At 47.0% G+C, this 288,358-nt stretch overlaps 4 protein-coding genes across 7 annotated transcripts; 2 read left to right on the top strand and 2 right to left on the bottom strand.

Annotated features, from left to right (window-relative positions):
* The first annotated feature begins 22,897 nt into the window (after positions 1-22,897).
* LOC119159808 (ubiquitin-conjugating enzyme E2 Z) lies at positions 22,898-23,479 on the top strand. Its single transcript, XM_037412659.2, has one exon. The coding sequence runs from the start codon at positions 22,898-22,900 to the stop codon at positions 23,477-23,479; it is 582 nt and encodes a 193-aa protein (XP_037268556.2).
* Positions 23,480-41,620: 18,141 nt separating this feature from the next.
* Positions 41,621-114,964, bottom strand: LOC142761654 (BCAS3 microtubule associated cell migration factor-like). Of its 4 annotated transcripts, none has more exons than XM_075890052.1 (23): positions 114,776-114,964; positions 114,044-114,098; positions 111,203-111,278; positions 110,778-110,863; positions 108,942-109,020; positions 106,829-106,892; positions 106,025-106,132; positions 103,869-103,945; positions 103,620-103,696; positions 102,460-102,543; positions 93,369-93,812; positions 90,996-91,089; positions 77,277-77,423; positions 76,559-76,594; positions 68,221-68,487; positions 66,851-67,007; positions 65,752-65,858; positions 65,070-65,143; positions 61,878-62,059; positions 54,626-54,723; positions 50,386-50,556; positions 47,066-47,195; positions 41,621-42,062 (listed from the first exon to the last, which is right to left on the bottom strand). In XM_075890052.1, exons 1-22 carry the CDS (start codon positions 114,844-114,846, stop codon positions 47,074-47,076), a joined length of 2,676 nt encoding a protein of 891 aa, XP_075746167.1. In that variant the 5' UTR covers positions 114,847-114,964; the 3' UTR covers positions 41,621-42,062; positions 47,066-47,073. The 4 variants fall into 4 exon arrangements, with proteins under 4 accessions (XP_075746167.1, XP_075746168.1, XP_075746170.1 ...); XM_075890053.1 differs by having other exon boundaries at positions 41,621-42,038; XM_075890054.1 differs by having other exon boundaries at positions 41,858-42,084.
* A 251-nt stretch (positions 114,965-115,215) lies between these two features.
* Positions 115,216-119,458, top strand: LOC142803849 (inhibitor of Bruton tyrosine kinase-like). The gene has a single exon (XM_075890051.1). It carries the CDS (start codon positions 115,682-115,684, stop codon positions 119,228-119,230), a length of 3,549 nt encoding a protein of 1,182 aa, XP_075746166.1. The 5' UTR covers positions 115,216-115,681; the 3' UTR covers positions 119,231-119,458.
* Positions 119,459-135,581: 16,123 nt separating this feature from the next.
* On the bottom strand, positions 135,582-261,616 carry LOC142803848 (T-box transcription factor TBX1-B-like). Its single transcript, XM_075890050.1, has 8 exons — positions 261,382-261,616; positions 248,010-248,340; positions 180,659-180,775; positions 176,913-177,069; positions 173,056-173,208; positions 158,375-158,442; positions 154,969-155,120; positions 135,582-137,628 (listed from the first exon to the last, which is right to left on the bottom strand). Exons 1-8 carry the CDS (start codon positions 261,614-261,616, stop codon positions 137,264-137,266), a joined length of 1,578 nt encoding a protein of 525 aa, XP_075746165.1. The 3' UTR covers positions 135,582-137,263.
* Positions 261,617-288,358: the final 26,742 nt, after the last annotated feature.

Genomic DNA, 288,358 nt, shown 5'->3' with positions numbered 1-288,358 from the left:
TCAGTGGCCTGCTCTTTATTATTCTTGACATCTATACTTGCACCATAAATTTATGAATACTTTTAAAGACGACAGTCTTTCTTGGGGACCTTCGACGGAAAATTTTGGTCTGTCTGTCTGTCCGCACATTTGTCTGTTTGTCCGCCCTAACGATACCTCACATTGCACCGAACGGCCAACCCCATCTGCAGCACTCACCAATATTGCTCAAAGTTTAGGCGTTCATAGTTGTGCGATTGTCAATTAAAAAGCAATTATTGCGCATATCTAAGGCGCCACAACAACTATACGATGTTTTCTATGTCTGCCTTTATACTATAGAAGAGGCACACACAAGTAACTCTAAGAAATGTAGCGTTTAATCGCGCTGCACTGACAGTGCAACGCGATGCTCAAAAAGGTGCTTCCAACGCTTTACTATATATACGACGTCACGGTGGTGGCACCTGCCCGTCGCTTTGCGTTCTACACCTTATCACCTCTGAGATTGGCGCGCATCTTTCTCCGCGGGCTGCACGCCTTCGTTCTCGAAGATAACCGCCAGGTGGCACTTGTGTCTAACGTGCCTAGATGCTCTCGTTCGCCTCCGCCGCACGCTCGAGGCACTCTAACGCAGCGCCTGCAGAATACCATTCGCCGATTTTCTTGCGCAGAACATCAAATAAACGTTTTGTTCACTCTCTCCAGACGCAACACTATCGTCTTTCGACGACATTTGCAGTGTGACATGTAGATCTGGGCCAATTTTTTTCATCAGTGGTACTTGAAGAAAATCCCGAGAGTGGCAAAAGAATGGCAACAGGTGAGGCAAGATGCTAGTGTGCAAACTTGCAGTCCTTTTTTTTTTTCATCGCAAGCACATTTTTCGCCAACTAAATTTCTTAGGACCGAATTACTGATGTGTTCTTTGCAAAAACTTTCTCGTAGCAGCGGGCCTGACGTCACGAACACTCTCATACTTTTGGTGTGTGTGTGTGTGTGTGTGTGTGTGTGTGTGTGTGTGTGTGTGTGTGTGTGTGTGTGTGTGTGTGTGTGTGTGTGTGTGTGTGTGTGTGTGTGTGTGTGTGTGTGCGTGCGTGCGTGCGTGCGTGCGTGCGTGCGTGCAGGTTGATCTTCATATAAAAGGACGAAGCGTTACGAAAGCTGTATGCGGCCGCGGCATGACTCCCGCTTACATGCACATAGCATGTAAGCGGGAATCATGTAGCATGTAATTTGTGCATTTACATGCACAAATTACACAAATGATAATGACATGAGCGTGCTCGGCCATGCGGTCAATTCACAGGAAGACCAGGAGATCCGTTACTTCCTCGCACAAGGGTGAGTTTTAAAAAGTAGAAGCAGAAAAGAAACGAACAGACAAAAATATAAAAAAATACGTTAGAAACACATACAAGCAAAGCTATAGCGCGAAATGAGAACAACGTATTCTTCATACTCTTCGCCTCGAATATCGTGTACATTAGCGAGTTTCAAAAAGCAAGGGAACGTGAGTGAAGCCAGTATATGTTGTATATATTGGATTCTCTCTCAACGAAAGGCCAGCTGTGTGAGAGTGCAGCTTGCGCGCGTGTCACATGACCACGCTGCTTGTTACGCGTCGGCTCATTAGCGCAAGCAAGCAGGCGCACGAAGAAGAGCTGCTAATTAGGCGAAGAAAAAGACCGGGGCAGCATCGACGCATATATAGAGGTCGCTCTGGCGAACATTGAGCGAGGCGATATGCCGCTCTTTCGGAATAACCGATGGTGATCACACAGGAAAGAGGGACATGGCTGGTTCGAGCGCGTTGCGACGCACGCATGCACTGGTTCTTGTGTTTGAAGCATGGTTGAGAGCGCCGTAATATTTAGCATACAGCGTATGGTCACAGTTACGGGATATTATATCATATTTTTATCGGGCTTTTAAAGCCGGAAAAAATCACCGCGCATACACGCAGTATGTGTAGGTATACCTACAAAAAATTGAATCGGAAGTTTTCGATTGGCCTCTGCAACGTAACTAAAACACGCTCGACTGTGAAGTGATTAGAAATTTTTGCACAGTTAATGGATAATTAAGTGCAATACAAGATGTACCCGAAATAGGGCCAGATAACGGCAAACCATGCACATGTCATGCTTTATTTCAGTTGTGGTTAACCATTTTTTTAAAAACCCTTGGTTCTTGTTCTGTAGAAGCCTGTACTCTTATAGGTTGGCGGCACCAACTATATGCTTTATCTTCTTTCCTGCTGGGGTGCTCTAGCTGTTATGGGGCTCGACTGCCGCACCAAAGGTGGTGGGATCGAATCCCGCGGCTTCGGCGGCGCTGCTGTTCGATGGAGGCAAAATTTGATTTAGGCGCACGTTAACAAAACCCGTGTGGTCGATATTTCCAGAGCCCTTCAATACGGCATCCTTCACAATCATACCGCGATTTTGGAACGTTAAAACTGCAATTATGATTACTATATCCATCCAAACTTTTCCTATACTTCTCTTTTTTCCTCGTGCACAGGAGCATTGCCAACTCTCTATATATGAGAGGGCTTAACGTACACCTGCTTTCAATGTTTCTTTTTTCCCTACTCCGAGGCAGTGGATGACCTATCCAGTTCGTGCCCTGATGCTTCAAGTATTGGACAGCGCGACGGAGGGAGAGGGACCACGGCATCCTGCAATGAGGATACAGCCCTCCAGCCTCCCGTTTCCTTTTCTTTGCTCTTTCTCAGCTTTCTTGTCCCCTTTCCTAATCACCCGTGTAGGGTAGCCAACCGGATGTTTTCCTGGTTAGCCTGCCTGCCTTCTCGCTTTGTCTCCTTCCTGCCTTCCTTCAGCCCACACAGGAATGATCATCATCGTCTGCTCCTTCGATAAACCTTACTTACCTCTTTCTCTGTCTCTCAAGTGGTAGATGGTTATACCGCTCTGACATTAGAGGATCAAACTGTGTAGCTGGACGGAACACGAAGAAAGTGAGACAAACATCTGCTGACTAAGAAGATATATAAGCAAATAGGATGAGTCGGTGAGGTTTGATGATAAAAAATATGAGAGCTTCTTTTTTTAACACAAGACGAAGGAAAGATGGGACACACAGTGTGTGTCTCGTTTTTCCCGCGTATTGTGTTTAAAAAAGAAGCTCTTTTTTTACATTTTTACCACAAAGCCTACGAACTTCGTTGTGGGCCCTTCGTGTCCCGTCCGAGTAATACTTATAACATACAACGGGTCTTCAAATGGCCGCTGTAAACACCATGGCACTGCGAGCTATCAAGGATCGCGTCTCTGTGGCTTCTGAGAACAAGCGGCTACATGGCCATACATTCATTCCGTCCGTCTGCACCACGAAACGTTGATCTAAAGTTAAAGGGGCCCATCAACACCTTCTGAGCACGGTCAGAAAAACGCTGCCGATCTGTTGTAGAGGCTTCCGTGAACACGCGAGCCAAATGTTATAGCGCAGCACGTGGCCTTGAATTCACAATAAATTATCAAAATCATCTAAAATTGCTTTATTTTCTCTCGGAGAATTACGGAAGACGCTCAAAAATCACTCGTAGGAAGCCATCTATAAGCCATTGGCTGATTTGAACATGGCGCGCTTAGTGGTTACAAAGAACGCCGTGGGAGGGCGCGACTTGTCCATGCGTGCGCGCGCGAACAGGCTCAAAAAGCCGTGCATCAGAAGAAAAAAAAAGTGCTCGAAGTCATGAGGCGCACATGACGTATTTTCTTTGCCCTTGCCATCACTCACTGCTTAACTTCCAGCGCTTTCGTCGGGACGAGAGAAGAGAAAATGCAATTGCGGCATGTGACAAATCTTTGTAACTTCACTCGGACTCGACCAATTTTTAAAATTTTTGCGGCGTTGCATTGGTCAGGCAATAAAATAAGCTCCTCCAGTGAATTCATTCCATGGTTACGTGAAGAAGTGTTTCAGGGCCCCTTTAAGTTACGCCGACTGCAAGAGGTCCCCTATATGCTTGCCGGCGCCTGTGCGGTGTGCTCCCTGAGCGGTGCGTACGGAGGACATAACACATGGTTAGACTATGCGAGGGCACAGGCAGTTCTTTCCGTCTATTTCACGATCGAGTAGACCTCAGAAAGAATGCGCTGTATATATTATAGCGAATGCTTGATTTTTCTGCCTGACCCCGTCGTCATATAACTATCCGGACCAGTTTCATCTGGTTTGAATATAGCCGACCACTCAGACCACTTGCCAAGAAGTGAAAAAAAATACACGTGCCATTCTTTTCTCTCTTTTTTTCTGATTTGCGTAGGGAGGGGGATGACCGGACGAGACCGGGAAAAAACGCAAGTTTATACGTCTACGTAAACCTGGCATCCAGAACGACGACAGCATATGACTCAACCTACTGGTTTTAACACCCCGCATACGCCCGATTTCAGCCTAAGGACATACGTAAAGCCAGCTATGCGTTTAATTTTCTCTCTCTCTCTCTCTTTGCAAGGGACCTATGATCAGAACGCAGATGTACCGCGCTTGCGTTACACTTGAGACATAAAACTGAACGCCTTTTATGGCTGCCGGATGTTGGGAGCAAGGCGCTATTGCGTTGCACAAGGGAATACACAACATACGCACAAGCCTTTCTGTAGCTGGTCTGTAGTCTTTCCTCATATACATATATATATAGTGGTTCGGGTACAGTTACGTTAGCGATCGAAGAAACAAGGGATCAAGATAAAAACCACCGGAAGCCCGAGAAGAAGGTATACCGGAAACAAGCGAAACTAAACGCCAGTAATTCATGTGAGCCATGAAACACTCCTCCGCGAAGGAGCCACTACATATATTTTCCGTGTCCGCAATTCTACAAACTGCCCCGTGTCTGTCAACGTTGAGGGAATTCCAGTCTGCACGGCGAACGACTCTCGACTATGCACTCTCGAACAGGAAACACTGTTAGACACGCGCCTGCATGTATGTGCATAGGTACGACATACCGCGTATATATAGGAAAGAAAGAAGGGCAGGAGGGAGGGAGGGCGAGTTTTTCGGCTATATTTCGCTGCTAGCTATATAGCTTTTCGCGGCACTATAGCTTCCCGTCGATGCATTTACCTTTATCGGCGTGCGACTGTCACTTGTGCGTATACCTCGTATACTGCACACATATAAGCAGCTGAAACACACACACACACAACACACAGGGAGGAGTAGCCTACAGCCACTCACAGGCCGTGAACCAGGTATGTTTTACAGCCACGATAGGGCGCGCGACCCCCTCGAAAGAAATCCCGATCCTGGCGTTATACGCGCTGCTGAAAGAATAAAATGGGGCGGTGTGCGTTTCAAGCGTCCCGGCAGGCAGCGAGCGTTGATAGTGGTTGGGCGCCTCGTATCCACATCGTAAATTGTCATAGCTCCCCCCCCCCCCCCAATGATGGGCACCACGACCGACTCATGCGTACAGCGAGTGACGTGTATACAGACGTAGAGAGAGACAGAGGCAAAAGAGGCTGAAAACAGTGCACTCTGGATAAGCCCTGAAGCCACTGCGGAGCCTGAAACCAAGCTTACAGGGGTGTCCTAGCTTGTTATGTTCACAAATGCGGCTCTATGGTGATTAAAGCGGCGAGGTACTGATACGGGCGTGGAGTCCAACAAAAAGGACACAAAATGGGGGAGGACCGCGGTATAAAAGGACCGATCGTATAATGCGGGTATGATATGAAGGGCAGTGCTCGGAAACGTTTAAAACGCCGGCGCGATGACGGGGAATGGGACAGCTAAAGAGTTATTCGAAGCCCATAAAATAATTTGCGCGCGCGAGCAGCGGCACGCTTCAAAGTTTGGCCGCTCGCGGAATTCGCTATCGACAGGTTAAATTCCTTCCCTCAAGAAGGAGTTGCGCGTAAGTAGACAAGGGACATAAAAGAGGAAGAGACGAAGGTGATTGCAATCGGAGAACCCAGCAGCGAGCAGGCGGCTCGGAGGCAAAACTTAGGAACCAGAGTGCATACCACGACAGGAAAGTATTCTTGCCTCAATGACAACAATTTTCCAAGCTTAGTTTACTACAACATACAAACCTCATGTTTAAAGCACCAGCTATGAGCCAGTGAGAAGCTCAGAAAAAGCTTATGATATAATTTATACTCTTAACAGTACTGATTGATTGATTTGTGGGGTTTAACGTCCCAAAACCACCATTTGATTATGAGAGACGCCGTAGTGGAGGGCTCCGGAAATTTCGACCACCTGGGGTTCTTTAACGTGCACCCAAATCTGAGTACACGCGTGCCTACAACATTTCCGCCTCCATCGGAAATGCAGCCACCACAGCCGGGATTTGATTCCGCGACCTGCGGGTCAGCAGCCGAGTATCTTAGCCACTAGATTACCGTGGCGGGGTTTGTTAACAGTATTAAAGCTGGGCCAAGTTGGTTTGAGGAAATTCTTGAAGCATTTCGGCGCGCCCACAATAGATGAAAAAAACGAAAGCCGATTGTCCTAACTCACAAGGACTTCACTTTTACATTCTGCTGCACGTTGTAAATACAACTTATGTGAAAAATTACTGCCACGGTGTGTTTTTTTTGTTGTCGTTGTTTCTTTTTCTTGCTTGTTTCTTTTTTTTTATGTGCATGCACTCTTGAGCTACCCTTGAATACATATTTCGTGAACTTCCTTCAATAAACCGAGTTGCGAGTTCGCGCCCATTTGTCTTCTCGCCTTTCGTTTATTGTATTGCGCGCCGAAATGTCTCCAAGAATAATTTATCTTCACAATATCGTGAATTCTCGTGTGGCGAGCCTAGCGACGTCGACACTATAGCGTGACGTCCGGCTATGTATACTGTATATTCTGGTCACTTCACGCACAAGTATATGGCTATAGGTTAGGATGACGTGACGTGTAAAACAGAACTCATGACAGCTTATACTGTTATGAAACCTAAGGAAGTTCATAGCACGGGCACCCAACGACCAAATGCATGTTGCTCACAGTTGCCTGTAGCTAGACCTCTTTTGTATTCTCAAATATAGAATAATTAGATCTCTTAAATTAACTAACTTTCGTAGGATAAAAAATTTGAATGAGAAAGTTGTAGATCCGTTTGCAAAACGTCAAAATAGATAGTTTTGATCTTTAATTCTGTTACGTATTAGTGTTTTTCTGCTAATTGCGTATGCCTGCGAAATAAAAACAATACCACGTGATCAAACCCGCTTACGCGTCAGTGCGCACGATGATTCTAGTGCTCCCTAACGATCCGCATACGAACGACACGCTTCCCTCGCACCGGTTCGTAACAGCGATAAGCAGTCACAGCAGTTATCGTTTTTGTGGCCGATAGCAAAACGTGTTCATCGTGAAGCCACCGCCATCGTTGCGGCCCCGCCGAGACAGCACAATGGGGCAAATGCTATGATCATTCGTACCCGGAACGTTAGGGAGCACTAGAATCATTGTGCGCACTGGCGCACAAAGCGGGTTTGTCACGTGGTATTTTTTGTATTTCGCGGGCACTTGTAATTAGCAGAAAAACAGTAATACCTAACAGGTATAAAGTTCAAGACTGTCTAATCGGACGTTTTGCAAACTGATCTACAACGGTGAGCAGCATGCATTTGGTCACGTCGTAATCGTGTGTGCCGGCATATCTTTAAACTCTGGCTAAAGTTACTTGGCACACCCTGTATATGCATACGAGCACTTTTACGTATAGTTTTCTGTATACGAAATGGGCTTGCCTTCTACAAGCTGATGCACGCACGATGGTATATTCCATCTATACAGACGCCACCGAGGCTTCCATTTTTCGCAGCTGTAGATAATCATAATGATTGATATGTGGGGTTTAACGTCCCAAAACCACCATTTGATTACGAGAGACGCCCTGGTGGAGGGCTCCGGAAATTTTGACCACCTGGGGTTCTTTAACGTGCACCCAAATCTGAGTAAACGGGCCTACAACATTTCCGCCTCCATCGGAAATGCAGCCGCCACAGCCGGGATTTGATCCCGCGACCTGCGGGTCAGCAGCCGAGTATCTTAGCCACTAGATTACCGTGGCGGGGTTTGTTAACAGTATTAAAGCTGGGCCTAGTTGGTTTGAGCAAATTCTTGAAGCATTTCGGCGCGCCCACAATAGATGAAAAAAACGAAAGCCGATTGTCCTAACTTACAAGGACTTCACTTTTACATTCTGCTGCACGTTGTAAATACAACTTATGTGAAAAATTACTGCCACGGTGTGTTTTTTTTTTTTGTTGTCGTTGTTTCTTTTTCTTGCTTGTTTCTTTTTTTTTATGTGCATGCACTCTTGAGCTACCCTTGAATACATATTTCGTGAACTTCCTTCAATAAACCGAGTTGCGAGTTCGCGCCCATTTGTCTTCTCGCCTTTCGTTTATTGTATTGCGCGCCGAAATGTCTCCAAGAATAATTTATCTTCACAATATCGTGAATTCTCGTGTGGCGAGCCTAGCGACGTCGACACTATAGCGTGACGTCCGGCTATGTATACTGTATTCTGGTCACTTCACGCACAAGTATATGGCTATAGGTTAGGATGACGTGACGTGTAAAACAGAACTCATGACAGCTTATACTGTTATGAAACCTAAGGAAGTTCATAGCACGGGCACCCAACGACCAAATGCATGTTGCTCACAGTTGCCTGTAGCTAGACCTCTTTTGTATTCTCAAATATAGAATAATTAGATCTCTTAAATTAACTAACTTTCGTAGGATAAAAAATTTCAATGAGAAAGTTGTAGATCCGTTTGCAAAACGTCAAAATAGATAGTTTTGATCTTTAATTCTGTTACGTATTAGTGTTTTTCTGCTAATTGCGTATGCCCGCGAAATAAAAACAATACCACGTGATCAAACCCGCTTACGCGTCAGTGCGCACGATGATTCTAGTGCTCCCTAACGATCCGCATACGAACGACACGCTTCCCTCGCACCGGTTCGTAACAGCGATAAGCAGTCACAGCAGTTATCGTTTTTGTGGCCGATAGCAAAACGTGTTCATCGTGAAGCCACCGCCATCGTTGCGGCCCCGCCGAGACAGCACAATGGGGCAAATGCTATGGTCATTCGTACCCGGAACGTTAGGGAGCACTAGAATCATTGTGCGCACTGGCGCACAAAGCGGGTTTGTCACGTGGTATTTTTTGTATTTCGTGGGCACTTGTAATTAGCAGAAAAACAGTAATACCTAACAGGTATAAAGTTCAAGACTGTCTAATCAGACGTTTTGCAAACTGATCTACAACGGTGAGCAGCATGCATTTGGTCACGTCGTAATCGTGTGTGCCGGCATATCTTTAAACTCTGGCTAAAGTTACTTGGCACACCCTGTATATGCATACGAGCACTTTTACGTATAGTTTTCTGTATACGAAATGGGCTTGCCTTCTACAAGCTGATGCACGCACGATGGTATATTCCATCTATACAGACGCCACCGAGGCTTCCATTTTTCGCAGCTGTAGATAATCATAATGATTGGTATGTGGGGTTTAACGTCCCAAAACCACCATTTGATTACGAGAGACGCCCTGGTGGAGGGCTCCGGAAATTTCGACCACCTGGGGTTCTTTAGCGTGCACCCAAATCTGAGCACACGGGCCTACAACATTTCCACCTCCATCGGAGGTGCAGCCGCCGCAGCCGGGATTCGATTTCGCGACCTGCTGGTCAGCAGCCGAGTATCTTAGCCACTAGACCACTACGGTGGGGCGTGAGATAATCATACATGAAGGCCACAGTCATACCGTATATAGTGAGAAGCCACTTTCGCCACGACACGGACACTCCACCCGGACCGGGCTCAAGGTTTGAAACACGACAAGTACTTTTTTTTTCTTGTGTAACGATTGTTGTACGCAGATATACTAGAGATAACCGTTTCATGTCGCTACGAATCTAGCCGCAAGAGATAATGCTGACTGTGATGTAAATGTTTCCAGACGAAGTATAGCGCTGATGAAGGGAGCTGAAAACGTTGGAAACGAAGGCACACGGTTCGCTTCAAACTGTCGCGTTTCAATCCGGGAGCATTTCACATGCACATGATGAGGCTTTCGAGCAATATACCAATGTGGCGAAAAGACAGCTGCAGCATGCCACTCCAACGCCATATGTTGGCGCATCGAGGCACCAATATTGTGTAAATGGAAGGACAGCCGAGTTTACGTTGATACGAAAGAAATACATCACAAGCTTTAACAATCCTTCCAGACTATATGCCGTGTTTTGCAAGGGAACCACTGAAGCACTTCGGTAACTGAGCGGTTAACAACAAGAATCACCTGCGGTCCACCTTGGTAGATCAATAGCAGGGGTGTTCGGCTGCTGTGACCAGGAGGTCAGCACGTTATTGTTACGAATGACCTACGTATCCAGCTATAGAAAGTCAGTATCACTATGCATGTTGCCCGAGTATTGTATGTAATCTGAGGCTCATTAGGGCAAGAAAATAAAGACAGTAACCCAACGAAGACTCACCAATTGACACCGTTGCATCCATGCACCGCGGAGCTTTGCTCGGCAGACAGCAGCGCAGAACACGTTGAGGCCAGTTAAGGCTTGATATTCGGAACATGGTTCAATGTCACAATCACTGGAACACAGTGAGAGCGAGCCGACGACACACGCACACACACAAAAAGCGACGCATACTGTGCTTATGCGTGGTGCCCTCTTGTATCCCAATGTAGAAGCTACAATGCAAGTTATTCATTCATGATTTTGGCGAGTGGAGGAAGTGAAATTGATAATCATGCTCGCGGGGCCACCTGCGATAACTTATTGCAAGTGACGAGCGCAGGCAAAAGCGGCGGATACGCCCATGGTCATAAGCTGAGCCACACGGTTGTGCTTGAAGGTGGCATGTCTGAGCTTTCGGCTGGGGCTTTTTGACTGAGCAAAGCTGGGCACGTAACGTAACTAGAGTTGCTGTATATGCTATATACCTTTAGGTATAGAATATACAGTGACTCTATATATGCTTGAGGTAGTTGCTTTATGGGTAACTCAAGTTGTTTTGGGTAACTTTATAGTCTGCTTTAGGTAGCAGAGTTGCGCGTAAGTCCGGCTAGCAACCACTCTGGTTTCGTGTGTCGCTGCGCTCTGTTTTTGCAGGAGACTTGCTTACGCGTGTCACTATCGACGGGATTAGCGTGTCACCGAGCAGCGATAAGCTTTACTGGCTCTAGACCTTTTTGCTGGAAAGAAGAAATACCTTGTTTCTGGGGTTAGGCGGTATAGTAAAACTGTTCACGTCGCAATCTCGGCTGTGCACGTCTGACCGGCTATACTCCTATTCAGAAGAATATGACGGTGCCCAGCCTTCTGTGAAAAGGTTAAGCGGTGTTAATCCAGTTTCCTGCAGCGGCGGCGTATAGTTAACGATATCAGTTCTGCGCTTCAGCTTCTCCTCAATGCACGTTTGTAGCGGCGTTCGGGAAACAGACGCGCACCTCTTCTATCTAAAGGTACACCACACACATGTAGTAATTACCCTACCCATAACAGCATATGCACGCCCCTGGCGTTTTGAATGCCGCTTCAGTACCTTGATAAAACACAAACCAGAATGTTCATCGCATGCAGGAGGCGGCCGCCGTGGTGGCTAAGTCGTTGCGGTTTCCGGTTGCTGACTCAAAAGAAGCGGGTTGGATCCTGGGCGTGGCGGTCGCATTTTTGATGCAAGTGAAACGTTAGAGACGTGTGTACTGTGGTATGTCAGTGCTCGTCAAAGAATCGCAGTTACCTGAAATAACCCACAGTGTGCGCAAGATGGAGGGGGGGGCTCCCCTAGTCACCTAAGAGTTGGCGGCGAGGGGGGGGCGGAATCTGCTCCTTACATTGTAGTATAAGGAAGGAAGACACTGCGGCGTGCCTTCGCACCCTTGATGGAGAACTCTGTGCACGTCCATGAAACGGCGTATCTCAAGCCTGAGTCACTTCGGGGCGCCAAACGCCGTAAAGAGTCGCTTGCACGGGCAGCCATCTTTGGGCATGGTTGTTGCGAGTCTGGCGGAATGTAAGTAAAGTGATCCATCCTCCTTTCATGGCATTGTAACCACGAGTGTTCACTCGTCATTAGCAGTGGCGTAACCAAACCTGGAGTGCCACGTCGACAGGTGGTAGCTGCAGGTCAAGATTATACTATGCAGGCTTTCTGCGGGTGTGAGAATGAAATAATCTGGTCTATACATACCATGCTGGTGTCAGGAGAACTTCGGAGCGCTGCGATGGTTATCTACGAAGTTGGCATATATCGAATGCAGTATAGATCGTGATTCGACAACGATACCGCGTCTATAACCGAAAGACGGAACTGACACATGCTAGCATCGCTGAAGCACCGCCCAAACAAATACGCAACCTCCGTGTCGTTCCGCGGGCAACCGCGCTGATTGGTATCCCAAGCAGCGCTTGCTGCAGTACAACCGCAGCCTGACTACATATATATACGTGTATATACACAATTCACTTTTTTCATGGAGGCACGCAAGCAATGCGGCTCCCAGCGAACGACGAAGAATATATGTAGTGGCGCCGTGGTGACACGTCTGGCCTTAACTCGACAGTCATCGACAGTCTTCGCGCGGTGCTGCGCATGCCATGTCCTCCTCGAAGAGCGCGCCTCAAGTGCAGCAGCCAAGTCACGTCGCGCTGATGAATCATGGCCGCACTTGTCGGTCCCGAGCAGTCGTAAAAACACCTCACTTTGCCGAAGCTGCGGCCCCTTACTCACGGTCGCATGAAGCGAGGGCAAAAAAAGTCGCGAAACGGAAAGGAACGCTCATAGGGAGTCCTTTTTTTTCTTTTTAGACAGCTCTCTGTTTCCATTGGAGATGCGATGACCGTCTCGCTCCGTGCCTGCATGCCTCCCTCCGTCGACGATCAGGGCGCCCCCTCGCGAGGTCCCCCCACCCCACCCCTTATCGGAACCAATATTTTAAAGCGGCTCCGGGATCTGATAACCCGTATGAATGTCGACCCGCGCGGACGTGTGAAGCCGCCGCGGCTGGACAAACACCGGGAGAAAGGTCCCCCCATGCATGGTCGATCGTTTGCTGTCCGTGTGCTCCACGCAGTATAACAGAACGAGATGCGACAGAGCGCGGAAGAAGTCGACCACTGGAAGACGTCGGCGCGATTTGCTTGCAGAGCCGTAGATGGGGCCATTATCCATCTCCAGAGCACCTGTGGTGCACCGGCAGTTTGTGCGTGTGTACATGATCGAAATGACGCTTTTTGGGCTGTGCATGTATGCAGCTGGGTGCGTGGTAACTTGGGATGTTTGCGTGCTGGTGTGCAGGGCAGCTGGTCGGCGATCGAATCGGAAATCCCAGTATCTATAAGTACTGTCGCGGTCGGTGTCGCAGATTCGTTCAGACAACGAGTATGTTGTGGCCTTCTCAAATTTTCTGTGACTCAGAACACTATACTCTAAGCACAGGTCCGTGGCATAGCAATACTTGGTAATTTTTCCGAGTAAACGATTGCCGTATATAACGCGGTGTTTTACAACAAAATGCTGCATATGATCTTGCAGCTCTGTTGTGTAATTTTCCGTAATTATGCGCCATGACGCGAACGTAGCAATATAGAAGCACAATACTCGACGTACAGAAAAACGTTCATGCTGAGCGACGTTTATTCTCTTCAGTGGTGTATGGTCATTCGTTCTCCAATGGTAAATGAATGGTTCTATTTCTACGATGACCCTCGATCCGAGAGAGCATCTCCATCTTTTTATGTTTGTTGTTTGCATTTGAACATTCAATAAACAACATATTCTTGTGCCGCCATTGCTGTGAACGAAAGAAGAGTGTGTGTGTGTGGGGGGGGGGGGCAAACTAGTAATTCCATGTTCTGCTGCTCATATCGTACGTCAATTCTTCTTTCCACAATCAACTTGTGATTGGATTATGCCACTCCAGTCCCTTTGTTGTTCTTGCTGAATTTTCTTAGCGCGACAATATGGATATGTACTTTCAAGTCAGATGCAGTTCAAGTCAGGATTTCAACATTAGAGCAAACGAGTAATAATAATGTAATAATAACAGTTCCATTTATGACGGGGAATTACAATATGGTAAGGAGCAACGCTGTAGTGGAAACAGAGAAAGAGCGAAATGAACTTTATTTGGCCTAGTGTGTTTGTACGGGTGGCCTCCTCAGTTCAAGTAGCCATGGCTCGCTTCATGCCGCGGCCCGAGTCCTGTTCACCAATCGTTGCGCTTCGGAAATTTCGACCACCTGAGTTCATAAACGTGCGCCTAAATGAAGGACATGGGCTATAGCCACTCAACTCAAAAGAAATGCAATTACCGAAGTCGCCCCGCTGCGGTGGTCTAGTGGCTAAGGTACTCGGCTGCTGACCTGCAGGTCGCGGGTTCAAATCCCGGCTGCGGCGGCTGCATTTCCGATGGAGGCGGAAATGTTGTAGGCCAGTGTGCTCAAATTTGGGTGCACGTTCAATAACCCCTGGTGGTCGAAGTGTCCGGAGCCCTCCACTACGGCGTCTTTCATAGTCATATGGTGGTTTTAGGGCGTTAAACCCCACAAATCAATCAATCAATTACCGAGGTCGGAATCCGTCCCCACGACCTTCGGTCATCAGTTTAGCTCATTGAATAACCACTACACCACGGCGGCGTGTCACACACATCGTAGGCGTGCATACGAGTCCGGAGCTGAAGCATGCGTGACGCAAAGTTCCCCGTCGCAAAGCCATCCACCTCTTCAGTCTCTTTTGTGGATGCGAAGTACCAGCAGTGGCGCCAGGTAACGTGACGTCACTGAATAACCGTTTTCGAACTATAGCACGTCAAGAATAACGCCCTTTTGGCAAATACGTGTACTTACCAGTCATGCAATCTGTGCATAGCACCTAGTTTCGGTACTTCGCTTCTAACATGCATATACTTCGGATCAGGTAACAAGCGAGAAATGGAGACAATGTCCCACCTCCAAAAGTAGCTGCATAGCACGTCTCTTTTAACAGGAGAGCTCCACGATTTCAGGGAGGGCACCCCGTTGAAATGGTTGGTCATTTTCCGCCGAAAAAAATTCGGGGGAGAGAGGCTCGGGCCCGGTGTGCCACCCTCCAACAGCGCTCCTGGTAAGTAATGAAATTAAAGCACTGGGATTACTGTAATCAAATTGCATTTGTGGTTTGGTAGTTTAGTAACGTAATGAGCTACTTCAAACGAGTAGATTAATTACTTTCGAAATTACTTTTGACTAAAATATAGCGTGTCTGCTACCCAGATGACATGAAAAGATTACCAAAAAATAGTTAAAATGGAGAACACAAATACGTGCCAACAGGAATGCGAAACTGCACGTGTAGAAACAATGCAGGTTCACAGAAAAGCCAGGTAGCATTCAAACCCTGTGCCTTGAATAACGCCATTGCTGGACATCCACGGCTTCCCTTTAAATTCCATACAACGGCACCGTGCTTTGCTGGCCGCCTGACAGCTCAGCAACAGAACGCAGAAGTTTAAAACGCATAAGCATTTTTTTCTCGCTTTTTATTTTTATTCTACTTTATTTTTTTAGGCCGGACAACCATAGATTCTGTGCTTGTAACCGCCCTCCCCCAGCCCAATTACATTTAGTCAAACAAGGCCAAGCATACGTCGTGACAAGTTAGAAAAATACGTCATCATAACTCATAACCATAGGCGTGCGCAGGGTGCAGGGTTCCCCTTCAGAGGGGGGGGGGGGGGGTCTCAGCCCATCACCCCTTCTCCTGTGTTCCTGCATGTGGTCACAACAGCGACAAGTCGTCGCCACAACTGTTTATCTGCTAAGCTTAATGTGACGGATAGCGCCAACTTTCTCCGAATTTAATTTTAGCGCAATTTCATTACTTTTCAAAGTAATAACAAAGTAATATCGTTACTTTCGGCCAGGTGTAATTCACAATTTAATATAGTTACAATCAATCAAGTTTAGAAAACTAATAAGTCTTTTAATCATTTTTGAGGCGTAATTTTGCTGCCTCTGCATTCAGCCAGTGCTGTTCCGCACCCGCCTGAATTCCCTTTTACGCCGCTAGAGACCGTCCAGAGAGCGTGCGGACTTGCTGCGCCACCTGAGAAAGAAATTGCGAACTATCCAGTCTTTTCGAACGATCGCAGCCCAGGCGGGTTTTACGAGAAGAACACGTTGCCGATCGCTAAGACGCCAGGACTCAGGTGCTATATCGCGAAGCGGTCCACAGTAAAAAATAAACATAAAGAAAGAAACGGAAATGCAGCCAGTAAACGAGTGAAAGTTAGATTATTTGAATGCGTCGAAAATGCTCGGAAGGGACACATCTAGATTGCTATTGCATATTGATTCTATGCCCATCAACGTTCGAAACTCGATATGCTAGCTTAGTTTGATAATGATAACAATAATTGTTTGGGGTGTACGTCCCAAAACCACGATATGATTATAAGGATCATCGCAGAGGATACCTCCGGAAATTTTGACCGCCTAGCAGCGGGCGCTTAGAAAGATGCTTTCGAACATTGTGAATCACATATATATTTTACCTATAAGGTCAATATTGTACAATTCAGGTAAATAATCCTTATTAAAGAGTTAATTATAGAACGTACACTTGTCTGAAGTGCGCAAGGCGGTTGTCAGCAATTTGCATCTGATTCCATTGGCCTGCCTCTGATACCGCATTTTTTAACCCCTGGCTAAAGAGAGCTGGGACAACCGGTTCATTTAAGGTTCAGCGTTGTTGGTGGCTACGAGTTAACTTATTTTCATTCACGAATATCTAATGCGCACCTTAATCCAAGCATACAGGAGTGCTTTCGGATTCCATCCTGCATCGATAATGTCACGTGGTTATGACAGTGGAGAAGGCAGGCAGTCAGGCGGTTAAAAACGAAGGTTCGTTGATGGGCAAACGCGCGCCACGAAAATCAAGCACCACTCGCTGCGAGTTACAACTCCGAAGCCTTACAAAAGCAACCATTTTCTTATCAGTCAAGCTATTGATCGTCGCCAGCTCCATCAGAGAGCTTTTTGCCCCTAGCTTAGTTTTGCGCTGCCTCCGTGCATTGCGAGCTTTCCGCACTTCACCTGGTTTTGTACAGCTTCAGTGACCGCTCCACCGTTGACCAAGCGACGCTCTAATGTGATGAGTCACTGATGACGAAGTCACGTGGCGTCCAGTTGTGGTACGAGAAAGTGACATTACGGTGGAGTAACCAATTTTGGTGATTCCCGCCGTCTTGGTGACGCCATGTGGTGATGTCATGTAGTGTCATACGCATGACGTCCCGAAATGATCACATCGTCCCGTGATCTTTTTTTTTTCGTAACTCGAGTTGTCACCAACTGTCAGTTTGCACGTATGATGCGGCACCTAAGCCCTCTATACAATGGTTGCAACGAGTACAGTCACCGATTGCTGAGTAATCTGATCATCAGCGAAGCACGTCGCCTTTTATATACAAGCAAAATCTAAGGTTTCAGTGTTATCGCAGGCGACAGCGTCCCTTTCTCATTTAACTAAGCTATACTCGCGCCGTGCACGCAATCCCCTCCAAATACTTTAAGGCTGTTATCAAATTTCATATATAATCTGGCTTTGCCCATACCGAACGAGGAGCAGTTGCTTTCAGCAAGTGACACACGGTCGCAATGAGAAGAAAACAGGTACCCGTAACAATATGCAGCTGCCGAGCCAGGGAATCGAACCCAGGTCCTCGTGCACACAGGAGCGCTACGCGACGACCACTCGGTGAGACACCGAAAAGGATACCACATCGCTTCTGTAGGATGCATCAAGCATTGATGTGCTCTCAGTGAGTCCAATTTCGTGTAACGCAATGATAGACGAATGCGAATGTGCGTTTCGATATGCTTTTTCCCAATGTGCACTCGAAGCTGGTGACCAAAGGCACGCTTCGATGCGTTATTTCGAAGTCACTCCACTGTCCGCGTGTCCTTTCCGCTGTGGATTGTACTCAGAAATGGCGGGTCGATTTGACCGGCGTGCCAAATGCATTTGCGTCGTACAGGAAGCGGCTTTCGATGGAGCCGCGTCGTTACTCGTTTCGATAAGTCAACGCTGATGGAAGAAGGGAACGGTCTTTCGACGTTTTCCGACGACCAATCGATCATTTTGTATTCCCCCCCCCCCTCCCTGCAGACCTTTCATCGTGTGTCCAACGAACGACAACGCTTTTGTGAGCGATCGTTTCTTGACCTTCCTAACTTAAGAGAATCGGGTAATTCAATGTCAATTGGTCAGAACTGCCTGACTTCGTAATAGTGCGAGATGTCGCGGAAAATGTATAAAGAGCAATAAATGCATCGACGCTTATGTGTCTTCGCAGAATGTTTCGAGATATAGTTCTACGTAGAAGTGGTGGATGCATCAGAGAGGCTCTCATGCAATAAATTCAAATCTCGCTGACTCGTTCGGAAAACTGCGTTTTCTTAATCTTCGAATGTCCGCTTCGATGGTGTATACAGTGAAGCAAAACAGTGATTCGACCTAATCGGAACATATTCATCGTGAAGTATTTGCACAGGCGCACAGGAACAAGGTTGAGAAAACAAAGGGTGCATTCCAACAACTGTTGTATTTTTTCGAAAACATTCACTTAAAAACCCTCATATCTGTGCAATCTGGTCCCACAAAAAAAAACATGAACAGCGCATATATGGCACGACTAGTGATCACATGCTCAATGAATAGAAAACTATAGAGTGAAATTTCTTTTTCAAGCAAGGCAACCAATGGGTGCACCCATTGGTTGCCTTGCTATATATAGCCATGGCTGTATATAGTATAACACACTTTGCTTTCAGCTTGTCAATGTAGTACGCTTCCATGATCTCTTTGGAAGTTCGGTTGCGATGCCTATATTCTACTGTGGTGTCAGTAAAACAAGGCGTGCATGCGTGCTCATTGCAATGCCGTGTCAAAGGTGTAGTAAGGACCTTAAATATATTCGGCATAGGTCCCCTTAGCCTCGTGTTAATACACCTGCCAGTATGCCCTACATACATATGACCACACGTCAGAGGAATACTGTACAACGAATTATTTTGGCATTTAAAAAAACGGGTGCATGTGTGTACATTCTTCCTGTGCACCCTCAATAGGATTGTATACTTCGAATAGCACTAATGACTCCAAATTTCTGGCGCACTCCACTACGGTGAGCCTCATGATTATATCGTGGTTTTAACACGTGAGATCAGAGATTATTTATCATCATCATCATCGTCGTCATCATCATCATCATCATCATCATCATCATCGTAGTCGTCGTCGTCGTCGTTGTCGTCGTCATCAGCCTTCCTATACGCCCACAGCAGGACAAAGACCTCTCCCATGATCCGCCAATCAACCTGGTCTTGTGCTTTCTGGTGCCCCGTTATACCCGTGGCTTTTTTAATCTCATCGGCCCACCTAACTTTCTGTCTTCCCCTCGTGCGTTTGCCTTCTCTGGGAACCCAGTCAGTTACCCTTAATTATCAGCGGTTATCCTGCCTACGTATTCTTGGATTTTTCAGGATGTGGCATTGGTGGTGTCCCTGCAGCTTGGCGTTCACTTACTGGTCGCTCAGTATTTCGAATATACAGAGAAAACAACACTGGGCAGCTCAATGTGTGGCTCCAAACACTCCGACCGATCTCAATGAAACGCTATTCAGACCACCCTGAGCACTCAGACATCTTGATAGAATATCTGATTTTACTCAACTATATACTTCTTCGGCTAGGTGAATTATCTTACGATTAGGAAATTATCATTGTGGTTGCGAGGCATCACAATGGCTTGGACTTTTGTAAAACTTGTTGGCTAATACTTCATGAAGGAAACTCCGCGTCCTTTCCCGCACCACAGTGAAATTGCAGCCGCGTCGCGATCTTCTGTACGATCCGTTCGATCATCATAGGTCGTATTTGTGGAGCCGAGCTGATTGTCGAAAGCGCTGCAGTTGTCCGCCACGACAGTGGGCCCCAGGGACGCCGAGTAACAAGAACGAACTCACAGGCTCCCTTATGCATTCGCCGAAGCCTAAGACCATCTCCTTTTTTTCGTCTCAGTCGATGTATTGATCATCCACCGCCAGCCTACGAAAGCTTTCTCGACTTGACGTGGTCTTGCAGTGCCTTCAGCATCGGAAGCGTTGTTTTTTCATCTCATCCGGTTTTTCCCTGCCTACGCAATCGACCAAACTTGGAGGAAGCGAAGATGTCATTGTTGACGTCACAGAATTCGGCATATGTCATACGGCGACGCCATCGCGCGATAATGATACCACTAGTCTTCACACCGTCGACGCCGACTGTAAATTTTCACGATTTATGAGGCATCTAAGCCTTTCGCTTTATTATATTTCGCTGAACTGAAGGCCCCGGCTGACAGTCTTGTCACCGTGGTGCGCCGGAGGACCTGAATGCCCGAAAGCACTCGGCACGGGCACAACTCGTCACGTTGAATCTTGCACTTCCCCTAGTTTCTCCGCCTGACTGCCACGGTCTTTCTCATCGATGGCGATGCTGTCACAAATCTTCATGTTGCTTTTTGGGTCAAGCTACGATGCACTGACTTCAAGCAGCTGTTATTGCTTCAATTGGCCAAGTTACTTCCATCACGACCGCTTCTGAATCTCACACTGCTCGGAGTTGCTGCAGTGCGCTGGAGGAACTGTCTCTATATGGGCATCGTGCAAGTCCCAAGACCGAAGGGGATACTACCGACGGCAGAGCTGCGACTGTAAAATCGAGTGGCGCGTGTGGTAACCATGCAGCGGGTGGCCTGTAATGTAATAGTGTAGCTGAAAACCAGGAGTTTTAATTGCAGCAATCGGAGCCAACAATTTCAGCACCAGAATTTGGGAAGCTCAGGCGTATTCCGCCAGTTTCGAATGCTGCAGTGATAACCGTGGGCTAAACACTTCTTTGACAAAGCTGCGATCACTAACCCTTCATCGATCCTGAAAAGTGACCCACTGCAACCGCTGAATGCCACCCCAACGACATCAGAGGATGGCGACGACGATTACACCCGCGCAGTTTACGCACAATAGTTGATTGGCCGAAACGCGGACAGTGCATGGTGCGTTGTATATTGAAGATGCGAAGCCATCGCTATCTGGTCGCTTTCAAATCGACAACTGATTACTCCGCAGAGCTTTTCCATTCAAGTTATTCAAATCCTCCAGCGAAACTATAGGACATGACGATGATGATGACCATAGAGTTTTACATGTCCTACAACTGCGTATTGACCATAAAGCAGGCAGTGGGTGCTCTGTTCTATTGAAGGCCAGCGTCGTCATCATCTTTGAGTAGGTCTCCCATGCCCGTGCTATAGATGAAGCATCTCCGTCGATGATTAGCCGAATTCCCCGGGGGGAAAAACTGGCACACATACTCGAAAACACCATTTTCTACTGGCTTTCAGGAACAGCGAAACCATAAGATGATGATGAAGATGACCACTCCCACGCACTTTTAAATAAGGCCCAACCAGCCTACCATATACACCCGCTGATGCTGACTGTCTCTCCACTCCGAGTCTGCAGTGTAGCTTCGAACGTCAACATGAAGTGATGATGAGTTATTTACAAAGGCCTGCCGTGAGTCACCTGGTTTAAAGGTTGGTAGAAGACAGTTCCTGCAGAATGTTACGTCAGGGATCCTCGGATGTCATCGCTATCAACACCGTGCGTGTCCATGACTCTCGCTCAATCATGACGGCATAGGCCCGTAGCTTGACATGGCGTGGGCTCGACTTGGCGCCACCTTTAAATGATTAAGGGGGCGGTAGGCGGTAGCAGGGGGGCTTTCCCCACGCAACCAACGCTCGCCCATACTAATGAATGTGAGTTCACCCTGTACCCTCACCTGGGCACCATCAATGTGATAGATGTCGGGTTCGTCTTAATCTGACTACTCTACCACGTCTCACCCAGAACGTACAACACCAGGCGTCTATGACTTTTCAAAGACAGCCTTCATGGAATACGCTAAATGCAGCACCATATATACATAACTTCGGCGACGAGCCGCACAAAGATTAAGGAAGTAAGTTGACTGCGTACTTCAAAAGCTGCAATCACAAGAAGTCAGCGTCAATGCGATCATTCGTGCCTCAACTTTCCCCCGATTTATCTTGAGCTCCGAAATGTTAGTGGCCCTTAAGGAATTCACTGAAGCATGTATACAATTTTTATTTATTGATATTTAATCTCTGCTAACAAAGTATTGCACAATATTCTTCCTTTCCGAACATTTCTTGCTTCCCAATCCAACTTGTATGATTTCCCGCTTAGAGCTGGTTGCAATTTCGCCTTCTGCATTTATTTAATAAAGTTTCTCAATATATAACGCGCGCCTACAAATAAGCAAATATTTATTGCACGAGCCCGCTTTTGCAGTTATTTCTATTTTGTTTCTTTCAATCATCCGAGTTTTTCCTTCTCTGCGCTGTGGGTACGTGGCACACGTTTGAGGGCCGCCACCATCATCATTACCAATTGCCGCGCGCTTGGCATTCCACCCTGTAAAAACAGCCACCTTACGTGTGTGGTTCCCGGCCCGTGGCACGAAAAAAAATTTTTCGTCGCAACAATGGCCGACCTTCGATCCCAAGCCAGTGGTGCGAAAACGCAAGGCACCACGTCCAGCCAGCAGCTTTCTCCGCCTACTTCCGCGAACTTCTGGGACCCCATCTCGTTCGAGCACGAAGAAGTGAGCGACGAGTGCCTGCGCAGGGTCGGCTGCGACATCAGGGAGCTCCAGTTCTTCCGCGTTCCTGGGGTGTTCGTCTTCGCCGAGGAGACCAACATCGCCAAGATCCACGCCCTGATCCTGTGAGCTCCCGGCACGCCCTACGAAGGCGGCTTCTTCCACTTCGTGATGAAATGTCCGCCCGACTTCCCCAACAGTCCTCCGCGCGTGCGCCTCATGACCACGGACGCTGGGCGCGTGAGGTTTGGGCCGAGCTTCCACGAGAACGGCAAGGTGTGCCTGAGCCTTCTGGGCACTTCATCGGGGCCCACGTGGAGTTCTGGTCAGTGCCTGGGAAGCGTGCTGTTATCCATCAAGGCGCTGCTGAGCACGGAAAACCCCGTGGCCCAGGGGTCCACTCTGAGGGTCCTCCCGACGTTGGGCAGTTGTCAGAGCGACAAGCTATGCTACAATGCCGTCCTTCAGCACGAGACCATCAGAGTGGCGGTGTGCAACACGGTCGAAGAGTGTCTGACAGGAGCGTCGGCGTACCCATCTCCCCTGAGGGAGGTGGTATTGAAGCACTTCCCGCAGTTCTACGGCGAGTACGAGAGGGCGGCCAAGAAGCAACTTCACTTGAGCGGTACGCGCATGAACGACTCCCAGGAACCGGATGTCCCCACGTACCAGTTCAACGCGCTTCTCGAACGGCTTGCGCAGCTGCGCGAGAGGGTCAAGGTGACGACGGCCGCCGGGAAATCGAGCAAGTGACTTGACGTTCCAAGTCACGACTCCGATTGCAGAGGTCACGCGGAAGACTTGTCTAAATCGTAGCCGTGCAGCTGTGTATTACGTGGGCTGTCGTTGACGCTAGTCATGGAGAAGACCTCCCGGAACAAAAATTCGAAATAAAAATTCACGAAACACGGGTGGAACTAAATCTGCCAAGTCTAACCAAATCTGCCTATCTGCACGCATCAAGTGCACCTGTGTGTGCGTAGGAATGAAATGGTGTACATGTAGCTGAATCTCAAAAAAGGAAAAGAAACGTCCGTACTAAAATATGGAGCTTGCAACGTACACTCAATGGGGAAAAAATAGTAAGCTCGTTTTAGGGGCGAAGCTCCTGATGGCGTGGCTTGTGCGTCCCTCGTAGTACGTAACCACCAGTGGCACATACCCGAAATAGCGGTCCTTACGATTTTGACCTCCAAGGTGGTTCCGGTGAGAGATTTCTTCTGTGCGTTGTTGAACAATAAAAGATAGTGCTCAATGCACATGTTAATGGCTGTTAAGGGGGAATGAGAGACAGGAGCATTCGGCCTTTAGGTAACGCGCACGCTGCGATCCCCATGACTGTTGCGTGCGCAGCATTCAGCGTGCCATCGCGCGGGGGTTTTCAAAGCCCGCGACAGCTTCTCCGAGATGGCTTCGCGCCACAACTTCTCTGTTTGCCTTCGACACCGTGCTGCTGCACTCCTCCGCGCTTACCTTCGCCTGCGTCGTCGACACGAGCACCAGCTGGACGTCCTTCTTCGTTCAGTATACAAACGCGCTCTGGACCTACCTATTGCAATTTCCAACAGCCGATTCACGGCTCTGGGGGTACAAACACCTTTGCAGAGATGCGCGAAGCTCATCGCATTAACCAAATCAATCGACTGTCGTAGACGCCTTCAGGGCGCCATCTTCTACACAGACTTGGCCTTAATCCGATATCTGACCAAGACCCTCTGCAGCCGGTACCAGAGCTCTGGCGTCAAAAGCTATGGGTGGAACCTCTACCCCGTAATATGAACCCCGACCTCCATCCTGGCCATAGACTAGCATGCGCCGCGGCCCTTCATACGCGACACTCCGATCGTCCTGGTGTTTTCTACGTGGACGTCTCGGGTCCCTCCCCCTCGGGTCACTTCACGGCTGCCGTGATTACAGAGGGCGAACACGTAGATGGCCTCTCCTTTCGAGCAGACACAGTAACGCACGCTGAAGAGGTTGCCATAGCTTTGGCCGCCTCTCACCCTGCCTCACGCACCATCCTGACGGACTCGCGCTCAGCCTGTTCTCAGTACCTTCAGGGTTCCATTGCCCCGCTGGCGGCTAGCCTGCTACAGGCAGCCTCTTGGCGCTTTAACCCTCATCCCATTCGTATAGTCTGGACCCCAGGCAACTCGGGCCTGCCCGGCAACGAGGCGGCAAATGCCGCTGCCCGCGCTTCTCCTGTCCGGGCCGTTGCCCCTTCATGTCCCGAGACGGAATCTGGCAATACCAACCTGACGCGCTTTCGCGAAATTTTGGCTTATTACCGGGCTTCGCGCCGCCTCTACCCGGAACCCGCACGCGGTTTGGAGAAAGCGGACGAACGACTGCTACGCCGTCTGCAGACAAACACCTTTATCAGTCCGGCGGTCGCCAGGCACTTTTTGCCGGAAATCAATGGCACCTGCTCGACCTGTCATGTCCTCGCCGACACATATCACGTCGTAGCATCGTGCCCAGTTAATCCCGTCCCTTTCTCATCCCCTTTCCCTATCCCAACTAGAGAGGCTTGGGAGGAGCACCTGCTCGGCTGCTCTACCTTGGCTGCACAACGCTCCTTGGTGGAGCGCGCACGGGCAGCTTCCAGCTCCACTGGCGTCCCGGAATGTGGTCTTGCCACTCTAGCACGCCGATGGGCCACGTCGGCACTCTCTAGTAGTTTTTTTTTTCTGAAATAAATGTTTTTTACCACCACCACCACTCCTCCGCGATGAAAGGATACATTTCCGAGAACAGAACGACACCTCCGGCGGCTCCTAATGTTGGAGACAGTGGTGACCCGTTTCCGTGCGCGACGGTGACGATTGGAATGCATTGGCCCGGTGCTCTCACTGATGGCTGCATCGTCAAGAGTAGAAAAGACGTGCCTAACCCAATTGTGTTTCACACAAGAAGGCGATTTGCGAAGCCGCTTGCCGTGTTCCGATTCCATTGCGTTTTGTGCGAGGTAGCTTTATGTGGGCCGAAGTTCTCTTCGAAGCGGTCGTACCCGAACGGCCGCCCCGCAAATTGACTGAAGTGCCGCCACGTTGGTGCGCTTGTATGAAACTTATATGGTGCTATTGTTATGACACACAGATGCAAGAGATAATCTGAAGGTGTGACATGCTTCTATGGAAGAAGGCCAATGCAGATGGCATTCTTAAATTATGTCGCGTACCCTTAACATACCGGATCATCTGAAAAAAAAGAAGAAAAAAGTCCACGGCAATTACCCTGCCGAGTTGCCCAGTTTTTTTTCTTGCATTCAGCTCAATAGGCTTGAAGCACGTAACTGGAAGTTTATTTGAAATTCTCAAAAGCAACGCTTGCACTCACTAAAACTTTCTTCCATTTCCCGTACGCTCACCTGGGCAATATACCGATGTATATAACCATGCAGTCAATTTACATGTCTCTCCAATAAAGGTTTGGCATTTAAATCTGCAGTGCATTTAAATCTGCAGTGCATTTAAATCTGCCGTGGCATTTAAATCTGCCGTGAGAAACCGTCATTGCGGTTTCTCACGGCAGTAAGAACGGCATCCTCGCGAAGGCGAACTGCCACTGGCACCGCCCGATTGAGATGCCCTGGTGGGAAGTGTTTTGAGCACACAAAAGACCATTGCGTCTGTTCCCAGTCGTGTTGACTGGGTCTAATGGCCTCGATTCATAGCCTCCTTCGACGGGGATTTTCGGGAAACCTGCAGGAAAGCAAATATACGCGAATTTGCTGACATTATTGACACCTGGACAAATAGTCATACAGTGATATCACGATGTCAAGTACAGTGATATCACGATGCGGACAAAGCGAACGAAAAAGGAAACTCTGGTGCTAGCTGTGCCGTGTCATCAGCGTGATGGTTAAATTCGCTGCGTTGTATTGTGTTCAAAAACTGTCACCAAGAGCCGTAAATAAATCCCAGGAACACTACGCTGGCGCATGCAGTATCGTGCATTCTGGGAGGATAATTTCCATCAAACCGTACGTCAAACGTAAAAAATATTCAATACACTCACCTGTGGAAGCTGATGCCTTGTTCCCGTTTTATCGAGGGCATCGTAGCTTCTTAGCCCATGCAATCAGATGTATCGCTTTCCGGCTCGGTCAGCTGGCGATGTCCCAGAGCTCTGGCCAGCGCGACGCGATGTCGTCTCCTAGCAACCAGTCCAGCGTGCCCACTAGTGCGAGAAGGAGTGCTCCTACTCTTCCCTACTTCCAGCTTCACAAAATGTGACGTCACGGCCTCTCCTCTGTTTTTTTCTTCCTCGATCCATGGCGAAGACACACAGCGCCGGCAGCGAGCGCCGACGCAAGCGAGCTCTTGCGTTGTCGTACAGCTCGAGAGTGACAGTGTTCTTGATACATAAATAAACCTTTTAATAGGGCATCAGTTAGCAATGTGGGCGGTTATGTGGTTCACTGTAGGTGTATAGTGCCCTACAAGTACGCGGGGCCCACAGCCGAACCGCTCCGGGAAGGACATGGAAGCGAGCCAAGATATTAGCGCACCTCACCCAACTATGAAATGCACCACGGCTCGATGGCGACCACAAGAATTACTCATGCTTCAGGAACACCCCAGTCCTCGAATATAATACAAACCTGAACCCCTGACGCCCGACGCCCATGAGCAGCGCTATAGCATGGGCGTGAGTGTTCTGCAGTTTCGTGTTTCACTCTTGGCGCCAGTTGCGCTTGACTCTGGCACTGTAGGGCTCCCTAGCTTCGCGATAATCGCAACGATGGCCGCGTTTCACGTGCGACCGTGACCGCAAAAGGAATAAATCAAATGTTCCCGCGAGAAAGTCTCAAATCAGGGCCGTAGAGGGTGCTCTGACACCCCACGAAATTTTTTAATGCTTTGAGTTTTCAAGTGATACTAAAGTATTTACGTGCATTCATATTGACCGCCAGATGCTAAAGTTAGCTGTTCGTAGCAAAAACACCCCCCGAAAAAGCCGCTTGGGTACGGCCCTGGGATGAATGATACATTACGAGCAAGCGGAAGCATCTGGACTTGGAGCGCACCTAATGTGCGGCCGTCTAGAGCTACTTCGTATCGAAATATATCTTGTTAACGCTGTTGTGGTGGTTGCATTGGTTAATTTCCCTAACAGTCACATCGTGGCCAGCGACAGAGTAGGCTGGCAGACTAAAAGTGTACCACGTTCTCGTTAAGTTTTTTTTTTTCACTCACTATACGATTTGGAACAGTACTGATAAAACTTCGGCTTATGCTTACCTGGTGTTCTCGAAGGTTGAACTGGCCACTGAGCATTGCGATAGTGCGCGCCGCAGAAGCCGCTCAGGCATATTGCCACAAGCACGCTCTAACGCGAAGCCAGATCAAATCACCGTGACATAAAGTCGTCAGTCGAAAACGATGCGTACTTGCTAAGTATCCACACGTTGGCAAAACAGCGTCGACAAAAAACAAAACATGTCAATCATCGAGCCGTAACAGAAACACAGCGAACTAACAAACCAAGGAACTTCGACAATGTTAAGGATTGCGTCTATCTTGCTCACTTCTTGCGTTCAACGTCACGGACCTCAAAACTAAAGAGGGAAAAGTATGCCATGGTTGTCTCGCACTATCAGCGAGCACTTTCCATTTAGATGCGACGCAGTTTATGCAGAAAATACGTTCCCTGCTGCGCATGCGCCAACTCTTCCCCCTCTCCTCGCGTGAGAGCGACGAGGTGTCAGAGCGCTGACAATGCTTCGTTCCTCCTCTCCCGTTTATCTCTCCGCAACAGACGTGGATGGATGGATGGATATGCCTGTCCCCTTTAGATCAGGCGGTGGCTAGCGCCACCAAGCCGTGATACTTAATGAACCAAAAACTAGATTTATTTTTTTCCCTTTAAATAGCGAGGTTGAGGATTCGTACTTTGCAGTGAAGGGTTTAATTTTCACTCGTGCCTTGACTTTATAGCCACCAATCAGATAACCTCCTTCTAGTTAGGTCTACTCGCTTAAAGTCTATTTTGCCCTTCCTGTCCCTAAACCCTAGTGCTTTGAAAAACTCTGCGCCATCATCCTGAACTTTAGGGTGAAGCCCTTTACAGAACATTATCAAGTGTTCGGCAGGTTCTTCTTCCTCTCCACACGCACTGCATACTTTGTCGACCCCTTCGTATTTGGCCCGATATGTCTTGGTTCGCAATACTCCCGTCCTGGCCTCAAACAGTAGAGAACTACCCCGAGTATTATCATAGATCCTTTCCTTGGCAATTTCCTGCTTAAAAGTTCGATAGATCTCTAGTGCGGACTTCTTAATCATGCCAATTCTCCACATATCGGTCTCAGCTTCTTCACCTTCTTCTTAATCGATAATTCTTTTTGGTTTGGCCCCCTGCTGTTTTCTAAGTATTTACCGGTCAATTTCCTGGTTCGCTTCCTCGATTTTGTATCGACATTCTTCATGTACAGGTAGCTGAAAACCTTCCTAGCCCAACGCTCCTCCCCCATTTCTCTCAATCGCTTCTCAAATTTTATCTTGCTGCTAGCTTTCCTGTCCTCAAATGATGTCCATCCCATATCAACTTTCACTCCCTGATTTGGTGTATTCCCGTGAGCTCCTAAAGCAAGCCTACCTATTCCACGTTGCTTAATTTCTAATCTTACTTGAACTTCTGATCTCATGCACAAGACCGCATTGCCGAACGTCAGCACGTATACATTGGTATACGTTGGCCACGGCGCCATCTGACAGCTAACAGCGAAGTGCACCCGCGAGACCGTACATTATCTGGCCGCTCAGTGTCAACACCTGATTATTAACGCGATAACGTTAGAGAGCTCGTGTCGCAGAAATCCCGCCGTGTGCCCCGTTCGTTGTGAGCGAAAAAGCAAGTTACAGAGATCGCCACGGGAGGCCGCTACTTGTCCACGCGTGCGCACGCGATACGCAGCGCATTCGAAGAAAAAAAAAAGTGCTCAAGGTCACGAGACGCGGGTACAGTAGTTTCTTTGCTCTGCCCCCCCCCCCCCCCCCCCCCACTCTGCTCAGCTTCCAGCGCTTTCGCCGCGACGATAGAAGAGATGATGCAATTGCAGCATGCGACAAACCTTTGTAACTCCGCTCGTACTGGACGGATTCTTAAATTGCTTGTGGCGTTGAGTTCGTGAGGCAATAAGTTCTCCTAGTGAATTCATTCCATGGTTACTTGAAAAAGTGTTTCAGGGCCCCTTTAACGCATTTTGTTCGACAGGTGTCACGACGAAAACGAGCCCATTCGGCGATATGTAGGCGCATTTGGGAGGCCTCAAACTACGTCGAAAAAGGCCGGGATAGCGCAGCCATCGCCGCTGAAAACACATAGGAACTTTTAAACAGCTCTAAAATCGACAGCTATGTACATCTAGCGGAACATGCCTTTCCAGAGGCGTTGATCAAGCAAACAGCAAACGAAAGATAATGTGCTGCTATCTGTGCGGCATTGTGAAACTCTTTATGTCCTCCAAGATGGCGAGCCAAGATGGCGAGCCCGCGGCGTGTGTCTTGGAGGCCACGCGACTCTTGTTTTATATTGGAAAGCTGTATGTACCATTCGCGCGCGCGCGCTGTTACAATCTATACCGTGTGCGTGTGTGGGCGCGTGTGCGTGCGTGTGTATGTAACAGAACATATTATTAAGTATGCACTTAACGGTTGAAGGGCAGACTAGGGGCCGGATTTCGCTATCACGTTCAACTCTTAAAGGCGAACCCTAAGGGTACCCCACTTTTCTTACACCATGGCTCGTATATAATGCCACGCTCGTTCGCTCCATTGCACACTCCGAGCAGCGCTGTGTTCACTCTGCTGCACTAATAATACACGCAATTACACATGGGAGAAAGGGGGTAACACAAGCTGTTTACCCAGAACCTGTACACAGCATACATACCACTTTACACACAAACGAAACATATAAATCGAAACGGAAATGAACACCAGCACCGCTTCGCATCCCCACATGATTTCCTTCAGTGGGAGATGGTGTAATTTTTTCGTCCGAACCTGCCTACATATATGCGTGCTGTGGAGTCGTGGACGGACAACCAGTAGCAAGTGAGTTGTTGAGGCCTGGCGCAATGAATGCCTATAGTCATAACGCAATCAACTTGCGTTGGGTGAAAGTGAAGGTTGCAAGTGGCGGCCACTGGGTTGGACGGAAATGTAAAGAAAGTCTGTGCTATCCCGTCCTCCCAATTTATTCTGATCGCGGCGCGCCACGTTGCGTTCTTGGCGTCGCCGTAAGTTTATGGAGGCTTTGCTTTACGGGACACTAAGTCAAATAGCAATTTATGCAGACTGAAAGCTCAATGTATGACGTCTACAACATTATTATCAACAGCAGTGCCCTACTTACCAAGAAACCAAGGTAAATGCACAAGAATAAATGCGCCATAGTAGCGCTTTCTCAAAATGATCCTGATGACGTCGGGCAAAGTGCCTACAAATAATCACTAGTAATCGACGCAGCTGTACTAAATAAAGAACCTTGCGTGCATCAAGGGGTGCAATAAAATACTGCTTGTTCGTTTCTGTTTGAGTCATAAAAAAAAAAGAACCGCCTGACGTTACTATATGGGACATGGCTCGAGTGGCTCAGAAATTCCATTTTTGCGCGGTTAAATTGGACAGGTCGTGCTATCTATCGGAGCCCAGTTGAACCATTTACGCCTGCACACGGTCACCGGGGTTCGACCCAGGCGGCTGTGGCCTGCAATTTTAAAGGCCGTGGCTAGCCACCCTACCATGACTAAAAATTGTTCAATGGCCGTTATTGCTGCTGTGGCTCCCTCTACTTTCCCTCTGCTGCTACTCTAGTGTCAACGACCGCGCATTAAAACCAGTCAACGTTGTGCACGACAAGAGTCGTAAGACGTTCCATTGAAGCGGGTGTTTTGAAGAACGCTAACCCAATGCGGGCCACAAAAACGCAATTTTATTTGAAAATAAGCCCTTCCTTGGCACAAAAGTAACGTTACGAGGTTTCTGGACCGCTATTTCAACAATCAACGTCGACTTGTTGCCTTTACAGTCCTTTTAAATTCGGCGTATTAAACTGAGCAACAGCCGACTCAGATATACATTTTCCTTGGAGCTCACTCGGACCTAATTCTCTATCACTCACTTCCACTCAAAATCAGTCGAGCTATTCCTCAGCCAGGCTCACTAGCTAAGACTCACCGAAATTATTCCTATTTTGGCTCTCTGTCTCAAACTCGCGGGTCGGTCCGAGTTACCAGGCGCACGGGCCAGCTTGCCAGCCTACGCGGTGGCTGCTCTAGAATTACAAGTAAGTATATACAGGGTGTTTTTTTAAGCAATGCATATTATTCCTTAAAAAACTATATTAGTTAGGCACTTGTCATCTTCGCAGACAATTTCTAGGCCGAGGCGGAAAGATTTTGCCACTAACTAGATAACTCAAAAATTAACAACCTATTTTAATTAACTTTTTATTATCAAGTTTAGGAGGGTTGTTAATACGGCAATACTGTTCTGCATTACAAATTACAGACAGCCCAGTTTTTAAAAATCGAAAATATTGCGCGTAGTTTCAGAGATGAATCGTCGAATTTTCAGACCGCAATGCGGGTGAAACTGAACGCGCCGGGTACGCTGGAAGTGCAGTTCATGGGCTGCGTCACGCGCAAACGTTCGACCATTGCGTTGATAGACTCGATGGTCAAATAGCGTCTAAATTTCGACAAATCAAAATGACGAAAGAAAGTTAAAGAATCTGCACTACGACTACGCCTTAATTATGGGCGGTATCGCTTCTTTTGAATGCAATTCAGCGTATCATCAGCTTCAGAAATTTTTCGAGCTGCAATACACCAATTGTTAGATGACCTGCCCAGCGTCGCGGTGGTTATGATTGATATTAGGGTGGGGCAAAACAAAAGAAGAGCATAAGTACAAGCTGACACTTCAGCTGCCGCGAGATGACCTGCGACTTAACCTAACCAAATGCACCTTGATTCTTACAGACGGAGGTCTGCTACTTGGGACACATTCTCACAGCGCAAGGTTTTTGCGTGTACCCACAGCGAGTGCAGGACATCCTGGAAATACCCAAACCTAAGAACTGTAACCAATTGAAAGATTTTTAGGAACAATGAACTTCATACAGCGTTTCATTCCGAACATGTCTGTCACAATTGAACCACTCGAAGAACTACTGCAAAAACTTAACGCATAGGTTTGGACAGAGAGACAGCAAGCCAGTTTTGAAGCCCAGTGGCAGCCATTCACGACAGCACCAGTTCTTTCCTATTTTAACATTCAGATGGCAGTGACGCTTTTTGTTGATGCCAGTCAATCGGGCATTTGGACTACTCAAACCTCTTGCCCCGCCATGGTGGTCTAGTGGCTAAGGTACTCGGCTGCTGACCCGCAGGTCGCGGGATCAAATCCCGGCTGTGGCGGCTGCATTTCCGATGGAGGCGGAAATGTTGTAGGCCCGTGTACTCAGATTTGGGTGCACGTTAAAGAACCCCAGGTGGTCGAAATTTCCGGAGCCCTCCACTACGGCGTCTCTCATAATCATATGGTGGTTTTGGGACGTTAAACCCCACAAATCAGTCAATCAATCAGTCTACTGAAACCTAGTTATAACGAAACCGGATATAACAAAATATTGGTTATAACAAAATAAACGAAAAATAGCGTTGCAATAAATATAATGTTATAAATAAACCTTTATAACAAATTTTCAGGGATAACGAACTCATTTTCATGTAAGATGCAAGTTTGTTGTAATGAGGTTTGACTGTATAGTCATGCAAAATGGCCATCCCGCTGCCTTTTCGTCCAGATTTTTCTCAGAAGCACAGAAATGCTATGCGCACATTGAAAAAGAAACGCTGGCAACAGCACATGGGTGCACAATGTTCCATCATTGCCTTTTTGCCAGGCAGACGTGATCATTAAAGCTGATCACCGGCCTTTGATATCAGTATTTCACAAGCCCCTGCATCAATACCCACTCCGTTTGGAGCGCGTGCGCCTCAGCTTGCAACGTTATGCAATAACAAACCTGGCAACATGCATAAATGCCAACACGCTTCACCGCTGTTCATTTGATCGACGGCCGACGCTCCGTTCAAACCAATCAGTGTCACTGCATTGCTCTAATCTGTCTTTTCTATGTGGCAACAAGTTCAGCCGAATAAATAATTTAATCAGAACATCCAGTCTGCTTCCTTCGTCCGCCTCACGACCCCGGGACAATATGCAAAATTCACCAGCTGCATAACCAAAAGACGCCTCTTCTAAGCCACGACGTTCTGACCCCATCATAGGAGAGTGTAGATGTGCATTTGTTTCATTACACTGGCTGAGAGTTTGCAATTATGGTTGACTTTTCCTCCTTTTATTTCGAAATCCAAGAGCTCCGCCCCCCGACAGCTAATGCACTGAAGACGTGGTCTGCACAAGTGTTTTCTGTGCATGGACTTCCACAGAAACTATGAAATGCGTCGCACACGAGTGCACCTGTGCGAGGCAACACCCGAGCCAGGGCCAGAATCAATGCCCTGCCGTGGTGGTCTAGTGGCTAAAGTACTCAGCTGCTGACCCACAGGTTGCGGGATTGAATCCCGGCTGTGGCGGCTGAATTTTCGAAGGAGGCGGAAATGTTGTAGGCCCTTGTGCTCAAATTTGGGTGCACGTTAAAGAACTCCAGGTGGTCTAAATTTCCGGAGCCCTCCACTACGGCGTCTCTCATAATCATATTGCCACGCTGTGTTGGTAGCAGAAGACGAGAGCGAAGAAGTGAATGGCAGCTGTGGCTGAGAGCCAGCTTAACACTTATGCACATGTTTCGACAACTCATACCGACAAACTTGAAAAAACTGCAGCTCTTATGGGTACCAGGCCATCGTGGCATATATGTCAATGAGATGGCGGATGCACTAGCCACAGTATCTCTTAGCGGTCCCCTTATCCCGATTTTGCCTGATACGGCTTACGCGACAGCGATAAGGTTTAGAAACCTCTGTTTGCATGAATACGACTGCTACTCATTGGATAAATATCGAGATTTCGCACATCTAAGATGCCGCTGGAATAGACAGTGGTGTGCAACACGGCACTTGGAAGTTACTTTTACAAGATTGCGTTGCAGAATTCCTCAACTGAATTATTATTTGCATAAAGTTGGTCTAAAGGCGTCACCTTTATGTCAGACTTGCGAAGAAATGGAAACGATAGATCACTTCTTTTTGTTCTGTCGCCGATATTCTCATCAGCGGAAAAGATACCTGGTAGCTCCACTTGAAAAATTTGGATTAGAATTAAATGTGGCAGTAATTTTGTCGTTTGGCAGCATTAAATTCGGTTATAGCCACAGGACGTATGCTCTGCGGTATTTGAATACATAATTGAAACAAATCGATTGCCATGTTAATCTGCCTATATATATATATATATATATATATCATTTTAGACCCACCATTACCTCTGTCTCAAATCGCATCTGATGACCTGCATCGCTCCCTACTCAGATATACTCCTTTTTCGATTTTCGGCTTTTCTTTCTATATTTTTTTCAGCCCAAAATTACGTTTTCTTTGAAAAGCCATTAGCCTTTTAGTTAAGATCCTGCCGCCCGGTTCTTGGCCGATCCCCCTTTGTGGGTGTGCGCCAGAGTGTCAAGGATCATCATCGTCATCATCATCAAAACAGTCCTCCACTTCGAGTTCCTGCCTATCGTTTCCTCTCGCGACAGACTGGTGGACGTGCTGGGTACTGTCCTGCAACGTCTTATGCCTGCTGGTCCTGAACCGGAAGCAACCACCGCCAGTGCACCAGGGTCAGCTGATATCTATCGAAGCAGCCGCCGCCTTCAAGGACTACCACCACAGTACGGCCCCCTTGGCAAGTTCCGTGAGGACAATGTTTGCCACATCCACAACCGAAACCGAGCACGACCCACTCGCTAGCGTACCTTGTGTCATCAACACGCCTCGCACACCCAACCCATTCAATGGTCATGCCGGTGAGGATGACGAAGACTGGCTTGACCATTTCGACCGGGTCGTTGCGATCAACGCCTAGGACAATCGCCGTAAGTTGAAGAATGTGTTTATCTCTCTCTTAGACGCGGCAAGAGTGTGGTATGAAAGCCACGAAACTTCATTCACAAGTTGGCAGGAATTCCATCGGTAGCTTCACGAGGCATTCAGTAACCCCGAACAAAAAGAGAGAGCGGAGCAGGCACTTTCTTCGTGGTTTCAAATGACGAACGAGAGCGTCGCCATGTTTGTCGAAGAAATGTCGCGATTGTTTCGACGGGCTGACCCCCACATGCCACAAGAGAAGAAAGTGCGCCTGCTAATGCGAGGCGTAAAGGAGCAACTTTTCGTGGGCCTTGTTCGCAACCCTCCTACGACTGTGTCCGAGTTCATACGTGAGGCCACAATTATGGAGCGCATGCTTCGGCAGCGGGTGTCGCAGTATGAGCGTCAGGCGGTCATGTCCGCTGCAGTACCAGGAGGTGATAACAGGGAGGTCCTCACAGAACTCATACGGCAAGTTGTACGCGATGAACTTGGGAAATTTCATGCAGCATCCCCTCCCAGTAGCACTGCTCTTACGGACGTCGTTCATAACGAAATCAGGCAGTTCGTTCACTCCTCACCACCATCGCAAGTCGAAGCTCCCACGCTTTCCTACGCGGATGCCCTACGCGCTTCTACGCCGTCGACGGCAAATTTTGCTCATCAACCTACTGGGACCCACAGACGCTTTTCAAGTCCAGCCCATCGCCTGCCTTCTCAGGCCGATTTTCGTCCTGGCCCGCGGAAGTCCACCGTCTGGCGTACACCTGACAATCGTCCTTTGTGCTACCATTGCGGCGAAGTTGGACACATGTACCGCGACTGTTACTACCGACGAATAGGCCTACGCGGATTCCACCCAGATGCACGTTGTCGACGCTGTGGTGAGCGCCCACACGAAATTGCAGATTACTTGGAAGGTAGTCATCACGCTCCTGTCCCGCAGCGACGACAGTCACGGTCACCATCACCCCGTCCGTCCACATTAACGCACCGTGCCCGACCCGCCTTTGGGTCCCGTGGTGTCAGTGGCGCAAGCCCACGCCGGGGAAACTGAAAACGGCGACCTCCGGAGGTGAGGTCGCTGTCACGCGAACCGACTAATACCCTCCGCCGCTGCCTTACGACGTGCCGTTAAAGCCTGTTTGTGAAACCGCCAACAGAACGTCCGCTGCCATTACCGTTTCCGTCGACTGTTATCCGGTGACTACGCTTGTCGACACGAGAGCTGATTACTCGGTGATGAGTGCTTCAGTGGCCACCCGTCTACACAAGGTGCTGACAACGTGGGACGGCCCTCAACTAATCACCGCTGGAGGACACCTCGTATCCCCTATAGGAAGGTGCACCTCCACGCTTGAGATTTGTGCGTCGGCTTTTGTAGCATCATTCCTTGTACTGCCCAATTGTTCTCGGCCGGTCATTTTGGGCATGGATTTTCTGCAAGAGTATGGAGCGATAATTAATCTGCTTGATTTGTTCGTCAGTGTTGTCAACCGAGTTTCTCCAGATTCCGACATCGAGAACGAACATCGTGGCGTGGCCTTACGCGTAGCCGATGACTGCGTCAGGTTGCCACCTCGCAGTAGTATCTTCGTGCTTGTTGAGGGTCCACGGGAGCAGTCGATTACGGGCATCGCCGAAAGTAACCTGACGTTATTGCTTGATCGGGAAGTGGCCATAGCTCGAAGTCTCGTTCAACTGCGAAATGGCCAGACTACGGTTTTAGTTACGAACTTCAGTGGCGAACACAGGCATTTTGCGAAACGCACAACCATAGCTTACTTGGAGGCATTGGGTGATTCGGACGCCTTCCCTTTGATTACGACGATCTTGACTGAGAACAGCTGCGATACTGACGTCACTAGTCGCCTCAACGTCAATCGCCAGTTAGAACCTAAGAAGGCAAGGCTCCTCAGTCTCCATCTTGCTAGGAAGCGCAGCCACTATTACAAAGAACACACAACACAAACGCATGAGTCTCCTCTCATCCTTTAGTGACTGTTTTTCCACTACTTCGAAAGTCCGGCAGACTCCTCTAATGAAGCACAGAATTATCACTGAGCCCAACGTGCAACCCGTGCGCCAACATGCTTACCGCTTGTCGCAGAAGGAGCAAGATGCTATCCGTCATCAAGTGAAACAAATGCTCGACGACGACGTAATTCAACCATCGACTAGTCCTTGGGCGTCACCAGTTGTTCTGGTTAAAAAGAAAGATGGTTCATTACGATTCTGCGTCGACTACTGCAAACTGAACAAGATAACAAAAAAGACGTATATCCTCTTCCTCGTATTGATGACTCCTTTGATCGCTTAAGACACGCCCGTTACTTCTCTTCCATAGATCTCCGTAGCGGATATTGGCAGATTGAAGTAGATGAACGGGACCGAGAAAAAACAGCGTTTATTACACCGGATGGTCTCTATGAATTTAAAGTTCTCCCTTTTGGCCTGTGCTCCGCTCCAGCCACGTTCCAACGAATGATGGACAGTTTTATGTGGCTTGAAGTGGTACTCTTGTTTAGTGTATTTAGACGACGTAGTCGTTTTTTCTACGACTTTTGAACAGCGCATTGAGCGGCTTGAGGCGGTTCTTTTAGCTATTCGCACAGCCGGCCTCTCTCTGAAACCGGAAAAGTGTTATTTTGGATATGAGGAACTGAAATTCCTTGGCCACATTGTCAGCAGCAGCGGTGTTCGCCCCGATCCTGACAAGGCTATGGCAGTTGCTTTGTTCCCGATACCGAAAACAAAGCATGATGTACGCCGCTTTCTGGGACTTTGTGCTTATTACCGCCGCTTCGTGCCGAACTTTTCGAAAACGCCGACCCTCTACAACAGCTCGTCAAGGATGACGTCGCCTTCGTCTGGAACCCAAACAATCCGGCGCTTTCCGCGACCTTCAACAACGCCTACAAACGCCACCGATTCTTGGTCACTTCGACACCGAAGCAGACACAGAAGTCCGCACTGACGCGAGCAACCTTGGCCTCGGAGCTATTCTTGTGCAATATCAAGATGGTGCGGAACGCGCCATCCCCTACGCTAGCCGCACGTTGTCATCAACTACTCGACGACTGAAAAAGAATGTCTGGCGGTTTATGGGCCATAACGAAATTCAGGCCCTACTTGTACGGACGCCCCTTCCGAATCGTCAGTGACCACCACTCTTTCTGCTGGCTAGCGAATCCGAAAGATCCTTCGGGCCGTCTCGCAAGATGGAGCCTTCGGTTACAAGAATTCGATATAACGATGGTTTACAAGTCTGGCCAGAAACACACCGATGCTGACTGTCTTTCCCGCGCACCCATCGAGGTCGCTGAAGAAGACAATGATGAAGACTTCAGCTGCCTTGCTATCCTCGCATCAGTAAACGTTGCTGAGCAGCAACGCGAAGACTTAGAATTACAACCACTGATCGAATACCTTGAGGGACGTCACCCACAACCCCCACATCAGTTCGCGCGTGATTTGTCATCTTTCTGTCTATGCCAAGGCATCTTCTACAAGCGCAACTTTCATTCAACGAAAACTGTTTACCTCCTTGTCGTTCCTGCTGCTCTCCGCGATGATATTTTGTGTGCTTGTCACGACTAGCCATCGTCAGGGCATCTTGGCTTCGCGCGTACTCTGGCGCAGATCAAGGACAAATACTACTGGCGGAAACTTAGGAAAACCGTCCGGCAGTACGTCAAGACATGCACAGCCTGTCAGCGCCGCAAAACTCCAACGACGAAACCAGCCGGTCTGCTTCAGCCTTTGCAACTCCCTCACGCACCTTTTGAAAAGGTCGGGATGGATTTACTCGGCCCATTTCCGAAGTCTACGGCTGGTAACCGCCGGATTGTGGTTGTTACAGACTACTTGACCAGATACTGCGAAACACAAGCCGCCCAGCGAGCAACTGCTTTCGAGGTGGCTGACTTTTTCATCAAGAACATCGTTCTCCGCCACGGTGCTCCCGCTGTCGTCATCACAGATCGTGGTACTGCTTTTACGGCACAGTTGCTCCGACAGATCCTGTTGCTGAGTGGCTCGACGCACGGAACAGCAACTGCGTACCACCCTCAGACTAACGGGTTAACCGAGCGCCTTAACAAAACGGTTGCAGATATGCTTTCGATGTATGTCGCCAAGGATCAGAAGAATTGGGATGAAATCCTCCCGTATATAACATTTGCCTACAATACGGCTTTGCAGGAAACCACCAGCTTTGCTCCTTTTTGTCTGGTTTACGGCCGCGACGTCACCACAATGCTTGACACCATGCTGCAACCAACTCTGCCGGACACGATTACCCCGGACGCAAATGTATTTGTTCAGCGTGCCGAAGACGCCCGGCAGCTGGCACGCTTTCACATTTTATCGCGGCAAAATCAAGATGCTCTCCGGTACAACACCCACCACAGAGCAGTAATATACGAACCCAGTGACCTAGTCTGGGTTTGGACTCCTATACGTGAACGTGGACGCTCAGAAAAATTGTTATGTTGGTACTTCGGACCCTACCGAGTTCTTCATCGCCTCGGCGAAATGAACTACGAAGTTGTCCCAGCAGACACGTCACACCCTTCTTGCAGACCCCGCTCCTCGGATGTGGTTCACGTCTCCAGGATGAAGCCGTACTATTCGTGTTGACTGCAAGTCAAGAACTTTGGGATGTGGCAAGAGCCTTCAAGACAATTGTACATCACTTTCTTGCTTCTTTATTTTTCATCTCGTCCTTTTTCTTTTCAATGGACACAGACATTTCTGACTACCTTTCGTTGTTTTTCAGAGCCCTGGCATTCATGCGATGCTTCTTTTTTTTTTCTTTGAGGAGACGGTAATGCCACGCTGTGTTGGTAGCAGCAGACAAGAGCGAAGAAGTGAATGGCAGCTGTGGCTGAGAAAACAGTCCTCCATTTCGAGTTCCTGCCTATCGTTTCCTCTCGTGACGGTTTTGAGACGTTGACCCCCACGTATCAATCAGGGCCAGAATCAACTTCCCCGCGAGCTCAAGACAGCGGCGCCCATGCTAGACAGCAGCAGCTATGCCGAAGTACAAGACCCCGTTATAAACCCTGTCGATGCCCATTACCTGATCAAATTTCAAGGCTGTATCAACATTAAAGGGGAGATGTAGCCAGATTGTGCTATCAAGTCAACAGAAGATTCCTCAACTCTATTAAAATTTCAATGGCCATTGAGCGATGGGAACGAAAAGAGCGCCAACATGCTCTCTCATTCAGAGTGTGCTCGTACACAATTAGCAAAAAGATATCTGACCAGTATGATTTAAAAGCAGTATATCCGAGTGTAAGAATTATTTAATAGTGTACTTTTGCCACTTGAAATGTACCAACTCCATATACTTTAGACCACATCAACGTGCTCGAATTCATCGTGCCACCTCTCCATGTGTCACTCGCCTAATTTCACTGCTCAACAACTCAAAAGCTAAATATATATTTGCAACTATGAAGAAACACTTCATCGAAATGTTTGTAATATCAACAGACATACCCGAGTTTTTGAGTGAACTGATATTATTTAATTTTAGGTGACACAAACACGAGAATAGAAATCCGCAGCGCCACCCAAATTTTTTGCAAGGAAAGCCTGAACCACTCAAAGGCGAAAACTGCCGTGCACGCGGTGGCCATCGAATGAAGATGGTCTTTCAAAAGTACCAGTGGGACACTGAAATTAGTGTGGCCTCACAAATGATTGCTATAAGCACACATGCTTTGCGTACTTCCCACCATATGACTTCTTTGAGTGTAAAAAAAATTGAGACACTGCACTGAACACCCATTACAAACAACAATAACAGAGGCACATACAGGGCATCGGTAAATTTTTATTGCGCTTCCTCGATGAAATGCGTATTATATGTATAAGTGCTAAACTATATATACTACACAGCCTTTTATATCTGCTACATGACGGATCCACCATGTCTAGCAGAAAAAACAACTTAAAAAGCATTTTTTTCACTTGTTTTTTTCTCGTCTCACTCTGAGTACAAAAGCAATATCGGCACATGCGACATAAACACATCATTTGAAAATCTCGTCTCGGAGGTTTAAAATCATCTTTCTTTTTTATCGTTTTTGTACACGACAATGGTAAATAGTGCTTTTTTTTCACAAGAACAAACACAATAACATACAACTGGAGTGTGCTATAGCAGCCCAGGTTCTGTGATCTAAAAATTCATGACTTCTTCTGGTCCACAGGCCAAATTGAGCGTCCAAGCTGCAAAGCAAGGCAAGAAACAACCTGTAAAAAGGCAAGAAACGACCTGTAAAGAGCGTTTTACAGTTTAATTAGAACGATCAAAATAGTGCACGGAATTCACATACAAAAACTGTAAAAGGATCTCGAGCATTTCTTTTAAGGGGAGTCGTACAACCTGCGCAAGCTACAAAGGTTTCCTGTCAAAGTGGCGCATGTTTGGCCCGTTCTGTCCTGTTAATTCCCTTTTTTTTTTCAGAGTAAGCAACTGGTTCTTGCCACATGAGATGCACATAATAATTGGCAGTTTAAAGAAATGAAAAATGTGTATTCGCACTTTTGAAACAAGAGTAATTAGACATCAAACTAATTTGTGAATTACTTTTGTTATATATCAGTCATAGTTTTCTTAAAGTCATAAAAAATATTCAAAAGAGATAGCAAAGTACCCAATAGCCAGACATATTTTCTACACAAAACTACAATAAACGCCCTGCTTCCACACACGGTGACAAAAGCTGCCTCATCAAAATTCTCGAGCAGCACGGCTGCTTTTGCAAGTTCTTCGTTTACATGTGACCTTGCTCTGTTGTGTGTACCAGGTTGGTGCCATATGTCGAGCAGATGCTAGATACACTCAACCCTCATTACAGTAGAATCTTGATGATCTGAATTCGCAGAGAGCATGTAAAATATGAACCAAAGACAACTTAGAGCTGATATTCAAGGTGAACAAGAACTTTATCAGCAACTACTCCTAGCTAAAAAAAAAAAGGCTATGATGTGCTTTTGAACTTTCCTGCTTTCACCACCTCTCAATAAGGTGCTGCAGTTTCCTCACTCATGCTGCTGGCATGGCATGTTCACGGTTGACAACAAAGGGAGCTAAAGCAGCCAAACTCATTGTGAGTTCACTCGCTTCGCTGCTTAGGTGGCCAGAAAACCGCGCTGCGATGTCGACACGAAAAAAATCAGTCCTGGAGAGTTCACTCTAAAAAATTCTAGCGAAAATGCCAGAGCGGCCAAAAAACCACGTCCGCACCCGTCGAAGACGTTCACATTCGTTCTGCTCCTCGTATACAGTATAATCTCAATGATAAGAATCTCACGGTCACAAAAAATATTTGTAATAGCCAAAATTAGTATCATCGGACCACATGCAAAACTAGCTAAGTTAACACTGAGTCGGAGGCAAACTCATTTTCGGCACTCGTAAAAATTTATTTTTTGGAGAAAAAATCTTTGATGTCTTTCTGCTTGTTTTTTTTTTTTTCAACTCACTAAGCAGACTTCCCTGCAATTCGTGAAAACGCGTGCACGAGTCGTCACCGATTTCTTCAGCAACCATAGCACGCCTCAGGACGTCGAGCGTGTGCAGAGTTTCAGCCGCCGGTGGTAGTCCTTCGGCGTCGCACTCGCCTATTTCCTCGCCATAATCGCTGGAATCGGCAACCTCACACGTGGCCTCGTTGACAATGTTTTCCACCGTGCGCGCACCACAAGTGGCAAAATTGTCATCCGCCATGAAAAAAGTCATCAGCCGAACACCCGACATCAAGGCATTCCCAGCCCTCAATGGGCTCCTCTGACTCTGAAAGGACCTCTGGCAACTCTTTGGGAATCCTAAAGAAGCCGCATTTACCAAAGCAGTTCGCAATGGTAGTCGGCGTTACTCTATACCAAGCCATTGAGATAAAATGATAGCATCCAAAAAGCTTATTCGCAGGCCACCTGCGTCTTTTCTGTCGATTTTGGCAAGAAGGCGGCACACAAAAAGTCTCTCGTTGTCTTTCTCGTAAAAATCTCGTTGGCTTTCTCCCGTAAAAAAACTTTGCCGTCAATGTTCACACCGGCTGCAATAACTTCTTTTGAACCAGATCAATAAAGATTCTTCAAGTTTACCGTGTTGGGCTGTCTTCGCTTGCGTCGCGTTGACGCTGAACGAAAGCACATATTTCAGTATTGTGTCCCGCTGTCCAACAATTGTGCTCAATGTCAACGTAGCGAGACCTAGCTCTTTAGCCAACTCCGTGCATTTTCTTTGGGGATCTTCATTGACCTTTCGAAGAATGTCCAGTTTCTCCTTAAAGGAGAAAGCCTTCCGCTTGTGAGACATGGCTTGCTGCGAGTCCGGGAAAGGCACAACAGAGCAAATACGTGTGCTCGGTTGGGCAAGACAGTGTGGGCAGCCTCCGCACTACAATAATTACGTGTCTGCACCAGAGAATACCTACCACCAAGTGGATTGGATTTGTGTCTCCACCTTGGCTAGCGCCATCTGGAGCCTTGAAGTGAAAGCAAAAGGCGCACTGTCGCCTGCCGCTCGCAGGCGGGGCTGGAAACATGCCCAACCAGCGGCGCAGCACACATTTCAGCGCGTGCGTGCACGCTGCGTGATTCGCGGCCGTCGATGGGGTGCCGTTTATTCGTATCAAATGACTCTGGTAAAAAATCAGTTCGTAACAACCGTACTCTAGCACATTGTAAATTAATGAGCCTTGGCCGGGATCACAGAAAAATTCCTGTCACCCCGAAATTTATATCAGCCGTAATCGTATCGAGATTCTACTGTACATGTTACCCCTGCTGATGCCACCACTTGGGAATACATTTAATTTTGACCGCTTCCTAAATACTAAAGTTCATACCAAGTTCTAACTATGCATGCAAAGCACTGAAAATAAACAGTTTACACCTATACAGACATTATTTCAGAAAATATGCCAGCAGTAATGACACAAGCGGACACAGCGGTGGCAATGGATTCAGCCGGCAGAGCAAAAGCAAGACAGGTTGGGGCATACCGACTCACTGCTGCTGCATCTTCTTCTACTTCCTGTGTTCTAAGCAATCGCAAGCCAAAGCAGGTGTGTCCTTGTTAAGGCCATGAGCTTTGACGTGCTGCGCGTGTAGCTCGCGATAACGCCGATGCGATCCACCGCTGATGCCTTTGCCGCCATGTTGAATTAGAGGCTCATTGTTTACATTACGTGGTTTGAGAGGTAGAGCAGCCAGTGAAACCAAAGCCGTGAAGCAGAAAGGCCATATGTCATTGCGTGGCAAATAAATTCGTCTCGGATTGATTTTTTTCACGTCAGCCTCGTGACGTGTTTTTCTGGCCACTAAAGTGTTTCCTCACTTCCCACGAGTTTTGCCACATTCACTCCCTTCGAGGCCAAGAGTGAACAGGTCTTCTTCCCACAGACAAGCCGCAGTGCGCTGCTGGCATGTAGCGGTCAATCGCACACTCGTATCATCCGCGTTGGCTGGGAAAACCGTTCGTATAACACGAAATCACCATGTATTTTACATAATGTAGTCCATCGAGAACAACCTTGAAATTCGTATCATAGCGAAATTCGCATCAACTCTAATCATATCGTCGAGATTCTACTGCATAACAAAGTTGCGTCTTACAAGAAAATAAGTTTGTTATATCAAAAAGTTCATAATAAAGGTTATTCCTAAGGGTGTATGTAATGCAAAATTATTTTGTCATTTACTTTGTTATAACTTCTTCATTACAACTGCTAATTCATTAAATCTGTGTTCGCTATATTGGGGTGTGAGTATAAGTTCTTGAAAAATAGCGATGTTTTATCTTTACTAGGTGCTTATCTTTACTAGGTGCTTCAAAATTCAGCATTCCAATTGGAATCACTGAGCCTGATAGGCTTGCGAGGAGTTGTACCTCTGTGAGCAGCATCTCTGTGAGCAGCATGTGTTGATCTGGCAAAGTATCAGAACTTTCTGACCCCTTCCCTTTTGAAGGCTGCATGTGAAGCTATCACTACGCCATTAGAACACTTACTGTGGTGCCGATAAGTTTATCATCACAACTGATTGTAAGAATTTGTGTTGTCATCCTCAATCAAACGTGTAGCCACTGCCTGAGCGAAAGAGAACCTCAGGATCCAGGCGTACTCGCAAGCAACACAAAAGGGGGAATACCTCACAATCCCACCGTTAAACCGAATCAAAATACATTTTGGTGGAAAAGCTAGTTGAACGTATCCCTCTTATGTTCTAATAATTCACTGTTCAAATGTAAATGTTTTTTGAGCATATTTCATTTACGCTCCCTTTTTCGTGTGCCTCAACTTCAAGGCCTAGGAACTCCCATTCTAAAGTACATAGAGCAATTAGATTGGTCCTAAATAGGCTTATGCAAATAGTGAATTTCCGGTTTGAAGCGAATTGAAGGTGAATGGTGATTCTGGCCGAACAAATTCAAATCATAATTCAATTTAGTCATATCGAATATTTCAAAATGTTAAATAATTTATATTCAAAGCAAATTAGAGTACTGCAATATTCACTTGAATACTCAAAGCATTCGAATATTTGCGCAAGTCTAGTCTTGAAACATTCCCTAAATCAAACAGCAATAAATGCCACCCTCAGAATAATTAGTACACTCAGCGTCAAGGAACAAGTACAAGCAAACAGCCAAGCACGCTTATTTTTTTGTATTTAGGCACTAACTGTACTAATGATATGGAGATGCACCAACTAGCCCAACAGAAAGCACAGTTCAATCTTTTGATAAAAGACAAGCACTGGGGAGCAGTTCTTGTTCCTTACATGAAGCATCTTGTATAAGCGAGGTGCCTTGTTATCATTTTCTGATCAACACCCATTTTGAAGCAGCAGTGGTGCCTCTTATGCCCATTTGTGTCTCTTACAGGGGATCAACAGTACCACTATTGGCAGCCTGTTCAGCAGTGTCTGAGGAACTGATTTAGAATTTGGGAAATCATTGCAGGCAGTTATTTAAGAGTGCATAAAACAAGAATCACAGTAGGTAAACAATAATCGGCTCCATCTCCTGGATAAGTGCATAAAATCGCACATACGGGGACATTCCCAGTACCATACATCAAATAGAAAAAAAAAATTCAGCGAACATTTCGCTCCAAGGCCCAACTCTTTCAGCGCTGCATGCGTATTCCAGGTACTGTCAGTGCACATGCAAAATTTCATAGCGTACTGTGTTACCAGAGAGCGCTGTAATGGGTGAAAGAAAAAAGCACATGTAGGAGACTCACAGTAAGAGTCACATAGAGTCTTGCTGGGTAGAGGAAAAGACCAGTAAGTGCTCTGTGCTTTGGCTGGGCGAGTGGTAGAGGGACACGTCCGAGTTGCACCGAGAGCCTACGTCTTCAAAGCACGCCAATTCTGAGGAACCAAAGAAAGAATGGTTAGTAATAGTATTCCCACCTCAGAAGCGGGTGCACACAAGCTCGTACCGATGGGCATGCCTTCTGAACTGGTCAAAAGCTGCACAGTCGGTGATGCCACTCACAGAGACTACTGCCGAGTACGTGAGCAGGGATGCAGTCAGCTAGCTCCCTTGCTTTGGTAATCTGGGCAGGACCTGTCATGCCTTCTTAAGATTTGTTCAGACTATAGTCCTGATCTTGTAATGCCTTTTATGATCTCATACCATGGTTAATGATGCTAAAGGATCCACATTTTGAATGGGTTTAAAAACGTACATTTCCACCCAAGGTGAAAAGCTACTCATTGAAGGGCTATGAAAGCTGTAAGAAACCTGTTGAATGGTACCTGTTCACACAACTGAAACAGTTTGATGCAAAATTAAGTGCCCCCAAAACAGAGAAAAATATCCCTACAAAAAAAAGCTCACAAGATTATTCAAATCTCAGAACGGGCATAAGCACAAGCATTAGCAGAGCACAAGTCAGAACTGTGTGTTCACAGGTCACTACTTTATCCATTGTCATTGGTTGAATGACCAGATGATTTCCATAAGGACGAAATATTGTCTACAAGCCAATCTCACTTGAAGTGCAGCTTCCTGGCAACAAAAACTTTGCTTTCATACTACGCAGCGCAGCAATGCAAAGTATGCGGCAGTAAAGCCATGCCTGAAAGGCAAAGTCATGTACACTCGCACCTCATTAAAATAAAGTTTTGCATGAAAATAGGTTCATTCTATCCAAAAATTTGTTATAAAGGTATCTATCTTCCTAGCACTATAATTGAAGCAAGACTATTTCTCATATACTTCATTATAACAAGATATTGTATGATTGATAGATATGTGGGGTTAACGTCCCAAAACCACCATATGATTATAGAGACGCCATAGTGGAGGGCTCTGGAAATTTAGACCGCCTGGGGTTCTTTAACGTGCACCCAAATCTGAGTACACGGGCCTACAACATTTCCGACTCCATCAGAAATGCAGCCGCGGCAACCGGGATTTGATCCCACGACCGGCGGGTCAGCAGCCGTGTACCTTAGCCAATAGACCACCGCGGCGGGGCAACAAATATTTCAAATATTTCATTATATCCGGGTTTGTAATACAAACGTTTGAGTACAATGTATGAAGTCACTTGCCCATGCATACTATCCTCACTTGGCATGACTTGTACACCCAAAAATATAATCACGATATCTTTTACACATGAGGTTTAGCGGTTGAAAAGAGCAGTATTACAAAATAAGCACCCAACATTCATTTTACAGCACAGCTGTCTCAGACTAGAATCTCAAGATTTTGTTGTGCTCATCAGCAAAAAACCATTCCACAAACTGAAGTACAAAGTGCCTAAAGTGGAACTCTGATGATATGACTTTCAGAAAACCACACAAAACTGTAGTATAATGCAAGCGCGTATAATCGAAAAACTAAGATTATAGGCAATGACACTCAGCCTTGCCTAAAAAATGGGTACACAATGCCTGCATAAGCCCACAGCATGACCTTGTGCCTCTGCAAGGAAGGTGCCTCAAATTATTCTTGCCAGTGTCAGCAGCTAATGACAGCATTACTCTGTTGAAGAAGGTGCAAGTGCATCTTAATTCTTAACCTTAAAAAAATCTAATCCAACGCACATCTTTCTACCAATAAGTAAAGTCTGAAAATTGCCTGCGTGGGAAAACGAAACTGTAAGTGCGTTGCCAACAGCCTCCCGTCAGAAGAGTCAGGCACAGTGTCATGGCTATCACACAATGGTGACAGACCACGAGTTTCCGTAGAATACATAGTAGAATGCCATCGTGCATGGCTGACCTGAGCGCATTGCAATTTTTTGCCATGTAAAGTGCAACTAGTGGTGTGTGTGCTCATATTATGATCGTTGACATCAAGCAAAAGTAATTTTGCATGATGAAAACAGCTGCTTTGCGCTCTTAAGTGCGCAGGCCTGTTACTGCGAGTGTGACAAAGGCAGGAGATCAGCAGTATGCTGACCAGGAAAAGTTTTCACGGACTAAAAACGTGAAAATGTCAGCCTTTCAGCCGGCTGAAGCTACTCTGCAAGGACAGAGCTTGGCTGGGTAAGGACTTCAGATACATAAGTACACGATCAAGGCTTATCTAGAAGCGATGAACTCCCAGGAGAATAAATTTTCCATTCTGAAAAGACATCCTCTCTCACTTTCTACTTCCCCAATCGTCAGCCTACGACAAGAATTATATGCACACTCTCAGCTGGGTTTCGCCGCCGGCGTCGGAATCGACGTGGGGAGAATCGACGGGGGGGGGGGGGGGGGGGGGGAATGTGTTTTCAGCATTACCAGCAAGATGGTGCAATAAGCGCGCATTGGCACATCGCGCGGCGGCGCCTGCTCTTATCTCCTACGCGTACTTTGCACGGCTTAGAGAAGGGGAGTGATGTTCCCTCATGCACCCTAATCTCGCGAAGGCGAGGAGCGGAAGGTCGTATGCCTTGGCTGGCCTCTGGTTTTACCTGGAACGATTCTGCTGTAATTACCAAGTGCACAAAGGTCACTGGAATTATAGCAGTCTCCATTTGCAAAAAGCGCATGCTTTTCAGACACAGCAGTGTAACAAATGAGAAGCTTATTCGTGTGCATATGTACCTGTGAGTACGTTTTGTGCGTCATTTTTGCGTGAGGAACGCGGGGCATGTTTTGATCTGCTTTCCATTCTGCACGTGACCTTTCGATTTGTTGCTACCGCGTTCATTGCTTTGCCTTTCCGGCAAAGCAGTGACTTTTTAATACATTATTTCTATGGGGATTTTGCCAGGACCAAGCCGATCCGTCATAAAATGCGGGTCGTCATGAAACCGGGGGTACTTATAATCAAAGTTTCACTGCATCAGGTACGACCACTGAACTTATAATGGCCAACTAAACTATTTAGCTCAGTTTCTTCTTCAACGATTGAATATTTAAAAGCTTATGCTGTGTATACTTATGGAATGCAGTCACCAAAGCAGTGAACCAATTTCGAAAGACCCATAGTCATTACAGCAATGCCACAGTGAAGTGAGAAAATGACAAGAAAAATATTCAATAGTGACGAGTGATCACCATGAATGAATGGAATGAACTGGCGCCTAAGTAAAGAAGCGTGCAAACCACTCACCGCTGCCACTAGAAGTGCGTGCTGCTTGTCTCTCCTTGTACGGCGACTCATTCATGGCATCGGCGATCCTCTCCATGAGCTGCTCCTGCCCGTTAGCGTGAGAAGATGCACCCGAGCTGTCGGACCAGTGGCCGCACACTTCCAGGAGGCTTGGCGGCCCTTCGAAACTACCTGATGGCCCCAAAAACAGAGCAAGAGAGGTCACTGCAATGTACTATGATGTGCACCCGTTCATCACAACAATGCCTGCTCAAAATATAGCCACCCTTCATGTACTTCCTGCCCTGGACCTTGATTGGAAGTTCACTCAAACGTCGATATAATGAACCCAATTGTATCGAAACATTGGTTATAACGAAGTAAATGCAGAATCGTCTTGCAATAGATACGGTGTTACCAACATATCTTTATAATGAATTTTTAGATATAACAAACTTATTTTCATGCAAGTTTGTAATAACGAGGTCTGGCTGTAAAACAAGAACACATCCGGTCTAACAAAATGAAGCATAACTTTCGACTGTTTTGAAGAAACAGTTGAGAGATGCACTTCATCTTTTGAATTCAAGATCGACATGGACAAACTAGCCTTAGTTTTTGCTTTGTTATCCTAGAAGTAATTATTCTATAGATGTAAACAAGAGTAGAGAAGGATGCGGAGGCGGCCTCGGCAAATTCGTGTTGCCCCACAAGTACAGTAGAATCCCGATGATACGATTATGGTTGATACAAATTTTCTGATGATACGAATTTTAAGGTTGATTCGGATAAAACACGCTGTCATTCGGTGTTATACGAATGGTTCCCCCAGCCACCATGAACGATACAAGACACGAGTGAATATTGCAAGCGAACAGTGCAACGCAACTTGTATATGGGAGGAAGGCCCGTTCCCACCGTACCTCGGAGGGAGTAAACGCGGCAAAACTCGCGGGAATTTCCATCACTCTGCTGCCTAAGTGGCCAGAAAACCACGTCGCGAGGCTGACGAGAAAAAATTGGTCCAAGACCAATTTTTCGCCAGGCGATAGCACATCCCAGTTTTGCTTCGCGGCTTTGGCTACACCGGCTGTGCTAGCTCTTAAGCGGGAACGCACCCTTTAAATACCGAAAAATCACGAAAAAGTCGATTTTTCGAAAACCACATATTCAGGTAATATGTCTTATAAACTATCTGTTTTGTAACTATCAATGTTTAATTCATCGCGAAAGTATGTCAAATAAATTATATAACATGCTGTGGCAGCCGGCGAGTGGCCAGCGAGCGCTGAAAATACCCCAACTACGCACGTATGCAGTACTCCAACCACGCAGCCCAGCGCCGTCATCTTGGTTTTGTTTTGCTTGTGAATTCTCGCTCTTTTTTTTTTTTTGCCACCCGCGGCAGCAGCAGCAGCGTGGCCGTGCAGGAATCGCTTACGATTGGGGGGCTCTCGAAGTTTTGAAGTCTCCCTTGGCTCGGATGCAAAGTCGCGATTGGAGGAAGCGCGCGCCTCTCGAGGGAGTGGGCGATCGCGCAGCTCCTGTTGGTTGTTGCGCGCGATGACACATCTGTTCCCCCGGCTCACCGTCTACTCCGGCGACGCCCTTGCAAGCACCGGTGTTGTCTTGGCACGCGTCGTTTTCCCATTTGCCATCATTCTGCTTGGTTCTCACGCGTGCTTTTCAATCTTCCACCGTTTTTACGAGACAATCTTTTGCCACGTTCACACGACGCTGATTGTTGTTCTGTCACTAACGATGGACAGGGCAAAGTTTGGGACTCAGCACGCGTTCTGTTCAATCAAGCGTCCGATGAAGCTCGTACGTATGATGGGGCTTGTTCACATGCCAACGCATGGGCGACAGTCGCATCGATGCTGAGCAGATTCTCCTTCGTCTTTTCAAGACGACGACTGCACTGATGCTTATCGCGACATAGAGAATCGGCGCAACACTCCGTCGTAACAAGTGAGGCTGGTGTTGGTGTTTTGTGCTCAAGTGCGTCTGGTGTGTTGCGCTCGCTAAGTGCAGTAATTAAGGCCCTAAACAGTGCGACCGCGTCGTCAACTGTGCAATTGCCAACACGTTTATGGACGTGCGAGCAGTTAGCCGCAGAGGATAGCGAAAGTGTTGCTGTGCAACCAAAGCTCGGCGCTATGTCGAGCTATAACGGCAACTGACGGCGCTATGCCGGAAACCAAGGGGCAGCAGAGAAAACCCTTTCCATGTGAAAAAGGCTCAAAAACAGCTGCAGCACAAACAGGAAAAGTGGAAGAAGAAAAAAGTCCTAAAGAACATCTCTACCTTCTTTGCAGGGTCATTTTAGACCAAAATATGTGTTCGAAACTTTCAAAGTCAGTTTTCTCAGAATAAAATTTTTATTATGGTGATATCTCTGCAACCGTTCATCTGATTTCTATCAGATTTATTTTATTATCTGTCCTCATAAATAGCCGACAAACTGACATAGCAATTTTTAAATTTATTGTATCTGTAATTTGTGATAATTAAAATTTCATTTATAAATGCTCAATGGCAAACAAAGTGCAGTGCTCTGCTAAAAATTTTCAGCAAGGAAATTAAAAAAAAAGAAAGGGGCTCTAACCTAGAGTAAAGCGCCCATCCAAGAATCATCACAGTGAATTTCACGGTGCTAGCACACTTATTGAATTCACCAGAGCCCGACTGAGAAAGGTGTGTGGACTTTCCTTGTAAATGGCTGTAACTTTGGAACCAGTGAACCTAAATACATGAAATCTAGTGGTTATTCAAATGGCTTTATTATTAGCCTACCCTGAAAATATCATTAGAATAGCTCAACGAACAAAAAGTGGCCCTTCCATGGTAGCCTCCCCCCTTAAACCACGCGATGTAAACGAGTTGCGTATTCAACACGGCAGCAAAGGCTACAGTGATGGCTTGCGTCGGCGCAATTGCGAACTACTTGCACAGCACGACAAAGCTCACAACCCTGACAAAGACACTTTCATGGAGAGCCTGGTTTTGATTACGATCGCTGCGAACCCTCCATGTAGAAGGAGGTGCAGCGGCAGCGAGTCGACATGCCCTAATGTGTCTCGCTTTTGCACTGCCAGCTGAATCCATCGCCACCACTGGTGGTGCGCCAGCTTGTGTCGTTGCTGCAGACGTATCTCCGTAAACAACTTTTGACAGGTGTAAACTGTTCTTTTCCATTGTTTTGAATGCACAACTACAACTCTGTACGAATTTTAATGCTCAGAAAACGGGCCCAATGGAATGAATTCTCAAGCGGTGAAAGCCGCATGTGAACAAAAACGAAACGAATGTGAACAAAGGCAGAACGAATGTGAACATTTTTGACGGGCGCGAATGTGGTTCTGTGGCCTCTCTGGCATTTTTGCTTGAATTCTCCCGTGTGACTGATTTTTTGTAGTGTCGATTTTGCGGCGCATTTTTCGGCCACTTAAGCAGCGAAGCAAGTGAATTTCTAATAAGTTTCGCCACTTTCGCTCCCCTTGATGCCAAGTGATGCCAAGGAAGCTTGAAATGCTCTTTATGAGGAGACAATTGCATGTTCCGTGCAGAATGCACGTCACCAGAGCCACGCCAGCGGCAGTGCAAAGCTTACTCTGACGCCCAGGCAACCGCCCTTCTTCCTCACTCGGCGAACCTGCATAGTGCTCTCGCGGACTTTTTTCCTTTATTTTTTTTTCACTCTATTTAGGTAAGAGGGCGTCCAATCGCAACCATGAAAATACGAAACAGAACTACTGATCATGGCCAAGTTTGGGGTGCGCCTATTATGTGCGGAAATAAAAAAATCTGATTTCTCGCAACCAAACTGGAAGTGCACCTGATGCGAGTGCGCCTATTATGCGAGTAAATATGATAAGTGTTGCGCATGCATGAGATAACTCAAGGCCAGACAGACAGTCTAGTTATTTTTTTCTTTACCTTTCTTCCAGGACCAATATAGGACCAACAGAAGATTAGTGCACATAACTGCTGGTATGGACAAGCAAAAAGTATGAATTAATCGAATCAACGTGATGAAGCAGTTTCAATTGGGCAACTTTATTATACATTAAACACTTACTGGGCCAATCAAAAATTTAAAATTCGTTCGTATTGACTGAAAGCTTAATCATCAGACTTCAATAATCGTGAGCCTGAACAAGAAGGGAAATCTTGAACTGCGAGTTATAGAAAAATGAATCATGAGCCTGTTGAACAATATTTCAAAGTAAAAGCACAACGGTGGTCTGCCATGCCTTACCAGATGTGGCCTCAATCAGAAGAGGAGGAAAAGCGCTGTCCGAGAGGTAATGGCTCATGGCGGGCACAGCTACGGGAACCGACATGGGTCCAGAAAAGCTGCAACAAAAATAATAAAAAATGTCGTTCATTGCACAGCAATGATAACACACAACGATATTAGCCACATGCACGCTGCATTTATGCGTGAAGGAAAACACACTTACCGTGCGTTAGCGGCAGGGGTGTGAAAATTCTGAATAGTACAATGCTATTATATATAGTAACATACAACAAAAATTGCTTGTTTGAATAAATTTGCATAGACTAAAAACACAAATTATTGCACTATGGTGCAGAAGCATACAGCTATGTCAGAAATAAACAGATGTGGTGTGACTGAACAGAACAGTTAAGATAACTGCGGGACAGAGCACAATGATAACCAAGGTTCTTAAGTGAAAGGCAAAGAAGAAAAGAATGTGCCTGAGAAACAAGCATGAATTAATTTTTCTAACTACTGAATCTTTCGGAACTGTGTGCTTCCTAGGAAGTCCAACAAATCTGACACGATCATGTACAGTCGAGGCCACTTATAAGAACCTGAGCCTGCCGCGGCATCCGTTCGCTGTATCCTGAAGTTTGTAGTAAATGAAACACCACTTTTAAAAAAAAGTTGCGAGTGAAAACACAAATGTTTTTGCCCAAAAAAGTCCGTGATACACGAGCTTCGAAAAGCAGAAGCGATGAGGGCGGTCTCTAGTTTTTATCGAACAGTAGCGTGCTTGTTCGCCGAGGCTCGTGGCATAAGCTGCATGAGGAACTGGCTCCAAAGTTTCGTCGTTCGCGTAATTCGATTCCTCCAAATCACCCTTGCCACGTACTTCATTCACAATGCCCTAATCCGTGCACGGTTCTGCGGTGTCGGCATCATCATCAGCCCTAATGAAACTATCACAAACAGATGTTCCACCTGCTCTCCCATGTCGGAGTTGACGGCAAGCTGCCACAAATTGCCGCCGAAGTGATTCTGTTCGGAAGCTTCAGGCTCGGCATCGGGCCCGACGTCGACGAAGTTGTCCTCGCGAAAACAGTTTCGCGGGCATGTAGCCATCACCATCGCCCACGAAATATCTACAATCTCCACAACCGAATACTGGGACGCCCGGAGCGGCAAGTTGGCTGCCAGGTGGTCAACAGCTTTGAGCAAGCGCTCCGCAACGCGGCACCTAACGCACGGATTACGCTCAAGCCAAGCGGTCATACTTTCGACGTTTTGTTGAGCAGCAGAAAAAAGTGTGCAAGACCTACCGCCTACCATCCTGATCACACATGCACACCAAGAGCGAGCAAGACGCGCACACGCGACACACATGCCAGAACGCGCAGAACAGATCTGGGCTCGTTTCTAGTTGGAAAACGAAACTAACTCGAGCCAGCGTGGCTGGCGTCGCAGAGCGGTGAAGACGGGCGAAGGGGTTGTGATCAAGAGAGGATAGCAGATTTGCGAGAGAGTTTGGATAGAGTGAAGAGAGGGGAGAACTCAACGAGAAGGCGACATTGAAAAAAAAAAAAAAGGACGCTGCGCTGTGCTTTCTTAAGAGCTGCAGAAATAGGTGTCTTTTTCCTTTCTTCACCGAACCACTACTACCACCACCATTGAAAATCAAAACACGCGAGAAAATGGTAGGTCGGGTAGCTTGCTTGAAAGGTCTGCAAAACGCACACATAGAAAAACTTGAAAGAGTGCCTTTGCGCGCAGAAGTCAAAGCATGGCCGCCTGGATCGGCGCGCGCGACGGTGTTCAAAGAATCGGCAGTCATGGTCTCAACTACTTCGATATTTCACGATTCATTTCGCGCCAAGTGCGAAGTGAGGGAGAACAGGTCCTAAACACAAAACGAATTGCAAATTATCAGTCGGTGGAGTAGCGTATGTGCGTGCCCTAGACGCAGACGATTGGATACAGTCGGTGGCCGACGATGTTGGCAAATGGTCCGGTCACTCCAGGCCGGCGACGCCAATGACAGTACCAGCGATCAAAAACAGGGTAGATGGCCGACCGGTCTTTGAAAGATCGGTGGCAGTGTGAAAACATGGGCCTCGTCTGGCGATGCGGGGTGCTCAGAGTAGCGGGGAGGGGGGGAGGGGGGGAGAGAAAGCTTGATGGGGTGCGAACATAAAGCAGTTGGGGAGAGTGGAAACTAAAGGGGCGCCAAGGCAGGGTCGGCGTTCAACAATAAGAATGTATAGGCACCTCGCCAATGCCTCATCGGTGGTGAAAAGTGGTTTCCCGGGAAGTCGGCTGAGCGCCGACCGCGTTCACTGTGACCAATCGGTGGCGCCTGGAGATGTTCTTTGCAAGTGCGATTTTGTGCCATTGAACCAATGTATATTTACACGGTCACGCGGATATTGTTCGTTCTAACCGAAAGTTCGTTTTAAGTTGCGCCGTTATATGTGGGCCCGACTGTATAGCACCACTATACCAACCAATTAGTGCTGAGGAGTATCTTGATGCACTTTGGAACTTCATCACAGAACGTGGCAATTTGAGCCAAAGGCTGTTTTCAAGTTTTATAACTTGCATTTGCCTCTCATTATACAGTAAAACTTCATTAATTCGAAGTTACTGGGGCCGTGAGAAACCTTTGAAATAAGCGGGTTTCCGAGTTAACAAAACATACAAAATGTGGGATGCAAGGAACCTGGAATTATTTCAAGTTATCAGGGCAGTCGTTAGCTGTGTTGGCTTCGGCAGTTTGCGTCTTCAGGGTTACGTTTTCCAGCAATACCTGGTCTTGATTTTGTCGCAAATAGCAAACACGGAGTAACGGCGAGGCTCGCTACTGCGATCAAAAAAGAAAAAAAAAAACGCTGTCGTGATTAACCAGAATGTTCACTTGCGAAAAACAAGACATCTTCACTGCAACAGTGTACTGACACGTGGGCAGCAAGGCACCTTTTCCTTGCTGCATCAGCTCGTCATGATGCGACCATTCACTCATTTTTTTTTTTTTTCTGGTGAAATAAGGAATTTAATAATGGCCAGTGTGGCAAAATTCGCTACGTGTTTTGGCTGAAAAACATGATCTTTGAATCTCTTGAACTTAGTTTTCAGAGTAGCACGTCATGATGCGACCTATCCACATTTTTTTTTGTGGTGAAATAAAGAATTTAATAATTACCATTGTGGCGGAATTCGCTATGTGTTTTGGCACAAGATCTTTGAATCTTTCGAACTTAGTTTTTGAAGTAGCCATTGCAGGCAAGAACTCAGCCAGCAGTGCAGAAGCAACCAGCAATCGAAGATTCGCATACATTGTGAATTCAGGTGAACTGTCTCTTAATTTCTTTACAAACCCAGAAAGAATGGGTAAATTATGATGCGCTGACGTTGCGCGAAACGTGCATATGCTGCCCATGCGTCACCGCTGTACTAGAGTGAAGCAAGTCTTGTATTCCAAAGGTGCATGCTTTGATTGATAACGATGCTGTTTTGTTTTTTTGTTTAAGCTGGCAGTAGAGAAGCTGGGGAGCTTCAGCTGCCACTCATTTGTATCGCTACGTTGCATTGCCTTGGAGCTCTTAAGGGCTGCCAGGGTGTCTACCAATTTGCTTTTTCGAAATTCGCTGACTTTTCCAGGTCTTCCATGATGATTTGAACCAAATTTCATGACCTTTACGTCTGCTGCTAAGAAAGCTCTGTGCACTAAAAACAGACCCTCGAGTGACAGAAAAAAATCAGACGCCCTTATAATATAAGTAAATAAATGTACCACAAGTACTCTGAATGTTCTGAGTGGTAAATATAAAAATATATGCATATCTGGCCAAAATGAAACCTCTGAGTGAGAGAGTAAGTTCGCTGTCTGATGTTTGGAGGAACCAGAAAGCAAACACATGAGTTAAAATTAATTGCAGCTAAACAACTTTAAAGGAGCCCACGACAGTCCTACAATACTGCCATGGCTGCTAGAAAACGTAGAAGTGGCGCCATCTCGTAGCATCTGTGTAAAAAGAGGATGCCAGAGCCCGGTTGGTTCTGCCACTGGAATATATTCTAGTCCACTATAATGGTGATGACCCAGGCCACTTAGGATGTGGATTGAATTGGATTTGATGCGACATGGGTTGCTGTATTTACTATTGATTTGCATCCCCACCTAAATTGCACATCTTATGCATATACTTTTCAGAAAAAAAAACACTACTACTCACGTATTACGTGCACCTTGCCTTGAACAACAACTAACAACATCACAGGAACGTAGCCTTAACGCATAATTTTCTTTCTTTCATTCTTTTCTACAACGAGCACATGCATGTTGATGTTCTATTTCTCTGAGCTCCGACACTTATAATTCGACAAAGTCCTCAGATGCCTGCAATAAAAGCTAGGGGTAAGTTTACAGTGATGATGTTTGGACATAACTTGGCAAGAAGGAATCTGTCAGGGCGCAACAGCGCCCTTGATTCCATAGATTTATCACAGATGCCGGGGGGGGGGGTTAACTTCGTTTGTGTACTCTTCTATGGATATAAGTAGGGTTGTGCCAATAGTGAATTTTAGGTTTGAAGCGAATTTGAAGCACATAGTGATTTTGGTTGAAAATTTTCGAATTTATTTCGAATGGAATATATGACGTACAAAGAAAAATGGGCATATTTATCATGACCTTACAAACCTGCACAATATTTTTTTTTAATTGAAATAGGGCTTCTATGCAAATACTTCGTTTTTTTTTCCTGTTCAAAGGAAGTCGAAACAACTTTGATAAGTAGCAGGATTTGACTTCCAGTAGAATGCAAGTGATAACTTGTAAAATGCGTAACATTAAATCTACAGTGAGAGTGTACAAGTCCGCAAAACAAGTTTTTAAGCTTAAAAAAATGATCAATGTATTTGAGGATCATATGTTCATTTAAAGGGTTTTTCAACAGCTTTTCAAGTAGTTATGGAATGGATTCACTAAAGACACTTATTGCCTCATGAATTAACTGCCGCCCAAATGTTTAAAATCTGTCCAGTATGAGTGGAGTTTCCCGATTAGCCACATGCTGCAATTTCAGTCTCTCTTCTTGTCCAGACGAAAGCACTTGAAGCAAAGCCGGGAGAGATGGCATGGGGAAAGAAAATACGTCACGTGCCCATCGTTACCTTGAGCATTCTTATCTTTTCCTTTTTCTTGAATACGCGGCTTTTCAGTGTAATTGCACCTAATTACTAGGGCGCCGAGGCCACCTGCGGTTCCCAGCAACGACCCAGAGCCCCACTCTCAAATCAGCCAACGGCTGGTACAATGACTCTGACGAGCGATTTTTGACATTGTGGCATCATTTGCCGAGAAAAAAGACCAATTTTTATCTGATTTTGAGAATTTATATTGAATCCTAGGTCGCGTGCTGCGCTATAATATTTAGCTCATGTGTTCTCGGTAACCTCGACTACCGATTGGCAGTGTTTGCTGACCATGCTCAAAAAATGTTGCAAGGCCCCTTTAAATTTGAAGTTGGGATTTGCGCCAAAGCGACTTTCCCCTGAATAGGTGCTTTCACGGCTTCGCACCACTATACTGCAGCAAAACCATCTTTACTGGCGGTTACATGGGGATCAATATTGACCTATTCGTTCCTACCAAATATTTCAAAATATTGAATAATTTAAATTCAAATCGAAGCGAATTTGAACACTCTACTGTTTGTTCGAATATTTGAAGCAGTTGAAAATCCGCACAAGCCTATATATAAGGCTAAAAAGTAATCACAGATTTTATTAATACCATCTCAAGAAATTAAATGAGAAATTTAGATGAAGTTACCCAAACCCTACCCTTGAAATACAATCTACCAGGAATAGGCGTGTAGATGCGGACGTTTGCCGCCGCATCGACAGTCGTAACGATAATAATAATAATAATAATAATAATAAAAGGCATGACATAGCCTGACAAGCCTCTGCTAATTGCAGTCCTAGCCGAACCAAAAGGCCTTCAAGTCGAGTCAAATCATGCACAATTTAACGACGCGAATTATGTTGTGGTTGGAAAGTCAGATAAGCTGCGTGATATGTAGAAGCAACAGACATCAACATAGTATATGTATGAATATGGAAGCAAGGGAACGCTTTAGACAAACATGATGAACAATTTGCCAAACGAAACTTTTCACTGTCTCTTTTACTTTTGGCTGCCACAATTGTGACGGTGATACCACTGATTTTAAGGTTAGAGTTAACCCCCCCCCCCCCCCTCATCTCATTCATTATCACCCAGAATTGACCATCTACAAAATGTTTATGTTCTTCGCTGTTAAACAAAACATGAATATGAAGTGAGAAAACTACGTGACCTCATATGCCCTCGCTAAACATGTGTATTCTACAGGCCACCAAACTGACTGGTCAAGTGTGCATGTTCTGGTCAAACAAAAGATTGCATTATGCCTGCACCTGAAATACCAGCACATGCCGACAACTAAACATATGCTGAACAGCAGAAGTGATGGGGCGCTTTCAACAATGTACTTCCTATGTTTACGTCACGTACCTAGACATACTTCATTTCATTTCTTCATTTTCAGTGTATTGCTTTAAAAAAAAAGTTATAATATCAACAAATATACTGGTGAGCGTCCCCATGTAAAAAAAAACTGTAGTGGGACGCGGTGCCTTTCTTATGGCTATTTTTGTGAACCAGGCTCTCGTAGTGGGTGCTACAATGTCAGTAAACTTAGTATTCGTTTGGTTGGTGGATCCTTTTGAGTCTTCACTAAGAAGCCACAGTTCCGCACTGTTTTTTTTTCACACAACTTTTAGCTGTTCACTGTAGTTGCAGTCAAAAGAGTGGCTTTTTAAGCTTTGATCTATGGTAATGCTTATTTTTGTGTTGGTTGCACAGGCTACAGTCAGTTTCCATGACCAGACCAGATTTTTCAGAAATTCCCCGACTTTTCCACGACTTTTCCAGAAGGCTCCAAATTCTCCAACTTTTCCAGGTTTTCAAGATTGGTAGACACTCTGGCTGTCATTTCCGTGGATTTGCTCTGAAATTAGGGTCGGGAATCAGCACATGCCACCCAAAGTTTTCAGATTAACCAGACTGGGGCTGACCGCTGCTTTAAATTATCTACTCAAACTTACATTGAAAAGTACGGGACCACCGAAATGTTTCAAGTTAAGTTGGATTTAAAAATAACCGAGTTCGAATTAATGATGTTTTACTGTACTGTAAATAAACAAAATAAGATTTCTTATGACGCATGAGAGCACTGACCCTGGACTCTGCACGTCGGAGTCTTCACCATACGAATCGGGGGACAGGGGCGTGTACTTGTCGGAGCCCTGCGAATGCTGCGACAACAGAGGGGTGTTCACGGGGGTTTGAAGAGTCTTGAACGAAAACTGGGGGCCCATCCATAGCCTCCGATGAGGGCCCACGTGCGTGATGATCTCAACCTGAAACGGCATCAGAGCAAGCGTTTGCAGGTGATGTGGCAGCACTCAAGACCTTTGACTGTCAAAAACCCTGTTATCATTATATACACGAATATGATAGATGTAAAGTTCATTAAGGAAAAATGAGACAAAAATGATGAATAGCTGTTCATAGATTTAGTCTTGGGCTAAATTTCTTTGCAAACCCAAAAGCCAGGGCAGCCGGCAATCTAAACAAATCCACTGCAACAGCCCAACCTTCTGCAGCGAGGCTTAAGAAAAGCACTCTGGAGGAATGACGCAAGGAGAACAAGCTAATGATTCATATTACAGTCGAGCCCGCTTATAACGAACCTGAGGGTGACGCGGCATCCGTTTGCTGTATCCTGAAGTTTGTAGTAAATGAAACACAGCTTTTAAAAAAGTTGCAAGTGAAAACAAATTTTTTCCCCCAAAAAATCCGAGATGCACGTGTTTCGAAGAGCAGAAATGATAAGGGCGGTCTCGAGTTCACTTAAAACGGCAGGCTGCTCGTTCGCCAAGGCCTGTGGCATAAGCTGCATGAGGCGCTGGCTCCAAAGCTTCGCCGTTCTCGCAATCCAATTCCTCCAAATCGTTCTTGCCTCGTACTTCATTCACAATGCCCCAATCCGTGCACGGTTCCGCAGTGTCGGCATCATCATCGGCCATAATTAAATCATCGCAACAGATGTCCCGCCCGCTCTCCCATGTCAGAGTTGACGACGCGCTGCCACAAATCGCCACCGCAGTGGTCCTGTTCTGAAGCTTCAGGCTCGGCATCGGGCCCAACGATAGACGAAGTCGGCCTTGCGAAAATAGTTTCCCACACATGTAGCCGTCACCGCCACCCACGAAATATTCACCACCTCCACAGCTGAATACCGGGACGCCCGAAGCGGCAAATTGGCTGCCAGGTGGTCAACAGCTATAAGCAAGCGCTTCGCAACGCGGCACCTAACACGCGGATTACACTTTCGGCGTTTTGTTGAGCGGCACGAAAAAGCGTGCTAGTCCTCCCGTCGGCCATCATGACCACACACGCACACTAAGAGCGAGCAAGACGCGCACACGCGTGGAACAGCTCTGGGCGCGTTTCCAGAAGGAAAACGAAACTAATTCGAGCCAGCGTGGCGGGCGTCGCGGAGCGGTGGAGATGGGCGAAGGGGTTGTGATCAAGAGAGGAGAGCAGACTTGCGAGAGAAGGGCAAGGAGTTGCGATGAAGCACGGAGGAATGAAGGATTCCTTCCTTTGTGCGATAAAGAGTGAGGAGGATGCGACGGGAGGGCGACCTTGAAAACCAAAACACACGCGAAGGAGGCAGGTTGGGTAGCTTGCTTGAAAGGTCCGCGAAACTCACATGTAGAAAAACTTGAAAAGAGTGCCAGCGTGCGCGGCGGCGTTCGAAGAATCAGCGGCCGTGATCAAAAAATCGTTTTGTTGCGCCGGCAGGTTTGCGTGGCCTCACGAACTTTGATATTTTGCGATTCATTCTGTGCAAATTAACAGCCGTTTTCGCACTTCCGCACGCGCACAGAAGGCATGCTGAGCCAAGTGCGAAGTGAGCAAGAACAAGTCCTAAACACGAAATGAATCGCAAATTATCAGAGTCGGTGAGGTAGCGTATGCGCGTGCACTAGACGCAGACTATCGAATACAGTCGGTGGCCGACGATGTTGGCAAATGGTCTGGTCACTCCAGGCTGGTGACGCTAACGACAGTAGCAGTGATCAAAACAGGGTACGTGGCCGACCGTCTTCAAAAGATCGATGGCAGTGTGAAAACACGGGCCTCGTCTGGCGATGCAAGGTGCTCAGAGTAGCGGGGGGACAAAGGATGGAGGGGTGCGTAACAAAAAGCGGTCGGGGAGAGCAGCAACGAAAGGGGCGCGGAGGCAGAATCGGCGTTTAACAATAAGAATGTACGGGCACCTCGCCGATGCCTGATCGGTGGTCGAAATTGGTTTCTCGGGAAGACGGCAGACCGCTGACTCCGTTCGCTGTAACCGATCAGCGGCGCTCGGAGACGTTCGATGTAAGTGCGATTTTGTGCCATTGAACCAATGTATATTTTGACGGTCATGCGGATATTGTTCGTTTTAAGCGAAAGTTCGTTTTAAGTGGGGCCGTTATATGTGGGCTCGACTGTACTAACCAGTGGCAATCCCAGAAAACCAGTGTCATTAGCTGATGATTTCGACATGCTGAGCTGTCTACGCGACTCCATAACACCTCTGCTGGCCCAACAGACTCAACATATCAGAACAACTTAAACTTCATGCACCTTACAGAGGACCGTTATATTGCAATTTGAACCACGTCCACATAAATGCATGCTAATTCAGCAACGAAATAAAAAAACATGAAAGCAATCATTTGTTTATAATACAAGGCCAGAGGCTCCTCAAAACTTGCGAAGCCTTGCCCAATTTTGTAGTTGCTCACCCCGCTAAAACCACAAAACAGGCTACAACAAGCTGTTAAATTACAAAGGCTACATTCAAGATTTGTCACACAATTTATCTGCCTTCATGGGCGTCGGCAGGGGGGTACAAAAGGGGCACTTGCCCCCCTCAAGCCTCATTAGCACTCGCCCTCACCCAAGCTACAGCAGCGCTTTCCCCCTCCCTCAGCTGTGATGCAACACTAGTTTGCACCCCCCCCCCCCCCAAAAAAAAATTCCTGCCGACGACCATTTGGGCCTTATTCAACCATTGCCGAAACACACACAGACCATACAGTCATTTTAATGCGTTTTACCTTCTTTAAAGATTGCCAAGGCACATGTCTGCACAGTGCACATGCTGACAATCCATTTGACCGTCACAACAGCAGGTCAATGGTCAAAATAAGGGCCGACCAGGTCAGAAGGCAAGCGAATGTAAATACAGCGACACGACAAGCTTTTTTTTTTTTTGGCCAATTCTTCACTAAGGAACCTGGTGAATCTCATTCGTCAGTTACTGTAGATAGAAAACAAAATTCTGCAAAGTGTGCTTGGTGATACACCCACCTGAGAAAGCCAGCTGTCATCGTTCTCCTTATGGCTCAGTCTAGAACCTTCCATGTGGCTCATTCCATTGATATCTGTTTTTCAGAGAATACACGTACACTCAGCATTACACAGAGAAGGCAAGAGACTGCTCGCAAGCAACCTAACAAACTGTCTATATGGCACACGAATGTGAGCAGGACTACAAGGCCATCAAAGCTTGTATATGAGAACAGTAATAACAGGCTGCATGTTTATCGAACATTCTAATACCATTCACTTACATATCAGGAATATTTCTGTCGTATCTTATAGTACTTCACGCTAATGACTCAGAGTTACTCACGTTCAACCTACACCGTGTGATAGGGTTTACAGTGTCACAATAGCCACTTCTGTAGCACAGTTATAGATTTGAAAATGTAGTGCTTTTGTGCTAAAAATATAAATATCTATGCAAATAAGACATTCTTGTAAAAGGATGAAAAGTCACATGAAATCATTACAGCATGTGAAACTTGACAACCCACTTCTAACATGCAATCAGCTAATGAAACGGTTCACAAAGATGCCTATACCACACGACTTTTCCATTTTCAGTATGATGTAGGTTAAAGTGTGCACGGTATGCCTTCATTTATTGATTTCAGCCCAGCCATGAACCTATTTGTGATTTCCACAGAGACCATCAGGAGGGACGAACCTTTGAAGGACTGCTTCCCAGTGGAGTTGTTGGAGGCCACCTGTCCTCCCATCATCAGGGGATTGTTGCTGCTCAGCGGCTGTTTTGTATCATGGCTCATGGGTGGCCTGGGAGCACCGTCGACGGCAAGAATGAGAATGCCCAGAACAAAAGACGCCATGCACGTAAACTTTGCCCCCTCTTTGAAAATGCCTCACAACTTTGTGAATCTCAAACTGACATTCTCAACCAGCCACACACTCTAGTTCAACAAAAGCACTCTTGTACTACGGCATTCTGCACTCAAGAACAGTAAGGAATGAGACTGTATTGTCTTGTTCTTGCTCTGCACTCAACAAAACCTCATAAACAGCTCATCAGCAAAAGCTTTTCCTTCAATTTTGTTAGATGGCCTCCTTTCTGGCTGTCTATCATGCACTACCTTGAGCACTCAAAGAAAAAATTTTGATGGAAGAGAAAAAAAAACGAAAATTCAGCTGTCACAGAAAACAGCAATATGAGAAAAATATTGCCATTATGCCCTACACGCATAAAGCGTCACGTGGTCTCGAGAGTAAGTGCCTGTTTTAGAGTACAAGTGATCTTAGTGACCCTGGCAATTCACGACACTGAGTAATACACAGTGCCTGGACATGCCAATGTGTACATTATTACAAAGCACCAAATGCTCATCGAGTCAAAGGAATATTTATGGCACTAGGTGAGCTATCTTTTGACTCTTTTGTTGCCTAGACTTAGCCACTCGATATGACCCGAATATTGGCAACACAATGCTTGCTTGCGCTTCATTTCAAGAAAACTCGGTGCTCACTACTCTGCATTCTAGAATGCTATGTCAAGCTGATATGCGGATCAGGTATGCAACATTAAAGAAAGCAAGCGCAGACAAGATGGGAATGACTATTTCCATATGCCAAAAGTACACCCGAAAGGGCGTGAATGCCCCAAAGTGTGCTCCAAAATTATGTCTGAAAGCCCTACAAGTACGCCCCGAAAAGTACAACTGTACAGCCCAAGGGGTATACTTGTCACCCCGATTTACGCCCCCAAAGTCCCAGAAGTAAACTCTAAGGGTGCAACGAAAGGCAACCGAAATTACCTGAGCAGGTTCCATTGGGCGTAGGCAGTTACGTCGAGCTCAATAGGCGAGTCTTCAGTAACTTTGTTCACAGAAGAGCATGGCCTAGGGTCGATGATGTACTCTGTGAGCGCGCCATTACACGTCATGATAAAAAGGGAGTCGACAGGATTCTTTTCTGCGTTCAGGAAAACAAAACAAAAAGCAAGGAATGAGAGAAAGCTCGAGCTCCTCAGATAAAAGATAGCAAATAAAATTCCAGAGCCATTCTGAAAGCTACTTAGGGCTCTTCAGGCATCACTCGACTGGCCGACTAACAAGGAAATTTCTTTTGTTCAAAAATATAGCACATTCATTTGTCCCTCATGAGTAAAACAGATAAGAAAGCACATTCATGCATGACTCGCTGAGCATCATGAAGATGGGCTAAAGCTTTTTAAAGAATTTTTTGAGGAATTAAAGTGTCAGCAGAAACAACAAGAATATAGTGTCAGCAGAAAAATAAAAACAAGTTTGAAAAGCCATTCTGCCCTATGAAACTTCATTTAAGTGCTTTCTTTTATCCTGTTAAGCTCGTGCAAATATGCGATTTCAAATACTCAATCATAGGGTATGCTATTGGCTGTTCACAGCAGTTAAAATTGCCAAGGGAATGGGCCATAGCAGAGACGAGCCTAGGGCAAACAATTTTTAACAGTCACCAATAAACTTTTCTGGGCATTTTTTAATGCAGTTAAACACAAATTATTACTTTTTAAAGGGAAGAACAAGAGGGACACGATTTCACATAAATAAGTAAACTACCCTACCTTCAACCAAAAGCTATGCTATGAGAAAACACTTTGTAAGTCAGGAAACATGAAAAAAAAAATTCAAGAAGTGACGCTGCACCTAAGCAACTAGCCCTGACACATTACAATTTTAACGCCATTTGTTAGAGCCCAGAAGATCATTTATTGGTAAAAAGGAATTCACTGTGCTCTAAAGAAGCCAGAGAAGAAACAAGAAACGTTTTATTACGAAATGAAACTTTGTTGACCTAATGTAACCGATTACAAAGAAAAAAAAAGAAAAAGATGATCATCTGTGACGTTCAACTGATATCAGGATGTTTAAGCTTTGCAGAGGAATGAAAAAAAAAGATAATATAACCTCCAAGCTTCGTTTTCTCTTCCAATGATGAACCTATCATGCAATCATAAAGTTAACAACAACACAGTTCTCAAAGAATTTATCAGTCTTAACTCATTTCTGTTTAACTTTAGTGCTTTAATGCATCCGTAAAGTGCAGTATTGTGCAAATAAAAGAGCTTTTTGTGAAAACATTGTGCACAGCCCTACGTAATCATGATGCATCGAGACAAAACAAAGAAACAAGATGGCCCTCTCACCCTTCTTGTCGCGAGACGTGCTTGGACTCCCAACCAACCAGGCGCGGGGCGGGGCAAAGGCGGCTGCTATGCTAAAGGCCTCCTTGGTGGCAGGCCCCGACGGACGGCGCCCCCTGGGGGGACTACTCTGGGGGGCGCCGATGCCGGCCACCGAAAAGGCAGTGCCCTGTTTGATTTGGGCCAGGGGAGACACCAGCGTCGGTTGCGGGCCCAGACGTCGGTGGCTGCCGCCTGAAGTGTACTTTTCCAAGCTGCTGCTTGACGAGCCTGGATGGGAAGAGACGTGTGAATGCTTGCAGCACTTAAAGGCTCTTCCCACAATCAAAGAAGCACCACAACTGTTGACAGCGACAGTAAACAGACCAGTGAATTGTGGTACACTTAACTGGCTACTGCCTCACATCAAGTTGGCTTATGATAGTACATTCAAACCTCATTATGACAAACTTGCACCTTACTCGTACGAAATGAAGTTCGTTATATTCAGAAATTCGTTATAAAGGTATATATTGTTAGGGTTCATCATCGACAGGAGCAAGCGTGGCACTTTGCGAAGATGAACAAGACGCCTGTGCGTTAGACACTTGCGCGAGAGGCAACTCAGCCATCTTATTTGGCTGCCGATTCCCTGTGGACGCTCTCCTATAAGCCTAGATCTCGTCCCGTCACATTTGGTGGAGGTGTGGGGTAACCGCCTCGCAACAGAACTTCGCAGCGGCCGTCGTTTGAAGGGTCATTCCGCAACGATGATGGAAAATACGGCGCCTGCACCTGCTCCTAGTGTTCCTGAGGCTGGAGATGATGCGGCGACTACACCTCCTTCTGCGACCACAACCTTCGTGCTCGAATTCCCACGGGATTGATTGATTGATATGTGGGGTTTAACGTCCCAAAACCACCATATGATTATGAGAGACGCCGTAGTGGAGGGCTCAGGAAATCTCGACCACCTGGGGTTCTTTAACGTGCACCCAAATCTGAGCACACGGGCCTACAACACGAATTCCCACGGGATCCTGGCACGTTTAGCGGTTCCGGCGATCCAGATGAAGTGGACGTTGAAGATTGGCTGGCAGAGTACGAACGTGTGAGCACTCAATACCGATGGGGCCCGACTCTTATGCTGGCAAACCTGTTATATCTTAGGTGAACCGCCAAATCGTGGTATGAGAATCATGGAGCAGAACTTGGGAGTTGGGCAGTGTGCAGGGAGAAAATGTTGGACCTGTTCGGGAAGCCGATTGAAAAAAAAAATGGCCGCGAACAAAATGCTCACATCTCGGGCGCAGACCTCGACGGAGTCGTACGTCTCGTATATAGAAGATGTGTTAGCATTGTGTCGCAAAGCCAATGCCGAGATGTTGGAGGCAGACAAGGTCGAACATTTTCTCAAGGGAATTGCGGACAACGCATTCAGCCTCCTCATCTGCAAAAATTATTCCACAGTGGACACCATTATAAAGAAATGTCGGCGCTTTGAGCAAGCGAAGAGCCGGCGGATTGACAGCGTGTTTGCCCGCCTTCCAAATACGGCTGCAACGTCGTCTTGTGAAGACCGTGCAAAAACACAGCAGCCACCTCTAGATTCATCGAACCAGGTGACCCGAATCGTACGGTGCGAACTTGAAGCCATTGCCTTTGCTCCGGCTCACACTGCTGCAAGTGACACGACCCGACTCACTGCTAACATGGTTCAAGTCATCGTCTGTCAAGAACTCGCCAGCATAAGTATTCCCTCAATGTGCGCTTAGCCCAGCCCGCAGCGAGCTACATGGCGTCAACCCTCGTCCTATCACGAGCAGCAGTTTACAGCCCGATCTCGTGACTCTGCTGCATGGAGAACCGCCGACAATCGACCATTTTGTTTTCATTGCCACCGTATCTCATGTCGTCCGTTACTGCAATTACCGCTAGTCCTCGCCACCTCGAACGTCATCCGAACCTCACTACCGACTGGACAGCACCCGCTTTGCATCTGCCGCGCAGCCCTCTTCGCCAAACAACTACAGAAGGTTCAACAGCCGATCTCCGTCACTGCATGGTCGTCAGTCGCGTTCACCTCCAGGACGTCGCCAGTCGTCTCGCTCAACGCAGACTCGCAGGTCGTCGTCCCCATTCAACCCTGCTCCTGCCTACCCAGAAAACTAAATGGTGCAGCGCCCGGAGGTGACGCTGCATTTTCGACTCCCTCCACAGTTCCTCTCTTGACGCTTCTGACGAGACAAAGTCTGTTAGACATTGACGTTGATGGTGTGACTATTTCTGCCCTTATAGATACTGAACCGCACATTTCTGTAATGAGAGCGAACCTTCACTGACGCCTACATAAAGTGCTCACGCCTGCCGCTTCCCACACACTCCGAGTAGCTGATGGGAGGAACCCTGCCGTTCAAGGGATGTGCACGGCCCGTGTGTCCATTGCCGGTCATGTAATCCCAAGTAAACGCCAAGTAATTGAGAACGAAGTGGACAAAATGATTACTAAAGACGTCATAGAGCCATCATAGGCCCCTGGGCCTCCCCAGTCGCGCTCGTTGAGAAGGATGGCAGCTGGCGCTTTTGCGTGGACTATTGCCATTTGAACAAAGTCACTCATAAAGATGTCTACCCTTTGCCTCGGATTGATGACACCCTCGATTGCCTCCATAGTGCCAAATACTTTTCGTCTATTGACCTTCCATCCGGCTATTCGCAAATTTCCGTCGACCGCATGGATCGCGAAAAAAACACTTTCGTTACGCCCGACGGCCTCTATCAGTTCAAAGTCATGCCGTTTAGACTATGTAATGCGCCGGCAACTTTTGAGCGCATGATAGACTCCCTTCTCAAGTGGTCCATCTGCTTATATTACTTATACGATGTCATCGTCTTTTCACCTACCTTTGACAGCCATATAACACGTCTGTCAGCCATTCTGGATGCTTTTCGAAGAGCCGCTCTGCAGCTCAATTCTGCAAAATGCCATTTCGGACGTCGCCAAAATCACCATACTCAGCCACCTTGTTAGTGCCAACCAGATCCCGACAATATGCCAGCAGTAGAAGGATTTCCTGAACCACGTTCAACCAAGGACGTCCGAAGTTTTGTAGGGCTATGTTACTATTTTCGTCAATTTGTCCGCAACTTCGCCGACATCCCTCGACCGCTTACTGATCTCAAGAAACACGTTCCCTTCGCATGGGGCGTAGAGCAAGCGGACACCTTTTCGACTCTTATCCATCTACTGACTACGCCACCAATACTGGCCCATTTCAACCATGCATCACCTACAAAGCTTCGGACCGATTTCAGTGACTATAGAATTGGGCGGTCCTCGGCCAACGACAGCACGGGAAGGACTGCGTGATAGCTTACGCAAGTCATCTTCTTTCACCTTCCGAACGGAAGTTCTCCATCACTAAGCGTGAATGCCCAGCTTTAGTGTGGGCAGTGGCAAAATTCAGGCCTTACCTGTATGGCCGAACTTTTTCGTTGTTACCTAACATCACACTTTTTGCTGGCTCTCATGGCTAAAAAACCCATCTGGACGCCTCGGTCGCTGGGCGCTGCGTCTGCAAGAATACTCGTTCATGGTCCACTAAAAGTCGGGACACCTGCACACAGATGCAGCCTGTTTGTCACGTCATCCAGTTGAAACGGCCGACTTGACAGACCTTGAATCAGACCCCTGCGCTCTCTCCATCCACGCTTTGGGTGATATCTCCACCAAACAACGACGTGACCCGTCGTTACTCTCTATCATCAAGCGTCTGACCTCTGCTCCAACAGACCCTTCCGTTCGTCTGTTCAAACTGCACGACAGCATTCTGTACCATCACAGCTTCAACGCTGATGGCCCGGAATTACTACTAGGGCTTCTCCATCACCTGCGTACCAGTGTTCTCGAACAACTACATGACGTACCTACAGCCGGTCACCTAGGCGTCTCTCGTACCTACGATCGTGTGTGACGCTTTTTCTGGCCCGGACTGTATAGTTCTGTGGTTCGCTATGCCACTGCTTGCTACCGCTGCCAACGCCGCAAGCGCCCCTCTGTGCTACCGTCTGGCCTCCTAAAAGCCCATTGACATATTGACTGAACCATTCTTCCATGTTGGCCTTGACCTGTTGGGCCCATTTCCTACGTCCACCTCCGGAAATAAATGGGTTGCAGTCGTCACAGATTACGCCACACGCTTTGCCATCGCTAAAGCACTGCCGACAAGCTGCTCCACTGACGTCACTGACTTTCTCTTGTATGAAGTCATTCTTCATCACGGCGCTCCGCGGCAGCAGCTTACTCATCGAGGAAAGTACTTTGTTTCACGTGTTGTGGATGACATTTTCCGCGCGTGCTCCATACCACCGCTTATCATCCACAGACAAATGGATTGACCAAGCATCTGAACCGAACGCTGACGCAGATGCTGTCAATGTACGTTTCACCAGATCACCGTGACTGAAACAAAGCACTTCCCTTTGTCACCTTTGGGTACAACTCTTCACGGCACGACACAGCTAGTTGTTCGCCGTTTTATTTGCTATTTGGCCGACCTCCAGCGTTACCATTTGACACACTCCTTCCTTCGGCTGCCCCCTTGTCTACTGAGTACGCCAGCGATGTCATTTCTCGAGCATGCAGCCCGTCAGCTTGCCCATGATCGGCTGCACTTGTCGCAAGCGCACCACAAAGACCATTATGACAGTCGCCACCAAAGCGTGTACTTCTCACCGGGGTCTCTGGTACTTCTCTGGACACCGAACCGCCAAGTCGGCTTATCAGAGAAGCTACTACTACACTACCATGGCCCCTACAAAGTGTTACGACAACTAAGTGACGTGAGCTACGAGATCACACCCCTGAACAATGCCTCTTCGACCCCCTCACTCCAGACGGACGTTGTCCACATTTCCAGACTCAAACCGTATCTCTCTGCTAGTTCGTCGCCGCCGTACTAAGTGCCGTGACGGCGCTTCCGCCGCACGGTAGTGATGCTACGGTGCATCATCGACAGGAGCAAGCATGGCACTTTGCGAAGAAGAAGACGCCTGTGCATTAGACGCTTGCGTGAGAGGCAACTCAGCCATCTTGTTCCACTGCCGATTCTCTGTGGACGCTATCCTATAAGCCTAGATTTCGCCCCGTCACAATATATCCCTAACACTACCTATTCCAGAACTCTTCTATTTACTTTGTTATAAATACTTCATTATATCCGGGTTCATTCTGTTGAGATTTTAGTGTACAGGACTTTCTGGTGATTCGAGCGCTTATAAGAAGCCTAACTAAGCCACACGATCAGCTGACCTCAGAGCAATTTGTGAAGTGAATGACTGGAATTTCATGAAACACTCTGAAGAAGTGACAGTGTCCACGCTCTAGCAATGTCAATGAACTACAATAGGCTCTCGGGAAAGAAAAATATCTTGAAACAGAACTGCTGCTTAAATGGAACCACTGCTTCTATATGATGAGTTTTGTACTTGAATTTTGCACACGTGCTCATTTCTCGGGAAACAGATTTCTTTTAAATGGCATGTATCTTCAAGGCCTGTTTAAAAAGTCTATTTTAACTGAAAATGTTCCATGCATTTGATTCTTAAAAGCCAAATATACCATGTGCCACCAGAACACTTAAAAGAGTTTTAGTCAGACATGCCATAAGACAACTTGATAAATCCCTTATCATGCAAGAAACTTGATGAATCCCTTATCATGCAAGAAGCTATGGCAGTCTTTTAATGTTTCCAAAGAGCTGCTTTTGTGTTAACGTTCCAGCGAGAACCATATTGTGCAGCCTTTTCACGTTTGAAGCAGCTTACCATATACCTATTCACTCATTTTGAATACTTCAAAATTTTCATTAATGTAAATTCAAATCAAAGCAAGTTCGAACTCTCGAAGCGTTCAAATTTTCACACAAGCCTAGTTTTTGCAGTGGGACTGGCTTCTCTTTTCATGGTCTGTCCTGCCATTCATGCTCATGCCACATGAAGTAGACACTTGGTGCACAGTGCCCCGTGTGTGTACTAAGCATGGAGCACCTGTGTGCTTCATGCACACATCTCTTCAGTGAGCTTTTGCGTTCCCATGACACGTGAAAAATGTGCAGCTGTTAACCACTGCAGGATTTTATTCCCGATTTGTCGAGTAAAGTCAAATGGCTTTGCAGCAAAGAGCGCGGGACATTTGAAAGAACCCGCTAAACAGGTCACTACGCTGTGAGGGATTTATACTATAAGTCTAGCAGTATAACAAGAACACAAGAAATCCTTTTGTTTTGAAAGTCAATTTCATATAGAGACGTTCCTTGACACGGCATCCCGACTGTATTTTTGTTTACTGTAAAACCTTATGAGCGTATGCAAGCGCACGGACATCCGAGTGCCAGAAAGACCAGTCGGTTTAGAGGATGTGATACAGACATTCAATGCATGCCACATAAAAGGAGCCTAGCATTGGAAGACATAGTGGCACAATATATCACACAACCCGTCAGGCCCAATACGTTCACTTAATAGCAAATTCTTACGACTGTACGTCTCCCTTCAGCATGCACTCTACAGAACTTCAAAACATGCAGAATATCGTGCATACTATACTACCGGTTGCCTATGACAGATCCCGTGTGCCAAAAAAGCTTTCACTCTAAAGGCTGACACCCACAACATAACAGTGGGCATTGAAAATGCTGACACGAGAGGAGAAACACAACCATATCGCAAGAAAAGCTCCAGACCTAGTATGCTGTGAAAATGGTAGCCACACCCGTCTACCGACCATGATACACTTAAACTTCGATATAATGTACGCGGATATACAGTCGAAACCCGCAATAATGAAACCCCGCGAGTACGAAATCCCCGCGGCAACAAAATATTTTCGGATCCGAAATTTTTTCGTGCCGACTACGAGCCAAAGCGACAGCAATATGGAAATTGACCACGGCCCATCGCATACATTCTCCGAAGTGATTAGTGCACTTGCGTTGGTCTAGCGCTATTGCTTGAATGTGGAAGGTTGCAGCCTCGGCTGCTCCGACTCGTTGGACAACGTGGAGGCGTGCATGCTGTCGCAGGCAGCGAAGTCCTTGACACAGAAAAAAATCCGGGACTATTTTGTTCCACAGTAAGGCACGCAATTAAGCCACCATATTAATAAAGTACTTTTCTTCAAGTTTGTTATGTGCCTTTGTGTCAAAACCTATACCGGGCCTATATCGAATTATGCCATATATTGAACTAATAAACATTTTTTGGCGAGTTCGATAGACCCGAGTTCGACTGTAATGAGGTTTGAGTGAATTCCGAAAATCTCACAACAGTTCTAGCCCAAGGTTGATTCCAACCATCTATGCTTTTCCAAAAACAGTACTTCCAATAGGACTCACTCAATCTATTGACATAGCCCCTTCTTCTTCTTCTTTTTTTTTAATGCTACCATGCAATAATCTCCATGCAGTCTACTGTAATTGAAAACTCATGCAAAATAAGGCTTCACACTCGAAGCGTCCTGAAACTACTCAGTAGTACACTGATTAGATTGCAGAGCTAGTCTACAAAGCAAAAATCTTGCCGATGCGTAAAGCCCTGAGAACAAAAATGCCATGCATGGGTCCATGTGCTGGCTCGCCCGCCTGCCCATTTTTTCAATTTTCTAACGTGAATCATTCAGTGTGGGAAGGTCGGTTTTGAAGTACGCTCGTCACACAGAAAAACTTATTCCAAATAAGATGAATACAACTTTCAAACTTATTTAAGCCATGAAACTTTTTGAAGCTGCTTGTTGCATTAATGTAAAAAAAATGTTTCCAAATAATGAAGCAAGGTGCCCATCTTACAAACTCCTATACTGAAGTTTAACTGTAAGTGGTAACAATATTACAAAAATAAGTGATGTATTACTAGTTCAGCAATTCTAATTCATAACATGTGTTGCCCTATCTGCTTCCCAATATCCGTCAACAATATTCTTCACCGAAGAGTACACATCAGGCTCTGAAACATGCTTAAATTACTACAGTTCTTCAATTTCATTCGGCTGTAGATGTAGCTTTCATATGCCAACAATAAATATTCCCATGGAGCACGCAATGATGGCATTACCTGCAGATGACATCACGAGTCTTTCAAAGTGACAGAACCAAAAAGTTTCACTGAACTACTCCTCCTGGCTCTACTGCATGGCTGGGACGCCAGAAGAAAGCTTATGACACGTGCTTGCATTTCAAAACGTAGCTTGTTTTAGTGCATCAGCATACATTCCAGCTCAACGAGTGGTTACTACGGCAGTTAATGAGGAAATGCATAGGCTGCAAATGCAAGCAGAAAAGTATACCGTGGAGAAGAGTGTGCTTACACCAATACAGATAAGCTGCTGCGTCGGCTGCAAAAACTAGAAAAATGAGAGAAAAAAAGAGACAACACTCAACAACTGTGCCAGCTTCAAATAATACAAAGTCAGTGAGCGAAGAAAGAATGATAAAAAAAAATAAAGAGCTTCGGTCTCAAGAGCTTCCTAGACATATGATCCAATTTGAGAATTGAAAACGAAATATAAGACGCGTGTAAAAACTTCCTAGCAAAAAACGCATGATTGCACAACAAGGCGACTGCAGAGAGAATAAAAAGTTGTGCAGTGTTCAAAGTTCCATTTGTTCTGCTCCCCCCTTTAAACAAGCTCTCCTGGAAGGAAATGAACTACATTTATGATGTTAAGCCGTCCTGTTCAACACACTGCAATTCACCAATGGAGAGCCCTCCCATGAGCAAGACAAATAGCATCTGTGTCGTCATTCTCGAATTTCCATCGCTGCAAATCTACAAATAGTTGTCATTAATGCTATCCTTTTCATCCAACTTTTGTGCCAGTTTTGCAACGTGCTGTTGTTCCACGATGCCATGCCAGGCCAGAAAAATTTAGTAGCCACAGTAAATTATAAAAATAAAAATAACCAATGGGCCAGTTGACATATAAGCTTGAACATTGATACCCTTATACATTATACAAATAAATAGCTGCACTCAGAATGGCCATGAAAAGAAAGAGAGCCACAGTGAAAACAAGGAGTGCTCACTTGAAGAGCTGGGGCTTCCCGAGAGCACAGGGCTGTTTCGGCCGGTGGAAGGGGCAGACTGGATTTCCTCCAGGCCCGCGCTCTTGTGAAACCTGCTCAGCCTGTTCACAACTCGGGGTGAGGTGTGGGTCCTCCTAGTGATGGGGCCTGTAAGGCAGAGGGGGAACAAACACTTTATAATTGCCATTTAACCTACACAGCACAGAAATCATCTGTTTTAGCCTAATGCACAAGGCAGCAACAGTGGTCACTGAGAAAAAACTGTCCTTACGTACCTTACCATCGTCTTCGTGTTCTTACTGTAATAAGAAAACATTCCTAACTAGTGCATGACCATGCAAGCCAAATATTACCCTAGTGCTGTTGAATGCAGAAATACCTAATCCGACGGTAGCCGAACAATAGTTTTATATTTCGGTAATATGACAGAAGAAACATAATGCATGGGCAAAAAAAACTTTATAACATGATGATAACATCTTTATAACATCTTTTGTTTAATGAAACATTTTGCCACATGACACGGATGTGCTGCAGTGAAGCTTGATGCAAAACGGTCTTTACAAAGAGCTAATAAAACACCTGCTCAATGAGCCATCTACAGTCCACGACCAATATTTCAGATGCCAAAATTTTCGGACATGATTGACAATTTGGACTTTTATCTAGCCCCAGGTTATAACCCGGGACATGCATTCAATATTGCCACCTATAGTTAGGAGCCGGCAAGGCCTAGCCAGCTGAAAAGGGCGAACAGAACAAAGACGAAGTGTGTGTTAGCGCTTAGCTAAAAGATACACGCTCGTGTCTTTCTGCTTTGCTGTTCCTATCTTGTCTCTACAGCTCTTGGTGCGTGACAAACTGGTGGACGTGCTGGGTAATCTATGCACCCTACCCCTCCGCATAGCAAGAACTCAACTGGTGGTCACTCCTGTGCACCGCGGCAGCAGAAAAATTTGAGGGCAATCCCCTGAGTTTGGACTGCTCGCAAACAACATGGCGGCTCTGACCAGCCCTACCGACACCAACCCAATCAGTACGAACGGCACAACGCCGCTTCATTGCACCTTACTCACACTGCGAACGCCAAATCTCTTTCATGGCACTGCACTTGAGGATGTCGAAGACTGTCTTGTTCATTACGAGTTCGTTGCCCTGCACAACCAGTGGGACGACGCAGACAAACTGCGGCACGTCTAGTTCAGTCTTTTGGACGGCGCACGTGTATAGTAATGAGAACCGGCCAGGTATCCTTACATCATGGGAAGACTTCAAAAGCCGGCTTCTTGAGACATATGCCAGCTCTGACCGTCGGGAGAGAGCTGAGCGCGATCTGCAGTCCCGCATACAAATGCCGAACGAAGGGGTTGCAATGTATGTCTAGGACATGACGTGTCTTTTCCACCGAGCTGACCCCGGCATGCCAGAAGAAAAGAAGGTACGGTACCTCATGCGCAGGGTGAAAGAGCAGCTTTTAGGTGGGCTTGTGCGCAGTCAACCCAAGACTGCGTCAGAATTTCCCATAGAAGCCGTGACCATCGAAAGCACTCTTAGGCACCGGGCTCTGTCATACGAACGGCACGTCAACGCTTCAACTATGGACTACTTGGGAGCTTTCGGTGGCCAAATGGATTTTTTCCAAGAGCTCATACGTTCAGTCATCCACGAAGAACTTCAGAAGCTGTCAGTGCCCTCGCAGCCCACTATCTCCTCTTTGTCCAGCGTTGTCCGAGATGAAGTCTAGCTTGCCTTAAGAGAACCACCTTTCGTGCGGGATCATCAGACACCTGGTGACTTCCCCTGCATGACGTATGCTCTTTTGCAACCTCAAGCTTTGGCAACCTGTCACATCTGCAATTCCGCATCCCACCGTGGCCCAGCCATGCTGCAGATGGTCCAAGCGGTGCCATATTAGCGCATCTTGCCTGATCTCACGGAAATCAGACGTCTGGCGTGCGCCAGATCGACGTCCTCTCTGCTTCCACTGTGGCGAAGCTGGGCATCTGCACCGACAAAGTTCTTACCGACAACTTGGACTACGCGGATTTTCGACGAACTCACCGCCACCCAGGTTCGGTCAGCGGTTCCTTGAAATTGAAGAGTATGTGGCTCAGCAGCACGGAAATTTGTCATCCTTGCACCAGTCACGCTCCCCGTCACCACGGCAATTTTCTACTAATCGTCGTACCTATTTGAGCGTGGCGCAGGGTCAGTCACCCAGTTCCTGCCAGGAAAACTAACCACAGCGACCTTTGGGGGCGAGGCCGCTCATACTGGACAAGCTCAAGGCCTCCTACCGACGCTTTCGCAAACTGACGATCCCCCAACGACGACATCAAATGGTTCCGCAAAGATTTCATTAGGCATTCCAGTGCTGCTCGATGGTCGTAAAGTCAGTGCTTTAGTTGACACGAGTGCCAATTTTTCTACAATAGGTGAAAAACGGGCTGCTCTCCTGAAGAAAGTGACGATGCCTTGGAACCTCAGGCCAGTTTGTACTGCTGGCGGCGTTTGCACAGCACAAAGACAGATTCGTGGTTCTACCTTTGTTGTCAGCTTGAGCGTCCTCCGCCAGTGTTCTCGAGACCTGATAATGACATGGACTTCCTGAGAAAGCAGGGTGCTATCATCAACATTCGACAACGCCTCGTCACGTTCTCAACGAAAAGCGCCACACCCGAGCATGATCCCAGCCACGATCGAGTATGCCTGCGTGTAAATGACGATGCTGTGACAGTACCACCAAACTCAAGTGTTATGGTTCAAGTCATCATCATCATCAGCCTGACTACGTCCACTGCAGGACAAAGGCCTCGCCCAAGTTCCGCCAGTTAACCCGGTCCTGTGCTTGTTGCTGCCAATTTATACCCGTAAACTTCTTAATCTCATCTGCCCACCTAACCTTCCGTCTACCCCTCACCCACTTGCCTTCTCTGGGAATCCAAGTTGGTTACCCAAAGAAAGACGTGTACCCGTTGCCTCGAGTGGACAATTCTCTTGACAGGCTGAGGCGAGCAAAGTACTTTTCCTCAATTGACCTCTATGAAGTCGATGAATGTGATCGCGAAAAAATTTCTTTTGTAACTCCTGACGGTCTGTATGAATTCCGAGTGCTCCCATTCGGCCTCTGTCCTGCTCCGGCCACATTCCAACGAATGATGGATACCATTCTCGCTGATCAAGCGGAAAAGGTTGCCTCGTCTATCTAGATGATGTCGTTGTCTTCGCAAAAACGTTTGACGAGCACCTTCGTCGCATTCGGAGTGTTCTTGAAGCTATACGATCCGCTGACCTGACCCTCATGCCTGAGAAGTGCCATTTCGGCTACAAAGAACTGAAGTTCCTAGGTTACGTTGTGAGCGCTACAGGTGTTCGGCCCGATCTCGAGAAGACTGCCGCTGTGGCCGCTTTTCCAGCTTTGACAGACAAGAAAAGTCTTCAACGATTTCTGGGGCTCTGCGAATACTATCGCCGCTTTATTGAAAACTTCTCTAAGATTGCAGAGCCGCCCATCAGACTTACATGTGACGACACCCCATTTCTGTGGACTGATGAACAAGCGACTGCTTTTGCAGAACAGCAACATCGATTGTCTTCCCCTCCTGTACTTGGTCATTCCGATGAGGACGCTGACACAGAGATGTGCACTGATGCAAGCAACATTAGTCTCAGAGCTATCTTGGTGGAAACACAAGATGGGACCGAACGTGTGATTGCCTACGCGAGCCGCACTCTATCATGCACCGAGACCAACTATTCAACATCAGAGAAGGCATGTCTCGCGGTAATATGGCCGATTACGAAGTTCAGGTCTTATCTCTATGGGCACCCATTTAAAATTGTGACTGATCACCACGCTTTATGTTGGTTGGCTAACCTTCGAGACTTCTCTGAGTGATTAGCACGATGGAGTCTGTGACTTCAGGAGTTCGACGTCACCATCGTATACAAGTCGGGTAGAAAGCATGAAGACGCCGACATGCTGTCACGAGCACCTCTAGAATCTGACCATACAGCTGTAGAAGACGACAGTGCCTTTTTGGGGACTCTCAGTGGGGCGGACCTCCTCAGTAAGCAACGAGCGGACCCCGAGTTAAGGCATCGATCATTTAGAAGGCAGCACGGCGTCTATTTCTCGTCCACTTTCCCGTACGTTGCCGTCATTTTGCTTACGACACGACATAACATCCTATTAGACTGCCACGATGAGCCGACATCCGGTCATCTGGGATACTCACGGACGCTCGACCGGGTACGACAGCTATATTTCTGGCCTAAACTCGCCGCTTGCGTCAAACGCTACGTGAAAGGATGCTGCGAATGTCAGCATCGCAAGTCGCCACCTGTAAAGCATGCAGCCCTCCTACAACCCATCACGTACACCGTTTGACCAGGTTGGGATGGACCTCATTGGACCGTTCCCTTTGTCTCACTCTGGAAACAAGTGAATAATCGTCGCAACTGATTACTTGACGCGCTACGCTGAGACAAAGCCACTGCCACGCGGTACAGCATCTGAAGTTGCCCAGTTTTTCACGCACCGCATTGTGCTTCGTCACGGCGCCCCGTCATTCATCATCACTGACCGAGGGACAGTGTTTACGGCAATACTGTTGGACGACATCTTCAAGCTCAGTTACACGAACCACCGTAAGACAACCGCATACCACCCCAGAGTAACGTCCTGATCGAAAGGCTAAACAAAATGCTGGCGGACTATATTTCTATGTACGTGGATGTGCAGCATAAGACGTGGAACGAGAACCCGCTGTACGTAACGTTTGCGTACAACACCGCAACCCAGGAAATGACAAGGTTCGCATCCTTCCACCTCGTTTACGGTCGAGACGTGCAAACCATGCTAGACCCCATGATTTCTTGTGACATCGACCAGCACGAGCTGTTCACTCCTGATGTCAAGGATTACATTCAGCGTGCAAAGGAAGCACGTCAATTAGCTCGCGTGCACATAAAATCGCAGTAATGTGAAGACGCCCGAAGGTACAATATTCACCATCGACAAGTCACCTATCAACCTGGCGAACAAGTGTGGTTTTGGAGGTCAACTATGAAGTTATTCCAGACGGAGGCTCGGCAACGACCCAGCGCCACTCAACATGAACAGAGATTGTGCAAGTCGTCCGCCTAAAACCTTATTTTATGCGGTGATACTCGCCTTATTATGCCCAGGCAGCAAACATTTTCTTTTTTTTGGACTCCTGTTAGATGACGAGGTCTCAGCGAGAAACTTTGGACCCTGCAAAGTATTACGGCGGTTGAACGTAATCAACTATGAAGTTATTCCAGATGGAGGCTCGGCAACGACCCAGCGCCACTCACCACGAACAGAGATTGTGCATGTCGTCCGCCTAAAACCTTTTTTTACGCGGTGATACTCGCCTTATTATGCCCAGGCAGCAAACATTTTCTTTTTTCTGACATTGTTCGTTGGGTCTCCAACGAACTGTGCACTGTGTTAATGTTTTTTTCTTATGACCAACCATTTTTTCTTGCACCTGCATATGCCCTGTGCACTATAGGTATGGTTTCTTCCTTTTTTTCTTTCCTTATGGGTCCTGGTCTCTCCTTGCCATTAGAGCACCGAGTCAATGCTCTAATGGGAGAGGGAATAATGCCACCTAGAGTTGTGAGCTGGCAAGGCCTAGCCAGCCGAAAAAAGCGAAGAGAACAAAGACGAAGTGTGTGTTAGCGCTTGACTAAAAGATACACACTCGTGCCTTTCTACCCTGCTGTTCCTGTCTTGTCTCTATGGCTCTTGGTGCGTGACAATATTATTTGCGGCTCAGAATTTCGGACACTTCAAGGGCCACTCACCAGGCCCCATAGCAAATTTTAGTTATGCAGTGGAAGTTGTTGGTTGTTCGATGAGGAACATTTTGTCACAAAAAAGTTTTTCAAATCGGTTCATAGAAGCTGAGAAAACTTTTTTTTTTGAAGCGGCGCGAAACGAGCTCGAAACACTTGCCACTCCTGCGCGTAGCATTCGCAAGCCAAATCTCTTCCTTACCGTCCCCGGCATCCGAACAAGAGGTCCCGTGCGCATGACGTGCCTGAACAAGTCCAACCCCCGACCACGCAAGCGGCGTTGTTTTGTTGACCAGCATCTCTTTCGTGGTCTATTGCCTGTTTCTGCGGGATGGTTTGAAAACGCTGGCTTAAGACGCGGCAAAATATATGAGCACAATGAGTGTGCGAACGCGTAGGAGTGTTACTTTCGCTTCTACGGCTGTCGTCTGCTTGATGCGCTGACCGCGGCGACACGAACGTATGCGAAACGCCAGCACATTAGCCCCGCATCTCGTTGCAATTCACGGAAAAAAATAAAAGAAAGACGCGCACATTTTCTTATTGCCTCTCATTATTTATCTCAAGCTTTATTAATCTATTCAAGCAGCAAATTACATGAACTACGCACGTCGTGTTAAATCATTTAAGCCATGTCACGTGGTATACTGTTGACAACGTCGGAGCATAGTTGTCTACGTAAATGACCAACGTCACTGCATTGCTGTGTACGTAGGATCATTCATACACGCACGCCATGGCTTCATTTTCTAGGCGCGCGCCCGCAAAAGGAAGGGGGAGCAGCGTTCATCTTTAAATTTGACCCACTTCCGCGGCGCATAGTGTTGCAAATTTTGGGAGACGGGATCATGAACACCTCATCTATGCATTGCACTTGTAAGCTCGAAATTGTCAAACCTGGTGAGTGGCCTTTTAAGGACAGGCTTTTCGATACTTTGAGACTTTCTAAGCGTCAGTCGAGCTGACTAGTCGAGCCCACATATAACGGCCCCACTTAAAACAAACTTCTGCTTGAAACGAAGGATACCCACATTACCGTGAAAATATACATTATCTCTTATGGCACAAAATCACACAGTGAACGTCTCTGAGCCCTGCCGATCGGTTACACCGAACGAAGTCGGCGCTCCGGCGACTTCCCGGGACACCACTTTCGACCACCAATAAACCATCAACGAGGTGCCCATAGATTCCTATTCTTAAACGCCGACCCTTCCTCCTTAGCCGTCTAGTTATCGCTCTCCCAGACTGCTGTTTTGTAATGCACCCCTCAGTCCTTCGTCCCACATACCCACAGACTTCGACGATTAGAGATTCGTTCCACGTGCATGCTGACTGAGCGTACAGCCGGTGCAGGCTACTCTCCCAAACAAGCTACCCAAACTACCCTCCCTCGCAGCTCCTTTGCCAGTCTTCACTGCGTCACTCAATTCCATTCATAACCCTTTTTCTCCCCAAGAATCTATCTCCGCGACCCTGCCACATACGATTTTTTTCTGGCTAGAAACAAGCCCAGAGAAGATGCATGGTTGCTTGTCTTATCACACGTGAGCTAGGTGCACCATGTGTGTGCTTCTTGCTCATTAGCTGTTAGTGTTCAGGTATTCTGTGCTGAACATTGCTACCAAGCAAGCCATTTTGACAGAGCTCCCTCAAGGTGTGAAAAACTGCGAGTTGGTTAAAAAGTACGGCGTGAGAAAGTCAACAATATCGATGATCCTAAAAAAAAAAGAAAAGAAAAAGATCATCAGTGCCGGTGCCTACACGACGAAGAGAAAGCGCTTGCGGAGGGCTACCTATGCCGACGTGAAGGACACGCTGCAGAAATGGTTCGACGACGCGCGAGCTCGAAACATTACAGTAAGCGGTCCTATGATGCTGGCCAAAGCGAAAGACTTTGCATTCCCTTTGGACTTTCCCAACTTCTGCCTCGGAAATGGCTGGCTACATCGGTTTAAGGTGCGCATTGTGTTCAAATCAGCAGTTGGTGAGGCGGCCTCGGCAAGCGACCAATATGTTGCCTCGTGGCTGAAAGCAAATCAAGACACCATTTCCAGCTATGCGGAGCGAGACGTTTATAACGCAGACGAAACTGCACTATTTCATCTGATGCTACCAAAAAAAACTCGCGCCATGAAAGGTGACACGTGCGCTGGCGGCAAACATTGCAAAGTGCATGTCACGGCAGTTTTGTGCACTAATATAGATGGCAGCGACTTGCGCGTGCCCTTTGTAATAGACAAATCGAAGAATCCACATTGCTTTTGTGGATATTTGCCTGTTCTTTACAGACATAATGCGATAGCATGGATGACACGCGATATATTCGTAGAGTGGCTGTGCGAAGTTGACTATGCCATGCACAAACAAGGCAGACGCGTGCTGCTCGCGGTTGACAACTGCTCCGCGCACCACGTACAAGCCTCGCTGATGGCAGTGACCCTGCTTTTCCTGCCGCCCAACATGTCTAAGGTGCAACCACTGGATTTGGGCATCATTGGCGCGTTCAAGAGTTATTATAGGTGTCGCATTATGGAGTGCTTGCTCATAGCTGTTGACCGCTTGGCCCCCGACCTGCTGCATCGGGTGACCTTGTACTCGGCTTTGGAGACGCTGAAGGCTTTGCCGACTGAGGTAACGGCTACACTTGTGTAAAACTGTTCCCCCAAAGGTTGGCTTTGTTGACGCTGGACCCGATGCCTTGCCTAAAGTCCCCGAAGAGGACCGAACCACCGATTTGTGGCAGTGCGTCGACTCCGACTTGGGAGAGCGGGACATTTGCTGTGATGACTTCATTACGACCGATGATAATGCCGACACTGCAGAAACGTGCACGAATGAGGGCAATGTGAATGAAGTGCGCGGTAAGAGCGATGCGGAGGAATCTGACCACGACGAAACTTTGGAGTCAGCGACCACGCGCGTGCCTGTAGCAATGGGCTACATAGATAACCTCAGGCAGCTTGTATATGCCAAGGGCCCCGGCAAAAAAACATGCTGCCACATTAAATAGACTTGAGATGGTACTTATCACGTCTGCGCTGTCGAAACAGACGTGCATTACGAACGTTTTAGCAATAAAATTAATTTTTGGTTTTGACTTCTAACATTTTAAAAACGCTGTTTCATTTACAACAAACTTCTGGATATAAAAAACGGATGCGGCATCAGGCTCAGGTTCGTTTTAAACGGGCTCGACTGTACTACCATTTTTTCTTGCCGCAATCTTGTTTGTTTACGTCTTCCTTCAATAGTTTCGAACTGGCGCTGGCCTTGGGCGCGGCCGATACCTTTGCTTGCCTCCACTAGGGTGGCTACCTCGAACGCCTCGAACTGCTGGATCGAGGCTATTTCCGCCTGAGCATTGCAGCCGAACAATTTTTCTGTCTTCTCTGCTGCGGCCGTTCAATGAATTGGACTGACTCGACGGACTGTTCGCCTGTACGTGAGCCATTTTTTCCATGTGAGTCGCCCAGCTAAATGCAGTAATTCATAACAGATAATGAATCATCGATTTTATCCTCGGCCTCGAGAGCTCCGATGAAGCGGGGAAAGAATGTCACTACGTCGATGGCGAAGAAAGCTGCCATTGTCAAGCTCGGTGAAAGTGGCCCACTGCGGGAAGACATTGCGAAAGAGTTTTATATTTCCGAACAGACTCTTTTGGACTACATGAAAAATAAGCAGAAGATTTTGGAGGCAGCGGAAAAGTCTACTGGATGTCGCCAGAAAAATGTAAGCCAATGCACATACCCAAAGCTTGAGGAGGCCCTTCTTGTATGGCTGAAGTCAACAGTGGCCATCAAGATTCCGGTCTCCAAGGGCTTCTTTAAACGAAAAGCTGAGACGATAGTGCTTCAAATGAACAATGAAGGATTTAAGGTCAGTGACGGCTGTCTAAGAAACTTCAATACGCACCTTGACCTCAGTTTTAAAAAACTGTGCAGCGAAAGTGCAGCTGTCAACTTTAGCGCCATTGCAAACTAACTTTCTGAAGAGCTGCATGACCTTTTACAGGAGTACTTGCCTGACAACACATTCAACTTTGACAAGACCAAACTTTTTTTCAAGCTGATGCCAGAAAAGACTCTTGCCTTTGCTGGTGACCCTTGCCATGGTGGCAAACACAGTAAGGAGCAAGTTACTGTACTAATTGGTAGCAATATGTTGGACACAGAAAAACTGCTAATGCTCATCATCGGCAAGTCTAAAGCTCCAAGATGCTTGAAAGTTGTAAAGTCCCTGCCTGTCTTGTACGAGGCCAACAAAAAGGCCTGGGTAACTCAGCAGATCTTTGAAAGCTATGCCAGAAGACTTGATCGAAAATTTAATTTAAAAGGCCGCAAAATTTTTGTTGTTTGTGGACAACTGCACTGCACACGGGCACATTAACAACTTGAAGGCTGTGCGCGTCGAGTTCTTGCCACCGAACCGATGGACCAAAGTGTGTCACACGCACTCACAAAGTAAACTATCAGTTACGCTTGCTTTCGCGTGCAATGGTGTGCCTCGACCGGGGAAAAATGTACCCGGTCGATTCACTTGGAGCACTTAGCATGCTTGCCAATGCGTGGAAGTCATTGGCATCGACAACGCTGCACAACTGCTTTCACCACGCGCGATTTGTGTTGAATGGTGAGTCGGTCGCATTGGACGAGGACAGCGTGGTCAACCAGGTGCCCGGAAGCGAAGAGCTCATCGACGACTATCGTACTGCGAGCGCCGAGACTCCCCCAGATGTCTCATTTTCCATGTGTGGACAATGAGCTGGAACTGTGCGGTGGCCTCACGGATGAGGAAGTGATTCGTCCAGTGCTTGCGGAGTCAGAAAGCAATGATGATGACGACGACAACGCCTTACCTGCAACAGCTCAGCCGACTCAATCTGAGCTGATGCAAGTGATCGCAACCCTTTCGTCAGCTTACAGAGACACGGAAACTCTAGCCGAAATACGGGCGGACATGCTTGCATGGAAGGGAAGCATAGTCCAGAAGATGATCAATCACTTTTTCCACCCTCTATCTCAATAGTAAGCAATAAAGTGAGCATTTTTGGGACACATTCGCTTTTTCAAACTTCCCAATTTTTCAGACGTTTTTGCGGTCCCTTGAGTGTCTGAAAAATTGGCCGTCGACTGTATAGTTCGAGATTCACACACCCCTTCTACCTCAAAGCCGTGTAATTACCTTCAGCATCTGGCAAAACAATGGTGCCTCATGGGCAGATTCATTTCAAAAGATGCAACAAGTGATCACAGCATTTTTAGAAGTCTATTTGCATGGCTGAAGTGCACAACAGCATATATTACAAATAAAAAATATGGTAGTGAGCACTTCCAATACGCTACACATAGTAAGACTGTAATAATTTTCAATACGTTTTACAAGGTGCTGTTTCAAAGATCTGTTTAATACAAACAGTAATTCATAACTTTAAATTTATACATTATATAGGTTTGACTGTGCATGCAGTGAAAAAAGCCTGCAAGTTCGCATAAATGCGACGTTCGAGGTCATCTTTGTTTTTTTTTTTCCTTCTTACTTGGTGCTGTATCAGCATTGATTTAACAGTGAAAGTGATAGTCAGTAGGTATCAGTCACACGGTAACTCACTGTGACAATGAATTTCCGATAAGGAAGAGCTTCGACGCACACACATACATCGACATTCCTTTGTATAGCTAGAGGAACAGCAAACTGGCAGCTGTCAGTTTCTTGGCTCGGGAAGTGGATATTGGTGGGCTTGCGGCACGGCCATTATCCCTTGTCTGCAAGCGCTCACTTAGTGTGATAAAAAGCGCCTGTACTGTACTCAACAAATGTTCCGTGCCTGCCCTCGATTGATTTGTGAGTTTCAACGCCCCAAAACCATTATATGATTATGAGAGACCCCGTAGTGGAGGGCTCCGGAGTTTTAGACCACCTGGGGTTCTTAAACGTGCACCCAAATCTGAGTACACGGGCCTACAACATTTCCGCCTCCATCGGAAATGCAGCTGCCACAGCCGGGATTCGATCCCGCGACCTGCAGGGCCGTGCCTGCCCTCGATTGTGCACTTATGTCAGGTGCCAACAATCACAAGTGTATCCTGAAAAGAAAAAACAATCCTTTGGCAATGCATGCCAATCTGAGCCAATGATACAGCAATGACAGTGATGCCGTGTAAGCAAATTATACGTAAAAATGCTCTGTCTGACAGCCATTTTTCGGGCCGTCTTACTTTTGATGACGTAGACATACATATTCATGCGGCTGCTTCGAGCCTAAAAACACAGCCTTTATTGATTACAGCTCCATCGCTTGCTGTCTACACTGCCACACAGTTTTGTATCTGCCCTCAAATGTGAAGCCAGTGTAAGCAACACGAGTTACAAAAGTTACACATTACCGAAGAAAAAAAAAGTGCACTCAAGTTGACCATTTCAATAACGTATGTACACTTTAATTTTGATATCCTTAACAATATTTATTATTTAAATTTTATAGCAATTCGGGACTCTGACACAAGTTCCATGACTAAGGTTTTTGCATGGTGTTTATGTTCAGAAAGCAATGTGTTCCAGGAACTCTTTGATCTTCACACTCATGGTGGTAGGAATACCTTCCAGCATTTTGGAGCAGCCATTACAGCAGACAAAATCTACTTTAGGAGCAGCCACCTATGTGTTTGACACACACAGAGGAAAAAAATTTTGCTTTAATTTAGTTCGCTCAGTTCACATAGCTATTTATACAGAAGCAGCAAGCTCACAAAATAAGCTCACAAACAAAAGTAGGAATATGTACAGAAGCGGTGAGATACTGAATGATATTGATAATATCTACATATATTTTTTACCTTTGTAGCACTCTGTAAATTTCGTCCATAGTGAAGTATATTTCACCAAGCACAACGTACTGCAGCACGAAGCTAGCTACAGCATGAAGTTGATAGCAGCTTGCACGCACGCACAACACACACAGACATTCAAAGCTAGTTAAAGTAAAACCTAGTTAATACGTACATACATGCCGAGAACCTGCCAGGAGCGTAGCTAACTACGCACTAAGTATAGTGTGCATTAACCACAAAGTACATCAGCGTGTGCAGGGTTTCCCTTTATAGTGGGGTGGGGGTGGTGGAGGTTTGTTGCAATGCCCCCTATCAAGTCAATGTATAGGGCTGACTTTGCAACCCCCTCCCTCTTCCCTCAATCCGCTGCCAGGACCGCTAGCGGTCCTGGCAGTGGATGGAAGTGCGTTTGGGCTGCCGCCTAATGAAACGTACTACGCTTGCGGTCTCGGTGCCCGTCATCCACAACGCTCAAGTCCGGAACAGCGAGCTGCTTTCGTTTATGAAACGTGGTGCACACTAAAAAGGGTCTCGCACAGCAATTGAGGCGGCAGTGAGTGGGGCCTCAGCGCTCTCACGTAGTCGCCGGCTATTAAAAGCGTGCAGTAGGCTTAAAGCACCACATACACCTAAGCTTTTTGTCGGGGATGAGTCACACTGGCACTCTTTTCGGTTGTCGCTGCTTTGCCTTCGTTCTTTCCCAGTGGTCAACAGAAAAGGCACTGTTGCAATCGTGCTGAAGTTCATATAATTTACCAAATGATTCCCAGCTTTTGCAGCAGTGCAGGTGTACACAACAGCAACCATCGCGTAAATAACTGCTCACAGTGCGTGCTGTAAACATTACTTTCGGTTTCAAAACTACTTTGTGATGCAGCAATGGCACAAATCAGGCAAAAAAGATGCTTTTGACGTAGTATGGTGCCGTAATTGGAGCAGTATGGCGCTGAGTACTGTACTACTCTATAAAAGTCACTGCTACACAAACAATCAATGTCCAGAGACACTGTGTCACAAACGAACTACAATGGAGCGAACATGCAAAAGTACAGCCTCTCACCTCCGTAAGGGGTAATGGGGAATATATGAGTGGTGCCCCTGAGCGTGCTCACTGCGACCCACCGACTGTCCAGCGAGAATGCCACATCTTGTATCTGGAGGAAGAAGGGCAAGTGTCCGACGTTACTTCAAAATAGGTACTAGACACCCTTGCATGCCTAACAGCTTCACTTCCGTTGGGCCAAAGAAATTGCAGGACTGCTGAGGGAGGCACAAAACAAGAATGGTTGACTCTGTCACTACACGTTAAAAAAAATGGGAAAAAGGGAGGTACTTTTGCCGATGCTGAATAATAAACACCGAATAGTGAGCTGGCACTTTCTGGATCGTCTCTGGAAGTCTGCGTGAGCTGGCACTAGAATGTTTCACGTAAGAGAAGACTACAGGGCCTGAAGAGGACTTTCTGATGGCTTAGTTAAAACATATATGGCACTATTCAAGAGTGCTAAAAAAAGAGGAAAAACGTAAATAGACATGGCACAAAAACCCATAAACATGAGAAAACCACCTGTACCACGTCACTCACTTTTTTTTTTTTGCACCAATACTGAGTCTTTGTTTTTACTGTTGTGACAAAACAGCGGCAGTTGAAAAAAGCAGTGGCAAGCACAGTGTAGACTCCCAGTAAATATAAATTAAATGAAACTGCTCTTTCAATGGCACTGCCTCTAATATAATTGGTTCAGTAAATGAATTTTGAACCCCTGTTCATCTCCAAGCAAATGTGTTGCTTTTGTTAAACTGAATTAAATAGAACATGCTTTTCTTAACCACTTCAGGTCTACTGCAAATAAAACCTAACCAGGCTCGGTTATCACAGCAAATAGGGCGGTAAGATGGGTAGAGGGTTGACCGTTTATCTTGCAACACTTCAGTGAGTTGGTATTTCAGTAAATTACAGTGAGCTTCCCAAGGTATTTCAAACAGCCAGAACTATCGAAAATGTACAACCTTTTGAAGCATATGAGCTGAAAGCCTATAAGGGCATTAACTGGTGGCTGGTCAAGATGATCAAAAGGTGCTTTGTTATCGGTAAAAAAAAACAACAGGAAACGGGAGCTGACAGTGCAACTGCCACAGGCATAAGTAATGCGAGGATATGAAGTTGACATTGGTAGAGCACTAGATAACAAAAATGTCTGACATAATCAAATCAGAGAGGGTATGTATTTTACTGTCCCCAAAATTTGGGAGGGAAATGTGGCAATGAAAACTATTTTCATTATTTATAAAGTTAAAATGATAAAATTAAGCATGCAGATGTCATTTGACCTGCTGATATTATACCTGAAATTGTGTTGTTTTTAAGTAACAGCACTTGATACTCTCAGTGTCATCCCAAGTTAATTAATTAATCAGACATAAGACCATTGAAATTCTTGCATAAGGATATTCACAAGCGCCCATTCTGTGCCTTAATGCTATCAGTTTATTCTTTAATACTGAAGTTAGCACACAAAAAGTAGTTTTGAATTGTCCTGGAATTTTCGAAATGTCTTACTAATAACTTTAGGACAAGCCAATTATAAAAATCTGTATGATGTGCACACAAATATGGACAACTTTACGGCATTCACCAATGTGTCAGGATCTAAGTGCAGAAAACGGAATGGCTACATTTTTATTTGTTCCAAAATGGCACAGGGATGATTGACAGCAAATCCTCAAAAAATGAAAGCCTAAAAACGAAGTTCAATGAAATTAGAGCTCGAATCTAAGAAATCGGTACTCGGAAAAAGCTGGCTCTATTTTTCATTGGAGAAATGCGGCTTTGTGGTTCTCTTGAACTTCGACCTGTCCTCTTTACGATGACGCAAGTATGGCTGCACTGTCAAGGGAAAGATCCAGATTTCCACTTTCTGAATTTTCTCACAGCTTTTCACAACAGCCCGCCAGTTTTTGCTTTTTTCTCGACTTCTATTACCTACATTGGTCTAATATTTCACCATGATGTAAAGCAAGGTCTCAGGATTGCACAAAAAATAAATTGAAAAATGGAATATTTTGACCAAATTTACCATTCCCATCGCTGCATCTCCCCTTTAAAGGGGATGCATTCGGAAAATGCACACTTTCTTGAAGCAAGGTGTTTCTTTCACTATAAAGCTGAGGAATGGCCTACCCATCAGTAATAAGTTAATCGCATTCTCAGCTGGGTAAATGCTTTTGTTCCAAACAGCAGCCACTTATGGTATTATAAGACAGCTGCACATTACTTTTTACTGGGCCAATTTGTTTATACTTAGCATGGCACAACGAGGCACAAAATACTGAAAATAAGACCAAGAGCCTCACAGCCTTTCAAGTCCTGGTCCTACATTACTCTGATCACTTCCTAGTGCATTGTAATGAGAACACCACTGCTCAGACTCACCTTAGCCGTAGTGTCACCCCGGTGGAGGGTGTACAGATGCTGGACGCTGCCGAAGGTAGGTCCACCTGGGTGGGGCATGAGGTGAAACAGGTGGAAGTTATGACCCAGACGGTCGGCCGTGAACAAGAGCACGCCGCTCGGGTCGAAGTGCAGCGCCGACAGCGGCTCCCCGTGGTGCGCCTGGAAGTGCGCCACCAATCCCTCGGTGTCGCTGTCCTCCTCCGTGCCGAACGATCCCGTCGACACACCCAGCACGTCCACAACCGACACCACTCCAGGACACAGCGACGTCGAAGCACCGACTACGCCGCCGAGGCCACCACTCGTAGCACCTCCCATCCGGTGGCATTCCTTCTTGGAGCTGGTCGTCGTCGACGGTGCCTTGTGGCCCGTCAAGCTTGAGGCCACAGTCTCGCTAAACAGGGACAACCCTTTGCCCAGCGTCTGCAAAGATGATAACATGGTTAGGTAGTTGCACTTCTCACGTGAAAAAATGACCAGCAGCTGTATCTTAATGACTCTGTCCATGATATAAAGATGCGGCGATGGCGTAGTGGTTAGAGCATCCGCCACGCATGCAAGAGGTCCGTGGTTCAAATCCCAGTACCGCGCAGTTTCCAACCGGATTAAAAAAAAAAATCCGCGTGTTGATGGAACTGCATTAAGAGGCCTGGGGTGCGGCCTCACCGGCAAACACCGCCGAGAACGCACTCCCTCACCAGAGAAGGATTGGCCACCCTGGTGCAGTATCTGGCCACCACCTCCCACATGCTTACGTCAAATAACTCACGGCCCTCAGTCCCCAGCAGCTGCGAAGCAACTGACCACGGCGGCGGTCAGATCTGCAACGCAGCAGAGGGTGCTAAGAATCTCTGGATCCGGACAGGCCGCCATTGGAACCTGAACTTGGCAACGTTTAACACTAGAACCTTATCTAGTGAGGGAAGTCTAGCTGTACTATCCGAGGAGCTAGAGGGTGTTAAATGGGATATAATAGGGCTCAGTGAGGTTAGGAGGACAGATGAGGCCTATACGGTGCTACAGAATGGGCATGTCCTTTGCTACAGGGGCTTGGCAGACAGAAGAGAACAGGGAGTGGGGCTCCTAATTCACAGAAACATAGCTGGCAACATAGAGGAATACTATAGCATTAATGAAAGGGTGGTAGGTATCGTAATTAAACTGAATAAAAGATACAAGATGAAGGTAGTACAGGCTTACGCGCCTACATCCAGCCATGATGACGCTTCAGTTGAAAGCTTCTGTGAAGACGTGGAATCGGCAATGAGTAAGGTAAAAACACAGTATACTATAGTGATGGGCGACTTTAATGCAAAGGTAGGGAAGAAGCAGGCTGGAGACCAGGCAGTAGGAGATTATGGCATCGGTACTAGAAACGCCAGAGGAGAGCTACTAGTAGAATTTGCAGAACGCAATAATTTACGGATTTTGAATACCTTCTACCGAAAACGAGAAAACCGCAAGTGGACATGGAGGAGCCCTAATGGCGAAATCAAGAACGAAATAGACTTTATAATGAGTGCACACCCTGGAATCGTGCAGGATGTGGAAGTGATTGGCAAGGTACGATGCAGTGACCATAGAATGGTACGGTCTCGAATTCGCCTAGACTTGAAGAAGGAACGACAGAAACTGATACGCAAGAAGCCAATCAATCAGCTAGCACTGAGAGGGAAAGTACAGGAATTCAGAGTGTCGCTGCAGAACAGGTACTCGGCTCTTAGTGAGGAAACCAACCTTAGCGTAGATACAATGAATGATAATCTGACGAGTATCATTACGGAGTGTGCAGTGGAAGTTGGAGGCAGGGTAGTTAGACAGGACACTGGCAAGCTTTCCCAGGAAACGAAGAACCTAATTAAGAAGCGTCAAATCATGAAAGTGTCAAGTACAACAGACAAAATAGAACTGGCAGAGCTTTCGAAGTTGATTAATAGACGTAAGGTATGCGATGTAAGAAGGTATAACATGGAGAGAATTGAACACGCTCTGAAAAACGGAAGAAGTGTCAAAGCATTGAAGAGGAAACTTGGGGTAGGCAAAAGTCGGATGTATGCACTAAGGGACAAAGAAGGCAAAATAACTACCAATATGGATAGGATAGTTAAAATAGCGGAGGAGTTTTACAGAGATCTGTACAGTAGCCGAGACAACCACGACCTTAATACTATAAGAACTAGCAGTAACCCAGATTACACCCCACCAGTATTGATAGAAGAAGTCAGAAAAGCTTTGGAGAGCATGCAAAGGGGCAAAGCTGCTGGTGAGGATCAGGTAACATCAGATATGCTGAAAGATGGAGGACAGATTGTGTTAGAAAAACTAGCCACCCTGTTTACGAGGTGTCTCCTGACGGGAAGAGTACCAGAGTCTTGGAAGAACGCTAACATCATCTTAATACATAAGAAAGGAGATGACAAAGACTTGAAGAATTACAGGCCGATCAGCTTGCTCTCTGTAGTATACAAGCTATTTACAAAGGTAATTGCTAACAGAGTAAAGAAAACATTAGAATTCAATCAAGCAAAGGAACAAGCAGGATTCCGAACAGGCTACTCAACAATTGACCACATTCATACTATCAATCAGGTAATAGAGAAATGCTCAGAGTATAACCAACCACTATACATAGCCTTCATAGATTACGAGAAGGCGTTTGATTCAGTAGAAATATCAGCCGTCATGCAAACACTGCGGAATCAGGGCGTAGATGAAGTATATATAAACATTCTGGAAGAAATCTACAGGGGATCAACTGCTACCATAGTGCTTCATAAAGAAAGCAACAGAATACCAATCAAGAAGGGTGTAAGGCAGGGGGACACAATTTCCCCAATGCTATTTACCGCGTGCTTACAGGAGGTTTTCAGAAGCCTAGAATGGGAACAGTTAGGGATAAGAGTCAATGGAGAATACCTTAGTAACCTGCGCTTCGCCGATGACATTGCATTGCTGAGTAACTCGGGGGACGAATTGCAACTCATGATTACGGAGTTAGGCAAGGAGAGCCGAAAGGTGGGTCTTAAAATTAATCTGCAGAAAACGAAAGTAATGTACAACAACTTCGGCAAGGAGCAGCGCTTCGAGATAGGTAATAGTGCACTTGAAGTTGTAAAAGACTATGTCTACTTAGGGCAGGTAATAACCGCAGAGCCGAACCACGAGATTGAAGTAACTAGAAGAATAAGAATGGGGTGGAGCACATTCGGCAAGCACTCTTAAATTATGACAGGTAGATTGCCACTATCCCTCAAGAGGAAGGTATATAACAGCTGTATCTTGCCGGTACTTAGCTACGGAGCATAAACCTGGAGACTTACAAAGAGGGTTCAGCTTAAATTGAGGACGACGCAGCGAGCAATGGAAAGAAAAATGGTAGGTGTAACCTTAAGAGACAAGAAAAGAGCAGAGTGGATTAGGGAACAAACGGGGGTTAAGGATATCATAGCTGAAATCAAGAAGAAGAAATGGACATGGGCAGGGCATGTAGCGCGTAGACAGGATAACCGCTGGTCATTAAGGGTAACTGACTGGATTCCCAGAGAAGGGAAGCGGGTTAGGGGGAGACAGAAGGTTAGGTGGGCAGATGAGATTAAGAAGTTTGCGGGTATAAATTGGCAGCAGCAAGCACAGGACCGGGTTAACTGGCGGAACATGGGAGAGGCCTTTGTCCTGCAGTGGACGTAGTCAGGCTGATGATGATGACATGATATAACCTATCACATATAGTTTCCTAGATTTGGCTGTTGACAGAGGAGTGACATCAATGGGGACCAACAAACACCGATCTGAAGTGCTGCAGCACCAATAGCTGCCAATAATCACAAAGCCAACAAATTTCTTCGTGCCTCCTGCTCCCGCAGGTTGTTGATCTCGATGTTTCACACATTGTAGCTTGCATGCTGTCAAGCCACTGCCATGGATGTGAATGTGACACTCGCAGAATGTGCTACATCATCAGTTGCCAAGCTGAAGCTTGTTAATATGACCATGCCAGTCAAAGTCACTTCTACATCAATACCAAAATCTAGCCAATTTCAAGGGCTCATTTTTTTCCTTGTTAACACGGCATTATTTAGAAGTAACTAAGCTTGCGTGAGTATTCGGATACATTGAATATTCAAATAAATATTGCTGCAATCGAACTAACTTCGATTCAAATTATAGCAAATTTCAAAGTATTCAAAATGAATAAATACCTACGTGCATATTAGCATATATGTGACCCCTGTAAAAAATGTTTCACTGCACTGCGTGAGTGTGGGGGGTTCCTAAGCAGGGGCGGCGCCAGTGGGGGGCAAGGGTGGGCTGGAGCCCCCCCAAAATTCTCACCTGCCCCCCCCCTATGCCCACCCAAGTGCCCGGAAGCATATATTGAAAACCTAGTAGGAGCAGAGCTAGCAACCGACGGCTTGCCCCCCCGGAGGAACTCACTTTTCGTGGTTGCCCCCCCAGTAAAAACATCCTGGCGCCGCTCCTGTTCCTAAGCTTTGAGAACAGCTATCCAGGAGAAATTCGCACTGCCGCGAAGCCTCCCTTTAAAGTCAAATAAACATGCATATTATCCTCGCATTAATTCTTCAATTTGTCAAGCTTATTATACTGGCTTATATGACCTAAGTACAGCAAAAAAAAAAAACTTTTTTTGTGTGTGTGCATAATTAGTGTACTAGTCATAATATGGTTTGTTGTTTTCTTAGTGTGGCTCTTTGAATATGTTTGAAATTTTATGTAGGATATATTTTATGAATAAAGTTTTCACCACTATTCTTTCTTTTTTTTCTTCTAAGAAATTTCTTATTTATTTTAGTGTGCTTGTTGTTTTCAGTATGGCTCTGTCAATAGGTATTACATTTGTCACTCTTCATGATACCTTCACTATTTTTTTTTCCTGTGAACACTGCCGATTCTTGTAACCTTTTTTGTATTGGATCCATCACTAGCTTCTTAGGCTATGGGACCGAATATTTGTACATGCATTTTTAGACTGTAGTGTAAAATAAAAACTGTATTTTTTTTAAATACGGGAAAGTTCTTTCCACATGCTTTGAACCAAAATGAACAGTTTTTGTACACCGGACTTGTTTCATTTTTCTTAAATACGGGGCAGGTTAGTTAGGTAATAAAAAATATGCCCATTTTTTTTATAATATGTGATATTCAAATTCAATTCCAAATAATTTGAATAAGGTAACTATTCGCTTCAAATGCGCTTCGAACCTGAAATTCACTATTCGCAAAAACTTAAAACTTAATAGAGTAGAATGCTAAGGAAAGTATGGGCATGTTACGGTTAGTAAATATCATGTAAATGTAAAAAAAACTGAAGTGCACAAAAAGATAATTTGCTGCTGGCAGGGACCGAACCTGCGACTTTAGAGTGAGTCTCTGTGCACGTACATTTCTGCATTCCCTCCACGTCAAAGTTTCGCATCAGAATGCAGTCAGCAAGTGACCTCAAGAGCAGTAGTAGAGGCAGCATCACAATGCTGCCACTTTTCATGACATGATCATTTTTGCAAGACCTTGAGAAGACTACAATTATGGAGCTCATTTTTACAACGATGCACATTAGACCTCCCAGAAAAGAAACGAGAGTGTGGAATCGCTTACAATTTCAATAAACTACACAAATTCATTCCAAAGCTGCTTGACAGCTTTCGATGTCTTTATGGTCTGGATGCGACATATTCAACAACATTTCAAGTCGTGAATGCTGTTAGCCATGTAAAGCACTTCAATACACCTGATGGCCATTTGAGCGAAATCTTGTGAAAGTTATTGATAAAAAAAAAAAGCCAGGCCTGCGCAAAACGTGCAGCACTGTCACAGCGAAAGCTGGAGGAGCGGCATTTCAGAGCTTTTTCGAGCACTCTTTGGGTGGCTGCTGCAAGCACACTTGCAGGGTACCGACTACACTGTGAATCATTGTGTAGAGGGCAGGCATTCACTATGCCATCCTATCGTCATTGTTCGGAGAAGCGTAGTACCCACTGTACTCTTGCAAAGAATTTTGTGCATTTTAGCGACGAAGCTCCTTTAGGTCTAAGGCAATCCCTTGTCCCTCCGGCATACCCAGTAGCATCTCCCTTATCATACAATGCATGGCGCTGCCCCATAGGGATGCAGGCAAACTGCATTGGGTGACGAGATATACTATATGGCGCTGTATGCATTCCGTGTTCTTATCTCTATTTCTCGTCTAGTTTCCTAGATGGTGCTGTCCCACAGAGATGTGTGCATTATGGCAGTTGGGTGAATGGACACTAGATTGCATTGGAGATGCGGCTGCTCTCCGATTGGCTGCTGCAAGGGCTGCGCCCTCTGTCTCTCATTCTCTTGGATCGTCAGCGTAAGTGTCGAATCACGTTTGGTGGCTCGAGAGGCTGCCAACAAGCGAGCGCAGTGCCGTGCAGATCCCAACACAGTGCGCGCCAAGGAAGCTGCTGCAAAATGAACTCAACGAAAAGCGGACCCCGGAATGCGAGAGTGGGAAAGGGCGTTGAAGGGTGCGCAGCGCTGGGCGAACCCGAATGCTGCTCTTCGGCGGACTTATAGTATCACTGAAAAACCTCCGGAGCTTCGCCCACCTCACCATCATCCATTCCGTGGAGATGCTGGAATTATTTTTTATGCTGTGGCTGACTACGATCAAGAATTATGCCAAAAGCTTTTGTAATCCCCACCCATGGGTATGCGCCACAGCTAATAACGACATCAAAGCTTTTATAAGGGGTCGGAGCATTCGACGACCCACTCATTGCACAATTTACATTGTGTGCCACCTCGTTGTTCCTTTGCTGTTCTAAAATGCTTTATTACTGATACTATCGCAATTTCTTTCTTGACATCAATCCTGCCTAAGGCCAGTTTGCAATGGTGTTTCAAGCATCGGCGTGGCTCAGTGATAGAATACTGGGCTGGCACGCAGGGGACCCATGTTCGAATTCTATTGTTTTCTTAGTGTTTTTTATTTGCTAAGCTTTCTTTTCTTATTTCATGTGATAGTGGTTACAACCACCGGTGGCGGTGGACAACTACAGCGCTGCACACGTCCCTTGTTGTGATCTCATACAGTCTAACACGAATATATCGATAAGAAGGGGATCGTGAATAAGCTCGATGTTAAAAAATGGAGGCCCCAAGAGCTTATCTGTACCTGACTATCACCTACAATAGGCGAATTCAAGAATAACAACTAATTCCACTCACACGCTGCATCATATTTGCACAAAAACTTTCGCCTGGTTCTTCGTTTTTGAAATGTTTAAGATGCTAGTCTCGATTTTATCAAGGCTGTCCAGGTGCAACAGCCCGGTTCCTTTCATGTGGCCGATACAATGGCGAATGATGCTTAATGCTACCACCACTTTAGTGGCGAAGTACGCGCGTGTAGCCAAGGTCTCGTCCGGACAATCCTCCTCATCACATGAGCTGTCCGCCTGGACATTGCCGTCCGCTTCCACGAAGCGGTCCGCAGACACTTCATGTGGAACAGCTGCCGAGAGGCGGGACGACCACTCGCGAAACTTGTTGTCGTCATCTTCATCGGTTTCCGCAAGCTCCACCGTCTCGAAGCCTGCCTCGCAGAAGCAGTTGACCACTGCGTCCATCTTCATGTCTCGCCAGGCATTTCTCCGCTGGAGAAAACTTCGTGGAGATTTCCGACCACTCGTTCGTCATCCACTGCTCGATGTCCTCGCTGCTGACAGCTTCGCTTTCACCAGAATTGGTTTTGCCAACGATGTTGTAGCGCTGCTTAAATCCATAAAGCGACCCACTGCTGTCGGCGGAGTTGTTTCACCGAATATAGTGGCAAACCATTTCGCCTTGGCAATCAGCATTGAGCACTTAACCAGAATGTCCTTCGGACGCAACTCTAAAAACCAGGCTTAGAGTGCCTATTTTACATTCCCGTGGGCAGAAGCGAGCACATGACAGGCTCCAGACGTTCGCTACTCTGCCGCCTTTGCCTTGATATCTGCCTTGTTTTTCAATAAGATACTCAAGTGCTCTTTGGTATCCCAAAGTCATCCACTACTGTCGAACATTTCTCGCCCGCTTAAACACGCTATTGAATAGCCTTCAACTTCGTTGCAAAGTCAAGGGTCTTGCGCTTCTTTACGCTGGCCATAGCTACACGAGAAGTCGGCAATTCAAGGAGTCCGCAGTGGCTTTGCACACCACGCAAGAGAAAAGAGAAAAGCTGCACATGCGATGGTACGTATGCGACCTGGCAGCAGAAGCAACAAAGCGCTCACGAGGTAATGGCCATCTGCGAGGGCAACAGCAAAAGGCGCAAGTTGTGGTTGGGTGATCAAACCTCGCAAGACAGCAACAAAAAATAAAAGGCGAAAGGAGGAGGATGTTGGCTCTTTCGTTCCAGCTCTCTGAGCCGACACGTATGCGGAGAGAGCATGAAAGAGAAAAAGAGGAGAAAAAAAAAGCCATTCCGCAAGTTAGAGATTGTGCAGTCCGAGCCCTATTGTCCCGTTTTCGAGCGTTTCGGGTTTTGGCGGAGGTGTGGTGCCGCGCGTAGGTCGCCGGGCGCTGCGACTACCGAAGCACGCCTTCCAACTTCGACTTGGAGCTACGCCGTCGCGGAGATCGCAAGGCGGGTAAAAGACTGTTTGATATAAATATGCAAATTCCTACACTTTTACAAAGGAATTTCAAGGGGATAACTTGCGAGTTGCACATAATCGAAAATTCGATATATGTTGGGTTCGATATAACCATGTTCGATTGTAACAGCTTTCCCTGTAAAATGGTCACACCAGAGTGAAGCAACTAGAAAGTCCCACTGACTATGCCATCACTGCAGGTTAAAACCATTTAAGCCATATTCTGGATTTTGTATTATTTCGTGCTCTGTTCTTTGAAACAGCTGCCCTGAAAATTTACCACAAACATGTATGCTGTGTGAAATTACTTTCGGCCACATTAGCAAATGCACAAATAAGCACTTCAATTCAGAATTAGCTATAGGACAGCAAGATCCAAGTTATAAGACCAAGACACAATACTTGCAAAGTCTTTTGAAAACAATGGTAATCCTTGATTAGCATACCTTGGCAGCATGTATGACTGTTGCTGTGTACGACTGTGTGCCTTCACCAGCGACCCCGCCTCTCGTCTGGTGCACTGGAAAAAGCTGCAATAAACAGCAAAACAGTCAATTGAGGCTGAAGGAAGACACGAGGAGCGATGCCAACATGCTGAACGACAACAGGAACCACGCTCCCTACCCATCATTTGAAGTGAAAGAAAAGACAATCATGTTACAATTTGTGATTGTCACAACTTCCCCATCAATGATCTAGCAATGACAACAAGACTAAGATTACCAGCCCGTACATAGACTTGAAAGAAGCTTAGGGTATGGCCCACAGTTAAAGAGAATGCCAAATGAGAACTTCCAGTACTGATTACAGATAGATTTTGACAGAAATGCCTCAGAGACTTTATTACACTCCCCACTGCTCAGCCAACCCCATCTAATAGGCCGTAAGAAAGTATATTTTTCAACACCGATTTGTTTCAAGGCGGCGGCGTCGTACACCAACTAGGTGGTCCCTGCAAACGCACGCCATAATGGACACTACGGATTAAACAAATTTAGACAATCCTTTATTCAATCTCGTTATACACAAAGCCAGGCTGTGGTTGCCAATGTCTGCACATTTTTCTCAATATATTTGAGACAGTTTCGTTTCCTCAACAGGTTATCAGGATGATCACAGTATCCACCGATCCTTTTATTTTCACAGCATTGAGGGGTAGATGAACATGGCTAGAGAATGTAAAATGTCAGGCAGGGTGCCGAATTAATAAATAAATTAAATTTACTGATCTATGTACTACCACGTAAAAAGTTTGCAGGTCTTCAAGTGCACCAGAACATGACATCAATGAGGCTATTCTTAAAGGGTAATCTGTTTAACTTTTAATATATTTAGCAATAGCATTCAAATGTTTGTGCATTAGTGCATTATTAAAGAAATATTCAGGTAAAAGAAAAGGACTTCTTTCACAACTTTAAAAATATCTACAAAAACGTGCACCTCTGTTACTTTCCAGCACATTATCGTAATGACAAAGCAGAAAAAAAAAGATCATGCAGAATCGTTTAGCCATTATGTTAAAGATCTCTCATAACTGAGTATTCACTGAAAAACTACTAAACAGAGACACATTTGATAAAACCGCCCCCAAGCAACAGTGGCTCACCGCTTTATCCGCAAAAGCTAGCCATCGAGTATGTAGAGCAATTGGGTTGACATTTGGCCCCGACACAGGAAAGCAACCTGCATGTTTGGAGCGGACGAAGGCATGAGTTGGCAGAAATGATAATCGCTAACAAAAGTCCATTAGAAAAATTACTCTTTCAATGGAAGAAAACAGCATCCTCCTCTCGGCATATTACTGCTGGCTAAATATTGCCGACTAGAAGAAAGAAGACAGGATGGAAACACCTACCGGTAATACAAAAACGTTCTTTGAAGGTGCAAGCGTTGTACACACAAATTTTATCTTGGAAGGTCACAACCAGGACTCTGCAAGAAAAAAAAAGGAGAGCGGTACAGTACAGATTCCAAGAAATAGAAAATGAACTGTTATAGGGCACGTTTCATAAAAAGCAGAAATCAGAACAGAGTGCTTATAGCAGAACTCTGGCGTTTTTTTCGATATTCACTGATTTCAATAAAACTTCGAACATGTGTTAGCGTTGGTACTGGGGTGATATGTGCCAAATTATACAACCACAAATCATTTAGTTTTTAAGAAAACAAATTTTAAAATTGGTAGCTGATTCTGGAATCGCACTTGTAGACGCGGGCCACACTGTGTATATGACGTCGAGGCCTACTCTTTCTTTTTCAAGAAACCTGCCTATCCTAGCAGACGGATGTGACAACAACGAGAGCACAGTTCAGTTTTATCAGCTCCGTCGAGGGTGTTAGTAGTCGTTGACGTCGGGTCTTACAATATTGAGCAACGAGGAAATTGATTCGGGGCAGTCTTCGGGTGCCGGAGGGTCGAAATCAAAACACGATGCTTGCGCCCTCAGATAATGACTGCAATCAACGCTGAACTAGTCACTGGTAAGTTCAGACGAACGGCACAGCTTGATTTCGCGTCGGATGACATCGCCAGCTTGCTTTTCGCGCATCTGAAGATCGAGGCACGTGAGCTATGTTTACACCCTGGCCAGCCATGGCGGGGTGTAGCGGATCTCGTGACATCATTAGATAACCACCATGGATGACAGAGATGCTCCCTGTTTCGGTTTCCATTTTGACTCGCCGTTTTTTGCTTAATTAAAATTTTCGACGAGTGCCTGGACAAAATGGACCACCCTAGCTTTCTCGGGGACTGTCAATACTATTAGAAAACATCATTATCTCCGTATGATTGAAAATGCGCCGGAGTTCCCCTTTAAACTGCACCTTAGCTTACAAGTCGGTCGAATCAAGTAACGATGCACGGGGTATAACAAAACAAACGAAAGGCTACCACGAAGACTACAATGGAAGCATATAGCAGAAGGATATCATATTAACTTCAGCCAAATGTCAGCCTACCTAAATCTAAGTGTGTCAATGCTTTCTACATTTCTCACATAAATTGATAAGAATGGCACCCCAGTGGATCGAATCCACTACTTCTCATTAAAGAAGAGACACCAGAGCAAGCGAGCCATACTACAGCAGCTGCTACATTTAAAATGGGGAAAGAGCTATAAAAGCTTTTTCAGGCGACGCCTCTGATTGGTCAACAAAATTGTCCAAGCAAGCAGCCCCTGCACCCGTGGCCTTAGAGCATTTGAAGGGTGCTTGCGGCCAGACTAAAAAAACACTGCTACTATAGAACAGCTCCGGCCTCTACACTGTTACTGTGCGCTCTATGAACTGGGCTATAAAACAGGGGATGTGGCCACCAGTGTTAGCAGCTGGGTTGTATGCATGTTTGTGCAGTGTTTCCGGTGAGAGTAGGAGAGCCCAGCGGATGACAGGAAACAGCAGGGAGCAGTGAACCCCCCTAGCTTTGTGGACGTTCTCTTCTCTTTGTTGCGTCATATGAGTAAGTTCGTATTGCTTTAATCATGTTTATGTTTTTTTTTCCAAAAATCGGTTGGGGCATTTCATCAGGAGATTTATGGCCATGATCATGCAACTGAAAGAAAGGTCAGAAATCGAGAGTCTCTCGGCCAAATAAGGAGAGTTGGCAGGTATATATTGTAGACATGACGTGGCAGTCCGATCCCTTGAGGGCAGTAGAAAGGCACGCGGTTATTCTTTATCACCCTGACTAATTTCTCAGATGATTACAGGGTCTACAGAGTGTGTGAAAAATTAAACATTGACCGCATAATGAAACTATGTGACACTCAAATACTTTCTTTATGTTCAGTTCCAAGCATATATTTCTGACATGGTGACATTGGTGAGAAGTATGCTAGATCTACTGCTTCCCGACATCTAATAACCGCATCTATTATCAGTGAGGTTTAACTGTACTTCTGATAAATCAATTCTTATAATAAGGCATGACTTTATTTCACAATAGAGAGAGTATTTGTAAATTTATAAGTCTATCCTTGCTTCCTTTAAAGGTGGCTATGAGTTACTCACCTCTTACTGGCTCGAATCTCGTTGATAGGTTCTTTGCACCTGATGTTGTGAACCTGGTCCATGGTCTTCAGGGAAACGATGCTAACTGAACAAAACTGCTGCGCAGGACTGGGGAAGCCAGGAATAAAAAAAGCAAAGAAAGGAAAACCAGGTCCATAAACGTAAGAGCTCAAATAGTGTTTTTGCAAGCAACATTGTTGCTTTTCACTTGTTGAACGAACAGACAACCAAATGAAAAAATGCATACATACATTATTAGCAACATGCACACATGCAGTTGTATACGCACACTTAATCAGTTTTTATTGTGTATTGATTGATTGATTTGTGGGGTTTAACGTCCCCAAACCACCATATGATTATGAGAGACGCCGTAGTGGAGGGCTCCGGAAATTTCGACCACCTGGGTTTCTTTAACGTGTGCCCAAATCTGAGCACACGGGCCTACAACATTTCCGCCTCAATCGTAAATGCAGCCGCCGCAGCTGGGATTTGATCCCGCGACCTGCGGGTCAGCAAGCGAGTACCTTAGCCACTAGACCACCGCGGCGGGGCAGTTTTATTGTGTACTATACATGTAATTACCAATTATTACTATACAGCATATCGCAGGGGTCTACAGGGCAAATAAATACAATTAAATACAAATGTTACAACAACAAATGCGTGGAAATGCTTCTGAACTTTTTTTTTTTTTCAGTTATCATGGTTAACCTAGGAAGTTACAATTATGGACGTAACACGTATAACGAAAGCAACCCACACACCGGCAACAACAAAAATGAAGTTACAAGCAGCTATTACCTTGAGCTGTCGCAAAGAGCCACGAGCGGCCTCTTTGATGCGAACGGGTCATTGCCACAACTGCCTGTAATGTCAGAGATGAAACAAACACATGAACACTTGAAAAAAATGCTTCTATTGTTTTTATTTGACATAGAAAATAAGCAGAGAACTACTCTTCATGATATCACAGAACTAGATGAACTGTATATCTTCAGCCATAGCCCAAGAAAAAAATGTCTGCTATGCCCATGCCATCAGTCACTGGCCCACCTACAGACCATTTGCATTGTGCTCCATTTATTAGTGCTTACTTATCTTGGTGACCTATAACACTTCCCGAATATCTCAGATAGTTGACTTTGTCATACAGACATGCTTGTGTCACTGCTTCTAAGTTGTAAACTTGAAAATCCTGGTAAAGTTCGTGAGAGATTCCGATATCACTGCTCAGCTATCTTAAGATGCTGAGTGCTTACATTAGCCAAAAAAACCTGCTCACGAATGAAGCGTAAACAAGTGAGCATGACTGTATTTCACAAGAGCAGGGCAGACGCGCCGCGCTTCTGTGAGGGAAGCTGACGCTTTTTTTTCTTAGGTTGTAATGAAGTATACAGTGAAACCTCATTAAACAATACCTAATATTGAACATTGGTTAGGCTTTGCACCCCAGGACCATGATTAGATTATTAGGAACACTGTAGTGCATGCAGGGCTCCGGAAACTTTGACCACCTGTGATTCTTTAATATAAATACGCGAGCGCTTCATGTCCATCGAAAATCCAACTGCCACGGCCAGGATTCGATTTCACAATCTTCTGGTCAGCAGCCAAGCACCGTAATCACTAGACCACCTTGACTGGTTATTAAACTATACCTGTTACCAAAGGTAAACAGTGACACCACATGAGGGCCGCAAGGAGGAATCATGAGATAAAGTATGCGATGGCAAGCAATAGTTTCTACTTGTTCTGCACGGCGCCCTCCTAATAACAACACTTCACTCTCCAAATTGTATGAGGGAAAGTCCCCTTCTATGAAGAAGCCGGCTTTAAGGGGTGTTTCGCACTTCCCAATGTTCTATATATTGATGCGAGGTAGGCTGGCAGCTACAGTTGCCAGCCTAATGATTGCACTGCTTAATGTTCTATATATTGACATGAGGTATACTGGCAATTATAGTTGCTAGCCCACCTCGCACCCGTACAAAGTGTTCTGGCTATTTTTGTTTGATGCAGCCGCAAATTTTCCCATGCATGAATATTTAGCATGCTCACATTTGAACACGGTTCAATGTAAAGGATAATTCAATTTACCCGTGTTCGATATAGTTGAGTTTGAATGTAGAGGCACGAACAGAAAGTGATATTCCTTTACCAAGTACTTTCAGTCAAGCACTTACTTCCAGTTTTCTGAACATTCGCAATAAGTCTTTTAAAAGCTAAAACTGAAACGAAATCCATGGTTCTTGTTCAAGCTAAGAGTTCAGCTAGGTATATACCATATCGAAGCATATGCTTACCTAAGGTAAGAGGCACTTGCTGTCATACTCAATGCAAGCTAACTGAATGAGTTCACTGAAAGAGCTGGCAGCTTAATTACGCACAGTTGGAATCGATGTACTTCTTTCTGTGTGGCCTCTGAAATCAGCTTCGCCCCCGTGACAAAGCACTAAGTTTACTCAAGGAATACACCAATGCACTAACACCGATGTGCAAGTGCCACTAAGTACACAAAACCCTAGTCGAGAATACGAATCACCTCCCACTTCCTATCCCCCTCCCCGTTTTTTTTTTTCATTTTTTATAGCATAGCATAACATGGTAAGCTGGTCACACAATTCTGCATAAAGCCAGCAAGACCTTGTGACTCAGCTTTGACTAAACATTCTTGAGAAGGAATGTAGAGTAAGCAGAAAATCTGCCTAGGAAAAGTTGTTGGGCTGGTCGGTTATTACGTCATTTGGGAAAACACAGAGAAAACCTGTTTGCTACAACTGACGCCAGCAGCAGACAGCAACATGAACACAATTGGTTGCTTTAGCGAAACCAACAGCTGAACCATAAAAGCCACAGCAAGCACCCAGCCACACGACATGAAGAAAACATTCATTAAGTGCCACGAGAGACTCACTGTCTGGTGCTGGCAGAATGTTCAGTGCCCTCACAGGCCCTTGCCTCCAAGACAAAACCTCTTGCGCTTCACCGTTTGCCTGCAAAAGATTACAGCAGGTTGATGACCTCGTACACTGTCCTTGTAAATAGTTTAATCCTACAACTATGTCTATATAGCACAATTGAAACCTACAACAAAATCAGCGCGGAGAGCGAAAATTTCACTTTTGCGGGAATTTCGTTAACGTGAAATGCAGCATAAAAGACAGAAAATTAACTAAAAACACGCTTTATTGCCAAAAGTCAAGAACCTTACTCTGCCGAGCCTTTCCATGCAGCAATTTCATAGCTCTTGACTGGAATTGTAAAAAGTGGTCCATTACCACATCAACATCGTGGTCACCGAAAAATGGGCGAATGGTGTCCAGGCCATTCCACACAACCTGCGGGGTCACTCTTTTGTGCGGCTGTTGCAGTCTTAGATCATCAAGATCACCAGCCTTGCGCACGCTACTGATGACGGCTTCGTCGATCATTTCTTGGTACACGATTACATTCTCATCCGCACAGTGCACTCATCGACACGGCGGCCATTCGAAATACTGTTTGCCATGGCACATAGTCCACCCCATGCACTGGTCAGTGACGGCAGCTCTGCACTGTCAACAGTACCATCATCGAGTGGCTCGAGGCCTCGTTCATATTTGGGGACAGTGAGCAGCACGCAACGCCGAAATCGACGGCGATGTCTATTTTTTTTATGCGCTTTTCCACCTAGGTGATAATTACAGCCTAATCTTCCCATGTGATCAACTTCAGGTTTTTCCCTGTAGGTGGCATCTTTGTGGGCGGGCAAATCGGACTGTACAATCGCTAGATACAGTTCATGTCGCACCAAGCACACACAGCGACTACTACCACTCTACACAGGCGACAACGTGAGACAGCAATGGGTACGCAGAAACGACAAAGCCAACAAACAAAACTCAGTGTGGATGTGGATTTGGCTATGTAGTCCACAATTACGAGTGAGCAAAACAAACCAGGTGTTTCCACATCAACCTATTAACCACCTTGGCCCATTAAATGCCTCCCCTTAAGTGCCAAGACAGTGCTTCTAGCAGCGCCAGCTATAAGTTACAAGCCATGATGAACAACAAAGAATATTGCATAAAGGCGATGATGATGTCAACTGAAAATAGCACTTGAGTCGTCGCTGCTGCTCTGCCATCTTGGCTGGATGACTCTGTGTACATTTTGTACATACATTTCTTTCTACATTTTCGTTGCTCTCACCCTGTAACAATATAACATGTGCCCACTGCAAAGTTGCCTCTGATTCTTGTGGTTTGTTTTCAAGATAAACTTGGTACTGATAATTGAAAGCATTTCTCATTGGAGCAGTATGCAGCTACCCACACCGATGGGCAAATTATTAGCATCATCATTGTCGCCATCTTTTTTTATTGTAAACTGATGGTTGCGGCTGTTCAAGTGCACTATGGCAATAGTTTTACTTAATTACGGTGTACCACAAATACAATTGAGTAGTTTTTGAATGCAGCTGATGTTCCGAGAGTAAATTATTCGCGTACTCTTGCTTCAGAAATTTGGGTATTGAGAAACTATTGTTAGTATATATTTCGTAGTCAGGAGTTGCAAAATGCATTGACTCCTATGGGCATCCGCTGGTGTTTCGAAATAATTTTGTTGAGATGGAAATTTTGTTCTTTCGGATTTTCGTTATCGCAGGTTTTCACAGTGTACCGATAAAATAAATAGTTGAATGTGTAAGCATTATCAGAAACAATTGTCCTGCAGTATTTACATCTCCAATACATTGCATGGTACTCACCGAAACACACCAAACTTGGACTCCATTTACGTAACCGACGACAAGTAGCAGCGGGGGTGCAGTTCCATTGTAATCTCTGCTGCCATCTGTTCAGGCAATGAGAATGTGTATCAGCTATGTCGATATTGTCAGCATCGCACGTGCCTGCTTCACTGGCCAGTAGACATTCTCTCAGATACACTTTGCCAAGACTGACGAACACGCTAAACAAACAAGAGAGCATGCAGCATGCATGCACGTGCACAGCCTACACTAAAATGTATGTATAATGCAAGCCAACTCCTTATATTTATACATGAGCGGCCAAACAAATTACACATTTAAATTTTGAACCAAAGTAATTCTGTGCCATAATTCACTCAAATGGCAGTAAAGCAAGACTAATAACAGACGTTTAAATATGATTAAAAGGCAGCTAGGCTTACCATTCGCTTCTGTGTACGCAAACCGTACCCATTGAATTGTTTCTTTTTCTTCAGCCTTTGAAGTTTGGGTGTAGGCCTGAGAAAAATTAGTGACCGTCAATATAAGGCACACAAATGCAAATCCCAGAATTAGTACAAAGGTAAAACAAAACCCAAAAACTTTGTACTAATAACACAAGCCATTGGAGCTTCCAATCCTTTGCATAATTCTGGTAGCAAGGAAGATTTAGGATTTGAGCTTAAGAGCAACTGTAGAGCTTTTCTATAAAGTCTTTCTTTGCCTCCTCCAGGTGTGAGCTACAAAGGTGGGTTTGAATCTTGCACTTAGTGCATTTCACGAAAGGTCAGAATCATTGAGAATGGCTATCAGCAAAGCAGTTTACACAAGCTGATCTTTTCTTATGGCAAGTTCAACTTTAGCTGCATGGCTCAGCAGGTGGCTCAGCATTGCAGCATGCTCACACGCTCGTATCCATGCACAAATGTTTGTGAGATACGTAAAAAAATGCAGCTGTAGTTTGCTCTTCCAAACCATCTGTTTGTTTTTTTTTTTCTTGGTCAATCCATTATTTATTAACACCCACACAACACATTCACGACAAAAATATTCATAATGGCAGCTATTTCTCCCTGTTCACTCGATGTCACAGTGACTCATTTTTACCACTTTTCATGCTTTGTAACTCCGTACTGACAAAAGTAATGCAGCATTGTTTTACCGATTAAATTAGAGCATGTGCTTTGGTTTATTTTTCTGAAGAGCTCAAAGAAGATCAAAGATGGCTTTCTTTTCTAATGGTCTTCAAATATAGCATATTAAGAGACATGTCATCAATGAAATGTTTCTGCTTAACGTTTGATGTTCCTCTCAGCAATCACGTTCTGCAAATTTGCTAACCTAGAATGTGGCAATGCTTTCGAAATTTTTGGGGAGTGACATTTTACAGGCGGAAGATAAAATATAAATTTGAGCGATATTAGGCTGCGTGCAAATTTTACAATTTTTTCACTTCAGAGAACAGCACCAGAACTTCAATGTAATGATAGTTTATAAAAAAAACTATTCTTAGTATGTGGCCTAAAATTTTCAGACCTAAAGCCACAACAGTTTTTTTGCCGGATCTCATGCAAAATCCCATTTTCGCACAACTCTAAAGAAGCGGTTGCAGCTGAATGGACACTTCTAAATTTTTTTTAAGAATATAAGAATTTTTTCGCAAAACTAAAAGTGGTTTTGTGGTCCTGGGAACTCGGAAAACACAACATACTTTTTCTGGGAAGATAAAAGGGAGTCAACGGGCATGCACCACCTTTTTATCTGAATACAGCCATAGGAGGCTTTATTTTGATAATATAAAATCTACATTAGCAATGAGTACGCATATGCAACCACACTGACATTACGAGGTTCGCCCAGTCAACAGTTATACCGGAATTTCAAATGAAGACTAGCACGTGTAGAAAGCATGGCATTTAAAAAAGTGTGTGAAATGTGCAGTAATAAAGAAACACCCTGACGTACATAAAAACAAATGTGTGCCAAAGGAAATACAAGCAATGTGCAAGTGTGCCACTAGTACGCGTGTATATAGATGGCTTGCATTGGTGTCACTGAAGGTACCATGTTGGGGTGCCAGCATGCAACGATGTGACACTAGTGCTGCCACATTAATTTTATCAAAGCATCACATTCATGTTCTTTCGCTTTTTCACGCTCAGAAACGTTGCTATTGTGTTGTTTTCACATAAAGAAAACTCGTTTGTCACCAAAGCCTAAATAATGGAGCACCACTACATTCAGAAGCGACATCCATGACATCTCGTGCAAGCGTGGCAACCAGTGAATTTACTAAAATTGTCTTCATTAAGCCATATAGATGTTTTATAAGCAAGCTTCCACTAATATTCTTGCAGTTATATTTCCAATTAAACATGCATGTAAAAGCTACCCCATCCACTGTATGTGCATCTTGGAAAGCATTGTGCATGCTAGACATTGATACAGTGGCACACACAGCCGATAACCATGGGAATGTGTTTCCTGATAAGAACTCATGTTGCAATGTTGCTCTATCTCTCAAATGACGTTTATGCCACGAAGCTGAGCTTTCCCTTTTTTCAAAGCACAGCGTATACCATGCCAACAACGATGCAACATGACGACGTTCTAATTCCAGGTACACAAGAGCGCTTACCTATTTAGTCGCAATCTTTTGACAGTGAAGCCAGGGTTCCTTCTCTTTATGTTCGAAGTCACTGTCATTTCATTTATTATCACGCGTATTTTCCTTTATATTACTATTTTTTGCTTCTACACGCGTGCATTTGTAAAACCAGGAGAAAGGCACGCACACAAACACGCTATAACCCTAGTGTCACGCGAGATACTTTCGATCACTATCGAACACTTTTACAGCGATTGGCTCTCTTCCTGATGCTTCACGAAGGATCCAATGTCGTTCGACAAACTGAATGCTCATCGAGCTCGATCTCGATGGAAAGTGACTTGTGCAGACTTCTGCCGCAAAACGACGCAAAGCAAAATCGCGGCGCGAACATCCTTCCACAGTTCGGTGCAGCAACTCATTTAATGCGGTGGGCAATGCATTATGCGCGTAATAATAACAACAAAAGAGGCGCGAGATCCCTTAAAAAAGAATAAAGTTCAAACGAGTCGCAAACGCCAAACGCACATGCGTGCCGCGGAGCCAAGTTTTGTCACAATCGACTTTTTGGTCGCTCCCCGGGCATGTCGCAATGCACTTTTTTTTTTTCCTTCTTCGCGCGCACCACGCTTTGTTCACGTGTTTAAAACGAGACATTTTCGTCAAGCTCACTTACTTGAGGAATGACTTCGTTGATCAGATCAACGACACTGCCCATGTAGGACTTGTCACTGAAAGGAAAATCGACAACGCGTTATTCAAATCGGCTGGCACTCGTACGGGCGAGCCCGTGTTACTAGGGGTTACAAAAGCGGCCAGCAAAGCGACGCAACAATTAAAGCGGAATTTTATTGCTCAAACACGGGGACTCCCGCGTTCCAGTGGAAGGCACGGGGGCGTACTGCACGCTCCAAACCGTAGGAAACCCGTCTGTCGTCAGGGCGCAGACGATGCATGCAAACGAAGGTCAAGCACTCTCGTTTGAATGGCACCCCGGAAACAACGGAACGCGAGAGCTACTGTGGCAGGGCGTGCGCACGCACGGGAAAATCTCTTCTTGCCACCGTTCGTGCGCTGTCCCGCGTCGCGTTACCGTCTAGAATGCAGAGAGAGCCGTAATTAAACCGGACTCCGTGATTCATACCTTTATTAGGGTTAGGCATTACCGGATGTTGCATAAAAGGCCGAGCAAGACGAAGTGGGACGAAAAACGTGCTTTGCGGGAACAAATCGAGGAGACTCGTTCGTTCACGCACGCACACCACCATAGCGAAAGAGAGAGGACTTTCGCGACGGGGGACTCAATCGGGACCACACGAACAATAGCGCGGAGACGGTCCCGATTTCAGTGTCAGGATCGGCTGTACTGCGTACTTCGGTGGTTATTGTTCCCAAGCGAACGCCTTACTTGATCACGGCCTGTGGTCGCACCACCAGGCCTGATGGCTTGACACCTCGCCTGTGAGACTCCGCTGCCATGTCGCAGGCAAATGAGATCCAATTTTGGCATACGACTGGCTAGTTGTTCGCCCAAATCAGAAGAAATATCAAATGACCGTCCGCACAGATGTCTCCATCTTGTTTACAAACATCAGCTGCTAAAGCCTGACGTCACGCACGGCTTGTCCCCAATAGTGACATAGGCCTGAACAAACGCATTTAGCAACAACTACAAATAAACAAATAAGCTTTTTAACATTATATAAAATATGTATTTTGTGAAAAGTGACTTTTCATTGTTGCAAATTTATCTTCATTACACTTAGGATCTTTTGCTTCACTATAAAAAAAATTGACAAACAGCGCCACGTAAGGACTTATCAGAAGGTCGTGATCAGAATTGTCAAGCAAGTGCCTACGTTTGCCAGGGGACGTTTTGCGATCTTGCTGAAAGTCAAGTTGTTTACGACTAGGTTAACCACTGCTGTTTTGCTGTTGCTCCCATCTGCGGAAGAAAGTGGCGCCTTTGGCTGTCTGTTGCATGTTCGAGCTTCTGAGATAGCCGCCATGCCTGCTTTCGGTTGTGCGATGCCTGCTCCCGCCTGCCAGCAGCCTTCCTCCCTGTTCGCCGACTCGGTCACACGCCTCAACATGGAATAGCCACGTAGAGTCCCACGATTATGGGAGCCGTGCGCGGCGGGGGGGCCATGTAGGACGGTATGAAACTGTGGTGCGTGTGTGTGCGTGAGTCGTGACCGCCACTCGCCTGCTTGAAGCCCCCCCGTTCGTGGTCCATACGTTGCCAACTAACCGTTGCGCACTGACGTGGTGCTGCCTCCTGGACAGGGGTAGTACAGCGCGCAGCAAAGAAACCATGGATAGCGTCAATCTGATGCAGCCCGCACCCGACTGCACTTCCAGGTGCAAGTCTTCGTCGCACGCCGATCTTGTCCTCTCCTCCATCACCAAGGGGACGGTGCCGGAAATACAGACGTACTGTCGCTACCTCTGCCACAACTTCTGGTCCGTCACGGACCCGATCGGCCGTACGGCGCTCCACGTAGCCGCGTCGTTAGGCAAGGTGGAGCTCGTCAGGTGGCTTCTCGAACAGTGTCACGCCGACGTGGACGCTCGCGACCGCGAGTCTGGCTGGACCGCCCTGCACAGGGCCGTCTTCTACGGACAGCTGCACTGCGCCAAGGTTCTGCTCCAGCACGGTGCGAGCATCGCGACGTCCGACTACGAAGGCCTGACGCCCGTCGACCTGGCGGTGCGCGACCGAATGCCGTACATCGAGTACGCCCCGTCGGACCCCTGCGAGGTCTACGTCTGGGGCTCCAACAAGAATTTCACCCTGGGTCTCGCCAGTGAGCAATCGCCCAAGGACCCTGAAGTCCTAGAGTCCTTCCGGCGTGACGGCGTCTCCGTCCAGAAGGTCGAGATGCAGAAGTTTCACTCAGTTTTCCTGACCAACGCCGGAGACGTGTACGTCTGCGGACACGGTCTCGGTGGTCGACTCGGGCTGAACTCCGAGAAGACAACGTTGAGTGTGACGCAGCTTCCTCTGGCCAAGGTGAATAATGGAAGATGCGTGGACATTGCTTCGGGACAGGACCACACTGTTATGCTAATGGAAGACGGACAAGTCTTGACATGCGGTTTGAACAACCATCATCAGCTAGGCTTGATCCCACCTCCTCCTCAAGTGCTGTCGCCAAGGCCCATTTCGATGAAGTTCCTTAAGGAAAAAAAGGTGGTTGGAGTCTGTGCAGCAAAATACCACACTGTCATCTATACGGAAGATAGTGTGTACACGTTTGGCCTGAACGCTGGGCAGCTCGGGCACCCAAAAGGAGAGAGGCTTCAGACCACTCCTAGGCAAATCTCCATGCTAAGCCACCCTGACATAAAATTCCACCACGTTGTGTCTTCTGATGGTGCCATTGTCTGTGCAACGATGAAAGGTGACATTTATGTCTGCCAGGAGTACAAATGCCGGAAGATTGCATCTAAGCAACTCGAAATCAAACAGCTGAGTGTTGTGGGCGGCCCGATCAACCATTCGGGAGAGGCTGTTAGTGGAAGTGGGGACGTAGAGAAACAAGCGCTGAAGGTGGCAATGCTGACAAAGTCCGGGAAACTGTATCTATGGCAGTCTTCAAGCCTTACACTCACGCGCTGTCTGTTTAACACCTATCTGCAACCAAGAATCATGGACGTTTGCCTTAGCACCAAGAACATAGCTCTTGTCTCAAAAAGCGGGGAAGGCTACCTGGGAACTCTGGCACCAAAGAAGGAGGCCAAGAAGACACCTGAAAACGGTTGTCAGTCAAAGAAGACAGCTTTGCCACCCTCCAATACGTGTAGCCTGGTGAAGCTGTTGGAGTGGAAAGAATGTGAGCATATCAGTTTGAAAAGGCTTCACTCTGTCAACAGGGCGACCAAAATCACATGTAGCAGTGGTGGAGAAAGTTTTGCTGTGCTTCAAAGCAATCCCAAGGTAGGTCTCTTGTACGAACCCAGTGTCATGTACTCAGAATTTCAGAGCCACATGATGCAGCTGTTGGAGTCGGCCGACTGTGGCGATGCCATGCACGACATCGTTGTCAAGGTTAAAGGCAACTCCTACCCTCTGCATCGTTACATACTGGCATCTCGGAGTGAGTACTTCCAGAAAGTGATTGGCGAGACAGTGCAATCTGGCATTCATGTGATTGACAATGTAACTGTAAAAGCATTTGAAGAGGTTCTCTGTTTCATCTACACAAACAGCTGCAACATCCTTGAGAGCGAGAGTGCACGCGTTATTGTCGGGCTGTCGAACAAATACAGTCTGGGAAAGCGGATCACCACTGCTTTCTTGAAAGAGGTTCATGATGCTTCCAAAAAGCTTGGAGTTAATTCCCTCAAGGACTGTCTTTCAAAAGCGACCATAAAAAACAATGCTGTGGTCCTTGGCACTGTGCCACCGATAACCAAGTATCGTTTCTTTAGGAACAAGTTTGGCACCTTATATGATGTTTTCCTGGTGTCTAGTGATGGTGTCAGGTTCCCATGCCACCGGTGCATTCTTGTGGCCAGGTTGGAGTACTTCAACAGCATGCTGTCTTTTTGTTGGGTGGAGCACTCGAGCAGCCAGTTGTCTCTGCCCATACCATCGAAGGTTCTGGATGTCATCCTGGAGTTCTTGTACACAGATGACGTTCCTAAATTGAAGCACTCACGTGACATTGAGTTTGTCTGTCAGGTTCTTGTAAGTGCGGACCAACTGTTGGCTACGAGACTAAGGCAGATGTGCGAGGCCACCCTCGGTGACATGATGACGTTGAAGAATGTTTCTGACCTGCTGAAAGTAGCATGCATGTACAATGCAGACCAGCTCAAAACACTGTGCGTGCAGTTTATGTGCATCAACCTTCCTGCAATCCTGGAATGTTCCCTCGACTCCCTCAGTGACGACGCGGCTGCGGACCTCGCGTCCTGCTACAGGAAGATGGTGCCAGCCATGTCTAGGCGTGTCATAACACCCTACATGAATGGCCCCAGCAAGGAAGACATCGAAAAGGTTCAGGAAGACTATGGCGCGTTGTTTGATCATGCCGAGTTTACGGTCACTAGCACTCCTGACTCAAAAACTAAAGCTAGACGGAGGAGCGCCCCGCGGAAGGTTTCTGAATCATCAGCACCAAGTGGGCTCTCCTCTTTCCCCGTAATACCTGTAGAGCAGCCCCGTGTTTCTGGCTCTGGCAATTTGGCCAAGCCAACCGGTGGCCCTGCTACCAGGCCAGTTGTTGTACCAAGACCTTGTCAGCATTCACCAACAGTTGAGACTATCCCCCCCACCAAATTTGTAGAGCGAAAAGCAAGGACAGTCTCCGAAGGTGCCACCTCTCCTCCGGCAGTGTCTGCCTGCACGTTTCCGAGCCTTGGTGAGGTGATGGCCGACCAGGAGGGGCTCAAGCATCCAAAGGATGCCAAACATGTCGAGGTTGTGCGACCAATGGTGAAGCTGTCACAAAAGCAGCGAAAACAAATGAAGGCTACCACCCCAGTAAACATACCCGCACCCAAGGCGCCACCACCATCCAACTGCCCTTGGTTCCAAAATGCATCACAGGCTCAGGCATCATCTCCTCCCGGTCTGTCACTCGGTGAAGCAATCGCACCCAGCACGTTCCCTTCTCCTTCTTCACCGCCTGCTGAGGTGCCCAGAATGATCGACATACTGAGATTCGAGGAGCAAAAGGTGCAGAACCTTGAGAAGGTGAAGCCGAAAGCACTTCACATTATAAACTTGGAAGACAAAGCGATTGAAGAGCTGCTGAGGTTTTACAATGCGGAAGACAACCCAGAGGAAAGGATAACAGCTTGTAGGATACTGCCAGAGGCATACGCTGCTCCTGTGTGGAAGAAGAAGCATTGACTTTCAAGTGAAAAAAAAACTGTCGAGAACATTAAGGGACCTGCTTAAACCAGAAAGCGGTCTTTGATGCAATTGTGCTTTCTTGTTTCTCTCTTGTGAAGTGCATTTTTGAGCCTTTGTAGGCAGCCTTGTGTTGGCCCTACAGCTTTTAAATCGTCGATGAGCTACTTTTAGGCATTCATAATTATGCTTTGCACTGTTTTGTTAATAAAGGTTTATGTGACACCATTCTTGTGCTTGTCTGTCCTAATATTGATCAGACATTAACATAAAGTGTAGCTAGGAGAAAGGACCATTGGAAGGCCATAAACAAACCTTACATTCTGACATACTTGTGCAGCTGTATAATCTTCATCTCTCAAGCACACTGAGTGAATAAATTTGCATTTCACAATATGACAAAAGAGCCAAAAATTATATATTTTTTCAAAATTCCTTGTACAGCATTTTTCACTTGTAGTTGATCACAGGTTTCTCTCCTTCACTTATTACTTTTGACTGAGAAAACTGGACTAGTTGACTGCTGAATTTATTTAGCACATCTAATTTTTTATGGGTATTTTCATGGTGGCAGGGTCACTAAACTGACAGTGTTTTGTCAGGTGAGCTTAGTGCAATAATTCAATTCCTCTTTCATCATGATCCTGAGGTTTGAATTTGTCACTGCTCCTATAAGTTGATGCAAATACATTAGCCTTAAGTTTTCTTCAACTGATGGACATCAGAGCACTGGAAGGGTGAAGTGCAAGAAGGTTGTCTATCCTTTTATTTGCACTGTTTGCTTCATCGTTGTCACCAACAAACATTTTGAACGAAAGGCCTCTCCAGAAGATCTTCAAACCATCCCATCCTGCATAAGCAAATTCCACTTTATGCCACGAAATTATTTTCTTACATCGCTCCACGTAACTCTTTGCAAGTGCAAACAAAATGAGTTTTACACTTCAGTATACCTACATTGTCCATGCGCTACTTTCAAAATCATTTTCTCCAGATGTTGAAACGTTAACTTGGAAGCAATATCTGTAAGTGCTTTTTTTCTCTATTGAAGTGAATACTTTCAAATTAGATGTCTACACTTAATCTAGTTTTAATAATTGTACACAAAGGTGGTTTCTGAAGGAAGTGGTGCCATTTCCTGCAACTAATGCTGCTGTTGCATGCACAACACGAAATAAATGGACCTGTTTTTGGGAAAGAGAGAAAGTGATTAGCATTTAATTACATAAATAAAAGGCAGCCGCTGCATTGCTTCTAGCCAGTTATTTGGAGTGAGGAAATAACTTGTGGAATATGAGCACGACATGCAAAAGGGGTCTGTTGCAAGAAAACAGGAGCAAAAGAACTTCAGCCTGAAGACTTCATGTTCACTAAAAAAAGTAAGGCGTAACCACCGACCAAACTCATGTGTTGAAGGCATGTCGCTACGACTGCGTAGCTTAATGTACAATCGCATAGAACATGGTGATACTCTAGGAATCTATCGCATGCCATGATTCTGGAAGGCTCGTATATAGCCTCTCTTTTAGCTATACAAAGACTTCCACACAGACTACCTGGTTGGCATTTGTACAGTGGGCTTTCACCGGTGTGTGCATGGCTAGTGCATAAGCCAATCCATGGAAAATGTTGGGGTCGATGAGAAGCCTACAAGGACTAGCTACGGGTAGCCATGGTAGCATTCATTAACATTTTTTGACATTAGTTACATTAGTTTTACTTGCAGTAAAGCAGCAACAGTGGCATGGTAGTGATTAGTTGTGTGATGACAGTCAAAACCTCTTCTTTACATTATACTTTTAGGAAACTCGTGGTCTCTGAATGGGTTAAGTTTTCCAGGAATGCATGGTGGTATAAAATGCAGACAAAGAAATGTGTTAGTGTTTTGTGTAGATTATGAAAATAGCTAATCCTCTTTTTGTTGCCATCATATGAATTAGGAGGCTCATTATTTACACAATTTACAGAAACATGAAGAGAAAAAGACTGGACAATTAACCAAAGGACATGTCCAGTTCGTAGCACTTCACGTGGTAAGCGGAAAAGGGGAAGAATAGGCAAAAAAAAAGTTAAAAAATGACTGAAAGTAATGGTTTATCTGAACGCACACTACCAGTTCACGGCAGTTGGTAACGTTCATTAAGCTTTAGGGACTGGAATTCAAAATTTGTATACAAAAAAATAGGTCAAAGGCTCAGCAAATTTAAGGCTTTCTGTTTTCAGCAGATGGTTAATATCACTCACAAATAAGATGAAATATTCAATTGCACTCTGGTTTTTATTGGAACATTAGGTATTATAGGTAGTCTATCAAAAGTAACAAAAGGTCTTACACAACTTTAAGTCCTGCTGAATTTGTAAATTGAATTTGTAAATGAATTTGTAAATAAGAATACGTGACCTCTGACATTGAACAGGCATTCAGAGATGTGTCTGGGGATGTCCACTGGAGGCAGTTTCACTACCATTGATCTAGTTTGAAAGAGAGTTTGTTTTACAATGGACGAAAAAGTTAAGATGACACATCCTACATAAAGAATTCGCGATCGAGAAAAAAAAATCTTCTGCACTTGCCACTGTTTGTTCAACAAAGTGTAAGGTGTAGAGATAAGGTTACGGTTCAATAATCAGAGCAATAATGTGGAACAAGCGACTCGCTGAAATACGATGCACGTACATATATGTCACAATCCCTATGCAGCAGGGGTAGTATAGTTCAAATCAAATGTTTGTAAACCCATGTGCAAACGTAAAATACATGTGCGACACTCGTATGTTTATATTCCCTTTTTTGTTATCCTGTGTGCATTCAAGTGGTACCTAAAGGTCGGTGACAAATAGACAATGCTGGCAATGTTATGAACATAGTTTGTTTTTGTAAAATAAAAAAATTAAGGAGCTCTCGTCATCTTGGGAAACTGGGCGTAAGCGAGGCTGACTTGACGTGCTTCTTCTATCTATCTATCTATCTATCTATCTATCTATCTATCTATCTATCTATCTATCTATCTATCTATCTATCTACGGAACAACGAGACATGACAAGTAACCTCAATAGAATGTCGTATTATCATATCAGAGTTTATCATATAGAGAGAGCATCAGCTGCTGGAAAATACGCATGCTACCTGGTCATCTTCGAGGACTAAATTCCTGTAACGCCCACCGGCACTAAGTTTTCACGTACGATGTCGCGACAAAAATGTGTGCGACGCGAAAGCTTTGCTTCTGTAGGGCTTCATCTTCCCCGTTTTCTTCAACTCCGACTTTTCCGTTTCTGCATCACCAAGACTGCTTTGCCTCACGCATACCAATGCTGCGGTGAAACAACCTTTTCAATACGCGGTGTTCGGATTATGCGTTCATTCAGTGAGGCTCATATGTCGAACAGAGGCCTCTGTTGGGGGGATAACAATCACAGAGAGAGAGATAGAGATGAGTATAGATAAGAAGGAAAGGCATAGAGCTTAAACGGTACGTGTAACCAATATGTTATCCTGCACAAGGGAGGGGAAAGAGGGGAGAGCATAAACTCGGACATTATTGGGAGCAGATCCAGCCTCTCATATAAGTGGGGGGGGGGGGGGGGGGGGTCATTTGATGTATAGCGCCAAAGAGGGGTGGGCGGGGCCCTGACTTTTGTTTTTATTAACACAAGAAATTCATTATAGCATAAATAGTGTTAATGTCTGATCACAGTGGTACCCCTCATTTGTCCTAATTGGTCATAAGAGGTGGACGACAGCACTGAACAAAGCGAGGAAGCGCTGACAGGCATTGAGGGGAAAACGATCGCCCCCCCCCCCCTCCGGATCCACCTCTGAACCTTACATACGTAAAGTGCCAGAAGTAACGATGTCAATGCTGCTGTTTGCTCAAAAGAACTTACTTCGATGATTAGGCACACACTAACGGCAATGGCGGCTGTTCTGCGGTGAAGCATCACGACACCCCAAAGAAGAATATCCTGCGCGCGCTTGTTGGCTTTGCTTCTTTTGCACAGTATAGCAAAAAAAAAATGAAAGCAGAGGCGGATCTGTGGTTTGATAGCTCGTCTTGTGTTAAGTGCGTCTTATAGATTATGCCACAAAGATTATGCCACAAAGATTATGCTCTGCCAGGCAACCCTATTAGGTTACAGCACTCGCATCGAATGCTCGCCGTTTACTTATGAAAGAAAGTCTATTTAAACACCCGGCCGGGAACAGATAGGCGCAGCCACATCTTCATTGTACAATAATATTGCTGAAGCGTACGTGCCGCAAATAACCCAGAAAGCAACCGACCCTACTAACACGCATCTACTGCAGCCCAAGCGCACGCCACGCCTCTATACGTCCGCGAAAGCAACTTCAGTGCAGTCATCTAAGAATTCCAGTACATAAAATGAGAGAATACTATAAGGAGCGTCATAGTGCCACAAGAAACACGCTTATTCCTGTTGCTGCTGCTGGTGTTGTTGTCGTCGTCATTGTTGTTGTTGTTCTTGTTGTTGTTAATTTATTAACGCCAAACTTTGTATACCTGAATACGATTACGTCAATGGCACCCTTCTCAATAGCATTGATTCCTATATCATTCAATGAAATTTCGTTAATGCCTAAAGGCTGCTCACTAACAATTGCGTTATAAATGTAGGTATCAAAGACTGCATCATTCGATCCTTTACCGTAATTAGTGCTGAAATTTCATGCACATATTCAGAGATTCCGTATTTTGCCTATCTTGCTTCTGCTTGGAATAGTTTCTAACAGATTTTTTTTATTATTATGGCTAATAATATACTATTATTGTTGGTAATTCTCAACCACAAAGGTAACAACTTGTGATATTAGAGCCGTAGTGTATAGATCATGTACTCGTATATTTGTAGCATTCGTTTTCACAACATCGGTTGGATCCGGGGCCCTTCCACCCAGATGCGCCTATGCAAACGTTAATTGAGAAATGCGGGGAATTATATCGTTAAACTGCGCCGCATTGTTCCCTTCCACACTAGTTGTTAACTTTTTACGACTTAAATTGTCAAAATTTTCTGGGTCGTGCATATACACCACCTGCACGTAGCGCGATGCAACAAATGAGCCGATAGTGATACATCGCGTAGCAACGACTTACTGCGTAAAAATTTAGGAGAGTGCACTCTTATCACCACGCTATAGTATTGGCCATTGGCTCTTTGTCACTCGTCAAAACTTATGTGTCGTAAAATATTTTCTATTTGTTATGCTACGCCACAAATTCGTGATATTTGCGGAGTTAATGATGTGTGACTACACAACGCACTACTATGCTGAACGATACATAAACTTCGTTAGAATAACGGGGCAGTGCACTGTGCATGCCTCATTATGAATGTAACCTATGATAGCTGCCCGTGTACCAATCGCACACTGGCAGTAGATATATGTAGTTATAGCAGTTGGCCAGATAAATTCATATCAGTATAATAAATCGTTCCGTGAACATTGACGATCTTCCTGACCCGGTAGGTAATGCTGAAGGTCAAGCTTGAAAGATGGCATCCTGATGTACTCGAATCCACTGCCTCGTACCGGTGTCACACTGGCACTTTTAATCGCGATCAGGGTGATCGGGATGAGTTTTTTTGATCGCGATCAACTTTATGACCACTGCTACACGACCCAAGCTAATCCGGTTCAAGCTTGAGTGAGATGAAATGTCCCAGGTGGTATTTGAGTGCCGCAAAACATGCCGCTGACAAATCTTCACGTAGGTATATCTATAGATCCCTTTGTCAGCAATGTTATTCGTGCAAGAACCGTTCGAACGTCAAAAACTTTGCAGGCCGCTGCATTAGTTATTTCATAAATACATCACTCGACAAAATTTCCCTAGCACTTACCTGTATTGCTGTGTGACATTCACAACTTTCGCTTTTTTTCTTCTGATGGTCCCCGCTCGTAGCGGTGTAGTCGCAGCGAAGAGCCAATCTCGTTGTGCGCGCCAGTGTTTCACTACGGGCGCCTCAAGGCTGTTCCAGTCGCTCCTGCTAGCGATCAATTACTGTAAAGATCTCTTCATTCGGCCACGAAGTGCGCAGTACGTTGCGACGTAGTCGAAAGGCTTGCGACACTCACAATCAGTTTGCTTCTAGGTGCTCCAACAGCTCCGACGGAGCGAGAGTTGAACTAAGCGCGGAAGGCAACGGTCGACTGCTTGTCGTCTGGAAGCTTACCGTCTGCTTCTCCCGTAACTACATGCGGTCGATGCGAATCCTAAAATATGCATACTTTAAATTTTTTTTCAATTTAAACACTTCATAATTTGCTTTTCTATAAACTTCTACCTGTTTTAAAGCGTTTTTATCGAACTATGCTCGCTTTTCTTGTTGTGTTTTCAACAAGCTCAGCTAGGGGGCGCAGGTGGCATCAAAATCGCGATCTCTCAGGCAGATTGCGATGAGCTGATCGCAATAGTCTTGATCCCGATGACACCTGGTCGTGATTAAAAGTGACCGTATAGCAGCACCTAATCTTATTGTGGTTAATTCGGATCGACACTGATCGCGATTAAAAGTGCCCGTCTAACACCGGTATTAGTCACCTTATTGCAAGCCGCCGTGATCGCTTTGATTGATTGATATTGGGGGTTTCACGTCCCAAAACCACATATGATTATGAGAGACGCCGTAGTGGAGAGCTCCGGGAATTTGGACCACCTGGGGTTCTTTAACATGCACCCAAATATAAGCATACGGGCCTACAACATTTCCGCCTCCATCGGAAATGCAGCCACCGCTGCCGGGATTCGATTCCGTGACCTGCGGGCACGGAGGAAGGAAAAGGTAAGGAGAGGCCCTGACGTCACTCGTTGTGAAGCCGCGATGAAGCCGGAAGTCGGCCATATTGAGTAGGCAAATTCTCCTCTCTTGTTTACATATGAATGCGAAGCAGAAGGCGCGACTCCCTCTCCGGCTCGGAAAGCACGTGGGCTGCGCAGCGCGTGTGTCGTGACGATCCGAAACTAATGGAACTGGGCTCATCACTCAGAGCCAGCGGGACACCTTCAGCGAAATCGCTTCGTCCGAGTAATAACAAAGAGTAACAGCTCGCTGACAACGAAGCAACTACGAAAGAACGCGCACTTGATGCACTGACAACGGCGAGTGCTTTCACGTCATTAATTCAGCAACTGTACAGACAACACGATCGGTCGTGCGCCTTCTACGGTTGCATTCCGCCACGCGACTGACGCAGCGTCCTGCCACTGTGTCCGTGTTCCGCGTGAAACTCACCTGCGTCAGCATTCTGCGACCGTGGTGACTTTGAGCACGGTGCTAGTGACAGTTGAACGTGGTTGCTGTTACGTTGAGATTACATGCAATGCTGGTGGAGAGTGTACCAAGCGGAACAGAAAAGGTGTTTTAATACGCACATGCAAGTTGTTACTGTACACACACAACACGAAACTACGTATGTGCACATGGTCCTCACGGCGTCTTGCTGGGCTCAACAGCGTCGTCCGTTGTCACAAGCAGGAGCACTGCTCAACCGTCACTGACCTGCAAGGCGTTCGTCGTCATTCAGTTTCGTCATGGTGCCCAACGCCATTTCGCTGAACACTAACTGCTTCATCCGCGTCATCCGCCGCACGACACATGGATATGCACTTGTTCTACGCACTGTTGAAACCCCGTGATGGACGAAGAGATTTGTAAACGTTGCTAAGAGTAATGTAACAGCCAGACGAACACTGCGTAACCAATAACGCGGCGCAGAGCACAGATATTGTCCGCCACGGCTCAGCACGAGACCGGGAGGCACACATTCCGCCGCCAGCCGCGGCCGCTCACTGCTAGACCAGCTTCACTGCGCAACACGTAACCATAACAACGCCGCCATTGTGCCTACTGAATATGGCCGCCATGATGTCATTTCCTCCACATTTTTTACGCCCTGCGCCGGCTGGGCATGCCCTCTCCTTACCTTTTTCCTTCCTCCGTGCCTGCGGGTCAGCAGTCGTGTACCTTAGCCACTAGATCACCGCGGCGGGGCGCTGCGATCGCTGCAAGCTACAATGTGATTATCAAGGCGATGCAGGTTAATGGGCGACTAAAGCGAAAGCCTTCTTTAGTTCTCTCAGTGTGGTCTACAACTAAAAAACTCAACACTACTGTATGCTTATAGGCTCAAGATAGCTGAGCTTATTCCATTTAAAATAAAGGAAATTGATTCCTTGAAACAGCAAAAATATTTGACGGGTTTATAAAGTGTTTACTGGTTCCCCGCCATGTTCGCGTCATCGATGACGTCAATTTCAGATGAGACATAGCAGAATGAAGGGGTGATAAAGTGTTCTAACATTATGGAGCCCCTGCTCAGCGGTACATAGCCTCCTTTGAAATACTGGAACGCAAGACGCGAAAGCGGCACATTACCGGCTTGCACCGTGAGAGCCTACAGTGCCTAGTCGTGAGATACGGAGGAAAATATTCACAGCAAAAGCGTATAGTAGCACAAATTGAAATGCGTGGCTGTTAAAGGAAAACGTTGCCGTTATTGTTGGTTTCCTATGCGTAGGTGACAGCTACCGCCGTAACAAAAAAAAAAGGTGGGGGCTACACTCACTAACTTTTCTCAGTCAGGGGGGGGGGGTAGCGTTCCCATTGCTCCCCCCCCACCAGTAGATACGTTTAGGCTCGATGATGCGACGTCATCCGTAGGACAAGGCCATCTTCTATGGTTTACACTTTTTTAATGCGAGGTTGCGTAGACTGAAGGCTGAAGAGATTATTTCAGCAAGAACGAGCGCGATAGGAGCACACAGTCCGAAGTTATCCAGCCCAGAAAATTCTGATTACAATAAAATCAATTTCATTTTTGCGGGACACCTGACCACGTTTACCTCGCCTTTTCACGTTTGCGGGCTTCCCAACAAAATAAAAGCTCTTACGTACGGGAAGCTCCCATGCCATATTCCCCGTTATTTCCACCCTACTGTGTGATGATGCCGTGCTATATGGCAACAAGTAACGTGCTTGAGAAGATAACCGTGCACTTGCCGATTGAGGCCGCTTACGAACGTCTCTGTCATGCATTTTTAGTAATTTTTTTGTTCCGATGGCGTCCATATCGATGCTCTTGCATTATTTTTTTGTCCTTCAGTTTCTCCAAACAACAGAGCCTGTAGACATTTTTTTTTCCAAAAAAATTATGGACCATCTTCCAGAAGGAAACCTTGATAAGATGCGAAGCAGCAGCGGTGCGCCCGGCGTTGACCCGGTTGAAATGGGCGTCAACGCGGGTGCTGGAAAAACGGTTTCGAGCGAAACTAGGTGTAGCATTTACCTGAGTAAACGTTTATCGAAACGCAAAGACACGGTAGGCGCGTTGAGTTTCATCACATATAAACGAACCGAAATGGTAGACAGATTTAGTTGCGCATCCGCAGCAACCGTATGGACGCAGAGAGCTAGCCATTTTCATTGACAGGCCACGTCCCTACGGCTCATGTAAGTTTTGTGTAAGTTTCATCGTGGATAAACGATTCGAACGAGCGTTTCCACTCGACGTGTGGTCGAGCGTTGTGGGTAGTGGAGAGGGTGAACAAGGAGAGAAGTGTGTTGCGAGCGGGTGGAGGGGCCGGCAGCTGCTACGGGTGAGGGAGATAATGACGTCAACTCGCAGCTGCTACTTGACCTACTAGGCGTCGCTCCAACACCTGCGGTGAGGGGGTTTGTGTGGACGTACGGGACAGCGTTACACAGGCTAGTCAAAGAGCTGCACCGCATCTAAAACGGCTCCCGGTGCCGCCATAGTCATTTTTGGGCAGCGTAAATTGGCATGACCCCCCAAAATGCTCTGCCGAGACTGTGACGTCAGCCTTTGTACTCCCTCGCGCAGCGTACCCGGCGCGTTTCCTCCATCGCAGTGGCATTCAGCGCATTATTCGCCAGGCGTCGTAGTTTTCAAGAAGAAAAAGTATAATAGCTTTAGTTTATTCGGTATTCAGTAAAAAAGCATGATAAAGAAAAACAATGCTTAATAATAATTACGTGATGGTCTATCGATTATGGCACTCGTCCGCGAATCTGAAAGTCAGCGGTATCGAATACCGGCAGCGGTGGCTTCGTTTTCGATGTAGGCGAAAATGCTTGAAGCCCGTGTATTTGGATTGAGGTGCGCGTTAAGGAACCACAGGGGGTCGAAATTTCTGGAGCCCTCCGCTACGGCTTCACTCATAATCATATCATGGTTTTGGGAAGTTAAACCCCAAATGTTATTATTATTATTATTATTATTATTATTATTATTATTATTATTACGTCACATTTATCCAATCAAAGGCTTGCGCCCCGTGTCGTCATTTCCATCTGTGGTAGTTGTGGTGAGTGCCGCTACACGTTGATGCGGCCAGCACCGATGAAGGCACTTTGGTAAAAAAAAAAGGAAATGTGTGGATGGCTCCTTTGAGGTCTCGCAATGTCTCTTGGACGGGAGCGCGAACATAGCCAATCGGGGCTTTCATAATAAATTGAAGTATTATGTAGTGGAACAAGCGCTGCTTCATGCCAACAAATATGCTGACCCTATAGACTTACACATATTTCAATTAGTAAATATAAATTGCAACCATATAATCAATTGTGCCACGATGATGATTATTACTCGTGCATTATTGCGAAAGGCAAGTGTCGGCTTAGCCAAGGGAATATCTCGGTAACACAAGAAATCCTTGAGAATTTACTCCCAATGAATACTTCGTACGTCGGAATTCCTCTCTGTAGTCGACTGTGCTTTATATTTATAGCAGTGTAATACAGACATTCTTCAATGTTCGTTAATACCCTAGGTGACTCAATTATTCTTCATCTTTTGCCTGAATTTAAAGATATTTATTCTTGAATCAGCCGCCGTTTTCATGGCCAATTCACCGAAGAAGCAAGCTCGAGCAAGGAAGCCAGCAAGGGCACGTGGCCTTCTGAACGTCGTTCAGTCGGGACGCGTAGCGCTCTTGTGCACTCGTGCGACCACTGCAGTCTGGTGGACTTCACTGGTGACGGCCACCATTCACTTGAGTTGAGGAGAAGAAGACACGGAACGATGCTCCTGTGGCAGAAACTTTCCGTTTCTGACTAAGTAATCTTAGACTAAGTAATCTGTATAGGACACGCTTTTTCTGAATTATTTTCGATCTCTCACAAGGGCTTTTATGAAGCTCAAATTTAGTATATTGGCATGTCATACTTCAAGGGCTACGTCATCGCGTGCTAGACTTGAATGTTGGGCAGGCACGAAGAAATCTTCATTAAGAAAGCGCGACGGAGGAGCCGAAGCGCATAGCAGTTCCTGCACTCGGTGCGCGGCTCTTTCAGTACTATTCGACTGCAGCGCCGCCGCTACGGGCAACGCGGAAGAGATCAGGCGGTGAAGTGCGGTCACACCCCTCAACACTTCTAGTACACTCTAACCAGGATGTGGCAAGAACATTTTCAGTTGAGCTAAGCTGAGTGCTGCGGCTTGTCGCACGCCACTGCCTTTTACGGCTAGGACCATGTAATCGAACTATGTGACCAAAGTATGTAACTCAAGAAAAAGTGTAATCTGAATATTGTAATTTCTTTGCTAAATTAAAGAAAGTTCGATTGAAGTATTGTCGTTATCCACCAGGATCGAGGGTGTGCTGCGACTTCGTCGAACGCTGTCTTCCAGGCCTGAATAGTAAAAGGCAAGGCTCACGTTCCGGACGCCATTGCACAAGAGGCAAAATTCCTACGCTCCGCAACGCATATGCAAGCTTGTGGACGTCAACAAAGCCGGATGCCTACGTGATGCACACCAGCTGAGGGATTCTTCACCACGGCAAGGTATTTCACTACTTGTCGAAGACAATCGCCATGAGCAAACACTGTGCGCGCAACAGATATCCGAGCTCCCGACGCACAAACAACGCAAGGTTGGCTCACATTACCATCTCCGGGTAAACGCGCTTTCAAGCGCGCGCACTGAGCAAGACGAGCACGCTGTATGAACAGTCGGCCCAACATGAACACGAAACAAACGCCCGAGACAGCAGGCGTCGGTGATGTTATAAACACTGAGACTGGCACTCGACCGCGGCGAGCTGCTCCTCTTTCTTAACGGGCCAAACAGGACTGCGAGGCCAATCGTGAGAAATACTGCAGAGAACTGGACGCAGCATAGAAGAAAGAGGAGTACGCTGTGCGGGAGCCTTCCAGCACGGATAAGAAAGATTTTCATATTGCCAAGACGCTGCGCGATAGTTTCGAGCAGTACAAGGATGTATTTTCCAGGTACGCAGCCTTCTTGGTCAAGACGAACTGCCCCGAGAGTCGACAAGAGCTCGATCAACGAAGAAAAAGTGAAGCGTTCTCGTCACGAACAGCTTGAAAGAGCAGAGTCAAGATTTATGCGTCAGAAACGAGACACCATCGATGCGTTTCTCCTCAGTACCTTACACGTGCTCTTCGTCAGCATGGCTCACCGAATCGTCAACTATCAGCCTGGTTGCCCTACAGGCTCGTGCGGAAGCAGAGGCTGCCAAAACATGGGCTCACTTCAGTTGCTAGGAGGCAGCTATGAAACTAAAGAGGGCTAAGGTTGACGCCGAGCTTGAAACTCTTCGTCATAAAAAGGAAGCAGCTGCGGTTGAGGCGTGCGCTGGTGCTCGCGAGGTGGCCGTGGCGCAGGATGGTGGAGAAAGCTTGCACGCACTGCCGCTTCTAAATCCCGAACAACGCACTGCAGATTACGTACAGAGCCAAGAGGCAACGGACGGGCCAATTTATCGACATTATGAGCTTCATACAGCAGACATTGCTCTCCCTGACGACCTCAACGGGAAACGGAGCGGCCATGCAGTTCATGAACACCAGACTGTCCGGCAGGGTGACCAGTTGTCCGTACACACTCCGGCCTCAGTAACGCAAGTTCCGAGCTAACTGGAATACTAAAGTTCCTCTGCCAGAGGCATCTCCTCTCTACGAGCCTCACTAAATTTGATGACTGTCCGGCTAACTTTCGAGCATGGAAATTATCGTTCAGAGCAACAACGCGTTGACTGGAACTTTCTGCTCAAGATGAGCTTGACTTACTCATTGCTTGGTTAGGCCCAGAGTTATCAGTTCAAGTTAATAGGCTAAATTCAGTCTACAGACAAGACTTCGAAGCAGGGCTGAAGGCTGTTTGGAAGAGATTGAATGACACTTTCAGTAGTCCTGAAGTCGTGGATGAAACGCTGATTAATCGCTTAGGGGCTTTCCCCAAGGTTATCGGGAAGAGACAATGTGAGTCTTCGAAAACTCGTCGACTTGCAAGTGGAGGCAGCGAAAGCGGACCCCTATTTGGCAGGGCTGAAATACTTCGACACTGCGTGAGGTGTAAACAGCATCGTCTCAAAGCTCCCACCAGGTCTCCAGGAGTAATGGATCATCACAGGCTCAAGGTACAAAAAAGAGAACAACACAGCGTTCCCGCCATTTTCTTACTTCTCGAAGTTCGTGAGAGACGAGGCTGAGGTGAGGAACGACCCCAGCTTCCTTATACGTACGAACGATACCTTGCCGGTCACCACACGAAGAAAGGAAAACAGGTCCCGAGAAGCTCCTGCGGTGGAGCAACGGTATCAACAAGGAAAACGAAAGCAGATGTCGTTCCGGAAAAAACTGATACAGTGCCATCGAGCGTCGACAGAGCTAAGGAATTACGGAGGTTGGACAAGTGGTGTCCGTTCCACACACAAAAAAAAAACCATTCTTTCGAGGGTTGCCGCGCGTTAGCCAATCAAAGACAAAAGGAAGGATTTCCTCAAGAATCATTATATTTGCTTCTGTTGCTGCAAGTTGACAAGCCACATTTCATAGCAATGTGACATCCCTTTGAAGTGCTGGATATGTGGATCTGTTAAACCCTCCGCAGCACCTCATCCTTCGCATACGTGCTCCCGGGATTCATCCGGAGCTGCGGAAGAAGCTGACGTTCAAGAATCTTCAGGGAATGTCACCACCACACGCACTGAAGTATGCGAAATGGGTGATGAGAGCGAGTCATGTGCAAAGATTTGCCTTGTGAAGGTAAATCACAAGTATCAGCCACTCAAAACGGTCAGTGTCTATGCCATTTTGGACGACCAAGGCAATCGGTCACTGGTCAGATATGAACTACTGGACGTCTTCCGCGTAGAGGTGTCTCCAACCAACTACACCTTAACAATGTGCGCAGGAACTACCGAAGTCAACGCAAGACAGGCCGAAGGTTTCTCAGTGCGGGGCGTTGCAGAAGAAATTACTCTAGAGCTTCCGCCATTACTGGAGTGCAACGACATTCCTAACAATAGAAACAAAATACCGACTCCTCAAGCTGCTGAATGTTACCCACACCTGCGCCCTATAGCAGGCTACATACCTCCTGTGGATCCCCGAGCACAGATATGGCTTTTTCTCGGTCGGGACGTTATTGCGACACACAAGGTGCGCAAGACACGCAACGGGCCACGAAATGCTCCGTTCACTCGGAAGCATGACCTCGGTTGGGTGATTGTTGGGAACATTTGTATCGGACGTGCACGGAGGCCAAGCACCATAAGTGTTTTCAAAACCCATGTGTTGAGTGATGGTCGACCATCAATCCTAGAGCCTTGTGAATCTCACTTCATTGTAAAGAAGACGGAAGTTATTCGTCCTCAAGGCCAACGATTGTTTGGGTCGAGTGCCCTGCTGGTATAGGAAGTCGGAGACAACTTTGCTAAAATGCTGTTCGAAACAACGAAGGAAGACAATGAACTTGCGCTGTCCATCGAGGATAGAACGCTCCTTGAGATCATGGATAAAGAGTTTGTTAGAGATCGCTCGAACAGCTGGGTAGATCCTCTTCCATTCCGCAAGCCGAGGTGCCACCTCCCGAACAACGGACAGCAAACTTTGTCTCGACTTTGGGTCTGCATCGCACATTGTGCAAGAACTCCGAAACGAGGGAACATTTCGTGGCTTTCATGAAGGATTTATTCTCGGAGGACTACGCGGAGGTAGTTTCACCACTTCCTGACTCGAGGGAGTGTTGGTATTTGCCTATCTTCGGTGTATACCACCCACAGAAGCCTGGGAAGATCAGGGTTGTGTTTGACTCCAGTGCGGAGTACAAGGAAGTATCGTTGAACAATGTCCTCCTGACGGGACCACACTTCGCCAACGGCCTCAAAAGAGTGCTAATACGTTTCAGAAAGGAGCATATTTTGGTGATGGCGGACATAATAATAATAATAATAATAATAATAATAATAATAATAATAATAATAATAATAATAATAATAATAATAATAATAATAATAATAATAATAATAATAATAATAATAATAATAATAATAATAATAATAATAATATCATTATTAATATTATTATTAAGGTTTTCGCACAAACAGCTAGTATTCGCCACTTAGCGCCCCGCCGCGGTGGTCTAGTGGCTAAGGTACTCGGCTGCTGACCCGCAGATCGCGGGTTCAAATCCCGGCTGCGGCGACTGGATTTCCGATGGATCCGGAAATGTTGTAGGCCCGTGTGCTCAGATTTGGGTGCACGTTAAAGAACCCCAGGCGGTCGAAATTTCCGGAGCCCTCCACTACGGCGTCTCTCATAATCATATGGTGGTTTTGGAACGTTAAACCCCACAAATCAATCAATCAATTCGCCACTTAGCCGCAGTCGACCCCGACGGAGACATTGGGTGGCGGGTTCGCAAGTCCATTTGTTCGCAGGACGAGAGTCGCGATGGTGATGCGGTGCCCGTTGACAGCGTCGACCGCGCAATAAACAACGTGTCCTGCGTCGTACACCGCCTCACCGTCGATGAAACACCACGATGTTTCGCAAGCTTTATCTAGATACTTGTAGATGCCGGAGAAAGGCATGATTACTGAAACACCGAAAAAAAAAACACCCGAACAAATAGTATCGTACGGCGGAAAGTGTGATAACGAGGGAGAGCACACACACGCACACACACATAATGTCGTTTTCTTACCCACAATGCGGTTGGTGGCTTCGGCGCACTGGTCGGCCATCCAGGGGATTATCTGGCCCTGTCGATCGGGCCGCAACTAAAGCAAGATTAAAATCGCACTCAAAAACAGTCGTTGAAGGCGGTCGTTGACCCTCGCAAGGCTGTTAGTTCGACGAAGTTTCCGTGTAGAGCAGGAGATCTGCGTACAGGAGCTGCGGCGGCTGCAGCGCGGTTGAAAGGGGAATCCTTAATTTGAGATCACACGCGAGAGGGCGCCACTCCAAGATCTCGAGGCAAATAGACGACGTCCCTGAAGTAACTATTACTCTGGTACATCACACCATTTCGACTTTTAAAAACGACACTGGGCAATCTTAGGGCAATATACATTTTATTTTGCATCTTGAGTCTGTACAATCACAATAATATTGTAACGACGATGAAAACGAGAATCTACGCACGCTCTCGTCACATCTTGTGCGTCCCGGCAATTCGAGCCATCGATGATGCACTCTGTCAAATTGCGACAGCGAAGGCAACGGTATAACGACAGTTAAGGCACCGATTCGGCTGCTAAGCCACGAGTATTTGTGTTACGACATCCTCCATTCTGTCCCTGCAGAGTAGACGAACGAACATATATTACAAGAGACATTTCAAGTGAGCATATCGCGCACATTCACTCAATACACCTGGTATATATTATTGCACTCTTGTCCCTACGGCCGAAAGATAGGCAGAAGCTATTGATGTGAACCGTGTAACGTAAAGGCTACACACATTGTTATTTTACTGCACTATGTAATTGCACATAAGAACATAACGTTTGACGGGTACATTCATAGCCACGCACGTGGAGGGTGGTAAAGAAGATGCCCCCCCCCCATCCTAGGAGAGAGGGTAGACAATCTGCCCCTTATAGTGTGACGTCATATAGTTTCGTATATAGCATCAAGAGCGAGAGATGAAGCAGTCTCATGGCTATCACAATATAGCTGTCACTTTTTACGAAGGTTCATCGTTGCAGACTAAGCCATACAGGTGCGGCAGTGAATACATTGAACAGTCGAACTATAGTTTCCGTGCGCCATGCAACATGATTTCGCATAGCAGCGAGAATGCGTGATCACTAGGTTGACCGAGATGGTTTACAGTCGGGTTCTTCCTGCAGCGACTCGTTGTAGGCAGACGTTGGTGACACACTATGACGCGACACAAGCTGTGATTAAGTAGTTGGAGAACGATGTCTTCTAACCTCATTACAAGCGTTAAAATAAAGCTCCAACTTTCTGATGCAGCGAAAGTGGTGCAGCCAACAGTAACGTACGTGATGCCATGACAGTTGAACGCTTCTGTGCGCCTAGATGCCTACGACACGCCACGTGTTCACTAATTTGAAAACTCGGGTATCGTTGCACAGGCTGGACTCAGAAATACATGTGTAGACAGCTTCTGATTCCTTATTAAGGAAACATTTTTAAAGCAAGGTGCAGATGTTTGCCATACATGTAACTTATCGCTGTAAGTTCTGGCCTCTCCAGGTAATGTAGAGGTTCCCAGTCGCACACGTTCATACTATAGCAAGGCCTTAGAGAAATGGCTCCGGAGTTCTTTCGTTGTGTAAATGTTGTATAAACATTGAGCACGAGAAACCGCATGGGCGAAGAAGAGATAGAAGTAAAGAAAAAAAAACCTAATTGTTATGACCTTGCAATAGCAGCACTTATCTACGTACACCTTCATGCTCACTTGCCCTGCTCGTTCACAGTGTCATATGTCGTACGCAATCAAGGTCTTAGAAAAATAGAACACATGGAAAGACATTGAAAACACCGATATCAGCGTTCTTTGGAAGGTTCGTGCTCCTGCGATTTGCCGACGCGACCTCATCTATCGCTCTAAGGAAAAAAAAAAGCCTGTACAACATGGTTTTCGTCCCTTGCTTTCTTGTTGGTCATGCAACCTCTGGACGGACTCGGCGTGTATTTTTTAAATTGCACTCAAAACAGCATTCACACTTTCTTTTCGTCGGGAGGCTGCCGCGGAGGCTCGCGCGTCACCGCGTCGTATAGTCGTATCCCGTCGCCTGCTTCGATCGCGGCGGATAGAGGGCGCCATACGCCTGAGCCCCGGCCGGAGTCCCGGGGTGGTGGTGGTAGCCGGGGTAAGAGGCCGCGGCTACGGCCGTCGGAGGAGGAGCGGCCGCGGGTCGACCGTAGGGCGAAGTGCGCGACTCCATCTTCATTTGGTACACGTAGTTGTCGTAGGCCTGAGAGTAACCGCACAGATCGGTCGGGTACGCCTGGCCCACGGCGCAGCTCGCGGGACCAGTCGACGACGACGACACCGGGCCACTGCCGCCTGTGGCACCCAGCACGCGAGAGAACAGCACGCCATTCGTAAGCTGATCCATGTCTTCGTCTGCGAATAGAGAGAGAAAAAAAAGAAGGAATGGATGACAGGAATGTCTCATCTGTGTAGACAGATAGGAGAAAAAGGTGTGAGGGATGAGCAAGACACTACCCCGACTATATTATTCAAGTACACTATAGACAGGACAGATGATAATGATAATGGTGGCCTGCCTTTGTGCAACAGGAATAGAATGCAAAACTTCATTTCAAAAGATAAATTCTTCCGGCGAAGGTGGAACCCTCAGTACAGGGACCTCGGGGGCCTTTGTCATCTTGCGAGTTTTGTCGAACAGCTTGACCTGTTCTTCAGGCTTCGAGTATAGGAGAGCTTAGCCTGCTACGGTGTTGGTTAGCTGTTTCTTGGCACTACCATAAAGTGTTGGCCGGCCCATGTTAATAGTGTTGGGGGTCCTCAGCATAGCGGGCGTTTCTGGTAATATGTTGCCGGACAAATTTTGCTGAGAATACTGAGGTTCGGGTAAGTATTCGTCTGGGAATGGCTCCAGGCAGCAGACTTCTTTCTACTGAGGTCATTGTGGGGAGGGGGGTATACCTTCCTTAAGGGCGCTTCGGTGCTCTCAAATTGCTCCGTATAACGTCTCGTAACTGTGGTTGGTTCCTAGTCGTCATGCGCCCCCCGGTTGGCGTACGCTCGGGCAAGGCATCGGCACGCTGGTTCTCTGACACAATTTAACTACCTGGTATCCACAGCAGAGACAAGACAGATATAAGAATAGACTGAGTGTAGCGCCATTCGTGTCAAGTTGGCACCGTCGTTGCTAAAGCAAAAGCACTTCCCACCACTGCAGCTTTCATGAAAGCGTTTAAGCGATCTCTTAATATAGTTTTCGTAGGAGTGGCCTACGTTTGTTGTGGCTGAGTTGGGCACTTTTCTCGCTGGTTTCAATTGAACGGACAACCAAAATGTTAATCGGGTGTCTGACTGAGTATGGAGGCTGCGTAAAGTGAAACTTAAGCTTTGGACTTTCGAGGTTGTTCTGACCACGTGTGAACACTGCTACTATCGTTTCCCCAAGTGAAGCCTTCGGATTCTCCAAAGGCGACCTTCAAGCCATTTACCACGGCTTTGTGCTCTCCTATAGTATAGTACCAAGTACTCTAAATCATTAAAAGTTTTTGAAAACACACTTGTCACAGGGATGGCCAACTGCTCTCCCAAAACGGTTCACATTGTGTTCGTTTAATCATATCCATCTACTGACTACCCCACACTTGCAGAATTTGAATATATCCGAATCACGCGAATCAGCCATATCAGCGAACAGAAGCGTCTGTAATAAAAAGAATCAACGTAAGTTTCATCTCAAGTGACTATATGGTACGAACAGCGAAGTACAAACACCGCAAGCACGTTCACTTGTGTTTCATTCGCGTATTTCTGTCAGTTTATGCTTTTTCATTTTGTTGACGCGATAGCGATAAAGAGATGGTTTCGTTGAATTTCCAGCGTCAGCGGAAGCACTTGCGGCAGCGTTTTTGGTAGAGAGAGAGAGAGAAAAGAAGCGTTGGCCATGGGTATAGTGAACTAGAGTATGATATAGTCGTGGGTGAAGCTCCGAAGTGGACGCAATAAAGATAGAAGCTGGCGGATATTTGCACTATGGCTTCCCTTGCGGAACACTTTGTCCACCGACAGGTGAAAATCGAAAGCAAGGTAGCGATTGGGAAGTCTGCGTACGTGTGCGTGTGAGTGCGCGTGCGTAACTATTAAACGCAAAGCTTAATGGTCTCCCAATTTTTATGTGGTCTTTTCTGCTCCCATGTGATCATTCGCGTGATATTTCAATCTTTTTCTAGTTCCGGGGTTGTCGTACATTACTTTCGTTTTCTGCATATTGATTTTCAGAACTACTCATCAGTCCTGTTTCTGAATTCATTATCAAAATCAGCATATCTACGCCCCCTGCAGGGCAGAGGCCTCTCCCCCATGTTCCGCCAATAAACCCGGTCCTGTGCTTGGTGCTTTGTTCCCGCAAACTTCCTAATCTTATCTGCTCACCTAGCTTTTTGTTGACATGCGAGGCCTATAGGCGGGACTCATCGGCGGCGGCGGTCAATTTTAACGCTTGACTAAACATGCTTTCGCCTTAATAAAACGAACAACATCTCGGCAAGCATAAGCGGGGACACTATGCACAGTTCGAGCAAACGACGAAAATCATCGGCCCGTACTTATCTAACGATAACAGTACTCTAATTTGTTGGCGCGCACAGAAAAAAAAAACTAGAAGGCGAGAACACCGAGGGCGACGCTAGTCGCGCCTGAGTGCGAAGTGAAGCGACGACCTCGGCGCTGGCAGACGTCTCGGGCAAAGAAAGGGGCCCCCTTACCCTACAAGGCGGAAACAGCCAAGCACGGAACCAAACCGCCGGCTGCCCTCTCCATTCCCCCACTTTCTCCCCTTCCGACAGAAACGGATGCGAGCTCGAGCTCCCCGCAGGGTAGCCGGCTTCGTCTTGGCTCATGGAATGCGGCTAAGTGCTCGGCTGCTCTAAATGGTCTCGCACGGGTCGGGGCCCAAATATCTGCTTCACAAAAACCCTGTGCACCACTTCACCATCCAGCAACAAAAAAAAGTAAAGAAACCGTTTTTTTTTTTCATCACACATATCTTGAGTTCACTCTCACCGCCTTTTCCATACCGCTCCACAAGCAGTTATATACTTCGTATAAAATGCGCTCATCGTCATAAGACATCATCACTTTCAAGTAACATATAATCAACAAAAATGCGAGAGACAGAGAGTGAAGATATAAGTAGGTATCAGGGCTGCACAACCCGACATCTTCGACAGCCATGGAACCACTACATCAACGAAGGGCACAACAGGCTCATTTTTGTGACAGTCGCAACAAATTTTACTTTTGAAGTATAGTTCGGTGTCATCGTGATCGTTGCTGCTTTCAGTGCTTCTTGCTATATCTACGTTCATGACTGAAAAATGAAGATAATTTTTGATCGGATAAACATGGTCGTTTCAGTTGCACACGGTTTCCGCAACAGTGAGTGTGGAGTTAGATAGCTTGTCAAAGATGTTTGTCGAACAAAAATAATCAAAAGAAGGAGAGACAGAATACGCCAGGCTTGCGCGCAACACGCAGCACAGTCACAGCTGGAGTTGGAGGAGCGGCCTTGGTAGAATTCGTTGTAAACTTTTTCATGGCTATAGTACAGATTCACGATGCCCGCTACACGATATATCATTATCATTTCGAGAAGTATAGGAAAGTACCCATTGCGCCACTACGCAATCCTTTACCAAAACAGTGAGACACCCGTATCTATAAAGTAAGTAGCCACCACTTACTTCGTACAAATATAATATCCGGTGTAGCGGGAGACGAGACGTAAGAGAGCGACGTCAAGGTGGCTCGACGTGGCCATGCCGATCTCGTCACTTGGAACTGTCGAAGCGGACCGGCGGCGGCTGCCAACGTCCGAACCGCCTAGGGCATGAGCACGTTCTGTTCTGCTCGCACCTCAAGCTATAGGCATGAGCTGCGGCGAAAGATGCGGTGCGGTCGTTGGAAAATGATGATAATCGTAGATGGTGATGATGATAACGCTACAGAGGGGCTTTTACGTCTCAAAGCCTTGGTACGATTACGAGGCATGTCGCAGTGGAGAACTCCAGAAATTTCGACCATCTGGTGTTCATTAGCGTGAACTAACATTGCACAGTAGACGGGCCTCTAGGATTTTACCCCCGTAAAAATGCGACCGCCGTTGAAGGGATTGAACGCGTGACCTTCAGATCAGCAGCCGAGCGTCATAGGTTTAATCGCCACACCACGGCGGACGCATACGTCGCACGCAGTCGCACGTTTTCTTTGTATTCAACATTTTATTTCGTGAATTTTTTTTATATATCAATCTTCTTCATTCATATGGGGCCACACATTGATTTCGCCAACAGCACGCCACCAGTGTATGAATTGATTGATTGATATGTCGGGTTTAACGTCCCAAAACCACCATATGATTATAATAGACGCCGTAGTGGAGGCCTCCGGAAATTTCGACAACCTGGGTTTCTTTAACGTGCACCCAAATCTGAGCACACGGGCCTACAACATTTCCGCCCCCATCACAAAGTATGAATTTAGATGCGGTATGCCAGAGGCGTGGTTGAGGGCCGCATTTCGTGCATCTTGTGTCCGCGGACGTAGTCAAATACTTCAAGAATTGGCTTTGTGTCTGGTATAGAGTATTGACACGTATGTGGATCAACGTATACGTGTTTACAGTTAGACATAGAGATAATAAATACAGCTGAACCAACGACGGGGTACTGTAATGTACGTAGGGTATATGTTTATGAATTAGAGACGTCCTCGAAGAGTGCCTCTGGGGAGCCACACGGAAGACCAGCAGTTTTTCTTGGCTTTTTTTTTTTCGCTAAAAACTAACGGTAGGTGGCACCTTTCAAAAACGCCACTAAAGAAACAGCGTCGGCTGAATGCGGAAAAGCACGGGAAATTGCTAAACGACCGCTAAACACTCTGGCACTAAACAACAGTGCTCGTGCTTTGTAATTTCTTTTGCTGCTAGAAACCAACTAGGCAGTATACGAAGACAGAAAGAAAGAGACGAAAAAGATGAAAGTCAGTATGAGGATGTTGCGGGTAGCTGGAGGATATAGCCTGGCAAAATGAGAGTCAGGACAGTGGATACATCACAGAATAGTTATCAGAGGCGTGTGGAAGAGGGGAAGGGGGCGGCCACCCTCCACCTGGTCACATAAGAAGGGGGGGGGGGCAATTCAGCCCTATACATTGAGAAACAGGGAAAAGCCACTGCAACCCGTGGGGGGCGCAAGATCAGCCCTTTATATTGACTTCGCCCCCCCCCCCCCTTGAAGAGGAACTCTGCACACGCCTATGACAGTTACAATAAGTAATGATTAGTATATTATTGATTGATTGATATGTGGGGTTTAACGTCCCAAAACCACTATATGATTATGGGAGACGCCGTAGTGGAGGGCTCCGGAAATTTTGACCACCTGGGGTTCTTTAACGTGCACCCAAATCTGAGCACACGGGCCTACAACATTTCCGCCTCCATCGGAAATGCAGCCGCCGCAGCCGGGATTTGAACCCGCGCCCTGCGGGTCAGCAGTCGAGTATCTTAGCCACTAGACCACTGCGGCGAAGCGATTAGTATATTATTTAAAGTATACTTATCACTATTTATTATAAGTGCTATGCGAAGTCAGGAGAGTGAATACTTCACAATATGGTTAAGTTATATTAAGCAATGATTAGTACATGGGTCTCGAACCATGGGCGTGTTCGGGAGTGTTCTGCGGCTCGCTTAGGGCGCTTTCCCGCGCGGCGCACCCCCACAAAGATTCAGTTCAAAAGCGCACCACGCTAACGAGCTGCAGACTACCGTCACGGGGGCGACCAGAGGCTGATAAATCGAGTCCTCTTGTCTGGATGCCGTCTACGCGGCAAACGCTTCCGCGCTCGAGGAACCGCTCTAGCAGCCAAGAGTCTCTCTGTCTCTCTCTCTCTCCTGTCCATGGTGTGGGCACGGATGCACAGACAGAATGAAGAACTTACGGCACATCTTTCTTGTTGTGCAGATTGTGGGCGTTCTTGCAAGCCATCCCTTGGATCATCGATCGCTTCCCGCGGTCGAAATTCCGTTTTGCGGCTCGACTTCGGCGTACGTGGATGTCATCTGCGCAGCCACCGATTCTTCATGCGTGTTTGAAAGCGCCGCGCCCAGTCTTCTCAACAGCGCCACGGCTTGCCCTATCCATGAGCCACGCAGTACAACGTCAGTGACATCGTCACGACTGATAGTGGATGGTTTAAAAGCACACGCCACTTGCCACCCCGCCAGTGGGCACGGATGCACAGACAGAATGAAGAACTTACGGCACATCTTTCTTGTTGTGCAGATTGTGGGCGTTCTTGCAAGCCATCCCTTGGATCATCGATCGCTTCCCGCGGTCGAAATTCCGTTTTGCGGCTCGACTTCGGCGTACGTGGATGTCATCTGCGCAGCCACCGATTCTTCATGCGTGTTTGAAAGCGCCGCGCCCAGTCTTCTCAACAGCGCCACGGCTTGCCCTATCCATGAGCCACGCAGTACAACGTCAGTGACATCGTCACGACTGATAGTGGATGGTTTAAAAGCACACGCCACTTGCCACCCCGCCAGTGGGCACGGATGCACAGACAGAATGAAGAACTTACGGCACATCTTTCTTGTTGTGCAGATTGTGGGCGTTCTTGCAAGCCATCCCTTGGATCATCGATCGCTTCCCGCGGTCGAAATTCCGTTTTGCGGCTCGACTTCGGCGTACGTGGATGTCATCTGCGCAGCCACCGATTCTTCATGCGTGTTTGAAAGCGCCGCGCCCAGTCTTCTCAACAGCGCCACGGCTTGCCCTATCCATGAGCCACGCAGTACAACGTCAGTGACATCGTCACGACTGATAGTGGATGGTTTAAAAGCACACGCCACTTGCCACCCCGCCAGTGGGCACGGATGCACAGACAGAATGAAGAACTTACGGCACATCTTTCTTGTTGTGCAGGTTGGTGATTCCTTTCTCTTGCCTTGCAAATGTTACAAGACTAGTGACCGATTTGCGATTGTGCTTCCGTGCCCAGAAGCATTGCTTGAACCTTTTTCTTCTTTGCTGCTTATGCTTTGTGGGGACATTGAGGAAAACCCTGGGCCTGACAAGACCCTAACGGAACTAATTCAGTTGGTTAAAGAGACAAATGAGCGTTGTATTAGAATCGAGACTAACCAATCGAGCATGTCACAGGCATTGTCTGATCTTAAGGTTTCCCATGAGACGGTTGCAACTGCAGTGGCTGACATTACCGTACGGCTACAAACGGTAGAAAAACGGATTAGCGATCTTCCAAATGTACAGCAAGAACTATCTGTCACGCGCCAATCATTAATTCGCGTGGAACAAGAGACAATTGATCTACAAGCCCGGCTTGATGAGGCTGAAGATCGGTCTCGACGTGATAATGTGCTATTTTATGGCTTACCTGACGTGCCAGACGAGAAAGCGCACCAGTCAGAAGAAAAAATTATCGCGATGGCTCGTGACAGGTTGAATGTTCGCTTATCACCCGATGACATAGCACGAGCACACCGAATAGGCAGATACTTGGCAGGTAAAAATAGACCCCTCATTGCTAAATTTTCAAATTCCAAGTCAAAAATGCTACTACTGTCTAAGAAATCTATTTTACGAGGTAGTGGCATTGGCCTTTCTGAAGACTTCTCTGTATCAACTCGTGAAGCTCGTAAAAAGCTGACAGAGTTTGGCATTGCTTTAAAAAAACCGTTTAAGTTGCGGTACAAAAAATTATATGCACAAAATAAATGCTATGTGTATGATGCTCGCACCAACGTCGTCTGCGAGGCACCTTCCCCACAAGTTGCCGTTTCCTCTAGCCCTAGGGCGACCAGATCAGGTCGTCCTTATTCTAACACTAGCTAGGACAGTGTGAGGGGTGGTGGCTCATCTTCACCATCGGAGCTTTCAATCCTGTATGCTAATATTCGCAGCCTTATTCCGAAAAGAGACCGCCTAAGTGCTTTAATTAATGACACGGATGCTGACATAATCCTTTTGTCTGAAACCTGGCTTTCCGATCAAATTGCAACAAGTGAGCTTTTTCAGTGCCACAAAACTTTCACTGTACATCGATGTGATCGCTCCGAAAGAAGGGGTGGTGGGGTCCTCATTGCTGTGAATGAGTGTTTTCAATGTACACTTCTGAAAATCCCTTGTAGATTAGAAATTGTCTGGTGCTACGTGACGATTTGTTTTCAAAAAATTGTTTTTGGCATTTGCTATCGCCCGCCTAATTCCAACGGCTCTTTCTGCGAAGAATTACATGATTGCCTAAGTCATATTTCGGCATTAACTCCCGGTATTCCAGTTTTTCTTCTAGGAGATTTTAATTTCCCATCAATCCAATGGTCTCATCCATGCCCGTTTGCAGAGCCTGCTTCAGCTGAAACGAGTTATTTCCTAACCACTTGTTTGGATTACAATCTATCACAATTAGTGCGTATTCCCACCCGTGTTACTCCTAGCACATCACACCTACTAGATTTGATACTCACCTCATCACCAGATATTGCATCTGAAATAACTCACTTGCCAGGGTTGAGTGACCATGACGTGCTACATTTTTCCATTTCTGTACCGAGGAATAGAAGGAGCAATCGCTTTAAACTTATAAAGGATTACAATAAGACCAACTTTGAGGCTATCAACACCGAGCTTTCCTCATTTCTCGACAGCTTTTGTCTTTCTCACAATGATGCTACGGTCGAGAAAATATGGACGTGTTTCAAAGACAAAGCACTGCATCTAATAAAAAAGCATATCCCTGTAAGGAAGGTTTATCATTCATCCAACGCGCCATGGTATACAAGGTACCTTAACCGGCTGTCTAACAAAAAAAAAAGGCTCTTTCGTGCCGCCAAGAAATCGTCATCTGCTGATAAGTGGTCCACTTATACAACCGCGGCAAAAGCATACTCCAGTGCTTTAAAAGAAACTAAGTTTAAATTTTATAATAATACACTTCCGTCATTGCTCCAAAGCAACCCAAAACGCTTTTGGAACGTCGTGAGAAACCGGGATAATCTAACTATAGCTCTTACTGATAAATCTGGCGAGTCAATCCCAAGCAGCCAGTGCGCTTCCACACTTAACACTGTTTTTGCCCGTTCATTTTGTGCTACTCACCCTGACATCTGTCCGCGTTTCACTGCGCCTAGCTACGTTCCCATGGAACCCATTTTCCTTGACTCGTCTGGTATCCGCTCCATCATTAACAATTTAAAGAGATCGTCCTCGTGCGGTATTGATGGCATCACGTCGAAATTTTTGCAGGCTACCGCCGAATATAGTTCCATCCTACTTAACCTTATTTTCACGAAATCACTGAACAGTAGTTCCTTACCTAAAGACTGGAAAACAGGCAAGGTGATACCACTTCATAAATCCGGTGACACACACAACCCTCAAAACTATAGACCTATTTCCTTGACTTCAATTCCTTGTAAGATATTCGAACACGTCATTTTCTCCCATCTGGTCAATTTTTTAGAATCGAATAAGTTCTTTCATAGTAGTCAGCATGGGTTTCGTAAGTCATTCTCATGCGAAACACAGCTAGCAACATTTTGCAATGATCTTCACGCATTTCTAGACAATGGATTTACAGTAGACTGCATATTTTTAGATTTCGCCAAGGCTTTTGACCGCGTCAGTCACCGCTTACTCTTATTTAAACTCAGCCAGTTAAACATTGATCCCCTGGTTTTCAATTGGATTCGAGAGTTTCTATCCAACCGAACGCAATATGTCAGCATTAATGATAAAAACTCTCCTGAAGTACCGGTTGACTCAGGCGTACCTCAGGGCTCTGTTTTAGCACCATTACTTTTTTTAATATACATCAATGATCTTCCTAACCAAATCACAAGTTCCATCTGTTTATTTGCCGATGATTGTGTTTTATATCGCAAGATTGAAGGCCCTAATGATACCCTAACACTGCAGAATGATCTTAATAACATTTCAACATGGTGTAAGCTCTGGGTTATGGACCTTAACACGTCTAAATGCAAAACAATGAGAATTTCCCGTAGTATTTCAGCATGCCCTACTTATTTACTGAATAATACTTCACTTGATCAAGTAATATCCTATAAATATCTTGGTGTGCATATTACTAACAATCTCTCATGGAAAAGACACATAGAATACATTACATCGAAAGCTAACCGCATGCTTGGTTATTTAAAACGTAATTTTTCCTTAGCTCCCCCGAAGTTAAAGCAACAGCTGTACATTACTTATGTTAGGTCTAACCTTGAATACGCATGCTCCATATGGGATCCTGGTCATGCTAGTCTGACAAACATAATTGAAAATGTGCAAAATCGAGCGGTCCGTTTCATCCTTCACAACTACCATCGAACTGCCAGTGTCACTGACATGAAACGAACACTTGGCATTCCCCTTCTTTCTTCTCGTAGGAGGTTATCCCGTCTTTGCCTTTTTCATAAAATATATTATCATAACAATGAGTTGAAGTCCCGATACATCACATCCGCATCCTATATCTCCCCACGTGTCGACCACCCTTTCAAAGTTCACGTACCATCACAGCGCACAGTCACCTACTCATATTCATTCTTGCCAAAAACATCTTATGAATGGAATCTCTTGCCTGCGTCACTAGTCGCAATCAGAGACCCTGACCGTTTCCGGAAAGCATTAACGAACACGCTATAAAGCTGCATCACGCTCACAAATGCATTTACAACACACTGAAACTGCAATTTATTTCTTTACCACCTATCTCTGTACAGGTCTTTATCTCAACATTTTTTTTTTTTTTTCCTTGCACTGATGTTTTCTTTTTGTGTGTGTAACTCGATAAATTTGTTTTTTCATGTATCATTTTTTTTTTGAACATGTGTATTTTTTTTTTTTTTTTTGAACATGTGTATTGAAAAGGCATCAGTCGATTATTTTTTGTGCAGCATGCACTGACATTCACTGTGATTGCGACGTCAAAGTGTATTTTTTCGTCCTATTTTCTTTTGTTAGTTCATGTATAAACTTATCTAGTTTATTTCCTTTTGTGCTCTATCTCTTAGTGCCACTTTTATTATTTTTTTTTTTTTTTTTTTCCCTTCGATGTTACAATTTTTTGACTAAGTTTCTTTTTCTGTGTATTCCTTATAGTGTTTTCATTTACTTCAGCCCCTCCCCTCTACAATGCTTCTTGTAAGCCCTGAGGGTACCAATAAATAAATAAATAAATAAATAAATAAGTGCTACCGCCCGTTGCGAATGATGAATAAGCTCTAGCGCGGCGCAAAGCATCAGCGTGAGCGCAGAGCAAAACGGCTGCGTCGTCGAGGTGATGCCGCAAGGCATGACATGTTGTATATACACAGCCGCGCTAGAGATATATGGCTCGTGCGCGCATCGGCGAGGGAGAGAATGGACCTTATTGTATAGCACTGCGCACAGATGGTTAATCAGCGACACTGAGCCGCACGACCCCGGTACTGATCACTACGCTCATCCCGAGGGTAAGATCTTTATCTGATCTGAGGGTAAGATCTGATCTGGTTCATATGTTTGTCCAGAAATTTCATTTGGTGTTTGCCACTTAATTCGATTCCATTCAATTTTATTCAGTGGAAAAATTGGCAGCCGATCCACAAAGTTAATGCGAATGATGGAGCGAAGGTAGATCCTAAGACCTATAATGTCTACGTTGAAGTCATTGACTATAGCATAAATGGCGGACAGACGGACGGACATATGTACGGACGCACGCACGAACAGATGCGCGGACGGACGGAGGGACGCGTGGATGGACGGTTCGACGGACAGACAAAGTATGGTCTATTTTAAAACCACATACGCGCTATGAATGCTCTATATACGGTATATGTAACAACACCGGTGTTTTGGTCCGACGGAAAGATACGACAACGACGGCGTTCACGGGCAGCATGAGAGCCTTTAAGGAGTTTTACACCTCAAACCAACTTGAAAGGACACCTGAGAAAAAAAGCTGTCACAGATGCTTGACAATGTCCAAGGGTACCTGGCATGGCTATGGCATACACATGACATATATGACAGTAACTTTTTCACAGCATTCACGGGTAAAAGCTGTACACACAACATGCACCTTACATCATACACGTATATATAAAATGTGGAACTGACACTTCACAAATGAGTTGTTGGGGCTTTGTCTTTATGCCGGATGAGTGCGAGCGAGATACGGTTAAATACGGGCTCGTGTTGTGTTCTACCTGTGCCTTTCGTGTGTCTTTCTTCATGTTCAAAAGCGCGTGTTACCATGTGTTTCCTTCTTCATTTTAAGTGGAACAGCAGTGAGTGGAGTGGCACAATCGTGCTAGGAGTTTTAGCGTACACAGGACCACCGGGTTTTTCTTTCGTTCAGCCACATAAAGCTTCGGTTTAAAAGAGCGCAAATGCGGAGAGTTTACGCTGGTGGTAGGGTTCCTTAACGTTCTATTGCGTGTACGGCATTCCCTTTGGCATTGATTGGGCAGAGCTCGAGAATAGGCCAACGGGGGCCAATCCTCACGGCTGACTGGTCAGCCCTTTAGCCATTCAGCGTGCGCTTAAATGGACAGTGCATATATAGTGGACCTTTTACGAACAATCCACCCCATCTAAACCAATTGTCTGGTTAGCTATAACTGCAGTTTGGATGGATTACGCGCAGGAAAGAGGGACAATGAGAGAATAAGCGAAGAGAAAATTTGTCGGTATTCTATAGTTCTGGAAAACAACGTCCTCTGGGCCTAATCTGCCTCCTTATGTAACAGGTTATCATGAAGTAATGATGACATCTATTTCTGGCAGCACACAAATTAAAGTTAATCGTGCTTATCGTACACGAGATTATAATAAACGTTAAGCGAACAAACTGAAAACATTCTGCAACTTTATTTTTCTCTCTGTATTTATATCTTCTTTGGATCATTCTTTCGCACCCCCGTGTAGAGTTAAATAGTCTAGAGACAAGAGACTCAAAGTGTTCATTCGTAAATTTCACATACGTTCATTACATACAATCTTTGAACTTCATAGAGAAACTTTTGTGAAATGTTTCCGTGCAGCGTAAATGAAAAACCGCAGGAGTACAGAAGAGCCCCTCCGCGGTGGTCTAGTGGCTAAGGTACTCGGCTGCTGACCCGCAAGTCGTGGGATCGAATCCCGGCTGCGGTGGCTGCATTTCCGATGGAGACGGAAATGTTGTAGGTCCGTGTTCTCAGATTTGCGTGCACGTTAAAGTACCCCAGGTGGTTGAAATTTCCGGAGCCCTTCACTACGGCGTCTCTCATAATCATATGGTGGTTTGGAACGTTAAACACCACAATCAATCAATCAATCAATCAATCAATCAATCAATCAATCAATCAATCAATCAATCAATCAAAGTCTCAGAAAACTTTTTCCATGAAAGAAGCTAAGTCAGCCAAAGAGGTATATATGAGAGACGAGAACAAGACAGACACTGTTCTCTTTTGTCGTGTTGTCGTTTTTTTTGCAGACTCTGCCTTATTTTATGCTGGCTTCCTCCAGCTGGCTCAGGTTTTTGTCTTAAAGCTTTGTGCAAGCTATTACTGGTTTAGTTAATTGTTGTAAAGTCAAAGCGAACCGACAGCTGCTTCCGTTTCGGACATCACGGAAGGCCAGGGATGTAAAGGCAGCAAACCTTTTAGCATCAATAGTAATTATATCGGGATTTGACGTCCAAAAACTACAATATTAAGCATGCACAGGGTTTCTCTTCGAGGGGGGGGGGAAGCGTCACCGTCGCGCCCTCATTCATATTAAAGCCACGTACGGGTTACACTTCGCGCTCCGTCCCCTCTGAGATAACTATAGGAAGCAGCCGCCTTCCTCGCGCACACGCATATGAGCACAACTTTTAGGGGCGAAGTTCCTAAGGCCGTGGGTCTGTCCTCTCTCTGTGACCGGTTCGTAACCACCTTTGCAAACTGCCCACCGTACTTCGTCCTTGCAAACATCCCACTACAACCCATCACCCATCTACCACGCCACCGACCTTAATATAAAGCCCCTTTGCAAACAAGAAGAATAACAGAGTTTGCGAACGGCTGCGAATAACGCAAAATAAAAGTTGATTTGTATAATATACGCACAAGAGTACGTCTTTCTGATGATGCAATGGGCTAACGTTTCACGAGAGAATTGTGGTTTACCGATTTTCTCCCCTTCTCGAGCTTCGCCCACTTTCATCATTCATTTCCTGAATATGGCGTGATTTTCTTTAGCTTCGACATTGTTTTAAATACGTGAACCTTTACTTTTCCTTTCATCGCGTCTCTAGGGAAAATTCGCTCCTAGCGAGGCCGGAAATCAAACCTACCGCCACGGACTCGACAGTATATAGTAGAACGCCGGATATCGACAAGCTGTCGGGGCCACACGAAGGGTTCCGCGAGGGGTCGCACTGTCGTCGGCAGTTGTAAAACGAATCCTTTCGATCCGCTTGCTTCGACACGCCCACTCTCGCAAGAAGAGGACCGACCCTCCTTCCTCTTCTTTACCGCTTCGCTCTGCCACTCCTTTACGATTCTTTTCCTCTTCTTCCTCGGTACGGTAAGTGCGCGCGCGGCATCGCTGCATGCGGCGCGCTCACTGAAACGCAAGAAGCGTAAAGAAACGGTTTCACAGCTGGAATGCTAACATTGGCACAGCGTCTCGACTCTTCTTCTTCCTCCACGTAGACATAGCGCAGCGCCGCTCCGGTTCGTCGTGCTTCTTCTGCCACCGTTTCTTGTTTCTTTTCTGTCTTTCTTTTTCTTTTCTCTTTCTCTAGCTATCTTCCTTTTGCTCCCGCGTGATGAATGTGTTCTGTTTTTGCGCGCCCTACCGGCGCGCTCAGTATGCTGCGCTTATATTGTATCTAACGGAGCAAGATGAAGGCGACAGAGAGTGGAAAGAAAGAACGAAAGAAAGAGAGAAAGAAAGAAAGAGAGAAAGAAAGAAAGAAGCCCGTGAAGGGTACAATTAATAACCGACGAGGGGAGTTGCAAACGAAGAGAAAAAAATAAAGAAGGAAGAGGAGAAGCATCATCGGGAAGATGGAGAGGCCGTTCGGGGGTTTGCAGAGAGTTACCTACGTCCTAGAGAGAGGTGGTTGAGAAAGAGGATGAAAATATAGCATATCGTATATGTGGCGTTTGAAAAAGTGGCCTGCCCCGGTCGTTACTTTAGTGCCTGTTTCGAGACCGTTAGTGCGTTTGGAGGATCACCGTATAATTTACGCCGCATCCTTTCTCCTCAGCCGAGCAAGCGAGCATCCGTACTGCTCGATGGGAAGGTTGGAAAAAGAGAGCGAAGGAGGGGAGAGAGTTGCGTAAGACCAGTGCTGTGGCTATGGGTGGCTCCGGTTCGATGAGTCTGCTGGAAAAACAAAATAAGCGAAACTTTCCATTCGTTTTGTTCGTTTATCGCTTTTTCATTCAGTAAGTATTTTACTCTTTGGACCATGGCAGACCTCAGGTATGCACTTATGCCTTTCGCTCGGTGTTTCGAAGTTAAACAAAGGAGGTCAGAAAGAAAGGAACGACTTTATTTTGGTTCGCCCCGGAATAACGGCGCGTCCTCCCGGAGGTTAGAAAATAGCACTCGAGAACTATTGTGTCGAACCCTCGTGGTTGTAAGCTGCGTTGCGAAACCGGCGTCGTTGGAATCACTCGGGCTCTTACCAGCTCGTACTTTTTTTTTTTTAAACGGCGACGCTTTATATGGCGATATACGCATACTGGCGTATCACTTCTGTGGACAACATAACGCGTAGAACAACAATTTTCGACGGCCCTCACCCACTCGCGACCGCTGATGCTTTCCCGAGTGTCACGATGCTCGGCGGTGGCACTCCCCACCAATCGCGGTGCCGTACTGTCTCGTGACGTAACCCGCAGTAGACCGTCTACTATGACGGAAAGCCCTCAATCTATCTTGATAAATCATGAATGACAGATTGCTTGCGATGGGCACATATAACAAAGCGCCACAGCTTTTCGAAGTTCATCCCACGAACCAATTCATTCGGCTCGTGCGTACCAAAGCAGGTCGCGCCACGCTAAACGCTCTCGGCATAAATCCACCGATTGGGGACACCAATCTATCAGCAATACCACAAGAACGGCAAAAGGATGTCCATGTTCAGCCTTTGTCACGCAATATGCACCCCATCCACCACAAAAACAGGCGAGCTGCCAGAGCCATAGTATATAACAAATATTCAGCTTGTGAAGACGCCTTCTTTGTGAATGCCGCCACGATTCCTGCCCAACCGTGCCACGGCAGCCGTGGTTAACAGGGGGCAGGTCATGGACGGCACCTCGGCTGCCGGAATAGACATCATATCTCTGGAAAAGGCCGGTATAGCCTTAACCATGCGTAACCCAAAAGCCACCTTTGTCCTCACGAATTCCCAGGCGGCTTAATATAATTTTGCCAGAGGTCTAGTCAGCCGCTTAGCACATTCAATTCTGCAACAGGCTGCGGCCACTCGTCAGGTGGATCAGTGGATACAACTGCTATGGGTACCACGGCACACAGGATTGAAACGCAATGAACTCGCTCATGCCTCCACCTGCGATCTCTTACACCGGGCCTCCGCTGCTTCATCCACAGCGCAACTTGTCGCTGACCAGGAAGATCCCCAGCCCCTCATTTCCTATACTGATATCCTGTAACATCAGGCTGAGTAGACGCATTCTACCCTCACCTGATCCTAAATAAGATAAGGCGTCGCAGGTCACGTGGCGATGATTGCAATCATCATCATTTCTAAATCCTTAGGTATTGTCCAAGATAGACCCTTCGGTGTACAATCCGCAGTACAAATTCTGTCCTGCAGGTGGCCACTTTATTTAATATAGTCTGGGAGTGTCAAAACAAATATATTAAATCGGCAAATCATAATCGTACAATAGTCGAGTGGGGGGCGACCCTGTACAGCTAATAGCAGCAACAGCTGTGGAGCAACAGGCCCTGGTCGACTGAGACCGGACGACGGCAAGAGCCAATGGTCTTTCGGACAGGGAGGTCCAAGCACTGTAGCGACTTATTTATTAGCAATAATGTTTCATTCTCTTTCTGTCTCGTGACATAGAGATAGCACTAGCACTCTTATAGTTGACCTTTGGACTAGCTATATGACGGACGCGCGCCATCCGCTCGAAAATAGGAGAACGGAAATTGAAGGAGCGCCAACGCACACAGAAGCGCGGCTAGACGTGAAAACGACGTGATGCCGCGGCCGCCATCCATGGCTTCCTCCTATTGAAGTAGTGAAGTTGGGAGCCAGTAAGAGATAAAAGGGTGGGTGAAAGGAGGTTCGAATGCCACTGACTACAAGTCCAGGCGCATCTTCACTGAATTATTTACGTGCTCGAATGTTGTAGCAGGCTTCTTAACCTACGCAGGAATAGTAGGCACGCACATACGTTACGAGGCAGTGCATACGCCATGGCGACGGGTACAGGTCGTGCTGTGAACACCGGCCACCTTGAGTAACTCCTTAGTCGCCAGTTGCAAATGGTCGCACGACTATGTGAATGAGCGTTCACCGTGCAACAAAACACTTGCTGCAGATGCACGTCTTGTCCTATACATGCACCTGTACTGCATTCTTTGCATATCGTATTTAGCAGGTGGGTCCAGGGGTATATGTACAGCGGGACCTGTGTGCGTGTTGAACATACTCGCTCACCTTTCTCGGTCTTGGTGTAGGCTGCCGTCGTGTGGCCGACGCCGTGCAGCAGTTGTTGGATGGACGAAGGGCGTGGGTGCACTTTGGGCATCTTGACCGGAGGAGGTAGATGGTGGTGGCCAAGCATCTCAGCCACGCCAGGAGGGACGCTCCTGGATTCAATTAACGAAGAAGGTTCGTTATTTACAGCTCGAAAAGAACGAGAAAACGTACTGTGGCACGCGTACTACAGGAGACAGCGCCATCAACTGATCCCTTTTACTAAAGATACGAGATTATAAAGGGAGGACCGAATCTGCGCGCCTGCACACAGTCAATCGCGACATACATGTATGCGCAAATTTATAAAGTCAAAGGATTAGAAGTGGTTCCCACATGTCAGTCCCTTTACAGCTTATTGAAAAAGGAGGAAAAGGAGCAGGAGGAGAAGGAGGAGGAGGAAGAGGATGATGAGGAGGAGGAGGAGGAAACTTTATTGTCAGAAACTAGCAGGTTTAGGTGGCTGGGCCTATGCCTCCAATGAGGGAACGTCAAAAGCTTGCCTCGACGTCGTCTCACGGGTGTGCAGGGTCGTCCAGGTTCGGTCGTCGAGAGCGGGGCTCCGCATACCCTCATGAAGCTTCGGCGAAAGGGTCGTGGTGTTAGCATATGTCTGTACTGTGCCACGCCTTCCCACAGCATACGCGGAAGCGTAGCCGGGTGAGTGCCACAGCATCAGCAGTGGGAGGTTGTGTACACGTCCGGGAATAAGCTTATCGGAAGTTTATAATTTTTGCTCACATGTGTGTCAGGTTCGGCACGCCCTTCATAAACCCCTTTCTGCGCGCTGTGTACTGTCGAATGCGCGTTTCAGTAATTTTCCTCGTTCTTCTTGCGCCACAACATAATGAATTAATACCAACTTTCCCAGTTTAGCGAAGAAGGTTTGTGAGCTCAGGAAAGGTAGATGACTTGACCTACATAAGGAGCCTATTCGGCCTGCCGCTTCTCGTTCACACGTGGGTTAAAATTATGAGACGTGGTACGGTTCTGCGGTACCCCGTAAAGTAAAGTTCTTGCACGGGCGTAGCCAGATAGTATTTTTTTTTTGAAGGGGGAGGAATGTCAACTCCCTCCCTTTTATGAATACCCCGCGTATGATAGTACGTTCACGCTCTATATGTATTGTTACGAGAAGGAGACCGACCTCAGAATAGTAAAAAGATATATTTTCAGCCGGTTAAGCAAACAACACACCAGCCACACACACACACACACACACACACACATATATATATATATATATATATATATATATATATATATATATATATATATATATATATATATATATATATATATATATATATATATATATATATATATATAACACTGTGCACGTATGTTTCGTCGTCATGATTATCATGATCAGTATGTCATAAGTCCACTGTAGGACAGAGAAGCTTCGTTCGATGATCTACCCGCATTGTCCTGGGCTGAAAATTGTGAACAATTTCGCCTTCGCGCAGCGATTTGCTACAACCTCTTCGTTGGCCCAACGCGCAAGCAGACAACATAATAGACTTACATAGCTTTTATAACTGGCAAACTGATCATTTTATCGGCAGCGTGCGTACGGTAACGCATGACACGAAAGAGACTCTGCTCCATAGAAACATTGAAGCTATGTGTTCGTTGCTTTATCTATGTCATGTTTTAGAAGTATACGGTGCGCCATTCGAACCTGTCAAGATTTACACTCGATGCACGAAGGCATGCGCCGCAACCGCTTGCGAAGACTTAACAGCCGTCATTTTTCTTCTTTTAATCGCTCGTAATTTTTTTCTTTTTACAGTATGGGTCATGCATTAGAAGCGGAAGCCACGGATTGCAGTTGCATACTCTGCGCTTCGTTCGACGTATCGTTTTTCACGGCCAGCTCGATCGAGGAGCGTTACTGTGCGCCTGCTGCACCGAAGGGTGCTTCTGTTTCCGACCGTTAGATACTCGAGCTGTGCCCTCCAAGAAAGGGGAAACACCCTCGAGTGGGATATCTCGCTTGTGATGTCGCCGCCAAGAGCCTGCTTCGGGGTATATAAGCTCTGGAAAAGCGGTACTTGATGGCGGTCTTTTAACGACCGCTTTGAGAGCCCTTCTCTTCGCATGAAGCCCGGAGACATAAAAAAAGCAGGCACGTCTCCGAATCCCTCAAATATGCCGTGTCCGTGGACGGATCGCGACTGCTTCGCGCGAAACGCACCGCAGCTGTCATTTAGTGTATATACGGGAGGATGATTCTAAAATAAACTCAGACGCCAAGTTTTTGCTGCGGAAATGCGATCGAGGTGTGTGCCTCCGAGAGCGAGAGATCACGACTTCGGACGCTTTCGTGTTTGCCGCGTTAATTAACCCCATATACGGCAGCGCTGGCTTTGTGGAGTGCCGCTACTGAGCGTAACGTCACCGAGTTTGATTTCGGGCCACGTCGACTGCCTTGCGCGTTGATGCTAGAGTGCTTAGGTCCGGTTCGACAGTACGATGTTTGTATTTACCATACAGCTGCGCGAACCACAGACGGAAGACTCGGCGAGAGGAACTATGACGATTATCACGATTATTTGTATGTTCACAGTATGTTTGAAAGGCACTAAAGCCGAAATATTTCTGGTCATTTACTTCGACATCCGTTACATTTCTATATTGTGGTGGGAAAGGCGAGGGGGGGGGGGATCCATCACTGAAGCAGTAGCAGTCGCACGTGGTTTCATAATTGATAGGACACCAACCGCATCTATGTTCCATTAATAAACGTTTATTTTTTATCTATAGCTCTCTAGCCGTTAGTATGTCACTGATTCGAATTTAAATGACTAGCTTGTTGACGCACACATTTGTTTTGCTACTTTCCAATTTATGAAATTTTATTTTTATATAAAGTCTCTCTTTCGGTCTCTTGCGGCGTAGAAAGCCGGCCACAACAAAAGTAAGAAATGTTACGTATACGTTTTACCTCCTCGCCTTCCACTCATTACTCTCTCCATCCACTTATCTTTGTTCATTTTCATCAACCGATCCTGTTCTAGCCAGTCACAAGTTTTTACAAACTTCGATCGATCGTACGTCAGCGGCGCTGTAGGGGCAAGCACTTGCAAATTACGAACGCACGCACATACTCAGCAGCAAGGGGTCCGGCATGCGGTTAAAGAAAAATGAATTATTACAAGTTGATTATACTCTAGTGAACGTTATCACCCCACTTTAGCCACGGGGATGCTATCAAAACGACGTGACACCGAAGTCGTTGCATCTTTCTAGGTCCCACTCCTTCTCTGTGCCACGCCGTGCAACCCGAAGAAGAAGAAGTTATAGCAGTGGCGAAAAATACAGCTTTCCCGATTTCAAGTGCATCAAAGGGCATCTCACTCACCAGTCTTCTGCGTCGCAGTCCCTGAAACCTTTGGCGAAAGGATTGCTGGCAATCTTCAGCTGAGTTATCTGACAAAGAGACGAAAATCCAAAATGAACGTTGAAGTCAGCCAGAAGCAACAAAAGAAAAACGTTCGTCTATTTTAGCTAACGTCAACGAAAACCTATTTTCACGAGGCGTTCAATATGTACCAGGGGGCGTTCGTGAAACGTATTTTAAGCACGAAGCAAGAGAAACCGAGATTGGGGCGAAAATTTGCTATTTCTTTGTACAACCTCCTCCCAAAGATTACGCGCATGACGCATGGGCTTGCGCAGATCGTTGAAGTATAAAACTGATCATCTTCGATTCTTCAGAACTGAGAAAGAGCTCGACGTGAGCGAAGACTTCTTCGTCGCCCTGAAAACATTCCCGCGAAGTGTACTCTTCATGCGAAGGAAAAGGAAGCAGTCACTTTGTCACAGATGTGTATGTGCCAATGTTCACAGGCAACAAACAAATAAACAAGGAATGGTGTGAATATGGCGGGTGAGGCAATATTTAGTAGCCGCATAAATGAACTTTCCCTGCGCCAAGTGACGCGGACTTTCCTGATGGGCGCCCCCATTTTGTTACGTTGCCTAGTGGTATTGCCTGGTATAACAAATAAGTGAAGTTTTATGTGACGACAAAATCATACAGATGCACATTCATTTTGATGACCGTCGTGTACGCCTTTCATAAATATATCGCACTGATAACGAGAACTTTACGAACGCCCCTCGTTTGCTTAAAGGGGCCCTGTAACACTTTTTGAGCATGGTCAGAAATCGCTGCCTAGAATTCACGGTAAATGATCAAATTCAGCTAGACATTGCTTTCTCGCCTCTCAACGAATGACGGAAGACGCTCAAAGTCACTCGTAGAAAGCCCATCTATCAGCCATTAGCTGATTTGAACATGGCACGTTCGGTCGTTACAGAGATCGCCGCGGGAGGCCGCGACTTGTCCACGCGTGCGCGCACGATCACACTGAAAAAGCCGCACATTCGAAGAAAAAAGAAAAAAAAGTGCTCAAGGTCACGAAACGCGCATGACGTATTTTCTTTGTCCCTGCCATCCCTCTATGCTTAGCTTCCAGCGCTTTTGTCGGGACGAGAGAAGAAAGAATGCAAATGCACCATGCAACGAATCTTTGTACCTCTACTCGCACTGGACGGATTAATAAAATTTTGCGGCGTTGAATTCGTGAGGCAATGAGCTCTTCCAGTGAATATAATTTCACGTTTACTGGAAAAAGTCTTTCAGGCTCCTTTAAACGTTTGAAGCACTGTTCGATTCCACATTTCATTTACCCGGAATTCGCTTATTCGTTTCAACATTGCGTTCACTTGCGCAGGGTAACTACATTAATTTGCTTCACCATTGCTATCGCTGTAATTCACTTCAATTTTGTTCATTCTTCATTCGTACGCATTCGCTACCCTTCATACCATGCTTCGTTCAGTTGAATTCAAAACTGAATCGTTTCACGCACTAAGTACCACTTCTAATCACTAGGTAGGTTCTTCTCATCCACGATATTTCATATGCTAGAACAGAATGTATAGGCACATCCGAACTTCGCGAGGCCACAAAAAAATTTGGCGGACGTAGGACTGATGTTAGAGAGCACGGCGATTTCATCGAATTTTTCTTCGTCTATTCACAGTTATAAGTCGTCCCACTAGTCACAGTTTACCGGCAAGAAGTTTGAGCCCCGCGTCTGCTGTTACTCAAAGTTTGGGCACTCTCGACAATGGGCATCACGAGCGGCCCCAGACAGTATATCAATGTCTCGGGGGGCTCCTCAAACTCACGGCGGACTGATAGCCACGCCGTCAACGTGAGCTTCACTATCACGTGCTCCATACCAATTACGGCCCACGGGCTTATCGAAAAGTACCCGGCACTTAGAAAACGTTTACTTATAGTACGATACTCTTGGAACTGTTCGTGCGGTCGTGCTCGTATGGTCGAGAAAAAAAAAACGGGATAATGAAATAAAAACAACTGGCACGGTAGTTGTCAAAAAAATTCCGCCATATCCACGAAGTGAATGATAATGAGTGGGTGAAGCTCCGGAGGTAAACCTGGTAAACCATGAATCCTCCGTACATTTTGCCCACTCGATTTTATTGCAACGCTCCCCCTAGCGTACGTCGCCGCACTAAATCGAACGATTGCCTTCAACCAATGACACGCGCCATATGTGACATCATTCCTATTTTATAAGATCTCGCGTCTTTCATCAACTACAAGTACCGCTTTCTAGTTTATAACATCTTGCATCTTTTCATCATCAGCTACAAGTACCACCATCTAGTAAACACTACAAGAACTAAACGAGAGGTGGCTACATACAGGAGACGGTACCGCCATCTAGTGAGCACTGCAAAAACTAAACTAGAGGTGGTTACATGGATGGATGCTATGAGCGTCCCCTTTATAACGGGGTGGTGACAAGTATGCCACCAGGCTCGACAAAAAAAAAAACCTTTTTTCTTTTTTGATGTTGGCCTAATGCCTCTACTTCGATAAATTCTATCTTAATGGAAAAAAAAGGTAAATTTTCAGCTTAAGTTCTCTGCCATTTACGGCACACTGTCCATATTTTATTTTTCCAATGTTTATTTTTGTCCTTTCTCTCTAATTTTCTGCCACCAATACTCTAACCGTCTCTTACTTATTTCAATCGCGGGTGTGTTCAGCTTTCCATTGTTGTCCCTAAAACCCAAGGCTTCCTGTAGGCTCGTGCCCAAACGTACACCTGGGTGGATATCTCCACATTCAATCAGAACATGCTCCGCCGTTTCCTTATCTTTCCCGCAGCATGTGCATTGTTCTTCTTCTTTACTGAATCTTGCTTTATAACTACGCGTTCTAAGGCAACCCGATCTTGCTTCAAACAGTAAAGCGCTTCCTCTTGAATTATCGTAAAATGCCTCCCTCCTTATTTCATTTTTGCCCTTTCGGTAGTTACTCAAAGCCGGTTTTTTCTCCATAGCTGCCATCCAGTAAATCCTCTCCGCCTCCCTGACTTTTCCCTTAACGCTCTTTGTTGACATATGGCTTACAATACCAGCCGTATATTTACTAGTGAGTCTTCTAGTTATTTTTCTCCACTGTGTGTCCACGCTCTTCCTATACAAATAACGGAACACCTTCTCTGCCCATCTACTCTCCTTCATATTTCTTAGCCTTTCTTCGAACCTTATTTTGCTCTGCGCTTCCCTCGCCTCAAAACCTGCCCACCCCATATCGCCCTTTACAGCCTCGTTTGTCGTCTTCCCGTGAGCACCCAACGCGAGGCGTCCCACAGTCCTTTGATTTACATCCATTCCCGATTGCACCTCTGCCCTCATGCACACCACTGAGTTCCCAAAAGTAAGCCCTGGAACCATTACACCCTTCCACAGACCTCGAAGCACCTCATACCTATTGTATCCCCACAACGCTCTGTGCTTCATTATTGCCGCATTCCTCTTTCCTTTTGCTGCCGAGGCTTTTTCCTGTACCTCCATGTATCTATTACTCTCATTTACCCATACTCCAAGGTACTTGTATTCACTTACCCTCGGTATTTCTTGGCCTTGTATGGACACCGTCTGATCACAGGGATCATTGAATACCATCAATCCACACTTCGTTACACTGAATCCTAGTCCAAGAGCTTCACCTTCCCTTCCGCATATATTCGCCAGCTGCTGTATATCATCTCGACTGTCCGCAAATAAGACGATATCGTCCGCATAAAATAAACCTGGAAGCTTCTGCTCAATCATCATGCCGCCCTGTTTGTGTGACAGATTAAAACCAATGTTGCTACCTTCTAGCGCTTTTTCCATACTCACCATGTACAGCATGAATAACAGCGGGGACAAAGGACATCCCTGTCTCAGACCCTTGCTAACCTCAACGTTCTCTTTGCTACGCATTCCTTCCCACTCTATGCAAACTGTATTTTCTCGGTATATCTCCCTCAAAAGCTGTATACAGTCGTCGCCCATGCCCATTCCTTTCAATATATCCCACAAAATTTCCTGATTAACGTTGTCGTATGCCCCAGTGATGTCTAGAAAAGCCACGTACAAGGGCCTATTCTCTATTTTAGATATTTCTATACACTGAGTGAGAACAAACAGGTTATCGTCTAACCACCTGTCGACTCGAAATCCGTTCTGAAGTTCTCCCAAAATATCGTTATGTTCGGCCCATGTTTCTATTTTCATTTTTACTGCTTGCATCGCCAACCTGTATAATACCGATGTAATGGTTAGTGGTCTATACGAGCGAATCTTGTCCTTTTCTCCCTTGCCTTTATAGATTAAGTTCATTCTACTTTGTCGCCAACTGTCCGGTATTTGTCCGTCCTTTAAGCTTTTTTCTACTGCTTTTAACAATGCTTCTTTAGTGTTATGTCCTAGTTCGTTAATGAGGCTAACGGGAATCCCATCTAAACCCGCGGCAGTGCGCTTTGGAATTTTTCCTTCGGCCTTTTTCCAGTTGAAATTATCAAGTACTAGCTCTTCCTCTGTTGTTTTCTCCGCCACACTTTTACTCACCGGGGAGATCCCCTGGACGCTCTTTTTAAACGAATCGGCTGTTACCTTTTGGATGTAACCTAGCGCTTCGTACCCTTCCAATTGATTTCCTCCTTCATCTAGAATATGTTGTTGCGTTGTGACAGACTTCCTACCTAGCGCCTTTATGTGGCTCCAAAAAATCCTAGGCGCGGCCTCCTTTTTTTCGTGTATCTCTGTCATCGAGCGTTCACTTTCACCTTTAATTTTTGCCTCTACCAATTTCTGTACAAGGGATTTTTTCTCTAAATATATTTCCCATATTTTTTTGACTTCGTCCTGCGGCCGCTTCTCCTTTTTTGCCTTTCTATGCTCCCGTGATGCTTCGCGTCGCTTCTCGATCGCCTCCCGGATTTCCTTGTTCCACCAACTTTTTGGCTTCCTTTTTCCTTTCCAGCAAACAGTTTTCTTCTCTTTCCCTATCTCCTTCGTCATTAGATGTAACAGCTCACTATACTCCCAGTCCTTGCCTGGTATTTCGCCTACTTCTTCCTCGACTCTTGCGGCTATATTTATTATTTGTTTGTCATTTAAATACGAGCTGCCATACTTTGATTCCATGCTCATATTTTCAGTTTCGTATCCCATTTGTAATGTTATTCGTTTATGATCACTACCCAAGCTGTTAATGCCTTCCTCGTCTATTCTCATTTCTGTCAGTTTGTGGTAAATTCCTTCAGTCATGAGACAATAATCAATACTTGATTGCTTGTTTCCGGCTTCCCATGTGATCTGGCCGTCACATTTAGGCCCCGTGTTAACTATCTCCAGACTATGTTGCTCGCAAAGATCTAGTAATAACTTCCCATTGGTGTCTGAATATCCGTCAAGGTCATGTATGTGGGCATTCATGTCCCCTAGAAGGATGATTTCGGCCCCATTACCAAATTCCTTAATATCCGCACTCATGCAATCCACTATCTCCTGATTCTTTTCTCTGCAGTTATTCCCCGTCCACAAGTAGGCTACCCCTAGCCACGTTTCCTTTCCACCTACTGTGCCCAGAACCCAGAGGTGCTCTGAACACGTCTGTTTCACTCTAACCCATTTGGCTCCGCGATGAATTAGCATTCCTACACCCCCACCTTTCCTTTCCGATATGGTCCTGTTACACCCTTCCCAAACATAATTTTCAATATGTGGTGGCTCTTCCAAGTCTCTAAGGTGTGTTTCTGTAACCGCATACACGCCTATCTGTTCTTTGTTTAACTGCTCCTCAATCTCTAACCATTTTGCCTTCTTTCTGCCACCCTGCATGTTTATGTAACTAATTGCAACACGCGCCTTTTTCCTTTTTCTTTTACCTTTTTTCTGGTTTTTCGCAATTCTACCTGTCAAAGCGTCCTCCTGGTTGTTTTCCCTGTTACGAGCTACCCCGGACTCCAAAGGGCCCGTGAGCCCCCCAAAAAAGCGTCCTGCCAGTCGCCAGCCCACCTCGTGTCCAAGCCTCTTATCGAAATGAATCTTGTCTCTTTGGAATCCACCCCACCTGTGCACTTCCCTGTTTAAATCCACTACCTCGAAACCCTTCTCTCGACTAATTCGCCATATCTCTTTGTTTGCGTCGACAACCGCTCTTTGCAGGTTGACGTTGCGCACTGGTACTTCCGGTACTGTGCATACTACAATTTGCACCTGGGGGGACACGGCGCGCATGTCATCCACCCCTTTCGCCAAGGTCGTCGCTAGTCCTGACGATTCTTCTTTCAGGACGTCATTTAGCCCTCCCGCAATTACAACGAGGTTACGATTGTTAGCCTTAGCTGCGAGTTGTTCACCCGCTTGACTCATTACTGTCCCCAGCGTTTGTCCTGGGAACGTCCCTATCGCAACTCTCTTGTCGCCTTTCACCCTTTCTTTGATTGCCGCTGCGCATCGGACTAAATTTGAGTCACCGGCGATGATGACCTGTTCAGACATTCCTTCTGAAACCTGCACCTGGCTGCTGACTAGGTGACTAGCGTGAGTCACGGCTGCTGGTTTGCTCCCTCCCTCCCTCAAAACTACTTCCCGGTAGCTGGGCCCTGTGACCAATGTATCTGCCTTTGTCATGCCTGTTTCCTTCATCTCTCCCGCACGGGGGGTCGTCGCCATAATGCTTCCGCCGTCACCTGCGTCTTCGTTCCCTTTCACGACCTTCGATAGGTCCTTCTCGGCTGACCGGAGCCTTTCTTCCATGGCTGACGTTTTCTCTCGCTCCTTCGCCAATGCATTCTCCAGCTCTGCGATTTTCTCCATGAGCCCACTCTGGACCGCCATCATATTTTTCATTTTCTCCTCGAACTCGCACTGTCTACACTTGGCGTCATCTTCTGCTTTCTCCTCCGCACTAACTTCCACCTTCCAACCTACCCCGCACTCTGAACACTTTACGGTCTTTTTGACCATGGCTAGCTCAGTTTACCGATGCCCACGTGTTAGAAAACTGTACTAAAATACACTGGTCTAAGCCAAAAAGAACCACAATAATAAATAAATACGCTACACTTCACAGCACCTGCGCATGCACGTGGTCGGTCTACGCGCAGACCTCAGCCACGTGGTGGCTGGAGAAAAAAAAGACACAGTACAAAATACTAAAAAAAACGTACACCGTAATAGACCTAATCAAGCTTTACGCTAGCGCCTTACGTTCTCATAACGCTACAGACAGAGGCAAGCTGGAAACATGGAAAAACACTTATCTGTAGCTGTCATTCCGGAGCTCTCCAAAAACACGTCCGACCTCTACCACACTCTCCCGGCTGTCTCCGGGAGAGTGTGTACTACAGGGGACGGTACCGCCATCTAGTGAACACTGCAAGAACTAAACTAGAGGTGGCTACATACAGGCTACAGGGGACGCACAGCCCACGCCCTAAGGAGCTTCGCCCCTAAAAAACCGCGCCGGTGTATAAGAGAGGTGCCAGCGAAACAAACAAGCACGAAACCCCCGACAAGCCGAGAGCGAAAGCAGATTGTCAACGTCCGTGTTTCGCGAGGCACCGGGGAAAAGGTGTCGCACTCGTTGCCCGATCGCCTGCCCCCTCGCCTTCTCCTCAGGACGACCTGTCGTCGAGCGTATGCTACGAACACGCAAAGACGCCGCGGCGGTCTCTCCGCTCGGCGATGCACAATCGAGGCGTTGGCAGATTCGAGCCACGCGCGCTGACTCGCTCGCTCAGAGCACGCGTTAGCGGCGACCAAGGGAAAAAAACAGAGGGTTCTTTTCTGTTTATCCTCCGTCGAAGAAACCAAAACGTTCGGACAGAGATGGCGATGCGAAATGTAGCACCCGTAAGCGTGCACCGCGTTTCTCTTCGGCGGAGGGGGAGGGAGTGAAGTTTGACGCAGCGCCTCCCCTTCCTCCTTCGTATTAAATCAACGTATGGAAAAGACTGCCCCCCCCCCTCGTACGCACCTCTATGGTAGCACAGTAACTAGCGGACCGCACACGTACGCGGCTTCGGTATGTCACGACCACGTGACTAGCACTCTCCGAAGTCAAGTTCAGCGGCGACGTCTCGAAGTTAATTTATAGCGCCACGCGCACTCTGCGGTGATACTAACCACCGCCGTCCCGCACATCCACTATTCCACACCAACACTCACCGCCTGCCACGTGCTTCCCTACGCACCGCCCCAGTTGGGACAAAACATTCCACTAGGCGTCGCTTTCTGCACTGCACTCGCGCGCGCGTGCTTTCGAGAGCGCACGTCATCGCCTGGCTGCCCATACACTCCCCCTCCCCCTTACCCTTCTTGACAAGAGGAGAGAACTGGAGAGCGAGAAAGGTTTTTTTGTGAGCAACAAGTGATTTACCGCCTGCCTGGCGGCACTCGTCTTGAGAAAGTTTGGTTTTTTATTGTATTACTGCGGCCTTTGGTGTTTTTAGTCGTCGTCCCCACCCCTATGTTCCGAGCGCGCATTCTCGCACCAGAGTAAACTTTTGTACTTTTCTCTTCCTCGTCGACATCGGCGGCAGCGAACTCACTTCTTCTTTGAGACTCTCTGGTCGCGCTTGCTGGCAATGTGGAGCAAAACGAAAGAGATAGAGCTGGAAAGAAAATAGGAAAAAAAAAGTACTCCGCCCAAGAAAGAAAGAAAGGAGGACAGAACGAAAGCACGGAACTTTGCCACCACCCTGCGTGCGAAGCGGGACCCCTTACAAATTACTCGTTCTCGGGGTATATCCGAGTGAGCTGAGCTTCGTCGCACTCGCTTCGAGCGAAAAAAAAAAAACAAAACAACAACACAAGAAACTGAAGTATCGTCGCGTCAGCGCTGAATTACGGCACTCCTGGAGGTCATAAATGCTGCAACTTGCGAGACCCGTGAGCACTGACGAAGGATCGCCAAAGATGCCACGCGGTCTTGCAGAGTGGTAATGACGCACTCTATATACGCAAGCCAGCAAGCGGCCGAGAGCTCACACCCGTCGGCATATTCGGTGTCTGTTTCGTTTTAGACTGCCCTGGCGGAGGAAGCAAGGAATGCGCGAGCTGCGTGGCTTCCGCTACTGAGGAAGAGGAGGCGTCATTTTCTCGCTTGAGATGTAAAGGGAGACTGCCCCGAAGAAGAACGTAGTTTCGACGCTTCTGTTCCCGTTTCCGAAGGTGTGACTCATCCATGGAGGAATTTACTGCTATTCTTGTAGACAAAAGTTTACTCTCTCGCTACCTCTCTCTCTGCTGTCCCGTTAGCAGAGCCACGACGCATAGCTGGAAGTATCGTCCGTATGCAATGCACGCTCGAAATATAGTATTTTTATAAAAAAAACATAATGATGCGTGTGTGTGCGTGCGTGCGTGCGTAAAAGGGCCCCTAAACGAGCACGGTACACGAGCACGCCAATGCTTCGGTTTACTTAGGAAAAAAAACTCCATGGATGCAAGCTCCATGTCGACAACGCCAAATGCGGTTGTATTGTTGACTATCAGCATTTACAACATTGCAATATGCATTGCAGCATTGCAATAGACTCCGCACGCTTGAGTAAATTTTTGCTTATGACAACACTTATGACACGCATATCATCCAACCGTAGAGTGCATTTCTTCGCGATAAATTAGACATAGCTTCAACGTGAGCCCCAAGCTTATGTCGGACCATAATGTTTACACGCCTATGTAGTCGACCTGGATGCCAGTTCAACGATATGCGCAATCCCAAAGACTTCGATTCACCTTGTAATGCTCGACTCAAAACTCGCACGGTCCATTCACTTAAGGCGACTCGAAGCCGAAAGCCATTTTCTATTACTTCTCAGTCGCTGTGCCGATCCTGCCCCGCCGCCCTTCGAAAGCTCTCTGCACTTACCATGGTTTCGCACAGCCTCCGTCATAGTGACGTTCCAATTTTCGACAATTTGCGACGTCATGTGGTGACGTAATCAAGTGATGATGATATTTTTGTGTCGCCCATTCCTGACGCGGTGGGAAGCCGAAAAAGACGGTAGAATTTCGCGTTTGATCTAAGGCTCTCACTTTTGAAAAGTCCGGCACAGGCTTACTCACCTACTGCTTCGCATGAAATTGTTCCGCGCTATGCGTGAAATCTGCGGATTTTTTTTTGTTGTTGTTCCAGGACGTTTACATTGCAGGAACATTCGAGCGTGAGCTTCTGTCTTCGAAATGAGAGATTCACTTGTTTGGCGGACAAATTTCATGGTCCACCATTTTGTGAAGTCTTAGCACACAGTGGCACGCCCACGCAGTAAGTGCATAGCATCGTTGCATAGTTTCTACCTCATATATAGACCAACGTCTCAGGTTAACGTCCACCGCCACGGTAGCACCGTCGACTCCTCAACAAATAGCGTAGAGGGAGAAGCGAAGCGAGAAACACGTAAAAGTACCCTCATAGTATAGCTCTGTTCAATAATTTATATGGATTACCAATAACAGAAGAATACCACATACACAATAAAGAGAACATCACAGAGGAAATTTATAAGAAACCGACAGAGTGATGTTTGTCAACGGTTTTCAGGCGTTCGTAAAGTCTAGATGTATTTTGAAGTAACGGTGGAGGTTTGCGACATGCATGGGCACAGTTGAATGGGCTGTCACATCTCCATTCCCAAAGGTGCAACCCCTTTAGAAAAGTAGCTGTGAGTTAAGAATAAATTGTGAACGCATTTAGCACAGTATGCACCCCACTATGAGAGAGCTGCAACCGGTCATGCATAGCGCTGGTATATCTGTGTTTTTAAAAAAAAAAAACGTTCGACGAATCAGAGTGCGATGTACTCTACTATGGGAGAGCAGTAAGCTGTGCCTGTAAACTAACACTAAGTAGATGTCTACAGACTGATCGTTCGTGAAGCATGTGTTTAGAAAAAAGTGGTTAACTATTTAGAGTACTTGGTACTCTACTATGGTAGAGCTGAAAGTCACCCCGTAAGCCTCACACTAGATGAGGCCGTATGGACGAAAATTAGGGCTCCAATTTGCGTGAAAACAGCCGCGACAGTACACTGCCATTTCCCTTTCACTTTAAAGTGTATGGTTTTCGTATTTAGAATAATTTGATAACTATGATAGAGTACTTGGTACTCTATAGACCTCTACCGGGGTACGTCAAAGCGTGACGTCACCGGCGTACATGAAGGTGTTGGTTGGCAAAACAGCCCCGCTGGTAGCTGAGCGTGCTACAGTATAGAGCGGTGCTTGGGACTAGTTTTCTTTTTCAAAGCGTGCACTACATGTCACAGTGGCAACATGAGCTGTAGTTTGTGTATGGCAGCCATCTACGACGCGCGAATTTCAACATATTAACCTAAGAGAATAAGAGAATTGTGCACCATAAGCATCAGCGCTTCCTTTTAAAAGCTGTGACTTTCATAGCAAACCACAAAAATTTCTGTCGAAGGAATGCATACAGCAGAAGGATACCGCCGACGGAACTTCCTTGCCAAGCAGCACCTGCTCCGAGGGAAAGGATGGTGGGCGGGGCAGTGACGTCACGCTGTTTGCAAACAGGGAGAGGTCTATTATGGGAGAGCCTAAAGCCGTCCCGTGTGCCTCACACATCACGAGGCCGTGTCGACAGAATCACGCCATGAACGAGTTCTTGAATCCTTATTTGTGTTTAAGAAAAAAACTTTTACAATTGGGAGTACATTGTACTTTACAATGGGAGAGCGTAAAGCCGTCCCTAAACATAATGCCGGTCCCTTATGAAAGAATCCGACGCTCATAGATGAAGTACATGCTGATGAAAGGGGGGAGCACTGTGCATTGGATGATCAATCGTGTCCTTCTCTTTTGTTCTGGTTAACAGCCTTTTATTCTGTTCTTATTAGTATGTTGTGTTGCCGCACCCACTGCTTAATTGGCGCCTAAATTTCGTCGTTTTTCAGGCGTTGTGGCCTTTTATTTTGTTTGTTCCGGTTAGCAGCCTCCTTCGTACCATCTTTGCTGTTCTTATATGCTTCGGTTTCTACATCTGCTGTAGACGCCGGGCGGTGGTTTATGGACGGAAGGACATTGTACGTTATTAAGGTGCTTCACCCCTAAAAAAGAAAAATGGCGAGCCCGGAAATGCAATAACGAGGCACGCTTCTACCTGCCAGAAATGTCTGGTCGCTGGCACACATCACACGTCATCTTGGCTGTGGGCCTTAAGTGCTCTCGTTCACTGCGGCACTTTCTCGAGATCACCAGGTGAACTCTCAGACCATTGCCGTTAGCGCGGTGAACATTGTATGTAAGTTACGTCCGAGTCGCACGTTACCTCTGTTTTTGCTCTTTTTATGCCCGCTCCCTCCTCTCCCTATCGCAGGGTAGTAAACTAAGTGCCACCTGTAGTTAACCTTCCTGCCGTTCCTTGACAATCATGCACACCGCTAAAATTAAAGTTGAGGATTCCTATAGATTTGCGTGTCTGTTTTTGGTGAATTGTGACTTTCAGAAGGCTCCCACTAATACACAGTTCTTGGCCTAAGTTTTTTTTTTTTTTTTTTTGCGGAGCCTTTTGGAATTCCTTACACTTCTAGAAAGCTGCAGCGCTGCGCGAGCCCCTTCAGCAACAGAAAACGGTCCTTCATCGTTGATTACGCGTCCATCGTTTCCACGCTGCCAGGGTTCTATTTCCAAAATAAATAAAAAAGACTATCATCTTTAAAACGCCATGTAAGCAGCACATCGTAAACACACGTCTGAAGTAAAAGTCAACAGGCAAGGTACGTTTGAAAGCATACCATTTTTTTTTTGTCATGCTGCGTTCTCTCTATCTCTTTCTTTTTACGCATATTCCACAAAGAACTTGTTTGGTTAGCTTCAATGTATGAATTGGCAGCGCACGGAAATTACACAGAAACCAGAAAACGCGATCACTCGGTGTTGGTTTTCACCACGTGGCGGTCTGATTATCACCGCGCGTGAATGTGTTCATTTGGAATTCCACTCCGACACGACTACATGGCCGAGCCCTGGACCAACAACCTGGCGGTCCGCAACAAAGTGCCATAGACATCGGGTATGACAACGACAGCTCCCCGACAGCAACAATAATTGTGAGAACACGCACGTGCGAAAGGCAGTCTTTCTACACTGTACCCTTACAGTAGCTGCGATATCGGCAAATAAACAGTCCCGCAGAAACGCACGCACTTAAACGTAGTACAGTGCCGAAGACACTTGGGACATTTTCACACCCTTCTTTTTTTTCTCTCTCTCAAAGAGTAACATCGAACAAGATGAGCATATACCCTCGCGGCTACCGGCGAAGGTTCACTCTGTTCCACTTCCAGCGTGAGAGAGAGTGAGTGAGAAAGGGGAGCCTCTCGGCGACGTCAAGGCACTCGCGTCCGGGAGAGCGCTCATTTGTCTCGGCCTGACAGCTCTCCTGTCTCGTCTGTCTCGCAGACTCACGGCAAGAGTCCTTCCTACGCGATGCTGCAAAACGCAGCAGAAGAAACAGAAGAGGTAGAGGGACCGTGGAAGAGACTCTCGCCGACGGCTGCCAACTCCTTGGTCGCACTACGGCGGTGCCCAGAATATGGAGCGCGCACGCGGTCTCCGCGCAATCTCGCGAGAATGCGCGAGAGCGCTCACTGTTTATCTCCTCTCTCGTACACACCTCTCCTCGCCGCTCGCCACTTTAACCTCCCCCGTGTACCTTTATCATGTGTGCTCGGTTTGCTTCGTTTCAGTCTTGCGCCCGAAGCACATCACGGCGCCGTGATAGAGCGCACGCCACTCGGGGCGGAGTGGCGCTTAGCCCCCACGTCATTCGGCGACGGGGCTTTCGTCCGCCCACTCACTTAAACTGAAGAGGGAACGGAATACGTAAAAATACGGACGCACAGACAGAGCTTGTGCACGGCGATGCAACGGGAAAATGTGCTAAGACAAACGAACAATGAAGTGGCTGTCCATAACCAAACAGTGTTTGTGTTTGTGTGTGCGTGTGTGTTTACGTGTGTGTAAATAACTAAAGAATGAATAAAATTTGCGCAATAGCTTTGTAGAGTAAACTGACAGCCTTAGTTCGCAACTTCGCATATCATGTCAGCGCACGTTAAAGAATACCAGATGGTCAAAATTTCCGAAGCCCTCCACTACAGCGTCCCCCATAATCATATCACGGTTTGGGGACGCCAAACCACCTAGATATTATTGTTAGTTACAAACATTTCAATTTGTTGCTACAGCAGTCATTGTGTCGTCCTTGCTACGAAACGGTCACTTTTCTGTTTCTAACCCTGCGCGCCGGTGGTGTTTAGGTCACGCACAGTGTACGATCATATCGTTTAGAAGTAACCTAAAGAACGTGTTGTGTTCAGTAGCAGATAAGCCATAAAGGCTACGTTGTTTAAATTAACAATATATACAAAAAAGGCATTTTTGCCCCCTTTAAATCTGCTATCGAGCTTCTATTCAGTCTTGAGAAGTTGTACTGAAATTCGAATTTTACATCAATATAGTCGGTTGGATTTGAATCTCTATGAAAAGTATAATTTTGCGAATGTTTATGAATAAATTCTGTCCGTTGCATGCGATGCATTTCAAGTAGAAGGCTTACTGCTGTTCCTTGTGTAGGAAATTATTAGGAAGTGTCTTTTCGTGCAGATCCTGGAAGAGTTGCACGCTCACCCTGTGGTTCTGGTAGGCGGTGACGGCGGTGAACTTGGTCTCAGGGAAGACGAAGGTGCGGAAGTTCTCCGTCTTGGAAATGTCCTCCCCTTTGCGGTTGACGTACACCACGTGACAACGGGGCTGGTACCGGTGCATCGAGTTGAGGATGATCTGCACCAGTCATGCCCTCAGCTTCAGTTCATTTGTACACGCAGCGTGACCATATCTACTACCAATACGCACGCGCACTTAAAGGGGCCCTGCAACACTTTTTCAGCACGGTCAGGAAACCTCTCCACTACGGCGTCTCTCATAATCATATGGTGGTTTTGGGACGTTAAACCCCACAAATCAATCAAATCACGGTCAGAAAACGCTGCCAATCGGTAGTAGAGGCTCCCGACGACACGCGAGCTAAATGTTATAGCGCAGCACGCGCCCTGAAGTTAACAATAAATTATAAAAGTCAGCTGAAATTTGCTTTCTCTTTTCTCGACGAATGACGCAGGAAACTCAAAAATCACTCGTAGAAGGCCGTCTATCAGCCATTGGCTGATTTGAACATGGCACGCTCGGTCATTACAAGGATCGCCATGAGAGGCCGCGATTTGTCCAGGCGTGCACGCGCGATCGCCCTGAAAAGCCGCGTTTTCGAAGAAAAAGTGCTCAAGATCACGAGGTGCGCGTGACGTATTTTCTTTGCCCGTGCCACCCTTCCCTGCTTAGCTTACAGCTCTTTCGTCGGGACGAGAGAAGGGAGAATGCGATTGCAGCCTGTGACAAGTCATTGTAACTCCACTCGTACTGGACGGATTCATAAAATTTTTGCGGCCTTGAATTCGCGAGGCAATAAACTCTTTTAGTGAATTCGTTCTATGGTTACTTAAAAAAAGTGTTTCAGGGCCCCTTTAAGTGACACGCCGATTGCTTTAAATATATGCGTATCGAAATGCAATCACACGGTCGCAGCTATTTGTGTCCGCGTAAATGTGGTGTTTATTGGAATGGGGACAAGACAGAGTGCAATATAAACGAGCACTTTTTTTCTCAAGCGCATTTTGCATTGAATATAATGCACTGAATATCAATTCAACAAGAGTCACGCGACTGAGCAGATTGCCAAAAGCACACCATCTTATCTCCTTGCCCGTATACATGCATGTAAGCAACCTGATTGTATCTATAGTGCGTACGAAGATTCTCCAATTTGGAAGTCAGCGTTTGTGTATATACCGTTCTCGATGAGTCACCCTTTTGTGTGCTCTGTCGCGCTAAGGATATGCTGACTGACGAGTGTGCTTAGTTCATGATGGCTGCCGAATCATGGACTCCCTACCGATGGTACCCTACCATGTCCTCAATTTCCCATTGCTGCAGAAGTGCGACAGAAGCTATAGCCAAAGCGTCACTGTCGCATAGACGCATTCACATACTTTGTGGGAAAAGTTCGCTCTACGTATAGGTTCGTTTTATTGTGTCTGCTTCTCTCAAACACTACGTATTAAAAAAAAACGAAACGCATCAAAATTGTTAGGCTAACTGCGCTGGCACAGTTAAAACACTTCCTGGTGAATAAAACCGAGCCAAAAGTTCTTAAAGGAGCTCTCATACATCAGTAAGTACGATTTGTAAAATAGCGGGCCATAAAAAAACTTTATAGTTGGATTTATCGCCATAACAATCAGCAATCCTAATGAGAACTAACAACCGTTAAAGAACCCCAGGTGGTCGAAATTTCCGGAGCCCTCCACTACGGCGTCTCTCATAATCATATGGTGGTTTTGGGACGTTAAACCCCACAAATCAATCAATAATGAGAACTAACAGAAAGCATTGCCAAGAAAAGTATGCATGTTACAAGTAGTAAACGTGAAGAATACAAGAACGAAAAGATAGCTGGCGGTGGGCAGGCACCGTGATCCTTCATTAATATTGAGTGTAACAAAAAAAATCTATCCCATAAAATTTCCACTTTTTTTCTGAATGAGGAAATCCGGATATGAGGAATCACAAATGATTGAGCTGGCCTCCTTTGATTGGTTTTAAGTTTGTGCGTAAGAGCAAGCGCTTAATCTTTAAGTTCGCCAGCGTCATTACAGTCCACCCCCATCAGCATGCGGCCCCTGTAGACAGGTTACTGATCCGGCGACCTCGTGGATAAAGCGAACAGAAAAAGGCCACCTAATCATACACTTTAGCTGACGCAGCCTCTGCTATTCCACACACTCTACCGGGACCTATAGAGTTCCTGCATATGCATATACAGTGACTCTATACCGCGACCATTGCAGTTACGCCATCTATGTGTCTATCGTTTCCGGGGTTTTCCACACCAGCAGTTATTCTTTCATCGCGAAAAGCCACACAGCATACAGTCGTACTGCTCTGTGATCTATTAAAAAGAGCACACCACAACGAACGTTTTCCAAAGCACTTGCAAGGTGCCAGTATCCTCGAGGATGAAATATCGCTGCCTATATACCGGATGTCACGTGTCTGGCTCGTCAGCCTACGGACAGATGAGGCCAAGAAGAAGCTTGTGGGATCGGGACAATTCAGTTGTTTGACGAGGACTGGATATGCATCTAGGCATGACGAGCGACTAAAGTTGCACTCGGTGGCTTTAGATGTTTTTAGTATTAGCATCTGGAGGGCATTTAGCGAGTATACGGTGAAGTGAAAGAGTGACAAAATACAGGTGCAAAATGAGAAAACTTGGATTTCTTTCCGGGGAATGAGCTGGATTTGCTTGTGGTTTAGTGCTACAGACAGGTGGTGTCATATATCCTTTTCGAAAAAATTGTTTTGTTACTAACATAATGTTAAAAAAGTAAGAACTTCGATGCAATATACCTTCTTCCTTGTTTGGACTATGAATAAGGTATGTAATGCGGCCCTGTACAAATGATTGACTGCAAAAGACCACATTAAACACACGCGCGTGCATACACGGAGTTTGATTGCCCAGATGCCTTCTTTCATTCTCGCAACGGCGCCTAGATGATAGCGCCTATAAATTCCCGCAAGTTCACGTCTGAGTTCATAGGTGTCTTCTTTTAAGTGGTCGAAGGGTCGTACGGGAGTGCCCTGAAAACTGCGTGGGCGTAAGTCTCAATGTCGCTTAAAAACCGCTAGGAACGAGAGCTGAGAGCATTTCGTGCCCTAAAGAATGTACGGGTTATATAAGCTGGTACACCGATCAGTGTACTGGCTAACCAATCGGCGAATTTGCAAGAAGCGTTCCCACACCACGACAGAGACGCATGGAATATGAAAGCAGAGTCCGTACGCTTGAGACTTGTGGGGTCTCGTTGTGGCGAGAGCCCCGTTACGCTCTTGGCGTGAACGGACACAATAGACACGGTCGGAACAAACCAAACCATACACATTTATTCAAATACTTTTTGATCACCGATATCGTCAACCGAATTATTATAACAGCAATTGTGATCAGCATGCTACGACATCCTTACACAATAGTAAAGAACACTCAACAACATGACAAACAATAACACACCCAAGGCGGCGTCGCCAACGTTTGACTTACCACGAGGGCCCACCGCAGACAACCCGCGGGGTCGTCTACGACAGACCCACGCTAGACACAACCGTTCGCACCAACAGCCACCAGCCGAAGAGAGCAGCTTGTTTCTTGCACGTCGCCATCAAAACTTTCCGCGAGGCGTCACCGCCGGCGCTAACGTTTTCTAACAACCATGATGATGATAGCGGTGATCTACGCTCGCGAACACAACGCTACCTACCGCTGAATAGTTGCGACTCCGAGATATGGCTTCTGCGCGAAACATGTGTGCCACGTGGCACAAACAACTTTACAGGGGGTGTCAACCCCCCCCCCTCCCCCTCAGACTCACGTGTCCGTTGTCGTCCAGCTGGTTGTTTGTGAGCTTGAGCTTGTCGAAGGAGACCACCTGCTTGGTCCACTGGGCGCCCTTGCACGGAGACTCCGGGTGCACATGGATTCGCGGGGGCATGTTGGGGTCCGCCTTGCCGGCCACCATCCAGCTGGAGCTGCGCGCAGCGTGAAAACTTACCATTTGATCAAGGCGCAACTTAGAGGCCTCATCAAGTGGGAAATTCGACCGTCGGCGCCGCATCGACACGAGTGGTGCAAAAGATCATCATCACGGGGTGACTTAAACCTAGGACCTCAACCTGACATCACAAGTCGCCCAAAATTTGAAGCGTCATTATGACGCCACCATGACGTCACAATGCATGACCTCACATTATCACGTCATCACACGAAATCGTCACTTGGTCAAAGTTGGACTGATGCATTGCGAAAACCATGTGAGTTGCAGAATGATTCCGATGTCTTAGCTTCCAAAGAAAGCCAGCTTCAAAAGCATCCAATCTCTTCCAATGCGCTGCTTCCGCTACCGAAAGCAGTGCTACGAAGTTATGATGGACGCGGAAAGCTTTCAGAAGCGGGGAGGGGGAGGGGAAGGTTAAAAAGCAGCATATTTGGCTGCGAAGCACATGATGCCTATTGCCTTCTGCTAATCTTAGGCTAATCGTCTTAACATAATCTACTTGATTGATATGTGAGCTTTAACGTCGCAAAATCACCATATGATTATGAGAGACGCCGTAGTGGAGGGCTCCGGAAGTTCCGACCACCTGGGGTTCTTTAACGTGCAGCCAAATCTCAGCACACGTGCCTACAACGTTTCCGCCTCCATCGGAAATGCAGCCGCCACAGCCGTGATTCGATCCCGCGACCTGAAGGTCAGCAGCTGAGTACCTTATCCACTATAGACCACCGCGGCGGGGCATAATCGATTTAAGTCAAACTCCAATCTGGTTGATTTTTAAGCAAGCGAATCATGTCATGTCGAAGAATCAGGTCCTACAGCTGAAGGCTGAGTTTTACCTTCAATCTAGTGTCGAAGAGCGGAACCGGCATTACCAAATCTGTTATGAAGGGTGAAGTGAAAAGGAAATTAAACTTTATGTCCTCGTACTGAGTGAACAATACATTTCACTCCGTCAAGCGTACAAAGTGCAAGACGGGGCTCATTGAATAGCAACTCCACTCATTAACACTTGCAGTAAGTCTACCAAGTAAGCGGAGTCCACAGATAGCCCTCCTGGGCCGGTCTATGCACTCTGCTGGCCGAAATAGAGAGCTCGGAACACGTGCTCTCGCTTAATTCAGAGCACTGTGCTCTGAGCAATCGGGAACACTCACTTCATGCTGGGAGCATGAGCAAGACAAAATTCTGATCACGTGGTGCTGTCCAAATTCACGCGCGACGGTGCTATTTCAGTAGATTTATTGTTTGTCATGATCTCATTCAAAGAATAATTATGACTATTCTCTGTTTATACATTTTACAGCGAAAGCTGTTATCAGATCACAACGGCAGTCGCAGTGTGGCAGGTGTGCACCGTTGCCGGTGTCTGTAACCGCCATCGCGAGAAATAAGGAAAAAAGTGCAATTAGGAAAGAAAAAAAAAAACCGCCAGGCCAGCGCACAACGCGCAGTGCAGTTACAGCGAAAGCTAAAAGAGTGGCCTTTCATAGCTTTTTTCTAAACACGTTTGGGGTAACTGCTACAAGCATACTTTCGGGGTACCCATTATGCCATGAATTATTATAATGTTTGTATAGTAGGCCGGCATTCACTACGCACTCGTCATGATTCTTCGGAGAAGCGTGGTATCCAGTACACACTTGAGAACGATCTTGTGCAATTTTTCTGTGCAGTGGCTGACGACGACCAAGTATTACACCTGAAGTGGCTATGCACCAGAGTTAATTAGTGATCAAGAAAAATTTTTTGTAATGGGTTCGATCCAGCATTGGACGACCCACTCGTTACGTAATTCGCATTGTCCGACCCATGGTTACTCTCTTGTTGTTCTAAATCGTTGCATTACTCACACTAACGCGATTTCTATCCCGACATCAAGCCTGCCCAAGGCAAGGTCACAACAGAGTTTCAAGCAACAGCATGGCTCTGCGGCAAAATACTGTGCCGCATGCAGGGTGCCCGGGTGAGAATCCTATTGTGTTCTTGGTATTCTTATTTATTAAGCTTCTTTTTTTTATTTCGTGCCATTGTGGTTTCGGACAGTGGCGGCGATCAACTACAACACCACACATGACCCTTGTACTCTTAGCACAGCTTTCGCTATAAAGGTTATCGAAAGGGACCGCCACGGGCCCTATGCGCGGCAGGCTACGGCAGTGTATCGCTTTGGCTTTAAACACCCCCGCAAAAATATTCTGTACATGTGTCGTGTATGGTAAGAAACCATTTTAACAAATTTAATATAGCGTCGTAGAAGAGTGAAATAATAACCAGGCGTCACACAGGGCAAATTGCGCAACTAGCGGCTCGTTGAATGCTTAAAACCTATTAGAAAAGGCTCAACCATAATTATTCATTGTCTTCGCCACATGCATATCATGAGCAAGGTCCACATTATGCCTTACATATGCGTAGCGGCCGGGTATACCTCGCTTATTCGCAGAATGCCCAATAAATGGTACAGTGAGTGCTTCCCCCTACTTCACCTAAGTCACGGTGGTTTATCGGGTATACCTTGCATGCGTAATTTTGTTAGCCGCCCCAATATATGAATTAGATCAAGCACCACCATTTCCTTGGTCATCGGTAATCTTTCTATTACATCTCTATCATTCGAAGTCTAAACAACAGTTTTTTTAAAAAAACCACTCGATTCTTAGCCAATCACCCATAGTAAGTATCGACACGGACAATAGGTGAACAATAATAAGAACTAGTCTGCAACGAGCTCTCCCAGCTCTCGCTGTGCCCATGCTGCGTATACTGCGCAGACTTTGCAATTTTTGCTATTAGAGCTAATTATTGTGATTTATTTAAGTTTCAATCATATATGAGGCCACTTCCACTGGCACCAAATTTTTGCGTTGATATCAGAGTGGCCAATTGTACGAAATTCTGCAAAACGTGAGAAGAAAAAAAAAAGGGGGGGGGAGAAGAATTAAACAATAGACTTCGACGTGTCAAATTCATACATTGCGGCTATGAGGAATCGCCAACGATGGAGGCAGGCCTGCTCGGACTGATTATAACTATTTGGATTGCAGTCTGCCCCTATCAGCATACGGCCTTGGTAGACAGCTAACTGAACCGGTGACCTAAAGTCGCGGTGGCTAAAGAAGAAGGTCACCGGGTCTCTTTCGCTAAGGCAGAGTCTGCTTCGCCACACTCATAATTCGATCGGCTTGCGTTAGTTCACGCTCAGGCCACTTGATTCATTGTTGATTCATGCACTAATTCAGACGCATGTACGATGATTAATCTTTAATTCGCTTTAAAGTACGTCCTTCTTGGTTCACTTTAAGTACACTTTGAATTCATTTTATTTGAACCCCTGATCACTCACCTTCATCACAGCTGCATTTCAGTACCGGTCATGCTCACGACGACGCCGGAAGACGGAATTTTCCACGGAAGGCGTTTCCTTCAGTATGAAAACTCACGTTGATACATCGGATAACGTAAAAAAAAATACATCACGTAAGTTTTAGATGTGAACGGTGACAACGTTGTGTGTATTAGTTCGCTGCTGTGAACAGGCTTGATATGCACGGACGACTGACCTGTGGAAGGCGTACCGGTAGCGCTTGTTGTCCACGGGCACAAAGTCCATCATGAGCATGTAGTCGGCGTGCGGGTCCAGCCCGTACAGCTTCACTTGCAGCGTGGGGAACATGCGCCTGCGAATAGAAAACGAAAAACGGAGTGGGCCTTAATTATTTTTGCAGATGATAGTAGACGGGTAGACAGCTTTAGCTTAGCGCGCGCAACGCCTAAGGTTGCAAAGGGGGCGCTCACAGCATCCATTCATCCATCCACGGGAAGTGATCACTACATGGCTGGACGCCTGTTGCGTGTTGGTAAGTTTGACAGGAGTTTGATAGTATGACAGACAGACGGACGGACAGACGGCTGAGCTGAGAAGCCGAGAAGCTTCGTCCCCCTCATCCATTCTTCACTCTGTGTATATGTCGGGAATTTTTTTTTTTCACGTACGCACACGCACGCGAGCAGAACAGTGGTGGTCTATAGACACTTTTCATTGGGCGCATCAACCATGTATTGACCATACCAGGATGCGTTTCGTTCCACTAGGCGCTTCATATGGAGAATGAAACAGCTTTCGAGAGCTTTTTAGAGTCATCATGTGGTAGCGACCGTAGTAACGGCCACTGCTATCGAAGTGAAGCCAAATCGTTGGATCCACGGTTTTACGTTCTGCGCAATCTTGTATTCTGGTTGCTCTTTCATTGGAAATCTCGCGAGATTGTCACGTAATGATTGATATGTGGGGTATAACGTCCCAAAACCACCATATGATTATGAGACACGCCACAGCGGAGGGCTCCGAAAATTTCGACCACCTGTGATTCTCCAGCGTGCACTCAAATCTGAGCACACGGGCCTACAACATTTCCGACTCCATCGAAAAAGCAGCCGCCACAGCCGGGATTCGATCCTGCGACCTGCGGGAAGATTGTCACGTAGCTATGGCGCTACGTATCATTACGTTTGCATGCCTGCTTTTCTTTCTTTTTTCGTATCTATTCCACGCACGCATTCGTGGAATAGATACGTTTAGATACGTTACAAACTGCGCATGCACACTTCTCTGCCGTAGCCATGCTGCCCAAATAGATGTGTCTAATATGAAATACAGCACGTAGGCTATGGTTGAAGGGGAGCCAACCAAGTCTTACACTGTAACACCGGCAAACATAAAATTCGTTTCGCAAGTACACGGCGAGTCAAAACAGCGTTTAGGTCACTGACTGTGTCTATGTAGGCGCCAACGTGAAGTGTTGGAGTCACTTTCTCCCTGCATGGTTATCGCGTTGCAACTCATATTCGGCGCAGTGCATTCGGTGTACACCACGCCCGCACACAGACACACGTAGTACCGACACGCGCACATAAACACAGACGCACGAACACGTTGAATCTATCCGTGCAGGCTGCATGGATAGATTCAACGGCTGCAGACTGACGCGCGGTCGATGTCGTGTGTCAGCAACCGGGTTGAGCAGCGTGCCACTCCCAACACGTGACAACATCGCGATACGATTAGTGCCAAGGGGTCACATCCGTTGTCGCCCCATGGACGTATAGTAGGAGAAGGCGACGACCGCCCCTTGTGTGCACGCGTGGGCGCTTTGCGATCGGGCGCAAGTCTGCGCCGCGCTGCGCGGGGATTAGGCGGAGGACCTCGTGCAGTCGCAGTGAGCGAAAAAACGACTGCGACGGGACGTCCCGAGCACGTATAGCCTCGCAATCCGGGTGAATGATTGCCCGGGGGGCCGGGAGGGTGACGCACTGCCTGCGCGCGCGCGATGGTTACCACATGGACGGCGCGGCTCGCCGTCCCACGCACTACTACTGCCTCTGCTGCTGCTGCTGCGCCCGCAAGATGTGCGGGAGCAAGAGGAGAGCAGTATATAGTATATAAACGAGGGGTGCCCCATTCCCAGGCAAGGACATTTATCGGGCCCCACGTACACCGCAAAGGGCTATACGGGCTCGAAGCAGAAACACCCATGCCTGCTCTCGCGTGTAGCACGATAAACGAAACAGGCTGGCTTCTCTGGCGTACAAGTTGCACGATGTGTTGCAGAACGAAGCTCAGAGATAACAGAGAAAAACAAGAAATGAGGACGCCGTCGCATACTTGTCCCCGACATATAGTAAGACGCTGCCAAAAAAAATACTCGTTAAAACCACCAAACCTTCACTATGTCACCGAGCTTTGAAAAAAGTATACATATAGTCGGCCACCACCGAGATCGAGGATCGACTAAAGTCTGGTCGCGAGGCCCCAGAACCTAGCTTAAGCTTAGGGCGTCGTGGATTAAGCACGTCTCTTCTTAGCTGTGCTCTATAATAAGGACGTTTATCTTTTTCTCGATCGATCTTTAATTGGACGGACACCTATCTTCGTAACACAACGTATTCAAGCTTTGCCTGTATGGGTATAAGCATTCATTACCTTCGCTTTGCCACCATTTCAGTTGACAATTCTGAAACATCACCAAATGCGGAACACCAAATAGTACTCGTCAGCATCCATCCACTTGTTTCTTTCTAAATGGTGCCACTTTAACCATGCTCGTATGGTGAAACACATAAAAAGTAGTACCGCAACGATACGCAACAATAAGATGAAATGTGCATTTTTTGAATTTTTTAAAATTTAAATGAAACGTAATTTTAAAATCTGCGAGTGTATCTGAAGCCTGTTGACTGAAGCATGCCGTGTTTTACCCGCACAAAGTATAAGCGAGGATGACGGTATACACAAGCGTACTAGAATGAGCCCGCTTCCTTACACAGGATGATTCGCACAGGACATGGCAGTCCTATACCGTCATAATATATGTCCAACCAGCTCCGCTTCGTGAACACTGATGAAACAGCAAAGTTGGTGGCCTTTCCTGCATCAGCCCATCACATTTCTAGGTTTTGCAAGTCTTTCAGGTATGTTGTATCACTGCTATTCATTAAACATTCTTTGTTATCCTTTGTGGTGGTAGTATAGCCAGCACCTTTTATGACCACAAAGAGCCACGTGACACTGTCGTCACTATGGTAACGTGCACGTCATTTGTTGAGCTCACGATTGCTTCCGTCCTTTTTTTTAGTGGAAGTTGTGTGCAGGGGGATTTCTGTGGTACATAAACGCTTATGATATGATAGTTTGCGGATAGGGCATACAGATTTCTGGGGCAGGTATACCAGTTGGTTGGGCGAACGATTGCCTTCATTTTCGGTGGACGAACAGGGAGTAGTGTCATTTACCAGATGTCTGCGGCGCATATTCATTTATGATGCCCGCAAGCGTTACCACAAGTACCGAACTTGAAAGCCTCGACTAAATACAACTTCACGGTTAAAATTCCGCCATAATTTCCTCAAGCCGGCGATACCGGTTGACTCCAACGCGGCTAAACATCGCGTGAACACGGTACACGCGGGTGCTTCGAAGAGTCAAAACTAAACGCGTTCCTTTTGATCCCAGCAGCGGTAGACCTCTACGCACACAGTAGCAGGACTATATACCGGAACGCGTCTCGTTTGCGTCACCGCCCGGGATATATGGATTCCAGCGCCTGGCGCATTACGAAGAAGGAAGACTTCAGTGTATACAGTCGTTACGCGCTCGAACAAACGCCTTTCTCCCGCGGGGCCTTCAAAAGCTGCTAATGAGACAAGACCGCCCATGTTGGTTTTCGGACGCCACCGCAACCGGGCGCAACAAAAAGGGCGGTAAAAGAGCGTGTCTGGCACGCTACTCGGGTTTTGATAGATGGCGCCCCGGAGAGAGGGGACGTTGCACACCCCGCTGGCACGCAGCTTCGTCCGACTTCTCCACTTTTTCCGCGGATACTTTTGTGCAGCGAATACGGGTGCCACGGAATGGATGCTGGGACGCGGTTAACTCGGGTGGCAAAGAAAGCGTGGCGCAGTGCTTGTAAATACAGCACGGATCTGTGACGCAACGTAGGAAACGGTGCACCATTTTAAACGACGACTCCCACCAGTTCCACCTGGCTTCCCTCCCTACCGTTCGCTCTTCCATCAGAGCGAGAGAGCCTATAGGCAAACTCTATGGTGACACGTGCGCTCCAAAGCTTCAGCGCGTGCGCATACGAGACTGAAACTGTGTAACTCGCAATGCCGCCGAGCGAGGATTCCGTTGTACGACTGCTTGTGCTGTAGAGGTGCGCGCAGAACATCTCATTCCCATCTCCACGTTTTTGAAACCGTTGTTGGCTATCACTTGAACGAAGGACGACCTTGACTTAATCTAAGCTTTCCTCGACCCAAACGTGCGGTGGTACTGACCACCAACTGGTGTAGTCCTGTGAAGCGCTCGATAGCAGCCTTGTCACTGACATCGAGGTGTAGCGCGCACATGATGTTTCAGATGCCATGGACAGTATAGAGAATGCTTTCAGGGGTAATTGTAATGCAAATGTTTGCATTTACTTTACAATTGCTTATAAGAATATTTTCTAAACGTTTCTTGGCATCACTGTCTGTTAGTTGTCATTAATGTTTCAGCTAACGAAAAAATGAGCCCTTTCGGTGGAGGCGGAAATGCCGTAGGCCCGCTTACTCAGATTTGAGTGCACGTTAAAGAACCGCAGGTGGCCGAAATTTCCAGAGGTTTTTACTACGGCGTCTTACATAATCATATGGAGGTTTTGGGACGTTAGGCCCCACATGTCATCGTCATGACCAAGAAAATTAGCCCTTAAATTTACACTTCTTCCCGTACTTTAGAAACATGGAAGACGAATTAACGGCAGTGAGAAATCATCACAAATACAATGTCTCAATTCTGCTAACAGGTGCTGGTTGCAAAACGCAATAACACACCATGAGGAGGAAATGGATGATGGATGAAAAACTTTTATTGGGGTCCTGAAGGATTCCACCCCCGTTTTATAGGGGTAGAATCGCGGGCCGCTCCCACGTTGGGACGGGGAGGCCCAGCCTCACCGCCGCATCGTGGGCCTTCTGGACAGCCTTGAGTTGTTGTATGAGAACCGGACTCGTGAGCATTAAATGAAAGGAGTTCTCAGAAAATTCTTCATTTTGTCTTTGTAAAGAGGGGCACCTCCAGAGCATGTGGTTAAAATCACTGCGATTCTGGCAGTCTGGACAAAGTTCTGAAATATCGGAGTAATGGCTATAGGTTACGAGGCTAAGGTATGTTCCCGTCTGAAGCATGCGAAGAGAGATTGCCTGTGGCCTAGACAACTTTTCGTGTGGCAATGGAAATGACCTACGGCCTAATTGATAATGCTTCGTGATCTCGTTGAAGGTAGTCAAAATGTCCCTAAAATGAAGGCTGCTAGCAGACTCCTCTGTCTGAGAAGCACATGTCCCGGCGCGGTAAGTGAAGCCTCGCGCCTTGGAGTGGGCTAGCTCGTTGACATTGGGAAGGCCTCCAACCCTTAAGCCAAGGTGAGCAGGGAACCAAATAATTGTGTGGTGGGTGAGTTCCTTGTGAGCGAGAATTCTCAAAACTTCCTTGCAAACGGAACCAGAAGCGAAGGCCCTAGCAGCGGATTTAGAGTCTGTATAAATATCAGTCCTTTGTGGATCAAGGAGTGCTAGTGCAATGGCCATCTGTTCTGCTTTGTAAGAAGAAGGGGTTCGAACCGACGCCGAGGATAAAATCTGACCCTTAGTATCTACGGATACTACCGCAAAGCGAGCGGAAACGCCATACTGGGCGGCATCAACAAAGCATGAAACAGACGATTGTTTGTGAGCTTGAGCTAAAAGAGAGGAGGCTCGAGCGACACGCCTGCCCGCGTTGTACTGTGGATGCATATTTCGTGGAAGGGGGCATACTTTGATGCGAGAGCGTATATAATCATCGAGTGGCGTATTTTGCACTTCGAGCGTCAGGGGGTTGACTCCAGTGTCAATCAGAATCTTTCTCCCCGCTTGTGTGATCGAAAGCCTGGCAACCTGTGCCGTTTGTTGAGCCTCGATAACTTCTTCAAGCGTGTTGTGGACTCCAAGTTTCATAAGGTTCTCCGTGCTTGTGCGCATAGGAATGCCAAGAACTTTCTTGATGCTTTTCCTTATGAGGATGTTCAATTTATTTCTTTCGTGGAGTTGCCACCTGTGCATAGATGCGACATAGCTTATGTGGCTCATCAAGAATGCATGGAATAGTCTGAGGAGGTTGTGCTCTCGAAGACCACCCCGACTGTTAGAAATGCGTGAGATTAGTCGGATGACCCCTTCCGCCTTGGAAGTCAGACGGTCGATCGTGCGGCCGTTCTGTCCATTAGCCTCGATAATCATGCCTAGAACGCGTATGAAGTCCACCCTTGGAATACGCTGCCCCGATGCCGTGTGCAGCCTAATGTCGATGTCAGCCAGTGGTTGCCAGTTTTTGGGTTTGGGTCCCCGTCTCGTGGGTCGATATAAGAGAAGTTCGGACTTTGCTGGCGAGAGCTTGAGGCCCATTTCCTTTATGTAGACTTCAACACAGTCTACGGCCTCTTGAAGAGAGTTCTCCACAGAGCCCTCCGAGCCACCGACACTCCATATGGTGATGTCGTCCGCGTAGATGGCGAACTTGATGCCCTCTTGGTTTGAGAGCTTTGCAGCAAGGCCGCACATTGCAATGTTAAAAAGCAGTGGGGAGACGACTGAGCCCTGCGGGGTGCCGAAGGAACCGAGATCGTAGGGCTCAGACTTGAGATCCCCAAGCTGTATAGTGGCTTTTCTATTCCTGAGGAACGAGCTGGTGAACTTGTGAAAGTTGGCTCCTAAGTTGAGAGAAGAGATGGAGGCAAGTATGTGGGAGTGCGAGACATTGTCAAATGCCTTTTCAAGATCCAGACCGAGAATAGCTCTAACGTCTTTTGTCTCCTGATCTATGATGTGATGCTTCAGCATTTTCATGACGTCCTGAGTAGATAGGTGTGGTCTAAAACCTACCATGTTGTACGGAAACAGGTTAGTCTTCTCTATGTGCTTTGATATTCGATCGTTGATGACATGCTCGGCGACCTTGCCTACACAGGACGTCAGTGAAATGGGTCGTAAGTTGCTAAAACTGGGACTCCGGCCAGGTTTAGGTATGAGAATAACCGACGCCCTTTTCCATTGCTCAGGGAAAGTCCCCGTCTCCCAAATACGATTGATTTCTTTGGTGAGGTAGGTGATAGAGTCATCGTCTAAATTGCGTAGTGTCTTGTTTGTAATGCCATCCGGGCCCGGGCTGGAGTTCCCGTTAAGATTGTTTAAGATGGTGCGGACCTCTTCTTCCTAAAAGGGCTTGTCCAACTCGAAGGCTGGTGATCCCGTGTATTGCGCGTAGCCAGAAGGAGGCCGGGTTGTGTCCAAAGGGAGGTATCTCTGTGCCAGACACTTCGTTATTTCCGTGTCCGATTTAACCTTCCTTTCTGAGTGCAGTATTCGGTCTACCAAGCGCGTCTGGTTGGATTTAGATTTGGTCTCCTGCAGCAGGTGTTTGAGGAGGATCCATTTTCCCCCAACTTTCATCTGACCATCCACCTTGTTGCAAATCTCGTCCCAATGCTGTTTTTCCAGCGTCTGACAATAAGTTGTTATTTCTTGGTTAAGACTTGCGATGCGTTTTCGCAGTCTTCGATTCATACGGTGTGCTTTCCACCTGGCTAGGAGGGCGCTTTTAGCCTCAAGAAGATGAGCAAGCCTACTATCCATTTTATTCACCGGTAGATCAGTCTCTATCGTTTTGGTGGCCGACTTGACGTCTTCGACCAGCTGAGACAGCCACTTGTCGAAATTCGGTGAGTCATTATTCTCTTCTGCGCTCTCCGCTCTGATCTTACGGAAGAGGTCCCAATCTGTAAATTTGAAAACTTTAGGGGGCTTTGCTTGAATTTGTAATGTCGTACTCAAAATACAATGGTCACTCCCCAAGTTTTCTCCTAAGTTTAACCATGATACCTCCCCCATGGTTGTGACAAAGGTGAGGTCTGGGGTAGTATCCCTAGAGCAAGAATTTCCAGTGCGGGTAGGAAACGTGGGGTCAGTGACCAAAGTAAGATTCAGATCTGATACCGCTTGCCAGAGCTCGGCTCCCTTGGCAGCGGTGCGAGGGTAGCCCCAAGCTTGATGGGGTGCGTTGAAGTCTCCCGCTATAACTATGGGTGCGTCCACTTTCCTAGCGATCGTAACGGCTTTTGATAACAATGAGGTGAAGCGATGGTGCCTGCCTTTTGGAGAGCTATATATGTGGAGTATGAAAATGCTATTTTTAAGGTTGCTGCCAGGTATAATTTCTAAAAGAGAGTGTTCAATCTTGCTATTTGCCATGTGCAAATTGTGCTCAATGTAAGTGTACTTCTTGGACACAAACGTGCAGATACCGCGACCATCTGGAGGTTTCGTGATGTGATGGGTGTAGCCTGGCAGGCTCATTGTTTCCGTAAGCGTCTCCTGTAGCATAATAACATGTGGTCGAATTTGCTGGGATTTAATATACTGCTGGAGAGCTGCCTTCTTTGATTGGAAGCCCCAGCAGTTCCACTGCCAAATTACAAAATTTTTAAGGTGTCCCGCCATTGTTGGGACCCTCAAAAGCTGTCTCCTGAGAGACGCTACGGGTTGCCACCTTCTGCACGATCCTGACCTTAGGTATTACTTGGGCCGGAGTAGCCTCGGCTGATTGTAAAGCTTTAACTTGGTCAGCCTCGATCTTTGTGACTCTGCTGTCCAATACCGCAATCGACTCGACCACCGCCCTGAGAGCATTTTTGATATCATTCAAGGTTTCCTTGACCTCTGTTTTGAAATCTCTGTCCTCGTTATTGGCCGGTTGTGCTAGCGCTCTCCTTTTTGTTGGTTTTGCCCCTGGATGGACGTCCATGGGTACCTCATCGTGACTCGCATCCGATGTGGCCTCTGTACAAGGAACTGTGTTTGAAGGAGACGGAGACGAAACCTGCTGTGACTTCTTTAAGTCGGCTATTTCTGCCCTGAGTTGCTCGACAATGGCCCTGAGGTTAGCATTTTCCCTTTGCATCTGCGCATATATATCTGAGTGTTGCTCTGGATTGGTACCCCCCTTTACCTGTGGTTGGGAGCCCTTGATCTTGGATGCCCAGGTCTGGTGCTGATTTCCTTGCTGCACACCATTGCGGACGGTAGGCACACGTGAGTTAGAACGGCCCTTGGATCTAGAATGTCCTCTGGATCTCGAACGGCCCCTTGCTCTGCCTCTGGAACGGGATCGCCCTCGCGGTGGTTGTAGCTGTTGGCTGACGTCACGCGGGCGCCAGCTGCTGCTCGGGCGCTCAGTCGTAGCGCGGCCGCCTGCAGCGGCTGGTAGCGATAGGAAGTCTCCTCCACTATCTGTGAAGTTCATGTCGTCGGCGTCTTGTTCAGCAAATTCCATCGTATACTGCATCCGTCGCTCTCGTCTTCGTCGACGGACTATGTAGGGCACTTGAAAACGATGCTTACACGTCTTGTCTGCCGTGAGATGTGGACCCCCACACAACTTGCATTCTGGAGTGCAGACGTGACCCTCCGAAGGAGATGACATACCACACCCTCTACAGACGGCCTCCTCTGGATGGGGACAAACATCGGCTCGATGACCTAGCTTTCCACAGGCATAACAGACATCTGTCTGTCGACGATACAGGGTGCAGCGAACCAAACTATTTCCACATATGACGTAATTTGGCACTTTTAGTCCGTCAAAGAGGACGATTACCGTGGTGGAATTCTTGATTCTTTTCACTTGGAGTGCAGTCGGGTTCCTTGGGTGTACAATAAGTGAATAAAGTTGTTCTTGACCGATGTCCGCGTCAACACCTCTGATGATACCTTTGCAGGTGTCGTCGGGGGCAGCTCGGTAGGCACTAACATCAAAACTGGTGGTACCGAGAGTAATGGCGGTGATCTTGGAATACGCTCTGGCGTTCCTCTCCGCTGGAGTGCTTATAACTGCAATGTTCTGCATCATATTCGGGCATACCACGTCTTCCGTGACTTCTTCCTCACTGAGCGCTGCAGCCACTGCGAGTGCCTTCGCGAACTTAATTTGACTCACAGTTCTCATGTCCAGGCCATTTCTAGGTCTCACGATGACTCGATGGTGATCTCTTGGAAGGTAAGGAAGTCTAGAAGCAGCGATAAGACGCTTCTTCACCGCAGCCCGGGAGCGCTGAGGCGACCACGCGTCGCCGTGCATGGAGACGCTTGCTTGCGTCTCGGTCCTGGGGGTATGCGTCCCACGAAGTTTACGTTTAGTGGTGGCCACAGACCATCCAGAATCTTGAAGTTCATCGGGAGTGATATCCTCCCCATCGACAGAGACTTGCATAGACATTCCGTGCGTAGAGTGCTGGAACACCCTTCCGAGAAGGGCCGGCGGCCGCTCCGCCGTAGCCTAAGCCTAGCGCGCTCAGCTGAGCAGATGGGCAAACAGAAGAGTCTCGAAAAAGTGTCAAAAAGCTCACCCACAGTGAAATACTTGGTATCGATGTAGTCCGTGTGGTTTTATGCGTCGACTGGCACCAAAATACGCTCACAAATGCACGAAAAACTGTCCAAAAACATTTTCGAACGCGGAGCCGATGTTTTCACATCCACACGAGACGGCGTCCCCCTGGTGGCCCTCCATGAGGAGGAAAGGGATTTATTAATAAGTAAGCGGAAAGACAGGCAGGTTAGCCCGTTCCTAGACAGGCCGTGTACCATGCGCTGGGTTAAGAAGGTAAGGGGAATAAAATGTGATAGAAGAGAGATGTTACAATAAAAAGAAAAAATAAGGAAAGAAGAGCGAAGAAAGAAAGTGATCAAAAAAGGGGAATATGTACGAGAAAGCCTAAAACCTGTCTCTAGGACCAGCTGTCCGCAAGGAGCACAGTAACTGTGAAACATTCTTATTAGGCTTCTCACATGTCGATAGTTATAACGCGAAAACAAAACGACGACACAGAGACAAGAAGGTCTCTGTGTCGTCGTTTTGTTCTCGCGCTATAACTATCGTCATGCCATACCAAATAGCCCAAGCTGCCACACTTTCCACGTGTGCTTTCTCTTAAGTTGAGCCCATTGAAAAATGGTGCGCTTGTTTCTTTTTTTCTTTCCCTCTCGTTCGTTACTTCATTCAAAAGCGTAGCTTTTTGGCTCACGTGCACGACGTCACAGATCCCATGCGCCCGTCCGCATTCCCTGTGCTCCCGATTAGCGCCATTAAAACCGAACTGCGGATGCACAAAGTAATCGCCAAGTGTACAAAAGTCTACGCGAGTTCAGCTACACAAAGTTACAACAAGAAATTTATGGCGCTTTTTGCGCGCCAAACCCCGAAATTGATTATGTAGGTCACGTTCTGGTGGGGGACGGCGGATTACATTTGACCACCGAGTGTTTCTTTAATGATAAACCAGAGCACACGAGTAGTCTTTGCGTTTCGCCTTCATCGAAATGCCACCGCAGCGGCCGGAAATCGATCTCGTGCCGTCGAGCTTGGTAGCGCGACACCTTACAATGATAAGATGACATGAGGTGGATGGTGGGGGTGCACATAGGTATACAAAGTGAATATATATACCATGTAATCGCAGTGCACACGCTTGTTCGCATGGTGCTCAGTTTCTGTTCATTTCATAAGTTTCTTTTTTTCCTGTGCTGAAACATGTGCTGCAGCGGCTGAAGGGAGCCTGGAATATTTCACGGCCGACCACACGCACGCATGCACGCGTGCACGGAGAGTCTCTAAGCTACGTATACATTATACACACGCTGTCAAGAGAGATTTCTCGATTTGCTTTATTTTCGCGAACAGCGCGAAACACTGCGCGCTCATGTCCCGTGCTTTCTCGGGAATTATCGCCCCGCGAAGATGGGGTTGTAAGGAGGTATAAAGAAAAAAAGAAACGCGCCGCCCGTCGACATCGTTCACCTCGCGATCGTGGGAAAGTCGAGGACACTCGACACGCCCGCTCTGGTTCCCCTCTTTCTCTCTGCGCAGATAAAATGTGGCGAACCCACTCAGCCTGGTCGACGTTCAATCGATACCTTTACCCATCAGAGACCTACAACAAGATCGATGTCGTCCGCCGCGATGGTGCAGTGGCTAAGCTGCTCTGCTCTTAAGTCTTAACCCATATGTCGCGGGTTTAATCCCGGCCGGTTTAATCCCGGCGGCGGTCACATTTAAATGGAGCCGAAATGGTTGAGGCCAGTGTACTGGGCGATGCAAGTGCACGTTAAAGGACCCCAGGTTGTCGAAATTTCCGGAATCCTCCACTACGGCATCTCTCAAAATTATAGTTTTGTTTTGGGACGTAAAACCCCAGATATAATTATTACCTTCTCGGTGCCCGGAAGTTATACGCAGTCTTCACATTTTCTCAAAACGACCGCGCTTTTTCAAGCTTCTCGCTGCTGATTTGTGCGGTGCGGCAGGCTAAGCCGTTAAGGCGTGTGGCAATGCCCTATGTGCCTTAATGAACACTATATGAGGCCTACAGAGAAACCCCGGGATGCGTCATGATTCGAAGCTATATCAGAGCTTATCAGAAGCACTATCAGAGAAGCACTATCACATTTGGTGACACCTTATGATACTTCGCGAGACCTTGCCTGCAAGAGCGTTAGCACGCATCTTTAAAATAATGTTACATTGACCTTCAGGATGAAAAAAAAATAAAAGTCGAAATAAAGCTCCGTCAAAGGTAACGTAGTAATGCACAAGTGAATGTAGGTGCGTCCGTCGGTGTACCCAAAGGCGGATGATGTCAATTTCACATGACCTCATAAATGACGCCAGCAAGTGGCATAGCATGTCACATTATGGTGTTTTAAAAAGGTGTTTTAAATAAACTGGTGAACGCTTTAGAGTACTTGGTACTCTAGTATAGGAGAGCACTAGGCCGTCGCGTGGGCCTCTGATACGTCGTGTTTTGTGGTGCTGTTGGAGTTAAGGTATACTCTTCATTATTCTATGATTATTGGCCAATACCCCCAGTGGGCGTGAGTCACAAGAGTGCACAGGATAGCGGCCCTCGATAGTGTCCCGGTTATACATGCATCTAAGCGCCGGTCTCCAATAACTGATGCTCTCTCCAACGTGGTCCAGTCAGCAGTCAGCTCTTACTTATATGACAATCTGATCTTTTATCGAGGTCGCTTGCCATTTCATACTGCCGCCTCTTGTCGTGTGGGCACGAGCTCTGTCGTCGTTGTTGTCCGGAGCTATACTGAAGTGTTGCGCTGGCAAGGAAGCAGATGGAGGACCCATTCTCGGCACGCAGAAAAATAAAAAAAAAAAACGGTTGGAAGGGAGCATCGCGCAATGCGAAGGAAAGAAAGAAAGAGAGATGGAAAGAAAGAACAAGACAGAAAGAGAGAAGGAAAGAAAGAAAGCAAAAGATAAAGAGAGAAATAGATAGATATGCGGGGTTTAACGTCCCAAAACCACTATATGATTATGAGAGACGCCGTAGTGGAGGGCCCCGGAAATTTCGACTGCCTGGGGTTCTTTAACGTGCACCCAAATCTGAGTACACGGGCCTACAACATTTCCGCCTCCATCGGAAACGCAACCGCCTCAGCCGGAATTAAAGAGAGAAATGGAAAGGCAAAAGAAAGAAGGAGTGAAAAAAAGCAGAGAAACAGAGGGAACAAAGAAGATAGAAAGAGTGAAAGAGATAGACAAATAAATAGAAATAAAGAGAAAATGGAAGAAATAAATAAAAAAGAAAACAAATAAAGAGAAAGAACGAAAGGGAGAAATAGGATCAAAGAAAGAAAGAAAGAAAGAAGGAAAGAAACAAACGCAAATTCCGAATTGTTCCACTTTTTTGATCAGATGGACTCCAGATTGTTATTTTTATTTTTGAGTTCTCATACCTCTACGTTCTTCTTTCTGTTTTCTTGATTCAGATGTTGCTGCCGTAGTCTTGAGATATCCTTCACAGTGGGCGCTTCATCAAGCTCTGACGCAGCCCTCGCAAATGCAGGGTATGGGAGATCTAACGTATAGGAGCGATCATGTTACCGCCTTTTAAACGTCGCCGCCTGTTTAGCGACTGCGCGGCCGGTGCCCTCCACAGCTTGGCAGCAGCGCGACGTATCGGGAACTTGCGTGGCCTTGACTTCGCTCTTGTGGGTTGTGCGTGCTGCATGTAACGCACACAGGACCAGGCTGTGGTCGCCGAGCCACGCAAGTTTCGATACCACGGCGGACGAGGCCTCCTCTTCGCTTCGCTTTTATATATGCGCCGTTTTCTCGTGGTTCTGGAGGGTTCCTCGCTGTTGCATAGTTACATTTATTAGTTTGTTTGCTTACGTGATTTATTACGGTGTTGGCTGCTTTGCTTCTCCGGACCTCGGAGTTTGAGCTATGTGACATTTACGCGCGCAGGATATGTTTACGAAGCCGCGCCGTAAACCGAGGGCGCCCAGCCCGAAAGGACAGAGGAAAGTGAGAGAGACGCTGAAGGCAAAAATCAAAACAGAAAAAAAAAGCTACGAACAAGGAGCTTTCACCGGGGGCTGTGCTTCAACCGAAGAAACTTCAGGAAGAGCAAGCAGACGAGCGAGGGGACCTGTGATGAAATAGCGAAGTACGGCCAAGAAGTAACGATCCAAGCAGCGGCAGGGACTATGTAGGAAGCCTATTTGCGAAAACAAATTGCGGAAGGAATAAAGACGAAAGAACAATGAAGCTCTCTTGTGTTTCCCTAAACAGCGCTCGTTGCCACATGCTATCACATAACGGTTTGCCATACATGTATACGCCGTAATACAGACAAGACGGTCGGGGCCAGGGTTTGTCTAGGTGATGTGGTTCGGTGCCGAGGGCATCTTGTGACTACAAACAATGCGCACAGATCCGCCTATGTTCGGCAGTATATCAGACATAGCAGAGAAGGGACGAGGAGTATGTTATCGCACGCCGCGTAGTGGGTTGAAGAGTAACATTGTTGTTGCACCGGTACCAAGAAGATAAGAAAAGCTGTGTGTACTAGCGGGCATGTGCGTGTGTGTCTGTGCGCGAGTGTGTGTACCAGTGTGCATAAGTATGTGCACTGTGTTGCCCGCATAGCACAACAATACTCGACTATTACCACGAAGCTGCCATTGCGTCTCCTTCGGATTTTATCCCCCTGGAATTTGCGACGCTATAGAAGGACCACACTGGCGCCACCAAAACAGTGCACGTCGGAGCCCCAGCACGGTGGGACACGATTTTGTAATGTCGCGTTTCTGTTTTCAATGGCATCTGTATTTTCGATATTCATGCCCACTGCACGGCAAGGATCTCTCTCATACTCCGCCAATCAACCCTGCCCTTGCGCTTGCTGCTGCCACGGTCTGTCCGCAAACTTCTTAATCTCATCTGCCCACCTAACCTCCCCTTTTCCCTGTTGAGCCTTTGGTATCCAGTCAATTACTCCTAACGGCCAGCGTCCTGTCTATTTGAACTATGGTGTCCTCAACCTCCACTTGTTTTCTGCCTGACCTCCTCTAGTCTGTTCCTGTCTCTTAATGTTAAACCAGTCAGTTTCAATTCCGCTGCTCGCTGCGTCGCCTTCAATTTAAGTGGAATTCTCCTTGTGAGCCTCTGGGTTTCTGCTCCATAGTTATGCACTGATAAGATAGAGCTGTTATGTACCTTCCTCTATAGGCTATAGAGTGATATCGGATATGTATAGCAACGACCCTGCTAGAGACTGCGCTCCTTCCACAAGCAGCTGGCGGCAACCGCAGACTACTCAAAACCATGTTGGCACTGCGTAATGAGCCCTTTCCCCACCTGGCTATGTCTGCAAAATTTCAGGGCCAGTCGCAACTCGGTGCCTACGCCAACCTTCATCCGACATGGAGCTCTAAACAACGTCTGCACCTCTCGCGGCTGGCATCTCCTGCGCCTGAGTCAAACTAAAAACCCCCGAAAACCAGGACTTTCAGCGTCTCGTCCCTTCGCGTCCCAGCAACACAGGTCCCAGCAACGCGGGGCTGTGCCGTCGACGCTGTTTTACTTGAGACGATGGTGAGAGTTGAAGCGGCTCTGGTCGTAATGTCCAGCTCAGACGCGCACCTTAAGTGTCCTTTCCAGCTTGTGCAACCACGAAACACGCGGTGCTATTCCTTTAGGGGCGAATCACCTTAACATCTAGGCTTAGTGCAGAAAACTTGCAATGCCTCCAGTCCTGCAGCACTGCGAATACCGCATTGTGTGCAGACTCCTTGTGGGCGGATAGCTTTCATAGGGGGTTCTGGAAAGCTCAATACACCGACTGAGAAGATGGATTTCGCCTTCTAGTTGTTTTAGACTAAGACACAAGGGACCCTGCGAATTTATTTCGCCAGCGTCATTGGGGGCGGAGTAAGGGCCTTCAGCGACGCGAGTTTCTGACGTCATACAGAACGTTTCTGCTCAGGTCACTGCACTTCAAGCTGCGGACGTGCAAATAGGCTCTGCCTGTAGTGAACTAGAGCCAACATGATAGTTCTAGTTCACTCTATCTGTAGTTCTAGCTCTGCCGAGTTGTTGTCACTTCGTTTGCTGGGTGCATGACAACCACTTCACGCCGGAAGCTGCACGCGGATCTGACGGAACAAACGATTGCGATAGCATCCTCTCGCTTCCTGGTCGTATGCTTGCCGCCTGCGTTCACTCGTCCTTAGCCCAGCCGCGGTGGTCTAGTGGCTAAGGTACTCGGCTGCTGACCCGCAGGTAACCGGTTCGAATCCCGGCTGTGGCGGCTGCATTTCCAATGGAGGCGGAAATTTTGTAGGCCCATGTACTCAGACTTGGGTGCACGTTAAAGAACACCAGGAGGTCGAAATTTCCGGAGCCCTCCACTACGGCGTCTCTCATAATCATATGGTTGTTTTTGGGACGTTAAACCCCAGATATCAATCGCTCGTCCTTAGCCGGCGCGTAATTAAACCAGCGATCCCTGTGCTGGCCACACCGACATGCGACAACTGTTGCCAAGGTAATGCGCGCTATCTCTAAACGAGGCTGAAGATGAAAGAAAAGGCACTGCACCCCTATACATTCACCCAAGGTCTACTCGAAGTCGAGGGCATTTTTTTTTCTTCTCAGTCGATTGTATTATCCGGCATGGTGCCGTCCATTACGGCGTCTCTCATAATCAGATGCGTGTTTTGGGACGTTAAACCCTACCAATCTATCAATTATTATCCGGCGTGGTATTATTGCACTAAGTACGAAACTGGTCAACTTATGACAAGCAACGATGTATTATGACGTCATCACGTGGCGCCGCTTTGTGTGACGTTCTTATAACGCGTGACAAACTTTTGCGATATATGACGTTACGATTACGGCATACGGTGATGTCATTACATGCATGGTGATGATCTTTTGGATCACTCGTGTTGGTGCCAACGATTAAAGACACATTTTCCTAATTATGAAGCATGTAAGAAGTATGCCCTAATAATCTGGTGTGATTCACACCAGAGAACACCTAGCGACATTGACATGCGCATGCATGCAGACGTTACTACAGCGGCAGTTAAGCATCCGCCGGTGAGCGTCAAGAGAGAGCGGTTGTTTAGCGCAAAGCGATGCCAGAAGACAGGACAAAGTATTTGGTTTACCAAGCCGTGGCGGTGGCTACACATGGTGTCCACGACGCATGTCCTTCCGCTGCCTCGTTGGCTGAAAGAGTGACGCAGTATATGATGTCATTTGGAAAGCGCTTTGTCCTGTCTTCTTTCTGTATTTATAGCGTTGTCTTGCGTTATATAAGCACCGTGGATTCACATCACCTAGCCCGCGATCGCACTGTGTTGGGCGTGGATGGCAAACAGATGGCGAAGTTAGCATCTCACATCACTTTCAGGCCAATGATAGAGGAAAGAAGGCCTGTGTGTTTAGAAAAAGTGGGTAACCATTTAGAGTACTAGAGGTACTCTTCTATAGGAAAGCTCAAAGCCGTCCCGTGGTGTTTGATGCACGATTCACAATCCACGTGCAAGAAAGCAAGGCAAATATCCATTAATAAAAGTCGTTTCTCCAGCAAACTAATAGAGTGCAAAAGCATACTGTCAGTTTCTTCCATGCACATGTGAAGATAAACCATACTGTTCCAAGGTATTCCGCTGAGCTGTCGTGGTCTTTTAGATGCGGAGCATCTTATACTCGCGCCTTGTAGTGCGCCGTCCGCGCCGTCCGCGCCGTCCGCACCGCTTCTCGAACATTCGACAGCTGACGCGCGCGCATGCGCCGTCGCGCCGTCGCCCACTCTTCCACCATCTGTGCATCCCTTCCTCCTCTACACACCGCGCGCGCTTCACTCCTCCACCATCTGTGCACCCTTCCTCCTCTACACACCGCGTTCGACATCTACAATTCTCCTGATTCTCCAGTGGACGCGCATGTGGCGTCGCGCTTCGAGAACATTCAACAGCTGACAGTGCATGCGCCGTCGTGCTGTATATATACTCAAGGTCGGCGCTCGCTCGCTCAGTTGCCGCTCGTCGGTTGGTTTGTACGGCGCGTCGACGTCCAAGGTCGCGGTGAAATGAATTCCAACGAATCCACAAACACAATGATCGACGTCCCTTCGACCAGCGCCGCCCTTTCGCATACGTGTGTACGTGTTCACTCATTTAACACCCCCTCCTAAAACCACGTTAACCAATTTAGCCATCGACCCAAGTAAGTCGCAATTTAACACCCCATTTCACAACCACGTTAACCAATTTAGCCATCGACCCAAGTAAGTCGCACTTTAACACCCCGTTAACCAATTATATGGTCCGCATCCTCCTCAGTGTTCCCCCGAGGGAAGCTGCGGGCAATTTTTTTCATTTCAGATGCCCCCTGATACGTAGTTACCTTGCGCAAACGCTGTGGAATCAGCCGAACTGGCAAAACTTTTACTGGCCTAAAAGTGCCATTTGCCAGCCGCCGCTATAATGGCCAATAACATCACATTTGAAACCGCACAGTATTACACCGCATGACAAGGACGTCAATACAGAATGCAAGTGGAGTCGTTGCTTCAGTATCACGAAATGGTTCCTAAATACACTTTTATACCACTATGATGGCCAGCATTAATTCGCTTGTGTATTGTGGTTTAGCGGTATAGAAGCTGTTATCAAGGCATCTGTGCATTTAAATTGTTAGGTACCTTCGTTACGCGCGTTTGCACGGCTGAGTCAAGTCCGCACACAAAAGAGAAAGCACTGAATAAAACAAGTGTACGTGTTTTGAAAAGAAAAAAAGTACTTATATAAATCTATGCGATCCGACACGCGATATAGTAGGAATCGGTTTGCTGCCTATTATGAGCGCGGGCTTACAATATTAATACATCTTAATGTACCGACGATCTCTTTACCTGGAATCAAGCCAGACGTCACTGGCGCATTATGCAGGAGAAAATGCGGTATTCATTATAACGAAACGTGGTCCTGTTAAGTTGGCAGGACGGAGCGATTGGAAATCACCCCCGGAACACTCTTCAAACGGTGAAAGCGTCCATATGGCGCTGTCAGCATTAGTTTCAAACTCGGCTCTGGCGAATATCGGCTAAGTCACGGCCGAAGCTCAAAATTGTTACTTGCCAAAACATGAAGAGGTCAGCTAGGAAGCATCAGGCTTCTTCGTTATATACCAACTATTAGCCTCCAAAAGCAGATAATATAGACTGAGGTCCCGTTCAGACTTTTTTCGTTGAATAAATGTGGAACGCAAGTATACAGGCTAAATCCTCAATAACATTTAAGACTTTACGTCCCAAAGACCACGATATGATTACGAGAGGCGTCGTGGGGGAGGGCTCCGGAAATTTCGACCATCTGAGGTTCCTTAACGTGCTCTGATATGGCACAGTACACTGGCCTCTACCATTTGCCCTCCATCGAAAAGCGACCGCCGTGGCTGAGATAGAACGTACCAAGGAGGTTTAAAAGAATTGCTCGAGTGGAAATTCTTGCCAACGAGTGAAGCCTGAAAACCGTAAGATGGCGGCTGCGGGAGCCATGTTACTAGGGGCATGAAGAGCTGTCGGTATTCATTTAAGAGAACTTTATTTCTGAAAAAAATCATACATACACAGAAGACATTTGTGTGTTACATTGTTCGTTCTCAAGACATTGCTAATATATCTTAATATACATTCAAATGAACATCAGGAATTCTTTGTACCTGTAAACAGAAATTCTTACGTGCATAAAGAAAACTATGCTCAGGGGTACGTACAATTCATGAAAAGGAACAAAAAGCAACATTTAAAATGCGTATAAGAATAAATAAATAATTATACAATCCTAAATGCAGGTTCAGTGAAATCACAAACACTAGCCTACTTTCTCAGTAATGAAGGCAAGGCATGGGCACTTTGTTCTTTCTGAGAAGAATAAATCGTGTTGACCACCGCAGGAGGAAAGCTTCCTCCCCCAGAATGAATAACTATTCGTTCATATGTGTTAGCATCATGGTTCTTAAGCGATGTAGTATAGGAAACATGGCTCTCTGAGGGTGTCCCCGCAGGCATGCCAGTCCCCTCCGCTTTCACAATACAAAAGCACCAATACACATTATCAACCAAACAAAAATGTCTCTGTCCCACGACTGCCATTGCATGCTGACTTAAAACATGCTGGTCCCCAAACGCCAGAAAGTACGTGCCACAGGACATTCGTGAAGTACATGGTTTAGGGTTTCCGTCCGGCCGCACTGTGGACATGAGGCGGAGGGCGCCACACCCCACGCCGCAAGGCGGTCGGCCGTTAGCAGCGCCTGCCATTCTCTCAACCAAGTGAAGTCTCGGACTTCAGTGGGTAGGGTGGTGGTTTTCATGAACCAGCGTCGACTTTTGCGGCATTTCTTGCGCCGATCATCGTTTAAATTTTTTACAGCAATACATTCACATATTTCAGTGGGTGACATATATCCATTAGTTCACAGTCTGGTAAGTTATTTTGCAAAAAACGCAGAGATTTCACCACGTACGTATAGTAGGGCGGCGGCCACTCTTCTGCCAGTCCCGTCTCGCCTGCTAATCCAAAGAAACGACGGGAAGTTCACAAAAGTTACTTTGTGAGTTCTCGTCCTCGGTATGTCGTAGTAGAGATGAGTTCCCATGCGGTTCTCAAGGCCGACACACGACACATAACTTCGAAGTCCCGAATGCTCAAATCTCCCATTTTTGTTGGCAGGCAGACTATAGTGCTCTGGCGGCGCTTTCCGCATGGCCATCCCAAAAGAAGGAGCCACATGCGGCTGCTACTCTTAACAAAACTCGTCGAGGTGGCCGTGCAATTTTTGCCACATAAAAAAGGGAAGCTGCTATGCTTGTCTTGATGAGATACGCACGTTCAGTAAACGGTAAGTGAAAAGTCGTCGCAATCTCAATACGCTTATGCACTTTGCGCTTAATTTCATTCCAGGTGGTACGGGCTACTTCACCGGACGCAAGGAAGGCCACCCTCAGAACCATTACTCCGTCTACCCAGTGGACTCCATCGGGAAACTGTTCAGCGAAGCTACCAGAGCGCATTGCTTTACTCTTATCGGGATTGAGTTGTGCTCCCGAGAGACTGCTGTAGGTGTGAAAGAGTTGCAAGAAAGACCTGTAGCCATCAGTATTCCTGAGAAAAAGTGAAATATCGTCGGCATAGGCTGCCACTTTCGCTTCAACAAGGCAAGGAATGGGGAATCCGCGTATTGAACTACATCTGTTGATCTGTTCTAGCAGAGGTTCGATACAGAGTACAAAAAGAAGCGCAGAGAGAGGGCAACCTTGTCGTATACCGCGACTCATAGTGATGGGTTCAGTTGTGCGGCCATTCACTACTAAGCAAGTTTCCAGGTCAGTATAAAGCAGACGAAGAACCTCGACAAGACGAGTAAGAAAACCAAAGCATTCCAACACGACGAAAAGATGTGTGTTTAGAAAGAGTGGTTAACGATTTAGAGTACTCGGTACTCTACTATGGGAGAGCTTAAAGCCGTCCCTATGCTATTCGTGCAATTGCGAGATCACAAAAGATAATTGTGCGTTTTTCTCGCACGCCCAACGAATTTAACTTGGCAACCTTTCGGGTCAGACACTACTCAAAGAGCATCCTTGTGTTACTAGTTTTCTTTAAGAAGCCTCTGATTCATGGCACATTTTATTGGAGATTGAGTCACCGATACTAGTCACTGTGGATGATCTCATCGGAAACAACTTTCTTTTAACCTATAAATAACGTAACATTTAGAATAACAAATTAAGCCACTTGATGTCTAAGTGGGCACATTGTGTGATGCCGAAAACTTCGCAATTCTTCCAATCCCAAAGGCAATGAAAAAAAAGCAAATCCTACGTACAGTGGAAATCGACGATATGCGAAGCACGAGTGAGAAATATTGATGTCCCTTTAAAATAAGCACCAAGTTACGAAGTGGAGGTGAACAATGCCGTACATGAGTTCCGTATCATGATTATTATGCTTGGAGGTGTCGTTTACCTTCATCATCCATTCACGTCACGTGATATCGAATTTAGTGTATGTCGAGCTAGCGAAACAGCCGCGAGCACGTTATGAGCGTCGTATATTGTCATGTTCTTACATGACACGTGTGTCAGGATTATAATGTTTGCACCAGTCATATATTTCTTCATTCATTGATGTCACGTAACACCAAATTTGGTATATGTGGAGCTAGTAAAACGGCCGTGAGTGCATTATGAAAGGCCTGTTATACTCCAATGTAGCGTTGACGTGCGCGCACGCTGGGCACAGCGACGCTACGTTAGCAAAACGCGAGCGCATCTGATGCCAGGTGCGACCAGCGTCTGTCGGCGCGGCCCGACGGCAACTGGTGCGAAAGGCGACATGCTGCATTTGGCGCCGATGCGTAACGCAAACAACACTGCGTTCCCCTCTTTTCGAGACGGAGGGACGCCGGACGCGCTGCAACGCGCATGCGTCAAAGCAACACAGCGTGGCGCGCGCCTGCGAGTACGTGGCAGGACCGGCGTTTGGCGTGGAAATATCGCCGTGACGCGACGAAACCAACGCCGGCGAGCACGTGCACCTTGTCACGTCGAGATGTATTGGCGCCTTGACTGTGGCATGTAGCCATGTTCTCACATGACACGCATCTCATGATTACCATGTTTGCACCAATCACGTACCTTCGCGATCCATTGGCGTCACGTAATACCAAATTTAGCATATGTGAAGTTGGCGAAATGGCCGCGAGTGCATAATCAGTGTGGCATGTAGTCATGTTGTTGCATGACACGCATGTAGTGATTATCATGTTCGGATGTGTCATTTACCAATGTCGTTCGTTCACGTCCCGTAATACTAAATTTGGTATAAGTGAAGCTAGCGAAACAGCCGCCAGCACATCATGAGCGAGGCATGTAGTCATGGTGTTACATGACACGCATCCCATGATCATGATGTTTGCACCAGTCGCATACCTCCGTCATCCATTCACGTATTGTAATACCAAATTTGGTACATGTGACGCTAGCGAAACGGCCGCGAGCGCATCATGAGCGTCGCATGTAGTCATGTTAGTACATGACACGCATATCATGGTTTGCATGTTAGGATTTGTCGCTTGTGTTCACCATGCAATCATGTCATACCATACCAGTTTTGAAACATGCCGTGTGAACGAAATCACCGCAAGAACTGCAAGACCATAAAATGTAAATCGTGACATTCATGACACATGTCATCATTTTCATGTAATGACAAGTCAAATATGTTCTTCATGCAGTCATGTTATGCCATACCAAGTTTGGTATCGATATCATTATCGGAACGGCCAGGAGAGCTAAAAGTCGTAGGCGGCTAGATAGATAGATAGATAGATAGATAGATAGATAGATAGATAGATAGATAGATAGATAGATAGATAGATAGATAGATAGATAGATAGATAGATAGATAGATAGATAGATAGATAGATAGATAGATAGATAGATAGATAGATAGATAGATAGATAGATAGATACGCTCAAAGTCACCGAAGTTCGCTAAGAAATGCTTCGCATTTAAAAAAAGCGTTGGGTGTGAAAAGACGCTTACGTATGGGCCCAGTACTGTCGGCTAAGAAGCAAAAGAACATGGCTTTCTATTATTATTAGTGTAGGCCCGTGTGCTCAGATTTGGGTGCACGTTAAATAACCCCGGGTGGTCGAAATTTCCGGAGCCCTCCACTACGGCGTCTCTCATAATCATGTGGTGGTTTTGGGACGTTAAGCCCCACAAATCAATCAATCAAATCTAGTATTATTAGGCAAATATGCACAAGGGTCCGCATTTTTCTAGGTAGCAGCTCAACATGTATGGTAAGACTCAACCCGATAAAATTGTATCACCTAAGGCATGATGATTTTCATAAATCTCTTATACAGAATGCTAGAGAATCGGAACGTACATGCTAAGAATACATTTTTAATGCGTTGCATGCACTACGTCGCTCGAGGATGAATCACAGCATAGCTGGTGGGCACCTACTCGGTCTTAGATTGGTTAGGCTGTATACCCTCTCACCTGTGTATTTCCCATCCTTTGCTATTCTATACAATGCATGACTTGCTCACGCCAAGAGATGTTTTTCGCCAACATTTTCTCAGTTAAACTGTCTCTGTTTTTTTTTTCTTTCACTCTCTTTGTCCTTATTCTTTCCCCCTTCAGAGTTACTGCATCCCACGCCGGAGAAACGGGCGCTGGTGTTCCGCGAGTGATATACTGTAGAAGGACTGGAAACTGAAGCAGTACTTGAACATATCTAAACGCGGCGCACGATTACGCGGACACAAGAGAAGAAGGGACAAACCGCAGCGCTGACTCGCAACTGAATCTTTATTGGAAAATTGTGAACCGAAAAGGAACACTTCAACCTTCACACCCTTGTGATCAGACTAATGCAAGAAAAACAATGAGAAAACCTTGATACATCTCACGTGTACTCTCCAACAGCATAAGAGTTAAAATTTCAGGCTATCTAAAAACCTAACCTCATTCTCATGTAGGGCTATAGAAGCCACGCTATTGCATTGTTTGCCCATTTTTTGATATTATATGCTTCAATTATCTCTCGCTGGTTTGATCTTTGTCTGTTCATAGAACTTTTGCACCTCGTTTAGCAGAACCGCTCCTGAATTTTAATTCATGCCATTCCAGAGTTACTAGGAATGGTACTGCTTTTTCACATTTGCGTTCTGCATTGTTCAGATCTTGCTCTCATTAGAGTGGGCACTAGTTTCTTGGAACAAGTGACGATGCTAACAGAGACAGGTTTTCCGGACGCTAGCATCCGGCAAACTGTCCGCAAGCTGACCAATCGAGTTAAGGAAAACGCAGACAGTATCGCTACTCACCCACATCCACATCATAGGAAATATACAGCAGTACTTCCATACATACACAGAATATCCCACAATTCGAATAATTTTGCCAGCCGGTTTGAAGTAATCGTAGTTTTTTTTTTTTATGGGGTGAAGCTTTTTTGAAGCGGCACCCGTTCATCCCTCGTAGTAGTGCGTAGCCTGTCTTACGTTTTGACCTGCAAGATGGTGACGGTGGGAGATTATTTCTGTCCGTTGTTGAACAATAAAAAAATTCGCAGCGTGCACCTTATCTAAAAGCCGGATTCTCCTGTCTCTCATTCCCCATTATCAGCCATTGGCATGTACATTGAGCACCATCTGAAAAGAAAAGGTTGCTACGTTATACTCGCTCGGCGTAACCTCCTTGGTTTAGAAAGGTTTAGCGAGCGTTGGGCTGCTGGGCCATGAATACAGTGAACTATAGTATACCATGAACTCGAGGTGGTTAAAGGTGTGAAGTAGACACGAAGCATAAGCTGAATTCTCATGTCTCTCATTTCCCATTAGCAGCCATTGGCACGTACATTGAGCACTATCTGACTGAAAAAGTTTGCTACGTCATACTCTCTGGGCGAAACCTCCTTGGTTTTCGAAAGGTTTAGCGTGCGTTCGGCCGTAGTGCCATGAATACAGTGAACTAGTATATACCTTGAACTCGAGGTGGTTAAAGGTGGGAAGTGGACCCGAAGCGCAAGCCGTAAGAAAGTATGCGTGTGCCACCTCTCGTTTAGTCCTTGGAATGTCCGCTGGATGGCGGTGCTTCTACATGCGGAATATATGATGAAAAAATGCGAGGGGGTGGTACTTGGAGTGTTGACTAGATGGATGAACGGAAGATGCGTGGACAGACGCATGGATGGCTGCACGGACGGAGGGACGCATAGACGGACGCAGGGGTGGATGCACGGACGAACGCAGGGATGGAAGCACGAACAGACGCACGCACGGACGGGCAGATGAACGCATGGACGGTCACACAGACGTACGCATGGACGGACGGACGGATGCTTCACCCCACTCTCCATCATTCGCCCCGTGGATATGCTGCCATTTTTTTTTTGTCGCCTGATAGGTTGAATAAGGTTTGTAGGATCGTAGAACGGGAACTTAAGAAGTGCGTGTCAGCAGCATCAAAAGAAGGCTGCGTTGTCAAACGCGTGACTCCTTTTGTACACTGCAGGAAGGGTATCATGTATCTTTTGCCGTTTTTCTGTGGTCATGTATACGTAGGACAAACAAGTAGATTAAAATAAGATTAGGTTGTTAGAACACCGTTCTCTGCAAGGGAATGTACACTCACATGTGTCCCAACTTGTTGCGCAGCTCTATTGCGCTCCTATCATTCATGCAGCAGAAGTTATGGATCAGTACTAACTAGTTGCCCAAACAAGGTGCCTTCAAAATTCCTGCTTTGGAGTATCCCAACGGAATCTATACTCTTTAAAAAAGACTATAGTGCTTAATAAAAAGAAATTTACTGCGCGAGGCATGCTTCGAACTTGGGTCCTGACCAACCGAAGGCAGCTGTTGTGACCTCTATGATCTACACCCACGCTTTCGGTATTAGAGGTAAGCGCGCACATTCCAACTCACGCAGGGGATTCACGGCACCATGTGATATCGCTAGCCAATCACACGCACTCACCTGCCTACAGCGAAGGTGTGATTAGAAAGCTGCGACGACGAAGAAAACAGACGGTATCCCTGTTAATATATGCGCTCAGTGAAACGTTAGGTAATATGTGGTTTCCGCCCCAAGGTCCTTTGCGTATACACGCTTTTGGTCAAGCAGGAGCGAATAGTTTTCGCTTAGGGCTTGCAGCGCTTTGGACACTCCCTCTAGGCTAGATCACCCTATAGTCTTGGCCGAGAGCCGTCATTTCAGAGGTTGCCGTCACGTTTATCTGACGCAAAGAGAGAGAGAGAGAGATAAATAAAGAGGAAAGGCTGGGAGGTAACCAAGCTTGGCTCGGTTGGCTACCCTACACCTGGGGTGGCGGAAAAGGAGAATAATAGAACGGAAAGAGATAGAAAAGAAGAGGAGTAAGAAAGAGAAGCATGAATAGTCAGCTCGAGACTACACAGCATGGTCATGGCACAGTTCTTTCACAAGCGGTCGTGAAGTCTGGGGTCCTTAAAAAGTACAAGAGGGCTTTCGTGGTTTTGCGCGTATGGGAAGCCGTCGGCCAAGGTCCCAGGATCTTCTCTTCTGTAAGCGGCCGTGAATCCAGCTGACAGAGCCCTTAAGCATCTCCTAAAAGCTGACGCAAAGCTTTTAGGAGATGCTTAGGGGCTCCCGTTAAATCTGAACAAATACGTTGTAAACGCCAGGCCAAAAACCTCTCGTGCATGCGAAATAGCCTCGAGGATATTTCTTTGGGGCCCCAAAACGACTGCAGCCCCTCTTCAAAAACTCCATAATGATGCACTGACTCGGCGCTATAGGTTAAAGGGGAAATTTGGGCATGCATGTTTCGGTTCATGATGTCGAGCGGCCTCGGGAGTGAATTGGTGTCGCCACAGTATTTGGTACTCTACTATGGGAGAGCTGAAAGCCGTCTTTGGGGGCCCGACCTCCTCGACACTTCGCCAGCACTACACTAAGCTTGAGAATTGGCTGAAGTGTCCTCGTCAGGAAAAAAAAATGTTTCGAAGTGTTTTTTGTGAACATCGATCATGACTCTAAGGTGCGCGTGTCGTGCAACTGATAGGGTGCACTCATAATTTTATACAAGGTCCAGGGAAGATAAACTTGGTTGCCCTTTTCATAACGCGCTCAAGTTTTCTAAGTAAACAACTTTTTTCTGTCGATCTCGTAGTGCACTTCTGGGTGCCATAGCGATACGAAAAAGAAAACGACGACGGGATGCCAGGCATGAGATGGAAGTAATACCTTTGAGCAATTTATCCTACCTCACTTAACTGGCAACCTCACATTGACTATATATCGCCGGAAATGGTGTGCTGGTCAATAGAATATAACGTAAGCTAAGCAATTAACTGCCGCATAGACATGATAAGAGACACACTAATGATGATATATCGCCTGTACGTTCGTCCCACTTTGGAATTTTGCAGTGTACTTTTCTCTGGGGGTTCCAGCCTAAAAAATCTGGCCTCTAATTGTTTTGGAAAGAGCACCATTGCGCTAATGTCCTGACCTACCTAAGACGGTTGTTAATGTGTTCTACCTAGAGAATCGATGGTTCCTTTTCTTCACTGCAGGTTTCGCCTTTTAACTGTACAGAAATTCTTAAGACTGAATGAGTTGCCATTACTACAATCAGAAAATGCCTTTATTTCAACTCAGGAATTATTTATCTGTGCTAGATGACTGCGATTTTACACTTCACGAATTCTATTTGTGCAAAAGTTACTGGGATTTCCAAGTGCGCGTATAGGCGATATCATCCCGACTCGTGATAAATCCATACCCTGCAGAAATTCAATTTGATGATATTTTTCCTACTAATACAAAATTATGTCCCCATAATTTAGATGGTTTGTTACAAAATCACCAGCACAGCAGTACAACAAATGTTATTATTGCTACAGATGCATCAAACTGTGACGAAAGGTCAGGTGATAGATATTTAACCCAAACTTAGATTGGTCAATTCCCTTCGACAACCTGATTTCATGCCCATTTTTGTGGCTTGATCACTGGCAGTAGTGCTTCGCCTACGCATGCTAGACACGGCAATTAAATCAGCTGATTCATGAACGAATTCTAGATCTCTCTGTGTGGCACCTTCTGATGGTGCCACCCGCGTAATAAAGGCGTTTCATGCACCAATACCTACGCATTTGAAAAAAAGTGCGATTAGTTTGGGTGCCTGGACATAAAGGGTTGTGTGTTTAGAAAAAAATGGTTAATGATTTTGAGTACTTCGTACTCAACTATGGGGAAGCGGTGAGCCGTCCCTGAAAGCGCTCTTTCAAGACTACATGCGCATGTACAGAGCTCCGTGGTTCAAAAAAGGTTGTTTCTCAATGAAATGGACGATTCTGTAGCTAAATCGTCAAAGAGTGGACCATGTTTACCGTACTTTCCATCATCCCTATATGTGGCAGCTGCTCGATTTCGCAGGCGTACGATAAAGTCTTTGGAAACACAGCACCGACAAACTCCACCGAATATCGGTATTTATTATATCCCTGGTGGATAGCCTTTTGTCAAACACCTAAGCTAGAAGTAGCTATCACGAGGCTGCGTTGCCGGGTACCAAATCTAAATTTCTACAAACACAAATCTGCTCAGGCACCTTCGCCACTGTGCGCATCTTGTGATGAACTGGACACAATAATTTTTTTTCGACCTGCAGGTGGTTTACTGCAGTACTAAAGACCAATTTAGAAACATCTTTGCGTGATACTGCAATAGATTTATCTGGGTCTGTCATTTTGTCTTTTGGGGCCTCTATTTCGGAGGTCTCCAATGCGAACGTATGCATTGCTCTCAGGAACTATATTAGTGATGCTAATCGGTTGACTAACTATTATTGTTATTATTATTATTGTTCTTAATAATATTATTATTACCTGTTATTTAGGAAAAAAAATTGACAGATTTTCAGGTTTTTTTAACACATATATTAGATCGAGCCCCACAATTTCTTATGTATTCTGTAATCTCCATGTTGTTTAACCTGAGTTATTCAAAAATGTGTGGTCACAAGCGTCTGATATTCTTGCGCGTGCGCCCCTTCACGTTTGTACCGAGAAGACTTCCGGCAACAAACTACTAGTCAATGGCGCCGGCGTGTCTTCCCTGCACCTGCACCGAAAGGGAACACCTAGTTGTTCGGGTAAAATGACCGCAAGGGTGCGCAAGCCCAGAAGAGATTTTGACCACTTCGTCAGTTGATGTTCAACCATCGAGAAGCGTGGTCGTCGGTGTAGCGAGTCTCGACTCGCCACACCGACGACCGCGTTTATCGCTGGTTCTCGGCGAGCATGGAGTGTCCCACACAACGTGGTAATACGGCTGCAATACCGGGGACCCTCGTCTATTAAGCTGGCGAGACCTTCAGCGGCACACTGTCACTTACGTGAACCACGGGCTCTACTGGTCCGTATGAAACTTTTTATCGTGATTTTTTTTTCAACTGCCATACTGTTATAGCCAGCTTTAAATATTCATTTGTGTGCGCTGCGTCGCACGTATAGAAACTTAGAAGTGCGGGCACGATTCTTTTGTAATTCTTTCTTTATGTCTCTTTTGAGTTTCGTCATGTTATTTCATTAGCGATCCGTGTTGTGTGCACCTGCGCCTTTTGTAGTGTTTTCTTAGAGCATAGTTCGCTTTTGGAGCTGTTTTATTCATAGCACTTAATTGAATTTTTCCTCTCGTTTCATTTTTGTTAGCTCATGCCATTTTCCTGGCTTTAAGTAAATGCGTGTTTGTTTTTGATGCAATTTCCGTGTCTGCTTATAAGTACATCATTCAGACTCAGAGATCACTACACGTGCAACCCCGCAAAGGTTGACCAGCCTACGAAACATTTGAAACGCACCTCTCGGAGGCCTTTCAGGCGTCGAAGGTCTAAACGTAAAGTGAAAGCCCGCGAGTCTGCCGCACGCCGTCGTTAGATCGGCGGGGCCTCATTCAAAGTGAGTAACATGCATACTATTTTATAATATCAATCAATTCTTGGCCCACCCCCACAGTGAGTGTGTGCCACAGGTAATAGGTGAACAAGAACAAGAAATGGGGCACAGCGTAGAGTTTCTCACTCTATCGGCCACGGCAACAGGAACGTCTGCATTTTCGTCAGCGAATTTCTTAGAGACACAAAAAGAATTACTTTTAAGTTGTTGCCCGTAAAAAGAAAGTTGGACTTCACGCTAATTTGATGGCATTACATATTAGATTCTATACTTACATAATTCTTAGATGACCAATCAATTCATTTTTCTTCATGTAAACTATAAAACTTTTCTTTTATATTCACCGCGGGTGAAAGGGTCAATCTACTGAAGTGGGTACATGTCACTTGTAAAGGATCAAGCAGGCTCGCTGTATTCCGTGCCGAACGGTTGTGCCCTCGCGATGTCCGACATCAGCGTAGCTCTGGCCGACTGGGCTGGCCCTACGTAATCTCCTGACGCCGATCTCCGACGACAGCGTAGCTCTGACCTACCGGACTTGCCCTACGCCATCTCCTGACACCGCCAAGAGCTCTCGCAAGTGGTGCCCCATCCTCGGACTTCTGTGACCGTGTTTCCATCTTTCCTATCTCTCCTATCTCCTCGATATGTCCTCGCTCGCTGGCTTATTAGTCTCTCTTTCTCTCTCTCTTCACCTTTATTCCTATCCTTCTAATCCCTCCTCCCCCCCATTCCTTGTGAGCTGCTGCTGAGGTATCGCACCCTGATGCAGACAGTTGAGGGGCTCACTTTTCTCTTCTTTTCCATCTTATAACCACTTCAGGATCAAGCAAGCAAGCAAGGTTGTGCCTTACGCCACTGAACACCATAACACCATGTTGTTAATTAAGTTCCACCGTTGGATAACGCTACTGGCCCAGGGGGTTGCTGCTGCCGCCATTACGAAATCGGACGGAATGACGGATTTCGACATCGTCTGGAATAGCACCCCTGTTCTCGGCCGACTGGGCGTTCCTTCTCCAAACATGACTCGCAGACACCATAGAAACGACGTCTGTCTGCTGCCCGCGGTAAAATACAATTTGTGGGAACAGACAGACAGCAACTTCTGGAGCGCCGCGCAACTGCCTTGCGTGGCTGCTCTGCCGGTCAAGCAACGGGGAAGTGCAAGGCGGTGCATTCAATCCCTGCCACGGAGCGGCACAGCGGCGCATTTTACCCGGCACTCGGATACACAACGCGCACGGCCTGGCTCCGCAATGTCACTGCGCTCGGTGCGAGCGCAGCGTTTCAAACCCACGTATGTCGGCAGCGCACGAAGCTCGAGTGCGGGGCTCGGAAGAAAACGGCGTTGCGACCGCGGAAGCTTGCACGGCGGTTCTTGGGGACTTGCAGGATGCCACCCCCCTACCCACATCCCTCCACCCCCCTTTTAATTTATGGCGCTGTTCTGGCTTTTCTCAGGCAGGAAGCCTCCTTCCGCGCGCCCATGCGGCGCATCTTCGCGGGGCCGTTTCAGAGGGGAACACGCGGGGGACCCGCCGCTGTGCGCACGTATCACGAGAAGTTCGGCTCGCGAAACAGCGGTGAAGGTCTCCGCGCCTCGGAGGGACCGCAATGCTGTGTGCAGCTTAGCTAAACTATCAGTACAGAGAGGGGGTGTACTGTTTGTATACGCGCGTTTACGCCGCGTGTGCGTTGTGTGCGCATTCCTGCGGGATCTGTGGGCGTGTGCGTGTACGTTTCTGCGTGTATATGTCTTCTTTACGCTCGTCTCTCTCTGTGTGTGGGCATGCGTGTGAGTTATTAAATGCGAAGGTTTTCTAAGCGAACTTCGGTGGGATTGAGCGTATCTATCTATCTATCTATCTATCTATCTATCTATCTATCTATCTATCTATCTATCTATCTATCTATCTATCTATCTATCTGTCTGTCTGTCTGTCTGTCTGTCTGTCTGTCTGTCTGTCTGTCTGTCTGTCTGTCTGTCTGTCTGTCTGTCTGTCTAGCCGCTTACGTTTGGGTGCTCTAGTGGTCACCCCCTTAACTCGGCGTGAACGGAAATTAGCATGGGAGGGTATGATGGTTTGACGAATATGACGTGCTGCTCAAAACATGAATAATGTCACCATGCCGTCGCGTAGGTCGTCAAGCACTTCCTGCCAGACAGTGGCACATACCAACGGGCAGTTATGTGCCGCTGGTATGCGGGTATATGACACGGGTGATTGACACTTAGTATCTACCCAGGAACGACGAGAACACACATGGGCACTTTTAACGCGTGAAGGTTAAGCAATACCCGACATAGGTAACGTCGACCCTACGAAGGCATCGAATGAATGTCAGTGTTGAGAAAAACCTCACAAAGGCAGCGTTCACTCCCCGACGACTGCAAATAATAAATTTCAGGATCCCAGGAGGAAGTAAAGTGCGGGATTGTGCTAGTTGGTAATGCATTATTGAACTTCTCAGAGCAAAACCTTCCGACAAGTAACACAAGAGACGAGGACGAGGTCCTCGTCTCTTGTGTTACTTGTCGGAAGGTTTTACGCTGAGAAGTTCAATAATCCCAGCAGGAATCGAACACAATCATTTTGCGTGGCAGTCAAGCATTCTACCAGAGAGGTATGCCAGGTCTCGGAACTACTTTTCATACAGACGCTAACCCTCATGGAGCGCCAGTAGTGGTTACAGTGCTGCCTACTTAATTTTGTAAACATTACATACGTACTCCTTTCATACAGCCATTACGTCGGGTTAACGTCAATTGTGGTTATCTGCCATGCGCTGTAGCAGTGGTTTATGTAGCAGTGTCCATGCCAGCATCTTCGCGAGCATCAGCGCTTCATATCAGCTTCTGGTGTCGCTAATACACGTGTTCCTGTTGGCACCGTTGCGCAATCGCAAACAACTGGTTATATAAACAGCTGCAACTCTTCAACATATGTCTGCGCGTGCAACATTTTTACACATATTTAGCGTCATGTTATGACGTGTCGCTCAATAAAAAAATTGCAACAAGGTCACCTTCCCTCCGCTCGGTTCGCATAACGTCGATTCCCAGATACGTGGGATCCGGAATTTTTTATGTGTTTTTGAATGCGTGCACATTTCACTGTGTTTATGGATGCGGTCGTGCGTGCGTGCGCAACCTAGAACTCAAGAAAAGAGAGTAAAGTTTAGGATCCAACCTGTCCCTCAATATTAAGGTCGATGCAAAGGTAGAGCGAGGGAAGTCGAAGGTAGCTGTTGAAGGTGATGTCCCATGACTGCACTTCAATTCCGAAAAGTATGGCTTCGGTTAATTGAGACATATAAACAAATATGAGACATACGACCCAAGTTAATTGGGTTTGGCACACTCAGCTGTCTGGTGGGCTCGCAAAATCAAGTTATAGTTATTATATTAGTGATTATTTTATATATCTCACTCTCTGAGTCTTTTTTATAATGTCTTCCTTCTAAACATTTTTTTTTGTAAGCAATAGTGCAGTTACCGTCTACAGGATACTATATGTTTTCTAGGCCAGTCCCTCGGAGAGGTTATATGCCATTGATTTCAGGCTACAAACAAACAAGTTGTCTTAGGTGAATGCATAAGAGGACTGGCGAGTTCTTTTTTAACTAATGAGAAATGAAAAAAGAAAGACAGTCAGTTTTTTTTTTCGTCAGATATGCAGAGTGGTACACAGCAGTATTATTTACTGAGGCATGCGAATAACGGCGTTTCAATAGCTTCAAAATGAAAATAAAACTCGAACGCATGTATCGAACCGGTAGCACGGCCTGACCGAGCCCGGTGAAAACAGCGCGCCGCCATGTTCGTGTTACTTTTCACCTTACCTGCATCCGTGAAGCCGTCAAGAAGCACGACTGCAAATTAACTCGCATGAAAACACGTATTCGCGAGCTTCCTAATACGTGCGGCCGTTGAGCGCCAGCATCCCGTTGGATGGATGGATGAATGGATGGATGGATGGATGGATGGATGGATGGATGGATGGATGGATGGATGGATGGATGGAGGGATGGATGGATGGATGGATGGATGGATGGATGGATGGATGGATGGATGGATGGATGGATGGATGGATGGATGGATGGATGGATGGATGGATGGATGGATGGATGGATGGATTTATGTGGCTGTACCCTTAGATCGGGGGGCTGCTAACGCCACCAAGCCGTAATACTTAGTGAACTAACCACTAGATTTATCTTTTTTTCCTTTAAATAGTAAAATTGGACGGGTACTTTGCAGTGAAGGGTTTAATTTTCACTCGTGCCTTGACTTTAGCCACCAATCAGATAACCTCCTTCAAGTTAAGTCTACCCGCTTAAAGCCTATTTTGCCCTCCCTGTCCCTAAACCTCAGTGCTTTGAAAAACTCTGCGCCATCATCCTGAACTATAGGGTGAAGCCCTTTATAGAACATTATCAAGTGTTCGGCAGTTTCTTCTTCCTCTCCACATGCACTGCATACTGTGTCTACCCCTTCGTATTTGGCCCGATATGTCTTCGTTCGCATTACTCCTGTCCTGGCCTCAAACAGTAGAGAACTACCCTGAGTATTATCATAGATCCTTTCCTTGGCAATTTCCAGCTTAAAAGTTTGATAAATCTCCAGTGCGGACTTCCTAATCATGCTAATTTTCCACATGTCAGTCTCCGTTTCCTTCATGCTGCATGAGTAGTCTGCTGCATGAGTAGTCTACTCATGCAGCGCCGCCATGCGGCAACAGCGAGCAGAGCAGGAGCGCGTGCTCGATGGCCTGAAGAGAGCGTTCGCCAAGGCACTGAAAAAAATAGAGGCGCTGGTTCGGCGCCCCGCATCAGTACGTTTCATTTTCATTCTTTTTTTTTTAAATCTGTTAGTTTATATTTTACGACATCATATCCGTGATGGATATATGTCAACGGAGCCGTGGTGGATCCCGGCACAAAACACTTTCGTGTTAAAGCCTACAAAAATTGCAGCTGGTTCCACTTTGTGAAAGTCATCAAAACAAAGACTCCTGATGCCCCCTTTCAACAGGCTAATGCCTTTCTATGAGTATTTCAAAGTACATCTATGTTTTGCCCAAGTCCTTCCCAAGTATTTCTGTGTTGTAGCATTACTCGTTATTTGGTAATCTTTGTTCACCTATAGGAAACGCATTTACACTACTGCATACAACGACGTTTTGACAAGCTTCACTAATTAGTTCTTTGTTGCTGTTTTTTTTCACCAAGAATTTTTTTCTTGTTTTTAGTCCACAGGCATGTTGTTCTCAAAGGCAATAAGGATAGTTCCTAAAGCACCGCTAACAACCTTATGTTCCACGCTATACCAAGAAAGTTTGGAGAATCAGGGCCAGTAAAGACGGTTTAGAAGAGCACGTCGACTCAACGAGCCAACCGCCGCATTTGACAAGCATTGTCGACGTGAGTTTCTCCAAATATGAATTGCGTCAAATAACATGGCGACGGTGAAAATACAAGGTTCTAGGAGCTCAACAATCGCGTAGCAGTGTACGGAGCACAAGCCAGACGATGGCAACAGACGATGGAAACAGGTTAAAGCGCACCAGCACAACAGTAAAACCCTGCAGTTATATCACACAACGCACTACAGCCATGTTGCTACGCAGTGAGGTGCCGCAGCTTTCAATAACTGCTGGAGTTTCACGTGCCGAAACCACTGTATCATTGCGCATGAGAGACGCAAGAGTGGAGAGCTCCGGAAATTTCGGCTATCCGTGAGGCTTCAACACGCGCCCAAATCTAAGCACAAAGACCTCCAGCATTCCTGCCTCAATCGAAAATGCGACCTTCGGGTCGGCCGCCAAGCAGCGCTGTATACCACCGCGGGTGTGGAACGGCTTGCATTGTATCGTACTTTTAGCCATGGCAGCGCGGTAGAAGCCGTACCACGTGCAGCCAAAAGCACAGTGACTCGAATACAACGATTCAGCCAGCACCGCGCTAAACTCCACTGCAAGACACGGACCTGCAGGTGCAATGAATTGCGTAGAGGTCAAGCAGGGCAGCTCTATAAACGCGCCCAGCTGTTATGGACGATGAGCATCGCAGACCGGGATTGGGTAGGTTGTTACTGCTGTATGTGCAGGTATACACCAAGATTTAGTGAAAAAAATAAAAAGGGTACTTGGTGAGCAAATGAAGCTAGGTTCTAGCAACGGAGTCGTCGAGTCCGGTGGTCCGCAAATATCTCGCACAACTGGAGTGCTGACAAATTCTTCGCTAAAAACAGAGACGCGCGCACACTTTTACGACTCGTGTCAAGGTGTGACGAGTGTGCACCACGTGCGGAGCTTGCTCTTAGTTAGCCGGCTTGTGACATTGACTCCGAAAAAGTGGTTCGTCCTTTCCTCCTCTCTGCTGACGCGTTTCCCGAACTACGCACTCTTTTTGCTTGCGCTACAGTTGTCGGGTTGCCTTAGCTTTTAGATATATAGCTGGTTGGGTACGTAGCTTTCCGCTGTATATTTTCAGCGTTTGACAGGCTGACTTTTTCTTTTGTTCTTAGAGCGATGTTTCTTTACCTCTAGCTGCCCCGTCCCCTGTCTTTCTCTCTCCCAGCTTGTCGACAAAATAAACCTCTGTAGACGACCAAACGAGTGCGCCAACTGTTTCTGCGACGAGGTCTTGCATTCGTGCCTCAGACAGTGAACCATTGCCCTAGCTGACGGCATTGTACCGCTTATGGTGTTCCACTATACTGACCCGAAAGTCGCGGGATAGAATCCCAGCGGCAGTGGCCACATCTTTGACGCAGGCGAAAACGCTCAAGGTCCATGTGCTTATAGATTCAGGCGCACGTTGAAGAACCTCCAGTGGTAGAAATTTCCGGAGCCCTACACTGCGGCGTCTACAATAGTCATGTGGTGGCTTTGGGACGTCACACACAATATCGTATTATTGTCGTGTTAACTGTACAGCCGGCTGTTGTGGATAGGGTTTATCCATTCGCGCGACTAGCAACGCGACCACTGGCGAGTGGAGAGCAAAAAGCGACTGAATTAAGGGGACCGACGTTCACAGCTTCCTGCGACCTGTAGCAATCGACACACATATTTCATGTCTGCACGCATATGACTCTCATTGCATGGCCCGAAAAAATAAGCCGTTGTCTTGCTCGTGCGCATCTGATTCCCTAAAGAAGAAGAATTAAGTGGTTCGAAACGAAATTACATAAAAGAAACTGGAGCACATATTTCAAGCCCTTCAATAGGTGTCACATGAAAAACACTGCTGACAGTTCGAAATAGTTAAAGTTCTTTGGCTCTTTTAGAAAAATAAAACAAAAACTTCACAACTCTGAATGAGGCACGCGTGTGCGTGTGGCTCCCCTGCGTCTGCCCTTGTCTTAAAACAAAAAGGTTGCTGCTGCATACAGCTGTAACAATGCTGGGTTGCTTCCCGGAAAGAGGGGACAGCGCTTGTGCTGTGATTCAAATAACTATTCAGATATGTAAACTTACCAACGCTTCAAGTGTCAACGACGGCCCGTTTTTAAATGCGAAGCATTTCTTGGCGAGCTTCGGCAACTTTGAGCGTATCTATCTATCTATCTATCTATCTATCTATCTATCTATCTATCTATCTATCTATCTATCTATCTATCTATCTATCTATCTATCTATCTATCTATCTATCTATCTATCTATCTATCTATCTATCTAGCCGCCTACGACTTTTAGCTCTCCTGGTCATTTCGATAATGGTATCGATACCAAATTTCGTATGGCATAACATGACTATATGAAGAATATATTTGACTAGTAATAAAATGAAATCATTATATTCATTTCATGAATGTCAAGATTTACATTTCATGGTCCTGCAGTTATTGCGGTGGTTTTGTTCACATGGCATGTTGCAAAACTGGTATGGCATGGCATGATTCCATGGCGAACACAAGCGACAGACCCTTACACGAAAATCATGACATGCGTGTTATGTAACAACATGACTACATACCACGCCTATGACGTGCTCGTGGCCTTTCGCTAGCTTCACATATGCCAAATTTGGTATTATGTCACGTCAATGAATGACGAAGGTATGTGACTAGTGCAAACATGATAATCATGAGATGCGTGTCATTTGAGAACATGACTACATGCCACAGTCAAGGCGTCAATACATTTCAACGTAACGTGGTGCACGTGCTCGTCGGCGTTCATTTTGCCGCGTCACGCCGGCATTGCCATGCCAGGCACCGGTCCTGCCACATACACGCAGGCGCGAACCGCGCTGCGTTGCTTTGACGCATGCGCGTCTCAGCGTGTCCGGCGTCCCTCCGTCACAAAAAGAGGGAGACGCAGTGTTGTCTGGGTAACGCATCGGCGCGAATTTCACGCCGGTTGCCGTCGGGCCATGCTGACGGACGCTGGTCGCGCCGGTCACGCCCGGCGTCAGACTATAGTGTGCTGGCGTTGTGCTAAGGTATCGTCGCTGTGCCCAGCGTACGCGCGCGTCAACGCTACATAGGAGTATATTGGGCCCTTCATGATGTGCTCGCGGCTGTTTTGCTAGCACCACACATACCAAATTTGGTACTACGAGACGTCAATAGTTGACAAAATATATTACTGGTGCAAACATGATATTCCTGACATGTGTGTCATGTAAGAACATGACGCCCCGCCGCGGTGGTCTAGTGGCTAAGGTACTCGGCTGCTGACCCGCAGGTCGCGGGTTTGATTCCCGGCTGCAGCGGCTGCATTTCCGATGGAGGCGGAAATGTTGTAGGCCCGTGTGCTCAGATTTGGGCGCACGTTAAAGAACCCCAGGTGGTCGAAATTTCCGGAGCCCTCCACTACGGCGTCTCTCATATTCATACGGTGGTTTTGGGACGTTAAACCCCACAAATCAACCAATGTAAGAACATGACAACATAACACGCTAACTGCGTGCTCGTCCATGGCCGTTTCGCTAGTTCCACGTATACTAAATTTGGTATCACGTGACGTGAATAGATGACGAAGTTAAACGACACATCTAAACATGATAATCATGACACGGAAGCCATGTACGGTATCGTTTACCTTCAACTCGCAACGTTGTGCTGATTTTAAATTGACATATCAACCTTTCTTATTCGTGCTTCGCATATCACAGATTCCCACTGTGCGTGGGAAATGCCAGTTTTTTTAGATGAGAACCGAAAATGAATTAGATAGTAAGGTTGCACGCATTTCTTGCTGCAAAAAAAAAATTTCCTTCCCGCAAGCACGCGTTAATGCACATTGCGCGCTTCAATTCGACACCGAATGACTGCAGAACGCAAGGCCCCCATAAAAGACGACGCAGGCAATCGGGTATTATGAGAAGCGTAACTTTTTTTCAGAGCTGTTATTTGGCATTCCGTACAGTCCGTGAAAAAGCGGTAGCAGAATTTCTCTCATTTCATCGAAGGGAAGTACAACAAGAATAATAAAAAAAACATGCCACGCGATCCACAAAGTGAATGCTTATGATGGAGCGAAGCTCCTTGAACGATTTTGAAATCTCTTTGAATTGCATATTTAATGATTACGACGGTACCAGGTGATCGCCGGAGCGCGCCGATGGACGCCGCTCGCGTCGGTTGCGCCTCGCGTCGCACTTTACGGCCATGTCTACGCCGCACGCGCTTTGCTTGCATACCATCGCTGTGTTCAGCATAGAGTTTCCTATATGTACAATAACTCTGGCGCTAGTGTCTATGAGAGCCGCGACGTATGGCGCTTCCGCGAGCATGGGAATTAGGGTAGTACATGAATTCGCTTTGTCTTCGTACTTTAGGTTCCTTATGGATTTGCGTGGCTTGAAGCTGCTTTGTTACGAAACAACAATAGGCAAATGTTCGGCAGTTACACTTCACCACTTTCACCTTTTGGGATGTGGGAATCAAGGCTATAGCCCACCGCCTTTGCGCGGGCTTTGCCGCCTCTTTCCGCCGTTCTCATGTCCCGACATGACTCCCCTCCTCCGCGGCCTGCCGCGCTGGGGGAGCGGGGAGCGACGTTTAACCCCTCTCATATGGTGGCGGATGTTCACTGTGGCTCCATGCGCGGAGTCTCTCGGCACGTTTCGCACGCGCGCGTCGAAAGTGAGTAAGATCGCTCCGGGGCAGCTTATGGTGAGCACGCATTTTCTTTTCCGTCCATCGACTCCCATTGTTTTGGGCTCGTCGTACTTCGCCAAAGGCGCCTTGCGCCCGCAGCGAACGCTGACCTTTTGTTGCCCCTTGCGAACGTTAGGCCGAAGAGCGGTGTGGTGTCATATGTCCCCATGAATCACTTTTTCCCCCGGAGACGTGCTCACGACACACTGTGTAGTACTTCTCGCCCGTGGCGTGGATGAGCCCATTTGCTTTCCCGCCGCGCCTTTTGCAATGGGCTATGTACTGCATTTTGGTGTTGCCGCAGACAATAAAGTGTTGTGACCTTTAGCAGTACCGTGTTCTCGCCACGGTGACGGTTAACCTGTGCCCTGCTGCTCGCTAAGGCCGGACCCACGCTAGTGACCGTAATCCTTCTGGATGCGTGTACACTACAAGGATCACCATTTAAATCAGCTCATGAAGTTCAACGCGGTTTTTTTTTCATTCAAAACAAGACCAAAACATAGCAATAAACAAAGCCACAAGTGCGTTGCCCGCCCGCAAGCACGAAGACTATAGGCAGATCCATGCCTTACCCATAATTCCCATGGTAGCTGAACGATTGCAGCCCCACAGTTACCTCTAGTTAACTTTAGGAAACTCTACGGTGCCCAACGTGTCTAGTCATGCAAGAAGAGAGACGCGTGCATCACATTACATTCTGACCGACCCCGTCTCAGTGGGCACAAGCGTTCACCGAACCACGGCCTCTGAATATTAGAGAGTTTTAGTACTGCGTACGCTGCGTACGTGGCGGCGTTGCGTACGTAAGAACGCCACGTTTTGCGTAGTGCGCATGCGCAGACCACAACGCGCACCTATCGCGTTACGTACGCAGCCGTTACGTACGCACGCATGAGATGCGTGCGTGCGTACGTATGAGCTGATCGCGCAGCTCTCGAACAAGTTCGCGACAGTGCGAGACTTTGTTTTGCAAAATGGCGGCATTGAAGGCAAGCACCGACCAGCTCTGTGGCTTAAAATATGGCCATAATCTGGCTATAACACTTGGATTGGCTCACATTGGCTGTCAATAACACGTGCTTCTATTTTGATCTACCAGATGACGCAACACGCTTCACGCTCGTTACGTACGCGGGTACTACGGCGTACTAAAAGCCGATTAATGGCAAAGGACGCCACGTAACGCAAGGCGCTTGCGTGATGCGTACGTAGCACCATTCCGCAGTACTAAAACTCTCTATTATCTAGTGGCCGTGGGCGAACCCACTTTGAAAACCACAAAGTGACGGAGGGGCGCACGGATGGACGGAAGGGCGGGCGGATGCATGGACCCGCGCACGGAAGGACAGATGGACAGATACAACGATGTACGGACTGACGGACGAATACAGAGATGCACGGAAGGACGGACAGATGAACGGACAGAGTACGGTCTATTTTCAAAGGGACACTATACTAAAATAACAATTAATTTTTGTCAGAATGAGAAGTCAATGTATGAAAACGTCTAAAACGAGACAATATTATCAAAATCAGTGCCATACTTACTGAGAAATTAAGGTAAGAGCACAAGAACACGTGTGCCAGGAGTAGGACATTCGCAACATAATGCCGATGACGTCGACTCACCACCTACAATTAATCACGAGTAATCGAACTAGCTGCACTGAACCAGAGTCCTTCAATGCTTCTTAAAGGACTCTGACTGAACTAAGAACCTTCTGTGCATCAAGAGACGCTGTAGTATAGTAGGCGTAGAAAAGTTTATTATGTACCTAATCCAGACAGGCTAGAACTCCAGTGCCCCGAGGTATATACAGGGTGAAGAGCGAAGTCTGTCCGGCAGGTTGGTGCCCCTATTCCAGGGCCCCACTGGCGCGAGCCATCTGTTCAGCTCTGTGGATAAGTCGCAGCTGATCCACCAGGGCTGGGCTAGACAGCAGCGCCTCCCATCCTCCCATGTGCCATTGGATTCATGTTCTTTATTGTGCTCTGCACATTCCCACGTGATATGAAAGAGTGTTGGGGTGGCTCCACACCACGGGCATATATCTCTGTACGCTGTGGGGTAGATCATGTGGAGAGTGTGCAGGTTTATGTAAGCGTTAGTCTGTATTCTTCTCAGGGCTGTTGCTTCCGCAGCGCTGAGCTTGCCATGAGGACGTGGATACAGCTGCCTATTTTCCCTGTAGTACTTTAGAATCGTTGTGAAACAAAGATCCAGAGGTGTAGGGTCATCAATTGCATTGTCTTGAGTGGCTCGGTGATTTGTGAAACGTAATAAAATGCTGCTTGTTCGTTTCTGTTTGATCCATAGAAAAAAAATGACAGCATATTCACGGGGTGAATGATTGGGAATGGGGCGAAGCTGAGTCCGCACGCCGCTGCCGCGCCGTTTCGACTTCCCGTTCTCGTACGCCGGGATGTTGTCGCCGCGCAGCTTGACGGCACGCTTCTGCCTCGCGCGCTTGCACATCGGGGTTCCCTTTTAGAGCACACGCCACTGTGCAGCCTTGTCCATCCACCGACGCTGCGATCTTGAAACCGTCAAGATTTTCCAGGACATACACAAGACTTTCTCATAATACTTAACTGGGAATTGGGGCCCACCATACGCTTGTGCAACAGAATTTTGTAGTAGTGACGAAGTTTGCCAATTGTTTTGTTAGCATGTTACATTTGTGGGCAGTAGAAGCACATTACGATAAAGGTACTTGCACCAACGAGCAAGATGTTTCAGCCACAACATATTGAATTCTCTGGTCTAATAAATGTAAAGAATAAATTTTAAAAACTGTGCAAGCTTCCCGTAACGACTAACATGGTTGCTTCGCATGATAAATGAGCATAACTGAGTACAAAGGCGGTATTATTGCGCCTATTTAACAATTTCGTACTTAAATGTAAATCATCAAGGGCATGTGTTTGTAAACATTGCATTCCATCGATGACCTGCGGGGACGGTTTTCAGCTCTCCCATAGTACAGTATCAAGTACTGTAAATCGTTAAACCTTTTTTCTAAACACACAAATGGGGTCTCTGTCAGGGACTTTCAAGGGACGGCTTACTGCTACCCCATAGTTGAGTACCAAGTAACCGAAATCGTTAAAATGTTTGTCTAAACACATGGCTAACATTCGAATCTTTCTTATGGCGACGTTGCCCTCCAATAGTAGAGTACTAAGTACTCTAAATCGTTAACCACTCTTTCTTAACACATCTTCACCAAGTCTTGTATACTCTGTACATATATCATCATGTGCATTGTCCATATTGTGATAAGTGTATATATGTAGTGTATGTAGTGATTAGTAACATGTGTTGGGGACACCCTACGGACTTGGACACTTATGTTTAAATGTGTCATGTATGTTGTGATTTGTCATTTGTTTGTTATTGTGCTTGTTGTATAGACGCTCGTTCCATAGGTTTGTTGCGTCCCACGACTGAATAAACTTTTTTCTAAACACGAAACCAAGTTGATCGCTTTTTTGGTGACGAGCTAAGCAGCACGTTAAAGGAAGTCCTAAAGCTGATGGGCGCTCATCATGACAAGCCGGCCACCGAAGAAAGCATTAGCCTTAGATGTCATTGTCCCTGAGGGGGCAAGTCCTGAAGACGTCGTTGATGCGACGTCTTCGATAGTAAGAATCGAAGAAGTATACTGTGTACAGCACTTCGGAGGCCGGAATTATCAAGTTACAGTGAACAGCGAAGCCGCCCTGGCTCAAATCGTCGACGCGTCACACCTTTTCATCTGAGGAGAGCGGGTTGCCATCGTACCCCTAGGACTCGATGTCACCCAGGTAACTGTCCTGTTTCTGACGTGCCGCGTTCCCAGCGAAGTCCTCGCAGAAGCAGTGTCCCTTTACGGGAAGGTGTTGGATATCCCCAGAGGACTCATGGGATCACGCCCAACCATGACCACTGGGGCGCAATACGTCCGCATGAAAATGAAGGCATCGTCACCTGTACCCAACTACCTCAAAGTCACTGGCCACCGTGTGACCTGCGACCATAAAGGAATACAGTGGGTGTGCCGTCGACGTGGAGACAGTGGTCACATTCGTATGAACTGCACCGCTCTCTTTTGTGGTCAGTGTGGAGTCTATGGCCATGACAGGAAGGGCTGTTCACGGCCATGCCACCGCTGTGGCGACCCACATGCCACTGTCGCTTGCACGATGAAACAGTCCTATACTCGGAGGCGGCATCCAAGGATCTCACTCCACATAACAGGTGCGACGGCTCCTCAACGTGAGCCGCGGTAACCGACCATGACCACGGTGCGCCAATCGCGACGCTGCACCAGACGCCTAGTGCGTCCCCAACGATTCTGGACCTGGTAATTTCTCCGGGTTCTGAAAACTGAAGTTCCCCGCGTCCGGTGGCCATTTCTGAAGAACCGCAGGTCGAACCCTCGTCAGACAAGGCACCTCGCGAGGAAGGCGTCTCCAATGGAAATATTGCTCAGTCGACCACAAGTTCAGATGTAGTCGAGGAGAGTACATCCCAATACGGCGACGCCTGCATCTACGAGGACTCCAACAGCACCAAGAGTGAGGCGCTCCTATAAATTGATGAAGACACTAGCCCAGTGGCATAAGCCACGACAGTGTAGATGCCTTTGTACCATCCTCGTTCAAGAACCCGCACACAAAACGCCACCGGATATCTACTAGCGACTCAGAAGCCCCTACCAGAGACAGGAATCCCCTGCGGACTTCGACGTGGTGCCGGAAGCCCCGAGCTTCCGGTGGACTGCCTGGCCGTAAAAAAATGACTCGGCCACTCGCGGGGCACAGGCTTCCGCGCCTGCTAAAGGTACCCCTGCCTTTGCGTGATCTTATATTATGTTTTAATTTTCCCTATGGCTCTTACTCTAAACGTTATTACTTTTAACGTTTAAGGTTTCCGCAATCCACAAAAACAGGCTGAGGTATTGGCTCTCGCGCGTTCAGTGCACTGTGATTTGCTGTTCATGCAAGTAACAAATTCTTTAGGCTTTCTGATGTACTCGCTTTCAAGCGCGAATTTAATAATGATTGCTTATTTTCGTACGCCCGCACGCGTTCGACTGGCATCGGAGTCATAATTTTTAACTTAAGTCTTTTGCGTGACCATCATGTTTCCTTCGATGCCTTCGGACGCGTGCTAGCGTTCAACTGCACTTTTTTTCGTTACGTATAAGATTTGTTGGCGTGTATGGCCCAGCGGCGTCCGTGAACTCTAATGCGTCCTTCCAACATCGCGATGCGTTCTTTTTAAATCCCCAACATGTGGTACTCCTAGGGGCTTCAGTTGTGTCTCTCACACGCACATGTTCGAGGTCCGGGTCGCGGCCTGTCAAACTGGGACGCCAGAGAACTCGAATGTCTAGTGCAGCAATTGGCATTGAGAGAAATTTATGTAAATGTAGATGGCAGCAATTATGCCTATACTTGGCGTCGAGCAGCGTCAAGCAGCGTCGAGCAGCATAATTGATCGCGTGTACGCATCGCCTGGTCTCATATACCTACACGACACTAGGGTAATAGAGAGTTTGTGAATTGGGGCCCCAAAGAACTTGGGGACCCAGGAAGCTTGCGATGCGCCAGGGCGCATGCGCAGAACAAAAGCCAATCTTGAGCTCTTGCGTTCGTGCTGACCCAAGGCCCAAAACCTTTTGGTTCAGCACTACCAAAGCACCAAAGCTATGGGGTGTAAGAAAGCCATACAGCTGCGCAGGAAAACATAGTCTCAGATATATTACGTGCCTCAAAATTTTCCGGATTGACTAAAATTGGCGTTTGTTTGGTGTATGTTACGCCACATCATTGCGTGATATGTTTATTGTTCGCATTCACTTCGTACCCATGAAATTATTAAATGCGAAACATTTCTTAGCGAACTTCGGCGACATTGAGCGTATCTATCTATCTATCTATCTATCTATCTATCTATCTATCTATCTATCTATCTATCTATCTATCTATCTATCTATCTATCTATCTATCTATCTATCTATCTATCCGCTTACGTTTGGGCGCTCTCGTGGTCACCCCCTTAATGTGACGTGAACCAAAATTAGCATGGGAGGTTAAGATGGTTTGACGAATATGGCACGCTAGTCAAGACATGAATATTATCACAACCCCGTCGCGTACGTGGTCAAACACTTCCCGCCAGACAGTGGCGAATACGCAGAGGCGGGTATCTGCCGCTGGTATGCGGGTATGCGCCACAGGTAATTGACACAGTATCTACCAAGGAGCGACGAGTACACACATGGGCAATTTTAACGCGCGAACGTCAAGAAATACCCGAGATCGGTAGCGTCGACCCGACGAATGCAAAGAATAAATGCCAGGGTCCCAGCTGGAATGTAACCCAAGCATTCTGCGTGGCAAAGGAGCATTTTACCTCAGGGCTACGCCAGGTCTCGGAACTACTTTTCAAATAGATGCCAATCTTCGTGAAACGTGAATAGTCGTTGCAGTGCTGCCTACTCAATTTTATAAACATTACATATGTACTCCTTTTATACAGCCGTCATGTCGAGTTAACGTCAATTGTGGTTAGTTGCCATGCGCTGAAGTTGATTTATGTAGCAGTGTCGGGGGCCAGCATCCTCGCGAGCATCAGCGCTTCTTATAAGCTTCTGGTGTTGCTAATACGCATATTCCAGTTGGCATCGTTGCGCAAATGAAAACAACTGGTTATGTAAACATCTGCAACTCTTCAACTTATGTCTGTGCGTGCAACATTTGTACGTATATTTAGCGTCATTTCCTGACGTGTCACTCTATAAAAAAAATGCAATATGGTCGCCTTTCCTCCGCATGCTTCACATAAAGTTGATTCCCAGGTGCGTGGGATCTGCCGAATTTTTTTTTCTCTCCTAACCCGGTAACTGCGTTTACAAATCAACATGGCAGCATCCATGCAGAAGCGACCGCCCACTTCGATCCGAACTTGCTCTTGCTACTTGCCCACTGCGCTGACAGCAACAAATGAATGGAGAAATCCGCCATCGATTTGTGTCATGTTACTCTAAGGGTTAAACATCAGGTACGTGCTGTCGTTATTAGCGAGCTATGCTTCTTGCTTAGCCCCCCCCCCCCCCCCCCATCGTGTCATGACTAACGCGCCGAGGCAGGGCTTGGGCTGCGTCACCAGACCATGAACGATGTGCATCTTCAAGCATCGGACATGCAACATGGCACAGCGTTTCGTGCGCGTCGGATCCCCCTTTGATGTAAACAAAAAAAGAGAGAAAAGAAGCATTGCAGCGGGAAACGGGAAGGAACGCGTCGACGGAGAAGCAGATACGAAGCCACGATAAGCGTCGGAAAGAAATGGGCACAAAGTGAAGTTATCCACCGGCATGAGCGCCTACCGATCTTCAGCATGCAGAGCAACAAATCCGCGCTTCTAGTTCCTGGCGTGACTTTGTTTGACAGATTTACTATATTTTTCAGTTATTAAACCAGCCTTATCTTCAATTCGGCGAACAGATGTCGTGAAGACGGTGAGAAGACGACATGGCGCGAATGAATACATATGGAGAGGCTAATCGTTCTTTCTATTGGCTGAAGGGCCCTGTAGCCTCCACGGTGCTGAAGGGTTGAGTACCAAGGCGTCTTGGACCGCCAGCGAGACGAAGCAGACGCAGTGTGAGCCACGGTGCCGTACGGCCCGCGTCTCGCATAGTTTCGAATTGGGCCACGGGTGGCACCCCGTGCGTTTGACCCAATGCAGCCTGCGGTTGACTCAGTTGTCAAACTCTTTTTATCCTGCGAACGCAAGAGCAACCTACGCAACGAAGTTTTGGGACCCAGTGTTTTGGGCCTCCAATTCTCAAACTCTCTAATGTCATTGCCACCGACACCTGTGTACATTAGTGACCACCACCCGATTGTTCTGTCTCTCCGCCTGCCAGTGGTGACGCCAGCGATTAACAGACCATGGCGTCGCGATTTACACGTCCTCCGTGGCTCTCGGTCTACGAAAAAATTGTCCCGAGCGTTACGCGCATCACTCATTGGGGTGGATATAGCTGATTGGGATCGCCTCAAAGAACAGTTGCGCCATCATGGCAGTGCGTCGGGCAGAGGACTTTGAACCTGTATGTCCAAAGATGCGTCGTTGTTAATCCAAAAAACAATTGGCAGATCCCACGTACAGTGGGAATCAGTGATATGCGAAGCACGAATGAGAACTGTTAATATATCCCGTAAGAAAGAGAGAGAGATAAAGATGCAAGGAAAGGCAGGGAGATTAACCAGACGCACATCCGGTTTGCTACCCTGCGCTGGCGAAGGGATGAAGGGGAGAAAAGAGGTTGTAGAGAGATAGGAAGGTACACACAATCACGAGCACACTCGGGGGAGCACACACTGTCTACAGGTGGTCGCTCAGGTTTGTTGACTTTAAGTAAAGTAGGAGTGATTTAGTCGCTTTCTGCGCAACTGAGGCAGATGCCCAAGGTCCTAGAATCTTTTTCACACAAAATGGTCTGGAGTCAAGTTGATTCAAAACCATCCGGAGCTGGCATCGCTGTGTGTCGTAGCAAGCGCAGCTGCACAGGACGTGTTTATTGGTCTCTTCAGCTTCGCAGTAGTCGAGTTACTTTCCGTTTGGTTCTTTCCACTCGCCTCTCGCTTGTTGCGCGACATTTGCTGCTGCCGCTAAGAAAGCCGAAGACGAGAACTTTTCATCTGCTGGCACCTTGAGGAAATGACCGCTCCGACATCATCTGAATATAGAGACGCTTATTCGTTTCTCTTCTCTCCCTTCACTGTCCCTGCACCCCTGGTTTTATCCCCTGTCTCCCCATTCAACCTATCTTCCAGTCCAATCGTAACGCACCACTCTTACAGTCCAATCGGAACGCACAGATGTGTCTCCCCTCGCCACAACCTCGAAGACCCACCGCCTCTTGCCCACTCATCGGTTCTCCACCATCGCTCAGTTTTCTTTCACACCGGTTCCCGGAATGGTCGACGACGGGCGTTGCCAGGTCGTGGAAAAGCGCCTTCGAGTAAGTTCCCGCGATGCCGGGTTGACAGGCCACCAATACAATTGGCCCGTGCGCCAATTCCGTCGCCTCCGCTGATTCTGATTGTCCGGCGGACGCGTACGTGTACCTTCCACGTGTACCTTCCACGTGTACCGGCCACCTGCAGCCTGGCTTGGTCTCCTGTAAGGCGCTATAATTGAGCCCGACAGCGGCACGGGAGTTGTCGCGTCCTTTGTGGCCAGCAGACAGTCATCGTCCCGCATTCCAGTGGCCCTGCTTCCTTGTTGGCGAGGGGTCGCCGGCCGCAGGGTGGGTAACATAAGGTATTCGGGAAACGCACGAAGTTCGAGCCCAACACCTCCCCTCCAACTGTGTTGCACTGTATCTATGACATGCGACACAAACACAACCACATATGCACACATGTTCACTTGCTCGACACGTGAGGCACCAACTGTCACTCGTACCTCGTTGACTCCGTCGTGCGCACGCGCTAACAAAGCATACACACCCCTTAACTCGCCGTCCCTTTTATGCGTCATCGTTAGGAGTCACTAACCGCGACATTGCGTCGGCATTAGCGTTTAGACACCCCTTTTTGTGTTCAATTTTCAGGTTATACTTCTGTAGTGCCAACGCCCAGCGTGTCAGCCTAGCGCTCTGCGGAGTGGTTAGAGTCAGAAATTTGAGTGGGTTATGATCGGTAATCACCTTGATTTTAGCGCCAAACAGCCAAACATCCAACTTCCCCAGTGCCCAAATGATTGCATAAACTTCCTTTTCTATTGTGGCCCATCGGGTCTGAGCCGGGCTAAGCTTCTTGCTCAGAAAAGCGATAGGGCGCTCCTTGCCCACCAGATCCTGCTGTGCCAGGCACGCACCAACGGCGTAATCGGATGCATCTGTGGCGAGGATAAATTCTTTCCCCGGGTCTGGTGCCTGCAACGCCGACGCCTGCACTAGACAGTTTTTCACCTTGTCAAAAGCTTCCTGCGCCTCTGTATTCCAAGGTAATTTCTGCGGAATACATCGGCCAGTTAGGTTAGTCAGAGGCATAACGACTTTGGAGTACTCGGGAACGTAGTCCCTATGATAGTTGGCTAGCCCTAAGAAACTACGAAGCTTTCCCTTTGTTTCGGGAGCCGGGATCTCCTTTCTCGCCCTGACCTTCTCTGGATCGGCCTCGTGCTTGCCTGATCCCACAATATGCCCTAAGAATTTTACTTCTTGTTGTGCAAACCGACATTTGCTTACGATGAGCGTCACCCTGCCTTCGCTAGGGACACAAGCACCTTGTCTAAATGTTCCAGGTGCTCGTTCCAGTTCTCGGAGTATATCACTACATCGTCAATGTAAGCGCAAGCATAATGTCTATGCGGAGCCAGTACACTATTGATGACCCTCTGATACGTACTGGCGGCATTCTTTAACCCAAAGGGCATCACTCTTCATGCGTACTGGCCTGAGGGAGGGGCAAAAGCAGTACAAACCTGCGCGTCCTCGTCGAGAGGTATTTGCCAGTAACCCCTGAACATGTCTAGCAGAGTTATGTACTTAGCCTTCGCTACTTGGTATAACAGATCAGTCACCACGCTCATGGGAAATGCATCTGTCTCTGTTATTTCGTTGAGTCTCCTGTAATCGCAACAGATGCGGATGCCACCGTACTTCTTTGATACGCAGACCAGTGGTTACGCGTGCGGACTTTCAACCGGGTATACCAATCCCCACTGCTGGAGCTCATTTACCTGCCTCTCTACTTCGTTCGCCAGCGCCACCGGCACTCTGTATGGGTATGCGCACCTCGGTTGCTCTCCTGCTTTGATTCGTATTTTATGGATTCCCACTTTGCAGGTGCCGGGTTTGTTTGCGAATACCCTCGGGTGCCTCGCGATTAAGTCTCGCAGCTGTTCTCTCTGTGTGGGCTCCAGGTGTGCTACCTCATCAAGCTGCAGCGTCGCCTGCGCCTCTAGCCCGCATGGTGGGACCGGAACCTCTCCGAATTCGTGATCGCCTTCGAATATCACTCCTACTGCAGTTATTCGGGCATGATATGCGCGAAGCTTGTTAGCGTGAATTGTTCTGCGTGAACCGTCCTCGAGCTCAACTAAATAACTGTACGGTCGCAGTTTTTCAACCACTGTGATCTGTCCCTTCCACTTCGCCACTAGCTTCCCCTCTCCTTCCTTTTCGAGCCATAGTACTTGGTCCCCTGTGACAAACTGTTTGTCTGTGGCCCTCAAGTTGTAGCGTCCTACGTACTCCTTCTGAGTGACTTCACTCTGTCGGGCGGCTCCTTCGCTAGCTTCTTCCAAACTACTTCGGAGCTTCGCAAGATATTCCGCTGCTGGGATACCCAAGGAATCCGGCACTTCCCAGTCTCCTGACCAAGTCCAGAATGGATAAGGGCCCGTTCGGCACCCGCCCGTACATGTTCTCGAACGGTGACCGCCCTGTAGTCGCATGTGGAACCTCACGATATGCCCATAACAAAAACGGAATCATCCTATCCCACTCGCGTCCATGTTCGCTGACTATGTGAGAAAGCATTCTTTTGAACGTGCCGTTCCAGCGCTCGACTAAGCCGTTGCTTTGAGGGTGATCGGGCGTGGAAAATCTCGGAGTTGCCCCAAGTCTTTGCAACATCTCCTGTGTCAACCTCGACGTAAAGTTGGTGCCCTGATCTGAGCGAATTGTCTCTGGCACCCCGTGTTGAGAAAATATCAGCAGTAACGCGTCACATGTAGCCTTTGCCGTTAGGGAACGGAGGCATACCACCTCTGGCCATCTGGTATGTAAGTCTACGACACAAAGAGCATAGCGGTGACCTCTAGCCGAAGGGGGTACCATAGGACCAATGCAGTCCATGTTTACTGTCTGAAACGGCGCGCTGGGCCTGGCCAGGGGCTTTATCGGAACCCTATCTATCTGCCTCGTCGGCGATTTCACCTGGCATCCATGGCACGACATACAGTACTCCTTTACATCTCGCGACATTTGCGGCCAGTAAAATGAGCTTTTCACTCGTTGTAGTGTTTTCCGCTCTCCTAAATGACCTGCCCGTGGTGAATCGTGAGCCATTTTCAGCACTTCTTTGTGCCTGTGTGATGGTAGCACTAACTGTTTGCAGATGCGACCCGCGAGGTGTTTCTGATGATACAATAGCTCGTCTTGAACTAGCATACCATGCGTTCCGGCCTTTGCCTGCGCCCAAGCATCTCGCAAAGCTGGTTCTGCTTCCTGAGCCTCACGAAACTCCTGTCATTTGCTTTTGACCGGCTCAGAGCCTTCGCAGTTGCTCTCCGCGGTTATGACGCCTGCCATCGCCCGTTGCTCCTCGCATGCCTCATCTGACAGCTCTACTATAGCTTCGGTCTCCTCGACTGCTGAACACTCGTCTGACACTATGTCACGTTTAACCCTTTCCTCGGGAATCTGTGCGTAATCGTTTGGCGTGATCAGCGCGTCGGTGCCGTCTAGCAGCTTATCTGTGATTGCACAAAGCACGGCCGACTGCACCACCTCGGACATCACGTAAGGACTTTCTTCAGTAGCTATGAGCGGCACGTAAGCCAACTCAGCGGTTACCTGTTGCCCGAACGCTCCCGTCAACTTTATCTGCGAACCCGTACCATTGTACTGAGGTACCACTGCCTTTCTGATGACGCTCACCTCCGCCCTTGAGTCTACGGCAGTCTACCTGAGCTCTTAAGCTTTACAGTTTCCAGTGAGGGTTGTTTCTGCTCTTTGCGCTGCCACAACCTGTCTGCCATTGCTATTTCTGACCCGAATGCAGAAGCCGTCACCCTCGCGACCACTGGACCGTTTTCTTGTCCTGCTGGCCTAGTGCCTTGCCTTGCACCTGAGCCCTTATTGGGGCAATTCCTGGCAATGTGGTCGGCACCCTTACACTCAAAACATCGCCTTTTCCCTTTTCCGTCCATGTGTGTATCTACCGCTGTTTTAGCTTTCTTTGGCCACTCCTCTACATTTGCCTTCTTTTGTGCTGCCTTGCACTTTTCACTCTTCTCGAATCTCTCCGCGAGCCTAGCCACGCCACTGGGCAGCAAAAAGGACTCCTGTTGATTACAAATGACATGCGCTCTCGCTTCCGAGCTCAAACATTCTTTCAAGCGATCCGCGACGACTAGCTGCTTGAGTTCCTCGAACGTGCCTACCTTTGAACTCTGGACATAATAGTAGAAATAATTCTCAAGGCGTACGGCAAACTGATCCCAGGACTGCATTTCTCCCTTTTTCGATCCCGCAAACAGCCTCTCGTACTCCGCCGCCGAAAGCCTGAGACCCTCCAAAATGCTTGACTTAAGCTTAACATAAGCTTTTCGCTCCTCTGCTGTAAGCCTGCACAGCAGCCCGCGTGCCCTTTCACTCAACCGTGGCAAAACTAGCCCGGCCCACCATTCGCTCGGAACTTCATACGACTCGGGCGTTGCCTCAACATCCTCGAACCACATTGGCGCAAGCGCCTCTTGGTTCGGCATTGGTGCCAGTACACCCTTTAACAAGCTTGCGAATTTCATCGCCTGTCTTCCTCTGACCTTCCGCCAAGCGCTACGCTGTCATCGCTCTCGTTGGACTCTGCCCCATTACTCTGGACTCTGCCCCAAGGTGGTTGTCGTCAGTCTCGGCCGATGTCGCTCCCCGCTGTCCTCCTCAGTTCAGCCATGCAGACCCTGCCGACTGCGCCAGTTACGTTCCGTTTGGTTCTTTCGACTCGCCTCTCGCTTGTTGCGCGACATTTGCTGCTGCCGCTAAGAAAGCCGAAGACGAGAACTTTTCATCTGCTGGCACCTTGAGGAAATGACCGCTCCGACATCATCTGAATATAGAGACGCTTATTCGTTTCTCTTCTCTCCCTTCACTGTCCCTGCACCCCTGGTTTTATCCCCTGTCTCCCCATTCAACCTATCTTCCAGTCCAATCGTAACGCACCACTCTTACAGTCCAATCGGAACGCACAGATGTGTCTCCCCTCGCCACAATTAACCTCGAAGACCCACCGCCTCTTGCCCACTCATCGGTTCTCCGCCGTCGCTCAGGTTTATTTCACACCGGTTCCCGGAATGGTCGACGACGGGCGTTGCCAGATCGTGGAAAAGCGGTTCCGAGTAAGTTCCTGCGATGCCGGGTTGACAGGCCATCAATACAATTGGCCCGTGCGCCAATGCCGTCGCCTCCGCTGATTCTGATTGTCCGGCGGACGCGTACGTGTACCTTCCTCGTGTACCTTCCACGTGTACCTTCCACGTGTACCGGCCACCTGCAGTCTGGCTTGGTCTCCTGTAAGGCGCCATAATTGAGCCCGACAGCGGCGCGGGAGTTGTCGCGTCCTTTGTGGCCAGCAGACAGTCATCGTCCCGCATTCCAGTGGCCCTGCTTCCTTGTTGGCGAGGGGTCGCCGGCCGCGGGGTGGGTAACATAAGGTATTCGGGGAACGCACGAAGTTCGAGCCCAACAAGTCGCATGTAGAGGTCCAAGCACAGACCCCTGAGGAACTCCTTATATTATAGGGCGGGTTTCAGAGATTTAAAGTTATTGATGACTGTGTACTGTGACCTGTCAGTTGAATAGTTTATTGATTAAAGACAGCACCACGCCACGGAAACACTAAAGGGGTAGTTTCCAAAAGAGAAGCTCGTGTTGTAGACAGCAAATCTTTTGTAAAGTAAAAAGACGCCTAGCGTGAAGATTATTTTCCTATATTCTCAAGGATCGCTTCTTTAATCCCCAGGAGGGCCGTCTCCGGTTATTTGCTGTTACAAAATCCATATTGCTTCTTAGTAATTATATTATGTGCGTTTAAAGACCCCGTTATCCTTTTATTGATAATATGCTCCACTATTTTTGAGAATATAGAAAGTATAGAGATGGGCCTATAATTGTGTAAATCGTCAAATGACCCCCCTTTTATGAATTGCGGTTACTCTGGCTTCTTTCATCTTGCTTGGAAATTTACCAGTCGACATAATCGTGTCACATATATGTGTCAGTGGAACTGCAATTAGAGAACTCTCAGCTTTTAACGGTTTAGTTTTGATTTCATCTAGACCGCAGGCGCAGTTGTCTTTGAGAGACATTATAATAGTTGGTACCTCCTCATGGTCTGTTGGTGACAGGAACATTGATGGCAATGAGTTTCTAGCAATATATATTTCACAGACCAAGTGAGAAAAGTCTTTTGTGAGACACCCCAGGAAAGAAAGTGTTGATTAAACAAATCTGCAATGTCCTTCTCAAATACATTCGGTTTTCTGGAAGTGGACCTTGCTTTTCCTTGGGCTTCGAATTATTATATTCTTGAATGTTTCCCATATTCTCCCTGGAGTTATTTGAAGCACTAAGAAACCCTTGTATTCAATACCCAGTCTTCGCCCGCTTTAGGCCTTTATTCAATTTATTCTGAGTGTTTTTATAGTCACAGAGATCGTTTTCATATAGTGTTTTTAAGAATGTCTGAAATAGCCTGTCTCGAAATTTGATTCTTTCATACAGTTCCTTTGTAATCCAAGGTTTTCGAACCCTTTTCTATTTCCTTTGAGGACTGGGTGGAAAGCATTGGTTATATATTGACATAAAGCAAGATAAAGATAAGTTGTAAGAGACGTCAGCATCCTTGGCTTCAAGCACTGTGGTTCAATTCAAACTAGAGACCAATTCAACAAACTTTTTCACGTTTCGTTGGGAGTGTTTTCTTACTAAAAGATGTTCTCTTGGCCTAGCTTTTTGAAAACGGGGTAAAAAGTAATACATGCGAAAATGGTCACTTAAGTCACATGTCAGAGCACCCACTTTGACGTCATTACCATCAAAGCTGGTTATACAAAGGTCAAGTGTCGTGTCTGAAGTCAATGTAACTCGTGTTGGGACATTGATTACATGCGAGCACTTATATGTTTCTAATGATTCCCTAAAGGTTGACACATTGGGCTGTCTGCACTAACATCAATGTTAAGCGCAAGCTGTAATTTTTTCTTTACGGTCTGCGACTGCACACGCAGCTCTCTTTGCATCGGTGCGATAAGGCGCGGCGTGAGTGAATCTGTTGGTGTACATCTTGTCAGTATATCCGGTCATTGCCTTTCTTCCACCACCATGCAGAGTAGGATCCACGTTGCTTAGTATTAGCGATACGGTGTACCATTCTCTAAGTTCGCTTGGTACTTTTTTAGTTTCTTGGTGGTTTTGTGCTTATGTATCACGCCCTAGTTTTGTTAAGACTGCTCTGCCCGTTGGGGTCTGGAGAAGGCGATTTTCTTGCGCTAGTAACTGGGCCTCGGAAAATTCTTTAATTGTGTTAGGGAGACCAAGCGCCACGAGGCAAAGCGCCAGTAGCCTGTCGTTTGAAGTATTGCGCGGCAATCTGAAGGCTGGCTTGTAGGTCATTCTTATAATTTGATTAGCCTTTTCTTTTTCTTCCCTGTTCATAATATGATACGAATGTGAGTATGGAACATGACTGATGATGAGACTTCTGACCAGTCTGAGGGTATTCTGTTCTTTCATGCTTTTACGGATGTGTGTTATACGCGATGCCGTGCGTGAGATCTGCTGTAACAATGTTCTGAGTTGATTTAGTGTGTGCAGACATCCCTGATTAGCTTGCATCCACATATATATATGGGATTTTTCTACGTGATGATGTTTCCTTCGAGCCTGACTTCCAGCTTCAGACTCGAGACGATCCTTCGTGCTTTTCTCTTCGGGAAGCGAATGACGTCAGACTTTTCAGCTGAGCATGGAAGACCCCGTATCATTGAGTACTCTTCTATGATGCTATAGCTGCGTGTTGCAAACTGTCTTCTTTCTCCGCTAGGCTGCCTGTAGTTGTCCACACTGTTATGTCGTCTGCATATATCGCATATTGTAGACCGGTAGTACCTTCCGAGTTTCTTGCAAGGCCTGCGATGGCTGCGTTGAAACGTGCCGGTGAAATGACCACCTTGTGGCGTTCCTTTTCTCGGTGGTGGAATTATGTCGTATTCGTATTCTCCCAGCTTGATTATTGCAGTTCTGAGAGTAAGGAAACTTTTGACACATCGAAATATTCGCCCTCCACAGTTAGCTTCCTCCAGACCTTCAAGTATTGCTTTTTGACTGGTGTTATTGTTCGTGACTGATGATCAAAGGCTCCCTTTATGTCAACGGCCATAATGAAGTTTCCCCAATCTTAGGGATATCCATTATTACTTGTTCTTTTAAAAGTAGTAGATAATCTTGCGTTGAAAAGTGTGGGAGACAGCTGAACCTGGTGTCGGGCATGAGTTGGTTGTTCTCGAAATTATTTAGGAGCCTGGAGTTGACCAGTTCTTTCGCAGATCATTCCTAAGCGGGACGTGAGCGAGATAGGCCTCATATTCTCGATGGCAAGTTTTTCCCTTGTTTAGGCTTCATGACCACAATCGAATGTTTCCATTCCCGTGGAACAGTTCCTGCAAGCCAATGTTTGTTTATGTATTTTATGAGAGCTTCAATAGCTTAGTAATTTAGGTTCTAGCTCATACCATCGGTGATTTTATCTGCGCCCACAGCTGTGTTCTCCTTGGTACGAAATATGGCTGCTCTGATCTCAGCGTCCGTAAAAGGGTCCAAATCTGGATGCGGTTATCCTTTATACCTTCCCTGGTACGAAGGTGTCGTTCCGTCTTCCTCAATGGATTTTTTATGCATTGCTTCAATGAGGTACGCTTTCGTACCATGGTATGAGTGCAGAAATTTTTCGATGGATTTACTGTTTTCACTTTTTGCCTTTGTGGGTCCTACCATGGCCTTCAGTATGTTCCATGTTTGGGCCATGCTCATGCAGTGTCCCGTTGAGTGAATCACAGAAATTGGCTCAATTAGTTGCAGATAGTTGATTGGCGCATTCCTCGGTGCCCTGGGAGAGATTTCTTTTATTTTCTTTATTTTATTTACTGGTACGTTCCTGCTTTCACCTTTTTTTCGTAAGGCTTCTATTTGCTTCCCAAAGATGTAGTAGGTGTGAGTCGACCTCAGGCGCGTTGCTTGTTCGCGTTAATCCTTTAATGTGCCTGTCCTCTTGATGCCTTATTTTGTCAAACCAATTACTCAAGTTTACTATATCTCAGGCAGTCAATCTTTCTTCCAGTGACAGAAGACGTTCCGGGACATACACAAGACTGCCTCATAATACTTTACTGCCGAAGTGGGCCTTGCCGTACGCTTGTGTTACAAAATATTGTGGCAGTGAAGAAATCCGAGAATTTTTGTTAGTGTGCGAAATTTACGGGCCGTATAAGCACATTTAGATAAAGGTACTTGCACCCGCGAGCACATGTTGCAGCCACAGCATATCAAATTGTGTGGTCTGATAAAACCAAAGAATTAATTTCAAAAAACGGGGCAAGCTTTCCGTAACGACTAACGCGGCTGCTTCGCATAATCAAAGAGCGAAATCGAGTACGTAGCCAGCATTATTGTGTTTATTTAACAATTTCATGCTGTCGAGCTGCCCTGGCATAGATGTTTTGAACAACCACATAGTTGTGACAACTGCTGCTTTGTTGCTTCCGTTGGTCCCGCCAGCCCGCCGTGCTCGCTCTAGACGGGTGTCTTGGAGCTCCTTAACGGCTTCTTTTCTGCCTGGTGTTACGACCGGCCCTGGGGAGCCAAGCAGGAAAAGGTTGGGGGAGAACCGGTTCTTGACCTGACGGTGTCGTCCACCCCCACCTCCCCATTCGGGTTCCTCCTCGCCGGGAGAGCTCCGGGGTCTGCTGTGCGTTCGTGACCATGTTTGGTAACATTTTAGGGCGCCGTGACCATATATGGACCTCGTGTTGGGATGTGCCACTCCATGTGTTGTGAGGTGTGTTTCCCCCTCTCTCGTGGCCGAGGGGCCGGAGACACCGTATTGGCTGACGATGCGGACGGGGCGCCCAGTGTCAACGGCGCGGCGCTATAAAATGCCGAAGACGTTTTGTATCACACGCACTCTTCTCTCTTTGGGTCAGTTGACCACTTCTCCACATGTAAATAAATCTCTGTTGTTCGTTCGGGCGCTTCTTCTCGCTGAGTTGTTGTGACTCCGGGTCCTGCCGGTCTCGTTTTCGGTAGCTGGCCCCGTCGCAGGATCCATCGTCCAACAACCAGGTGTATCATAGCAACTTACTCAAACCCTATAAAGAGAGGGAAGCCATCGTGAACATGACTTTAAATGTTCCGGAAGAGGTTCCGGCAGAAATCCCTGAATTAGCTCCCGAATCGGACGAAGTCCCGATCGAGAAAAGAGTTGAGGATTCAGTATCACAGGCACAGCTGACAATGAAGCAGAAGCAGGAATTGCGTGGCCTTTTGACCGAGTTTCAGGACAGATTTGTAAGCGAGCCAGGCCGGACATCCGTCCTCACTCATGACATAGAGCTTACCTCGTCGGAACCGGTAAGATCTAAGACGTATCGGGTGTCACCTCGTCGGCTTGAGCTAATAAAAGCAGAGGTTAACAGGATGCTGGAATTGGGCGTGATTGAGCCGTGTGAAAGTGATTACACTTCCCCGTTAATTCTTGTGGAGGTACCCGGCAAAGATCCGCGTCCTTGCGTAGACTATCGTAAGTTAAACCTCATCACCAAGGATCGGACATACCCAATTCCCCACATTGAGGAACGCGTCGAGAGGGTAAGCAGTGCGGAATTTATCTCAACGCTAGACCTAGTGAGAGGTTACTGGCAGGTGCCGCTCACCGAGAGGGCGAGCCGGTATGCTGCATTTATTTCACCATTGGGGATATTCCGCCCAAAAGTGTTGAGTTTCGGCCTAAAGAAGGCGCCTTACTGTTTTTCAAACTTAATGGATAAGGTTTTGCGGGGTCAAGAGGATTTCGCATTGCCTTACTTGGACGACGTCGCCGTATTTTCCTCGTCCTGGCCAGAACACTTGACGCATTTGAGAGCAGTACGGAAACTCACCCTTCGCGAGCAGGTTTACAGCGCTAGCGAAAAGGAATGTGCGTGCTTGGTTTGGGCAGTCCAGAAACTGGCTTGTTATATTGCCGGAAGCAAGTTCATTGTGGGAGTGGACCACTGTCCTCTCACCTGGCTACAGACCATGTCCTCTAAGAACGGCCGCCTGTTGCGTTGGAGCCTCGTTTTGCAACAATATACGTTTGAAATACGCTACAAAAAGGGTGTACTCCATGGCAACACTGATGGCTTAAGTCGATGCCCCTGACGCGAGAGGATGTCTCGAGAACTCTGGCATTTTTTTTCTGACCTAGACAAGGGCTAGTGATTGTTTTTTTACTCTTTTAGGTGTACTTGTTTGAAAACGTTGAAGACACGGCTATCCAGGGTTTCGGGTTTGGTGTGCTTCCAGTGTTGTTGTTTTGTGTCACCTTAAAGTGTGAGTAACATTTTGAATAAATTGTGTATTTCCTTTAATATCAGTTAAAGGGGAAAATTGCCTGGTGGAGTTTGGCGGAATTGTCCGGCGCTCACCGGCTGAGTAGTTGTGTTTTCATGTGCGTATGTGATGTCTGTTGAGCCCTCAATGAAGCAGGTGTTGCCCTCTACTTCATCAAAGACGGTCGTCACCAAACCGACTGCCGGCGATGATCTCTCCGGACAGTGGCTGCAAACCTCAGCCCATCGAGATCTTCACCCCCCCGCGCGAGAGACTGTTACGACCGGCCCTGGGGAGCCAAGCAGGAAAAGGTTAGGGGAGAACTGGTTCTTGACCTGACGGTGTCGTCCACCCCCACCTCCCCATTCGGGTTCCTCCTCGCCGGGAGAGCTCCAGGGTCTGCTGTGCGTTCGTGACCATGTTTGGTAACATTTTAGGGCGCCGTGACCATATATGGACCTCGTGTTGGGATGTGCCACTCCATGTGTTGTGAGGTGTGTTTCCCCCTCTCTCGTGGCCGAGGGGCCGGAGACACCGTATTGGCTGACGATGCGGACGGGGCGCCCAGTGTCAACGGCGCGGCGCTATAAAATGCCGAAGACGTTTTGTATCACACGCACTCTTCTCTCTTTGGGTCAGTTGACCACTTCTCCACATGTAAATAAATCTCTGTTGTTCGTTCGGGCGCTTCTTCTCGCTGAATTGTTGGACGATGGATCCTGCGACGGGGCCAGCTACCGAAAACGAGACCGGCAGGACCCGGAGTCACAACACTGGACACCTTCGGGACTTCATGTGGCGCCTGGGATGGGGTGTACTTCCCACTCTCGACCGCCTCGAAAGGTGGAGAATAGTCCAGTCAGCAACATGTCCGAACTGCTCCCTTCGGGAAACAAATCAGCATTTTCTGAGGCATTGTATCATTGCTCGCGTTTTTTGGAGAGCCGTACATGCTGGATTTCACTGCCTCAGAGTAAATCGCTTCGTTTCTTCTGGGCGTTGTTCGCGAGGCCGCTTCGCTTGTCTTTTCATTGTTGCCGGCGCTTTCTGTCTCTGGCGCAACCGCTGCGAGGCGGTTGCAGCGGGCCGCCGCCGCCGCGCGCTCTACCCGATCCTAGAACGATTGTACTCGGAGCTGCTGTCTGTTTTGTCGGAGGAGCTCTTCTTCCTCGGTGAAGAGGAATTTCTTCAGCACTGGTCTTGCCCTTTTGTGTCTGTCTATGACGGACGAGTGAAACTTGTCTTTCGGCCGGCCTGGTATTGGTAGGCTGATCTGTCGATGTGCCAGCAGAAATGGCATGCCAACATGTAAATATGCAAAATGTACATATTTATGTTTTATTTGTCTCTTGTTTACCTTGAAGTATTTTGTGGTTGTGTTTGTGTGAACCATCGAATGTACATGTTTTTTCAACGTCATCTCATATCCATGTTCATGTAAATGACGTCTGTCTTGTCATCATCGTTACAGTATGTCTAAGACGGAAATGTTCTGTTGAGTGTTATTGACGTTTGTGGCAATAAATTTTTTCTAAACACGCTCTTTCATAGTGAAGTATCAAGTACTTGAAGTTGTTAACCACTTTTTCTATATATAAATTGGCAAGTTTTAATGTGGACGGATTTATGATCTTCCAATAGTAGAGCACCGAGTACTCTATAGATTGTTACACACTTTTTCCAAACGCACATTCTAGTGGCTTAAAAGAAATAGTTGAATCAATAAGTTCATGCCATCTGGAAGACGTTTCGTCACAAGAAATCAGTGAAATGGTGACAAATAGCACACTGAAAATATAGGAAGAATAAATTCTGCGCGAAAAAAATGTAAGCGATGGCTTTGCAATCGCGCACCTAATGAGGTGCGTGAGTTTGAGATGGAGTGCATCGCCGACGCGTGAGAAGCTGACACAATGGTAGTCGTTTCGAATGACCACTGTCCAAACTGCGGCAAATGAAATACGGCACAACATGCTAAGTTCGAGTACTCGGTGACGAAAAACGTCTGGAACACGGTTCAACGCCTCTTTGGCTTTCGCACAACACGCATGGAACCAGAACGTTGGCTGTTCGCAAGACTGGTCTTTACAGTGGTTTCGTACGTACAGTGGGGGTGCAATGTTCAGCGGAAGTACAGCACAAGCCTCGGTGCCTATTCCGCACTCCAGATAATACAGCTAATTTAGCGTAATTACCCCGATGAAGCTTTCCTTCGACAATGGCACACACGTTTCTTCAGAGTAAGTATAAGGGACAGCTGGAGTTTCCAGTTGTTCCGTACTAGTTAACCGCCAATTCTAGTACGCACGCATGCGTGGCATTCTCTGAAATGTGAATAACCAAACCCATTTTAATTTACCTTTAACTTGTAACATTCATATACAAAGAGAAAAACTCGTTTATAGTGCTCCTTCGGAAGATTTATACACTGCATGTCTTTACTTGTTTTCTTTGTATCGTTTGTGTATGTATAAGTTACATCTACAATAAAACTTCCCTTCTTCGCCTCTGTGAGAGCGTGGTGCCCTCCCATAGTAGAGCGTATAGCGCACTATATTTTCAAACCCCCTTTTTTTTAAACACTTCGAACCGAACATTTTAGTGACACGATCAGGTTTTCTATGACGGGATAGGTCGGGTGCTGACTTTTCACTGCGTGCTACCATCGGTCAAGCCACGCATCTTGTGTATCCATGGCTCCCGCCAAAGGGCGATCATATATACATTAGGTATGTAAAAGACGTTCCAGGACATAAAACTTTCTCACAGCTCAAGAAGCCATGTCGAACGAACCATTTTCGGGCCCTGGACGTGTATTCTTTAGGGGCGAAGCTCCTTATAGCGGCACTTGTTCGTCCCTCGTAGTCGTAGTCCTAGTGTGTAACCAGTCTTACGCTTTGACCTCCAAGGTGGTGCCAGTGGGAGATTTCTCCTGTGCATTGTTCAACAATAAAAAAATCGCAGCGTGCGCGTTAACTAAAAGCCGAATGCTCCTGTCTCTCATTCCCCATTAGCAGCCATTGGCATCTACATTGAGCACTGTCTGACAAGAAAGGGTTGCTACGTTATACTCGCTGGCCGTAACCTCCTTGGTTTTAGAAAGGTTTAGCGAGCGTTGAGCCGCAGTGCCATGAATACAGTGAAGTAGTATATGCCATGAACTCAAGGTGGTTGAAGGTGGGAAGTAGGTACGAAGCGCAAGCCGTAAGAAAGTAAAAGCTCAATTCTCCTGTCTCTCATTCCCCATTAGCAAACTTTGTCATGTACATTGAGCACTATCTGACAAGAAAGGGTTGCTACGTTATACTCACCGGGCGTAACCTCCTTGGTTTTAGAAAGGTTTAGCGAACGTTGGGCCGCAGTGCCATGAATACAGTGAACTAGTATATGCCATGTAGTCGAGGTGGTTAAAGGTGGGAAGTAGACACGAAGCGCAAGCCGTAAGAAAGTGTGCGTGTGCCACCTCTCGTTTAGTCCTTGTAATGCCCGCTGAATGGCGGTGCTTTTATATCAGGAATATATGATGAAAAGATGCGCGATGGTGGTACTTGGAGTGTTGGATAGATGGACGAACGGACACACAGACAGATGCATGGATGGACTCACGGATGGCTGCACCAACGAATGGACGCATCGACGGACGCAGGGGCGGATGTATGGACGAACGCAGGGACGGACGCACAGATGAACGTGCGGACGCACGAACAGACGCACTCACGGACGGGCGAATGGACGCACAGACGGTCACACAGACGGACGCATGGACGCACGGAAGCAAGAACGAATAAACGGACGGATGCTTCGCCCCACTCTCTATCATTCACTCCGTGGATATGCTGCCATTTTTTGGCGATCAGCATTCTGTAATCACTGGGTATTCAATTGTGTATTAGATACGCCAGCTGACGTGCAGGGTCTAGGACGGGGTCAATCTAACTGGAACGCACGCGAACTGCGTCCAGCATTTTACTCTTTAAGAGATGTGTGAAGACAAGCACATGATCTACAATATGCCTGGACGTGGCGGCGGGGCTCATCGTCAAAAAGTTTGGATCACTTCTGTGAGCCAAGTGGACTAGCATCTTCCGGGTCACGATCTAATGTGGTACCATTACCTTCATCCCCTGTTTATGTGTCCGATATTCGACCAGCGAAGCTGGGGCTTGCTTTTCCTTTTCTACGTGGGTGAGACAATGACGACTTGACATCCGGGTTCTGCATGGCACGTGTTCACGCTCTAGATATTCTAAAGTCTTGCACGCCTTCCTGTTAGGATCTGCTCTTGAGTCATGGGAATCACTCAAGGTACTCTATAGCATGCATACACTGCCCAGTCGAAGCGCGTAAATGAAGGGCACGCCCTTAACTACCGACCACTGCCACAAAGCTACACATTGCGCTTCGGGTCTATCGACCAACTCCATTGACGCACGCATAGCAGCGGGAGGTGCGAAGACGTTTACAATGCATTATTTCACCGGAAACGCATCATGGTAGATTCACAAAGTTTAGTTGGCTGCCTCAGGTTTCACAACCTTGTGCAGGTTCGTGAGGTGAGGAGGTGGACTACGTATTGTCCTGCATGAAGTGTGGTTCGGCCTCCGCTGTACAGGTAGCCTGCCCAACTTTATTTAACCTGTTGGTATATAACATTGGTGCCCCTGTCACCTCTGTAATTTGACGCTAATTCAAGAAATGTGACTTCTATGATAGCTTTTGTGGTGGTGAAATTATGTTAATACAAACATGAGCCACAGTTCACTCGGAGGAATGGAGACCAAATAACGCTTCTCAACGTTGAGTACAAAACTTAGGTTGAGCAGTTTTGTGTGGCTTATCGAGAGCCGTGCAGTGAATGCCCTTCGATATATTTTTTTATCTGTTTACATTATAGCAACGCTCAGCAAGGCAGGCTAACATAATTATTTAGGCATCATTTTCTTTTCTTTTTCCGATCATTTCCCCATTTGTACTGTGTTATTTCTCGATAACGAAATAATCGCAATAGTGTTTTTTTTTTTTTTAAACAACGGTGCAGTTTAGGCCTGAGTACCAGCCGCGTATGGCGACCTCTCAAAGCTCGGCTCAAAACTAAATATAGCAGAAAGTGAAAAATGTAAGTGAGGTCGAGAACAAAGGAGAGAAGGACAAATAGAACATGATAGCATAGCGGCATAGCCTTAAATAGTGGTGATAATATAGTGAGCGGGTGCGATAGAGAAGTAAACATTTGGAAAATAGGAGAGAGGGCAGTGAGTAACACAGTCTTGTAAAACATAGCACAGTAAGGGTGGGAAATTAGATGGATGGATGGAGGGTGAAGAGGAAATAAAGGAGGACGAGACGGCCACCGATGTTTCATCAGTTATTGCGCCACTAATGCGTAGCTGCTGCATTTTTTTAGGGGCGAATCAACTCTAGGCTTATCCTCTATGCGTTGTCCGAGCTTATGACGATGATGACGAGGCTGATGACGATGAAGAATGAGCGCGCTCCCGGTGACGACACCGATGAATAAAAACCAACGTGAACGCACTGTCGCCCGCGAAAGGCAACGCCGATGGAGTCAACTAGCTGCCGTGGAGGCGAAGCTGCGGAAAAGCGGCAACTCCGACAAGTTGCTACTCCGGAGTTGAGAGAGCGCTGGTGGCTCAACAACAACAAAAAAACATTGTGTATATTGTGCAGACGCGTTGTCATTCATTAAAATGCACGAATGGGCAATATGATAGACAACTTACGGCAAAAACCATTCTCAGTGCTTCGCCCATTCACCATGATTGCTTCACTTCCTGGAGGTGCGTGATTTTTTTGGTCTTTCCACGCTAATATCACCATTGCGGAATTCAACTGTAATAACAAGGGTTTTTATCGTATGCGTTCACCGAACCCACAAACTCAGTCAAGCGTCAGGCGTGATGTGTCACTTACTCACCTTCCGGCTTTGGTGACGATCATCTCGGTTCCCAACGCGTTGAACTCGTCCCACAGCGCCTTCATCTCGAGCGAGGCACTCACGCCGACCAGTTTCGGATGGAGCGGTTTGCGCTCGTCCTCTGGGCAGCCGGACTGCGAGAGCACGGGCGAGGAAGACCCGCCGTCATCTGCCGAGGAGCAGCGGCCGCCGCCCGACGAAGCTCCTTCCAAGCAAGGCGAACCGACGCGGCCGTCACCGGAAGGGCCCTTGCAACTGTCCGGGAACTCGGTCGAGCTCCGGTACGCCTCGGCGAGGCTTGGTCGGTCCTTGGTGCTTGTCAGCAGGCAGGCTGCTCCGAGAGTCGGGATGGAAAGTAGAAAAGGAAACGAATGCTTGAGACGACACCAAGCTCGAGGCGCGAGTGTTGAACTGTTTGATTGATTGACATGTGGGGTTTAACGTCCCATAACCACCATATGATTATGAGAGACGCCGTAGTGGAGGGCTCCGGAAATTTCGACCACCTGGGGATCTTTAACGTGCGAGTGTTGAACTGTCGAAAAATAACTCACTCGATGTCATCGGGAACAGGGACGGCACCCATTTCTGGTTACGTTAAATACAGTCCTAATGAATCCATACTATGAGCACGAATCAACTTAAATTGAAAATTAAACCAAAGTGAATCGGCAAATAAATAATATTAAAAGTAAAGATTGATGGAGTTCAACGTCCTAATATATCATTACGTGTGTCGCCATAGTAGAGGGCTACGGAAATTTCGACCACCTTGGGTTCTTCAACGTGCACCTCAATCAAGAACAAAGGCCTCGAGCATACTCGCCTCTATTTAAAATGCGGTCACCACGGCCGGGATTCAATCCCGTGACCTGCAGAACCCAGATCATATTGTTCGGTACATCCCCTTCAAAATAGTTGTTAACTGGAGATAGAAAACGTGTCATCCAAACAAGTTTAGTAGATTTAAGTTGCACGCTTGTTCACTGGTGTCAGAGCCACAATCAAGAAGCTTGCATTAGTTATTTCCAAGTCTCGCAATGAAAACGAACTCATAACTAACTTCCAACTATACGGTCATTCATTTCACGGCTTTCTTCTGTGGCACAAACGTGTCCGGAGAGTTAGAGAACTATACCGCCTAGCTCACAGTAGGCAAGCATATACTATACTAAAATAAGGTTGACTGTGAAATATCTTCCGATAGCACACGTAACCGCCATAAGAAAGACGGGCGATATGACGGAATATGCGCTGTTTTCCTGACCAACATAAAGCCCGCATAGGGTAGTTCGCAACAGAGTTTCATGCACAAGGGTGGTCCTGTCGCTGTCATAAAGAAGAAGAAAAAGTGCCTCTGTGGTAGAACACTGAGTTACCATGCAGATGGGTCGTGTTCGAAACTCGTTCTATCTTGGGTATTTTTTTATCTAATTCTTTTTTTTCTTGTGTCCCGCGATAGCGCTTATGGACACCGGCAGCGGCGAACTACGAGCTCTAAGTGGTATATCCACTGTGTGGGTCTTTTCAAAACTTTGCCGCTATCCAGGCGTAGCAGGTAAGTGCGAACAATTCCGTAATTAAAAGGGTAAGCTTCTTCAACGCTTGCTGCAGGCCACAGACACTTTGCTTTGTTAAGAGTGCTCACAATCACGACGTCGCTATTTGCCAGGTTGCGATGGAATCGGCCCAAGCTATTGATCTCATAAGAGCTTTCGCTGTAAAAATGTATAGACAACTGAATTATATTACACTGCGTGCAATATTTAGCTCTTGTATTAGTTAACGTCCCCCCCCCCCCCCCAAAAGCTGCTACTAATCCTATGACAGCACGTTTCACTTTCTTGTTGCAAGCTATTAAAATCGAGTTTTGCGGAAGAGGCATCTACATATTCTTTTTTTTTTGCTTTAGCCACTCATACGTTACAGTTTTTTCTTTTTTCTTCCCAATCACTTTGTAAATCCCATGAAGGAAACTAGGTGCACAAGCTGAATGCGTGCGAGACATCTCCTAAAGCTTACATCTTCATTTTTTGACGCCCCTGAACTGGGAGTACTGGATGGGCCTTTGCCACGCTGCTGATACACACTTGAAGAAAAAAAAAGTTTCATTCGATCGCTTTCCATTTTCTGGTGAGTTAATTTTTTTAACTCGCAAAGTGTGGCGTTCACCCGCCGTTACTACACCTTATCGACCATGCAGACAGTCCCAACTTGTGAGGCCTGTGGGCACCGCGAGACAAGTAAACATATCTTGTGCGTCCCATCGGCCCAGGATATATCGCGCGAAGAAATTCGATGGTGAGCGTCTAGTTCAAATGTAGAAAACAGCAAGTTTAAAAAAACTGTATTGGGACGCCACCTGGTCCTCAGAAAGCGCTTAAACAGGTTTTTGCGTGACACAAAACTGTACAAGAAACTGCCAATTGTTTTAGGACAATCAAGTGTTCGCATCATCTCTACCTTTATCCTCACAACTATCAACAATAGTCTAGATGCGGGACGCCCTAAATACAGCTCAAGATCTACGGTCAACCTGTCATAAAGGTGCAAAAGCTAGGGGTTTAGCCTGTGGATATAAAACAACGACATGGTAGAGCACAGAATCGAAACACTACGAGAAACGACGACAAACGTAGCTCCCACAATACATAGGGTCACGCGGAAAAGACAAAGCTTCACAGAAGGGGAAAATCTGCGTCTTGTTCCGCCTATGTCTCAAACGAAATAATATGCAGTCCCATCTCTAAAAAATAACCCATGCCTAAACAGCAAAAAAAAAAAAAATGATGCAATCACAAGGACGGCATACAAAGAAGCGATTGGACTATACCCACCAATGTTACCACCGAAAAAGTACAGGTGCTAACACTCTATTACCTACAAAGAAATCGCGTCCGATGTGTTGATAACCCAGAAAAGACGATTAAATTCTACGGAGCAAAACATAGCTGCACTCAAACAGGTTGGCTATCCCTTAAAACCTCTACACACCGGAGAGGAGGCATGCTGCCTCACAACATTAGGGACGAAATCATGGCGTCCCCCATCCCCAAGAATGTGAGAACTAAGTACCATCCTGGCCGGCGGCAAGCCAGAGCATGAGCACTACTAAAGCGTTACGCTTATTTATAACCCAACTGTCTTCTAGACTGATGACTGCAGGCTGCACGGCAATCGTTACATCATTACTGCAACAAGCGGAGCTTCAACCAAGCGGCGTCGATGAAAACGCCATCAGTGGGTGCAGCCGAAATGACGGCGGTTGCGATCACAATAAGACGTGCAGAACAAAAGGGAGACTTGTGGTTACGGAATCTCAATCAACTTGCCTCACGTTTCAAGCTGGAGACACTATATAAGGGCAGCAATGAGAATACTAGAGACACTACAAAATTCAAATACAATACTTTGGTGCCCCGCGCATGCGGCACCTGAGGACAACGAAAGGGCCGACTGGCTTCCTCACGAAATAAACACCCGAGCACTGATCGCTCCCTCGACCATAGAGTTTTCTAATATACACTAGAAGGAACTCTGGTACTGGTGTCTATGGGAGCTGCAACGCACGGCGCTTCAGCGAGCACGGGAATGATAGGTAGTACACACATTTGTCTAATCTTCGTACTTCTGGCCTGCTCTTGGCTCCGCGTATGTTCGTGTGGCTTGGAGCTGTTTTATCACGAAACAAAAATCAGCAGATGTTCAGCGGTTGCACTTCACCACTTTATTCTTTTAGACTTGCGTTTCCAAATCGGGTCACGTAGTTCAAAAGGGTTGAATCTATCTTTCGAATCAACACCGAAACACAGCAATAAACGACGCCGCAAGTACAATTCTCCACCCGCAAGTACGAAGACTAGGCAAATCTGTGTACTACCCATCATTCCCGTGGTCGCTGGACGATCGCAACAACAGAGTTCCCTCTAGTTAATTTTTGCAAACTCCATGCCCTCGACGGACTCTCTAATACCCCACGTGATATCCTCGAAAACCAAAAATGAGAACGCAAAAATACAGTCCTGCCCATCCGGATCTTACCAGAAAACAGGCGCGAGATTGGCGTCGAGTACAGACCAACACGTACCCACACTTACAAAGAAAACATCATCTAAATCCCATAACGTACGCGCGCAGCTATCTGTGGTGTGGCAAACGGCCAACTCTCGCCAACATTACGCGCGAATGTGAATCGTGGCCCCAAAACATAAATTGTCTCCCAAAGGGACAACATCTCTACCGAGGCAGTAGGAGACCTGGCTTGCTAGCAAGGATCGGGAAAGCCAGCTGGCTTTGCTCGACCAAGACCAGCGAGCCGCAAGAGGCAGTGGAGCCCTGGACTGAGGACTCCACTCACTTGCCCAGAAGCCTTTTAAGGAATGAAAGTGTTTCATTTCTGCCACCGATCTGATATTACTCTTCATTCTGTGTAATATTCCAGAACTACCTAATGTGTTTAGAATAAATTGCGAACGCCTTAAAGCACTATGCGCGCTCTACTAAGGGAGAGCCATAAGATGTCGCAGTCAGCATCCAGCTGCTGTTTAGAAAAAAAAAATTTGACAATTGAGAGTACTATGCATATACACTCTACTATGGGGAAAATTACGCTCTCTCTAATGCAGACAAAATGTGTGTTTAGAAAAAAAATCATAGCATATCCACGGAGTGAAGATAAGTGGGGCGAAGCGTCCATCCGTCCTGTCTGTCTGTCTGTCTGTCTGTCTGTCTGTCTGTCTGTCTGTCTGTCTGTCTGTCTGTCTGTCTGTCTGTCTGTCTGTCTGTCTGTCCGTCCGTCCGTCCGTCCGTCCGTCCGTCCGTCCGTCCGTCCGTTAGCCCGTCTCTCGGTCTGTCTGTCTGTCTGTCTGTCTGTCTGTCTGTCTGTCTGTCTGTCTGTCTGTCTGTCTGTCTGTCTGTCTGTCTGTCTGTCTGTCTGTCTGTCTGTTTGGCCGGTTACGCCTGACGCAGGACAAAGTTAGACTAGAGGAGCTTCGCCCCTAAAAGTGCTTAACAATTTATAGTACTCAGTACTCAACTAGGGGATAGTATAAAGCCACCAGTGGGTTTCACAATGTGTGTTTAGAAAAAGTGGTGAACGATTTTGAGTATTTGGTACTCTACTATAGGAGAGCCTACGTCGACAATAATTATGCCATGAACCAGTTAGACCACTTGTTTGGTCAACAGCGTACTGTTGTGTGTTTAGAGAAAGTGGTGAACGATTGTGAGTACTCGCTACTCTCTATGTGAGTACTCGCTAATCTCTATAGACGGCAGAGGAGTAAAACCTTCCCGTGCACCTCACGCTTGGTTGCGTGTTTAGAAAAAGTGCGTAACGATTTAGAGTACTAGGTATTCTACCATGAGAGAGCATATAGCCACCCGCTAGCCCAACTCGACAAACACCGCAAAGTGTGCTTAGAGAAACGGGTTAACAAATTTGAGTACTCGCTACTTTACCGTGAGAGAACTGAAAGCCGTCCCTTGGACCTCACACTAGATGAGACCACATCGACAACAATTAGAACATTGTGTGTTTAGAAAAAGTGTTTAACTACTTAAAGTACGTGGTACTCTACCGACTCTACAATGGGAGAGCGTAAAGCCATCTCGTGGGCCTCGAACATCAGCAAAAAAAAATGACAATGAATACAACAGATAGTGCCAGCACAACGTGTGTGCGCGGGCTAATATTGCTCAAAGTGTGCCCCAGTGGTACTGGTTTCCTTACAAGAAGCCTCAAGGTCATGGCTACCATAGTGAAGATCAAGCTACGTTTACCCTCTATCATTTGTAAAGTTTGTCGGTATATAGCAGCGATCTCTTATTTTATATTCAAGCTAGCATTCCCTGTAGGAGAAAATTATTCCATCTTGGATTCGCACTTCACCAAGCCATGCTTTTATATCGACTGCAGTCTACACCGTGCTCCAGGCAAATGCTGGCCGTGCTGACCTCACATCTGCTGCTAAGACCCGTTTACAGTTAATCAGGTGGAACGTTGTCGAAGCTACGTCAGCCGTTAGGTCAGCAAAACGCATCTCTCGGCACGACACGTGATCGACTTCTGACTCTTTAAACGCTAGCGCAAGCCGAACGTTTGTAACGTTTCCTTTTTACTTTTCTTTTTCAATGTTAGCTGCAGTAGCCTAGCCAAAGAGCATTCCAGAGGAGCAGCGTCATAGCCGCAGTGCCAAGAAGGTTTAAAAAAGAATCGTATCCGGTTACACCGTGACTTCAAGCCACGCTTCTGTCATGGATCGCGTCTTCCGTGGCATTACATACATATGGCGGGGCGTTTGCCAGTATAGTATAGCCATAGAGAAGGAGAGCGAAATTGCTGCCGGTAATTACCGTAATACGTGAAACGTGTAGTTCAGCGGCACCCCCTTACAACTATTGGCAGCGACATCGGGCAGAGTCGCCACCTGGCGAGAACTGACCGAAACGGTGAAGTATAGATTGCTCCTTGCGTCGTCTGCTAGCCACGTCGGGTTTCTATCTGCGCGTACGTCACGCATTTTCTCCAAATGTGGTTTGTCCGGTCATGTCAGCGCGAGTGTGACTGTTTCTGCGTATGCCTGAAACTACGTACGAAAGCATTTGGTCTTGCACGGATGCTAATGTATTGTAATAAGACCGGCGGGTGGAACTTTACAGAGTGCTGTTTATGGTCGTCGTACCGACCACTCATCCGAATATTTTCAGAGTGGGTGCCGCTTTCTGTTTCAAGCACATCACAAAATGCTCTTGGCATCCTCCCAAACATAAGGACTATTAAATGTTGTGTGAATGCAGCGTTTGATGGTGACTCGGTTGTAAAAAAAAATGGTAGATCCAACGTACAGTGGCAATCGACGTTATGTGAAGCACGAATGAGAAATGTTGATATGCCACTTTAAAATCAGCCCAATCGTTAACGTTAAGAGGTGGAGGTACATGATGCCGTACATGACTTCCGTGTCATGCTTATCATGTTTGGATGTGTCTTTTACATTCGTCATCTATTCACGTCGCGTGGCACGAAGTTTAGTATATGTCGAAGCTAGCGAAACGGCCACGAGCACGCTATGAACGTGGTATGTTGTCATGTTCTCACATGACACGCATCCCATGATTATCATGTTTGCACCAGTCACATGCCTTCGTCATCCATTGGTGTCACGTCATACCAAATTTGGCATATGTGAAGCCAGTGAAACGGCCGCGAGCACATCATGAGTGTGGCATGTAGTCATGTTGTCACATGACACACATGTCGTGATTATCATGTTTGGGTGTGTCATTTACCTACGACGTCCATTCGCGTCGCGTAATACCGAGTTTGGTACATGGAAAGCTAGCAAAACTGTCATGAGCGCATCATGAGCATAGCATGTAGTCATGTTATTACATGACACGCATCTCATATATTTATCATGTTTGCACCAGTATCATACCTTCGTCATCCATTCACGTCCCGTAATACGAAATTTGGTATAAGTGAAGCTAGCGAAACGGCCGCCAGCGCATTATGAGCATAGCATGTAGTCATGTTGTTACATGACACGCATCTCATGATTACCATGTTTGCACCAGTCACACACCTTTGTCATCTATCCACGTACTGTAATATCAAATTTGGTATATGTGACGCTATCGAAACGGCCGCGAGCACATCATGAGCGTGGCATGTAGCCATGTTGTTACATGACACGCATGGCATGATTTCATGTTAGGGTCTGTCGCTTGTGTTCGCCATGCAATCATGCCATACCATTCCAGTTTTACAACATGCCATGTGAACGAAACCACCGTAAGAGCTGCAGGACCATGAAATGTAAATCATGACATATAGTTCCGATGGCATGCCTTATATATAATGTCGTGTAATTTCACTGAAACTTTGATCTTCTTTTACAATTTTTTTCAGCGTTTGTGTGACATTGATAGCGACCGATGGAAGGCAGTGGTCATTTTTTTGTCTAAAAAACACATAACACATCGTTGTCCCATTAACCAGGGCTTTGTTGCAGCACGGCCATGTACGTAATCCATCGATGAAAGCTTTCTGCTGAACTCTTATGTATAGACTTTTACTGGTGCAAGAACATGAGCGTACACGTGGTAAACGCAGTGTAGCACAAAGCGCCGTCAGCCACTAAGCTCTCCTGATTAGACTTATCGTCTGCCCCACATTTAATGGTGAACAGATTGAGAGAAAACAGATCATATGCGTAGAAGGTGCGAACGGTGGTACTGAACTAATCGCACAGATATGCGGGTTGTCTACGATCTTTCTTTCTCTCTTTTTTGTAGTGTGCAGATGACAAAGATGTAAATAAGTAGTTCAGTCACGCTACAGCAGTCAGTAGAAGGTTGAACACAAGCTAACCACGTACAAACAACACAGCAAAGGCGTGATTTAGAGCGAAAGCGTAAAGAGAGTCACCCAAGGCTAGCATCTCTATATGAAGGGCAGAATGCGCTTTTGTCACAAGTAATGTTAACGTGGCATAAGAGTCGTGCACCGAGTCAGCGCAGAAGAGCATAGATATTAACAGTAAACTGCAGTCAACACATTTTATCCTCCGACAATCGTCTCAGACCACACGCAACGAAGAGCCACTGCCTGTATTTGTATACGCGCCGCCTACAACATATCGACACTTGCGCTGGATGTTCTGCCACCCTATAGCCCCATCTCGCCGCGAATAGCTCACGCTACGTATATCCTGGCATAGCTAAGCTAAGCTACTGCTAGATTTCTTTTTCGCTTCAAAGAAACGTGTTCCTTTAATACAGAGTTTAAAAACGAAAAGCAAAATATATTTCGGGACCAACACTGAACTATTTCTTCATGCAAACGCATCTAGAGCAAGAAGTCTCACTTGTCTCAAAAGCATATTTTATGGGGTAAGTGGCTCGCAGCTTCCCGTCCGGTCTAAACACAGGTGTTACATATACCGTACATAGAGCGTTCATAGCGCGCATACAGGTTTTACAATAGACCGTAGCCTGTCCGTGCATCTGTCTTTCCAATCTGTCCGCCCGTGCATCTATCTGTCCGGCCGTCCACCCAACCGTCCGTCCATGAACGGACGAACAGATGAATTTTATAAACATTATTTTATTGTTTATCCTTGCGTCAATGAAGCTTCGCTCCATCGCCGGCATTCACTTCGTGAATCTGCTGCAATTTGTTAAACCTCCTTGGACATATCATAGGAAGTCCTGCACATACTTTCCAGTCTATGCACACATGTATGACTACAGTACAACAATTTGTGCAAGCTTCTTGAGCAAACGTGCTTAATGATGGAGGTTGCACGAAAGACTGTACATGCGTTTTTATCCACCGAATAATCCAACATAAATTTTGGCCAAGAAAAATGTAGGGGACATTGATTATTGCATCTATCCATATAGCATAGTACATATGAGGTGCACTGACATTATTTGAAGTGGATGAGAAAAATACTGCGCGGAGGGGCGAGGCACGTAGCTATGGGTGTTTCCACTGCAGTAACGTGAAAACCGGGAAGGGGCGAAGGATGCAATGTTTTGAGAGAGATTTTTTAACGAAACACTAGAGGTGCCACGCCTGAAACCAGGCATGCACGGAAAGATGCCTTCGCTTCGCTAACGTATTGTAGCAAAACAGCCATTTGGGCAAGTTGTTAGTGGTTCGTTGCGAAAGAGTTCACAATGCTCCACTAACGTAGTCACAAAACTGCACCGTAATGCATTATTATTATTATTATTATTATTATTATTATTATTATTATTATTATTATTATTATTATTATTATTATTATTATTATTATTATTATTATTATTGTCTATATGTATGGCTCACACTCACTCTGGGGGATTGGCCAAGAAACGAATGGTTATATTGAAGGAATCGCATATTAATTGTTTATCTGGTGCATTATAAAATGGTTAGAAGAAATTATTTTTGTAATTTAGAGACTTGCGTTCAAAACACGTCCTTATTCGAGTAAGAATCTTCCTCCTGCGGAACAGATACTGATATACCGGTGACAACGACCCAATGAGGAGGCTCCCGAAGAGAGGATATTAGAAATGACGAAATCCAATCCAACTTTATTGAGAGGCGCTTTAAGAATGATTTTTGTTCGGTAAATTGAAGCAGCGCAACTGTAAAAAAAAATAATGCTCGATTGTTTCATATTGGTACAAAATGAGCAAAGAGGGCTTACCCTATAGGCTAGGGCTTCTTCTTCCCACATCGACTGTGAGGGGCCTGCTTCATTTTATTCCTTACTACATGCCCGCTTTCAGTTTCTACGGCATGTATTGTTTGGCTAATTGTTGCCGTGTCCATTTTTAATGTATCGGTGGCGAGTAATGAGATGCCCTTCCTCTCCCCCCCCCCCCTTTTTTTTTTTATGGCGCGTACTCGCTTATGATGGACCGAGTCCACCCGACAAATTTAGTCTCCCGAGACGAGGTCCTCATTGGAAGAGTATACGTTTAAGTTCACTTATCAAAATACGCATCGCAGGTTACTGCTCTACAGTATGGCACGTGTAGACAATGCAGCGGACGTATTTTGTATATCGCTTGTTCCTGCGCTTCGTCGTGAAGTGGCCCTACAACCGAGAGCAGCAATGAAGGTAACCTTCATTGCTGCTCTTGAACAATTACAAAATTGTGCTGCCAGGTTCGTCTTGGGACGGTACGGAAGGGGGGAGAGCTGCACGGCAATGAAGGCTGAGCTACGATGGGAGTGTCTTTCTGACCGACGCCAGAAGCAGAGATTAAAATTTCTTTACTGCATTTACTATAATAAAACTGGAATTAATAGAGAAATATACCTACACAACCCTCATTACACTTCGAAACGTTTTGATCATAGTTGCAAAATTCGGGAATACCCAGCTAAAACGAACATGTATGCCAATTCACTTTTTCCTAAAACGTTTAAACATAGGAACAGGCTAACTGAAATGCAAGTACATAGTGGGAACGAAGGTATATTTTATTCACTGCTGTAAACCCGTGCTGTAACCTGAACGAAGATGTATTGATGTGTGAACAAAATTCTACTATGTGTGTGAACGAAAATGTATTTCAGTTATTTATGTGTGAACAAAGTTGTATTGTGTGTGTGAACGGAGATATACGTCATTTATTCATGTAACCCCCCTGCTATAACGCCTTCGGGCGCTGCGGGGTATCTGATGAATAAAGAATAAAGAATTCACGGTGCGAGAACGATATGTTTAAACTTTATAGAATATCAAGATAATTTTTTACAATATTAGAGAAACTTATTTCTCTTATGAATATTTTTCATTGTAATTACGTACCCCAGTATCCGGACAGTTTAGAAGCGTACGATGTGGATTAATTACATGTAGAGCGCGAACGCAGGCTCGACGAAAGTGCTCAGTTCCTGACAAGTTCTGGTATGACCCCATTTGTGCAAATCGTCGCTTGCATTCTTAAGTGAAGCGCTGCTGCTTGTTTCTTAGGCACAAAAGGGGTCAACATACAGAAGGTCAGTCAGTGGTGACCCTGATTGTCGCTTTTCGTACCCACGTATTAGCGGGAACTAACCGACAATAATGCCAGGGAAAGTATAGGAAGGTCACAGCTTCAGATACTGCCAATGCTGAAGGTCGCAGGTTCGGATCCTGCTGATGGCAAGTTATCTTTCGTTCCACTTTTCTGTCTTCACACTTACACTACAAGTTCTCGGGTTCGAATCCTGCCGGCGGCAAGCTATCTCTTCGTCCACTTTCCTTCACATTACACTGCAATTACTTCTAATAACAGCCCCCATACTTTCCCTTGCATTATTGCTCGGTAGTTTTTCATTAATATTGTGTCTTATAAAAGAGACAAGCCCTCAGGTTCGCACTTTCTTTTCTTCGCACCCATCTTGTTTTGCGGCGGATTCGTTATGGTCGAGGTTTGCGGTGTATCGGGGATAGAAAACTATCATCGTCGTGAACTGGCACGCGCTAAATGACCGCCCAAGCGCCATGTACAGATAAGAGACATTGAAACGTAACGAGGCATCTGCACGATTTCCGTGCCACAAACGCATTATGGGAATTTCACCGCAGAGCTATTATGGCTGAGGTTCGCCGTGCGCCGTAGGTAGAAAGCTATCATCACCATAGACCGGCACACGCTCGGTGATCACTTAAGGATTCTGTACAGATGGCTAACGAGATAAGTTGAAGCATGCCCTCATTCTGTAACCTAGCCTTGCATGACTTAGCGCTGGCTCGGCTAATTTGTTTCTCGTTGGGAATGCTGTCCGTATGAATCACAATGTGACTGCAGTCAATCACATTAACAAGTTTAAACGGTGGTTAGCTTTGTAAGACGTATGAGCGCGATAATGCATTCACTTCAACGTGGAACATGTTCAAACGCAGTATACAAACTGCTCTTGCCGATCGAACGATATTTTACAGTAAGTTACCTTCAGGGACCTAGATAGGAAAGTGACACCAATCACAATAGACGACATTTTTCTCACCGATGTCTATACTAAACTTCACACAACCTGCAGGTCGCGGGATCGAATCCCGGCTGCGGCGGCTGCATTTCCGATGGAGGCGGAAATGTCGTAGGACCGTGTGCTCAGATTCGGGTGCACGTTAAAGAACCCCCGGTGGTCAAAATTTCCGGAGTCCTCCACTACGGCGTCTCTCATAATCATATGGTGGTTTTGGAACGTTAAACCCCACAAATCAATCAATCAATCACACTACCTGGAAAAATGCAGTGATGCCAAGCCACAAAGGCAAGTGCATCGAAAGTGTCCGGGAAAACAGATGCCGTGGAACTTTGCACGAGCGCATAATGAACAGAGCTAAGCTATCCGGAACTCTGAGTGCGCACTCTTGGTCGACGTCTGAAGGTGGCGATTAGCGCTGCGGACAAATATGGACCACCGCGGTTCCTCTAACACGCATTTAAATATATACAGCGCGCGAACATTCTTGCATTTTGTTTATACTGGAATGCAGCCGACGCATCGAGCAGTCGAACCCACAGTGTAACATCCGACAGCGGCACAACGTAGCCGATGAATTTACCGACAACGTCACAATTACTTCCGAGGGAGCTCAGGCGCATTTTTTGCACTCCAAAACCCGAGCGTCGCGCGAGGAACGACTCAATATCCGGTGACGAGACGCGACACTCATTCGGAGAACAGAAAAAAAAGCGACGACAGTTGTTCATGTCACCGCAATCTCGTCGTCGCATGCGAGAACACGCGTAGCGAAAGAAAAAAAAAATCACCACCACTCCTCCCTCTCCCCAAGTGTTCCGCAACATCCGAGCTTAGCAAAGACGGGAGAGGAAGGCGACATCATCGCAACGCCTGTCGCTAAACGCTCACCTTCCATGTCTTTCACCGGCGTGCTGGCGACGTAGCTGGGAGTGCTGGCCCAGTCGGTAGCCAGGCAGCAGTCCCCGGCCTGGTACGCAGTTCTTCCGGCCGACGGTGCGTCTCCTCCGCCGACCGGCGACGATCCGGGCTGGAGGTAAGCCTGTGCGACCGGAGGCTCATTCGCCATGAGGGCGGCGATGCTGAACGTGTTGTGGGATGACCGTCCCGTGTCGACAAGTTCCATTGTCTGGCGCCTACTCGCCGAGGTGTCGACAGGGGCCCCCGCAGGCCGCGCCCTCCGCCCACCCCTCGCGGTAACGCCCTCAGGCGAGAGACTCGAAAACCGACCCACCTCGGGTTCTGTTCCCTGGGTGGTGTTTGCGCCGCGGGTGGCACCCCGAGATGGGTCCGCCTCCCGGGTGCCCACCCTTTCGTCGTCTATTTGTAGTGCGGCAGAGCCGAAAGAACTTAGCGCAAAAAAGAAACCGGCAGCAGCCTCTCTGCGGCAGCGGCGATCATGCCGCTGCTGTTGCCGCTTCTGTCGCTTGCAATGCAAGCAACTTCATCGTTGTGCCGTGGTTCCAATGCTGTGCCCACACCACGTGCGAGAAGCCGGCGCGAAGGAGGGGCTTCGGTTTTGCGGCGTCGTTGCTCTGGAGACATGCCAGGTCCCACGCGAACACCCTCCCGCTCGCCTCTGCAAGGCTCGGGCTGGATATGGGGTGCGGAGAGTGAGTTCCAAAGCTTTGTTTTGCTTCGTTTGTTGCTTGTGCGCTGCGCTTCGGTCTGCGCGGTGTTGCGGAGCTTGAAGAAGGTACTGGGGTGTTTGTCGGTGATCGTACCTTGACGTAAGAAAATGGACCGCTGCTAAAAATTTTCAGCAAGCCAGCGTAGATCATCCGTGACGTGCGCTGCTGTTAAAGATGTTGCGGGTATGTCAAGAAGGACACGACTTAGTAGTCATTGGCGAAAGTTCGCTTCTTTCGCAATGCAACACTTTCGTTTCCTAGTGCTTGCACAAGGAAGCAAGGAAATGAGAAGACAGCAAAACGATGGAAATGCACACGTTCCTTTGCATGTCTTTAAAGTACTCTTAAACCATACATTTGACTTGGTTTATGTTTAAAAGGTTTATGTTCATGGCAGCCATCGGTGCAGAGGTGTTGACGGACACTGGTGTGTTACGTAATACACTAAAGAAACGCAGAACACGTACACTTAGCTTCTAATCGAAACCGTCCGCTAGCTTTCTTGGTCTGATTTTAGCTCGCAACGTCTTTGAAGAGTGCCACACCTCCTTGCAATGTGTTCAGTGTTCTTCGAATAGACAGTGCCAAAGTACTTCAGTATGTCGTCTTTGCAATGGAATGAATTTATTCATTGCACCTTGTCGGAAGGACCACCTCGCGCCTTTCATTAGTCTTCCTCTACATATATCTCTCAGTAAGTTAAGAAACTTCCAAATCGTGTTTAAGCTCATGATGGGTAATTTGGTCATAAAAAGAACGAAGCCACAAGGAAATTCCTGTGGACCTTCAATAATGCTTTAGTTTTGACAAAAATTGGTTCTGATATGGTATGCCAACGTGGGACAAATGCCTTCTTCTGGACTGTCGCTACAACAGCTGAGCGGACCGGGAGGCTACGAATTCCGGCGTGAGCTGTTTTTCCGCATTGCGAGGTTCTGCTGAACAGATTTGCTGTATAACTTTCCATGCTACCCTGTTCGACCCTTCATAAGAGTCAACTATGACTTTTCGAATACAGGCAGTGAACAGGTAGTGAATAAAGATGCTCCACTTGTGAGCTCACACGTCAATGACGCACAGGCGCACGTAAACATAAGAACTGTGAAATAGACGTAGTCCGTCACTAAAACTACGATAAAAGGCGCACTGCTATATCAAAGGGTTTGTCCAAAAGCCAGACGGGGTTCATTATTGAAGAAAAGAAAATTGTGACGAACGGGAATGTAGGAAAGTGTTTCAGCTGCGCTGTAGCATGAAACATGGGAAGGGGTGGATGGAGCATGCAGTGTGCGCCGGTGTTTACCACAGCAAAATTTTTGACTCTTTACTCCTTGACTCGCCAACCGTATCAAGCTATTACTTTGCAGATATGTTTCAAGAATCGGCTGTTAAGTGGATTATACTTTACTGTACGTTTGTGTTTCTGTTTTTAGATAAGAAAGTCGAGCGTTTTGGTAAATCTCATCAAAGATTTCGACAACGCTCTACGCCGAATATAATTTTAGGCATCGACGCCTGTTCATTCTTGATGCCTCCGCATCAAGAATCAGCAGGCGACCGACAACCTCCGTCACAATCTTCGACGAAGCTTCGTTGAGTACCAGCCCGGAGACCGTATCTGGGTATGGACGCCGATACGCCGACGTGGGCTCAGTGGAAAACTTCTGCGACGGTACTTTTCGGTACGACTCGGCCCATTCAACTATGAGGTTCTTCCCGACGGCGTTGAGAACTCTCAATGGCGCCGTGCTCGACCCGAAGTCGTCCATGTCATACGCCTCAAGCCCTTTCATGCGCGAACCTATTTGTTGTTGTTGCTGGGGTTTATTGCTTGTACCTATTGTTGATTTTATTTATTGTTGTACTTTCATCTTTTAGCGGCGAAGCTCCTTATGGCGTGGCTTGCGCGTCCCGTTGTCGAAGTACGTAGCCTTTGGCACATACCCGCATACCAGTGGCACATACCTGCCCTCGGGCACATATTCATGCATGTACACATGTTACGAAAAACGTAGCACGGTGTCCTTATGACGCTTTCGGTGTTAACGAAGCGCTGACAGCAGAAATGTGGTATATGCTCTCTTTTAGTCCTTGGATTGTCCGCTGGATGGCGGTACTTGTTTATGACGAATATATGGCAAAAAGAATCAAGATGGCGGTACTTCAAGTGTTCACTAGTTAGACAGACACACGGACGGACAGACAGGCACACGCATGGACGCACGCTTAGACGGGCGCACTAGCGGGCGCACGTACGGATGGACAGACGCACTAACGGGCGCATGTATGAACGAACGGACGCATGGACGGATTGATGGACGTTTCGCCCCACTCGTCATCATTCATTCCGTGGATAGGCTGTAATTTTTTGTTAAAGCATCGGAATGATGCCTTTTCAGAGGGGGACAATGCCACATTATCTCGTCATGTTTTGTTATCACCCTGTTTCATCATAGGGAAATATGGTATATAAAGAGTGGCCACTGGAGCTTTTCCGTGGCCCAGCAAAGAACAGTCTGACTCATCGCTAGATGGCCACTGGAGCTTTTCTGTGGCGCAGCAAAGAACGGTCAGACCGATTGCTAAATTATCTCGTCATGTTTTGTTACCACCCCGTTTCATCATAGAGAAATATGGTATATGAAGAGTGGCCACTGGAGCTTTTCCGTGGCCCAGCAAAGAACGGTCTGACTTATCGCTACATGACGTACCCATCCTCGCTTTTATTTTTATATTAACACATTTATTAGCCTTATCAGGAGTACATTTAACACCCAAGTTTGGCATCATTTTTTTTGCAAATAAGAAATTTTGTTAATTTGTGCAATTTTCCCTTATCTGCTCTACATCGTGTCCCGCTGAGGACTTTTAATGCCTTACAACAGAAAACAATGAAGTATGACTAGAAAGTGTTGTCTTTCTACATTTCTTTTGCGCACAGAGGCACAGTCATGTGGTTTAGATGTGCTGCACATCCCGTCGCGGAAGTAATGGTGTGTAGCCTAGTGAAAAAAATGGCAGCATATCCACGGAGTGAATGATGGAGAGTGGGGCGAAGAATTCGTCCGTCCATTCGTTCTTGCTTCCGTCCGTCCATGCGTCCGTCAGTGTGACCGTCCATGCGTCCATCAGCCCGTCCGTGCGTGCGTCTGTTCGTGCATCCGTCCCAGCGTTCGTCCATGCAGCCGCCCCTGCGTCCGTTCATGCGTCCATCCATGCATCTGTCTATGTGTCCGTTCGTCCATCTATTCAACACTCCAAGTACCACAATCTCGCATCTTTTCATCATATCATTCCCCATATAGAAGCACCGCCATCCAGCGGACATTCCAAGGACTAAACGAGAGGTGGCACACGCACACTTTCTTACGGCTTGCGCTTCGGGCCCACTTCCCATCTTTAACCACCTCGAGTTCATGGTATATACTAGTTCACTGTATTCATGGCACTGCGGCCGAACGCTCGCTAAACCTTTCGAAAACCAAGGAGGTTACGCCCAGCGAGTACGACGTAGCAAACTTTTTCAGTCAGATAGTGCTCAATGTACATGCTAATGGCGGCTAATGGGAAATGAGAGGCGGAGAATTCGGCTTTTACTTTTTTACGGCTCGCGCTTCGTATCTACTTCCCATTTTTAACCACCTCGAGTTCATTCATGGTATATACAAGTTCATTGTATTCATGGCACTGCGGCTCAACGCTCGCTAAACCTTTCTAAAGCTAAGGAGGTTACACCCAGCGAGTATAACGTAGCAACCCTTTCTTGCCAGATAGTGCTCAATGCACATGTCAATGGCTGCTAATGGTGATCGCAGCCTGCGCGTTAACTAAAAGCCGAATGCTCCTGTCTCTCATTCCCCATTAGCAGCCATTGACATGTACATTGAGCACTATTTTTTATTGTTCAACAACGCATAGAAGAAGTTTCTCACCGGCACCACCTTGGAGGTCAAAATGTTATACTTGTTACATACTATGGGGGACGAACGGGTGAAGCTATAAGGAGTTTCGCCCCTAAAAAAGACACTCGCCTTTGGAACATGAGGGTGCGGCTTCAAATCCCATCTGCGGAAAGAAGCAAGTTTTGTTATTTTATTCAAGCTGAAGATATTATCCGGTCTGACCAACCACTCGTGGCGCTGAAAGCAGCGCAGCACCTGGGCCGCAGGGCCCTACGGGAGTGTCCGCTCTTTATGTATGTTTCCATATGGTTTCACGGTCAGTGATTCTCAGCGCAAACCACGCCTACATTAGAAGATTCAGAATGGCAGTAAATCATTTTGTTAAGATTACGCCCATTTCGTGAACATTACAGATTATTCTGGAACTTCGCTAGCGATAACACTAGTAAATTCGATGGCAAGTGTATAAATGCCGACACGCTTCGCCATTTGTCAGTTGATCGATGGCCGACGCTCTGCTCGGCGCTATCAGTGCCAGTCTGTTGCTGTAATCCGACTTTCTTTTTACGCGGCCATGGGTTTGGCTGAATAAACAGTTTAATCTTCCACCTACCTGTCTTCTGCCTTCGTCGACATCACGCCCCCGTAACTATATGCATGACTGGTAGCGAGTGGGGGAACTTACCCATTTTCAATGGCACATACCAATTTATGACGAGTATGCCACCAAAAATTGGGTAAATAACAACAACATGACTCGCAGACGAGCGGAGACATTAAAGTGGTTTGGCCCTGAAAGAGACAGTGAGGAGGAAGTAAGAACGAAGCTCCCGAATATCCCCATATTTTACTAGTTTCTGGAATATCGCCCCGAACTGCTACCACACCACAATCGCAAGGATCCGGTTCTGCAGCGCGTATCGCGAATCACGTGGAGACTGTTGTGCCACAGACATGTTCCTCGTTCGGGAGCACGTCTCACAAGATCGAGCCCTGTTTCGACGAACTGTCTCCCCCCCCTCCCAGCGCCGCCTTCTGTGCAGGAGAACCGTGCAGTCCGGGGATAACGTCGTTTCCTCCGCCGAACCACTTTGCAGTTCCGGGTATGGCTACGTCTCCCCCTCCGTGCCCGAGAACTGGTCTGAGAGAATGGACCAAAGACGCTATTTGAGGCCGAGTCGGCCCCATGTTAGAAGATTTTGCCCCAGCCGACGTTGTCGTACTGGCCGGCTTTGTAAAACGACAACCTGCTACAGTAAACGCTACTTTTGTTGCTGTTTTCCAAACGGATTGCCTCCCTGTTTCACATTCGGGCTAAGGCTTCATCAAAGTCCGCTCGACGGCTTGCCGCTCTTTGCCACCGCTACCTTCGCGACAGAGCAAACTCATAACAGTGGTTGGCAGCTTCGGGATACGATATCCTACGTTTGGCACGCCGGATCAGACCCCTGTCCTCAACGTTTTCCTGCTCTGGGACCCGCTACCCCGATCTCAACGGCTGAAAAGTTGGATCGGATCTCCGAGCACGAGGACGACCGCCGTGATAGCGTTTGGCTACGCTGCGATACGCTACCCTGTTCTCATCGTTCGGCAAGCTGGGACAAGCAACCCCGGATCTCAACTATTGGCAAGTTGGACCGGATCCCTGAAGGCCTGATACTGTTCGACGGCAGCCACGAGTTGGACTATCGTCGGCTACTTTGGTTGGGTGAGTGCCCAACGTTTACTGTTCATTTCGCCAGACCTCTCTAGCACAGGCAGATGTTAGGAGGGCGTTTTGTGTTTTTTGTTGTAATTTAAATATTCACCTACTTTAAACCACGAGATTAGTTTTAGAGTACGGTGAATATCAGTTGTAGAGCATCACGAGGGACGAGATAGCGTTGGAGCAGTACCTGGTGCAGGACCTCCACGAAATTTGTGGAGCCATGGGGATTTCCGCCGGGTCCGCTGAAACAAAGGAAGCGATTCTCGAGGTGATGCGGGCAGAGAATGTGACGGCCGAGGAAGCTGACGAGTTTTGGGAGCTTATTTGTGAGCAAAAGCAGAAGGCCGAAAAAGCTCAAAGGCACGAACAATGGAAGGCCGAAGAAGCTCAAAGGCACGAACAATGAAAGGCCGAAGAGAGTCGCAAAAGGAGAGAGCATGCTCTCAGAATGAAGGAGCTTGATCGTCAAATTGATGCGATTAAGTGGCAACGAGCACAATACCGACTTGAACTCTTCAGAATGGACGAGAACATCGTGTCTTTTCTCGTTAATTTTGAAGAGGTCTGCGACGATGTTGGTGTTGGGTGAGACTTATGGTGGGAAAAGCTTGCCACGTTGCTTCCGTGCAAAGTCGCAAGCGTTTTGGGGTGCTTATCCGCCGAGGAAGCGCATGACTTTGATAGGAATAAATACGCTTTGTTCCGCCACTTTGCTGCTATGAGTACTGCCGACTGTGAAAGTCGAGCATACAAGTACAGCGCTGAAGCGTGCAGCAAAGCGCTAGAAATTGAGACCCATCGCAAAGCGCAGGACGCCAACGTGCGTCAGAGAGAGCGAGATGAGGCGCGGCGTAAGGCGATGGAGGTGGAGGCGCGTGAAAACGAGGCTCGCCGAAGAGCGCTAGAACTAGAAGCGCGTCGAGAAGCGCGTAAAGATAAGGCATGCCGAAGAGCTATGGAGGCTGAGACCCGTCGCGAAGCACAAGCCGCTGAAGTGCGCCAGAGAGAGCGTGACGCTGAGGTGCACCGCGAGGAGTTAGGGGCCGAGGTCCATCGCATAGCTAAGGAAGCCGAGGTACATCAGAAAGCACTGGTGATGGAGCCGCTTCGCAGCGCGCGCGATCAGGATGCTTCGCGTCAAAGAGAGCATGAGGCCGACTTCGAAGGCCAGAGAATTAGGGCTATCTACGACAGCAATAGACCCCCACAGATCAAAAGCTCTCTAGGCGTGTTTGTTGGCTTTGATGGCATCGGGAATCCCGTTCTGTCGCAAGCAGAGACAGCTAGCAACGGGCCCGAAGAAAGGCTAGCTAACCAGTCTAGAGTCTTGGCAGTGCCTGTCAAAGGCAGCGCACTTGAAATTAGGTTTGTCGAAACAGCCCGCATTCCTAGCCATTCTGTCAAAAGGAGGCATCGACGAAAGCGTAACACGGAAAAGACGACAGGCGCCAAGTGCGCTAAAGCCACTGTTAAGGGCCATGACGTAATCAGTCGATACGCCCGGTTCAGGGCTAGACATAGGATCGCGAAAGGGCCCTGCAGGAAATGTTTGAGGCTCACACCATCACTGAGATGGAGATTAGGGGGGGGAGCACGTCAACAAAGACCAAATTTCAAGGAAATTGGAATGCCGAAATCACCGCCTGGTCTCATCCTTTTCTCGGCCGCGTAGATGCAAGCAAATGGGAAAACGTTGCGAGCGCTTGAGCTGTAACACAAGCGGTTGTTCCCCACCGTGGCGAAAGGGTCACTGGTCGAACGGGTGGCGTAAACGATGCAGTGCAGATGCCTCTTTCTTCGAGTCCAGCGGCTGCGGGTCAAAAGTCGCTACTACTGAGTTCGGCGAACAAGTTCTTTCGTCGTCCTTTTGTCCAGACCGCAGCCCACGCAAACTATGAAGTGGGCGACTTCCCAGAGTTCGTCTGAGAGTGCCACCCTGCTGATACCAAAAGTGTATTTTTTGTATTTAAATTTGAGAATAACTTTTCTAGTTTTGTCGTCTGCCGATGAGCAAGGAATGGTTCTAAATTTTTGTAAGTTTTACTTGCCTTGTCATCGCAGAAGCTCATAATAATATGTTTGTTTGATTAAATTTGTTTTCATAATATTTCAAAAGTAACAGTTAGTGTGTTTTATTTTAACAGAGAAGGCTGAGTAAAAGCCCCGTTTAAAATACCTTCTTTGTTTGGCATTACGTGTTGGTAAGCGTGTCAGTGTAGGGTAATTTTCACTTTGTTTTGTTTAACGTGCGCAAGTTTGATTTTCATTGTTATTTTCTTACGTTTCAAGCATGTTTTATTTTGTTGGGATGCTCATTGGCTGAGCACCTTGAGTTAGGGCTTATCGAATGACTTTGTTTTGTTTAGCGATCTGAAGCTTGCAAGAGACGCCAATGTGCGTGATTCGGGTGTTCTTGGTATTTTAAATTGTAGATTCGGGGCCAAATTGAGCTAACCTCAGCTGCTTCAGTCATCCTCAATCTGCCCGGGTCACAATCGAAAATCTCTCACAAAAAGAATTCTGTTTGGTTTAGCGGTGTCATGCACTGACACTTAGCTAAAGGTGTGTCCGCATTGTGTATTCCTTCCGAGATTCGTTGCTCGTGATGCAACTTTTTTTTTTAGCTCAGCTAAATCTCGAGGAAATATTTTCGTTTCTGCTGGTCTGGCGACTTGATCAGCATTTGGAGGGTGCTTGCTTTGGCCGGAGTGGTTCGCCTTTGTGTTCGACTCCGTCGTTCCAGTGAACCTCTGCAGGCCTATGGAAGTCTCAAAGAACGGAGAGAGCGGAACGGCTACCGACGGTCAACCAGCATCCCTCCTTCCGAGCCGCGCTGACGGCTCAAAACTCCGGATGCATTGTCTGGCGGCGGGGGTGCTGTTGTGCCACAGACATGTTCCTCGTTCGGGAGCACGTCTCACAAGATCGAGCCCTGTTTCGACGAACTGTCTCCCCCCCCCCTCCCAGCGCTGCCTTCTGTGCAGGAGAACCGTGCAGTCCGGGGATAACGTCGTTTCCTCCGCCGAACCACTTTGCAGTTCCGGGTATGGCTACGTCTCCCCCTCCGTGCCCGAGAACTGGTCTGAGAGAATGGACCAAAAGGCCCGTTTACATTGACCCGACGAGGGCGCGTTGAGTCAAAATAAACAGGTTTTCTGGACTCGCCCTCCCCATGTATAAGCGGACGCGTCGGGGCGGAGAGTCGTCGCGGCGAGTCCCATCGACCCGGAGACAGGGGGTAGGTTCACCCAACTCGCCGCGCTCAGAAAGGGCATGTATAACCGGTCGCGCTGAGTTGACGGCTCTTGACCTCTCCCGCTCGTCGCGGTCTCCGCTTCCCCTGTCCCCATCACTCCGACGTTGCTCTTTCTCTGTCGGCCGGTACGCGCGGAGGACATCGTTCTGTTATGCGGTAAATGCAGATCGCTTTTACATTTAAATCTTGCTTGGTACGTCCTACGAGAGCTTGTTCGTTATCGTTCTCACGACCGGCTATTTTGCTCTGCCCGTAGCAGGAAATCGGCTTGTGCGCCAGAAATCTCAAATACGTGCACATGAACGCTTTAATAAAGTTTCTGGTCACCTCACCATCAGAATACATTTGCGTAAATTCACAGAATTGTCTACTAATGCGCAGCATTCTAACTCCGCTTGCATTTATTTTGCGTTCTTCACAGCCAGGTTCAACTATGAAAAGGCAAATACTTTCGGGTATTTTATTCTTTGTAAGTTTTGGGTTTTTTTCGCAAGTGGTGTAAATTGACTTTATCACAAAAATTAAGTGCCTTTACCAATACATGTAATTTCCCCCAGAGGAAAAGCGTAGTCCAGGGTTGGTTTCGCTCTTTTTAATTCGTGTTTCATGAATCCCTGAATGAACTTACGCATTTCGAACGTTTTTTCTGGTTTAGTGTTCGGGTTTTGGAGGAGATGAGGGTCGTTCCACGCCAAATATCCCAGACAGTACGCTAGACCATCTAGGATTACACTATAAACAGTAATGGTTGGTCACTTTACTACACTATTCATTTTTTGAACCAATTGTCTAAAGAAAATTTTAATTTTTAATTATGGTGGCAGTTAGGTTGCGGCAAAACTTCGAAAAAGTAAAATATTATACGCAGCATGAAAAAACGATTCCAGTCGGTAGGAAAAGAACCGCATTTCCTTGTTAAAACGCATTCACCACTAGTGTATGTTAATGTGCTTTGCGGGGAAGCAATGCAGTGTTCTTGAGCAAAGTCAAAACTTTTTACAGCATTTCAACTTTTCCAGAGACAACGCGGCTACATAGCTTGCTTGCATTGTTGACGGTAAGGGGGGGGGGAACACGAGTCGTGAAGACAGTAGTTTGGAAGCGCTGGCACATGAACTTTGAAAAATTTGCAATATTGCTCATGTTCAGGCACTTATCGGTCTGTGTGGCGCTCCATATAAAAATATACACTTTGGATCATTTCAAAGGGTGCAGAAACGATATTTATTTCTGTAAGTTTAATACAAATCTTTGTTTTACGCGAGAAAATATTATTTATATTCGGTACGGCGAATTCCTCGAGAGACCAGCCAGGGGTGAACAGGGGACAGTGCGTCAGGCTGCGGATACGCCTGCGGTGAGCGCTGTGCCGCAACAGAACCACTGCTGCCATCGCGTTGTGCAGTGTTAGCCAAGACACCAACACAACCATAAAGTACAGCTGGTGCAAACTGAGAAAAAATACCAAGTCAGCCATCTCGGTGGCGGAGCGACAACTGCGTAAACAACCACAGCCCACAGCGGCGAGAGGTGAGAGCGCCGGCTTGGAGGAGCGGAAACCGGTACCGGAAGACGGGCTTTCGGCTCGCCTCGACGCAAAGCGTCGCTGCGACCACCGCTCACCTCAACTTGTCCGTGCGAGTTCATATAAACTCGGGCGCGTCGAGGTAAGCTCAACCCGCCACTCAACTCAGCTCGCCCCCGTCGCGTCCATGTACACGGGGCTAAAGACGCTATTTAAGGCCGAGCCGGCCCCATGTTAGAAGATTTTGCCCCAGCCGACGTTGTCGTGCTGGCCGGCTCTGTAAAACGACAACCTGCTACAGTAAACGCTACTTTTGTTGCTGTTTTCCAAACGGATTGCCTCCCTGTTTCACCTTCGGGCTAAGGCTTCATCGAAGTCCGCTCGACGGCTTGCCGCTCTTTGCTACCGCTACCATCGCGACAGAGCAAATTCATAACAAGACATAATATATCAGATGAAGATACATCGGTGAGGGTCCTAGTGGCAAGGGATTAATCAGTGTCGTCAGAAGACATAGTTCTGTTTCACTATAGTCCTATTTTGCGATACTGTTCTGTCTTTGCGTCTCTCAAACACTTCCGTTCCTTCACTTGCTCACTGGATTTCTGGCCGACCGGTTGTGCCCCCGCGATCTCTGACGACAGCGCAGCTCTGGCCTACTGGCTCGCTCTACGGCATCTCCTGACGCCGACAAGAGCTCTCGCCGAGTGGTGCTCCGTCCTGGGACTCCTGCGACCAAGTCCCTCTTTCCTATCTTCTCCTTACTTCCGTATGTGTCCCTCTCTGCGCCTCGCGCTCTCCTTCCACTCCCTGTATTTCTATACGTTTTAATCCCACCCTTTCGATCCCTCCTTACCCCACCCCCTCGTGAGCTACTGTTGAGGTGTCCTCCCTCTGAGAGACAGTTTCAGGGCTCACTTTTCTATTGTTTTTATTTAAAAATTACTCCCCCTTCCCTTCAGTTCCTTGTTGTGAGTGCGTTACTTACCCCACAAAAACAGGTGAGCTTTCTGAACTGGAACGATAAAGATGACGGCTCAAACGATTAGCCTACTAATAATGGTTGTCCACACTATTAAAACGTGAATTGGTTGACGCAAATATCCTGCACAATAATGGCCGAACAGCTTTGGAAAGCCCTTCAGCTTTTGAAAGCCCTGTTCAAGGCAATTTCTTGTAGTCTTTATGCAGCTCAAAGGAACATTTATTGAAGTATATATTTGCCAAGTAAAAGAAGGAAAGTGTAGAACATTGGAGGGCTTTTTTGTAACGCTCTTCTTGCCCACCGATGCTATTCAGGCACATCGGTGAACGAAACCGGATGTCATCCAAGGTCTATACTGGCCGAGGTTGAGCTGTTTCGCGTGCCTTATTGGGAGCCATGCTGCGCATGCCCGAACAGAAGTGGCGTCACATGGCGCACAGCTGACGCACCGGAGAAGGCCTACAAGCTCCTTGAGTGACGTCACTGGTGGGCTAGCGCTTGACACCAGTGAGCTCGATCCGTCACTCCATCCATCCGTCCGTCTGTTCGTTCGCGCACCCGTTCGTCCGTAGTTCCCGCTATTTATATTCTGGCATAGCCGAGCTATAGCCACTGACGAATTCTTACTGTAGTGCCTAGAATTCTTACTGCCGGGCATTTCAAAAGACTGCCCTGTCAGCGTATCACGTCTCACTTAGTGTCACGCCATCTCATATCTCGCGTTGGCGTCATGCAGGTCCCGCGTTTGATACACAAGCAGATTGATTGATATGTGGTGTTCAGCGTCCCAAAACCACCATATGATTATGATAGAAGCCGTAGTGGAGGGCTCCGGAAATTTAGATCACCTGGGGTTCTTTAACGTTCACCCAAATCTGAGCACAAGAGCCTACAGCATTCTCGCCTCCATCGAAAATGCAGCCGCCACAGCCGGGATTCAATACCGCGACCTGTGCGTCAGTAGCCGACTACCTTAGCCACTAGACTATCGCGGTGGGCGATACACAAGCAGAGCACAAGCCTTAACACTTATACAACTATAAACGAAATCATATCGTTCACCTGTTCAAATCGGGGAGTGGTGTGGAGCGGAAGAAATAGAAATTACGTGCAAAGCCTGCAACGACAATGCGTGCACATCATAACACGTTCCCTGCGACTGCGGCTCACTGGGGCCCGGTGTTACGCTTGTTCGCTTCGAAAGGCTCATCAGATCGCCAGCTTACGACCATCAAAGCCTGGCTGTCCAGTACACCCATGACAGGGCCAGGAGGCTCGATTATTGCGTCATGGGAAAAGTCAGGCCAACGCATTCGCATCATGTACTAAATAATAATAAGGTTTCGAAGAAGAACTATGTGAAGTGACAGCGAAACGCTGGCGTCGGTAGTTAGACACAGATCTGTGCAAGAGAGAAGTGGAAGTGTACTTAGTACACTTCCACTTCTCTTACTTCCTTACTTCCACTTACTAAGTACGCATGATGCGTACTTAGTAAGACGCATCATGCTCGGATCAGCACTGCAGAAAGAAACTGAAACAGTTTCGTACTTGTGGCGCCAATCCTGAAGAGAGTGCGGAGCTGGCTAGTCTTCTTTGTTTTTTAACACGAAAGTGTTTTATGCCGGTGTTCACTAAGATGTCAGTGTCTAAGATGTCACTAAGATGTCAGTGTCTAAGATGTCACTAAGATGTCAGTGACAACACTTGATGGGCAAGCTATTTACAGTGCCACGACAAATGTTTTGTAAACTTTAAAAATAGACATTTTATATCTACCACCCCCTCACAGCGTTCTTGTTAAAGCACAGCAACGAATTATGATCATAACATCCACGATTAGTTCCTTCAACGCGTCCTTTCTAGGCGTCCGTCCCATTCGGCGCGTTTCCAATAGAAGTGCAATTTTGTCAACTGCTTTAACACACAACCATAGGTGGCTACCATACCCCGACACCATCGGCGCCGCTCATTACATCTATCCATGCGAAAAATATCATTCTGCGACGCCCATCTGCTTTATTTATTTATTTTATTTTTTATTTTATTTTTTATTTCAACATTCGGGATGCTGAGGGCCGTTGTCAAAAAGCCTCTAATGGGCTTGACTGGGACCACGACCCCAAAAACCTGCCTTTAATTCCACGTTCCTCACAAGGGCTCGCTGCGCGAACGATTGGGACCGACCAAAGGGACGACACGTCGCACGTCACGATTCCCTCTGGTCGGGCAGGGGTGTCCTATAACTCCAACATGCCGCGATCAGGCGACCTCAGCCCAAGTTTGGCATCAAATCAGTCACGCTCCTCTGGCTGTCACATCGCTTTCTCTGGTTCCGCTCTCACCGTTACCTACGACAGCTGCCACGAGCATCTGTGACTGAAGCGGCTTGTTCGCTTATTATTGATGGGTGTAAGTCGCTGTGGTGGAGACGTATCACTAAGCGCCAACGTGAACGCATACACATTAAACGGGCCATAGCTGCTAAACACAAACAGACACTGCGCAAGCTGGTTTTATCGGTACACAGTAAACATTCAACTGCTTCTATAAGGACATGTCTTACTTTCGTGTTTTAGTGATTCCTATGATGGAGGGATCAATTGTGTTTCAGGGCCGAAGCTCCATTTCCTCCTCTGTAGTAGCAGTAGTAATAGGAGAAGTAGTACTAGTTATCGTTGTTCACGTCGTTGTTGTTGTATGTAGCCCATTCTAGTTAATATGTGCTCAATAGATTGCATTGTGCGTATACGTCCTTGGAAATTATATCACTATAGGTGGCGTTAGCGGTTTTCGTATACATGACGATTTCGTTTAGTTGACGGAAAGACGGACGGACAGCTGGGCGAGCGAGCGGACAGACAGACAGACAGACAGACAGACAAGCAGACAGACAGACAGACAGACAGACAGACAAATGCGCGGAAGCACGGAAGGAAACACGGACGGAAGCACGGACGGACGGAAGCGCGGATGGACGAACGCACGCACGGAAGGATGCTTCGCCCCACTCATCACCATTCACTCAGTGGATATTCTGTAATTTTTTTCTGTTTTATCTTTCTTTCCTCCTCTCTATATTGTCCTCTTTCGCGGTTTGTCTTCTTTCTCTTTTTTTGGTTTTTGTTTTTCTTTTCAATGTCCTCTTTTTCTCTTCTTTCATTTTTCGCTTACTTCCTCTTTTTATTTCCATTTAATTACGTGGTTATGCCTGCGTCATGCCAGGCGACGACAACATACGTCAGCCCATACCCCTAAATTGCTCTGCACTTAAAAAGAAAGAACCACCATGGAACAGGAAATATAATGCCGCAAAACAAATAAGGTGATCACAAAAAAAGGAACCGCAAAGGATAGAAGATATCGCAAAATCAAACAAAAATAACAGATAAGCACAAGATAAACGCGTTCAGGAGAGTCGCTTGTTGGGCAAGTTGGTACATACTAAGTAAACTACAAAAGCCACAAAACGTCGAAATCGGAAAAAAGGCAGAACAGCAGAAAACAGAGACAGAGACGTGTCTTTGCTATCTGTCTCTGCAGAGCAGCAGAAGGCATGTTTTCTGCTGCTCTGTTTTTTTTATTTTGACGTTTTGTGGATTTTTGTAGTTTACAAAATAAACACAAGGGAAACAGGCGAATCGACGCTCTGTGGTTCGCGCAGGTGTCACGAGGTGTAGAACTCGCTCGCATCTTTTTTTTTTTTTTACATACGTTTTTACACCACGCATGCAACTCATTTGTAAGATTCGGGAATATTCAGGTTCTGCAAGGGGTGTTATGTAGGCCATATTAATTATATCTGGGGTTTCACGTCCCAAAAATCCAACCCTCCCTTTCAAGAAGTGAATTAATTTAAAAAGCAAGGCACCGTCCCATTCATGGCCTATTCCCCCTAGGTGGGTTGCGCCAGGGGAACCAACCAACCAACCATGATGACATTTATGAGAGACGCTGTAGTGTGTGTGTTGGAGGGGGGGGGGCTGCAGAAATTATAGCCATCTGGTGTTCGTAAACATGAACTGACATGGCGGGGTGCAGGGGCCTCTATCGCTTCGCCTCTATCGAGGTGTGACCGCAGCGGCCGGAATCGAACCCGCGGCCTACGGAGGAGCAGCCGAGCACCGTAAGCACTGTTTCACTGAGGCGGACGGTGTGTAACCTAGTAGGCTGAAACAAGTAATCTGAGCTTAGAGAAAAAAATTCAGACACCTTTTGAAATTTCAAAGTGCGTTCGGTGACAGCCTGTGGCCATTCGACTGAAAGAACTAGCTGAGAGGAAAGAAGACAATTGCAGTTCATTGCGCGCAATTAAGTGGTGAAGGGGGGGGCTCCTTTAAGTGGGAAGGGGGTTACATATAGAGATAGGTATACACACAGAAAGGGATCCCTTAGTCCGAACACTGCAATGGGACCTCTCATCGTAGAATATACAAAAGAATAAAAAAACTGTGCACAGGGAAGCACTAAACATCAACTGAATTTATTTGTCGTGTCTTTCATTTTCCTGTTTTATTCACACTCTCTCAGCAATCACATGATTGATGAGAGAGTGTAAGGAGGAAGAGCCACGTCCGTGGCGGCGCACCTGTTGATATGCGCTGCTGTACCCTCCCGTGATTGCTGAGAAAGTGTGAGGGGAGAAGTCACAGCTGGCACCATTCGGAGCACGGACGGACGGACGCCGCAAGTATGAGCCTCAAAAGGCTTTCGCCTTAATACGGGGACAAATCAAAGTGCAACTCGTACTCTCGTAAGGGGGCTCGAAAGAGGGCTCCGGTAGCAAGCGTTTGCTTTGAAAAAGTAAGATTTAGAACACTTGGTACACTATATTGGGAGAGAATTAAGGCATCCCGTGGGCCTCACACTTAATAAGGCCATGGTGTCAAAACTTTTCTCTATCGCATGTCTTATACTAGCGATGATGTGCTTAGAAAAAGTGCTCAACGATTTTGAGTACTTGGTGCGCTACTATGGAAGAGCATAAAGCCGTCCCCGCTGGACGTCTATTATTACTCAGAGTATGACTTTTATTACCGATGAGCATGTTTATTGATTGATTGATTTGTGGGGTTTAACGTCCCAAAACCACCATATGATTATGAGAGACGCCGTAGTGGAGGGCTCCGGAAATTTCGACCACCTGGGGTTCTTTAACGTGTACCCAAATCTGAGCACACGGGTCTACGACATTTCCGCCTCCATCGGAAATGCAGCCGCCGCAGCCGGGATTCGAACCCGCGTCCAGCGGGTCAGCAGCCGAGTACCTTAGCCACTAGACCACTGCGGCGGGGGCATGTTTATAAGAAGCGGTGAACAATTTGGAGTGCTTGCTACTCTACTATGGGAGAGCACGAAGCCTTCCCGTGCGCCTCGTACTGAATGTGTTAAGAAAAAGTGTTCAAACGATTTCGAGTACTTTGTATTCAACTATGGGAGAGCAGTCAGCCGTCCAGATTATAGGTAAGACCTCTGAAAAAAAAACAATACTGCTTTGTGTTTTGAAAAAGGGGTTAACAATTTAGAGTACTTGGTTACTCTACTATGAGAGGGCCGAAAGCCGTCCCTTCGAAAAATGCTCTGTAAAGATTTAAATGACAGGCAACCCAGAGCCTCTGGGGTCCTAGGATTTGTTGAAGGGAACCTCCAGATGCAATCAAGTCATTGATGGATAGTTTGATTGATTGTTCAAATAAAAGCTGTGAGGAAAATATTTAGCTCTGGCCACACTCCTTTAAGCCGCTCCTCGCGCAGAATCTTTAAAAATGAAAATTTTAACAGTACAATAAAAAGCATTTATTTATGTAAAATATTACATACTTACAAAAACTGGTAGATCCCACGTACAGTGGGAATCGATAATATGCGAAATACGAATGAAAAAGGTTGATATATGCCACTTTAATATCAGCACAACGTTACGACGTGAAGGTAAATGATGCCGTACATGACTTCCGTGCCATGATTATCATGTTTAGATGTGTCGTTTAACTTCGTCATCTATTCACATCACGTGATACAAAATCTAGTATATGCGGAGCGAGCGAAACGGCTGTGAGCACGCTGTTAGCGTGGTATGTTGTCAAGTTCTTACATAACACGCGTGTCAGGATTATCATGTTTGCACTGCAGTCACATATTTCGTCATCCATTGACGTCACGTAACACCTAATTTGGTAAATGTGGAGCTAGGAGAACGGCTGCGAGCGCATCATGAAGGGCCCAATATACTCCAATGTAGCCTTGACGTGCGCGCACGCTTGGCACAGTGAGGCAACGTTATCAAAACGCGAGCACTCTATAGTCTGACGCCAGGCGCGACCAGCGCCCATCGGCCCGGCCCGACAGCAACCGGCGCGAAATGCGACAGGCTGCCTTTCGTGCCGATGCGTTACCCAGACAACACTGCGTCTCCCTCTTTTCGCGATGAATGGATGCCGGACGCGCTGAAACACGCATGCGTCAAAGCAACGCAAGATGGCGCGCGTCTGCGAGTATATCGCAGGACCGGCGCCTGGCGTGGCATCGCCGGCGTGACGCAACGAAATGAACGCCGGCGAGCACGCGCACCACGTCACATCGAAATGTATTGGCGCCTTGACTGTGGAGTGTAGTCATGTTCTCACATGACACGTATTTCATGATTATCATGTTTGCACCAGTCAAATGCCTTGGTCATCAATTGACGTCACGTAATACCAAATTTGGCATATGTGAAGCTAGCGAAATGGCCGCGAGCGCATCATGAGTGTGGCATGTAGTCATGTTGTTACATGACACGCATGTCGTGATTATCATGTTTGGATGTGTCATTTACCTATGTCGTCCGTTCGCGTGCCGTAATACTGGGTTTGGTACATGTGAAGCTAGTGAAATGGCCGCGAGCGCATCATGAGTGCGGCATGCAGTGATGTTGTTGCATGACACGCATCTCATGTTTATCATGTTTGTACCAGTATCATACCTTTGTCATTCATTCGCGTCCCGTAATACCAAATTTGGTGTAAGTGAAGCTAGCGAAACGGCCGTCAGAGCTTCATGAACGTGGCATGTAGTCATGTTGTTACATGACACGCATCTCATGATTATCATGTTTGCACCAGTCACATACCTTCGTCATCCATTCAAGTACTGTAATACCAAATTAGGTATGTGAAGCTAGCGAAATGGCCGCGAGCGCATCATGAGTGTGGCATGTAGTCATGTTGTTACATGACACGCATGTCGTGATTATCATGTTTGGATGTGTCATTTACCTATGTCGTCCGTTCGCGTGCCGTAATACTGGGTTTGGTACATGTGAAGCTAGTGAAATGGCCGCGAGCGCATCATGAGTGCGGCATGCAGTGATGTTGTTGCATGACACGCATCTCATGTTTATCATGTTTGTACCAGTATCATACCTTTGTCATTCATTCGCGTCCCGTAATACCAAATTTGGTGTAAGTGAAGCTAGCGAAACGGCCGTCAGAGCTTCATGAACGTGGCATGTAGTCATGTTGTTACATGACACGCATCTCATGATTATCATGTTTGCACCAGTCACATACCTTCGTCATCCATTCAAGTACTGTAATACCAAATTAGGTATGTGAAGCTAGCGAAACGGCTGCGAGCGCATCATGAACGTGACATATAGTTATACTGTTACCTGACACGCGTGTCATGATATTCATGTTATGATAGGTCAAATATGTTCATGCCATCATGTTATGCCATACCAAGTTTGGTATCGATACCACTATCGAAAAGGCCAGGAGAGCTAAAAGTCGTAGGCAGCTGGATAGATAGATAGATAGATAGATAGATAGATAGATAGATAGATAGATAGATAGATAGATAGATAGATAGATAGATAGATAGATAGATAGATAGATAGATAGATAGATAGATAGATAGATCAAAGTAATTTAAAACAGGTAATTGTGACGGCCCAAAACACGATTGCCTCGCACAGCGTAGCACCTCAGGGTAGGCACAAGGGTTGTGCCTGCAACGCCATGCAGCCGCCGCCAGAGACGAGGTGGCTATCAAACGGTCGAAGCAAAGAGTTTCCTGATGTATTTTAGGAAACTCTATGGCTAGAAGCGTTCACGTAGTTGATGTTGCCAAGCTCGTATCGAGGAAGACGGCGTTCTGGCGCGTAAGGCGATGCGTAACTTCGCTGCAGTATCGGCCAGCTCCTTCTGGAACGCTCGCCGCGGGCTTATAAAGCGCTGGAAACGTGTGAAACGTCTCAACCGCAACGCCTCAACCAAAACCTTCGCTCTCGCATTGAGGCGCTCAATGCAGAGGCTGCGGCATACTGTGCGCAGCTTGCCGATTCAAATCTGGCTGACACCTGCACGAAGGCGGCGATCTAGATGAGCTCTAAGGGCACCTGGTGGCTATTTCGTAGCCTTCTGGATCCCTTCAGCCCTCGGGCAGAAACGCAATGCCAGCTCCGCCGTGCTCTACATGCCTATCAGGGCAATACAGATCAACTAGCGCGAGAATTGTGCGCCCGACACATCTGTCGCACAACTGACCCCATAGGCCCAGAATATACGTATTCCGGCACCCCTAACGCCGAGCTCGGTGCGCCATACACGTTTTCAGATTTACGGGCTGCACTAGTGAAAATGCGACGGCCTGGGCGGGATGGCATCACAGTGTCACTTCTGGCTAACCTTCCTGACGAGGCACACCGCTCGCTACTCCACCTGATAAGCTTTATAAGGGATGGCTCCCCGCTCCCATCGGAATGGACGACATCATTCGTCACATTCATACCTAAATCGGGCGAACCGGTCAGCATCGAGGCACTGAGACCAATCTCACCGACTTCCTGGGCCGGAAAGCTCATGAAAACCATGGTTCGCGAACGCCTTTCTATACATATCTACCTGGAGGCCAGGGAACCTTTGCTGACACGATGTTTGGCTTTCGCCCAGATCTGTCGGTGCAGCTCCAGCTTCAACACAACATCATAGAACCGACCACTATGCGCTGTAACGATAAAACCGTGCTCGCACTACGCAGATCTTAGAGCGGCGTCAAATACAATAGTATTCTTTCTAGCCTCTCTACCACAAACTGCGGCCAGAAGAGTTTCAATTACATTTGAGCCTTATATATCATCGCGCCGCTTTCATCCGCCTCAATTCTATCGAACATGGCCCTTACCTATTAGGCACACGGGGTACACCCCAAGGTGCTGTCCTGTCACCCCTACTCTTTACATTGGCCATGAGAAATCTCCCCTCTCTTCTATGCGAGGTTGAGAGAATACACCATGCATTATGTGCCGACGATATAACAATTTGGACCAACACCGGCTCCCCAGCACAAATCGAAGAGCGCCTACAAAAGGCTGCCCTTCTGGTGAACGCACTGCTTCGTGTGGCCTAGAGTGCTCTCCAGCTAAATCGGCTATTCTCTCGGTATCCGACTTACCTCCATCCCAGGTTTTGCTTCCGTCTGGTACTGTTCCATCAGTCGAGAAAATTCGAGTTCTTGGGCTCCACATCACTTCATTTTTGGATCCCACGGACACAATAGCAAGCCTCCGACGCACCAGCGAACAGGTGAGCCGTATGATACGGCGGGTATCTACCAAGCGCAGCGGCCTCCATGAGACCCAGTCCATGCGGTTGGCCGATGCGTTTGGGACCAGTCGCGCCCTGTACGCCTCACCTTACCTTCGCCTGCGTCGTCACCACGAGCACCAGCTGGACGTTTTCCTTCGTTCAGTATACAAACGGGCACTCGACCTTCCCATTACCACCTCCAACAGCCGATTCGCAGCACAGGGGGTACATAACTGCTTTGCAGAGCTGCGGGAAGCTCATCGTGTTAGCCAAATTAATCGTCTGTCGCAGACGCCCTCAGGGCAACGTCTACTGCACAGACTCGGCCTCAATGCTATCTCCGATCAAGACACTCTGACGCCCATACCGGAACTTTGGCGGCAAAATGTATAGGTGGAACCACTACCCCACAACATGAACCCCGAGCTACGTCCCGGCCGCGGACTAGCACTTCTCGTAGCCCTTCAGGCGCGACAATCCGACCGCCCTGGTGTTTTCTACGTAGACGTCTCGGGCCCCTCCCCCTCAGGTCACTTCGCGGCCGCCATGATCAGAGAGGGAAAACATGTTGATGGCCTCTCCTTTAGAGCCAACACTGTGACGCAAGCTGAGGAGGTTGCCATTGCTTTGGTCGCCTCGCATCTCACCTCACGCGTCATCCTGACGAACTCGCGCTCAGCCTGTTCCCAATACCTTCAGGGTTCCATCGCCCCGCTGGCAGCTGACTTAATTCGGGCAGCCTCTTGGTGCTTTAACCCTCACCCCATTCGTATAGTATGAACCCCAGGCCACTCGGGCCTGCCCGGCAACAAGGTGGCGAACGCCGCTGCCCGCGCTTCTCTCATCCGGGCCGTTGCCCCTCCATGTCCCGAGTCGGAATTTGGTAATACGAATCTGACGCGCTTTCGCGAAATTCTTGCCTATTACCGGGATTCGCGCCGCCTGTACCCGGACCCCGCAGGGGGTCTGGAGAAAGCGGACGAGCGAATACTACGCCGCCTCCAGACGAACACCTTTATCAGTCCGGCGGTCGCCAGGAACTTTTTGCCGGAAATCAACGGCACCTCCTCGACCTTCCGGGTCCTGGCCAACACCTACCACGTCGTCGCATCGTGTCCTACTAACCCCTTCCTTTTTCGCCCCCTTTCCCCATCCCAACTATGGAGTACCTGCTCGGCTGCTCGACCTAGGATGCTCAACGCTCCTCGGTGTGGCGCGCTCGAGCAGTGGTCAACTCCATTGGCATCCCGTAATAGGGCCTTGCCACTCAATCATGCACTATGCCGCAACTCTCTGGTACATTTTCTGTAATAAAATGTTTCTACCACCACCACCAGCAGCAGCTCCTCAGAAACGCGACGATGAAGTGAATGCCCTTCAACTGAGGAGTGCAGGCACCACTGCGTTTTAAGCGCATCCCTATCAAATGAATCAGACGCAGCGACTGACACCCATGTTGCACGGGACAAATTTGACTGAGAGCACGCGTCCTGGAGGACGCGAACACCAAGACGTCATGGTTTCTCCGAAAAATAAAACAGAACTACGAGATCTAAAAGAATCGGACGATGGTCAGAGATGTACACAGGCGAAGGTGGGATGGACGGAACGCGTAAGTCGGAGACAAACGTCTCTAAAGCATAGCCCGGGCCCGTCAAGTCTGCTAGAGGATGGTCCGCGGCTCCATGTTCAAACAAAAGTATTCCCGTGCCTGACACTAGGCGCATCCAGCAATGAAAAATGCTGGACAAGGCGTCGCAGCTCACGTTAATTCCAAGCAGATTGACCCCAGCCAGGACCTTGTACATCGCTTCGCGCATTTATCACACAGTTGAAGTCTCCAATTAGAATTACGTGACGACCATCTCAAAAAAAAAACATCCAAATTTCGAAAAAAATTCAATAGACTGTCCGGCATGTGCAGACGCATACACACAGATTATCCTCATTCGAGAAGAAAAGTAGGTACAATTCAGAGCCGAATTCTACCGACGCCGTCATAAACAACATAGTGACCTCTCAATAAAGCCCGAATAAATATAGTAATGCCTACTCCCGTAAAACGAGTTGTAGCGAAAAAGAAATAGCTACCTAGGTTAAACTTTTGTTTAATAGCCCTAACGTCGGATAGCGAAAAGAAATTACTTTCCTGCAGGCACAAAGCATCACAATTTGCAGCACGGGCTACACTAATCACCTCGGCCTGTTTACCGGACTGCGAAAACTTTTTACGTTGAAGGAAATAATGTTCAATGAGGTAGCCATCATAAAGCTAAAAACTAACTTGGATACTAGACGGTGCACAGTTCTGACAGACACGGGAGCGAGTGCCCCGCAAGCGGCTCATTCACTTTTTACGACCAGGTGACCCTCCAGAAGCAGGGGGCATCCGGGGCCGCGTTGAAGTCCGCAGGGGACTTCTGTTTCTGCTGGGGGCCTCCGAGTCACTGCTGGATATTCGGTGGCGCTTGGTGCCAAAGCTCTTGAGCGAAGTTGGTACAAACGTGTCCAGACTGTCCCGGCTGATATCGCTTGGAGTACTCTCGTCGTCTATCTGCAGGGCCATGTCACTCATAGTGCTGTTTGAGTCCTCGTTGGTGAAAACCTCGTCCCCTTGAGACAAAGTCTCTTAAATGATAAGAGGAGTAACAGAGGACTGGGCCGCCATGGGGTGATCACCAGATATCGCGTCCCTATCTGCGACGCATCCACCAAGAGGCACCTCCTCTGGCGAGGGCTCGACCAGTGGTCCTGTGGGAATCACCACCGGTCGCGGGCCACTGGATGAATCATCTGCACCTTCAGGGGCTGCGTCGCCCAGGCTGGCTGGAGACACTGCGGGCCTTTGGTGTGGCGTCTGGTGTGGCGTCACAATCTAGCCAACTTCGTCCTGACAAATATCCGGGCCTGGCGTCGATGATACGACGTCTTTGTTCTTAAATTGTGTTCTTGGTTGAAGTGGCGAGTAATTTTTGGACGCCACCTCGGAATACGACGGCCTGACGGTGCAGGCGACGGTGGCATGCGGGTCACCACCACGGCGACACGGCAGCGAGCAGCCCTTCTCATCGTGGCCATAAATGCCGCACCTTTCACAAAACGGAGCTATGCAGTTTATGCGAAAGTGCCCACTGTCTCCAAATCGTCGGCACACTCGCTGGGTCCCTTTATAGTCACAGGTCACTCAATGGCCTGCGACCTTGAGGTAGTTGGGCACCGACGACGATGTCTTCATTTCCATCCGGACGAATCGCGTCCCAGTGGTCACGGTTGGGCGCGACCCCATGAGTCCTCTGCTGATGTGCAGCACCTTCTCGTAGAGAGACAATGCTTGCGCGAGGACCTCATCGGGGACGCGGAACGGCAGAAACAGAACGGTGACTTGAGTGACTTAGGGTCCCAAGGGCACGACAGCAACGCACTCTCCTCGGATTATTAGGTGTGACACGTCGACGATTTGAGCCAGAGCGGCTTCACTGTTAACGGTGACACGGTAATTCCGGCCTCCAAAGTGCTATACGCAGTAGACCCCTTCGATTCCTGCTATTGAAGATGTTGCGTCAGCAACGTCTTCGGGACTAGTCCCCTCAGGGATGACTACCTCGAAGGCTAGCGCCTTCGTCCGGGGCTGGCTTGTTGCCATGACGGGCGTCCGCCAGCCGAGGGATACCCTGAGAAGGTAGCGAAGATGACGAACCAACAGGGGGAGGGGGGATTAAAAATGTTTAACAATATTGAGTACTCGGTACTTAACTATGGGAGAGCAGTAAGCCATCCCCAAATAAAGATGACGAAGCAACACGAGCATCCCAGGCAGATTTCCAGTAGGTTGTGCCAGCAAAAACACCCAAGCCTTAGATTTTTACCTTGTCGAACCTCTACAAGCAGCCAGGCAATAGGTGGACATTTTGATTGCCTGTTCATATAAACCTTGTGTGAAAAATGTGTAGCTTGACACATGCCTCATTAAAGCCATGCATCGCAGGGAGCCTTTAAAAAGTAATGTGGTATAAATACAATACAATATCACTTAAATGGTATCAAATACCATATGATCATATGACAAGAACAGAAAAACGCAAGCACAAAAAAAGAAAGTTGGCTGATCCCACGTACAGTGGGAATCGATGATGTGCGAAGCACGAATGAGAAAGTGTGATATGTCATTTTAAAACCAGCACAACGCTACGATGGGGAGGTAAATGATTCCATGCATGACTTCCTTGTCATAAGTATCATGTTTGGATGTGTCGTTTACCTTCATCATCTATTCAAATCACGTGATACCAAAGAACCCAGGCAAGCTAAGTTTCCACAGCCGATGAAGATGACGACCACTCATGATGATGAACATGTGTGAAGAAAGTAGATGTGCTTAATGAATGCCTACAGTATATGTGGAGCTAGTGAAACACCCGTGAGCACGTTATGAGCGTGGTATAGTGCCATGTTCTTACATGACACGTGTTTCAGGATTATCATGTTTGCACCAGTCATATATTTCCTCATCCATTAACGTCACGTAATACCAAATTTTGCATATGTGAAGCTAGCGAAACGGCCTCGAGCGCATCATGAGTGTGCATTTAGTCACGTTGTTACATGACACGCATGTCGTGATTATCATGTTTGGATGTGTTATTTACCTATGTCGCCCATTCACGTCCCTTGATACCAAATTTGGTATAAGTGAAGCTAGCGAAACAGCTGCCAGTGTATCATGAGCATGGCATGTAGTCATGTTGTTACATGACACGCATGACATCATTTTCATGTTAGGGTCTCTCTCTTTTGTTCGCTGTGCAATCATGTCACACCATACCAGTTTTGCAACATGTCATGTGAACGAAACCACATCAAGAGCTGTAGGACCATTACATGTAAATAATGACATTCATGACATACATGTAATTATTTTCGTGTTATGACTAGTCAAATATGTTCTTCATACAGTCATGTTATGCCATACCAAGTTTGGTATCGATACCATAATCGAAACGACCAGGAGAGCTAAATGTCGTAGGCGGCTAGATAGATAGATAGATAGATAGATAGATAGATAGATAGATAGATAGATAGATAGATAGATAGATAGATAGATAGATAGATAGATAGATAGATAGATAGATAGATAGATAGATAGATAGATAGATAGATAGATAGATAGATAGATAGATAGATAGATAGATAGATAGATAGATAGATAGATAGATAGATAGATAGATAGATAGATAGATAGATAGATAGATAGATAGATAGATAGATAGATAGATAGATAGATAGATAGATAGA

The sequence above is a fragment of the Rhipicephalus microplus genome, chromosome 3 (genome assembly GCF_043290135.1).
Source record: "Rhipicephalus microplus isolate Deutch F79 chromosome 3, USDA_Rmic, whole genome shotgun sequence".
In the NCBI taxonomy this organism is placed as follows: Eukaryota; Metazoa; Arthropoda; class Arachnida; order Ixodida; family Ixodidae; genus Rhipicephalus; species Rhipicephalus microplus.
Note: the sequence above shows the minus strand (reverse complement) of the source record. Positions and strands in the feature narration are given on the sequence as shown.

Coding starts and splice junctions, on each gene's coding strand:
- LOC119159808 (XM_037412659.2), top strand. CDS start 22,898: ATGAAATGTCCGCCCGACTTCCCCAACAGTCCTCCGCGCGTGCGCCTC.
- LOC142761654 (XM_075890052.1), bottom strand. CDS start 114,846: ATGGCAGCGGAGTCTCACAGGCGAGGTGTCAAGCCATCAGGCCTGGTG. Junction 114,099..114,775: donor CGACCACAGGCCGTGATCAA/GTAAGGCGTTCG, acceptor TTTTCCTTTCAG/TGACAAGTCCTACATGGGCA. Junction 65,859..66,850: donor GCCCAATGGAACCTGCTCAG/GTAATTTCGGTT, acceptor CGGTGCTCCCAG/GCCACCCATGAGCCATGATA.
- LOC142803849 (XM_075890051.1), top strand. CDS start 115,682: ATGGATAGCGTCAATCTGATGCAGCCCGCACCCGACTGCACTTCCAGG.
- LOC142803848 (XM_075890050.1), bottom strand. CDS start 261,616: ATGGAACTTGTCGACACGGGACGGTCATCCCACAACACGTTCAGCATC. Junction 180,776..248,009: donor ATCGTCACCAAAGCCGGAAG/GTGAGTAAGTGA, acceptor TTCTATTCGCAG/GCGCATGTTCCCCACGCTGC. Junction 155,121..158,374: donor GACTGCGACGCAGAAGACTG/GTGAGTGAGATG, acceptor AATTGAATCCAG/GAGCGTCCCTCCTGGCGTGG.